General features: G+C 44.1%; 3 protein-coding genes and 1 long non-coding RNA gene across 8 annotated transcripts in view; 3 read left to right on the top strand and 1 right to left on the bottom strand.

Moving 5' to 3' along the window:
• LOC148125999 (uncharacterized) overlaps nt 1-58,053 on the top strand; it is a 153,340-nt gene extending 95,287 nt beyond the window's left edge. Inside the window, exon 3 of the long non-coding RNA XR_015742669.1 lies at nt 58,015-58,053. This is a non-coding gene — a long non-coding RNA (uncharacterized LOC148125999). The remainder of the gene's footprint in view (nt 1-58,014) is intronic.
• An 81,536-nt stretch (nt 58,054-139,589) lies between these two features.
• LKAAEAR1 (LKAAEAR motif containing 1) lies at nt 139,590-149,138 on the top strand. 2 transcript variants are annotated; one of them, XM_087928666.1, is made up of 4 exons: nt 139,590-139,886; nt 142,122-142,244; nt 145,998-146,034; nt 148,315-149,138. In XM_087928666.1, exons 1-4 carry the CDS (start codon nt 139,593-139,595, stop codon nt 148,338-148,340), a joined length of 480 nt encoding a protein of 159 aa, XP_087784792.1. In that variant the 5' UTR covers nt 139,590-139,592; the 3' UTR covers nt 148,341-149,138. The 2 variants fall into 2 exon arrangements, with proteins under 2 accessions (XP_087784792.1, XP_026553118.1); XM_026697333.2 differs by lacking the exon at nt 148,315-149,138 and having other exon boundaries at nt 145,998-146,469.
• Nucleotides 149,139-163,759: 14,621 nt separating this feature from the next.
• On the top strand, nt 163,760-224,864 carry RGS19 (regulator of G protein signaling 19). Of its 3 annotated transcripts, none has more exons than XM_087928868.1 (6): nt 163,760-163,851; nt 210,426-210,574; nt 211,469-211,608; nt 220,412-220,486; nt 222,559-222,793; nt 224,061-224,864. In XM_087928868.1, the coding sequence occupies exons 2-6, from the start codon at nt 210,545-210,547 to the stop codon at nt 224,247-224,249; spliced, it is 669 nt and encodes a 222-aa protein (XP_087784994.1). In that variant the 5' UTR covers nt 163,760-163,851; nt 210,426-210,544; the 3' UTR covers nt 224,250-224,864. The 3 variants fall into 3 exon arrangements, with proteins under 3 accessions (XP_087784994.1, XP_026553139.1, XP_087784995.1); XM_026697354.2 differs by lacking the exon at nt 163,760-163,851 and adding an exon at nt 186,896-187,112; XM_087928869.1 differs by lacking the exon at nt 163,760-163,851 and adding an exon at nt 209,588-209,608.
• Nucleotides 224,865-229,966: 5,102 nt separating this feature from the next.
• Nucleotides 229,967-256,748, bottom strand: TCEA2 (transcription elongation factor A2). 2 transcript variants are annotated; one of them, XM_026697355.2, is made up of 10 exons: nt 256,533-256,748; nt 253,618-253,680; nt 252,231-252,336; nt 249,623-249,710; nt 241,303-241,436; nt 236,961-237,017; nt 234,003-234,157; nt 233,175-233,321; nt 232,449-232,520; nt 229,967-231,619 (listed from the first exon to the last, which is right to left on the bottom strand). In XM_026697355.2, exons 1-10 carry the CDS (start codon nt 256,602-256,604, stop codon nt 231,611-231,613), a joined length of 903 nt encoding a protein of 300 aa, XP_026553140.1. In that variant the 5' UTR covers nt 256,605-256,748; the 3' UTR covers nt 229,967-231,610. The 2 variants fall into 2 exon arrangements, with proteins under 2 accessions (XP_026553140.1, XP_087784991.1); XM_087928865.1 differs by lacking the exon at nt 256,533-256,748 and adding an exon at nt 255,885-256,012 and having other exon boundaries at nt 230,275-231,619.
• Between the last annotated feature and the right edge of the window lie 31,610 nt (nt 256,749-288,358).

Here is a 288,358-nt window from a genome sequence, read left to right as displayed (position 1 = left end):
TGGGTGCGTCATCACTGGCGGTTTTTAAGCAGAGACTGGACAGCCATTGGTCTGGAATGGTACAGGATAGTGATGGCTAACCTTTTTGTCATCGCGTGCTGAAAGTGCATGTGCCTCTGCACCCATAATGCAATGCACGCGTGACACCCTCCTTCTTGCTTTCCCCCCCGCATGTGCACGCCCCCACCCCCCTTCGCCAGACCCCCACCCCCACCCACGCCCCACACACATGTGCACGCGACCTCCCCCCCATGCCCCATTTTGGGCCTAGTAGGCCTCCCTGCAGCCTGTGGGAGCAAATACAGGCAGTGAGGGGACCATACTTCTCACACTTTCCTCGCACCCCGTTTTGAGCCTAGTAGGCCTCCCTGCAGCCTCCTGGGAGCAAATAAAGGTAGCAGGAGGGGGCACATCGCATACACACCTCCCTGTTTGGGGCCTAGTAGGCCTCCCTGCAGCCTCCTGGGAGCAAAAACGGGGCGCATACCATAGTTTCACCATCACTGGTATAGGATCTCCTGCTGGAGCAGAGGGCTCGACTAGAAGACCTCCAAGGTCCCTTCCAGCTCTCTTCTGATTCTGATTCCATGTTTAGCATCTGTGTTTGTGTTCTGCCCAGTGCCAATGTAGTCCAAGATCCCTAACCATCACACTTCACTGCCTCTCTCAGTCCTATCCTTCCATTCTTAACCTTTCTCACACCCAGGACCTGAAATACACTTTTAGCCCAGCTCCTTCATTTGCCTTTTTTTTTTTTCATTCTATGACAGGTAGTCCTCTGCTTATAACCATTATTTAGTGACCCTTTGATGTTGCAGGAAATTACGAGACAGATACAGATAATCAGAGTTGGAAGGGACCTTGTAGGTCATCTAGTCCAACCCCCCACCCAAGCGGGAGACCCTAAACCATTTCTAACAAATGGCAGTCCAATCTCTTCTTGAAAGTCTCCAGTGATGGCACTCCTACAACTTCCGAGGGCAACTTCTGTTCCATTGGTTGATTGTTCTCACTGTCAGAAAGTTTCTCCTTATTTCCAGGTTAAATCTCTCCTTGTTCAGTTTCCATTAATTATTCCTTGTCTGGCCTACAGGCGCTTTAGAAAATAGCTTGACCCCTTCCTCCTCCCTGTGGCAGCCCCTCTAATATTGGAAGACTGCTATCATGTCTCCTCTGGTCCTTCTCTTTACTAGACTAGCCAAGCCCAGTTCCTGCAACCGTTCATTGTATGTTTTAGTCTCCAGTCCCCTAATCATCCTGGTTGCTCTTCTCTGTACTTTTTCTAGAGTCTCAACATCTTTTTTATTTAGAGTGGTATTAGTACTTCCCTTGATCTTGACTGTATCCCTCTGTTCATGCAACTTAGGATTGCATTAGCTTTTTTGGTGGCGGCTGATGATGTAAAGCTGTTCAATACCACAGACAATACTGCTACCCTTCAAAAAGATCTTGACTATGTATCAGAATGGTCAAACAAATGGCAACTTCAAATCTCAACAAATAAATGCTCTGTCTTACATATTGGTAAAAAAAAATCAAAAAATAAAATACAAGCTGAATAGTCAAGATCTTGTTGATGATCCAAGCTCTGTAAAGGACCTTGGAATACTCATCTCTAATGATCTAAGTGCTAGAGCCCACTGTAACTACATAGCCAAAAAGGCATTAAGAGTTGTTAACCTAATCCTACGTAGCTTTTTCTCTGGTAATATCACACTACTAACTAGAGCATACAAAACATTTGCTAGACCAATACTCGAACACAGCTCATCAGTCTGGAACCCACATTATGTATCTTATATCAGCACAGTTGAGAAAGTCCAGAAATATTTCACAAGAAGAATTCTCCACTCCTCCACTTGTTGAGAATACCTTATGCCATCAGACTTGAAATTCTAGACCTAGAAAACCTTGAATTACTCCATCTTCGGTCTGATCTAAGTATGGCATATAAAATCATACATTGCAATGTCCTACCTGTCAATGAATACTTCAGCTTCAACCATAGCAACACAAGAGCAAACAATAGATACAAACTCAAGGTTAATCGCACCAAACTTGATTGCAGGAAATATGACTTCAGCAACAGAGTGGTCAATGTCTGGAATACTCTACCTGACTCTGTGGTTTCTTCCCCAAACCCCAAAAACTTTAACCTTAGACTGTCTACTATTGACCTCACCCTTTTCCTAAGAGGTCTGTAGGGGGCGTGCATAAGCGCACCGGTGTGCCTACCATCCCTGTACTATTATTTATTTTATTTTTCTTATATGTACCCATTTCATGTATTCATAACTATGTATATACTTGTACCTATTATCTTATAAGCAATTGTCAAATCAAATTTTAAAAAAATATATTTCGCTGATTGTCCACTGACTCCAAGATCCCTCTCACAGTTACTGCTATTGAACCTGGTTTCACCCAGTCTATATGTGTACTTTTGGTTTTTCTTGCCTAAGTGTAGGACTTTACTTTTCTTTATATTGAATTTCATTTTGTTAGATATGGCCCAGTGTTCTAGTCTGTCGAGATCCATCTGGATCTTGAACCGATCTTCTTGGGCATTAGCTATTCCTGCCAGCTTAGTATCATCTGCAAATTTGGTAAGTTCTATTCCCTTATCTAAATCGTTCATGAAGATATTGAAGAGTACTGGGTCTAAGACGAAACCTTGTGGCACCCCACTACTTCCTTCCTTCCATGTAGACTTAGACCCATTAAGGACTGCTTGTTGAGTACGGTTTGCCAGCCAGTTGCGAGTCCATCTAGTGGTGGTGCTATCTATTCCACTTTTTTCTAGCTTACTAAGAAGTAGGTTGTGGTCTACTTTATCGAATGCCTTGCTGAAATCTAACTATATTCTGTCCACAGTATTTTGCTGGTCTACTAATTTAGTCACTGCGCTGAAGAAAGACTCAGACCTTGGAATCCAAAAATAAGTTGGTTTTATTTGCGCAAACAGGTTCAGAGTATTTTAATAAGAGTCATTTCTGAACAACTTTCTCATAGAACAACACATGCCTATATACTTCTTCAAAAGGGGCAAAACACGGAAATATAACTTGTCAGTCATTCATTGGTTACTTGAAACACAGCTTTCCCTCTCCCCTGTTGCTAGACTAGGATGGCTGGATGTCACAAACCCATCTTGCTAAACTCCCTAGCTTGTGGTTTTGTTACAAGCGAGACAAGGTATCTTGGCAAATACGACTTTGTGACCGATAGATGATCCTTGTGGTTTGGCATTTTCACAGTTCCTTGTTCTTTCTCTTGCTAATACCACATATTTCACTATCTATAAAACTTGTATCATTATTTCTCTAAAATTAATATATTTTTATGTCCTGCCTTATTGAAGTTACAACAGCACTGGGGAAAAAATGACCTATGACCAGTTTTCACACTGCAGCATCCCCATGGTCATATGATCATAGTTGGGACTTTGGGCAACTGGCATGTATTTATGACGGTTGCAGTACCCGAGGATCATGTGATCCCCTTTTGGGATCTGACTAGCCAGGACATTGGAGAAGCCAGATTCACTTAGCAACCGTGTTAACAGATAGGAGATAATCAGAGTTGGAAGGGACCTTGTAGGTCATCTAGTCCAACCCCCTGCCCAAGCAGGAGACCCTACACCATTTTTTTTAAACAAAGTTTTTATTTTTTACAACAAACATCCAAACAAAACATAAAAACATAAAACCCTCTTTCAATTATATACATACAGTGTGTCAGTTGGTTACAATCTTTTGTGCTATCCTTTTTTTACCATTACTCACAAGTTATATAAATTCTCACCTTATCAGTCTAGCTTGTGCTTATGTAATATCAATTACTAAACATTCATTTGATTATTTTTCCATCATTTTATATGAGATATTCTAATTTTCATTATGATTTAATCTTATACATTCATCCAATGGTTGTATATTTCATATTGTATTCCATATCAATCTATTAACTTTTATTGTAAGGCTTACTCATCTGTTTTTTACCATGTTTTTTTATCTAACCATTGATAAAATAAATCCCATATCATATAAAATTGTTTATCCTCTTGTTCTCTAATTTCAAATGTCAATTTACTCATTTTGGCATAGTCCATGATTTTCTTAATAATTTTCTCCTGCATAGGTATTTTTTCATTTTTCCAATTCTTAGCAAATACAATTCTAGCTGCTGTTAAAACATTTACAATCAAATATTTCAATTCTTTACAATATATTTCCCAATAAAAATATCTCGGGTTTAAAGTCTATGTGTTGTTTTGTCATTTTTTCCAACCATGTGTGGATTATAGTCCAATATCTTTTTGCATCCGAGTATGTCCACCACATATGGTAATATGAACCAGGTATCTGATAACATTTCCAACATTTATCTGATTTATTCTTGAACATCCTTGCAATTCTCGTGGGGGTAAGTGCCACCTGTAAAACATCTTATACAAATTTTCTACACCATTTCTGACAGATGGTAGTCCAATCTCTTCTTGAAAGTCTCAAGTGATGATGCTCCCACAACTTCTGAGGGCAAAGCTGTTCCATTGGTTGATTGTTTTCCCTGTCAGAAAATTCCTCCTTATTTCTAGGTTGAATCTCTCCCTGTTCAGTTTCCATCCATTATTCCTTGTCTGGCCTTCAGATGCTTGGGAAAATAGCTTGATCCCCTCCTCCTCTCTGTGGCAGCCCTAAAATATTGGAAGACTGCTCTCATGACTGGTCCTGGTCCTTCTCTTCACAAGACTAGCCATGCCCAGTTCCTGTAACCATTCTTCATATCTTTTAGCCTCCAGTCCTCTAATCATCCTGGTTGCTGTTCTCTGCACTTTTTCTAGAGTCTCAACATATTTTTTGTAATGTGGTGACCAAACTGGATGCAGTATTCTAGGTGTGGTCTTACTAAGGCTTTATAGAGTGGTATTAGCACCTCCCTTGATCTTGATTGTATCCCTCTGTTCATGCAGTTTAGGATTGCATTAGCTTTTTTAGCCACACACTGCTGGCTCCTATTTAGCTGGTTGTCCACTAAGACTCCAAGATCCCTCTCACAGGGTTACTAACGTAACAACTGCAGTGAGTCATTTAAACCACACAAGAGGATAAAATGGGCCAAAGCTCAATTAATAACTGTTTCACTGAGCAGCCTAAATTTTGGTCTACCTGTATCTCTCTTGGTTTCCCTTTGCAGCCAGAAGCTTATTTTGCAAGCCTGGATTGATGACAAAAGGAATGAGAGGCTAAGAGGTACGTTAAAAGTTGACCAGAGTCATTTGTTTAAACCAAATGCCAATAAATCAATGTCTTGTTTTTCTAAGAGATTGACGCTTTCCCCCTCTAATTTTATAGTCCATGCTAGGGGGCTGATGAGTCATTGTCATTAGTCACATTTTTTTTTTGCTGCGTTAAAGCATCCAGTGTTTTCATCCTCTGTTGCAAATATGAACATGTGTGTTTGTATCTTTGAAAGTCTGTCACTCAAGTCTCCATTAGTCTTTCCCTCCGTATTTAACCACGTTATGGTTTAGCCAATTATGGTTTAATTTTCTCAGAACACCACACAACATCGTGACAGCCTCTTCCTTATGGCCTGATCTCTGGTGGGTTTGGATTAGGCCTTGGACTCAATTATTTGTTTGCTGGTAGATTTGTTTACATACTTATTGCTATGGCCACTTCTCTCACGTAAGGATAATACTAGAATAAAACAGTACCATGCCCAGGAAAGGCAGAGAGCCAACACAGATTGGGGAAAAGCAAAATGATATTCTGGGAATGCATATTTCAACAAAAATTGAAGGCCTAATATTTATACTAGTAAATGCAGAGTTGTGCTAAATAATGTCTCCTCACATAGTTTGCTACACAAAGGAGAAGCAACCTTATTGCTTGGGAAATAATTCAATCCATTCATTTTATCTCTTGGTGTTGTTTTGTTTCCTCCACATTTTCTTAGCTAATTAAGAGGTTTATTAAAAATAGCAATAACATTTAGGCTTATCAATCAATCAGAATAAAGTTGGAAGGGACCCTGGAGGTCTTCTAGTCCAACTCCCTGAGGCCTCTTCTTAAAAACCTCCAGTGATGAAACCCCTGCAACTTCCACTGGTTAATTGTCCTCACCGTTAGAAAATTTCTCCTCAATTCTAGGTTGCTTCTCTCCTTGATTAGTTTCCATCCATTGTTTCTTCTCCTGCCTTCTGGTGTTTTGGAAAATAACTTGACTCCCTCCTCTTTGTGGCAGCCTCTCTGGAATGTTGCTATCAGGTCACCCCAGGCCTTCTTTTCTCTAGACTAGCCAAACCCAAAACCCTGCAATTTTTCTTTATATATTTTAGTCTCCGGGGTTTAATCATCTTAGTTGCTCTTCATTGCACAGTCAGGCAGATGTTTAGTGGCATTCAAGATATAGATAGTCCTTGACTTACAGCCATTCATTTAGTGACGATGCGAAGTTACAGTGGCACTGAAAAAAATGACATGACTGTTTTTCACACTTATGACTCTTGCAGCATCCCTGGAGTCATGTGATCAAAATTTGGATGCTTGGCAACTGACTCATATTTATGACGGTTGCAGTGTCCCGGGGGTTATATGTGTTAAGGTCTTGGGATTTAAGAGCCGACCAGCAGTGAAGCTGATGCAATATAGGCTGATGCAATAAGAATGAGTCAGCATAGCATGGGTATTTCCCTTTAAGACTGGGGATATGTTCTACCCCTTTAAGAGATGCTTATATAAAGGCAGCCATTAGAGGGTGTATTCTCTCTCTTGTGTCTGGTATTCACTGCAGAGTTCTCTGTATAGAGTTAAGAAGAAGACAGATTGCTTGTAAGGTATTTGCCTACCCTGTATATAACTGTTGTATATAAACTACTGTTAAATGTCTAAGTCTCTGTGTGCTGTGTTTTGCTCCTGGTTTGTCTCACAATAATAGTCATGCTGCAAATGCTCTAACATTATGTGATCCTCTTTTGTGATTTGTGAGAAGCAAAGACAATAGGTTTCACTTAACAGCCATGCTCCTAACTTATCAACTGCAGTCATTCACTTAACAACTATGGCCAGAAAAGTCACAAAATGGAGCAAAACTCACTTAACAACTGGCTCACTTAGCAACAGAAATGTTCGCCTCAATTATGCTCATAAGGCGAGCATACCTGTATTCTGCACAGGATGTAAGCTATTCTGAGTAAAGCTGCTTCTTGCAATTGACAGAAAAGAATTGCGTCAATGCCGATTTGCTTTCTTTTGTCATTCGATTTCTATTTGCAGGTCTTTATATTTTGTGATTTTTCTCCAGATTTTTCTCTCTTCTGTTCTGTTATCCCAAGATCCTGTTAGGGTTATTATGCAGATGAGCCTGTCATCTGCACCTCTATAACTGTCTGGTTTTGTTCTGCAACCCAACAAGACAGACACAGACTTCAGAGAGTAATTAGGACTGCAGAAAAAAACATTGCTACCAACCTGCCTTCCATCGAGGACCTGTATACAGTACGAGTCAAAAAGAGGGCTGTGAAAATATTTACAAACCCTTCACATCCCGGAAATAAACTGTTTCAACTCCTACCCTCAAAATGACACTATAGAGCACTGTACCCCAGAACAACAAGATACATGGACAGTTTTCCCCCGAACGCCATCACTCTGCTAAGCGTATAATTCCCTCAGCTCTGTCCAACTATTTACAAAGTCTGCATTACTATCTCTATTAATCCTCCCATCCTTCCTTTCACCCATCTCCTCCCACTTATGACTGTATGACAGTAACTTCGTTGCTTGTATCCTTATGATTTGCATTGATTGTTTCTTAGTATGATTTGATTACTTATCCCTATGACTATTATTAAGTGTTATACCTTATGATTCTTGACAAATGTAGCTTTTCTTTTATGTACAGTGAGAGCATTTGCACCAAGACAAATTACTTGTGTATCCAATCACACTTGGCCAATAAAGAATTCTATTCTATTCTATTCTATTCTATTCTATTCTATTCTATTCTATTCCATTCCATTCCATTCCATTCCATTATTATTATAATTGTTGTTGTTATTGTTGTTGTTGTTGTTGTTGTTGTTGTTGTTGTTATTATTATTATTATTATTATTATTATTATTATTATTATTATTATTATTATTATTATTACTTTCCTGTATGACTGATCCTAGCCAGGTATGTCCCCCTAAAATAAACTGATGTTTATTTTCCTCTCAGATTTGCCTATATGCTGAGCACAAACAAAATCAATTTACAACGATGGTAACTAGGAAAAGATTCAAATGGGCCATTCATAATGAAGGAGATTCGATTGAATCTACAATTTGAATCTTCAAATCAATTAGACGCACTGATCTAAATAATGTGTCTTTGGATTACCTCAGAATGTGAAGATTCGGTAGATTTTCTAAACCAAAATGTCATTTATTGTCATTTTCCCTCCATAAATGGACAAGGCTGTACTGCTATTGACAGTGACCTGTATACTAATATTTTGTGTTTGTGTGTGTGTGTGTGTATCTCTCATTATATATGTATGTACAGTATATTCTAAGTGTATGATTTGATGGCTTATGATGAAAATTAAAGTTGGTGAAAAATAACATGGTGATAAGAGTCCCAAATATAGAACAGATCTTTTATTTTTTGACAGAAAAATGGAAATGGGAGAAAAATAAAAAAAAATGGGGGGAAATGTGATTTTTAACTTTTTCTTAATAAGAATAGATTCAAGGATAAAATCCACAGGCACAAAGATTGAACATTTATTAAATGTCAGGCTGATCAAACATATCTCATACAGTTGTTCTGGCAGAGGGTTACAAAAATGTCAGACGCATTATGACATCCAACATGCAAATGACAAAAATTGCATAGCTCCATCTGTTGCACAATAACCTCCCCGTCTACAGGCTAACCTTTGTCCCCTCATATCCCTGTCCTAAACTCCTGGGATCTGAGATTCTGTGAAAAATTGAAAATTACAACCCGACTGAGTCACTTGGTTTGTGATTCACAGCATTTTGTAAATAGCAATGGCCCTTAGACTTATATACCGCTTCACAGTAATTTACAGCCCTCTCTTGCCAACAACAGCCCTCATTTTACCCACTTGGAAGGACGGAAGGCTGAGTCAACCTTGAGCCTGGTGAGAATCAAACTCCTATCTGGGGGCAGAGTTAGCTTGCAGTACTGTATTCCAACTACTGCACCACTATGGTTCCTAGTATCCAGAAAGTGGGTTTAATTTCCTCTATTTATTTATTTATTTGATTTGTCAATTGCTTACAAAATAATAGGTATAAGTAAAAACATGGTTATGAATACATGGATACATATAAGAAAAATAAAAGAAACAATAGGACAGGGACGGTAGGCACGTTGGTGCGCTTATGCACACCCCCTACAGACCTCTTAGGAAAGGGGTGCGGTCAATAGTAGAACGTCTAAGGTTAAAGTTTTTGGGGTTTGGGGAAAAAAAACCACAGAGTCAGGTAGAGTATTCCAGACATTGACCACTCTGTTGCTGAAGTCATATTTCCTGCAATCAAGTTTGGTGCAATTAACCTTGAGTTTGTATCTATTGTTTGCTTTTGTGTTGTTATGGTTGAAGCTGAAGTATTCATTGACAGGTAGGACATTGCAATGTATGATTTTATATACTATACTTAGATCGGACTGAAGGCGGCGTAGTTCTAGGTTTTCTAGGTCTAGAATTTCAAGTCTGATGGCATAAGGTATACTATAACGAGTAGAGGAGTGGAGAACTCTTTTTGTGAAATATTTCTGGATTTTCTCAACTGTGTTAATATCAGATACGTAATGTGGGTTCCAGACTGATGAACTGTATTCTAGCAAATGTTGTGTATGCTCTAGTTATTAGTATAATATTACCAGAGAAAAAGCTACGTAGGATTAGGTTAACAAATCTTAATGCCTTTTTGGCTATGTAGTTACAGTGGGCTCTAGCACTTAGGTCATTAGAGGTAAGATCCTTGACAGAGTTTGGATCATCAACAAGGTCTTGACTATTCAACCTGTATTTTATTTTCTGATTTTTTTGCCAATATGTTTTTTTTAAAAATTAATATTTAAATTTTAAATATTATTATTTAATAATATTATTAATATTTAAAAAACTGATATTTTTTGCCAAATTTAGCAAACAGGCTAAAATCCGCAAACCAACACAGCATCTCAAAAGTATTACAAAGAACCAAATTGGTGAATTAAGACCAGAGGTCAGCAGGAGAGCCGGTAGCGTAAATTTTGAGTAGTTCGGAGAACCGGCAAATCCCACCTCTGACTGGAGGTTTTACAGTATCCTTCCCCTGCCACGCCCACCAAGCCACGCCCTTCGAACCTGTAGTAAAAATATTTGAATCCCACCACTGATTAAGACACTACATTTATTAGTTAAGCAAGGTGTTTAAAAGAGGGGTTTGAACCCTTCCATTAAGCTACACTCTTCCATGATGGCAGTGTTTGAGGGGCTATTTGAGGGGCTGCCCCAAAGAAGAGGGAGGCAAGCTATTCTCCAAAGCACCTGAAGGCAGGACAAGAAGCAATGGATGGAAACTAATCAAGGAGAGAAGCAACTTAGAACTATGGAGAAATTTCCTGACAGTGAGAACAATCAAACAGTGGAACTGCTTGCCCCCAGAAGTTGTGAATGCTGGAGGTTTTTAAGAAGAGATTGGATAACTATTTATCTGAAGCGGCGTAGGGTTTCCTGCCTAAGCAGGGGGTTGGACTAGAAGACCTCCAAGGTCCCTTCCAACTCTGTTAATGGATAGTAAAAGTGATGGGGTTGGCAGAGGTGGCAAAGATTTCGATTAAAGAGAAGAACTCCTACTTTTGTTTCCATTTAGAAACCGCTTGTGGAAGCAGCAAAAAACATGAAATTTTGATTTTAGGTTTTGATAACTGGATTAGCTTCGTTGCTATAGAGATTGTTTGTATTCTGCGGGAACTACAAAGCGAACAAAGTTAAGGGCTGCAACTGTATTTTGCATTGAAAAGAGTTGGAGAGGTCACTGCTTTTCTTTTCTTTTTAACCTTCAATGCGTTTCCCTTCTGATCTTTATCTCCATTTGTATTTTATATTACAATAAACTCTAACCCAAAAAAAAACCTTTTTTAAAAAATGAATAGGAAAAAAGGGTGAAGCCTACTCTTACCTGACTAGAAGTCATACTGAAACTCAGTGTGTGAAACCGGTCCATTAAATTAAATTGAAGTGAACAGATAATGGTTCGGGGGAAGGGGGGAGGCAAAACGGTTTGGCGCCAAGCGCTCAGTGAGTCAGAAACCCAGCTGGGGTTCAGCAAGCCTCCCATGTGCTGTTCAGCAAAGCTGCTGGCCTGAGGCAGAATATTTATTTATTTATTTGGATTATTTTTTTTTATCCTCCCTTTATTATTTTACAAATAACACAGGGTGAACATGCCTCATACTCTTTTCTCCTCCTATTTCCTCTCCCCACAACAACAACCCCATGAGGTAGGCTGGATTGGGAGAGAGTAACTGGTACAAAGTCACTCAGTCTGCATTCGTGCCTAAGGTGGGACTAGAACTCACTGTCCCCTGGTGATTGGCCCAAAGTCACCAAGCTGGCTTTCATGACTAAGGCAGGACTAGAACTCACTGTCTCCTGGTGATTGACCCAAAGTCACCCAGCTGACTTTCGTGGCTAAGGTGGGAGTGGAACTCACAGTATCCTGGTGATTGGAACAAAGTCACCCGTCCAGCTTTCATGCCTAAGGTGGGACTAGAACTCCCAGTCTCTTGGTGATTTGCCCAAAGTCACTTAGCTGGCTTTCATGACTGAGGCGGGACTAGAACTCCCAGTCTCCTGGTGATTGGCACAAAGTCACTTAGCTGGCCTTCATGCCTAAGGAGAGACTAGAACTCACAGTATCCTGGTGATTGGCCCAAAGTAACTTAGCTGGCTTTCATGACTAAGGCAGAGCTAGAACTCACTGTATCCTGGTGATTGGCTCAAAGTCACCCAGCTGGCTTTCATGACTAAGGCAGGGCTAGAACTCCCACTTTCCTGGTGATTGGCTCAAAGTCACTTAGCTGGCTTTCAGACTAAGGCGAGGCTAGAACTCCCACTCTCCTGGTGATTGGCTCAAAGTCACTTAGCTGGCTTTCATGACTAAGGCAGAGCTAGAACTCACTGTATCCTGGTGATTGGTGTGGTGGACTGACATTTGTAATGAGACGCAGGGAAAACGTCTGAGCTTATGCCAGCCCCAAGTAGACCCAGGTACCAGCTTTTATTGAGAACAAAATGCATATACAGAGAACAAGTGACCTCAACAGGATGTTATTTCCACAGGATATATAGGAAGAGAATAAACAGGATGAGAATATACATCTGCGGAAATTCCCATGGGAATGGCTCAGCTATTCCCATGGGAATGGCTCAACTATATACTATGACCTTTCACCGACATATCTGGTCCTCTAAGCTTCAGGTCCTAACAGGACAAAAACACCCATAGCAGGCGGAAATGCCCCCCACCAGGGGCATTTTTAGTCCCTAGATCTATGCAAAGCTATACAAGGACCCACAGAATAAAATATATTACCACATTCCCTCCTTTTTATTTATTCAAAGATAGGGGGTGTTTTAGTGGCATAATACACAGTTCCTTCGCGACTTTCGCGACTTGGTCCCATACGTTGAAAAACTGAGGTACATATTTGAAATAGATTAGGAATACATTGAATACAGCAACATAACATAATAAGTATAATAACAATTGTCACAACTAATTGAAGCAATGAACGTAACCATGAGCTGTCAGGAAGCCAATCCCATAGCAAAGCCCAAGGTGACTTATCAAAGCCATCTTTTCCTGCTTCGTGTTCAGCTATGCGGTCTTCCATATCGTGAACAGTTTTTGTAATGTTAGGCTCATAATTATGTATGAAAATACAACAATGTGAATGAATTAAAGCACAAACTCCTCCTTTAGCAGCTAATATTATGTCTAAAGCATAACGATTTTGTAAAGTAATTTGGCGAATTTCAGACACTTCTTCATTTAACATCTTAATGCTCTTAACAGTATTATTAAACATAGCAACAGTGAAATTATTTAAAATATGAATATCTCTATAGTTCATAGCTATTCCCAAAGGTGGGATAGAGAGTCTGTGTAAGGTAACTTAGGTAACTCCAATTGACATCTATATTGTCCATAGTCTGAAACAGAAACATTAAACAGGATCAGAGTTGTAGCACAGGCTGAAGATATAATATCCTTATCAGGTCCCGAGTAAAGAATGTCTTGACCCTTATGCCAGGACCAATATGCTGGAAAAATCAAAGGATGCCGCTGTTTGCAGATTAATTTAGTTTGATTCCCCAAAGGAACCTGCTGCATACAAGTTGATAACCTCAGATAAGCAGTCATCTTTTCCCAGCCTTCACAGCGCCACGCCTGGACTGCCGGCATCAAGAGAATCAGGAACCACAGGTACGGAATCAGGAACCACAGAAATGCCATCCTGAGAATCAGGAACCTCCCTCACTGGCACCTGCGAAGACGCCTGTGAATGATCAGGCCGAATACATCGACCAGGAACCCAACGAATTTGACCAAGATGTTCTACTGCTGCATAACCACGTCCCCATGTAATCAGCTCAGCGGGAACCCATGCCGGATCCGGAAGGAATCGCACCAACACTCGAGGCCTCACTGCATCTGTAGAAGGAGAAGAAAAATGCCTGCTGGCCGCACTCGCAGGGGGTTACCAGACAAATTTAAAAATTTAAAGTATACAAGGCTAGATTTAATTGATCTTGAATTGCCGGAAGCCCCAGGAGCTTCCCTCCTTTTTATTTAATTTAGCTAACATGTTCTTGAGCGTGCCATTATAACGCTCCACAATAGCCTGTCCTGTGGAATTGTATGGAATTCCAAATTTATGTTCCACAGACCACTGTTTGCAAAACTGATCAAAGACTGTGCTCGATAAGCTGCACCATTGTCTGTTTTTAAAGTTTGAGGCGTACCAGCAACTGAAAATGTCTTAATGCAATGATTGATGACATGTTTAACCGCTTCACCTCTTTGAGGAGTAGCCATTAGAAATCCTGAATAAGTATCCACAGTCACATGTATATACTTCCAAGGTGCAAATGATGGATACTGAGTAACATCCATTTGCCAAATCATTGAAGGTTTCAACCCCCTGGGGTTGACTCCCATAGGAATAGCCGTGCCCTGTTTTGAACAAGTTGGACATTGCTGAATTATGGCAGCAGCTTCTGCAGCAGTAAGCTTGAATTGATGTGCCAACGCTTTAGCATTTTGATGAAAATAACTATGGCTGTCCCATGGCTGGACAGTGAGAACTGAAGTTACAGCACTGTCAGCTTTGGCATTGCCTTGTGATAAAATTCCAGGTAAATTACTATGGATACGAATATGGGCAACAAAACACACATTCACATGCTGCTCCAAACATCCTTGCAACAACAAAAGCAAATGTAGAATATTGGGTGATATTCCAGGAGACAAATAAGAACCTGCTACAAAGGGTAACAAATTATATACATACAAAGAATCCACTATTAGATTAAAATCCTGATTTTGAAAATTTTGAAAAGCCAAAACCACAGCAGCAAGTTCTGCCTGCTGGGCAGACTTCTGCTCTGATGTCACTTTTGTATGCCAAATTCCAGATTTATCTTTCCAAACACAAGCACCAAACACAAAAAAATTTTCTCCATCAGTAAAAACTTTAGGAGCATCTGATATACTGATTTAGGTCACACTCTGTCCCATTGATCTCTTTTTTTGCTGACTTTGACCCCCTCCAGGAGCCCAACATTGCGCTTTAAAATGTCCAGGCTTCCCACAATTGAAAAAGGTTTCTTTATTATTTCCTGCCTGCAGAGCCAGAGCTAAAGTCTCTATGTTAAAAGTCTGACTCCCCACTTTTCTACATGCGTTTATCAAATCTGTGATCTCTCGCTTTCCACTCGCAATAAGTGGATTAAGGATCTTTTTGCGATCTACATTAGCCTGATCTACCGCTAACTTCAAAAGCAATTCATTCCGGGCAAATTGGTTGTCAATTTGCCTTTCAATAGCCACTTTCAATCTACTAATGAAATTTTCATAGGGTTCATTGTTCCCTTGTTTGATGTTAGTAAAGGTCTTCTCACCACCTTCGCCGTCAGGGAGAGCCCCCACGGCTTGGAAATTTAACTGTGGGAGAAGAACGAACCCCTCCTCAGGCATTCTATCTCTCTGTTGATTTAAAGCAGCATCTACACCAATTTCTACTGGATTAAGTTGAATTTCCACTCCAAATTCTACCAAATCATCTCCTGATAATTCCCCTCTATTTGTTGCTTCCTGAATAGCTGCAGTAACTGCATCTGCTTGAACTCTTAAAGGCAAACTCTTCTCTTCTGACAAAGTATTTTCAGCGCCTGACAGTCCTCTGGATTTATCTGGAGGTGCTGTCGGTGGCAATATACGTACCGCATGGTAAGGCGGCAAACCTTCTTCAGGGGGTGCTAGGAGCGGTTGTTCATGAGTAGCTAATGCATCCATAACCACCCTCCAGGTTAACAAAATTGAAGAAGGGGCACAAGGCTCCTTGTGCAAAAATTTCCCTATCTTTCTCCAGCACTCTACTTTAATACTACCTCCCTCTGGATAACACGGAATATGTTTCCAAACATACTGTAATAAGTCCTCAATTTCTTTCTTTCCTACTGCATGTCCTCTACTATGAACTCCAAACTTAAACCTATTCCCAGTGATTTCTCTCATTTCCCTAATGTGCCCTGTCTGAGCCTTCGAGAAATCTCCTCCCATACTTATGAAAAGAATCTATCTCCGTCCAGCGAAGAAGATGAGGGCCCAGTCGACGTCCGCGACGATGAGTATAGGATGCGGGAAACGTATAGCTTTCAAGCTATCACGCCAAAACGTATAGCCTTCCAAACTATCACGTCGGGGTCACCACTTGTGGTGGACTGACATTTGTAATGAGACGCAGGGAAAACGTCTGAGCTTATGCCAGCCCCGAGTAGACCCAGGTACCAGCTTTTATTGAGAACAAAATGCATATACAGAGAACAAGTGACCTCAACAGGATGTTATTTCCACAGGATATATAGGAAGAGAATAAACAGGATGAGAATATACATCTGCGGAAATTCCCATGGGAATGGCTCAGCTATTCCCATGGGAATGGCTCAGCTATATACTATGACCTTTCACCGACATATCTGGTCCTCTAAGCTTCGCAGGTCCTAACAGGACAAAAACACCCATAGCAGGCGGAAATGCCCCCCCCACCAGGGGCATTTTTTAGTCCCTAGATCTATGCAAAGCTATACAAGGACCCACAGAATAAAATATATTACCACAATTGGCACAAAGTCACCCAGCTGGCTTTCATGACTAAGGCAGGGCTAGAACTCCCACTTTCCTGGTGATTGGCTCAAAGTCACTTAGCTGGCTTTCATGACTAAGGCAGAGCTAGAACTCACTGTATCCTGGTGATTGGCACAAAGTCACCCAGCTGGCTTTCATGACTAAGGCAGGGCTAGAACTCCCACTTTCCTGGTGATTGGCTCAAAGTCACTTAGCTGGCTTTCATGACTAAGGCAGAGCTAGAACTCACTGTATCCTGGTGATTGGCTCAAAGTCACCCAGCTGGCTTTCATGACTAAGGCAGGGCTAGAACTCCCACTCTTCTGGTGATTGGCTCAAAGTCACTTAGCTGGCTTTCATGACTAAGGCGGGGCTAGAACTCCCACTCTCCTGGTGATTGGCTCAAAGTCACTTAGCTGGCTTTCATGACTAAGGCAGAGCTAGAACTCACTGTATCCTGGTGATTGGCACAAAGTCACCCAGCTGGCTTTCATGACTAAGGCAGGGCTAGAACTCCCACTTTCCTGGTGATTGGCTCAAAGTCACTTAGCTGGCTTTCATGACTAAGGCAGAGCTAGAACTCCCACTCTTCTGGTGATTGGCTCAAAGTCACTTAGCTGGCTTTCATGACTAAGGCGGGGCTAGAACTCCCACTCTCCTGGTGATTGGCTCAAAGTCACTTAGCTGGCTTTCATGACTAAGGCAGAGCTAGAACTCCCACTTTCCTGGTGATTGGCTCAAAGTCACTTAGCTGGCTTTCAGACTAAGGCGAGGCTAGAACTCCCACTCTCCTGGTGATTGGCTCAAAGTCACTTAGCTGGCTTTCATGACTAAGGCAGAGCTAGAACTCACTGTATCCTGGTGATTGGCACAAAGTCACCCAGCTGGCTTTCATGACTAAGGCAGGGCTAGAACTCCCACTTTCCTGGTGATTGGCTCAAAGTCACTTAGCTGGCTTTCATGACTAAGGCAGAGCTAGAACTCACTGTATCCTGGTGATTGGCACAAAGTCACCCAGCTGGCTTTCATGACTAAGGCAGGGCTAGAACTCCCACTTTCCTGGTGATTGGCTCAAAGTCACTTAGCTGGCTTTCATGACTAAGGCAGAGCTAGAACTCACTGTATCCTGGTGATTGGCTCAAAGTCACCCAGCTGGCTTTCATGACTAAGGCAGGGCTAGAACTCCCACTCTTCTGGTGATTGGCTCAAAGTCACTTAGCTGGCTTTCATGACTAAGGCGGGCTAGAACTCCCACTCTCCTGGTGATTGGCTCAAAGTCACTTAGCTGGCTTTCATGACTAAGGCAGAGCTAGAACTCACTGTATCCTGGTGATTGGCTCAAAGTCACCCAGCTGGCTTTCATGACTAAGGCAGGGCTAGAACTCCCACTTTCCTGGTGATTGGCTCAAAGTCACTTAGCTGGCTTTCATGACTAAGGCAGAGCTAGAACTCCCACTCTTCTGGTGATTGGCTCAAAGTCACTTAGCTGGCTTTCATGACTAAGGCGGGCTAGAACTCCCACTCTCCTGGTGATTGGCTCAAAGTCACTTAGCTGGCTTTCATGACTAAGGCAGAGCTAGAACTCCCAGTCTCTTGGTGATTTGCCCAAAGTCACTTAGCTGGCTTTCATGACTGAGGCGGGGCTAGAACTCCCAGTCTCCTGGTGATTGGCACAAAGTCACTTAGCTAGCTTTCATGACTAAAGCAGGACTAGAACTCCCAGTATTCTGGTGATTTGCCCAAAGTCACTTAGCTGGCTTTCATGACTGAGGCGGGGCTAGAACTCCCAGTCTCCTGGTGATTGGCACAAAGTCACTTAGCTAGCTTTCATGACTAAAGCAGGACTAGAATTCCCAGTTTCCTGGTGATTGGCTCAAAGTCACTTAGCTGGCTTTCAGACTAAGGCGAGGCTAGAACTCCCACTCTCCTGGTGATTGGCTCAAAGTCACTTAGCTGGCTTTCATGACTAAGGCAGAGCTAGAACTCACTGTATCCTGGTGATTGGCACAAAGTCACCCAGCTGGCTTTCATGACTAAGGCAGGGCTAGAACTCCCACTTTCCTGGTGATTGGCTCAAAGTCACTTAGCTGGCTTTCATGACTAAGGCAGAGCTAGAACTCACTGTATCCTGGTGATTGGCACAAAGTCACCCAGCTGGCTTTCATGACTAAGGCAGGGCTAGAACTCCCACTTTCCTGGTGATTGGCACAAAGTAACTTAGCTGGCTTTCATGACTAAGGCAGAGCTAGAACTCACTGTATCCTGGTGATTGGCTCAAAGTCACCCAGCTGGCTTTAATGACTAAGGCAGGGCTAGAACTCCCACTCTTCTGGTGATTGGCTCAAAGTCACTTAGCTGGCTTTCATGACTAAGGCGGGGCTAGAACTCCCACTCTCCTGGTGATTGGCTCAAAGTCACTTAGCTGGCTTTCATGACTAAGGCAGAGCTAGAACTCCCAGTCTCTTGGTGATTTGCCCAAAGTCACTTAGCTGGCTTTCATGACTGAGGCGGGGCTAGGACTCCCAGTCTCCTGGTGATTGGCACAAAGTCACTTAGCTAGCTTTCATGACTAAAGCAGGACTAGAACTCCCAGTATTCTGGTGATTGGCACAAAGTCACTTAGCTGGCCTTCATGCCTAAGGAGAGACTAGAACTCACAGTATCCTGGTGATTGGCCCAAAGTAACTTAGCTGGCTTTCATGACTAAGGCAGAGCTAGAACTCACTGTATCCTGGTGATTGGCTCAAAGTCACCCAGCTGGTTTTCATGACTAAGGTGGGACTGGAACTCACAGTATTCTGGTGATTGGCACAAAGTCACTTAGTTGGCTTTCATGACTAAGGCGGGGCTAGAACTCCCAGTCTCCTGATGATTGGCACAAAGTCACTTAGCTGGCTTTCATGACTAAGGCAAGGCTAGAACTCCCGTTATCCTGGTGATTGGCCCAAAGTAACTTAGCTGGCTTTCAGACTAAGGTGGGACTAGAACTCCCACTCTCCTGGTGATTGTCACTTAGCTGGCTTTCAGACTAAGGTGGGACTAGAACTCCACTCTCCTGATGATTGGCACAAAGTCACTTAGCTGGCTTTCATGACTAAGGCAAGGCTAGAACTCCCATTCTCCTGGTGATTGACCCAAAGTAACTTAGCTGGCTTTCAGACTAAGGTGGGACTAGAACTCCACTCTCCTGGTGATTGGCATTAAGTCACTTAGCTGGCTTTCAGACTAAGGCAGGGCTAGAACTCCCACTCTCCTGGTGATTGTCACTTAGCTGGCTTTCATGACTAAGGCGGGGCTAGAACTCCCACTCTCCTGGTGATTGGCTCAAAGTCACTTAGCTGGCTTTCATGACTAAGGCAGAGCTAGAACTCCCAGTCTCTTGGTGATTTGCCCAAAGTCACTTAGCTGGCTTTCATGACTGAGGCGGGGCTAGAACTCCCAGTCTCCTGGTGATTGGCACAAAGTCACTTAGCTAGCTTTCATGACTAAAGCAGGACTAGAACTCCCAGTATTCTGGTGATTGGCACAAAGTCACTTAGCTGGCCTTCATGCCTAAGGAGAGACTAGAACTCACAGTATCCTGGTGATTGGCCCAAAGTAACTTAGCTGGCTTTCATGACTAAGGCAGAGCTAGAACTCACTGTATCCTGGTGATTGGCTCAAAGTCACCCAGCTGGTTTTCATGACTAAGGTGGGACTGGAACTCACAGTATTCTGGTGATTGGCACAAAGTCACTTAGTTGGCTTTCATGACTAAGGCGGGGCTAGAACTCCCAGTCTCCTGATGATTGGCACAAAGTCACTTAGCTGGCTTTCATGACTAAGGCAAGGCTAGAACTCCCATTCTCCTGGTGATTGGCCCAAAGTAACTTAGCTGGCTTTCAGACTAAGGTGGGACTAGAACTCCACTCTCCTGGTGATTGGCACTAAGTCACTTAGCTGGCTTTCAGACTAAGGCAGGGCTAGAACTCCCACTCTCCTGGTGATTGTCACTTAGCTGGCTTTCATGACTAAGGCGGGCTAGAACTCCCACTCTCCTGGTGATTGGCTCAAAGTCACTTAGCTGGCTTTCATGACTAAGGCAGAGCTAGAACTCCCAGTCTCTTGGTGATTTGCCCAAAGTCACTTAGCTGGCTTTCATGACTGAGGCGGGGCTAGAACTCCCAGTCTCCTGGTGATTGGCACAAAGTCACTTAGCTAGCTTTCATGACTAAAGCAGGACTAGAACTCCCAGTATTCTGGTGATTGGCACAAAGTCACTTAGCTGGCCTTCATGCCTAAGGAGAGACTAGAACTCACAGTATCCTGGTGATTGGCCCAAAGTAACTTAGCTGGCTTTCATGACTAAGGCAGAGCTAGAACTCACTGTATCCTGGTGATTGGCTCAAAGTCACCCAGCTGGCTTTCATGACTAAGGCAGGGCTAGAACTCCCACTCTTCTGGTGATTGGCTCAAAGTCACTTAGCTGGCTTTCATGACTAAGGCGGGGCTAGAACTCCCAGTCTCCTGGTGATTGGCACAAAGTCACTTAGCTAGCTTTCATGACTAAAGCAGGACTAGAACTCCCAGTATTCTGGTGATTTGCCCAAAGTCACTTAGCTGGCTTTCATGACTGAGGCGGGGCTAGAACTCCCAGTCTCCTGGTGATTGGCACAAAGTCACTTAGCTAGCTTTCATGACTAAAGCAGGACTAGAATTCCCAGTTTCCTGGTGATTGGCTCAAAGTCACTTAGCTGGCTTTCAGACTAAGGCGAGGCTAGAACTCCCACTCTCCTGGTGATTGGCCCAAAGTAACTTAGCTGGCTTTCATGACTAAGGCAGAGCTAGAACTCACTGTATCCTGGTGATTGGCACAAAGTCACCCAGCTGGCTTTCATGACTACGGCAGGGCTAGAACTCCCACTTTCCTGGTGATTGGCTCAAAGTCACTTAGCTGGCTTTCATGACTAAGGCAGAGCTAGAACTCACTGTATCCTGGTGATTGGCTCAAAGTCACCCAGCTGGCTTTCATGACTAAGGCAGGGCTAGAACTCCCACTCTTCTGGTGATTGGCTCAAAGTCACTTAGCTGGCTTTCATGACTAAGGCGGGGCTAGAACTCCCACTCTCCTGGTGATTGGCTCAAAGTCACTTAGCTGGCTTTCATGACTAAGGCAGAGCTAGAACTCCCAGTCTCTTGGTGATTTGCCCAAAGTCACTTAGCTGGCTTTCATGACTGAGGCGGGGCTAGAACTCCCAGTCTCCTGGTGATTGGCACAAAGTCACTTAGCTAGCTTTCATGACTAAAGCAGGACTAGAACTCCCAGTATTCTGGTGATTGGCACAAAGTCACTTAGCTGGCCTTCATGCCTAAGGAGAGACTAGAACTCACAGTATCCTGGTGATTGGCCCAAAGTAACTTAGCTGGCTTTCATGACTAAGGCAGAGCTAGAACTCACTGTATCCTGGTGATTGGCTCAAAGTCACCCAGCTGGTTTTCATGACTAAGGTGGGACTGGAACTCACAGTATTCTGGTGATTGGCACAAAGTCACTTAGTTGGCTTTCATGACTAAGGCGGGGCTAGAACTCCCAGTCTCCTGATGATTGGCACAAAGTCACTTAGCTGGCTTTCATGACTAAGGCAAGGCTAGAACTCCCATTCTCCTGGTGATTGGCCCAAAGTAACTTAGCTGGCTTTCAGACTAAGGTGGGACTAGAACTCCCACTCTCCTGGTGATTGTCACTTAGCTGGCTTTCAGACTAAGGTGGGACTAGAACTCCACTCTCCTGATGATTGGCACAAAGTCACTTAGCTGGCTTTCATGACTAAGGCAAGGCTAGAACTCCCATTCTCCTGGTGATTGGCCCAAAGTAACTTAGCTGGCTTTCAGACTAAGGTGGGACTAGAACTCCACTCTCCTGGTGATTGGCACTAAGTCACTTAGCTGGCTTTCAGACTAAGGCAGGGCTAGAACTCCCACTCTCCTGGTGATTGTCACTTAGCTGGCTTTCAGACTAAGGTGGGACTAGAACTCCACTCTCCTGGTGATTGGCACAAAGTCACTTAGCTGGCTTTCAGACTAAGACGGGGCTAGAACTCCACTCTCCTGGTGATTGGCCCAAAGTAACTTAGCTGGCTTTCAGACTAAGGCAGGGCTAGAACTCCCACTCTCCTGGTGATTGTCACAAAGTAACTTAGCTGACTTTCAGACTAAGGCGGGGCTAGAACTCCCACTCTCCTGGTGATTGGCACAAAGTAACTTAGCTGGCTTTCAGACTAAGGTGGGGCTAGAACTCCCACTCTCCTGGTGATTGGCACAAAGTCACTTAGCTGGCTTTCAGACTAAGGTGGGGCTAGAACTCACTGTATCCTGGTGATTGGCACAAAGTCATTTAGCTGGCTTTCATGACTAAGGTGGGGCTAGAACTCCCACTCTCCTGGTGATTGGCACAAAGTAACTTAGCTGGCTTTCAGACTAAGGTGGGGCTAGAACTCCCAGTCTCCTGGTGATTGGCACAAAGTCACTTAGCTGGCTTTCATGACTAAGGCAGAGCTAGAACTCACTGTATCCTGGTGATTGGCACAAAGTCACCCAGCTGGCTTTCATGACTAAGGCAGGGCTAGAACTCCACTTTCCTGGTGATTGGCTCAAAGTAACCCAGCTGGCTTTAATGACTAAGGCAGGCAGAACTCCCTGTATCCTGGTGATTGGCTCAAAGTCACCCAGCTGGCTTTCATGACTAAGGCGGGCTAGGACTCCCACTCTTCTGGTGATTGGCTCAAAGTCACTTAGCTGGCTTTCATGACTAAGGCAGAGCTAGAACTCCCACTCTCCTGGTGATTGGCCCAAAGTCACTTAGCTGGCTTTCATGACTGAGGCAGAGCTAGAACTCCCAGTCTCCTGGTGATTGGCACAAAGTCACTTAGCTAGCTTTCATGACTGAAGCAGGACTAGAACTCCCAGTATTCTGGTGATTGGCACAAAGTCACTTAGCTGGCCTTCATGCCTAAGGAGAGACTAGAACTCACAGTATCCTGGTGATTGGCCCAAAGTAACTTAGCTGGCTTTCATGACTAAGGCAGAGCTAGAACTCACTGTATCCTGGTGATTGGCTCAAAGTCACCCAGCTGGCTTTCATGACTAAGGTGGGACTGGAACTCACAGTATTCTGGTGATTGGCACAAAGTCACTTAGTTGGCTTTCATGACTAAGGCGAGGCTAGAACTCCCATTCTCCTGGTGATCTCTTTTGGCCCAAAGTAACTTAGCTGGCTTTCAGACTAAGGTGGGACTAGAACTCCACTCTCCTGGTGATTGGCACTAAGTCATTTAGCTGGCTTTCATGAGTAAGGTGGGGCTAGAACTCCCAGTCTCCTGGTTTTTGGCATGAAAATCACCAGCTGGCTTCCAAACCCAAGGCAACATTAGAATTCACAGTCTCCTGGTTACTAACTTGGCACCTTAGCCACTAGAGCCAAACTGGGTTTTAAATTTGGGCAATGAGAAATCTAGGCCAGATAAGACAAAAAATGAACTTTGTTAATATTAGTGGGATTATTGTTTTCTTCTTGGTCATTCTTTGATTAGGGCAAGCCACTTGCATATAAACAGAGAGTAAATCCTACCCCCTTCTAGCACCGATGATTTTACCTAGCTGGGTCATGAAATGTCTGCAAGAAAACAACCGAACTCCGTGAGCACCAAGGACTCCACAGTCTTCCTCCTCCTCCTCTCTACACACCCCACTCCCTTCTAGCACTGATGATGTTACCTAGTTGGGTCATGAAACACCTGCAGGAAACAACTAAGCTCAGAGAGCACCAAGAACCCCACAATTCAACCCTGAGCTACACATATTCTCTTCTATTACTGCACAATCTACTAAACCGGGGGTGTCAAACTCGTGGCCCACAGGCCAGATGCATCATGCGCTGACCATACCCATCCCTGGAAAAAAGTCACAATACTTCACACACGACAACAACATGACACCTCAAGTCTTGTACCCCGCACTAAAGTAAGCAATCTGAATAGGGTTTGTTGTTTTTGTGAAGGGGAGAAAGGCTTTGTGAATTGTGCAAATGAAGTTCCTTGGCTAGCACCCATGCAGGGCATTGTGGAAATCCTCTAATTTATCTAGATAAATTAGTGTCCAGTATTGTCAACAGTGCCTGGGGAAGAGGGTTAAAATGTCAGTCTGAGCAGCCAGGACTCTACAATCAAAGCCTTGCAAAAAAATTTCTATACACTGCAGGATTTTTGGTGTTGGCAAACATTGTGTGATTGTTTTGAATTCCTCTTCAACCATAGACATCCTTGGTCTGCAGCCAATGTTTTCTAAGGCTTGTTGTCTACCCAAACCAGCCAAATAGAAAGTAGATTTTTTGGTGGGGTGGGGACAAGAAAAAAATTAAGATATGTATAATAATTCCACTGAAGCTGGGAAACTAATAATTTTGAAAATCTTCTTCTTCTTCTTCTTCTTCTTCTTCTTCTTCTTCTTCTTCTTCTTCTTCTTCTTCTTCTTCTTCTTCTTCTTCTTCTTCTTCTTCTTCTTCTTCTTCTTCTTCTTCTTCTTCTTCTTCTTCTTCTTCTTCTTCTTCTTCTTCTTCTTCTTCTTCTTCTTCTGACTCCATAACCCCTTGCAGGGTGGAGTGGAGTCTGGGCAACTGAATGGAGGTGCTTGCTGACCAGATGCCCTTCCTGTCACCAATGTGGAGTTCTATTTACAGTACTTTACAGCTGTCTCTAAGCTCCCAACAATCTGGGTCTTCATTTTACCGACCTCTGAAGGATGGAAGGCTGAGTCAACTTTGAGCTGGTCAGGATTGAACTCTTGGCAGTGGGCAGAATCAGCCTGCAATACTGCAGAGAGCGAGAGTGAGAATGAGAGAGAGAGAGAGAGAGAGAGAGAGAGAGAGAGAGATACAGATAGATATATAGATATATAGATAGAGACATGGATAGAAACAGAGATTGAGATAGATAGATAGATAGATAGATAGATAGATAGATAGATAGATAGATAGATAGATAGATAGATAGATAGATAGATAATAGATAGATAGATAGATAGATAGATAGATAGATAGATAGATAGATAGACAGATAGATAGATATTATGCATAGATAGATATGCATACACACACACACACACTAAGACAGATAGATAGATAGATAGATAGATAGATGATAGATAGATGATAAATAGATGATAGATAGATAGATAGATAGATAGATAGATAGATAGATAGATAGATAGATAGATAATAGATATAGATAGATAGATAGATGATAGATAGATAGATAGATAGATAGATAGATAGATAGATAGATAGATAGATAGATAGACAGATAGATAGATATTATGCATAGATAGAAATGCATACACACACACACACACACACACACACACACACACACACTAAGACAGATAGATAGATAGATAGATAGATAGATATATAGATGATAAATAGATGATAGATAGATAGATAGATAGATAGATAGATAGATAGATAGATAGATAATAGATATAGATAGATAGATAGATGATAGATAGATAGATAGATAGATAGATAGATAGATGATAGATAGATAGATAGATAGATAGATAGATAGAAGATAGATAGACAGATAGATGATAGATAGATAGATAGATAATATATATAATATTATAATAATATATATAATATGTCTATATTATAGACAGATGATAAATAGATAGATAGCAGTAGCACTTGGAGTTATATACTACTTCACAGTACTTTACAGCCCTCTCTTGCTCCCCAAAATCTGGGTCCTTATTTTACACCCTTGGAAGGACAGAAGGCTGAGTCAACCTTAAGCCTGGTGAGATTCAAACTGCCAAATTGCAGTCAGCCAGCAGTCAGCAGGAGTATAGCCTACAGTGCTGCCCTCTAACCACTGCGCCACCGAATGCCAAATGAACATCTGACTGACCATGCAGTGAACCCTAATAATAACAGCAGCAGGATGTGGGCACTCAAGCACCATCATTCACCATGCTGAGGCCCCAAAGCCATTCATGGGTGACACAAAAACATCACAACTTTCTTGCTTTTCATTCTATTCTGCTTTTCTCTGGATTTGCTGGCTGGGGGGTGGGGTGGGGGCGAGAGTCAGTTGTGTGGCAGACTTCGCTAAGTGTCTTAGTGTGGCTTAATGCGTATTTTAATAAGGGTCATTAAATCTAGATCAAGAGGCTGGGTCTTAACTTAAGTTTTCCCCCCTGCGAACCTAAGCACACTACTGAGAAAAATAATACCTTTCATAGAGACCACCCTTTGCGTCGGGAGAATTAATTCTAAGCCACATTCAGCATCCTAAGGTTTAAATGCAGCGAGGTTTTTGGCAGGGCAGGGCTGACGGTTGCTTGGAAACGGGAAGCAGAGAATTTGGTCCAGCATTTTAGATCGATTTGGTAGGTCAGCTCTTCCCTCTTTGCTTTCCCGAACTCAGTTCTTCTCTTCTTTCCTTCTTTCAGAGATGCCTCCAAGTTGATGGAAGGCCGTTCAATTTTGACATAGACGGCCTCTTCGATCCCTCTTTGAAACCAGCAATCCTTTCCTTGCAAAATGTGAATTTTACCGTCCTCAAAAGCCTTTGTCTTTTAAATGCAGACAGACTGGTGAATCTGTCCTGATGGGTTTGTTAACTACTCAGGTGACCCTGAAGACACAGATAAACAGGTGGCCTAAATAGCTCTCTAAAAGGATACAAATGACCAGCTCCCTGCAAGGAATATAAATCCTTCCATTCCTCACTATCCTGTCAGAGCTGAAGAAGCTTCTTGGATGAGAAGCTAAACATCTTCAAAGAAAAACAAGGAAGTCCAATTGCCTCTTGAAAACAGCACCTTTGGGATAACCATGTCCTGGATGACTGAGAATCTCCATAGATATAAGAAAATACACTGGAAAAAGACCAGGTGTTGATCTTTTGGAGACTAACTTTGAAGTCATTTAAATATTTTTTCTTTAATGCAAAAAACATTCTTAATCGATTGCAAATTGTCTGATCAGAAGCATTTTATTTTCTACTGCTTGCAAACGCCTGGAGGGATTAAATCATTGCCAGGAAGGATGGCTTCCTCTCCTCCTTCTAAATTGCAGATGGCTCTTCCATCCACTCATTTCAGAGCCACATCAGGTTGTTGTATTTCAGATGCAGCAAAAAAAAAGAAAACTTTGAGAACAGAAGCAAAAAGGAAACGTTGAATCTGGCAAATGCATTCAGGCAATTTCCACGCCGCTTAAAACGCTACAACTAGCAAGTCAATCATAATATTTTCTTCAATCCATGCTCAAAAGGAGAGAATGTCTTGACGTGGGTAAGAATTGCATTCGGCCCGACTTCCTGCCTGAAATTGGGGAATTGGGAAAACACGAAAAGCAGTGTGAGAAGTTTTATATCAAAATATATTTTATTCTTTATACTGTTTCCAGCTTCTCTTAAACGTTAACAGAATTCACAATGGACGGAGAATTGGCGACTCTACTAGAGAATGGACAGTCAAGCTGAAATCCAAGTAAAAATAGCAAATGGGGAGAAATATTTTATTCCAACTTCCTCAAAACCTCAGATAAATTACCCAGATCTAATCCACAGATCAAAGGAGAAGGTCTGTATACATAAATAAAATTAACTAATTCACATATCAAAGGAGAAGGTCTGTATACATAAATAGAATTAACTAAATCAGTTCTCCTCGCAGAAATGCATGTTCACAAAAATAAACATCATACTGGAGATGACATGCCTACACACACATGTCCCTCAAGTGTCACCTGAGAATCAGCATTCTACACCCAGGACAAACTCCCCTATAAAACTGTGTCACTGTACCCCATTTCTCTGCAGCTGCCTCTAGAGCCAAACTCATTTGCTTTTAGAAATAAATATTTATTCTTTCCTCACTGCCGTCTGCATCTCATATTTTATTTATTCTTGCACAATTCCCAGCTCAAGTTGGAACCCCAAATTATTCCCCTGGTGGTAGGAAATTGAGATTTTACATCCATTCATTTTGCTGAAACCCTAGAAGGCAGGATCACAATTGGAATTTACACCCTTAATTTGGAAAGAAAGGGTTTTTTTTTAGAACAATTACAATCATAATGGGCATTCATGGATCAGTTAAAAAAATCACAGTGACTGCTGCGTGTCCATGCATGACAAAGGGAAGGGCTTTGATTTGGCAGTCTTGTCTGCCATCTTGACTTTTTTTTGACTAGATGCTTGTGCAACCTCATGTTCCCAGTCCTTACACAAATGCAGGTAGCCTTTGACTTACAACCACAATTGAGCCTAAGATTTATGTTGCTAAGCAAGACATTTCCTAAGTGACTTTTGTCCCATTTTACAACCTGTCTTGCTACAAATATTAAATGAATCACTGCAGAAGTTAAGTAGGTAACATGGTTTTAAAGTGAATCATTCCTTTCTTCTTTCCTTCCTTCCTTCTGTCTTTCTTTCTTTCCTTTTCTCTTTTCCCTTTCTTTCCTTTCTTCCTTCTACCTGTCTAACCTTCCTCTCTTTCTTCCAGCCTCCTGCCATCTCTCTCCTTCCTTCTTCCCACTTCTCTTCTTCCTTCCTTCTTTTCCTTCTTTCTCATTCTTTCTTTTCCTTCTTTTTCCTTCTTTCTTGCCTGCCTTTTCTCTCCCTTTCTCTCCGTCCTTCTTTCCACCTGTCTAACCTTCCTCTCTTTCTTCCATCCTTCTTCCCATCTCTCCTTCCTTCCTTCTTTCTTTCCTTTTCTCTTTTCCCTTTCTTTCCTTTCTTCCTTCTACCTGTCTAACCTTCCTCTCTTTCTTCCAGCCTCCTGCCATCTCTCTCCTTCCTTCTTCCCACTTCTCTTCTTCCTTCCTTCTTTTCCTTCTTTCTCATTCTTTCTTTTCCTTCTTTTTCCTTCTTTCTTGCCTGCCTTTTCTCTCCCTTTCTCTCCGTCCTTCTTTCCACCTGTCTAACCTTCCTCTCTTTCTTCCATCCTTCTTCCCATCTCTCCTTCCTTCCTTCTTTCTTTCCTTTTCTCTTTTCCCTTTCTTTCCTTTCTTCCTTCTACCTGTCTAACCTTCCTCTCTTTCTTCCAGCCTCCTGCCATCTCTCTCCTTCCTTCTTCCCACTTCTCTTCTTCCTTCCTTCTTTTCCTTCTTTCTCATTCTTTCTTTTCCTTCTTTTTCCTTCTTTCTTGCCTGCCTTTTCTTTCCCTTTCTCTCCTTCCTTCTTTCCACATGTCTAACCTTCCTCTCTTTCTTCCATCCTTCTTCCCATCTCTCCTTCCTTCTTTCTTTCTTTCCTTCTTTCTCATTCTTTTTTCCTTCTTTCTTGCCTGTCTTTTCTCTTCTCCCTTTCTCTCCTTCCTTCTTTCCACCAGTCTAACCTTCCTTTCTTCCGTCCTTCTTCCCATCTTTCTCCTTCCTTTTTTTCACCTATCTCCTTCCTCCCTCCCTCCAATCTCTCTCTATCCTTCATTCCTTCTTCCCATGTATGTCTCTTCTTCCTTCCTTCCTTCCTTCCTTCCTTCCTTCCTTCCTTCCTTCCTTCCTTCCTTCCCCATTGATTTTGCTTGTCAGAACGTCACAAAAGGCGAATCACGTGGCCATTATCACTTCAAACAATCACTAAATGAATGGTTGTAAGTCAAGGACTATCTATAGTGCCGCTGAATATTTCTGTGTTCCAGAAAGACCCAACCTACATTCAGGATGCATCCATCCTACTAAACTCCACTCCATCTCTAAGTACTTTCTGATATATTCCAAATTCTTTGCCACCTGTTTTAGCCTCACAAACTGTATCTTATTATCTGGATTATTACCGCACTAAATCCAACCAGCTCATTTTGCAGTTGTACATTTGAGCCCAAGGTCAGAACTGAAATAGAAACTCAGCCAGTTGCCAAGAATTTTTTTTAAAGAAACGGGGAATTTATTGATGGTCCTCGGGGATCTGTATGGTTCCAGCAACTTTATTATTTCCAGGTCATTTCCATAGGTGAGGTAGTCCTCACTTAGTGATGATTACCTCAGCTGCCATGACCATAATTGAGCCAGGGATGGGATTCTACCAGTTCAGACCAGTTCAGGCGAACCAGATGTTAAATTTGCACCTGCTTAGCTGAACTGGTATTTCAACTGACCAGCTGGCCTCTCCCAGGAGTCTCCACGCAGCCCATTTTTGATGCAGGTAAGTGCAGGGTCCCCGCAAAGGCCTCTGGGAGGGGGAAAAACGGGCCTTCTGGAAGTACCGAAAGTCCAGAAACGGGCCTCTTTCCAGCTTCCGGAGGGCCTCCAGAGGCCGGGGGGGAGGCTGTTTTTACCCTCCCAGAGGCCCAGGGGAGGCTTCTGGACCCCCGGGAGGGTGAAAATGGCCTCCCCAGGCTCTGGAGGCCCACCGGAAGCCCAAAACAGGAAGTTCTGGTAGGCCGTGTCCACCACGGCCATGCCCATCCAGCAACCAGGACGTGAACCAGCTGCTGGGATTTTTAAATCCCATCCCTGAATTGAGCCCAGAATTATGGTCGTAAGCCATAATGGTTAAGTTCTTCAGTTCTTAAGCGAGTCACCATGTGACTGCATCCAGTTTTGTGGGGTGGCCGTGAAGCAAAAACCCAAACACTTGTTAAACAAAGTAAGCGCATTTTTAAAAAACTGAATAATAAATAGCAACATACTTTTATATACTTATGCAGGTAGCCCTTGATTTACGACCACAACTGAGGCCAAAAAATGATGTTGCTAAATGAGAAATGCGTTCCGTGGATTTGGCTCCATTTAATGGCCTTTTTTTTCCCGCCACCTGTTATTAAGTGAATCCTCAAAGTTGTTAGGTTAATAAGGTCCAAAAAGTGATGACATGACCCCAGGACACCACAACCGTCATAAATACGAGTCAGCTGGCCCAGCGTCAATTGTTGATGTGACCACGGGGATGCTGCAGCAGTCATTAAGCATGAAAATCAAAATCAGTGCGCAGTATTGATTTTAATCACAAACCTATCAATCCAAACAGGGTCAGATTCATCGGTTAGGATGGTTTCGATTTTAACCTAAATCTTTGTTCTTTTCGAATTTCAGATGTTCTATAATAGGATTGGGAGGGTTTTGTTTTGTTTTTATTTTTGTGGTCGTGAAAAACATTTCCCTTCAGAACAAAGAGAGAGGGCGGGGAGGGGAGGGGAATTGAATTGAATAAGCCACTTTGATCTGAACTGCAGCCTCTGAAGAGAGTCAGGGCATGCATGAAGCTAGGGAAATGCTCACAAAGAGGCCAGAATGCATTGAGATTAAATTGCTTCTGCCTTTTTCAAAGGCTGCGTTTGAAACGCTCTGTATAAATGCACGGAGAGGCTCTGGGACATCTCGATTTCTGTTTTTAGGGCATCAGTCTCTATACCGAGTGATTAAGGAGCCTGTGTGGGAAAGAGGGAGAGGTTTAAAAGTGGAAGGTTTTTAATTAAGCACAGGAAGCAGAGCAATTTCTCAGACTGAGGTCAGCAATCCTGCTTTTTCCATCACATTTCGTTCTATTCTATTCTATTCTATTCTATTCTATTCTATTCTGTTCTGTTCTGTTCTGTTCTGTTCTGTTCTATTCTATTCTATTCTATTTTCTCTCTCTCTCTCTTTTGCCTGCCTTTTTCTTTTCTCCCTTTCTCTCCTTTTTTCTTTCCATCTGTCTATCCTTCCTCTCCTTCTTCCATCTTCCCACCTTCCTTCCTTCTTTCCTTCCTTCCTGCCTTCCTTCTTCCATCGTTTGTTTGTTCTTCTTCTGTTTCTTCTTCCCGACTCTTTCTTTCCTTTCTTCTTTCCTTCCTTCTCCTCTTTGCTCTCTCCTTCCATCCTCCTTCCCATCTCTCTCTCCTTCCTTCTTCCCATATCTTTCCTTCCTTCCACTCTGCCTTCTTCGCTTTTCCCTTTCTCTCCTTCTTTCTTTCCATCTGCCTATCCTTCCATCCTTCTTCCCACCTCTCTCCTTCCTTCTTCCCTCCTTCCTTCCTTCCATCATGTGTTCCTTCTTCCTATGTCTGTCTCTTCTTCTTCCTTTTCTTCTTCCCAACTCTCTTTCCTGCCTGCCTGCCTGCCTCCCTGCCTCTCTCTCCAGCCTCCTTCCCATCTCTTTCCTTCTTTCCTTCCTTCCTTCCCTTCTTTGCACACGTGGGGATCTGAATTAAATGCTTTTCCCACTGGGCTGCATTGATTTATTCATGGTTTTCTCCGTTCTGCTCATCCATCGTCTTCTCAACTTGACATGTGCCTTTGCGAATATTTACAGCCGGCGAGATCAATGGCAGCCGATGACTTCTGCAGGCAATATTTCATGTCATGTCACCAGCCTGCCATTCTCTCTCAGGGAATGAAGCTGCCCTCCAAGATTCATTTGGCACATCTTAAACGGCTTAAATGGCCTCCACCGGAGCAATTCCATGATTCAATTCCTGCCCGCCTCAATCAGCGGACACTCTGCAGTTGCAATCAGCAAATTCCAACCAAATGTCCAAGGGACAAACTGAAAGTCCAGAATGAAGAGTCACAAAACATCCTACAGGTATTTTTGCAAGAGAATCTCCATAGACATTGAGTCCCCAAATAACACTACAACCACAGGATAAGTAATACACGTGATAAAACTTATGATAAAAAGACATGACAGGAACAGGAACTGGGCTTGTCTTGTCTAGTGAAGAGAAGGACCAGGGGAGACATGATAGCAGTCTTCCAATATCTGAGGGGCTGCCCCAGAGAGGAGGAAGGGGGTCAAGCTATTTTCCAAAACACCCAAAAGCCAGACAAGGAACAATGAATGGAAACCCATCAAGGAGAGATTCAACCTAGAAATAAGGAGACATTTTTTCTGACAGTGAGAACCAGGGGTGGGATGCAAATACTTTACTACTGGTTCTGTGGGCGTAGCTAGGTGGGAGTGGCTGCTTTTTGCAGCAGTAGTAGCACACCCTCACACTCCGTTTTTTTGCCTCCTGGGCCTCAGGGAAACCTCCTGGGCGAAGCAGTAAGACAGCGAGGGGGATCCCAGCATAGCTGGTCATCAGAACAGCTGATTGTCAGGAGGCGGGGCGGGAAACAAATACCGGCCGAACCAGTAAGCTGCTTTTTTTTTGCTACTGGTTTTCCTGAACCGGGCCGAACCAGTACAATACCATCACTGGTGAGAACAATCCACCCATGGAACAGAAGTTGCTCTCAGAGGTTGTGGGAGCTTCATCCCTGGAAGCTTTCAAGAAGAGATTGGACTCCCATCTGTCAGAAATGGTGTAGGGTCTCCTGCTTGGGAGGGGATGGACTAGATGACCTACAAGGTCCCTTCCAACTCTGTTAATCTGTTAAAAAATAAATTAGAATCTGTAAAGGAATGAGAGGGGGTGGGGTTTAGGCTCAATATTGATAATGGTTGTAAGGTCCTGAGACAGAAATGCCAAATAACATTTATTTAGCGTAAGATGAAGGTGAGAAAGTCGCTTCCGTTTGATTGAGGCCTTAGCATTCGGCCAGATCACAGACCAGGCAAGGGTTAGGGTTAATGTTGGGGTTGAGGTTAGGGTTGGAGTTAGGAGTCAGGTGAGGGGCAGGCTTAGTGTTGGGGATGGGATTGTAATTAAGGTAATGAATAGAGTTACGGTAAGAGGAGGAAGAGGAGGAGGAGGAGGAATGTGAGTCCTTGATGCTCTCAGAGCTTGGTTGTTTACTTGCAGACATTTCATTAGCAAACTAGATAACATCATCATTGCTAGAAGGGAGTGGGATGTGTAGAGAGGAGGAGGAGGAGGAGGAGGAGGACTGCGTGGTCCTTGGTGATATCTGAGCTTGGTTGTTTTCTTACAGAAGTTTCATGACCCAACCAGGTAACATCAGCAGTGCTAGCTATAATACATAATAATGTACTACCTATACTATACATTATATAAGAACATAAGAATCCGGTATATGTTCTTATTTATGCTGTTACCTTTATGCAATTAAACTGTAGGAAGTCATCACACACACCCACACATGCACACACACACACACACACACACACACACACACACTGAGAACGAGATATTTGGGGGGATATTAAAAGAGGCGGGATAGAATATTTCCCGTAATGGAGAAATGGAGAAACATGTTCTTAAAGGCAGAAAGCATCCTGTCTTTCCTTAATGTACCTATTCACATACAAAACAACTTCACCTCCAGGTGATGGGATTAAGGGCAGGACCGGACCCTAAACCCCATTCATTGAGAAAAGTGGAAACAATATCAGCCCATTAAGAAAGACAGGCTAGAGGCAACAGATAACAGGATCAAATCAATGACGCATGCCTGACAAGATTAGGTTCAGGAAGCTGATCATTGAGACCCATCAGATGCCTTTGCGAAAGAAGTGAAACCAATCAAATAATAAAAGCACACGAAGCAAAGTTAGGAGATTGGAGGCTAAAACATAATAAAGAACAGTTGCTGGAACCGGGTATGTCTAGTCTAATATCTCAAGGGCTGCCACAAAGAAGAGGGGGTCAAGCTATTCTCCAAAGCACCTGAGGGCAGGACAAGAAGCCACGGATGGAAACTAATCAAGGAGAGAAGCAACCTAGAACTAAGGAGAGATTTTCTGATAGAACAATTAATCAGTGGAATAACTTGCCTCCAGAAGTTGTGGATGCTCCAACATTGGAAGTTTTAAGAAGAGATCGGGCAACATTTGTCTGAAGTGGTGTAGGATTTCCTGCCTAAGCAGGGGGTTGGACTAGAAGACCTCCAAGGTCCCTTCCAGCTCTGCTATTCTATTCTATTCTATTCTATTCTATTCTATTCTATTCTATTCCATTCCATTCCATTCCATTCCATTCCATTCCATTCCATTCTATTCTATTCTATTCTATTCTATTCTATTCTATTCTATTCTATTCTATTCTACTCTATTCTTCTTATTTCTATTCTATTCTTTTTAATTCAATTCAGTTCTATTCTATTCTATAAACCCCACAATTATGTGGGAAGAAATATCCATCTGGTTCAGTTCCAAGCCAGGAGAAAGACACTGGAAACATGGAGGCTGATTGGAAAGATGGTTTTAATGATGAAGTACAACCAACATGTGATTCTGGGCAGCTGACAAAATGGAATTGAGAGTTGGTGGGTTTTATACCTTCTTTTGGGCTTTGTATTTGAGCTTCCTGTCCTGTCCCCATGTATTCTAATATTATATTGACCATTGTCAGATTCCTATGGGGGTTCATGCAAGGGTTATGTAGGGGTCATAGCTGGCTCTATAGGTTGTCTGAGCTCCCAGGTTTGGTTGAAGTTTGCTGGGGATGGTGCAACTGAAAGGGTGCTGGGCAATTCCTATTGTTGCTGAGGGCTAATTCTGCCTTTGTTCAGATATTGCTACAAGGAATTTCAAAATTTTCCTATCTTGAATGAATTTCTGCCTGCAATATTTGCTTGTCCTATGAATAGAGCTACCTAAATACTTGGCTTCTCTCAATAAGCTCTTTATCTCTTAAGTGCTGACATCTGCTGAGGGCTATTAAGAAAGGTGGGGGCTGCTTTCTGTCTCCACGAGCACGTTTCTCCATTTCTCCCTATATTATTATTATGTAATAATCTACTTTTTTTTTTCAATATTCCTCAAAATATTTCATTCTTCTAGGAGGCTGGGTGCTTCTACAATTATAAAATACTGTAAACTGTGTAAAAATCCTTGCACTCATCAAGCTGCCCCAGAACCACATGGTTTTGGTGGTTCTGCTCTTCCATAAACAGAGTCCTTCTTTCCAATTGGCCTCCGTTTTATTTCCAGCGTCTTTCTCCCAACTTGAAACTAGAACTGGATTTTTCTTTCTACAGTGGCTTTCAGAAGAAAAAATAAATAAATTTCCTCCTTTCTCCTTGTTTTACTTCATCTTTGGATTTGAGGAAAGGAGAAATCTACCTCCGTATTTTTTTTTTTCCTTCTTCTTCCTCTACCCTTGAATTCACCTTCCTGCCTGTCCATTGTTATTCCAAAGCATCCTCAGTGCTCTTCTCTTCTTCCCCCCCCATCCTCCATAAAGAGATTAAACCTCTTAGATGATTCTTAATCAAGACTGACCTTCACCTGAAGTGCAAATGATTTAAAATTCTTCCTCGAGGCTTGTTAGGTTAGCTTATTTCGCAGTAAGGGCTAGCTATGCCCTGATTACTATTAATAATTTTCTCTCTCTCTCGTGGGGTCTACAATTTCAGAATCAGAATAGAGTGGGAAGGGACCTTGGAGGTCTTCTAGTCCATCCCCCTGCCCAAGCAGGAAACCCTATACCATTCCAAACAAGTGGCTGTCCAGTCTCTTCTTTAAAATCTCCAGTGTTGGAGCACCCACAACTTCTGGTGACAAGCTGTTCCACTGGTTGATTGTCTTCACTGTCAGGAAGTTAATTCCAGGTTGCTTCTCTCCCTGATTAGTTTCCATCCATTGTTTCTTGTCTTTCTTTCTTGTGCTTTGGAAAATAAATTGACCCTCTCCTCTTTGTGGCAGCCTTTCAAATATTGGGAGACTGCTATCCTGTGCCCCCCACCCCAGTCCCTCTTTTCTCTAGACTAGTCCTGCAACCGTTCTTCAGATGTTTTAGTCTCCAGGCCTTTAATCATCTTAGTTGCTCTTCTTGGCCCCTTTTCCAAAATCTCAACATCTTTTTTGGTAATGTGACCAAAACTGGATACCGTATCCCAAGTGTGGCCTCACTAAGGCTTTATAAAGCGGTATTAATACTTCACACAATTTTGATTCTATGCCTATGTTTACATTGTCCTGTGGATTCCAAGTTTGTCCACACACAAGAAATGTATAAAAACCTAAACCAGGAAGAATGCATAGAAACGTAAAGAAAGAGAAGCCTGACTCCTGATTCTGGAATTGAAATTGAAGTACAGATAAGTCCTTAATCTACAACCATAATGGAGTCTGCCCACTAGGGTCAGAAATCTGATACCTGTTCAGTGGTGGGATTAAAAAAAAATTGCTACCGGTTCTGTCGGCAAGGCTTGGTGGGCATGGCAGGGGATAACAGATAATCAGAATTGGAAGGGACTTTATAGGTCATCTAGTCCAACCCCCTGCCCAAGCCGGAGACCCTACACCGTTTCTGATAGATGGCAGTCCAATCTCTTCTTGAAGGTCTCAAGTGATGGCGCTCCCACAACTTCTGAGGGCAACTTCTGTTCCATGGGTTGATTGTTCTCACTGTGACAAAGTTTCTCCTTATTTCCAGGTTGGATCTCTCCTTGATCAGCTTCCATCCACTGTTCTTTGTCTTGCCTTCCAAGGCTCTTTGGAAAATAGCTTGACTCCTTCCTCTCTGTGGCAGCCCCTCAAGTACTGGAAGATGCTATCCTGTCTCCCCTGGTCCTCCTCTTCACCAGACTAGCCAAGCCCAGTTCCTGTAACCGTTCTTCATATATTTTAATCTCCAGTCCCCTAATCATCCTGGTTGCTCTTCTCTGGTATATACTGTAAAATCCCCGTTCCATCCCCATTCCAATAACCTGCTTTCCAGCTCTGTTCTCCTGTGCAGAGCAACCGGAGAAGACCCAGCCAAGCAGCTGAGACTCAGGAGGCAGAGAATAGATGGGGACGGGGCCAGTCAGAGGTGGGATTTGCCAGTTCTCCGAACTACTCAAAATTTCCACTACCAGATCTCCAGAACTGGTCAGAGTTGGCTGAATTCACCACCTCTGTAGCAGTTACATAAAGTGTTCCACTCACTTATGACATCCCCTTTCCCCGATGTGGTCATTAAACAAATGCATGGATTCTTAAGGAGAGCATGGGGCAACTCTCGCTCAACAACGCAAATGGTGGCCTCAGTTGTGGTCGTAAGCAAGGACTACCTGTAATGTAGGATAATTTGAGCCGGGCTATTAATGCCATGAGCGAGAACTATGGATTGATGGATCAATAAGAGTAAAACTCAAAATGTTGACATGAAATTTACGTGAGGAGGGAAAACACTATTTAACCCAAATCATGAGGGTTCTTTAACATCAATCCTCAAAGAGTTAAATAATTGGGAAATTGTTTGACTAAAAACAATAAAACCTATTTAAAAAGAATAGGGAAACTACAATGGCAATGTTTCAAAGACGTTAAAACTGTCTCGGATAAGAAAAACCGTAGCCATTAAAATCTATCTGGTCTCAGTTCTCTGTTCTGAATGATTCCAATAAAAATAGAAAAACGATATTAAATGACTGGCAGAGACAAGAAACCTAGTTTATACGGCCTAATAAAAGTCCAAGGATTAAATTCAAGATACAACAGGAATCAAGGTGGCCTGCTACCCTGAACGTCTCTATTATCAGACTAGCTGTTCAAACTGGATTGCAGATTGGATTATACAATGTTATCATCCTAAAATTGGGTTTCTGTACTTGGAGGGATCGGGAGTTGCATATTTGCTTTTATTTGATTTTATCCCGAGTTTATTATTGTTATAAATAACTCAAGGCAGCAAATGTATTTAATGTTTTCTCCTCTTTCTAATTTCCTCACAACAACCCTATAAAGTGGTTGGGCTATGAGAGAGGGACTGGCCCAGATTCACCCGGCTGGCTTTCATGTCTAATGCAGGACTAGAACTCACAGTAATGCACCATTTGGGCCAAATTCACCCAGCCAGCCTTCATGGTTAAGGCAGGACTAGAACTCACAATCTCCTGCTGATTGGCTGAAAGTCACCCAGTGGCTTTCATGGCTAAGGCGGGACTAGAACTCACAATCTCCTGCTGATTGGCTGAAAGTCACCCAGCGGCTTTCATGGCTAAGGCAGGACTAGAACTCACAGTAACGCAGCATTTGGGCCAAATTCACCCAGCCAGCTTTCATGGTTAAGGCGGGACTAGAACTCACAATCTCCTGCTGATTGGCTGAAAGTCACCCAGCTGGCTTTCATGGCTAAGGCGGGACTAGAACTCACAATCTCCTGCTGATTGGCTGAAAGTCACCCAGCGGCTTTCATGGCTAAGGCAGGACTAGAACTCACAATCTCCTGCTGATTGGCTGAAAGTCACCCAGCGGCTTTCATGGCTAAGGCGGGACTAGAACTCACAGTCTCCTGGTGATTTTGCCCAAAGTCATCCAGCCAGCTTTCATGCCTAAAGTGAGACTAAAACAGGTTAGGAAAGATTATTATGCTATTATGAGCAGTACATTAAAACTTTGTGGGAAATGTGGGGGGAAAATCAGTCATCCAGACGTGCCAGTTTTTGTTTCATTATTGATTATTTCCTGTCATGAATAAAATAGAATAGAGATCTTGGAGGTCTTCTAGTCCAACCCTCTGGAAAATAAATACATTGGGATTTGCTAGCAATGTGGAGTACAGTTTAGACTAGACTAGAACAGAACAGAACAAGGAATGGAATGGAATGGAATGGAACAGAACAGAACAGAATAGAACAGAATATGGAAGGGATCTTGGATATCTTCTAGTCGAGACCCCTGGTCCAGCAGAAGATCCTATACCATTTCAGATAAATAGTTATCCAATCTCTTCTTAAAAACTTCCAGTGTTGGAGCATTCACAACTTCTGGTGGCAAGCAGTTCCACTGGTTAATTGTCCTCACTGTCAGGAAATTTCTTCTTAGTTCCAGGTTGCTTCTCTCCTTGATTAGTTTCCACTCGTTGCTTCTTGTTCTGCCTTCAGGGGCTTTGGAGAATAGCTTGACTCCCTCTTCTTTGGGGCAGCCTCTGAGATATTGGAAGACTGATATCATGTTGCTTTGAAGAATAGATTGATAGAGGAGGAGGAGGAGGAGGAGGAGGAGGAGGAGGAGGAAGCACAGCACTATTTGGTTAAGAAAAGTGTATAGATTTGTTTTTAATAGGACAAACTCTTTTCAGATTCCGTCTTTGGAATGAGCAGAACCATCTGGCATGTTTTAATAACTTCAAATAAACAACATACTTTTGAAAGCAACCGCAAAATCAAGGGAGATTTAACTGAATTTGAAAACTTTATAATGCAATAGGCAGAACATATGCCGAGTCCTTTTTTGTAAATTGTTGGTGGAATGTTACTCAGCAACTGAATAAGTTAAAGATACTAGGTTTAAATGGATACAGGAATTCAATACAATTGTTACTGTGCAAAAATAGAAATTCCAATGGAAGAAGAATATTAAATTCAGGCCAAGTATTATACTTGGAGGAAAGTGCTTTACAATTGTAATTAGAGAAAAACGTTTTAGTCTGTTACATACTATTGATTGCTAAGTGGACAGTTTATATCCTAAAACTTTTTGGAAATGCGATGATCAGATTTACCAGGTGAAATCCTCAAGACAAATTCATGTCTTTATTAGATTTTTTTTTATTACTTTATAAGTATATTGGAAGGAAAATCTATCTGGTGGTGGAAACAAAATGGAGGCTGGAGACTGATGGGAAAGAAGGTCCATTTATTGGTGAAGAGAACCACCAGGGTTTGTGGTTCTGGGGCAGCTGACAAAATGGAGTTTAGAGGGGGTGGGTTTTTAGACCTTCTGGATTCCTATGGGGTCATGTAGGGGTCATGGCTGGTTCTATAGGCAAAAGGGGAAATGCAAATCCTAGGTGTTTGTCTGAGCTTTTGTTTGTTGCTTATCTGGAGTTTCTGTCTGAACCAGTCTTTCTGAATGGATTACCAAATCTACATTTCTAAAAACTGCCCTCCTCAGTTTCTGCTTGGGGGGGGAGGGAAACTGGGGCTTTTAATGACTCCATCATCCTTTGTGGCAGTGATGGGATTCAAAATTTTTTACTACCGGTTATGTGGGCATGGCTTGGCGGCCGTGGCCATGTGACGTGGGCGTCCCCCCCCCCCGCCTCTCCCCCCCGGCCTCTGGGCCTGGGAGCTTTTGGCCATGTCGGCTTGCGGCAATGGAGGGGTTTTGCCCTCCTCCTTTCTGGGCCTCAGCAAGAGGAATCCTGGCACAGCTGATTGTATGAACAGCTGATCGTTGGGAGGGGAAAAAGAACCTTAAGAGGCCAGCGTCAGGTGGGCGGGGTAAGTGAGCATTGGGCAGGCGGGGCAAGCAAGCCAACAGTGACTGGGCGACTGGGTCAGGGACGTGGTCAGCCAGAACTTACTACTGGTTCGACGATCCATCCCAAATCCTTGCTACCAGTTCGTCCGATCCCGGCTGAATACTACCACTGCCTTGCAGGTTGGAGTCTGGCCAATTGAATGGAGCTGAGTGTTTCTCTCTCTCTTTCTCTTGCTCTCTCTTTCTCTCTTTCTCTCTCTTTCTCTCTCTCTCTCTCTCTCCCTCCCTCCCTCTCTCTTTCCTGCAGAGGTCAATCCTTTTTATCCAGCAATCAGCTTGGAAAGAGATTGCTTGGCATACACAAAGGCCGCCGTGCTTTCTGCAAAGGGATTGACGCATGGATGATGCTCCAGATTAAGGAACACCCCGGCTGGAGAATGCATGAGCATTTGGCAGCTCCGAGCCCACTGCTACGTGCAGAAATTTAGGTGTGGAGGGCCAAGCCAGCATCATTCAAGGAGTGTGCAAAGCGTAGAGATGTTGAAGTCACGAAATCTGTCGCGTTGAAAAGCTGGGGCAGAAAAAGAAAGGGTGTTTCTCCATCTCTTTTTAAACAATCTCTTCCCCCATCTGCAAAATAAGAGGAGGTGGCACAGTTATTTTTTCCTAGGCGCAAGACAAATCCTGCAATTTGCTCCTCTCTCCGTTCTTCACCTTTGGAGGTGATAGCTTGATGATCTGCCTGGGCCATATTTACAACAGCAAAGAGAGAGAGGAAAAGGGGGAAGGGGAAGGAAGGGAGGGAGGGAGGAGGAGGAAGAAGGAGAAGAGAATGAGGAGGAGGAGGAGGAGGAGGCGGAGAAGAAGAAGAAGAAGAAGAAGAAGAAGAAGAAGAAGAAGAAGAAGAAGGAGAGGAGAAGGAGAAGGAGAAGGAGAAGGAGAAGGAGAAGGAGAAGGAGAAGGAGAAGAAGAAGAAGAGAAGAAGGAGAAGAAGAAGAGAAGAAGAAGATTATTTTCAAAATTATTAGCTTCCTAACTTCAGTGGAATTATTATACATATCTTAATTTTTTCTTGTCCCCACCACCCCAAAAAAATCTACTTTCTATTTGGCTGGTTTGGGAGGGAGGGAGAGAGGGAAGAGGAGGAAGAGGAGGAGGAGGAGGAGGAGGAGGAGGAGGAGGAGGAGGAGGAGGAGGAGGAAGGAGGAGAAGGAGAAGGAGGAGAAGGAGAGAGGAGGAAGGAAAAAAGAAAGAAGAAGAAAATTCAAATAAGGACAAATTTATCCAACAAGGAGCAAGAGAAGTCAGAGGAGAAAAAGGAACAGAAGGAGAAGAAGGTGAAAGGACTACCTACCGTTTTATTATTTTTCTTTCACTTGGGTTAGAAGGGGAAATCGTCAAAATTTCAATCAATTTCAGTTGGGTTTACAAATGAATAAACAAACAAAGAGGGTTCTATTTGCAGGAGGAGGAGGAGGAAGAGGAAGAGGAAGATATTTCCTTCCTCTTAATTATCAGTGGATGATTCAACTCTCTAAAGAAGGAGAACAGAATAATCATAAGGCTGGAAGGAACCTTGAGGGTCTTCTAATACAACCTTCTGCTCAAAGCAGGAGATCTTACACCAATGGGGTCAAGTGGTGTAGGGTTTCCTGCCTAAGCAGGGGGTTGGACTAGAAGACCTCCGAGGTCCCTTCCAACTCTGTTATTCTAACTCTAAATGGCTGCCCAGTCTCTTCTTGAAAACCTGATGGACGGTGGGGCACCCCCAGCTCCGGAAGCCAGCTATTCCATTGATTCGTTGCTCTCACTATCAGAAAATTTCTCCTTAATTCTAGGTTGGATCTCTCTCTAAGTCTCTTTAATAGTTTTTTACCCCTCTTATGTAAAATTGTCCCAGTGAAGCTTAACTGCTTATCTTCTTCGTGCTGTTTTAATTGTGCAAATCTGACCCCGAAATCTGTGACCACCTGCTTGGATGTGCTCGTCTCTCAATCATGAATTCCAGAACTGAAAAAAAGCGTCCCTAGCAAATTCCTGCGATTAGAACAATGAATCCGTAGAACGGACTTCCTCCAGGAATTGTGGGCGCTCCAACACTGGAGGAATTGAAGAAGAGACAGGACAGCCATTTTGTCTGCAATGGGATAGGGCAGCGGTCACCAACTGGTGATCGGCAGAAAAATTATTTGCATTTTTTATATTGGACTAAACCAGAGGCCCTCAGACTCCAGTCCCTGGGCTAGATATGTACAATGAACGTTTGTGTTGCTGCAAAGAGTCTCCCCCTTTGGGGTCTTTTTGTGCGGGGTGGAGGGGGGCAGAAATTCCCACTTGGGGTCTGCTTCAGCCTCCTGGTGTGGGTCTTTGGGCGAGGGCTGGAGGGAAGGGCCGCTGGTGGCGAAGAGCCGGAGGGCCTCATTCCAGTGGGACTGCAACATGGCCTGGAACCGGCTGACCATCTCAGCCCGCTGAGCCTCCAGGCTGCCGGGACCTGGCCTTGTGCACTCCTGCAGGTCTTCCCTCTGCTCGGAAAGCCTCTGCTCCTAGTCCTCAGTGAGGTGCTTCTGCTGAGCCTCCTTCTCGGTCAGGTCCAATTTGAACTAAGCCAGCGGTTTGGCCAACTCTTTCTCCTGGGGGCTGCTGAGCTCCACCAACTGCTTCCTGTTGGGGCCCCCTAAAACGCCTGGGTGGGCAGGTGAGGAGTGGCTGGGAGGGGAGGGGCAAACAGAGGCTGGCAAGGCGCCCCTCAATGTGAGTGACATCGAGTTGGCCATGCCCACCCAGTCACATGACCATCTAGCCATGCCCACCCAGCCGGTCATTAGGCAGGATCGTATTTATGGTCGGCGGGATTGAAAACTATGAATTTAGTGGTCCCTGAGATCCAAAAGGTTGGGGACCTCTGGTATAGGGTGTAGTATACTTGTTTTGCATACTCGTAATACTTCATTCCTATTGGACAGATACCACCACCTAGCGATTGGTAGATGACAACAGTTGTGATTGGCCGCCTAAGCGGCGGGAGTTTTAAATAAATGCCATTGGTTGCGAGCCACCAGCAGCCGCTATAAAAGGGGCTGCCGCGGCTCAACTTTAGTTGAAGTTACTGACAGTTTAATAAAGAGCTGAACTCAACTCCGGTCTTGAGTCTACTTTGTTCTAGCGATAGAACATAGGGTTTCCTGCCTGAGCAGGGGGTTGGACTAGAAGACCTCTAAGGCCCCTTCCAACGCTGTTATTCTGTTCAATCAGCAACGGGGCCCTGCAAAGCAGCCACTTCTATTCAGCAAACGTACGGACGGCATCAAGGATCACAGCAGCCGATGAATTGATTTTTTTTTTAAGAGCATAATTAAGTCTCACGTTTCTTTCTCAGTCCCCAGATCCCATTCATGAAATGAGAATGTAGCTGCAAGGGACAGAAGACTGGGGTTGCTTAGCCATTGAATGGACAAGTTTCTCTTATCGTTCAGACAGGATCTGATAGGGCTCAGCTGAACATTCCCACTGCATGTTGTGGTTCATCAGCAGCAGATGTGGACAGCTGAGGTCTCGGAGAGCGAGGACTCAGGTGAGGGGTCTGCGGGTGATGCAGGGATTGGGGCCAGGACCATCAGGGAGTGGAGTGCTGCCTTCGGAGATTGTGGAGGCTGGCAGCAGTGACGAAGAGGCCCCCGAGGAGCCTGTGCCCAATGCACATGACAATTCTCTGAACTACTCAAAATTTCCGCTACCGGTTTTCCAGAACTGGTCAGAACCCGCTGAATGCCATGTCTGGATAAAGTCAGATATTTCAACCCCTCAACCCCTACAATTCCTCCTCACCTGGCACTGACCGATTCTTGATCTTCCTTGACCTTTTCATCAACCACTTCTGCTGCAATTTACAAGTTCTTTCATTTCAGTCTTATTATTAACGTTTTCCAGATTATCCCCATCTGTGTCCTCCTGTTGTTGTGGCTGTTGTGTGTGCAAGGAGCCATTTGTTCCGTACGTATCGATTGCTTTCGCCTGCTTCCAAGCATAACAAATAAAACAAGGACGATGGCTCCCGTGCATCATTTAAAAATCATAGGAATAAAATGTATTAATGCAGTGGTTGTGGAAGGGGAGAGGGAAGAGAAAAAGAGGGAGAAGGAGGGAGGAAAACCATCTGCCTTCTGCCATGGGAAACAGCAGGATATTACAAAAAGAAAGTCTTACTCCTTCTTTATTTATTATTTATCATATTTGTAGAGCAGACTATCTCATAAGATCTCCTTCCTTTCTCCATCTCCCTCTCCTCTCCTTCTTTCTTTCCCTCCTCTCTCCCCTTTCCTCCTCTTCCTCCTCAACCTCTCCTTCCTTCCGTCTTTCTTTCTTCTACTTTTCTTCCTTCCCTCTCTCTCACGTTCCTTCTCTCTCCCTCCTTCCTTCATTCCTCACCTCCAATCTTCCTTCATCTCCTTCACCTCCCTCCTTTCCTTTCTCCCTCTCTCCCTTCCTTCCTTCTCTCCTACTTTCCTTCCTTCCCTTTCTTTCCTCATCTCCTACATCTCCCTTCATCTCTCTCTTCTCCTTCCTTCCTTCCTTCCTTCCTTCCTTCCTTCCTTCCTTCCTTCCTTTCCCTTTCCTCACCCTTCACTTCCCTCTCTTTCCTCACCTTCCTTCCTTCCTTCCTTCCTTCCTTCCTTCCTTCCTTCCTTCCTTCCCCCTCCCTCCCTAACTTTTCCTCCCTCCCTCCCTCCCTTCTGGATGTGGGGTATATTTGGAACACACAAACCTCTGCAGCTAGGCCATGTGACATACACAAAATACTTTCTTTAAAACGCTCTGGTGACAAACCAGCAACTCCAGAGAAGCATCTGCTGCAGATTTTTCTAGTCTTATTTTGAAATCTTTCAATGCATATTTTTCTAGTTTCCTTCTTGGAGAATAGATCTCTGTTTCTTCTTACCCAGAGTGGGAGACCTGAAAAAAAATCCTTAAAGCCTATGGTAGGATCACCCAGGATCCATTCTACGGGAACTAAAAGGTTGAAGGATACACTTCAATAAAAAAGAGGAACCAAAAAGCAGAAAACTGTTGTAGAATCCATCATAATGCAGCAAACCAGCAACGCACGAAAACGTAACTAGACAGGCCTATTAGAACTGAACTAGGTCAACAGAGCCCCATAACATGTTCAAAAACACAATTTGCACAACTCTGAAGTCAGCATCCCACCAAATCTATAACCCATTTCCCAGCTCATTCATCTGCATTCAAAGGCATTGTCTGTTCATAATAGCGACTGAAAACTCTGTTGTGAGCCCTACCCGCAATCTTAATTGCACATCAATCCCTATTCAAAAACACTCTTTTTGAATATCTTTTCTGAATGAGCTGTGATGGTGCAGTGGTTAGGGTGCAGTACCGCAGGCTACTTCTGCTGACTACCGGCTGCCTGCAATTTGGCAGTTTGAATCTTACCAGGCTCAAGGTTGACTCATCCTTCCATCCTTCCAAGGTGGGTAAAATGAGGACCCAGATTGTTGGGGCAACAGGCTGACTCTGTAAAATTGCTTAGAGAGGGCTGTAAAGCACTGTGAAGCGGTATATAAGGCTAAGTGCTATTATTCTCTCTCTCTCTCTTCTATCTATCTAACAATAGCTATTGCTATTATTCTCTCTTTCTCCCTAACCCACTCATCCATCCATCCACCCATCCATCCCCCCTCTCTCTTTCCCTCTTGTCTGTCTGTCTGTCTATCTATCTATCCATCTATCTATCTATCTATCTATCTATCTATCTATCTATCTATCATCTATCATCTATCATCTATCATCTATCCTCTATCCTCTATCATCTATCTCTATCTATCTATCATCTATATCATCTATCATCTATCTATCTATCATCTATCTATCTATCATCTACCTATCTATCATTTATCTATCTATCTATCTATCTATCTATCTATCTATCTATCTATCTATGTATCTATCTATCTATCTATCTATCTATCATCTATCTATCTATCTATCTATCTATCTATCTATCTATCTATCTATCTATCTATCTATCTATCTATCATCTATCTCTCTATCTCTCTATCATCTATCTATCTATCTATCTTCTATCATCTACCTATGTATCATCTATCTATCTATCATCTATCTATCTATCTATCTATCTATCTATCTACCTATCTATCTATCTGTCAATCAATCAATCAATCTATCTATCTAAACAATAGCTACTACTATTGTTTTCTCTCTCCCCACTCCCGCCCTTTCCCCTCCCCCAACCTATCTATCTATCTATCTATCTATCTATCTATCTATCTATCTATCTATCTATCTATCTATCTATCTAATCTATCTGCAGTATCTATGTATCTAAATGCAGCATTGCAGGTTAACTCTGCCCATTGCCAGGAGTTCGTTCCTGACCGACTCAAAGTTGACTCAGCCCTCAATCCTTCCAAGGTCGGTAAAATGAAGTTAGAAGAGGCTGACTCTGTAAACCGCTTAGAGAAGGCTTAAAGCACTTTGAAGTGGTTTGTGAGTCTAAGTGCTATTGCTATCCATTCCATAAAAACCCCATTTTAATCACTTGGCATTTAAGCAGCAGTATTTGTGCAGCCCCTATGCCAATGTTCCAAGTTTAGCATTTCATTCGGAATTCGTCCCCATCGAAGCAAACACAGATAGTCCCTGTCCTACGACTGCAAACATTTCTGTTGTTAACTGAGACCTTTGTTAAGTGAGTTTTGCCCCATGCCTTGCCACGATTGTTAAGTGAATCCCCGCAGCTGATAATAACCCAGTTGTTAAGTGAATCTGGCTTCCCCATTGACTTGGCTTGTCCGAAGGTCACAAAAAGGGATCCCAGGACTCCGGGACGCTGCGAACCATCATAAATGTGAGTCAATTGCTAGGTGTCTGAAATTTGATCACATGACCACAGGGTCATAAGCGTGAAAAGCAGTCGTAAGTCGCTTTTTTCCCAATGCCATTGCAACTTTGAATAAACCAGAATAGAGCTGGAAGGAACCTCAAAGGTCTTCTAGTCCAACCCCTCTGCTCAAGCAGGAGACTCTATACCAGTGGTGGCTAACCTTTTTGGGCTCCTGTGCCAAAAATTGTGCGGGTGCTTGCGCTTGCTGCCAGCACTCAGAAGGCAATGTGTCGTGCCCCCCCTCCCCACATGCCCCCTGCACATGGACGTGCAATTCCCCCTCACACTGCCACCTCTTTACCTGCACTGCGCCTCACAACTGATTTTTTTGGCTGGTTTGAGGTCTTTTTCGGCCTCCCCGAGGCTTGAAAAAAGCCTCTGCAGGCTTTGCAGGACAAATAAGAGGCCTGTTTCGTCACTTCTGGTATGACAGGAAGTGATGAAATGGGCCTATTATTCGTCCTGCAAAGCCTGCAGAGGCTTTTTTCAAGCCTCGGGGAGGCCGAAAAAGACCTCAAACCAGCTGAAAAATCAGTTGTGAGGTGCGCACATGCTCAGCGAGGTAAGTTTGCCTGCAGCTCGTGTGTCAGCACAAATGGCTCTGTGTGCCACCTGCCATAGGTTCGCCATCACGGCTCTATACCATTCCAGACAAATGACTGTCCAGTCTCTTCTTTAAAAACCTCCAGTGATGAAGCACCCACAATTTCTGAAGAAAAGCTGCTCCACTGGTTATGTCATGCCCTTGTTAGAGTCAGACTCTGAGGGAGAGGAGGAACAGCCGACAGGGAGTGGAGGTGTGGCTCCAGAGGTTGTGGAGGAGGCTGGGGAAGGCCAGAGACCAGCTGGGCAGTCAGAGAAAGAACCAGGCCCATCCCCTCTTCATCCTAGGACACTTAGGGAGGAATGGAAAAGGAAACAACTTGGCTTATGAGAGAGGAAGTGGCCATGATCCCCCTCATTGTTTGCAGCTGGGGAGAATAGTATATAAGAGAGACAGTTAAAATACAGCATTGCCAGAAGCAAAGCGTGTGTTATTTTGGGCTGAAGTTATCTTGCTTGGCATCCTTCCAACAGACTGTGCCTTGCTATCTCCTCAAATTTGGTAATTATTTATCCTGGTCCGTTGTGGAAATTCCTTCATTGTAGTTTGTTTTAGTTTTTTATTTCACCTCTATCTGCTCATTAAGTTCGAACTGTATTGCTTTCTTTTGAAGACTATTTTTGAATAAGTTTAATCTCCAGCTGAGAATTATTGAACAGTGGGGCCAAGTTGGAGGCTTTAAAGAACATTTATTTACGTTTTGGATTTTGTTCCATTTGTGTTACACTCCGGGTCATCACAGGTTAATTGTCCTCACTGTTAAGAAGTTTCTCCTCAATTCCAGGTTGCTGAGAAGGTGGTAACTGTGGAAAAAAATGGCTGTAAGTCACATTTTCAATGCCGTTGTAACTTTGAACGGTCACCAAATGAACTGTAAGTCGAGGACTACCTGTATGCCTTTATACAACTGTGCCACAACATTCCCACCAAAACAACTGCTTCCCACAAGACCTCCATTATCCTCTCCATTGAAACCTCCATCATCTGCTGTGCTAGTTCTTGCATTTAAAGGACAACAGAGAAGGAGGCAGGGAGAGTCAATATCACCCACCTTCAAAATCAACAACAGATCCAGGCGTCAGTGGAAGCATCTGCCTTCTCCTTATTTATGTGTATCCGTTTTGCAAGCCCAGTTGGGAATAACCTGCTTGTGAGTTCTCCAGCTGCTAAAGAATTTATCGGTATTTTGATTTATAGGGAAGGCAGAAAGCGAAGAACAAAAGAACAAAACAGTCTTCCAGTTTGTCGATGGAGATTCTCAGCCATCCGGGTCACGGTTGTCCCAAAGGTGTTTTTTTTTTTTTTTCCAAGAGCCAACTAGACTTTCTGGTTTTTTTCTTTGTAGGTGTTTCGCTTCTCATCCAAGAAGCTTCTTCAGCTCTGACTGGATGGTGGGGAATGGAAGGATTTATACGCCTTGCAGACAGCTGGTCTCGTTTGCATCCTTTTTAGAGAGCCGTTGAGGCCACTTGGAGAGGTTTATCTGTGTCCTCGGGGTCACCTGAGTGGTGCAATTCAGAGGTGGGTATTCAACAGGTTCTGACCAGTTCTGGAGAACTGGTAGCTGACACTTTGAGTAGTTCAGAGAACCGTCCAATCCCACCTCTGACTGTTCTTGCCCACCTCTATTCCCTGCCTCCCAAGTCCCAGCTGATTGGCTGGATCCTCTTTGGTTGCCCTACACAGGAGAACAGAACTGGAAAGCAGGTGGGGAGGGAATGGGGATTTTACAGTCTCCTTCCCCTGCCATTCCCACACCAAGCCACGCCTACAGAACCAGTAGTAAAAACATTTGAATCTCACCACTGGTGCAATTGGGTGTGGAGCCCTATTGCAACTGCTGAAAGGGCTGTGTTGTAGACTGGAGAAAGATGATGTCATATGCCCCCCCCCCTCTGTTGAGGGAGGGGTGTTCAATTTTGACCTTAGATGGCCTCTTTGACCCCTCTTCCAAACCAGCGGTCCTCTCTGCCCAAAATGTGGACTTTGCTGTCTTCAAAAGGGTGGCCTTTGTCTTCTCAATAACAGATGGACTGCTGAATCTTGATTGAACAAGATTCAGAAAAAGAAAAAAAACCCAGAAAGTCCAGTTGCCTCTTGAAAAACCACCTTTGGAACTATTCCATTATTTGAGGCGCTTCCCCAAAGATGAAAGGGGGTCAAGCTATTCTCCAAAGCACCTGAAGGCAGAACAAGAAGCAACAGATGGAAACTCATCAAGGAGAGAAGCAACCGAGAACTAAGGAGGAAATTTCCTGACAGTCAGGACAATTAATCAGTGGAACAATTTGTCTCCAGAGGTTGTGAATTCTCCAACACTGGAAGTTTTTAAGAAGATGTTGGATAACCATTTGTCTGAAGTGGTATATAGGGTTTCCAGCCTGAGCAAGGGGTTGGGCTAGAAGATCTCCAAGACCTTGACTATGTATCAGAATGGTCAATCAAATGGCAACTTCAAATCTCAACAAATAAATGCTCTGTCCTACATATTGGCAAAAAAAAAAATCAGAAAATAAAATACAGGCTGAATAGTCAAGACCTTGTTGATGATCCAAACTCTGTCAAAGATCTTGGAGTACTCATCTCTAAAGATCTAAGTGCTAGAGCCCACTGTAACTACATAGCCAAAAAGGCCTTAAGAGTTGTTAACCTAATCTTACGTAGCTTTTTCTCTGGTAATATCACACTACTAACTAGAGCATACAAAACATTTGCTAGACCAATACTCGAATACAGCTCATCAGTCTGGAAGCCACATTACGTATCTGATATTAACACAGTTGAGAAAGTCCAGAAATATTTCACAAGAAGAGTTCTCCACTCCTCTACTCGTTGCAGAAGACCTTATGCCACCAGACTCGAAATTCTAGACCTAGAAAATCTAGAACTACGCCACCTTCAGTCTGATCTAAGTATAGTATATAAAATCATACATTGCAATGTCCTACCTGTCAATGAACACTTCAGCTTCAACCATAACAACACAACAGCAAACAATAGATACAAACTCAAGGTTAATCGCACCAAACTTGATTGCAGGAAATGTGACTTCAGCAACAGAGCGGTCAATGTCTGGAATCCTCTACCTGACTCTGTGGTTTCTTCCCCAAACCCCAAAAACTTTAACCTTAGACTTTCTACTATTGACCTCACCCCTTTCCTAAGAGATCTGTAGGGGGCGTGCATAAGCGCACCAACGTGCCTACCGTCCCTGTCCTATTGTTTCTTTTATTTTTCTTATATGTATCCATGTATTCATAACTATGTTTTTACTTATACCTGTTATCTTGTAAGCAATTGACAAACCAAATAAATACTAAAAAAATGATTGTGCATACTATGTTCTATCTTGCCTATGTTCTAACTCGTCGAGATGGCTGCTTTGACTCCTCACTGTTGAAAACAAAGGTGAAATTCAGCAGGTTCTGACCAGTTCTGGAGAACCGGTAGCAGACATTTTGAATAGTTCAGAGAACCGGCCAATCCTACCACTGACTGGCCCCGCCCCCCATCTCTTCTCTGCCTCTCATTGAGTCCCAGCTGATTGGTTGCCCTGCACAGGAGAACAGAGCTGGAAAGCAGGTTAGTGGAGTGGGGAGAGAAGGGGGATTTTGCACTAACCTTCCCCCTGCCACTACCCACCAAGCCACGCCCACCAAGCCACGCCCACAGTACCAGTAGTAAAAAAAAAAATTGAATCCCACCAATGATTGCCACACGCACTCCTTTTCCTCTGTGTCACAGCTGCAATGTACGTAAAAGTGGGTCGGGGTTGGATTCACACATTCCAGCTGCCACTTCGATATTTTTTTAACCAACCTCCCCTACCCCACCTCCCCATATTGCACCATGGGTTTTGCTTTCAGGAAAAGGGCTTTGTGGTTTGTTCATTTGGAGGCTGGCTGGCGTTCCTGGAATTCTTATAACCTGATTACTTTTCTCTCAATAAATCTTGCTAAAGAGAACTGGGTGATATTTGTCCATGGAAAGCGATCACTTTCTCTTCGAAACAGCTGTCAGAGAGCGAGCAGCTTGGATTTTGAAAAATAGTTCCTCTGCCCTTTGACAAATAGTGCTAGAAGGATCGCGCATACCTTGTGCTTTGACTTGAGGCCCTATAAATATTTTATGAGAATCAAGAAATTCCAAAATCAATCACGCTCCAGTTTGCTCTCCTGTGATTCTGAGGCATTGGATGAAAAAGAAAGGAAGGAAAAGTCCCAGTTTTACTAAAATGGGTTGCAAAAATCCCTCCAGGGCTAAATATAAAAGGGCTAAATTTTTAAAGGGTGAATGCCTTCATTTAAGAAATGCATTGTGTAGCCCATTGCAATCTTATTTCATGTTTAAAGAAACTTCTCTGGGTTGTCTTCTACTTGAATGCTTCTGTCTGAAGGAAAAGCAAAGGGGAAAAGTAACTTTGACTGATTTGTGCTTTAAAAGCCCCAAAAATGGAGGGAGGGAGGGAGGAGGGAGAGAAGGGAGGGGAGAAGGGTGGGAGGGAAAGAGGTGGAAGGGAAGGGAGGAAGGAAGGAAGGAAGGAGGGAAGGGAGGAAGGAAGGAAGGAAGGAAGGAAGGAAGGAAGGAAGGAAGGAAGGAAGGAAGGAAGGAGAGAAAGGGGAAGGAAGGAAGAGAAGAAGATTCCTCTTGATGAGGGAAAGGGGGGAAAGAGAAGAGAAGAAACTACAGTGGCACAAATCACTGTTATTTATAAAGGTTTTTTAACTCATGTGTACAAGCAGCAAGGAAAATTAAGCTCTTTCTCTGTCTTTCGGTAGCAAAATCATCGGAAATTCTTTTGTTCCGTTCTAAAAGAAATTGCAGATGAATACGCAATCCATCTGAAACAAACGCAAAAGACTTCCAGGTTTTCAGAATAACAGAGTTGGAAGGGACCTGGTAGGTCATCTAGCCCAACCCCCGCCCAAGCAGGAGACCATTTCTGACAGATGGCAGTCCAGTCTCTTCTTGAAAGCTTCCAGCGATGAAGCTCCCACAACCTCTGAAGGCAACTTCTGTTCCATGGGTTGATTGCTCTCATTGTCAGGAAAGTTCTCTTTATTTCTAGGTTGAATCTCTCCATGTTCAGTTTCCATCTATTATTCCTTGTCTGGCCTGCAGGTGCTTTAGAAAATTGCTTGACCGCCATTCCTCTCTGTGGCAGCCCCTCAAATATTGAAGACCGCTATCCTGTCTCCCCTGGTCCTTCTCTTCCCTAGACTAGCCAAGCCCAGTTCCTGTAACCGTTCTTCATATGTTCGAGCCTCCGGTCCCCTCATCATCCTGGTTGCTCTTCTCTGTACTTTTTCTAGAGTCTTAACATCTTTTTCATAGTGTGGTGACTAAACCTGGATGCAGTATTCTAGGTGTGGCCTAGAGTCGTACTGTTTGTAAGCCTCCCAGAGTTGCCTTTGCAGCATATAAATTAAAAGGAATAAATGTAATTTTTTTTTTTTAAGGTCATGTAGCAGAGATTCTAAGGGAGCTTAACCACAAAAGCTTGGTAGCTGTGTCGAAATACAACTTATTCAATATTCTTTGGACATGACTCATTTCAAGCTATGCTAATACAGGGTTCAGATTAACATTAAAGAGCTGCATTCTAAGAAGTATAACATGTTCTGCTCACATGTGCATGGAAGGGGAAAACTGAGATGTTTGCAGTACAAATTTAATCAATGAATGTTAATTCATGCCACCCTCTATGCTAACCAATCAATAAAGGAGAACATTTCTAGCTCAGGGTTGTTTTCTTGCAGACATTTCATTAGCAAACTAGGTAACATCATCATTGCTAGAAGGGAGTGGGATGTGCAGAGAGGAGGAGGAGGTGGTGGTGGTGGTGGTGGTGGTGGTGGAGGAGGAGGAGGTGGTGGAGGAGGAGGAGGAGGAGGAGGAGGAGGACTGTGTGGTCCTTGGTGCTCTCTGAGTTGGGTTGCTTTCTTACAGATGTTTCATCACCCAACCAGATAACATCATCAGTGCTAGAAAGGAATGGAGTTTACAGGGAGGAGGAGGAGGAGGAGGAGGAGGAGGAGGAGGAGGAGGAGGAGGAGGAGGAGGAGGAGGGTGGTGGTGACTATGGGGTCCTTGCTCCTCTCTGAGCTTGGTTGCTTTCTTACAGAAGTTTCATGACCCAACTAGGTAACACCATCAATGCTAAAGGAGAGTGTGGACAGTAGTAGTAGTAGTAGTAGTAGTAGTAGTAGGAGGAGGAGGAGGAGGAGGAGGAAGAAGAGGAGGAGGAGGAGGAGGAAGGGGGGCAACTATGGGGGTCTTTGCTCCTCTCTGAGCTTGGTTATTTTCTTGCAGATGTTTCATGACCCAAGTAGGCAACATCATCAGGTCTAGAAAGGATTGGGGTTTGCAGAAAGGAGGAGGAGAGGGAGGAGGAGGAGGAGGAGGAGGAGGGGGGAAGGGGGAGGAGGAGGAGGGAGGGGGAGGAGGAGGAGGAAGAGGAGGAGGAAGAAGGGGGGAGGAGGAGGAAGAGGAGGAGGAGGAAAAGGTGGGGGAGGAGGAGGAAGCAGAAGAAGAGAAGGAGGAGGAGGAGGAAGAGGGGGGAGGAGGAGGAAGAGGAGGAAGAAGAGGAGGAGGAGGAAGAAGAAGAAGAGAAGAAGGAGGAGGAGGAGGAGGAGGAGGAGGAGGGCAACTATGGGGTCTTTGCTCCTCTCTGAGCTTGGTTGTTTTCTTGCAGACATTTCATGACCCAGCTTGGTACCCTCATCAGTACTAGTAAGGAACGGGGTTTGCTCTCGGATTACATTCTAGCAGCTTGCCATGTCAGTGTGGGTGGGAGTGATCTCAGAAGAATTGCCAAACAAGGTAAGAGTAAATGGCCCCACCAAAGAACTTCTAGGACCACTCCCACCAACACGGAAGACTGACAAACCCCACTCCCTGCTAAGACTGATGATGTCACCTAGTCACGTAATGAAATGTCTGCAAAAAAGCAGCCAAGCTCAGAGAGCTCCAAGGGGCCCACAGAACTAATCAATGGTTAGAATAGAATAGAATAGAATAGAATAGAATAGAATAGAATAGAATAGAATAGAATAGTTGAAAGGGACCTTGGAGGTCTTCTAGTCCAACCCCCTGCTTAGGCAGGAAACTCTACACCACTTCAGACAAATGGTTATCCAATTGCTTCTTAAAAACTTCCAGTGTTGGACCATTCACAACTCCAGGAGACAAGTTGTTCCACTGATTAATTGTTCTCCTTGTCAGCAAATTTCTCCTTAGTTCTAGGTTGGATCTCTCCTTGACTGATTCCCACCCGTTGCTTCTGGTCCTGCCTTCTGGTGCTTTGGAGAATAGCTTGACTCCCTCTTCTTTGCGGCAGCCCTTCAAACCTTGGAAGACCGCTATCGCCTCACCCCTGATCCTTCTTTTCGTTAAACAATTGAGTATTGAAGGATTGCCACAAGGGTGTCCGATTTATTCTCCGTAGCCCTTGAGAGAAGCAAGGGTTGGAAGCTGGTCCGAAGGAGATCCAGTCTAGAAATAAGGAGGAATTTTCTGACAGAGAGAATCCATGGAAGAGTTTGGCCTTCAGAAGTTGTGGGCCCTCCATCACTAAAGGTGTCAAGAAAGGATTGGAGAACAATTTTGTCCGGGATGCTTCCAAATCTCCTGCCTTGAGCAGAGTCCTTTCCGGTCCTAGGACTCTACAATCATCTCCTTTTAATGACCCTGTAATCAGGGGTGGGATTCAGAAATCCCAACAACGGGTTCTCTGCCCGGTTACTGGGTGGGCGTGGCCATGGGGAGCATGGCCTACCAGAACATCCGGGAGGGCTATTTTTCACCTTTCCCAGAGTCCGGAGGCTTTCCTCAGGCCTCTGGGTGGGCGAAAACGGCCTACCCTGAACTCCGGAAGCATGAAACAGGCCCATTTCCAGACTTCTGGAACTTCCAGAAGGACCATTTTTCGCCCTCCTAGAGCCTCCACATGGACCCTGCAGTTACCTGCATCCAAAACAGGCCACGTGGAGACTCCTGGGAGGGGAGGGGCAGGGTGGGTGGGGCCAGCAGGTCGGTTCACCTGCCAGTTCGGTGAACCAGATGTAAATTTAACATCCGGTTTGCCCAAACCAGCCCGAATTTGCTGAATCCCACCCCTGGCCATAATCCCATGTGGGGTGAGGTCTGGGCAACTGAATGGAGAAGAGTGTTTACTGGCCAGATGCCCTTCCTGTTGCCAATGCGGAGTCATATTCAGTGGATATATTTTCATCGTACCCAGAGAGAGTCCTAGGATTCTATGATTTTATCAATTAATGCTGTCCCTGCTGTTCATTGTAAGTCACTCTGTTGTTGCCTCTGAGAATATCTGTGTATGTAACCACTCCTTTCCCTCTGTACAAAGAGCCTGATAATGAATGGTTTTTGTTTCACAAGATGTATCTGTTTTTCCTCTGTAAACACAACCTACATCATTTTCAGATACATTAAAGAGAATTTTGGAGTGTATTGAGAAGAGACAGGCAACCAGAATAAATAAGAATTAATGGGCCCTTGAACTACTTAGGCTATCTTTCCTGAACCAAAAAATTGAGTGGAACTTGGGAAATATTTTCTGAGCCTCTCTTCCTTGTGATGTTTATTCTCTAAGCTGGTGGAAGGCTTCATTTGGGGTGGGGGTGAGAATTGAAGGAAGCTCCGAGGCAGAGAGAATGACAAGATATACTAATCGTTGTCTCACTAACTATTCCAAAATTAGGAATCTCAAACTCCCTTGCATGATATATATAAAAATATAGATATATTGAAATACATGTATGGTATTCAGCTTTGTTCAGATATTTTCCCACGTCATTATAGTTGTGCTTTTAAAGTTGTAGCAACGTTTCGGCAGAATCTCATCTGCCATCATCAGGCTTCTGTATTGTGTTCGTCTGTGAGTCAGGCTTTTACAGTCAGACTTTTACAATTGAAATACATACGTATATATACATACATATATTTCCTGCAGTTGTTTATTTGTTTGTTTGCTGTACAGGTAGTCCTAGACTTACAACCGTTCATTTACTGACTAATCAAAACTACTATTGTTGTCCGCCGGCAGCCTGTGGAGATGGCAGCAGAATCGGACAGTGGGGAGGAACATGCGCCAGTCCGGGAGTCTGGGGAGGACTCAGATGAGGGTCCTGAATCCGATGCAGAAATGGGGCCAGGAACATCTGGGAGTGGGGTGCTGATTCCGGAGCCTCTGGAGTCTGGCAGCAGTGAGGCAGAGAAGCAAGGGGAGCCTTTTCCCAGTGCGTGTATGCACAGAGCTGCTAGAAGGTGGGAGCGGCTGAAACAAAAGGGGTGACTTGGGAGTAAGGCTTGGAGGTGGTTGCCCCTCCCATAAGATATAAAGGAAGTGCAACGGTGACAGAGCATGTTTCTGGGATGGCTGACAATTTGTGGTTGAGAGTGGATGGGCTTGTATACGATTTTGGGGGCTTTGTGATTGAGATGTCTGTTCCTGTGGAAGAATGCGTCCTTTAATATTTTAATGACTGTTTCCAAATTCCTATGGGGTCATGTAAAGGTCATGACTGGCTCCACAGGCAAAAGGGGAAATGCAACTCCTAAGTGTCTTGTTTGTCTCAGCTAATCTTGTCAGTTTCACCTCCTTGCTTATTTGGAGTCGCTGGCTGCCCTTTGCTTATGAGTAGAATGGCCTGGCTTTGTGAAAGGATATAAAATATCCATTCCTAAAGCCTAGGATGTTCACACTTCTGCTTGAGGCTCTAGAAAGACTGGAGCTGCTCTCTGCCTTTGTTAAGGAGAGTTTTCTCCTCCTTTAGGGAAAATATTCTATTCTGCCTCTGTTAGTGTCCTGTAGAATATTATATTCTGGGAAGGGCCCCCAGAATGAACTGAAAATGAAAGTACTTTTCATGCCCCTGTCGGAATCTGATTTGGAGGGGGAGGCCGAGCAGCTGACAGGGAGTGGGAGTATGGTTCCATTGACTGTGGAAGAAACTGGGGAAGGGCACAGTCCAGATGGGCAGAGCAGGGGAGAAGTAGAACAAGGAAGAGGGAATTCAGAGGAAGATCCAGGCCCGCCCCTCTTCATCCTAGGGAGGAACGGAGAAGGGAGCAATGTGAGTTGCGTGGCTTACAGGGGAGGGAAGGGCCCTGATTCCCTTCATTAGCTGCAGTTGGGAAAACGGTGTTTAAGAAGGGAAATTGCGCGCAGCAAGTTGTTGGGAGCAAACTGTGAATTATCTGGTATTGTCAAGGCTTATCTGTGTTCCTGGAACCTTCCCAAATGTGTGTGTTTTGCTGTGCTTTCAAGTCTGCAATTTCTTCTCCTGCCCTGTCAAGTTAATTACTGCAGCATGGTTTGTTTGGATTTTTAGCTACAGTTTGTATGTACTTTGTTTTCGGATTGAATTTCCTCCACTTAAAGACTGTTTTTGGGAGAGTTTTTCTCCAGCCGAAGGTAACCTGGACATTGGGGGCAAAGTTGGAGGTACTAAAGGGATTCTTCTTACTTATGTGACTGTGTTGCCTTTGTGCCACGCCCCTTTGGGTCATCTCTGTTAAGTCTCAGCTGATGCCCAAACTGCTTAATTCAGTCTGGTTCTGAATGAAAAGAGAATCCTATCAGAACCTTTTATGTGCCGCAATTGGATCTGAATCTGGGGCACGATAGTAGTCCTCTAATATCTAAGAGGACAAGAAATAATGGATGGAAACTTATCAAGAAGAGATCCAATCTAGAACTAAGGAGAAATTTATTATTCTAACTGTTAATTAATTGTTCTAACTTCAATTCCTGGAGAGAAATCCTCATGGATGTCTCAAACCTTCCCTGCATATCAAGGACCAACTGGCTCAGTTTGAAGAATAGAAGCTGCATTTTAATTTCCTGAAAAGCCCGGAGGATATCAGTGACGCTATTGTTCCAAGCATTCTGGAACAGCGAAATGTTCCTGAAATAATGTAAGAAGACAAATCTGCTAGATGGTTCCCAGGTTATGGCATTTATTTTTATAGCTGTCCTGTATTTTACACTGAGATTGATGGCCAACTCTGTTGGAGAACTACATCCCAAGTTCTTTTGCCTGATTGAGGAGGTTATCTCCATAGCCTTCTTGTGTGATGGGTTTGGAGTTTTAAGAAGAGGAGGAGGAGGGGAGAGGGGAAGAAGAAGAAAAAGGAGGAGGAAGAGGAGGAGGAGAAGGAGGAGGAGAGAAGGAGGAGGAGGAGGAGGAAGAAGAAGAGGAGGAGGAGGAGGAGGAGGAGGAGGAGGAAGGAAGAAGAAGAAGAAGAAGAAGAAGAAGAAGAAGAAGAAGAAGAAGAAGAAGAAGAAGAAGAAGAAGAAGAAGAAGAAGAAGAAGAAGAAGAAGAAGAAGAAGAAGCCACACCCACCCAGTCTGTCATGCCCGTGGAAGTGTGGCTCCGGAGGTTGTGGTGGAGGAGGCTGGGGAAGGGCAGAGGCCGGCTGGGCAGTCAGAGGAGGACCCAGGCCCATCCCCTCTCCATCCTAGGGCACACAAGGAGGAGAGGATAAGGGAGAGACATGGTCTACTCAGGAGGAGAGGGCCTTGATCCTCTTCATACAATTGACACTTCAGCTGTGTCAATTGTATAAGAGGACGGACATGTGTGATGGACTGGCAATTGAAAAAATGATGGGAGACGCAGGGAAGACGTCTGAGCAACTGCCAGCCCCGAGAGCCCCCGGGTAGCAGTATTTATTAAGAAAATGCAAATACAAAATCAAAACAATGACTTCAACATTAGCTCAGCAACATTATCTAGCTAGGCCTCAGCGAAGGTGATAAAGTTCCCGTGAGAAAGCAGGGCACCAAAGGTCTCATGGGAATGGCTCGGATAGGTACTGTGAACTCCCACACAAATTCCTGGCCTCTGAGCTTTGCAGATAACAGGATCAAACTCTCATCATAAAGACACTACTGCCCTCATGAGGAGCGTTTGTGATACCCCCAGATCTTACAAAGCTGTACAAGAACTTGCAGAATATGATGGATATATTACCACATTCCCTCCTTTTTATTTATTCAAAGATAGGGGGTGTTTCAGTGGCAAAATACACAGTTCCTACTGCAAACTTGGTTTCGTACACTTAAGGCTGAGGCACACATTTGAAATAGATTAGGAATACATTGAATACAGCAACATAACATAATAAGTGTAATAACAATTATTACAACTAATTGAAACAATAAACGTAACCATGAGCTGTCAGGAAGCCAATCCCATAGCAAAGCCCAAAGTGACTTATTGAAGCCATCTTTTCCTGCTTCGTGTTCAGCTATGCGGTCTTCCATATCATGAACAGTTCTTGTAATGTTAGGCTCATAATTATGTATAAAAACACAACAATGTAAATGAATTAAAGCACAAACTCCTAACATTATATCTAAAGCATAAAGTAACTTGGCGAATTTCAGACACTTCTTCATTTAACATCTTAATATTCTCAACAGTATCATAAAACATAGCAACAGTAAAATTATTTAAAATATGAATATCTCTATAGTTCATAGCTATTCCAAAAGGTGGGTACATGCATACAAAGCTAACAATTAGTTACATTTAAACTCTTTGCTGCAATCCGAACGTCCTTGATGTAGGAATTTTCCTTCCTTAAATTATCACCAAGGTCTCTAGTTTCTGAGATAATAGCAGCTCTCCGCCTCCGCATTAGAGTCCGTGGAGGCATAAGACGAATGGAAAAAGAAGTTGTGTAAAGTAACTTAGGCAACTCAATTGACACCAATATTGTCCATAGTCTGAAACAGAAACATTAAACAGAATCAGAGTTGTAGCACAGGCTGAAGATATAATATCCTTATCAGGTCCGAGTAAAGAATGTCTTGACCCTTATGCCAGGACCAATATGCTGGAAAAATCAAAGATGCCGCTGTTTGCAGATTAATTTAGTCCAATTCCCCAAAGGAACCTGCTACATACAAGTTGATAACCTCGGATAAGCAGTCATCTTTTCCCAGCTTTCACAGCGCCACGCCTGGACTGCCGGCATCAAGAGAATCAGGAACCACGGAAACGCCATCCTGAGAATCAGGAACCTCAGGAACGGAATCAGGAACCCCAGGAACGCCATCCTGAGAATCAGGAACATCCTCACTGGCACCTGCGAAGGCGCTTGTGAATGATCAGGCCGGATACATCGACCAGGAACCCAAATTTGACCAAGATGTTCTACTGCTGCATATCCACGTCCCCACGTAATCAGCTCAGCGGGAACCCATGCCGGATCCGGAAGGAATCGCACCAACACTCGAGGCCTCACTGCATCTGTAGAAGGGGAAGAAAAATGCCTGCTGGCCAGCTGCTAGCAGGGGTTACCAGACAAATTTAAAAAATTTAAAGTATACAAAGCAAGATTTAAATGATCTTGAATTGCCGGAAGCCCCAGGAGCTTCCCTCCTTTTATTTATTTTAGCTAACATGTTCTTGAGCGTGCCATTATAACGCTCCACAATAGCTTGTCCTGTGGAATTGTATGGAATTCCAAATTTATGTTCCACGGACCACTGTTTGCAAAACTGATCAAAGACTGTGCTCCGATAAGCCGCACCATTGTCTGTTTTTAAAGTTTGAGGCGTACCAGCGACTGAAAATGTCTTAATGCAATGATTGATGACATGTTTAACCGCTTCACCTCTTTGAGGAGTAGCCATTAGAAATCCTGAATAAGTATCCACAGTCACATGTATATACTTCCAAGGTGCAAATGATGGATACTGAGTAACATCCATTGCCAAATCATTGAAGGTTTCAACCCCCTGGGGTTGACTCCCATAGGAATAGCCGTGCCTTGCTTTGAACAAGTTGGACATTGTTGAATTATGGCAGCAGCTTCTGCAGCAGTAAGCTTGAATTGATGTGCCAACGCTTTAGCATTTTGATGAAAATAACTATGGCTGTCCCATGGCTGGACAGTGAGAACTGAAAGTTACAGCACTGTCAGCTTTGGCATTGCCTTGTGATAAAATTCCAGGTAAATTACTATGACTACGGATATGAGCAATAAAACACACATTCATACGCTGCTCCAAACATTCTTGCAACAACAAAAGCAAACGTAGAATATTAGGTGATATTCCAGGAGACAAATAAGAACCTGCTACAAAGGGTAACAAATTATATACATACAAAGAATCCACTATTAGATTAAAATCCTGATTTTGAAAATTTTGAAAAGCCAAAACTACAGCAGCAAGTTCTGCCTGCTGGGCAGACTTCTGCTCTGATGTCACTTTTGTATGCCAAATTCCAGATTTATCTTTCCAAACACAAACACAAAAAAAAAAATTTCTCCATCAGTAAAGACTGTAGGAGCATCTGATATACTGATTTACTGATTTAGGTCACACCCTGTCCCATTGATCTCTCATTTTGCTGACTTTGACCCCCAGGAGCCCGACATTGCGCTTTAAAATGTCCAGGCTTCCCACAATTAAAAAAGTTTCTTTTAGCATTTCCTGCCCGGAGAGCCAGAACTAAAGTCTCCATGTTAAAAGTCTGACTCCCCACCTTTTGGCAATCTGCGTGTAGCCTGATCTACTGCTAACTTCAAAAGCAATTCATTCCGGGCAAATTGATTGTCAATTTGCCTTTCAATAGCCACTTTCAATCTGCTAATGAAATTTTCATAGGGTTCATTGTTTCCTTGTTTGATGTTAGTAAAGGTCTTCTCACCACCTTCGCCGTCAGGGAGGGCCCGTACGGCTTGTAAATTTAACTGTGGGAGAAGAACGAACCCCTCCTCAGGCATTCTATCTCTCTGTTGATTTAAAGCAACGTCCACACCAATTTCTACTGGATTAAGTTGAATCTCCACTCCAAAATCTACCAAATCATCTCCTGATAATTCCCCTCTATTTGTTGCTTCTTGAATAGCTGCAGTAACTGCATCTACTTGAACTCTTAAAGGCAAACTCTTCTCTTCTGACAAAGTATTTTCAGTGCCTGACAGCCCTCTGGATTTATCTGGAGGTGCTGTCGGTGGCAATATACGTACACGCATTGTAAGGCGGCAAACCTTCTTCGGGGGTGATAGGAGCGGTTGTTCATGCGTAGCTAATGCATCCATAACCACCCTCCAGGTTAACAAAATTGAAGAAGGGGCACGAGGCTCCTCGTGCAAAAATTTCCCTATCTTTCTCCAGCGCTCTACTTTAATACTACCTCCCTCTGGATAACACGGAATATGTTTCCAAACATACTGTAATAAGTCCTCAATTTCTTTCTTTCCTACTTCATGTCCTCTATTATGAACTCCAAACTTAAAACTATTCCCAGCGATCTCTCTCATTTCTCTAAGGTGCTTTGTCTGAGCTTTGAGAGACCTTCCCCATACTCACGAAAAGAATCTGTCTCCGTCCAGCGAAGAAGATGAGGCCCAGTCGACGTCCGCGACGATGAGTATGGGATGCGGGAAGCGTATAGCTTTCAAGCTATCACGCCAAAACGTATAGCCTTCCAAACTATCACGTCGGGGTCACCACTTGTGATGGACTGGCAATTGAAAAAATGATGGGAGACGAGGAAGACGTCTGAGCAACTGCCAGCCCGAGAGCCCCGGTAGCAGTATTTATTAAGAAAATGCAAATACAAAATCAAAACAATGACTTCAACATTAGCTCAGCAACATTATCTAGCTAGGCCTCAGCGAAGGTGATAAAGTTCCCGTGAGAAAGCAGGGCACCAAAGGTCTCATGGGAATGGCTCGGATAGGTACTGTGAACTCCCACACAAATTCCTGGCCTCTGAGCTTTGCAGATAACAGGATCAAACTCTCATCATAAAGACACTACTGCCCTCATGAGGAGCGTTTGTGATACCCCCAGATCTTACAAAGCTGTACAAGAACTTGCAGAATATGATGGATATATTACCACAGACATGTGTACGGGTGAGTGCTGGAAGCAAAGCATGGAAATATCTCTAGTTTATTGTTCCTGTCCGAGTTTGGCGTCCTTCCCAGTGTGTGTTCTGATACCTGTGGAAGTCTTCCGTCCCTTATCCTGCCTGGTTTGTGTTGTTTTTTACTCTTTATAATTTAAACGGCATTTCCTTCTTCTTGTAACTGTTTGTGTGGGAGTTTTTTTGTCCCCAGTCAAGGATATTTGAAGTTTGGAAGCAAAGTGAAGGAATAAAAGGGGCTTCACCTGTTTTTTGTGACTGTGTTTATTTTGTATCTTACCCTGGGTCATCACACAGTCACGTGGCCATGGCCATCTAGCCACAGTCACAGAACTGGTAGTAAAAATATTTGCACCCCACCCTTGGCGTCCCCCCAACTTGTCGCGTGTTTTTGCTCCACGTGTGTGTAAAGAAGTTGGATTAAATGTCGGTTTGGCCTCTGAGGGTAGGTGTCTGCGATCCCTTTCTTTAACCACATCGGTGAGCCAAGTAGCGGCTGAGAGAAGTCTTCACACACTCGGCCTGACTTGAAGAGAGACCATCCTAATAACCATACATGAATCCCTTGAAATGCTACAATCTTCACAACTGTGGCACTAGGACGGGGTTGTGGTTGGTGGCTGTTTGATGCTTTGATATACGACTTGTTTTTGAGGTGATTATGCGACTGTCCAATCGTGAATTATCTTGCCTTAAAGCAGTGGCACCCGACCTTTTTTGTGCCACGGCCCGGCACCGCATCACAAAATGATCCGCGCCCGGTACTGGCATCAACACGCACGACCAAGGCAAGGCGAGCCGGCGACCGCCAGCCAGCCAGCCGTCCCCGCTTCTCCCGCCACCTTCAATTCCTCCTTTGTACCATTGTCGATGGGCTTCGGGACGGCTTCGGGACGGTCGCTCGGCTCGCCTTGCCTTGGGTGTTGAAAGAATCCTCACGCCTTAGTTTCGTTCGAAGCCCCACCCCTTCGATGAAACTAAGGCGCGAGGATTCCTTCAGGACCCAAACTCCACTTTCCAACCAGAAAAGCTCACCCGGAAGCACTTTCTCCTCAAACAAGATGGCGGCGCCCAGCAAACCGGCGGCCGGTAGGAAATGTTCCACAGACCGGTACCGGTCTGCGGCCCGGTGGTCGGGGACCCCTGCCTTAAAGGATGAACCTTGCAAATAACAAATTCATTTCTTTATCTGATGCAGTTTGATCTATCTGGTGCGTTTCCAACAATAAATGATGAACAGCAAAGGCAGATTGAATGTCACTGATTCCGTCCGTACCCACTTTGAGAAAATACTGGACGGATAACAGCTTTTTCTTACATGGAGCAGATCAGACAAACTAATTGTAGTTGACATTTTTTTTCCCCCTCCCTGGTTTTTTCTTTTTAATAATTCCAGAGAGAAGCAAAAGACGTACGTCAGGCCCAGGAAATGAAGGAATCCTTCATCTGATGAACCCAAAACCTGTTCACCTTTCGCGGTGATATTTTCAAAAATTCCCTCATTAGATTCTGCTCATCTCTCTCTCCACCCCGGTTTCTTTTACTGATGTCAGAACAGAAAACCACATCGACTAATATTTCTGGAAGAGAGATAAGGTGAAATTGATCACAAATGCATGTTTTGCTCTCCTCTCAGAGGAGGGGAGAGAGGGAGGAAGAAAGGGAGGGAGAGAGGGAGGGAGGGAGATGGAGGGGAAGGGAGAGGGGGAGGGGAGGGAGAGGAGGAGGAGGAAGAGGCAGTGAGAGGGAGGGAGAGGATGAAGGGAGGGGGGAGGGAGAGAGGGAGAGAGACAGAGAGAGAGGGAGGAGAGAGGAGGAGGAAGAAGAGGCAGTGAGAGGAGAGAGAGAGGGAGAAGGAGGGAGAGGGATGAAGAGAGGGGAGGGAGGGGAGGGGAGAGGGAGAGAGAGAGGGAGGGAGAGAGGAGGAGGAAGAAGAGGCAGTGAGAGGGAGGGAGAGGGATGAAGGGAGGGGAGGGAGGGAGAGGAGAGAGACAGAGAGAGAGAGGGAGGGAGAGAGGAGGAGGAAGAAGAGGCAGTGAGAGGGAGAGGAGAAGGAGGGAGAGGGATGAAGAGAGGGGAGGGAGGGGAGGGGAGAGGGAGAGAGAGAGGGAGGGAGAGGAGGAGGAAGAAGAGGCAGTGAGAGGGAGGGAGAGGGATGAAGGGGGGAGGGAGGGAGAGGAGAGAGACAGAGAGAGAGGGAGGGGAGGAGGAGGAGGAAGAAGAGGCAGTGAGAGGGAGAGAGAGGGAGAGAGAGGGAGAGGGATGAAGAGGGGGGAAGGAGAGGGAGAGGGAGAGAGACAGAGAGAGAGGAGAGAGGGAGAGGGATGAAGAGGGGGAAGGAGAGGGAGAGGGAGAGAGACAGAGAGAGAGGGAGAGGGAGGGAGAGGGATGAAGAGGGGGAAGGAGAGGGAGAGGGAGAGAGACAGAGAGAGAGGGAGAGGGAGGGAGAGGGATGAAGGGAGGGGAGGGAGGGAGAGGGAGAGAGACAGAGAGAGAGAGGGAGAGAGAGGAGGAGGAAGAAGAGGCAGTGAGAGGGAGAGAGAGGAGAAGGAGGGAGAGGGATGAAGAGAGGGGAGGGAGGGGAGGGGAGAGGGAGAGAGAGAGAGGAGGGAGAGGGAGGAGGAAGAAGAGGCAGTGAGAGGGAGGGAGAGGGATGAAGGGAGGGGAGGGAGGAGAGGGAGAGAGACAGAGAGAGAGGGAGGGAGAGAGGAGGAGGAAGAAGAGGCAGTGAGAGGAGAGAGAGGGAGAGAGAGAGAGAGGGATGAAGAGGGGGGAAGGAGAGGGAGAGGAGAGAGACAGAGAGAGAGGAGAGAGAGGAGAGGGATGAAGAGGGGGGAGGAGAGGGAGAGAGACAGAGAGAGGGGAGAGGGAGGGAGAGGGATGAAGGAGGGGAGGGAGGGAGAGGGAGAGAGACAGAGAGAGAGGGAGGGAGAGAGGAGGAGGAAGAAGAGGCAGTGAGAGGGAGAGAGAGGAGAGAGAGGGAGAGGGATGAAAGGGGAAGGGAGAGGAGAGGGAGAGAGACAGAGAGAGAGGGAGAGGGAGGGAGAGGGATGAAGGGAGGGCGGGAGGGGAGAGGGAGAGAGACAGAGAGAGAGGAGGGAGGAGGAGGGAGGGGAGAGGGAGAGGGAGAGAGAGAGGGAGGAGGGAGGGAGGGGAGAGAGGCAGAGGGAGAGGGAAGGGAGAGAGGAGGAGGAAGAAGAGGCAGTGAGAGGGAGAGAGGAGGGAGAGGGATGAAGAGAGGGGAGGGAAGGAGAGGGAGAGGAGAGAGACAGAGAGAGAGGGAGAGGGAGGAGAGGGATGAAGGGAGGGGAGGGAGGGAGAGGGAGAGAGACAGAGAGAGAGAGGGAGGGAGGGGAGGAAGAAGAGGGGAGAGGGAGAGAGGGGAGGGAGAGGGAGGGAGAGGGAGAGAGGAAAAGGGAGGGACAGAGGGGGAAAGAGAGAGAGAGAGAGAACGCGCTTCAAGCACTGAAGTCTTCATACAAACCCAGCCAAATAAGACAGGGACCTGAAACTAAGAAGGAATTTCCTGTCAGTGAGATCATTTAATCCACAGACCAGTTTACCTTCTGAGAAGTTGTGGGTTCTCCATCACTGGAGGTTTTTAAGAAGAGACTGGACAGCCATCTGTCAAAAATGATACAGGGTCTCCTGATTGGGCTGGGGGTTGGACTAGATGACCTACAAGGTCCCTACCAACTCTGTTATTCGGTTGTTCCCTAGAGAGGTGGGTCCTTTGCATAATGTATCCAAAGTACGATTGGACAAAGGCAGGACAAGAAACTAGATCCAAGAAACTGGATGGACACTAACCAAGGAGGGATTCAACCTAGAAGTAAGGCGACATTTCCAACCAGTGAGGACAATTAACCAGTGGAAAAACTTCCTTCCAGAAATCGTGGATGCTCCAACACTGGAGGTTTTTAAGAAGAGACTGGACAGTCTCTTGTCTGAAATTGTACAGGGTCTCCTGCTTTGCGCAGGGAGTTGGATTAGAACAGGGGTCGCCAACCTTTTGGACCTCAGGGACCACCAAACTCATACTTTTAAATCCCATGGACCACTAATATGAATTTTGACTGATGGTGGCTTACTGACGTTTTTCCAGGGTCTCTGCAGAAAGCAGCAGAGACCCTGGGAAAATCCCTCCCAAAAAGTCTGCAGGAAAATTCCCCACCCTGTTTTCCTACCCATCGATCATTCTTTATTTGGGATCGCAGGATACCATCTCCAGCTCCATCCTCGGGTGGGGGGGTAAAAGAGAGACTTTTGGTTTCATGCAAGGAAAGCAGCAGAAGCAGCAGAAGTCTTTCTTTCTCTCCCCCAAACTCCGCCAGAAATGAGTCTTTGTGAGACTTATCACGCTGGCACAGCCTCTTGGAGCAGGAGGCCTTGCAGGGTCCCAAAGACTCAATTCTGGCGGAGTTTGGGAGAGAGAGAGAAAGACTTCTGCTGCTTTCCTTGCGTGCAGTCAAAAGAAGAAGAAGAAGAAAGAAGTGGAAAGAAGCAGCCCGGTGGCCAGGCTAGGCGCGTGAGGCACGTGGAGCAAGTTCCTCCCTCTTCCCTTTCCCCCTTCCCCTCACTACCTCATGTTGTTCACAATGCAAGCGACGCAAGCCTTGTGTTCCCGCGGGCCATGTGGGGCAGCACAGCCTTGTGTTCCCTCACAGCCTGGATTAATTGCTTTGTGGGTGACATTTCTCTGCGGGCAACCAACATTTTCTCGTGGACCACCAGTGGTCCCCGGCCCACTGGTTGGCAACCGCTGGACTAGATGACCTCTAAGGTCCCTTCCCACTCTCTTATTCTGTTGTTCTGTTAAGACACAGGCACACAGGCAGGCAGAAAGATCATCTCAAGGACTAAAATTGTCATACAGATCCAGCCAAATAAGACACGCATACAAGCACCCACGCAGAGATTTCTTTAGGGTTTCACAGAACTATTAAATCATGGATTGTGACTAGAATTCCCAGTTTTCAGCCTGGTGACTTAACCAATAGACAGTTTCTAATCCTCGTGTGTGTGTGTGTGTGTGTGTGTGTGTGTGTGTGTCAATGCTCAAATAAAATATTCTAATGCCATAGCATAAAAACTATTCTAACACCCTCCTTCCTCCTTTTTCCTGACTAATACCTTGAGTTTCTCTGTTAGGAAAAGAGTAAGGCCGCAGCATTCCGGAACAGATTAAGTCTAAACAATTAAACAACTCCAGAAGATTCTGGCTTGGATGGCATTTGCAGCTTTTCTACAGCTGATTTATATTATTATTTTTTTTAAAAAAAACCTGACCTATTGACTTCACCTTTTTCCCCTTTCTGACCTCTGGACCATGAATTGTTGATGAAGGAGAAGCCAACTGGCAGCATGCAGATGCATTGATAATTGGTCCTTCGTGTTTGCCAGAATCCAACCCAAAAAACAACCCTCCTCTTAGTCATTCTTCAAAACAAATAATTTTCCAATTCCGCCTGCAAAAGGAACAGCCAGCCTTAAACTGCTTATGGCAGACAATTGGTTCTGCTTGTTAATTCATCACGATCAGGATCGTTCTGGCCTTTAATTGGCTGCAAAAAAATAGAATAAGCTACCAGCAACTGGCAGAAAATAAATCTATATAATCTACACACACACAAATGTACACAAACACACACACACACACACACACACACACAGGCAGTCTTTGATTTACAACAGTTCATCTAGTAACCATTCGAAGTTTCAACGGCACCCAAAACAAAGGACCACCCTTACAACCGTTGCAGCATTCCCCACGATCACGTGATCGAAATTCGGACCTTTGGCAACTGACTCATACTTAGGACGGTTGCGGCGTCCTGGGGTCATGTGATTTCCCCTTTCGTGACTTCCCGAGAAGCAGAGTCCGTGGGGAAGCCAGATTCACTGAAGGAATCTGGGCTACCAGCTTCACGACTGCAGGGGTTCACTCCACCCCTGCAGCCAGAGAGGTTGTAAAATGGGGCAAAATTCACTTGACAACTGCCACACTTCGCAACAGAAATGTTGGAGTTAATTGTGGTTGTACGTCAAGGATGAGAGAGAGAGAGAGAGAAATAGAGAGAGAGAGAGAGATTACAGAGAGAGAGAGAGTTAGAGAGAGAATTACAGAGAGAGAGAGAGAGAGAGTTAGAGACAGAGTCAGTCAGAGAGAGAGAGAGATAGAGAGAGAGAGAAAGAGACAGAGAGAGTCAGAGAGAGAGAGATACATAGAGAGAGAGAGAGAAAGAGACAGAGTTAGAGAGAGAGAGTTAGAGAGACAGAGACAGAGACAGTTAGAGTTAGAGAGAGAGAGAGAGATACATAGATAGAGACAGAGAGAGACAGAGACAGAGTCAGAGAGAGAGTTAGAGGAGAGAGAGATACAGAGAGAGAGAGAGAGAGAGAGAGAGAGTTACAGAGAAAGAGAGAGAGATACATTGAGAGAGAGAAAGAGACAGAGTTAGAGAGAGAGAAGTTAGAGAGAGAGACAGTTAGAAAGAGAGAGAGAGAGAGATAGATAGAGAGAGAGAGAAAGAGACAGAGTTAGAGAGAGAGAGAGTTAGAGAGACAGAGACAGAGACAGTTAGAGTTAGAGAGAGAGAGAGATACATAGAGAGAGAGAGAGAGAGACAGAGAGAGAGAGATTGGAGAGAGAGAGTTAGAGAGTGAGAGTTAGAGAGAGAAAGATAGAGTTAGAGAGAGAGTTAGAGGAGAGAGAGAGAGAGATACATTGAGAGAGAGAGAAGAGACAGAGTTAGAGAGAGTTAGAGAGAGATACAGAGAGAGAGAGAGACAGAGTCAGAGACAGAGAGAGAGAGTTAGAGAGAGAGAGAGAGAGAGAGAGAGACAGAGAGATACATAGAGAGAAAGAGACAGAGAGAGACAGAGACAGAGTCAGAGAGAGAGAGTTAGATAGACTTGTGGATAGATTTGGACTTTCCTGGAGATGCTCCAACTGAGACCAGGATCCTCTCCAAGGGACAGGCTGTCAGGATTCCGGCAGTTACTCCCAATTAAATCATGAGTCTTGAGCCAAACTTCTAAAACTTCAAAAGGATTTATTGGGAGTTAACATGCCGGCACTGCCTGGGTGTAGCCGACTCTGAGAGACATCATTCACTGTCACCCTTGAGCCTGGTTTCCCCCCCCACCCCCGGGTGTATCATAATTCATATTCTCCAATGGGACACATCCATAGCCAAGAGTCATCAATCAGGCTCTCCAGTTAGAATTGTGCACGGCAGAATGTCAGCTCATAAAATATTTCTATGGTCACATGGCCAAGCGGTCCCCAACCTTTGGAGCGCTAGGGACCGGTTCCATGGAGAGAGGTTACCTGTCTAGAAACATGGAATTGTGTGTGTGTGTGTGTGTGTGTGTGTGTGTGACAGCGAGAAAGGTGCGAATGAAAGAACAGAGGAGGACTGGACATTTGGCTGTTTCCACCCGCTGGAGAATTAAAAAGCTGTGTGAAGCTAATCTGACCTCTTTTCTTCACAGCCACTGATCCAAAAGCAACAAAGCGGGTGAGCAGCGAATATTTTCGCCCACGGAGAATGGTATGGCCCGGCCACACGCTTTGCAAAGCTGCGGCACTTTACAGAAAGAAAGAAAAAAGTAAAAAAAGAAGAAGAAGATTTGCTGCAGTGTTCTCAATTCATTCAGCTCCCGGATCTTGCTGACGTCAGAAGAGGCGAGGCCTGAACCAATTTTAAATTGCTGTAAAAAAAAAAAAGAGGGAGAGGGGGAAAGATGGTTTGGATTGGAGCTTTGATTGGGTTGCCACGAAGAGGAGGAAGGGGGGTGTCAAATCTATTTTCCATAGCACCAGAAGGCAGGATAAGAAACAACGGATGGAAACTACTCAAGGAGAGAAGCAACCTGGAATTAAGGAGAAACTTCTTAACAGCGAGAACAATTAACTGTGCTCTTCCAGTCACACACACACACACACACACACTCACACACACATGTAATTGTGGTTTAGTGGATTTATTAATATTCCCCCATAACTCCCTTCACCAGAAACTCAGAACTGTCCCGATTAAGTCCAAGAGTTCAACAAGGCATGATCCAAGTCAAGGCATCGTGTCAATCTGAAGCGAGGCAGGAATCCCAAAGACCAGAAAACACACAGCTGGGAAATAAACACATTGTTCCCAACACCACTTCTATCTGCTGTGCTAAATAGCCAACTTCTGAGGCAGTCCATCAAGAAAGGCGAGGCCAGGGGTGGGTTACTACCCGTTTGCACCTATTCGCTAGAACTAGTTGTTAACATTCTAAGCAGTTCAGAGAACCAGTTGTTAGAAGAAATTACTGGGCTAATCCTGTAAGGAAGGCAGGAAGGAAACATTCTGGTGTTGCTTACAAAAACTGCCTCTCTGTTAACCCTTATTACATTCTTGGCAGGACTAGACTTCCTGTCTCTGGAACTTCTCTGGAGTTTTTTTCCCCCTCCTTTGCTGGTCCTTTGCTTGTGTGGAGTGACCATTCAAAGTTACAGTGGCAGTGAAAAAAGTGACTTGTGACCATTTTTCACACTTACGACTGTTGCAGCATCCCCACAGTCATGAGAGGCCAGGCGAGGAGATGGGTGCCCCGATGTGAGTGATGTTGAGTTGGCCACGCCCAGCCAGTCACATGACTACCAAGCCACGCCCACCCAATCACACGACCATCAAGCCATGCCAACCAACTAAGCCATGTCCACAGAACCGGTTGTTAAAAAATTGGAATCCCACCCCTGGGCGAGGCTGCCTCCTTGTGAGTCACCTGGATGACCTTCTCTGACCCTGCCTTTTCTCTGCTTTACGTGTTCTTCAAAGTGCAAAGTTGAAACCTTTATCGTCAACACACAACAGGTGTACAATGAAATTGAGCAGGCCTCCCTCGGTGCAGCCCACTCAAAACACAGAGTACATCTCACAAAAGACAAAATACATCTCAATAATAAAAGAAAATCCCTAAACCCGAGTAAGTCATAGAACTAGGCGCACATTCCCACATACCAATGGTGTATATTAACCATTAAGCGACTAAGCACATGCTTTGGGCACCAGACCGAAAGGGGGCATCACAAAGTTGAGAAAAAAAAGAAAAAAACCCAAAATTAATCCCACCATTGGCTTAGGGTACCAGTGACCCTTAATCTGCCACTCATTTACATACACACACACACACATACAAATACAACATCGGTATAGACATATTGCCCATTACACTGGCACTATAAGTGTTACATTAAATCTGGTTGTGGTGTTGTGTTTCATTTAAAAGTCTAACAGCCCATGGATAAAAGCTATTTTTCAGTCTATTTGTCCGGCTGGCACTAATAACTCGGCAGTAAAATTCTCCCTCAAAGAATTTTATTTTTAATTTAATTTTAATTAATGACTAAAAATTTAACAGGAGACCAGAATAAAAAGCTAGAGACAACAATGGGAATACAGGTGACAAAAAAAATTAAATACTTAGGAATTTGGCTAACTCCACAAAGTAAATCGTTAAAAGAAAATAATTATGACAAACTTCTTCAACAATCTAAGAAAGACTTGGATTTCTGGAGCAAGTTACAACTTTCCTTATTGGGCAGGATTGCTTTGATTAAGATGAATATTCTGCCAAAATTTCTATATTTATTCCAGACAATTCCAATCAAACTAAATAAAATAATTTTTATGGAACTAAACAAGATAACATTGAATTTCATTTGGCAGGGGAAAAAAGCTAGGATTAACGTAAAAAGCCCTACAAGATTTGAAAAGCAGAGAGGAGGGTTAGCCTTGCCAAACTGGGAAATATACCATACGGCAGCCACCTTACTATGGATAAAAGATTGGGTAAACCTAACCAACAAAAGAACACTAGTATTAGAAGGCCACGATATGCAGAAAGGATGGCATGCCTTTCTGTGGGAATCAGGGAAACCCAGGCAATCATATTTCCATAGGCATCTTATTAGGGACGCTTTATTAACTAATTGGAAAAAAGTACGTAAAAAACTTTATCTAAAAATACCGATTTGGCTGTCTCCAATGGAAGCGATAGTACACCCTAATAATTTGGATATAACCAAAATGATTAAGTATGAAAATTTATTAGACCTACAAGGAAAGTTAAAAACACAACAAGAATTACAAGAACGAGGATTTATAATTGATCAGTGGGTGTACCTTCAAATTCATAATAAATACAAACAAGACATTAAAGAATTTGGAATCTACAATAAATTACAGACTCTAGACAAAATTCTATTAGGACCAAGTAAAAAAATATATCTAAATTTTACAAATATTTATTAGAAACAGAACTGGAACAAGAAATTGTCAAGGAAATATGATTGCGTGGAGCAGAAATGTGGGTCGGAGCATTACCCTAGCAGAATGGGAAAAGGTCTGGAACAGGAACATTAAGATCACGAAATCAGCAGCTTATAAAGAAAACTTATATAAAATGTTTTATAGATGGCACCTGCCTCCTTCGAGATTGGCTAAGATGCACCCCAACACGAGCCCCAAGTGTTGGAAATGTCAAAACATAGAAGGTACCTTCTTCCACATGTGGTGGTCATGCAAGGAAACCCAGAAGTATTGGCAAAAAATTAGGCACTGGCTAGAGGAAATAACCATGGAACAGATTGAGTACAAACCGAGTCCTTCCTTCTAGGAATTTTTGATAAACGAATATCCAAAAAATCAAAGTATATTACAATCCATATCTTAACATGCGCCAGACTGGCATTTGCCCAGTGCTGGAAACTACCTTCTATCCCCACTGAACTTATGGTCATTCAGAAAATTTTACAATGTGCAGAAATGGACAATCTAACCCAAGCATTAAAAAATAAAGAATCTTCAATTTATTCTAGCAATTGGAATCCTTTGTACATTTGGCTTAATCAAAGATAGATCACCGCTAAGAAGACTAAGGCCGAGGCCTCTGAGGCAGAGATAAAGAGAAGCACTGCCGACGATAGTTTTGAAGAAGAAAAGACCTTACTGACAGTCACAAAATATGATTTTATTATAATTGTCTTTCCTACCTTTGTTTTCCCCACTTTTCCCCCCTTCTCTTCCCTTTCCCTCTTTCCTCTCTCAAACTTTCCTTTCTTTCCCTCTTGGCTTACGCCAAGACTGGTGCGTCTCTTTGTTGTATACAATTTATAGCTGTGTTGTTGTCTTTTTTTATAAAAAGTAAAATTAATAAAGTTTATTTAAAAAAAAAAAGAATTTTATTTTTTTTAGAAAAATTTCTTGGATCAGGTACAGAAGGCAAATTTCTCTTCCTCATCGCCGACTGGCTACAGCTGCCTGTTTTCCCCACCTGAAGCTTCAGGGATGTCCTCCTTTACCTGTGCTTCAGCCCAATCCCTCTTGGCCAGCTGCTCAGACCCATTGACCAAGTTTCCTCCAGATGTGCCCAGAACTGGTTCCTCCTCCTCCAAGCTAACATCTGGAGAAGCATCTGGGGAAGCCTCCGAAGGAGTCACCACATTAACCAGTGGTATGGCTTGTCTTCAGAAGTTGTGAGTGCCCCATCGTTGGAGGCTTTCAAGAAGAGACTTAGACTATCATTTGTCTGGAATGGTATAGGGTTTGCAGCTCCAGCAGCGGGTTGGACTACATGACCTCCAGATCATTTCCAACTAGTCTAATCTAGTCTAGTTCAGTTTAGTCTAATCTAAAAAGTAACATCAGTAACTGCGTTTAAACCAGTGGTGGTATGCTACTGGTTTGGACCGGTTCCCACGACCTGGTGGTAAAAAAAGTCTCCAACGATCAGCTGAGAGGAGAAAGAAAGAAAGAAAAGCATAGGATCGGTCCTCCTAGCTGCCCCTGCACTTTTCTCTTCTTTATCCTCTCACCTGATGGGCGCTGCAGGTCTCAGCTGAGGTGGGGAAAGTTGCGCATGTGTGTTAGGTGCACACACCTGCACGTGCGATCGCCAAACCAGTAGTGCAACCAGTAGGACCCCACTGCTGGTTTAAACGTGCAAGGCAAGTCCCCCTCTAAGCATAAGAGCTGAGGTGGCGCGGTGGCTCGGATGCACGCTAATTTCTGCTGACTGCCAGCTGCCAACAGTTCAGCCGTTCAATTCTCACTGGCTCAAGGTTGACATAGGCTTCCATCCTTCTGAGGTTGGTAAAACGAGGACTCAGTTTGTTGGAGGCAAGAGGCTGACTCTGTAAACCGCTTAGAGGTGGGGCTGGAAAGCAGGATATAAGTCTAAGCGCTATTGCTACGATTAACTCCTGGATTGATTCTAAGAGCGGTTCAAAAGTCAGAAGAGATGCCAAAAACGGTGCCCGGGAAGGCAATCCTACCTGTGAACTGGAGATCCTAAAAATGCAATCCCTTTTGTCACATCAGGGAATACGGTCTTCATTTTTACAGTACAGGTAGTCCTCAACTTACCACCATCCGTTAGTGACCATTCAAAGTTACAAAGGCACTGTGTCGTAAAGAGGAGGTAGGTGGTATTGTACCTCCTCCCCCCGTGCTGAGAGAGGGCTGTTCAATCTTAATGTAGATGGCCTCTTTGTAGATCCCTCCAATGGATCCCTCAACTACTTTCCTCCTGCTAACTCCGCCCTTTCAACAGTTCCAAGAAAGATCCACACCCATTTGCACCATTCGGGCAACCCTGAGGGCACAGATCAACCTCCAAGTGGCCTCAATAACTCTCTAAAAAGGATGCAAATGACCAGCTGTCTGCAAGGGCACAGATCAACCTCCAAGTGGCCTCAATAACTCTCTAAAAGGATGCAAATGACCCAGCTGTCTGCAAAGAGTATAAATCCTTCCATCCTCCACCATTCAGTCAGAACTGAAGAAGCTCCTTGGATGAGAAGTGAAACATCTTCAAGGAAAAAAACGAAGTCCAGTTGCCTTTTGGGGAAAAAAAAACCACATCTTTGGAACCTGCAAACTAAAGCAGAGTTATTTCCTTCCTGTTTCTTTGAGATGTTTCTTCCTCTTGCTTTGGCTTAACACCCTAGCTGCCTTTTTCTTTTACAACCATATTAAAACATTAAAACTCCTCTGTAATGAATGTACAAAAAAAAAAATGATGGACATTCTGCTCGTGTTTTAATAAAAAGCCCTTTATTAAACTGTTAAGCCAAATATCAGCTATCCTATTATCTCTTCCCCGATGTTCATATTTTAATCTGAAAAGCAAATGTCAAAGCAATGGAAATTCTGCTTCCCAATTGTGGTCGTACACTGAAGATTACCCAGCCTGAAATTTGAAGCTGCCCTCCATTCTCTTGATATGCGCATGGACCAGTTTTAAACCCTTGGCAGAGACAGGAGCAGCCATTTGACCAGAATGGTAAACTTTACAGATTATCAGAGTTGGAAGAGACCATCTAATCCAATTCCCACACCCAAAACCCTACCCCATTTCTGACAGATGGCAGTCCAGTCTCTTCTTGAAAGTCTCAAGTGATGATGCTCCCACAACTTCTGAAGGCAACTTCTGTTCCATGGGTTGATTGCTCTCCCTGTCAGAAAATTTCTCCTTATTTCCAGGTTTAATCTCTCTCCTTGATCAGTTTCCATCCATTATTCCTTGTCTGGCCTACAGGCGCTTTGGAAAATGGCTTGACCCCTTCCTCCTCTCTGGGGCAGCCCCTCAAATATTGGAAGATGCTATCCTGTCTCCCGTGGTCTTTCTCTTCACTAGACTAGCCAGGCCCAGTTCCTGCAACCGTTCTTCCTATGTTTTAGCCTCCAGTCCCCTAACCATCCTGGTTGCTCTTCTCTGTACTTTTTCTAGAGTCTCAACATCTTTTTTATAATGTGGTGACCAAAACTGGATGCAGTACTCTAGGTGTGGTCTTACTAAGGCCTCATGGAGTGGTATTAGTACCTCCCTTGACCTTGATTGTATCCCTCTGTTAATGCAATTTAGGATTGCATTGGCTTTTTTTGGCTGCTGCTGCTGCACACTGCTTGGTCCTATTTAGCTGGTTGTCCAGTTAAATATAGTATACAGGTTGTCCTCTATATGACCACAATTCAAGCCAAAAATTTATGTTGCTAAGTGAGACATTTGTTCAGAGAGTTTTGACCCATTTTACGAGCTTTCTTGCCACGGTTGCTCAGTGAATCCCTGCCATTGTTAAATTAATAAAGCAGTTGTTAAGCGGCTCTGGCTTCCCCATTGCCTTTGCTTTTTAGAAGATCTCAAAAGGGTATCACAGTAACCCTGGCACGCTGCAACCGTCATAAATACGAGTCAATTGCCAAGCATCTGAATGTCGAACCCGGGGATGCTGCAACAGTCGTAAGTATGAAAAGGGGGCGTAAGTCACCTTTTTTTCAGTGCTCTCGCACTTTCACACAGTCGTTAAACGGATGGTTGTAAGTTGGAGATTACCAGTTGGGTCTCCTGGTTGAGCAGGGGGTTGGACTAGATCAGGAGTCGGCAACCCACAGCTCTGGAGCCACATGTGGCTCTTTCATCCCTCTGCAGTGGTTCCCTGTTGCTGGTCGGTGTCACAATTTTGAGAGGAGTTTCTGGCTAGGGGATTTGGGAAAGTATGACACACCAGGAAGAGACTCTATGGCAAGGGGAGGGTTTTCCGGTCGGCTCCAAAATTGATAGGGCTTTCAGTTAGGGCAGGTAGAGGAAAAAGGATGCTGTGCTAGGAGGAGATTTTATGGTGGGGGGGTTCTTGTCAGCAAAGGAAAAAGGATGCTGCGCTAAGAGGAGACTCTATGGTGGGGAAGTGGATTTCCGGTCAGCAGAAGAAAAAGGACACTGCGCTAGGAGGAGACTCTATGGTGGGGGAACTGGATTTCCGGTCAGAAGAGGAAAAAGGACGCTGCGCTAGGAGGAGACTCTATAGTGGGGGACTGGATGTCCGGTCAGAAGAGGAAAAAGGACACCATGCTAGGAGGAGACTCTATGGTGGGGAACTGGATTTCCGGTCAGAAGAGGAAAAAGGGCGCTGCGCTAGGAGGAGACTCTATAGTGGGGGACTGGATTTCCGGTCAGAAGAGGAAAAAGGGCTGCGCTAGGAGGAGACTCTATGGTGGGGAACTGGATTTCCAGTCAGAAGAAGAAAAAGGATGCTGCGCTAGGAGGAGACTCTATAGTGGGGGGACTGGATTTCCGGTCAGAAGAGGAAAAACGAGACCATGCTTGGAGGAGACTCTATGGTGGGGGAACTGGACTTCTGGTCGGCCCCAGAATTGAATGGGGGGCTTCTGGTTAGGACCTTTGTGGCTCTTTGAGTGTTTAAGGTTGCCGACCCCTGGACTAGATGACTGAACAAGTCCCTTCCAGCCGTGTTATTATTCTATGTTCTTTGGATATCTCCTCCTGCGCCATTCCATTTTTCCCTTTTGCAGTGTCCATAGGCAACACCCGATAAAAAGCTACAGGGTCCATCTGCCAAGCCCAGCATGGAGGCTGAGGGATGATTTGGGTAATAAAATGTAATCATCACTCAGGGATGGGATGCGTTGGATGAAATGGAGGGAGAGGGAGCGGGAATCTGGTCATTAAAAAGAAATGATTTCAGCCTCGTTTTGGCTCTTGCGAGCTGGTTGCTGCTGACGTCTGTTGCAAAGGAACGCTCGCATTTTAAAGGGGAAAAAAAATATCCACTGAGTTGTTTCTGAATGCAGCCTGGTTCGTAGAAGTGAAATAAGGCTTGTCTTTTTCTTTCTTTCTTTCTTTCTTTCTTTTTTTCTTTCTTTCTCTCTTTCTTTCCTTCCTTCCTTCCTTCCTTCCTTCTTTCTTTCCTATCTTTCTTCCTTCTTTCCCTTCTCCCCTCCTTTCTTCTCTCCCTCCCTCCCTCCCTCCTTTCTTTTTTCTTTCTCTATTCCTTCCTTCCTTCCTTCCTTCCTTCCTTCCTTCCTTCCTTCCTTCTTTCCTTCCTTCTTTTTTCTTTCTTTATTTCCTTCTTCCTTGCCTACCTTCTTTCCTTCTTCCCCCCTTCCTTCTTCCCTTTTTCCTTCTTTTCTTTCCTTCCTTTTTTTCTTTCTTTCATTCCTTCCTGCCCTCTTTTTTCCTTCCTTCCTTCTCTTCCTTCTCTTTCTTTCTTTCTTTCTTTCTTCCCTTCCATCCTTCTTCTTCCTTCCTTCCTTCCTTCCTTCCTTCCTTCCTTCCTTCCTTCCTTCCTTCCTTTTCCATCCTTTACTTAAGAGCTTTGCATCTCTTTGAAAACATTAATTCATGTCTGGCTGAAAGCAAATATTATCTAGTCCTTTTCTCTTTTTATTTGGAAAATGAGGGGGGAAAGAAAACAGAGAAAGCTGGCGGGGGGCGGGAAATCATAAGTCAAATATGACCCAAAACTCTTTTTCTGACTACCGGCCGCCAAAGAATTTGAAGGTTCTATCTCAAACAGCGCACTCTCGTTCTCTTTTTTCTTTTGAATATTCATGTAATTACCGCGATACGTGGAAATCAAAGGCATGTTTATGTAGCTTGTTCAAAAGCCTTTTCATACTGTCAATTTTCTGGGAGGAAGCAAAGATACATTTTCTTTGTTGCTTTGATTCGCTTGTTCTCTCTTCGGCAGGACCTAAGTGGCCTTGACAGATTTCAGAAATTAAACAAGGTTGGGTCTAGGCAGAATGTGGAGCTTTGAAAATAACATCTCAAAAGAAGTGGAACAGCACCGGAAGTTGTGTGGGTGCTCCATCCCTGGAAGTTTCCAGGAAGAGTCCTCATCTTATAACCATTCATTCAATGACAGCACTGAAAAAAAGTGACTAAAAAGTTATCTATCTATCTATCTATCTATCTATCTATCTATCTATCTATCTATCTATCTATCTATTCCAGAGTTGGTATTCAGCAGGTTCTGACCAGTTCTGGAGAACTGGTAGTGGAAATTTTGAGTAGTCTGGAGAACCAGCAAATCCCCACCTCTGAGTGCAGACCCCCCACATAGAAAAATTGAACCATATCCTTCTTCCTGCCATGATTCACTTTGCAACTGCCCACGGCCACAGAACCAGTAGTAAAAAAAAATTGAATCCCACCACTGATCTATTCTATCTATCTATGAACAGCAGTGGTGGAATTCAAAAATTTTTGCTACTGGTTCTGTGGGCGTGGCTTGGCTGGGCATGGGGAAGGGATAAAGAGCTTTAGTTACTATCTGAGTCTTGCCTCCGTTCGTGAACCGTCCTCCCAGATATAACAGTATCTATCTAATCTACCTTTCTATCTATCTATATCTACAGCAGGGGTGGGTTTCTACCAGTTCGCACCGGTTCTATAGAACTGGTTGTTAATGTCACCGGTAATTCTAAGAAGTGGTAAAATCGACCCCTGCTTGGCTCCGCCCCTCTCTGCTGGTCCTACGGGCCAAAACCCGGTTTTTATTACTGTGCATGTGTAAAAATCCTTTCCGCATTCTCCCCCGCCTGCCCCTCCCTTCGCTGCCCCGGCCCCCACCCCTATCCGCCGTTCCAAAATTTAAAAAAACACATTTTTTTAAAAAAAACTGTTTTTTTTAACCGCGCACACGCGAAAATACCTTTCTCATTCTCCCCCATTCTCCCCGCCCCACTCCGTCTTATAGCGCATGTGCGCTAATTACAAAAATTTACCCACGCAGCGCCATCGCTCACACTTCTGCTGCTCTGCTGAATGAGGGCAAGCCGCAAGCCCCAGTCGCCACCACAACTGACCGTCCTTACCCTGCCTGCCTCCCGCCGCTGCCACTAGCTGGCCTTGCCCACACAGACTGCCTACCCCGCCACCAGCCTCCGAAGACGCGGATTGGTAAGTACGATCCTCCAACCCGGTCGCCTACCTACTGCCACCAGTCCCAGTCACCCATTCCACCTTCCCTCACCCGAAACCCTCCATTGTTGCTGCCTTGCCTTCCCACCGCCGATTGGTAGTGAGGAGGCAAAGCAGTAACTCCTGCTGTTGGCCCGGTCCCCTACCTCCTCCTGCGCTGCCACCACCCGCAGCCCAGTTGAGAGCCGACTCCCAGGCTGGCCGGCCTCACCGCAGTAAGCTAGAAGACTGAGGAGGACCCCGGCATAATTGGCTAGCCAACTTGCCTGTTTCCTTTTTGGTAAGTTGCTTTTTTATATTTATGGGTTTTTTCTACTATCTGTTTTTGTTTTTAATAATCATAAAAACAAAGCAGATACTAAAGAAATAAATAAACAGATAAATAAAAATCATTTTACTATTCACCTTGATGTTTCTTTAAGCAAAGGAGAAAGAAACATCAAGATGAATAGTAAAATAATTTTTATGTATGTGTTTATTTGTTTCTTTAGTATCTGTTTTGTTTTTATGATTAATAAAAACAAAACAGAGAGTAAAGAAATAAATAAATACATAAATAAAAAAGCAACTTATCAAAAGGGAGACAAACAACTTCTTGTTTGATGTTATACATTATCTGTTTCTGCTTAAATCAATATATAGCAACATCAATGTAACAATAAGTTGCATGCATACATAAATGAATTTTTTTAAATAAAAGTGTTTTATTTTTTTAAACATAAACAAAAATGTAAAACATCTTCAGTTACATAGTGTGTTGGTTGGTACAAATCACTTGTGCACAATCTCTGCAGTCTTTCCTTTCCAATTTATATTAATCCTTATATCATGCTAAGCAATTGGCCACTAAGCGAGCACCTGGTCAAGTGAGTACCACTTAAATTTGGGTTGCCAGCCACATGGCCACCTGCCTGGGCCTTGCCAGGGCCTCCCCAGGCCTTGGGAAGTGGCAAAAAGCACTTGCTAAGCAATTGGCCACTAAGCGAGCACCTGGTCATCAAGTGAGGACCACTTAAATTTGGGTTGCCAGCCACATGGCCACGCCCACCCCAGTCAGGTGACCACATAGCCATGCCCATCCCAGTCACATGACCACGTAGCCACGCCCAATCAGTAAGCCACTCCCATCCATCATATGACCACCAAGCCACACCCACAAATTAGGCCACGCCCACAGAACCGGTTGTTAAGAAATTTGAATCCCACCCCTGATCTACAGTATCCATCTAATTATCTATCTATCTACAGTACCTAGCTAGCTAGATAGATAGCTATTCTATCTATCTATCTACAGTATTTTCTATCTATCTATCTATCTATCTATCTATCTATCTATCTATCTATATCTATAGTATCTAACTACCTAGCTATCTATCTATCTATCTACAGTATTTTCTATCTATCTATCTATCTATCTATCTATCTATCTATCTATCTATCTATCTATCTCTATCTATCTATCTATCTTTCTATCTATCTATCTATATCTATAGTATCTAACTACCTAGCTATCTAGCTATCTACAGTATCTAGCTAGGTAGCTAGTTATTTTATCTACAGTATTTTCTATCTATCTATATCTATCGATCTATCGATCTATATCTACAGTATCTATCTAACAATCAATCTATCTATGTCTATCTATCTACAATATTTTCTATCTACCTATATCTATCATCTATCTATTTACCACACCCCTTTCCTAAGAGGTCTGTAGGGGGGCGTGCATAAGCGCACCAACGTGCCTACCATCCCTGTCCTATTGTTTCTTTTATTTTTCTTATATGTATCCATGTATTCATAACTATGTTTTTACTTATACCTATCATCTTGTAAGCAATTGACAAAGCAAATAAAATAAAAATAACAAATAAATAAAACCTATCTATATCTATCTACTTATCTACCTATCCACCTCTGTCTGTGTGTGTGTGTGTGTGTGTGTGTGTGTGTGTAAATTCTATGCTGTCAATCTCATTGTCAAGCAATTCTTGGGAGCCTTACAAACATTACACAGGAAATCCACGGCTTGGGGCTCCAACCACAGGATAGTGGCTGCCATCTTGAATTTTTTGACCTCCCCTCCCTGTAAATACTTTGAAAATAAGGCTTGCCCCCTCCGATGATGTCCAGGTCCACTGTGTTTAATAAATAACTGCCCCCACAAGTCGCTGCTCAGTTTGCCTTGGCCAGTGGCCGAAGCATTGCTGCCAGGCAGATGCCTTTGGTGCACAATAAATAAAGATCCAGGAGAATGCACAGGGCCGGTTTATGAAGTCATCCTTATCTGGTCCCACAAACACAGACTGCCTGCCTGCCTTCTGGGTTTCTCTCTTTTTCTTCCTTCCTCCTTTTTTCTTTCTTTCCTTCCTTCCTTCCTCTTTCTCTCCCCCCCCCTCTTTCTCTCTTTTTCTTCCTTCCTTCTTTTTTTCTTCCTTCCTTCCTTCCTTCCTCTTTCTCTTTCCCCCTCTCTCTTTTTCTCTCTTTCCCTCTTTCTTTCTCTCTTTTTCTTCCTTCCTTTTTTCCATCCTTCCTTCCTTCCTTTTTTCCTTCCTTCCTTCCTTTTTTCCTCTTTCTCTTCCCCCTTCTCTCTTTCTCTCTCTTTCTCTCTTTTTCTTTCTTCCTTCCTTTTTCCTTCCTTTTTTCCTTCCTTCCTCCCTCTTTCTCTTTCCCCCTCTCTCTTCTTCTCTCTTTTCCTGTCTCTTTCTCTTTTTCTTCCTTCCTTTTTCCATCCTTCCTTCCTTCCTTCCTTTTCCTTCCTTCCTTCCTTTTTCCTCTTTCTCTTCCCCCCTTTTCTCTCTCTTTCTCTCTTTTCTTCCTTCCTTTCTTCCTTCCTTTTTTCTTCCTTCCTCCTCTTTTTTTCTTCTCTTCTCTTCTTCTCTTTTTCCTGTCTCTTTCTTCTTCCTTTCTTCCTTCCTTCCTCTTTCTCTTTCCCCTCTCTCTTTCTTTCTCTCTCTTTCCCTCTCTCTTTATTTTTCTTCCTTCCTTCCTTCCTTCCTTCCTTCCTTCCTTCCTTCCTTCCTTCCTCTCTCTTTCCCTCTCTTTCTCCCTCCCTCTCTTTTTCTTTCTGTCTCTTTCCATCTCTCTTTCTTTTTCTTCCTGTCTTCCTGCCTGCCTGCCTTATGGCTTTCTCTCTTTTCATTCATTCCTTTCCCCTTTTCCCCTTTTCCATTTGAGCATTCAGGAAGGGACAGGAAAGGAGAAAGGGAAAGAGGAAAGAGAAAGGAAGGAAAATAAGGAAAGAGAGGGGTGAAGAAAGGAGAATGAAGAAGAAAGGAAAAAGAAGGAAGGGAGAGAGGAAGGGAAGGAGAGAGGGAAAGAAGGAAGGATGGAAGGAAGATTATAATGAGAGTGAGGGAGGGTCTGAGGCAGAGGTGGTATTTAGTGGAAATTTTGAGTAGTGCTCTTCTCTGCACTCTTTCTAGAGTAACTGTGAACAGCAATTGAATGAATGGTCGTAATCTGAGGTTTACCTGTACATACATTCTCTTGATCACCCATATATACATATCTGGATTACCTGTACATACATTCTCTATATCCATATTTCTCAATCAGGAAGTTGGGTGGACTTCAACTCCCAGAATTCTATGCCGGCTGGGGAATTCTGGGAGTTGAAGTCAACCCACCTTCAACTTGTCCTGACTGAGAAAGATGGATATAGAGAATGCATGTACAGGTAATCTAGAGACCAAGCCACGCCACACCAACCAAGCCACGCCCACAGAACGGGTAATAAAAAAATTTGCTGGCTGGGGAATTCTGGGAATTGAAGTCCACAGGTGGTAAAAGCGGCTATAATGGATCCCTTTTGCATCCGTTGATTGCTGGCCCTGAACAGATTCCGAGGCTGAGATGCCGGCCGCTTTCTCCATCCACACAACCCCTGAGGAACTTGGAGAGGATTATGAAACTCGGCTATGCACAGAGAGCGCCAGATGCCTTGGCTCTCTTTCAATGCTGAAATGATTTATTCTTTATTCTTTTTTTCTCTCTCTCCTTGGTCTTTTTTTTTTTTTTTTGGAAGGACTATTAGTCATCCAGCCAGCAGGCTTGCATTCATCACTGGAAGTACTTCTGGTGGCACCCGAGAGATAAAAACTGTAGGGTAATGAACATGTCTCCTAGAAACAGCGAGCATTGTCCCCCACACGATCACCATAAAACCTCGAGGCAATCAAAATGATAGAGAACTATATTTTCTCTTCTCCTTTCATCTCCTCCTGGTCTGCGGCACGAACCCAACTTGCAACAGGCTAACGTTCCAGTGGTGGGCAGGGCTTTGGTGGGCGTGGCTTGGTGGGCGCGGCAGCGGAAGGATAGTGCAAAATCTCCCTTCCTTCCCCGCCCCACTAACCTGCTTTCCAGCTCCGTTCTCCTGCGGCAGGGCAACCAAAGGAGACCCAGCCAATCAGCTGGGACTCGGGTGGCAGAGAATAGAGGGGGCAGGGGCCATTCAGAGGTGGGATTTGCTGGTTCTCTAAACTACTCAAACTTTCTGCTACTGGTTCTCCAGAACTGGTCAGAACCTGCTGAATTCACCACCTCTGCCTAGAATCAGCACATCTACACTTTCACACCCAGGACAAACACCCCTATAAAGCAGCTCTTCAGGCAAACCTTTCTTGGAATAAAACAAATCTCCTTACCTCACAACTGTCTGGATTTCATTTTTATTTATTCTTGCACAACCCCGGCTCCAGTTGGAACCCAAAATTATTCTTCCGACAGCCCAGATGTGCTGATTTTACTTTATAGAAAGGCTACATTAATAGAATCTTGCAAGTCTGAAGCTACAAGTCTCCCTCCATATCCTTTTTCAACTTAAGGAAAATCCTTTTTTGAGTTCCTTTCTCTGCCTGTTAGGCAGCTGAGGGCTCCCCCACCTCTTATCTAATTCTTGCCTGGACAGGATCTCTCCTTCTCTGCCGCCAAGATCAATCCCATGTGACGTACCATTAGAGATCCCCAGCTTCTATGTGTGGACTACAGCTCCCAGAATGCCTTATTCATCATTGTGGATTTCAACTCCCAGAATTGCCTGCGAACCTCAGCTTTCCAAATTCCTCAGCCAGTATATGTGGGCTGAAATTCCCAGAATTCCCTAGCCAGTGTGCTGACTGGGGAATTCTGGGTGTTGAGGTCCATACCTCTTAAAGTACCCAAGGCTAAGACACAGTGGGTGTCAAAGCGTGAAACCCACCCTGTAAACAAGCATCACAATTGCTCCTTTGAAGGGGCAATGTCAGTGGACCAAACTTAGCTACCTGCAGGAAGGAAAAATATTTCCCCAAAGAGACCCCAGATTTGAAACCCTCTTTTGGCACAATTGATGGCCAAGGACCAAGAGCAAACATCCATCTTGCACAATAGCATCCCTGGAGAGATTTTTATTATACTTTGAAAGGTCAGAGATATTTTTTTAAAAAAACAATCTTGCAACTGGGACGCGAAGTCATCTGATTTTATAATGGTGGGCTGGTTTGAGTTTTCATGAATTCTACCCCAAAACCTCTGATGGTCTTTGGGAAGGTAGTCAAAATCCCTGAGATCCCGAAGTCTTGCAAAAATTATGTCTATTTTATTATAATTTCTTTTTATGATGGTTGTGAGCCATTCAGAATCACTGAGTCAGGTTTCATTCAAGTTTTTATTCAGATATATGGATACTCCACAGTTAGATACACAATATAAGACTGGTGAAAACTGAATAATTCGAATCCTAACCCAAGGAGCTAAGAATTATTAAGGCAGCATCTAAGAATGCAGGTAATTCTCGACTTACAACAGTTCCTTTAGTGACCGTAAAAGCCAACACAGTTCTAGGCTGCATTAACAGAGAGATAGAATCAAGGTCCTGTGAAGTGTCAGTACCCCTTTAATAATGCCTTGGTAAGGCCACACTTGGAATACTGCATCTAGTTTTGGTTTCTACTATGTACAACGGATGTTGAGAGTCTAGAAAAAGTGCAGAGAACAGCTACCAGGATGATTAGGGGACTGAAGATTAAAACATATGAAGAACGGTTGCAGTAACTGGGCCTGGCTAGTCTAGTGAAGAGAAGGACCAGTGGAGACAGGATAGCAGTCTTCCAATATTTGAGGGGCTACCACAGAGAGGAGGAAGGGGTCAAGCTGTTTTCTAAAGTGCCTGTAGGCCAGACAAGGAATAATGGATGGAAACAAGGAGAGATTCAACCTGGAAATAAGGAGAAACTTTCTGACAGCGAGAGAACTCAACCCATGGAACAGAAGTTGCCTTCGGAAGTTGTGGGAGCTTCATCACTGGAAGCTTTCAAGAAGAGATTGGACTGGCATTGGTCAGAAATGATGTAGGGTCTCCCGCTTGGATGGTGGGGTTGGATTAGATGACCTACAAGTTCCCTTCCAACTCTGTTAATCTGTAAGTTTGTAATGTGATTCTCTTAGCAAACACGGCAAAAACAGGTCATAAAATTGGGCGCGGCTCACTTAACAACCACCTTGTTTAACCATGGAAATTCTGGTCTCGATTGTGGTCATATGTCAAGGACTACCTCCATTCTGGTGCCCAACCTCGTCTGTCTCCAATCCTAAACCTTTGATCTTTCCTCCTAAAAGCCCTTATTGAAGGGATAAATCATATTTGATGCCTTTAGACAGAACAGCTAAATAGTTTATGAGGCTAATTGCATCTCGAGTGTTTATCCTTAAAGCAAAATAATAAGCCTCTATGCAAAGACATTTAAATATTTTTAAATAACAGGAACACGGCAAAGGGAAATGGCTGTACTAATTATTTCATGTAGCTGCATAAGCAGAACACATCAGAAGAGCTTAGCCTGAAGTTAGAGAAATATAAACAGCAGAGATAAATATGAAGTGGCTACCCTCCGGCAATAGATCTGTTTGATAAAACCCACCTATTTTAATATATACAAGATTTTTGATACCACTGAAAAGCTGATACCTTTAATGCCATGAGAATGGAGTTCTTCCAATTCTTACAGTCCTCTCAGGAATAAATTAGGAATTAAACAGAGCAAACGATTCCCACCGCTGTAGGTTCAGAGGAAAAAAATATAATCTATAAAAATTGCTTGTAGACCAGTGTTGGGATTCAAAAATTTTTATTGCTGGTTCTGTGGGTGTGGCTTGGTGGGTGTGGCATGGGTTGGTGGGCATGGCACAGAAAGGATACTGCAAAATCCCCATTCCCTCCCCACCCCACTAACCTGCTTTCCAGCTCTGTTCTCCTGTGCAGGGCAACCAAAGAAGACCCAGCCGATCATCTGGGACTCAATGGGAGGCAGAGAATAGGTGGGGGCGGGGCCAGTGAGAGGCGGGATTTGCCGGTTCTCCGAACTATTCAAAATGTCCGCTACCGGTTCCCCAGAATTGGTCAGAACCTGCTGAATTCACCACCTCTGGCAGGAGGCCATTCAGACATGCTCCAGGCTCCGTTTTTTCCGCTGGCAGACAGCATTCAAAACAAACTAAAAACTAAAATGAAAGGAGAACTGTTTCCCCTTTTGCATCTGAGCAGAAAAGGAGAAAGGGAAAGAGGGAAGACAAAGAAAAAGAAGAAAGGGAAGAGAGCAAGGAAGGAAAAAATAAGGAAAGAGGGGAAGGAAAAAGAAAGAAAGGAGAAGGAAGAGGAAGGAAAAGGAGAGAAGGAAGGAAGGAAGGAAGGAAGGAAGGAAGGAAGGAAGGAAGGAAGGAAGGAAGGAAGGAAGGAAGGAAGGAAGAAGGAAGGAGAAAGGAAAGGGGAAGAAGGAAAAGAAAGAAAGAAGGAAGGAAGGGGAAGAAAAGGAAAAAGGGAGGAAGGGAGAAGAAAGAAAAGAAGGAAGCAAGAAAAGGAAAAAGAGAGAAGGGGAAGAAGGGAGAAGAAAGAAAGTAAGAGAAAGAAAAGAAGGAAAGAAGGAAGGAAGGAAGGAAGGAAGGAAGGAAGGAAGGAAGGAAGGAAGGAAGGAAGATTATAATGAGAGTGAGGGAGGGTCTCAGGTAAGTCCTGCCTTAGCACTTGGCCACCCCACATGCCCCTGACACATGTCCCATGCCACACCTACTGTGGCCACACCCCCTGGCCACACCCCCTGTTCCCCCAGCCCTCCAAGGTCAAACACAATCCTGATGCGGCCCTCAATGAAATCAACATTGACATCCTCTGCTTTAGTGAGTAGCCAAGATCCACTTCCATGATTGAAGTATGTCATGTCTAGCAGAGTCCGTCTCAGCCCGGCCATCAATTGCTTCACAACTCCAACCCAGTTGATTCCCAGAGGAGAGGCCAGCCGTGTCCGTAATTGGTCAGTCACAAAGTGATTTCAAGTAACAAGACCAGTTTAATCGGCCTATTATCAAGTTCCACTTTCTTAAATGGAAGCCGCGGAGAAACATTGATTGGGGTGGGGCAGGGGGGCTTGTCGACAATAATGGAGATTACAGTCACAGGACTGAACAGGACAGTTTTCTGATTGAAGAGGTTCCCTGATTGCTTAGCTGGAGTAGTTTCCTGTTTATCTGCTAAGGGGGCTCTGTGCTCCTTAGTGTTGCGGTTCACCGGCAGCGGAATCAGACAATGGGGAAGAACGGGGACTAGTCTGGGGACGACTCGGACGAAGGTCCTGCGTCCGATGCAGAGATGAGGCCAGGACCATCTGGGAGTGGGGTACTGACTCCGGAGCCTCCTGAATCTTCCTGAACAGGGGAGCCTGTTCCCAGTGTGCGTGTGCGCAGAACTGCTAGAAGGCAAGAGCAGCTAAGACAAAAAGACCGACTTAGGAGTAAGGCTGGGAGGTGATTGCCCCTCCCCTAAGGTATCGAGAAAGTGCAAAGGTAGAGAAACCTTTGCAGGAAGCAAAGTCGTTCGCTCTGTTCAGATTAAACCTTGAAGTTCTGTGTGGACTTTGTACTTCAGTTGGTTTTTTACAGTTCATTTGGCACTGTAGTTGTTGGCAGCAATTCAAAGGAGAGAAAGGTAGGTGCTTATCTCGAGGGACTGTTTGGGACTCATTACGGACTGGGAATGCACATAATTCCCAGCGTTGAAATAAAACAAGAGTCGTTTGGACTAAGCGTGTGCTTAGTTACGGTCCCAGGAAGACTTGGTCAGAACACTTAGGAAGAAACAGTGCTTTCATCACTATGTTGTTCAGTCTCTAAATCATGTCCAGCTCTCCGCAACCCCATAGACCACAGCACACCAGCTCCTCCCACCCCCTTCCTCAACTGTCTCCTGGATGTCCCAAAAGTGCTTTTCCAGGAGGCAATTGGACTTTTCTTGTTTTTTTTTCTTTTGAAGACGTTTCACTGCTCATCCAAGAAGCTTCTTCAGCTCTGACTGGGTGGCGAGGAACGGAAGGATTTATACTCCTTGCAGACAGCTGGTCATTTGCATCCTTTTAGAGGGTCGTTGAGGCCACTTGGAGGTTGATCTGGTCAGACCACAGGAACCATTTGCACCACTCAGGTGATCCTGAGGACACAGATCAACCTCCAAGTGGCCTCAAGGACTCTCTAAAAGGATGCAAATGACCAGCTGTCTGCAAGGAATATAACCATTCCTCCCACCATCCAGTCAGAGCTGAAAAAGCTTCTTGGATGAGAAGCGAAACATCTTCAAAAGAAAAAAAACAAGGAAGTCCAATTGCCTCATTGAAAAAGCACCTTTGGAACAACCAGGACCTGGATGACTAAGAATCTTTACAGACCCAAATTCCCAAATTCATGTTCATTGCATCGACACCGTATTATAACATAATCTGTGTTGTAAATGGCTATCCAGTCTCTTCTTAAAAACCTATTAGAACACCCACAGCTCCTGTAGGCAAGCTATTCTATGGATTAATTGTTGTCCAGAAATTTCTCTTTAGTTCTAGGTTGGTTTTCTCTCCTTGATAATTTTCCATCTGTTGCTTCTTGTTCTACCTTCTGGTGCTTTGGAGAATAGCTCCATCCTCTCTTCTCTGTGATAGTTTTCAAAGGTAGCCCCATATAGAGTGAAGATACAATTAAGAAACAGGCGATGTAATAATAATGCAATTCTCTCTTTTATGTCATTCGGCTTCCAAACATCTGACATAGGTATAATATGAATTTGCATCATGATGTCACAACTGATCTGCATTTACATATCACGTGATATATCAATGTATTATTTTTCTTATGCAACCAAGATAGAACTCTTTCCAGGGCATATTTATGATTGTTTTCAAAGCTGATTTTATAATGTTTATTATTTTATAGTTGTTTGACCTCCCACTGTTACAGAAAAAAATGGAAATACAGTACCTTTTTAATTCATCTTGGAATCAAATGTTGAACAAAATAACAGGGTATCGGAAGGAACTGTCTATATATAGCAAATCTCTGTAGCTTTTGTACTGCATTAACAATCCTGGCTTTAATGTAACATGCCATTAGTATTCCTTCTTTTTAACATCAATAAAGTATTAAATTGAACAAAGGAAATTAAAAGCACACCAGATTTATGACTATCAATCTTCCTTCAATATTATCATCTTTCTTAGTAATGATCATTCTCTTTGAAAACAAACAAATCTTATGCCAACTCAGGGTTTTTTGAAGACACGTAAAAATATAATTTGAGGTTGTTGTTTTTTTCCTTTTCTGTCTTTAAAAAAAACAGACGTAGCTTTGTTTATTGTTTAAAAGTGGAAAAGATAAGGATCCCTGCAAAGTGTAATTTTTTTTTTCCCTCTTGCAAAGTTGTTTCTTGAAATGGAAAATTAACATCTCAAGCGCTCAAACAGTTCTCAACCCTGGTTGATGTTTTCGATTGCAGCAATAAACATTCCACGATTCTTTTTCTTTGAGCATTTATGCTACTGGATAAGAATATTGCTGAGCGAATACCCCCTCAATCATCTTTCTCTCTCCTTTTTTTTCACCCCCAATCTCTTCCCTGATTTGTCTGTTTGAATCTGTAGGCAAGGATATCCAAGAGGAAGTTAGCACCCACTCCTCTCCTAGAAAAAAAAAAAAGGAATATCCTAGGAAGCATTAAAAAGGCAGAATATTTCCCCTAAAAAGAGAAGTAGAAACTCAGAAGCAGAAACTCAACTCAGAGAGGCAGAAACTCACCCCCGACCTTTGTTAACAGGCGGGCCATTAAGGCCTGAGTCAGAGTATTCTACATAACAAAGCCCTCTACCCATCTCACCACATGGCCTGGGAAGATTGCATCAGCCAGCACTCAGGTGCATCCGTGTGGTCCAGCTAAGACCCTCAACCCTGGGAGTCTGACAGCCAATGGGATACATTTCTTGCACAGGAAAGGAAACACGAAAAGTAGGGCCCAACAGAGGGTATATAACTAAGCGTCTCTCAGCATCTTAGCCCTTCTTTCCCTTCACCCAACATCTTGAAGCATGCAATCTTCCTTTTCACTCTGGAGCTCCAAGCCATGGTGGTCCTGTCCACCATTAAACCATCTTTCCCCCACTTGGAACTGAACCCAGAAGGATCATTCTTCCAACAGTCAAACAAAAAGTAAAAATGGCCACCAGATTGGCCTCTGTGACCACGCCCTTCCTCACCCACTCATGAGGGTCCCCTTTGCTTTAGGCCATTTCCTTGTGAAATGCGGTTCGCCTTTGACTTACGACGGTTCATTTAGTGACCATAAAAAGTTACAACGGCACTGACAAAAGGGGCTTATGGCCATTTTTTTTCCCCACACCTATGACCATTGCCGCATTCCCAGGCTCACTTGATCAAAATTCAGATGCTTGGGAAATGTGGCCTCCTATTTATGACAGTTGCCGTGTTCTGCAGTCACGTCAAGGTTTTGCAACCTTCTGGTGAGCTAAATCAAGAGAGCAACCGGATTCACTGAACAACTGTCTTGCTGACTTAAGGACTGTGGTGATTCACTTAACAACTGTGGCAAGAAAGATCACAGTTGGGGCAAAATTAACTGAACTGTCTCACGTAGCAACAGAAATGTCGGGCTCCGTTGTTGTAAGTTGAGGTGTTAAGTTGTAGGTTCTCCTGTATATTTCTTAGTTTCTCTCTCGACCTTAACACTAAGATGTGCGGACTTCAACTCCCAGAATTCTCCAGAGACAATCTATGTGTATGTTTGCTTGGATCTTGGCATCCTAGTGGACAATCGGTTAAACATGAGCCAGAGGTATGCTGCAGCTGACAAAAATTCAATGCCGTTCTAAGCTGCTTTAACAGAGATGTAGAATCAAGATAGCTTGAAGTGTTATTGCCACTTTAGAAGGCCTTGGTAAGGCCACACTTGGAATAGTGCATCCAGTTTTGGTTGCCATGATACCCCGCCAAAATGCTGAGACTCTGGAAAGCGTGCAGAGAAAAGCAGCAAAGATGATTAGGGGACTGGAGACTAAAACATATGGAGAACGGTTGCAGGAACTGGGTATGTCCAGTCTAAAGAAACAAAGGACTAGGGGCGACATGATAGCAGTCTTCCAATATCTCAGGGGCTGCCCCAAAGTAGAGGGAGTCAAGCTATTCTCCAAAGCACTAGAGGGCAGGACAAGAAGTAGTGGATGGAAACTAACTTAACTTAAATTATCCACTATTGACCTCACTCCATTCCTAAGAGGTCTGTAAGGGGCCTGCATAAGTGCACAATCCTGCCTACCGTCTCTGTCCTATTGTCCCCATTTATTCGTGCCTATTTTCTGTATTCATACTCATGTTTATTCTTATACCTATTTGTTGTGGCTCCGATTCCTGAGCCTGTGCTGTCAGAGGAAGAGGACCTGGAAGATGAGCAGGAGGAACTGGGAATGCCTTCCTCCCCAGGACCTTCCTCCCTGATAATGCCTCAGGTTTCATCAGGCAACCGAGAGGAACAGCCTGAGATTAATCAGGAGGAAGGCATATCGGAGCAGCCCCTGACAGGGAGTCAAGAGGAAGAATGTTGGCTTGATCCTAGGCAGCATCGTAGGGAGATACGTGAGCAGCAACGTAGGAGGCATGGGAGGGTCAGAGGGTGAGCTGAGTCATTGAGCCACATCCCACAGGGGATAAAAGTGGGTGTGTTGTCGGCTGGAATTTTGTACAGGACAAAGTTTGATCTTACTTCGGGTTTTTCTTAGTGAATAATTTTTGTGGTCTGCCTTGTAATTTTCTGGAAGTAGCTTTTTACTTGTTATCAGTTCAGACTTGGCAGGCAGAGCGTGTTGGAATGCCAAGGACGTTATCAGTTCCAAAGAATTAACTCTGTGAAGTCCGAGCCAGCCTGCCTGCCTGTGTTTGAGTGAGTTTGTACTCTTTCATCTTTCGAGAAAGAAGAAAGGTGAGACAGAACACCTATTATCTTGTAAGTGATTGACAAATCAAATAAATAAAAAAAAGCAAAATAAAAAATACAGTAAAAAAAATAATAATCAAGGAGAGAAGCAACCTAGAACTCAGGAAAAATTTCTTGACAGTTAGAACAATTATCAGGGGAACAGCTTGCCTCTAGAAGTTGTAAATGCTCCCAACACTTTTTAACTTTGTAAGAAGAGATTGGACAACCAGTTCTCTGAAATGGTATCGGTTTTCCTGAGCAGTGGGACAGCAGGTTTCCTGAGAGAGGGGGGGTTGGACTAGATGACCTCTAAGGTCCCTTACAACTCTGTTAGTCTGAGTTTGTTTTTTTTTATGACTTGTTTAATTTAGTTCTCTTTTTGTATTATTGTTTTTTTCCCTTTTTGGCTGCTTGCATTTCAGCGTTGTTAATAAAATAAAAAACTTCCTGGGGGGAAAAAAAGGAACGCTCAGAGCTGACCCACCAGGCCTTAACTTGGAACAGTAAATTTGGCCATAGCTGTTTCTCCCAAGTATCGGGGAAGGTTATGGTTATTTTTTTTCCCTAAAGAACATTCTAAACATGTTGAATTTTTCTCTTTTTCTGCTGACCGACAGCATTTCTATTTTAGAGAAAATGGAATGACTTCCAGCAACAGGGCACCTTAAATCCCTCAATATATATATATATATATAACATTGAATCATAAAGTTCATGGCCTCCATTGTCTAAATGCCACTGTTCAACCTATGGAAAGTGCATACAATGAAATTCAGCTGTTGGTACAGAAGGGCAATACGGGTTAATCGATATAACAGAGGCCTGATAAAGTAATTTCAGTGATTGCAATAGAGCCCTTGAAGGATGCTATTTGTTCAAAACAAATAGAAATAGCAATAGAAAGGGAGCTGGAGGAAGAATTGTACTATACTGTGTGTTAAAAAAAAAAATAGCCATTCCTGCTTGGAAATACCAATGAATGGGATATGGTGCAGCTGTAAAGAGCATTGAGTTAAAATACACTGTAGAGGATCAAATGAAAGCAATTTTGCGATTGGTGTTTATGGTCGCAAAATGTTCTGGCCTGGGCTTCCTTAGAAAGCATAGAAGACCATCTTAACCTCCCTTTTATTTCCACATATGTGAAGTATGTTCATTCACAAGGCTTCACATACAGTCTTTCAGGGGAATGTTGATAAGCATGCACCTTGTTGCACTTGGAATGTGCAACGAATTGTTAGAAGCGCAGGGCAAGGCCAAACTTGACACAGAGTCAAACAGAACTTTTCAAAGTTTGTGTTCTGAGCAAACAAATGAATTGCTTCCTGCAAAAGCTCACGTTTTTGCTCGCACAAGGCTTCCCTGAAGCCCAGGAAGGGCAAAAAATGGGAGCACCAGGGGAGCGTCCCTTTTGGCCTCCTGGGCCTCAGGGAAGCCTCCCGGGTGAAGCATTAAGACAGTGAGGGGGATCCCGACACAGCTGATCGTTGGAACAGCTGATCGTCAGGAAGGGAAAAAGAAACACCTTAAGGAGTGACTGGGCAGGGCAGAATGCGGTCAGCAAGGTCGGCATGCATGTAATGTCATGCATGCATGATAAGGTGTTCTGTCTCACCTGTAGCCACAAGGTGAGAGTCCAAATTCCCAAAGGAAAATACACAGACAGGACCAGGAAGGACAGAGTTAAATTCCTTTGACTGGAGGAATCCTTGACAGTCTTCCAGAAGCTGCCTGCCAAGTCCAATAACAAACAAGACCATAAATCAAGAAGCGAATGCCGGCACGGAGAGAGTTTATCCAAGATGCTATCACGAATAAACAAATTGACCCGAACAGGAAGTCAGAGCTAACACGCCTCCTTATATTCCCTGAGGGGCGTGTCAGTCTCTTTTCTTTTTACATTGTATGCCTGCGTCTTTGCCTTGCATCAGACCGGCATTTCTCGGCTTGAACTTCAGCTAATGACTCCGGCACATTCTCCTGATTATCTGCCGACACCTGAGGCACAATCAGGGAGGAAGTTTCTGGAGAGGAAGACGACTCCGAAACTTCCAGCAAAGCAGGCTCAAATCTTAGAGCCAAGTCCTCCTCTTCCCTCTGGACTCCCATTTATGTCACTCAACAAGGCAGGCTCAAACCTTAATGCCAGATCTTCCTCATCACTCGAGCCTAGGTCTTCTGACAGAGCAGGTTCAAACCTACGAGTCACAACAATAAGGACTGACTGGGAGGGGAGGGGTGGGTGAAGAGGATCAGGGCCAGCCAGGGGGCACGATTTGCCGATTCTCTGAACTGCGCAGAATCGTAACAACCGGTTCTGTAGAACCAATCTGAACCGGTAGAATCCCACTCCTGAAAGGCCCTGGCCTGACAAGGCCTACTCCTCCCCATTCTCCAGGGAAGCCAATGAAGCTGCCCCCTTAATCTCTGCCAGCTCAGGTTCCAACTAGTCTTCCCATGCAGATTCAGGCTCTGACAGGGGCATGATACACCCTTTCCTTTCTTTATTTAAGGTCCCTGTGTTGAGTTTTACCCCCTGTAAACCAACCATCACCCTTCCAGAGTGAGAATTAAATCACAACCAAACTCAGAAAAAAGTGCTGAGAATTGACAACAAATTGACTTCGGTCCCAAAAGATCAATCCTATTTCAGCCGTGTGAAGTTTGCTGCTGGTTTTCCTGCATCAATATTTGGTCCGTATCAATATTTTATCTGTCCAAAGAAGGGGAGGAGAGAAGCTTTGTGAAAGGATTAAAGAAAAGTTTGCCCTTTTCCAAGCAGCTCTGGGGTTTGAAGAGTAATATGTGACAACTATCAGCTTAATTGGATGGGGAAGAGGTTGGTGGCCTTTTAATCTTCAAATAGAAATGCCTGTCTCAATATTTCAACACCTGCCTTCACCTTAATGCTCCAGGATGCAATAGCAATGCAAAGATTTTCCTCTATCTAGAACAGTGTTTTTCAAACTAAGCAACTTGAAGATGCGTTGACTTCAACTCCCAGAATTCCCCAGGCAGCATAGAATTCTGGGACTTGAAGTCCACCCAACTTCCTGACTGAGAAACATGGATATAGAGAATGTATGGACAGGTAATCTAGAGATGTATATATGGGTGATCAAGAGAAAATATATACAGGTAATCCTCAGATTATGACCATTCATTCAATCACTGTTCAAAGAGTGCAAAGAAGAGCAACCGGGATGATTAGGGGACTGGAGGCTAAAACATATGAAGAACGGTTGCAGGAACTGGGCATGGCTTGCAGTGGTGGGATTCAAAAAAATTTGCTACCAGTTCCGTGGACGTGGCTTGGTGGGCGTGGCAGGGGAAGGATGCTGTAAAATCTCCAGTCAGAGGTGGTATTTGCCGGTTCTCCGAACTACTCAAAATTTCCGCTACCGGTTCTCCAGAACCGGTCAGAACCTGCTGAATACCCACCTCTGATGGCTAGTCTAGTGAAGATAAGAACTAAGGGAGACATGATAGCAGTCTTCCAATATTAGAGGGGCTGCCACAGGGAGGAGGAAGGGGTCAAGCAGTGGTGGGATTCAAAAAATTTACTACTGGTTCTGTGGGCCTGGCTTGGTGGGCGTGGCAGCGGAAGGATGCTGCAAAATCCCCCTTCCCTCCCCACCCCACTAACCTGCTTTCCAGCTCCGTTCTCCTGTGTAGGACAACAAAAGAAGAGCCCGCCAATCAGCTGGGATTCAATGGGAGGCAGAGAAGAGATGGGGGCGGGGCCAGTCCGAGGTGGGATTTGAAGGTTCTCTGAACTACTCAAAATTTGCGCTAATGGTTCTCCGGAACTAGTCAGAACCTGCTGAATACCATCTCTGGGGTCAAGCTATTCTCCAAAGCACCTGAAGACCAGACAAGGAATAATGGATGGAAACTGATCAAGGAGAGAGATTCAACCTGGAAATAAGGAGGAATTTTCTGACAGGGAGAACAATCAACCGATGGAACAGAAGTTGCCTCCAGAAGTTATGGGAGCTTCATCACTGGAGGCTTTCAAGAAGAGACTGGACTGCCATCTGTCAGAAATGGTATAGGGTCTCCTGCTTGGATGGGGGGGGGGGGTTGGACTAGATGACCTACAGATCCCTTCCAACTTAATCTGTTAATCTGTATGTAAAGTTACAACAGTACTGGAAAGATGACATATGACCGTTTTCACGAACCTATGACGTGATCCAAGTTCAGACACTTGATAACTGGAACGTATTTATGACAGTCACAGTGTCCCAGGATCACAGGATCCCCTTTTGCCACCTTCTGACAAGCAAATTCAAAGCAAGATTCACTTAACAGTGCTTAATAGCTGCAGTGATTTGTTTAACAACTATGGCAAGGTAAAAGCAAAAGGAGGCAAAGCTCACTTCAGAACTGCCTTGTTTAGCAATGGACATTTGGGCTCAATTATGGTTATAAATCAAGGACTACCTGTATCATCTCTGTTCCCCACTTAGAATTTTAATTAGTATCTCAAGTGGCCACGCACCTGAAAAGTGGTTCACACCATGGCAAAAGCTAAATTTGGTTTCATTAAATCACATTTTAATTGAATTATAATTAACATAATTCAGTACACCAGGAATAATCACTTCCCTCTGTTGTCACTTTGAAAATTAAATTTCTTTTCCATGGGGTCTGAGAACCATCCAATTTTAATAGGGCAGCTTCAAATATTTATTTCATTCATCCTTTGTATTATTTAGAATAGAATGGAATGGAATAGAAAAGAAAATATGGAATGGGAATAGAATAGAATAGAATAGAATAGAATAGAATAGAATAGAATAGAATAGAATAGAATAGAATAGAATAGAATAGAAAATATGGAATGGGAATAGAATGGAATGGAGTAGAGTAGAGTAGAACAGAATAAAGCATAGGAATGGAATAGAATAGAATAGAATAGAATAGAAAAGAAAAGAAAAGAAAAGAAAAAAAGAAAAGAAAAGAAAAAGAAAAGAAAATATGGAATGGGAATTGAATAGAAAATATGGAATGGGAATGGGAATAGAATAGAATAGAATGTATGGAAGGAATAGAATAGAATAGAAAATATGGAATGGGAATCGAAGAAAAAGAGGAGAAGGAGAAAGAAAGAAAGAAAGAAAGAAAGAAAGAAAGAAAGAAAGAAAGAAAGAAAGAAAGAAAGAAAGAAAGACAAAGACAAAGACAAAGACAAAAAATAGAATATAGAATAGAAAAAGAATAGAACAGAATAGAATTATTTATTGGCCGTGTGATTGGACACACAAGGAATTTGTCTTGATGCAAATGCTCTCAGTGTACATAAAAGAAAAGATACATTTGTTAAGAATCAAGAATCATCAGGTACAACACTTAATGATAGTCATAGGGTACAATAAGCAATCAAATCATACTAGGAAACAGTCAATATAAATCGTAAGGATACAAGCGACAAAGTTACAGTCATACAGTCACAAGTGGAGGGGATGGGTGATAAGAAGTGATGAGAAGATTAATAGGAATAGTAGTGCAGACTTTGTAAATAGTTGGGACAGTGAGGGAATTATTTGTTTAGCAGAGTGATGGCATTTGGGGAAAAACTGTCCTTGTGTCGTTCTGGTGTGCAGTGCTCTATAGCATAGTTTTGAAGGTAGGAGTTGAAATAGTTTATGTCCAGGTTGTGAGGGGTCTGTAAATATTTTCACAACCCTCTTTTTGACTCGTGCAGTATGCAGGTCCTCAAAGGAAGGCAGATTGGTAGCAACTGTTTTTTTCTGCAGTTCTAATTATCCATTGAAGTCTGTGTCTGTCCTGTTGAGTTGCAGAACCAAACCAGACAGATGCAGATGACCTACTCAGTAATTCCTCTGTAGAATTGATAGGAAAGATTACCAATCCTAAATGATATGATATTGAAAGCTTCAACATGTTCCCAACGACTCTGTCCAGCTCACAATGCAAAAATGTCTTAATATTAATTCCCAGAATCCTTAGCATATCAATTCCCAGAATCCTTAGCAAGAACCAAGTAGGCTGGGAGATTCTGGGAATGGAAGTTCACATCATAGGAAAACGATCCAACTGTGATGGAATGTAGTCTGGATTCCCAGGAGGGATGGGCTGCATTCCAGAGGAGCAAGAGACAACACAGTTTAGATAGTGTGAGAGAAAGAGGGTGAAGAGAGTTCCTCCTTAACAGTTCCCTGAGTGTACATTTTATGACCCAGTTACAGGTATTCCTCGATCTATGATCCCAATGAGCCCTAAAATCTATGTTGCTAAGCAAGACAGTAAATAAGTAAGTTTTGCCCTATTTTATGACCTTTCTTGCCATAATTGTTAAGCAAATTATTTCATTTGTTAAGTTAGTCACACGGATGTTAAGTCTGGTTTCCCTCATTAACTTTGCTTGTCAGATGGCCGCAACAGGTGATCACGTGACCCCAAGACACTGCAATTGTCATAAGTATGAGCCAGTTGCCCAAGCATCCAAATTCTGATCATGTGACCATGGGGATGCTGCAGTGGTCGTAAGGGTGAAAAACAGTCATAAGTCACTTTTTCCAGTTCCGTTGTAACTTTGAACAGTCACTAAACAAACGTTTGAAAATTGAGGACTACCTGTAATCTGCTTTGATTTTCTCCAAGATTGATGTCACCCTCCAAAAATCAAGAATGACATGTTGAGATTCTTCTAAGCAGATTCCTTCCTTGTTCCTGACCTATAGACAGAATCGTGCCAAACTAAAGCAGACTATTTGCACCATTAAATGTATACTCTGGTAACTGTTAGGAAGGAGCTGGCTTCACTTTCTTTCTCCCACACAAACTGTGGTGTCTTTGCTCCTCTGGAATGCTTCCCCTCCCAGCTTGGAATCCAGACCACATTCCATCACACCAAGTTGGAGAAAGCAATATGAACCACTTCTTCAGCTTAGCAACTGACTTCAAGTCCTTTGCTGCCGATTCTGATCGTTTTTGCATGCTTTCAATATGTTTATTTGGATGTAACAATTTTGAGTTGGACAAAATTTGAAAGGGCGGCTTTAGTAGTCAAGGAAGAAAACTGGTACTCAGAATTTAGATCTTCTGATAGAAGGGCTGTTTTCATTTAGAAAGAGCAATGTGGCATTATTAAAAAAAAAAAAAGTGGATTAAATAATGGAATTTGGACCAAATCCACACACACACACACAATTTCTTATCGTGCATCTTATGGCATCTGTGTTAATATGTTTTCCTCTGAAGTGGTGCTTCAGTGACCACTTCATCACTGAAGTGGTATTATCATAAAATCTGCAATGTCAAAAAGAAAGGCGTACAACAAATTATGTTTGCCACTTCATCAGACAGAAGTGACAACAAAATCACAATTGTTCCAAATAAGACTCACAGAAAGTTGCACCATATTTTAATTGACCTATTTCAAGCTCACTTTTTCAAGTACAGTTCATTTAGTGACAATTCAAAATAATAACCATTTTTCACACTTACGATTGTTACAGCATCTCCATCAGTGGTGGGATTCAAATTTTTTTACTACCGGTTCTGCTGGCATGGCTTGGTGGGCGTGATGGGGGAAGGATACTGCAAAATCCCCCTTCCCTCCCCACCCCACTAACCTGCTTTCCAGCTCCGTTCTCCTGTGCAGGGCAACCTGAGAAGACCCAGCCAATCAGCTGGGACTCGGGAAGCAGAGAATAGATGGGGGCAGGGCCAGTCAGAGGTGGGATTTTCCGGTTCTCCAAATGACTCAACATTTCCGCTACTGGTTCTCCAAAACTGGTCAGAACCGGCTGAATATCACCTCTGATCTCCATGGTCACATTTTCAAAATTCAGGCACTTGACGAGTGATTCACATTTATGACCATTGCAGTGTCCCAGGGATTATGTGATCCCCTTCTGCGACCCTCAGGCAAGCAATGTCAAAGGGGACGCCAGTTTCACTTAACAACAGTGTAACTAACTTAACAACTGCGGTAGTTCATTTAACAACTCTGACAAGACAGGTTGTAAAATGAGGCAGAACTCACCTCACAAATACCTCTCTTAGAAACAGAAATGTGAAAGTCAACCATGGTCATAGGTTAAGGCCCACCTGTATACACTTTTTAAAAATGGATAGAGCCAGCGGTGGGAGTCAGCCGGTTCGGACCAGTTTGGGCAAACTGGAAGTTAAATTTACATCTGGTTCACCGAACCAGTAGTTGAAGCAACTGCCTGGCACTGCCCACCCAACCCCGATCCTCCCAGGAGTCTCCATGAGGCCTGTTTTGTATGCAGATAACTGCAAGGTCTGTGTGGAAGCTCTAAGACGGTGAAAAATGGGCCTTCCGGAAGTCCGGAAACAGGCCTGTTTCCAGCTTCTGGGGGGCCTCCGGACCCCAGGGGAGGCAGTTGTCAACTCATAAAACATTCCTATTCTTCTTTTAGTGGTGGCGGGGCAAAAGGAAATCTGGAAGAGCAGGTTTGAAAGCAAAAGTACATTCCAACTCTTACCTTTAAAAGATTGTAACTAAAATACCAGAGCTTTTGTCTGCAAAAATATTTAATTGGAGAACGTGAATGATGACACTCAGCCCATGAAGGTGCTCAATTGGAGAATCTGGTTTAAGAGACCCCCAGGGGGGAGGAGGGAAACAGGGTCTCAGGTAAATGATGTATGCCAGAGTTGGCTTCATACAGGACGGGGCCAGTATGTCGCCTCTAATAAATCCTTTGAAGTTTTTTGAAGTTTGGCTCGAGAATCATGATTTAATTAGAGCGATTGCTGGAATCCTGACAGCAGTTTTCACCCTCCCAGAGGCTCAAGGGACCTCCAGACCTTGGGAAAGGCGAAAAACAGCCCTCCTGGAAGTTCCAGTAGGTCATACCCACCATAGCCACACCCACCCACAACCAGGCAGTGAACTGGTTGCTGGGATTTTTGAATCCCACCCCTGCATAGAACATGTGAGATGAGAATGTCGCAAAATTCAACAATATTTGAATATGATTGACTGCAATACGGGATACACAAACCTGTGAGTCTAAAACAGGAAATGAGGAGCCCAGGCTGTCTAATGAATATATAGGTTTATTACAAGCTGAAGCTCTCTACAAGAATCTGAACTACTAACAGTCAAAGCAAATTGGCGGAAGATAAGGGTCAATGGAATTCAAGGAGATCTTTGTGAGCAGGGAGGGATTCAAGACTGATGGTGCATTTGACCCCTCCCACGGACTCAGCCTGATCATCTCCTATACTGTGTGTTCGCTGGGCTGTTTTGTGTGTCTGTGTGTTGTTTGATGCATGGCAAACAATTTATATTTATTAAGAGTTTTCGGATGATATAAAAAAGGAAAAGGAAATAGTAAAATGCAAGAAATAAAGGATAAAGTTAAGAAATATATAAGTGACTTCCATGTTCTTTTCAATAGATAATGACATTCTTATTCTCCCTCCTCTCTCTTAAATATTTTACAAATCTCTTCACATCCTAGTGACATAACAGAATCAGGAAATTACTTTAATAGTTTTGCAGGGACGCGTTTTGATTAGAAAATGGAGAGGAAATTTATTACCGCATTATAAGCTTTTAACGATGTGCCTAAATATATTTAGTCATACGAGGTTTCAAGATTGTTAACTGTCTGCCTGTACTTGGGTTTTGATATTTGAGTGTCAATTTATTATATTCTTTCACATAAGTTTATATTATTGATTTCCTATATACTTTTTAAAACTTACAATAATTTTAAAAAGATTATTTTTAAAAAAAATGGTTTGGAGAAGATAGAAGATTTAGTCAAGAAAGGGGGCTGGATGAAATGCCACATTACAGGAAGCAAATGCAAGAGAAATACAGGTAGCCTTTGAGTTATGACCACAATTGAGCCCACAATGCATGTTGCTAAGCGAGACAATTGTTAAATGAGTTTTGCTGCATTGTACAACTTTTTCTGTTACAGTTGTTAAGTGAATCACCGTAGTTGTTAAGTTAGTGACACGATTGTTAAGTGAATCTGGCTTCCTTATTGACTTTGCTAGTCAAAAGGTCACAAAAGGGAAATCACATGACCCTGGGGACACTGCAACCCATCATAAGTTTGAGTCAATTGCCAAGCATCTGAATTTTGATCTTGAGACCAAGGGAATGCTGCAATGGTCATAAGTGTGAAAAACAGTCAGCAGAGGTGGTATTCAGCAGGTTCTGACTGTGCTGCTATGGAAATGTGATAATTCAGAACGATCCTGTCTTTAAATAAGATGTTCTATTTGCTTTTTGTTTTTTAGAAAAGATGTCCTATGTTATTATTCTACGTTTTGTTTGTTTGTGTATTGTTTTTTAAAATTAATAAAACTTGTTTGTTTGTTTTTTAAAAAAAGATTGATTCAGCCTTTCATGTTTTCCAGGTCCATAAAATGAGGACCCAGATAATTGAGGGCAATAGGCTGACTCTTAAACCACTTAGAGAGGGCTGTAAAGCACTGTGAAGTGGTATATAACTCTAAGTGTCAGGATTCCGGCAGTTAAATAATTTAAATCATGAGTCTCAAGCCAAATTTCCAAAACTTAAAAAGGATTTATTGGGAGTTAAACTACCTGCGTGTAGCTGACTCTGAGATACATCATTCATTGTCACCCTTGACCCTGGTTTCGCCCCCACCCTCTGTATGTATCATAATTCATATTCTCCAATGGGACACCTCCATAGCCAAGAGTCATCAATCCTGCTCTCCAGTTAGAATTTTGCGTGGCAGAAACTTCAGTCACCTAGTTACTATCTTTGAAAACTACTTATGGAATGCCGTTCTGGTTTGCAAGCTGCTGCACCGCTCCCTTTCTGTTGGCAACTCTAAAAAGACCATAAAATATTTTATGAATTGACATTAAGTGCTGTTGCTATCACTTGATTAGATTCTGATATATAAGCATAAGCAATAAAGCAGCCTCACCAGAACTTAACACGTGGTCCTGATCTTTGCACCAGACACTCCTTACACTAACAAAATGACCCGAGTTTATGCAACATAGAAATCCATGGAGAAAAAAAAAAACCTTAGCCAAGGTTACAATTAAACAACTTTTGGAACATGTGTGCTCACGTGGCTAACAGATGTTCCACTGCTTATTCACCTTCAAATCCTTCTTCCGACCTTCAAATCCTTTAGACTTCACCACCTCGAAAGCTCTTCTTTTGTAGCAGAAAGACAGGCAGAGACTGGGGGGGGTGGAGTCAAGTAAGTAATCAGTCTGGAGTAGTTATATTGTCACAAATGGTCTAAATCCAACCTCTCTTGAACTTCGTTGACCCTAATCTAGCACCAATTTAGTGCTGATGGTTAGTTGACTAGATTCTTGGGTTATAGCATAACCAATAAATAAATTCTGGACAGAAAGAAGGATCAAAGAGTCCATCCACGTGAAGACTGAAGAGAGGGGGAGGAATATAACCCCACCTATCTCCTGTTTACAACATGGTTCTTTAAGCGCTTCCAAGAAAGCTCCACACCCATTTACTCTATTCAGGTGAACCCGAGGGCACAGATAAAGCGGCCTCAACAACTCTCAGAGAGAGAGTGCCAATGACTGGATGACTGCAAGGAATATAAATCCTTCTACCCACCACCATTTTATCAGAACTGAAGAAGCTTCTTGGATGAGAAGCGAAATGTCTCCAAGGAAAGGGTTTCAGGGATTTCAATAGAACACTTGAAGGATGTTGTTTGTTCAAAATAAATAGAAATAGCAATAGAAATGGAGATGGAGGAAGAATTATACTATCTACAGTGTGTGTATGTGTGTGTGTGTCTATCACATGTAAGTACCAACGAAAACTTAAGAAAACATATATGTATGTATGTATGTATGTATATGCAAAATACCACTTATAAAAGTGAAATACCACTTATGCATCATCACAAAATCTCCAGAACTGTAAAGCCTATAAACTTGAAATTTGGCACGTTTCCTCCTCTTGGCTTCTAGGTGCTCACTAAGAAAGGGTTTTTCAAAATGACCACCAGAGCATTAGTATTTGGTATATTATTATTATTAACACGCTCTGATGCTAAGGAGTTCTACTCCCCCTCCCCACCTGAAAAGAAATCTCTTCCAAATGCAAAACACAAGCAGAGGAGTTTCAGTTTCAGTTTCGCAGCACCAAGCAGCTTTAGTACAGAACAGTTGAGCTAAGCCATGCTCAGGCTCCTTGCTGTCTCCTTCTTGCTCACACAGCAAATACTGTTTCAGTTTCCAAACAGCCCTCAACTCTCTCACACACTGACAGGACATTAGCCAGATGAATACCAATGGACGCTGGTAGGTAGAGGCAGAATTTTTCCCCCTTATTTTCCTCCCCCCCCCAAAAAAAAATAAGCCCGATCACATAGTTTCGTAGCGAAGCGTGGATATCGAGCTTGTACCGTATATTTTTAAAATTGAGCATTCCTTCTTAGAAACCCCAGTGAACGGATTTGGCACAGCTGTAAAGAGCATTGAGTTAAAATATGTAGAGGATTAAATGAAAGCAATGTTGTGATGGGTGTTTATGGTCATGTAACAAGAAGACATGAAGGTGGCTTTTTCAGAAGGTAACTGGACTTTGTTTTTGCTTGAAGACGTTTTGCTTCTCATCCAAGGAGCTTCTTCGTTTCTTCAGTTCAAGAACTGAGGAAGCTACTTGGATGAGAAGGGAAAGGTCTTCAACCAAAAACAAAGTCCAATTGCCTTTTGAAAAAGCATCTCTGGGACAACCAGGGCCTGGATGACTAAGAATCTCCATAGACATTTAGCAATAAATCATAACTGGAATGAAATGTGTGATCCTGATTCTTCCTGCTTGACAACTTTTGCAATATTTTATGAATGTTCTGTTTTCAAAGCTGTTCAAAGAAGAATTGAAAGAAGCAGAATTACCTGCACCCACACATAATTCTGAGAGATGTCTGGAGCTAGCATGGAGGAAGTGGGTGATTACTTTTAAGTTCCAAGTGATCTGCTTCCCACAAGGCACGCTGAAGTAGCATTTCTAACATGGCATTAGAAGAAGATGTGCAATTCTTTGAAATGCCAACTACTGAGACATCAACATTTCTGCTTCACTGATGTTTGTAATCATTTTGTTTATACAGGGAAAATGATACATATATATACACCGACTCGTATAAATCTACATGCTTCATTGCAGATAGGAAATTAGATCCATTGGGAAGAATTAATTATTACAGCAGAAGATGTTAAAAAGCACTGAAGCATTTATAAATCAGAATTATAAAATCCTGGCGCCAGGAGGGCCACTGAGGTCATGTAGTCCAATCCCTAAACTCCAAGCACAATCCAATTTGAAGCAGCCGTAATTCAGGGCTCTCTAACCTCCATGTCAGGATTTCTCAGTGTTGGCAACATTCAGATATGTGGACTTCAATTCCCAGAGTTCCTCAGCTAGCATGAGAAATACTGATCTAAAAACTAGAACAGTTTTCCCAATCTTAGCCATTTTAAGATGTGTGGACTTCAACTCCCAGAATTCCCCAGCCAGCATGGTGGTTGGGGAATTCTGGGAGTTGAAGTCCACACATCTTAAAGTTGTTAAACACAGCTCTGTTTGATGGCAGAGACAATGCCAGGACGGTCACACTGAGTCCAATATTTTAATATGTAATCAATAAAATGTTGTTTTTTTTTTAAAAAAAAAAACACAGCTCTGCTTGGAACACATGCAGAAAGTGAGGGCCATCAGCTTCCCGGAGATTCCCTCACAAATTTCCAGGTCTGGCTCAACTGAAGTGAATTATTTGATTTATCTAAATAAAGTGAGTATCACATCAGCTAGGCCTTGATCCATCTGGGGAATTTCACACGATATCTTAATCTATAAGCTAATGGCTGGATAAGTATAAAGTTGATTAAAGTTTAATCAACTTTAGAATCATGTGCAGCTCTTTAAATTTTCATGGTATCTATTTAATAGAGAGACAGTTTGGTGTAGAAACCAAGAGACTTTGAGTTCCAGTCCCATCTTAGGCATGAAAGCTGGCTGGGTGACTTTGGGCCAATCACCAGGAGACTGTGAGTTCTAATGACAGGGTTACAAGTAACATACCCATAGCAAACAAATCTCTGAGGCAGGCAATTTCCTCAAAGAATAGGTTTATTGGATATGTCATATTGGCACAGACTGGTGAAAACCAACTCTGAATATTCCCGCAGTTTTCACCTAATCAAAAGTGGAAGCATGTCACTTTCTCAAAACAATCAGTCGCATGGTCCAGTCAGGATACTGTCAAGTCGTAAAACATTCCTATGCCTGTTTTCGAGTTGCCATAAACAAGGGGAGGGGGGAAATCTGAAGGAACAGTACAGCAGTTTAAAACCAGAAGTACATTCCATGCTTATCTTACAAAGATTGTACCTAGGCTACCAGATCTTCTGCCTGCGAAAATCCTTCATTGGAGAATGTGATTGATGACACCCAGACTGTGAACATGTTTCATTGGAGAATCTGATTTATGAAACACCCAGGGGGGAGGGAGGAAACAGGGTCACAGATGACTGTGTATTACGTATGCCAGAGTTGGCGTCATACAAGTCAATGCCAACAAGTTGCTCCTAATAAATCTTTTGGGTTCTTTTGAAGCTTGGCTTGAGGCTCATGATTTAATTAGGGCAATAGCTGAAATCCGGACAGCTAGGTGACTCCAGTCCTCTCCTTCTGGGCCTCTGCAGGAATGTCTTTGGTTCCCAAGAGAAAGTGTTTTGTTTTGACTACAACAATCCAATTATCTCTATTCCCCTCTCCCCATCCCTCTTCTCCAGTGTATCAGCACTGAAGTCTCAAAATAGCCTCTGTCAGGCCAACTTAAGGGTTGACTTCTAGTCCTGCCTTAGGTATGAAAGCTGATTGGGTGACTTTGGTCATCCTCTTTCAGCCCAATCCACCTCACAGGGTTGTTGTTGAGGGAAAAATAGGAAGAGGAAGGAGGATGAGGTATGTTTGCTACCTTGAGTTACTTATAAAGTAAAAAAAAGTGGGATAAAAATCAAATAAACAAATAAAGTCCATTTAAGCATGTTGTGCTAGCTCTCCAACAATCCTGGATGTTGTTTCTGGGTGTGACTTTTCATAAAGAGCTTTCATTCAGGAAGCTGCTGGCATCAATAAAGGACAATAAGTGATGTACATTTCTAATAATCTCATCCCTGCCACCGGATGCTTCTTCATCCTTCTGCCCTTTGGTGATGACATCCTTACAGGTGAGTGGGCAGTCAACCTTCACATTGGTCTCAAATTCTACCAGGGAAGAGACCTGAAAATAAAAACAGTGCGTGATTCTGCATCACCTCTCATTTCATTAGAATCAGGTGACTTGGTACCTTGACAAGTCTTTCCATTCTTCATGCTCACAATGATGCAATATGCCAGAGAAACAATATCCTACACACCATTTTTGTGCTCCTTAATCTCCAGAGGTCAATAGAAAAGCTTTTTTTTTTCAATGTATTGATGCAACACTTAGCTGCTGATTGGTGCCTGATGTTGCACAGCTTCCATTTGCCTCACAACAAAGCTAGATATTTCATTAGCTTCCTAGCAACAGCCACGTGGGCGGTTTTTAATCGAGTGTCCTAAATCTATTTGCTCCTTTTCTAGTCCAGGTGTTTTTGCAGCGTGCTGGTGGATCACACAACTCATCCTTGATTAAATCTTTGTTTGTCTGATTTTTGGAGCAGGACATTAGGAAGGAAGGAAGGAAGGAAGGAAGGAAGGAAGGAAGAGGAGGAAGGGAGGGAGGGAGGGAGGGAAGGAGGAAGACAGAATAATGTAGGGGAGAGGGAGAGAGAGAGAGAGAGAGAAGAGAGAGAGAGAGAGAGAGAGAGAGAAGAGAGAGAAAGAGAGAGAGAGAGAGAGAAAGAAAGAGAGAGAGAGAGACAGAGAAAAAAAGAAAGAAAGAGAGAGAGAGAAAGAGAGAGAGAGAGAGAGAGAGAAAGAAAGAGAGAGAGAGAGACAGAGAAAGAAAGAAAGAGAGAGAGAGAGAGAGAGAAAGAAAGAGAGAGAGAGAGACAGAGAAAAAAAGAAAGAAAGAAAGAAAGAAAGAAAGAAAGAAAGAAAGAAAGAAAGAAGAAAGAAAGAAAGAAAGAAAGAAAGAAAGAAAGAAAGAAAGAAAGAAAGAAAGAAAGAAAGAAAGAAACTATAGTGCCAGGACCTCTTATTAAGCACAGTATTTCAGCACCTTGGAAAGCTGCCTCTGCAATTTTCCTACCTGAAATTTTTCCTAACTGCAGGCCAGCCCTGCCTTCTGCAATACCACGGTCTCCAGTTGGATCGTGTCTATGACTGACCCCTCCTATCTCTTTCTCTGGGTTGGGGGGCATTTCAGGCAAATGCATCTGGCAGGCTTCAAAAAGCTGGCCTAGAACATCCAGCGCCTATTTAACTTCAGCTGAGTAGCAAAAAAGGATAACGGTCTTTATCAAAAACTCATCCAGGGTGGTAATGAAATACAAACCAAGCACTCTTTGTAAAATTCCTTGTAAAGGGCTTGTAAAGACACAATAGGCCAGATCAATAGCTGCCTATCTATGTGGGTTGGGAGGGAGATATTACAATCTTTCTGGTTCCAATTCTCTCAATTTTCTCCACTCCTTACCTTTCTTCCCTGACAGAAATACTGTCCAAGGGATGAAATGAAATATTTTATATCTTCGTGAACCATGGGCTTGATGAAAGCCTGATCAAAAGCAGATATAGAGGCTGAAGATGACATGTAATTTAAAAGTTTTTCATTACCGTGGGTTCGTAATTTTTCTATGGTGATTTATGGTGCTGCGTCATGAACATTTCTCATGTAAATGGGTTTGCAAGCATGAACTGGAAAGCAAATATTAATTTTTAAAAATTTGGACAAGCAGGCCAACTGGCATACCATTCCTGGAAGTGAGGGACAGAGATGGATATCAAAGTAAGCTAGAGTGATGGTAATATATTCCTCTGTGTAAAATTAGATTCTTCAGAAACCTAATCCTGTTTTTTTTCCCCTACTGCTGACACATTGATCTGGACCTGATACGTGTTTTGATTTTATGTTGTCTTTATCTCTCATCTACATCAATGAGAAAGAAACAAGCAGTTTTAAAAATGCAGGTGTAAATATCAAACAAGCACTATAGCATGCATTTGAAGGTAGTTCTCCACATAGGGGCAGAAATAGTAAACACCAGAAGTATTATATGTAATCACTGACTCATATTTATGACTGTTGTAGTGTCCCAGGCTTATGGGATCACCTTTTGTGACCTTCTGAGAAATAAACTCAATGTGGGAGGCAGATTCACTTACCACTCATGTTACTAGCTTATTTTAATTGTTTTAATTTATTTTAATTAATCCTCTTAATTGGATTAAGGTGTTGAAAAACCTGAAGAATTTTTCTTTTTCCTTTTTTTTTCCTTTTTTTTCAAGCCTTTTTCTTCATCTAACTATTGATTGGATTAAAGTATACAAGAACCTGAAGAAATTTTGTCCTCCCTTTTTTAATCATTATTATTGGGATTCTTTTTTCTACTATTTTTATTTTGAACTATAATCAGTTACTTCACAATTGGATTAAGGTTTAGAAGAACCTGAAGATTTTGAATTGCTTAAAATAAGTAGGAAATTTACAGCTCCTGGTTCTTCAACTTCTACTTCTTCCTCTCCACCATCTGGAGGACAACGTTCAATACAGACAATGTTAAAGCAAGAAAAAGAAAAAGTGACTGCAGATGATTATGCAAGGAATCCAAAATATTCAAGCAAGATCAGAGAATATTGAAAAGAGAATAGAGAACATTGAACAGAGAAAAGAGTACATTGAACAAAGAACAGAGAACATTGAACAAAGAACAGGGAAAACCAATGAAAAAGTGGAGAACATCCAACAAATGATGTTGAAGTATGATGAGAGATTCCAAAAAATTGAAGATGAAGATAAACAAAGAGACAAGAAGATTGGAGATATTGATAATAGATTAACGGTGGTTGAACAAGATAAAAGTGGTATGTTGTGATGGGAGATGGATAGATCAGAATTCTATCTTAGATTCCAAAATGTAGAGGAAGAAAAAGGACAAAACCTAGCTCAGATAATGATAGAAATACTGGCTGAAGCTTTGGAAATAACTCAAGAGAAGATGATGGATGGAATAGATGAGGTTTATTGAGTTTTCACAAGATATGCGATGAGAAATAGCTTACCAAGAGAAGTTCACATTAGATTTACAAAGAAAGCCATTAAAACGCAAATATTGTAAGTGGTAAAAGAGAAAACATTGAAATATAAAGACAAGGAGATTGTGGTCTTGAAACAAATACCGAGAAGAGTGAGAGAGATGAGAAGAGAATACCGATTCCTGACTAAAATGCTACTTTAAAAAGAGGTGAATTATAGATGGCTGATTCCAGAAGATTTAATGTTCACATGGCAAGAACAGAGACATAGAATTGACTCAATCGAGAAAGCGGAATTATTTTATACAGAATTTTTTGGAGGGAAAGAGGAAGAGGCAGAAAAAGAGATCTCACTAATTGAATTCCAAGAGGACTGCCCTGAAAAAGAAGGTGCAATAGGTGGAAAGGTGGAAGCCAAAGAACAACGTGAACTAAGATCTACAAGAGCTGCTAAACTTAACTATAAAATATAACCATGGAAGAGAAAAAATTGATTACAATTAATATAAATGGACTTAATTCAGCCATTAAAAGAAGGAAAACCTTTCATAAATTAAAATTTGATATAATTTGTCTACAAGAAGTACATATTAAAAAACAATATGAACAATTGTTGATACAGCCAAAATTAGGGAAAATATTTGCTTCCTTGACACAATGTAAGAAAAGAGGAGTGGTTTTATATATTACAGAGACCACCCCAGCAAAATTGATTTATACCGATGATGATGGAAGAATACTAATGGTGGAAATAATGGACAATAATACGAAAACACTCCTGATTGCAATCTATGCTCCGAATGACAAACAAGAAGAATTCTACAAAAAATTACACTATCACCTTTGTTGTTTGTGTTAACTTTGGAAGTGCTAAACAGAAATATTAGAGATGAAAAGAATATAAAAGGAATGAAAACCAAAAAGGAAGAATTTAAGCTGCAAGCATTTGCAGATGATCTGGTTTTCATCTTAGAAGACCCTTTAGAAACAGCCTCAAAATTGATAGAAAAGATAGAGACATATGGAAAGCTGGCTGGTTTGAAAATAAATAAGGATAAGACAAAGATCTTGGCAAAGAATATGATATTAAGACAAAAGGAAGAACTGGCAGACCTATTGAAAATTCAGGTCACGAATAAGATTAAGTACTTGGGGATATATTTGACAGCAAGATGTAGTACAGTAAAAGAGAATAATTATATCCAACTTAAACAGCAGATAGCGCTAGATCTGGCGAAATGGGAAAATTTACAACTAATAGGGAGAATTTCAACAATCAAGATGAATATATTATCCAGAATTTTATATTTGTTTCAAACAATTCCAATTAGGCTTCGAAAAGATTACTTTGAAGATTTAAATAAAATTGTGTTGAAATATATATGGCAAGGTAAGAAAGCGAGAATAAAGTTAAAACTTTTGCAAGATGCTAGAATCAGAGGAGGATTTGGTTTACCTAATTGGGAGTTGTATTATCAAGCTACAAATCTGATGTGGGTTAAGGAATGGATAACACTAAGAAATGCTAGATTGTTGACATTAGAAGGACATGATTTGTTGTTAGTGTGGCATGCTTTTTTATGGTACAAAGGAACTAAAACACAGGGGTATTTTAGAAGACATTATATATGGGAGTCTCTGTGGTTAAACTGGGAGAAGATTAAAAGACAATGTTATTTGAAAATTCCAGTCTGGCTATCGACTATTGAAGCATTTTCTTATCCTATAATATACAAAAAGGAACAAACAGTTAGATATGGTGAAATATTGAATGAAAAGGGTGAACTCAAATCTATACAAAAGCTAGAGGAACAAGGCATAAAGATGAATTGGTTTTCATATGCGCAAATACATTCAAGGTATGATAAAGATTCTAAAATGGAAGGTTTCTATGATAAATTGACTGATTTAGATAAGATTTTGACAGGTACTGATGAAAAGGTGATTAAAAAACCGTAAGAATATTTATTAGAAATTAAATTAGAAGAAGAACAAGTTAAAGAAACTATGATTGCTTGGGGGAAGAATTTTGGATATGGGATCGATTTAGAGAAATGGCAAAAAATGTGGTCTCAAAATTATAAAATGACAATGTCAACAGCATATAAAGAAAATTTGTATAAGATGTTTTACAGGTGGCATTTCCCCCCGACAAGAATAGCAAAACTCTTACAACTTCTGAAGTCAAGCTGTTCCATTGGTTCTCACTGTCAGAAAATTTCTCCTTGTTTCCTGGTTGTATCTCTCCTTGTTCAGTTTCCATCCATTATTCCTTGTCTGGCCTTCAGATGCTTTGTAGAATAGCTTGACCCCTTCATCCTCTCTGTGGCAGCCCCTCAAATATTAGAATACTGCTGTCATGTCTCCCCTGGTCCTTCTCTTCCCTAGACTAGCCATGCCCAGTTCCTGTAACCATTCATCAGTTCCAATCCACCTTAGCCATGAAAAACAGTTGGATGACTTTGTCTCTCTCTCAGCGCAACCAACCTCTGAGGGTTAAACTAGTATCAGGAAACTAGGATGTGTTGGCTATGTTCACCACCTTGAGTAAAAATAATAAAGGCAGGATATAAATAAATAAAAATGAAATGAAATTGTTTTCCAAGTTGCCAGCTGTCTATGGAGATTCTCAAGATGCATCTAGATCTATTTCAAGATCTATTGAAATAGATCTTGAGATGAATCTATCTCAAGATCTATTTAGTTGGTATGACTTGGCTTAACCTCTGCTGATGCTACAAGGCCGTGTTGGTCCGTCGGCTTCAGCTCTCTGCTCTCTTCGACTTCAATTTCCTTAGCTCCTTCCACCAAGAGTAAATAAAGATGTATCAGATGGGGGGCAAAGTTGGCCCACGGTTCAAATAGTCGGCCGCCATACACAGCCTTCACTTTTTTCTGATCTTTACTTGGGAGAATTAGCTGTGTCAAAGTGTAAATTGGTATTGAAAGCCGTTGTTTTCCTACCGGAAGGAACCAGAGAAGGGATACAAAAGGCCACGGAAGGAGTATTAAGTGGATTCTTGTTACTGTTCTTGCTATTTTCTCAAGGCCGCCAGCATTTTATGAGAACGTGAGAAGAATGCTTGAATAAGTCCATAACACGTGAAGATGAGCCGAGGTCCGCGAGCAGCCTTAAACTTTTGTCATGACTAACAGTCTTTTGTTTGTTTGTTTGTTCGTTTTTTGTTTAGTTTTCAAGGGTTTAACAAGTCATTCCTATGAATTAAGCACAAAGGCTTAGCTGGTAATATAATAACTCTTATTGCCTTAATAAGAGGCAGCACGTCGTACAGGCTTGCTGTAAACATTTTCTGGCAATTATCATCCTCCATAACACCACAATAGTTGCTGTTGTGTGAAAAAAGGTAGATCTGGCCTTGGGAAAGGAGCAGTGAACCCTTAAAATTGGGGGGTAAGGGGGTGGAGGGACAAAAATAGATCACTCAGATGAGAAAGATGAATGCCTTAGAAAGAAGCACAAAAATCACTTCACTTCGATTTTGTTTGCTATAAAAATCTCCAAAATCTCTTTCAAAAACCTTTCCATAGAGCCTGCAACAATAAACCGCATTCCTGGAATTTCTGCGCCTTTGCTTACTTTGAAGGAGTGATATAATGATTAAAGTTGAAAAACTATCGAGGACTGGTGTTTATCGGCAATGTGTGAAAAGCCAGCATTCTACAGAAAGCCTAGAAACCTTTGGAATGTGTGGTGGTTTTAGGCAAAGAATGAAAGGTCTGTGTTATTTTAATGCGCTATATATACTCCACCTAGGCATTGTATATAATATCTGAGCATTCTGAAGAATGGCAAGAACTATTTAGGCCAAGTATAAAAGGAGAGTCATGAAAAAAATTATGAAAAATTATGGTTAGGGGTTAGATTTGGGGTTAGAATGTAGCCTTCTATGGTTCATTAACTAATGTGTTGCTGCCTCATCTAAGAATTTTGTGTCAGGGAATTGCAGAGCGGGTGTCCGAAGGAAAGTCAGAGACGCTGACACAAACACGCAGTTTTATATAAATAAATACATGTAACTAACATCTATGTTTTACAGCCCTTAGGATAGTCAGGCACATCATGAGGTAAATCACAGAACAGCATACAGAGTGCATACACAGGAGTAAAAGGCAGGAGGGGGGGAAAGGGACACTCCCCCTTTGCACCCAGCAACCAATCCCAGCACAGATTGCTTCACACGGAAGCCAGCACTCTCCAATCAATCACCTATAACTATGTGTTCTGGATCATTGTAGAACCCCCACTGTTCCAGCTTCCGCATTTTATAAGAATAGAATAGAATAGAATAGAATAGAATAGAATAGAATAGAATAGAATAGAATAGAATAGAATAGAATAGAATAGAATAGAATAGAATAGAATAGGGGATGGGATAGAATAGAATTAATTAGAATAGAAATAAAAATAAATACAAATAGAATAGAATGCAGAATAGAATAGAATAGAATAGAATAGAATAGAATAGAATAGAATAGAATAGAATAGAATAGAATAGAATAGAATAGGGGATGGGATAGAATAGAATTAATTAGAATAGAAATAGAAATAAATACAAATAGAATAGAATGCAGAATAGAACAGAAGAATAGAATGCAGAATAGAAGAACAGAACAGAACAGAATAGAATAGAATAGAATAGAATAGAATAGAATAGAATAGAATAGAATAGAATAGAATAGAATAGAATAGAATCAGTGACAGGATAGAATAGAATTAATTAGAATAGAAATAGAAATAAATACAAATAGAATAGAATGCAGAATAGAACAGAATAGAATAGAACAGAACAGAACAGAACAGAACAGAACAGAATAGAATAGAATAGAATAGAATAGAATAGAATAGAATAGAATAGGAGTTGGAAGGGACCTTGGAGGTCTTCTAGTCCAACCCGCTGCTCAGGCAGGAAACCTTGTACCAGTGATGGCTAACCTTTTTGGCACCACACGTCCAAAGCATGTGCGCAACCCCAAAATGCAATATGGGTGTGTCCCCCGTGCGTGTGAGCACTTCCCACTCATGCATGCGCATTTCTGCGCATGCACGCCCACCCCCTGCACATGCACGCGCATCCCCATGCATGCGCCCCACCCCAATACATGCTCCCTAGGCATGTGCATCAGAAACCAGGAGACCCGCTGGTCGGCTGTGCATGCATGGTAGACCTGAGCTGGGGTGACGGCTCGCGTGCCTGTACAGAGGGCTCCGTGTGCCACCTCTGGCACATATACTATATAGGTTCACCATCACGGCCCTATAACCTTTCAGACAAACGACTGTCCAATCTTTTCGTAAAAACCTCCATTGCTGGAGCACAACTTCTGGAGGCCAGCTTTTTTTTTTCTTCTTCTGTTATTCTAATAAGCACCCGTAACTTCTGAAAGCCACAACTGATTAATTGTTCTCACTGTCAGGGAATTTCTCCTTAATTCCAGGTTGCTTCTCTCCTTGATTAGTTTCCACCCGTTGCTTCTTGTCCAGCCTTCAGGTGCTTTGGAGAATAGCTTGACTCCCTCTTCTTTGGGGCAGCCCCTCAAATATGGGGTCAATACTATCCTGTTACCCCCGTTCCTTCTTTTCATTAAACCTTTTCATCAAAGACAATACAACAATTGCTCCGAACTGGAGATTCCAAAAGGATTTGTATTTTTTTGCCAGACAAGATTATCCTGGGTTCCACCTTATCATCTCACGCAGTTCTTCCTTTTTCCTATGCATGTTGCATTGATGGTTGACCCTGGGCTTTTATCTTTATTGAAGGCTATGCTAAGTCATCCATGAAGCCCGATTTCACCTTCTGGCTTTCTGTGCTCTTCCTAATTGCATTAATCCTCCTGTCATTTGGAGTGTGTAAATGAACCCATTTTTTTTTAGAAAAAAAATGGATAAAAAGAGAATTGATATATTTTATACAGGTAGTCCTCGATTTACGACCACCATTGACCCACCATTTCTGTTGCTAAGTGAAACATTTGTTAACCGCATTTTTGCCATCTTTGACGAGCCTTCTTGCCACTGTTGTTAAGTGAATCATTGCAGTCGTTAAGTTAGTAACACGGTTGTTAAGTGAATCTGGCATTCCCGTTGGCTTTGCTTATCAGAAGGTCATAAAAGGAGATTATGTGATCCTGGGACATTGCAACCGTCAGAAATATGAGTCAGCTGACAAGCCTCCGAATTTTATTCACCAGACTCTGGAGATGCTGCAGTGATCATACGTGTGAAAAACAGCCATAAGTCATTTTTTTTCAGTGTGGTCATAACTTTGAACAATCACTAAATGTACTGTCGTAAGTCAAAGACTACCTGTAAGCACAACATGCTGCAAAATGTATTTTAAAAAGGATAATAAAACAATTAATGGAGTTGATAATTCCTTTAAATCAGCCCACCCCAAAATATAAGAATTCTGCATTTGTGGGGCTTTGGGGGCTGTCTGTGCTTGGATGCTGCAATGCATTTGTGCTCGTCTGAATAACGTTCTTACACAATTCCTTTTATAGGCAGTTGGGTTGTTACTTTGCTAGTGGTGTGGATTGTTTTGTTGAGAGACTTGCATTCCTAATTTGCCCTCATTTCCTCTGCTGATGAGAATATCCTGAATGTAGATTTTGCATGAGGCCAAATGAGACATTTTGAGATTACTGTTTTCCTACGTCTGTTGCACAGCTTGACATAATCAACACAATCAAAGGCCTTTATATAATCAGCGAAGCACATAATAATTTCCTTTGGTATTTATTCCCTGGCTTTCTCAGTTCTCTAGTGTCGATCATCTAAAACAGAGGTCTCCAACCGTGGCAACTTTAAGACTTGTGGACTTCGACTCCCAGAATTCCCCAGCCAGAGTGGGGAATTATGGGAGTCAAAGTCCACAAGTCTTAAAGTTGCCAAGGTTGGAAACCCCCGATCTAAAACGTCTCCTGTTCCACAGCTTTACGCTCCACAGGTAGCCTTGACTTACTACAGTTCATTTAGTGACCATTATAAATTACAGAGGCACTGAAAAAGGTGACTTGTGTGACCATTTTCACACTTACGACCTTTGTAGCATCTCAGTGATCACGTGATCATATAAACATATAAAGAACGGTTGCTGGAATTGGGTAGTTCTAGTTTAATGAAAAGAAGGATGAGGGTTAACATGATAGCAGTGTTCCAATGCTTGAGGGGCTGCAACAAAGAGTAGGGGGTCAATTTATTCTCCAAAGCACCAGAACTCAAGACAAGGAGCAATGGATGGAAACTCGTCAAAGAGAGAAGCAACCTGGAATTAAGGAGAAACTTCCGGACAGTGAGAACAATTCACCCGTCATGCCCCTGTTGGAATGTGATTCCGAGGGAGAGGTGGAAGAGCTGACAGGGAGTGGGAGTGTGGCTCTGGTGGCTGTGGAGGAAACTGGGGAAGGGCACAGTCCTGCTGGGCCTTCAGAGGAAGGTCCAAGCCCACCCCTCTTCATCCTAGAGTACGCAGGGAGGAACAGATAACGGAGCAACGTGAGTTGCGTAGTTTACGGGGAAAGAAAGGGCCCTGATCCCCTTCATTGGCTGCAGCTGGGAAGACTGTTTAAAAGGGCAAACTGCACATGGCAAAGTTGCTGGAAGCAAAGCGTGAAATTATTCTGGTTTGTCAAGTCTTATCTGAGTTCTGGCATCCTCCTAAGTGTGTGTGTTTCATTATCTTTTGAAGTCTTCAATTTATTCTGCTCTGTCTCGTTAATTGCTGCAGTGTTGTTTGTGTTGGTTTTTATTTATAATTTGTATGTACTTTGAGTTTGGATGGAATTTCTTCCCTTTGAAAACTGTTTTTGGGAGAATTTTTTTTCTCCAGCCGATGATAACTGGACATTCGGGGCCAAGTTGGAGGTATTAAAGGGATTTTACCTATTTTTGTGACTTTGTTGCTTTTTTTGCCATGCCCCAAGTCATCACATCACCAGTGGAACAACTTGCCTCCAGAGGTTGTGAATGCTCCAAAACTGGAAGTTTTTAAGAAGAGATTGGACAACTATTTGTCTGAAATGGTTTAGGTTTCCTGCCTGAGCAGGGGGTTGGACTAGAAGACCTCCAAGGTCCCTTTCAACTCTGTTATTCTATTCTATTTGTGAGCAAAATACAGATGCTTGGCGACTGGTTCAAACTTTTGACTGTTATTGTGTCCCAAGATCAGATGGTCTCCTTTTGCAACCTAAGGACAAGCAAAATCAATGGGGAAGCCAGATTCACTTAACGACCGGGTTACTAACTTATCAACCGCAGTGATTCACTTAACAACAGTGGCAAGAAAGGTCATAAAATAGAGCAAAACTCTCTTAACCAAGGTCTCACTTAACAAAAGAAATTTGGGGCTCAGTTTTGTTCTTAGGTCAAGGACTATCTGTACACATGCTCAGAAACACACTCTGTACAGAGGTGGTGAATTCAACAGGTTCTGACCAGTTATGGAGAACCGGTAGCAGAAAATTTGGGTCGTTCTGAGACCTGGAAAATCCCACCTCTGACTGGCCCTGCCCCCATCTATTCTCTGCCTCCCATTGAGTCCCAGCTGATTGGCTGGGTCTCCTTTTGTTGCCCTGCACAGGAGAACGGAGCTGGAAAGCAGGTTAATGGGTCAGGGAGGGAATGGGGATTTTGCAGTATCCTTCCCCTGCCACGCCCACCAAACCATGCCACACCCATCAAGCCACGCCCACAGAATTTTGAATCCCACCACTGACCCTGTAATTGAGCATGTGTTGCAAAAAGTCAGCACCATACAGCTTCACACACATGTGCACAGCTAAGATTGAAACGGGAGAATATGTTGAAATGTTCATCTCAAACACACAAACACCAAAACACTTCTGGTGTCCACAGTTAAAATATTTGGATGAACAGGAAAATAGTTATAGTATAAAATTAATTCTCTACATTAGTTGGGAAGGCTATAGAAAATCTTGGTCTTAACATGGGGTCATTGCCGCCAAAATACAGATAGTCTCCAACTTATGACCACAATGAGTCCCACGTTAATGTTGCTAAGCGAAACAGCTTTCTGTTGCTAAGCAAGACAGCTGTTAAGTGATGTTTTCCCCCATTTTATGACTTTTCTTGCCACAGTTGTTTAGCGAATCACTGCATTTGTTCAGTTAGTAACCTGGTTGTTAAGTGAATCTGGCTTCCCCCATGAATCTGGCTTCGCTTGTCAGAAGACCGCTATAACCCCGGGACGCTGCAACCGTCATAAATACAAGTTGCCATACATCTCAATTTTGATCACATAACCATGAGGATGCTGTAACAGTCATAAGTGTGAAAAATAAGCTCATTTTTTCAATGCCATTGTAAATTTTAACAGTCACTAAAACCCAAGGTTGTGTAAGTCACCTGTAAAAACAATTTGTGCTGTTTGACAAAATGAGAAGATCATAAACTACATTTCACCAACAGGGGGCAGAATGCGTACAATGAAGGATTCTTTTAGACAAGCATAGAAACATTTAATTGCTTAACTATTCAAACCATCTTTTGGGGTGAAATAAAAATGTATGCCTCAGAAAAAATAATAATTGAAAGTGAAATAAATGAGGCAAATGATCTGTGTGCTGTTTCTAAGAGACAAAAAAAAAAATTGGGAGGAAAATTCCCAACATCCTTTCTTAAAATTCTAATCAATAACAAATTACTTACGACTATCTCTCTGCTTACAGTCCTTAAACCAAGATGCATTTAGCAGCTATTCAAAGTTACAAGGGCACTAAAAATAATAATAACTGAACACCGGTCCTTGCACTTATGAGCTTTGCAGCATCTCAACAGACCTAAATTCAGTTGCTTGGCAACCAGCACGTATCGATGATGGTTGAAGCATCCTGCAGTCATGTGATCACCATTGGTAACCTTCCTGACAAGCCTTTGATTAACAAAGTCAACAGTGGAAGTTGGATTTGCTTAAAGACGCCATGATTCTCTTAACTGCAGTAATCAACTTAACAGCTATGGCAAAAAAAAAAAGCTTGTAAAATTGAGCACGACTTAACAACTGCAGTGGGAATTCTAGGCCCAAAATTTGAGCATGGCTCACTTAACAACCCCCTTACTTAGCAACGGAAATTCTGGTCCAATTATTGTCCTAAGTTGAGAACTACCTGTTTAGGATTATCGAGCAGCTTCAGGGGAAAAGACTGAAATAAGGATATTAATAGCTTCTAAGCTTCTAGAAATCACTAGTCACTTGATTCTACTTTAATTAGGTGCTCCCAGGTTCATGTTGACTTTTAGCAAATGAATAGATCATTCATGGGGTCCTTTAAATTTTCTAACAGTGTCCTGTTGCCATTGGAACTGAGTCCAAGTCCTTGGCTGTGGGTCATCCTTTTCTTTTCTTACCTTCCACTATTCTCAGCGCTGATGTCTTCTCCAGACATCTGTGTCTTCACACAAAGTCAGATAATTTGAGGCACAATCGGTGAACTCTGTATGTAAAGGAGGACTAGGGTTAACGTGATAGCAGTGTTCCAATATTTGAGGGCCTGCCTCAAAGAGGAGGGAGCCCAACTTATTTGCCTAAAGCCCCAGAAGGCAGGACAAGAAGCAATGGAGGGAAACTAATCAAGGAGAGAAGCAACCTGGAATGAAGGAGAAACTTCCTAAGAGTGAGGACAATTAAACCCACCCTGCTGCTCAGGCAGGAGATCCTACTAGACGTAGGCCCCTTCCGGCCCTATAATTCTAGGTGCTAACCAGATGGAAGGTGATCCTAGAATTAAGGAGAAATTATCAGACACTGAGAACTGAGCAGAAGCCGGCACAAAAGTTTGCCTCCAGGAATTGTGCGGGCTCCATCACTGAGGGGGTTTTAAGAAGAGATTGGACAACTATTTGTCTGAAATGATGCAGGGATTCCTGCTGGAGCAGGAGGATGGGCTAGAAGACCTCCAAGGTCCCTTCTAATTCTGTTATTCTGTGTTCTTCGTGGTCCATGCTGTTCGCAGGAGCCTTCCTCAACACAAAGTCCAAAGCATCCATAGCCTTCGTCAAAATCCAACTTTCACTTACAGAGAGGGTCACAAGGAAAACCATGGCCTCCCCAGTTCTGATCTTGGTTAAGTATAGACATGACGCAACTTCTGAACATCTTTTTCCAAGACTTGGTGGAGAAGAAACAGACTACCAACAGCGAGAGGTTGCCCATCTATTGTCCACTGGTATCTTGCAAGTGCTTGCAGAAAACAAACCATCTGCGCTGGCTGGCTGGACATCAAGCAAGAATGAAGCTGTGCTTTTGTGACCTCTGAGATTGCACAATGATGTCAGTTCAAAAACGGCGTCCTTCAGTGGTGTAAAGGAAGGGACTTCACTCCAAGATGGGACTTGCCCTATCTGAGACTTTCAAGAAGAGATTGGACAGAAATAGTGTTAGGATCTCCTGCTTGGGCAGGGGGTTGGACTAGATGACCTACAAGGTCCCTTCCAACTCTGTTATTCTGTTAAAACGGTTACCTTGCTTTGCTAGTCCCTGCATGTAAATGTCATCCCTGTAGATTCTGTTCTAGGAATGTCCATAAGTCAAGCAGCAGAAAGAGCCTTTTTTTGAATGAAGTACGTATTAATAAAAGAGAATATTTGTAGCTCCGGGTTGACGTGAAAGGTCCTTGGTATTTTCTGAGCTTGTTTGGCTAGCGCTGAGGATATTACCTAGTTTAGGTAATGAAAGGGCTGCAAGAAAGCAAGAAAGCTAAGAGAGGACCAAGGACCATCCAAGCACATATGTCTGGTCCAGAGAAATGATAACATGCACTTAAAATGAGAGCCAGTTTAGTGGTTAAATCACCAGGCAAGAAAACCAGGAGACCATGAGTTCCAGTCTTGCTTTAGGCATGAAAAATGACTGGGTGACTTTGGGCCAGTCACCTGAAGATATTGAGATTTCGTCCCATCTTAGGTATTGAATCCAGCAGGGTGACTTTGGGCCAATCACCAGGAGACTGTGAGTTCTAGTCCCACCTTAAGTATGAAAGCTGGTTGTGTGATTTGGGGCCAATCATCAGGAGATGGTGAGTTGTAGTCCTGCCTTAGGTATGTGTAATTTGGGGCCAATCACCAATGGTTTTACTGCTGGCTTAGGCATGAAAGCCAACTGGGTGAATTGGGCCAGTCTCTCTCTCTCCCTCTCCCTCTCCCTCTCTCTCTCTCTCTCTCTCTTTCTCTCTCTCCCTCCCTCCCTCTCTCTCTCTCTCTCTCAGCACAACCCACCCCACAAGGTTGTTGTTCTATATTAGCATACTCCAAATACTCCTATCTGATTGGTCCACCTATCCTGCAAGCTGATTGGGTGACTAATCTACTGTGATTGGCTCGTTATGAATCAACCGCGATTGGCCGGACTGAGCGGGAGATTCACAGAGCGGTCATTAGTTGGCGAGCCGCGAGCAATCCCTATATGAAGGGCTGCCGCGGCTCCAAGATCTTGTACAGATCTATACATGAAATAAAGAGCTGAAAGTCACCCTGGTCTCGAGTCTCCTTTCCCGCGATCTAACAGTTGTGGTGGAGGGGAAAATAGGAGGAGGAGGGAGAAGTTCACTGCCTTGAATTATATGTCAAAATTATAAAGGCGGGATACAAATAAATAAATCGCCCCAAAAGGTTCCCAACAGGATTGTTTGCAAAAATTGTTATTGCTCTGGCATCTATTCTCTAAAATTGTTCTGAAGTTTGACTTTGCAGATGTTTTGCCCCAATCTCAAGGCACACATTAAAATATAGTGTGTGTCTCTGTGTGTGTGTGTGTTGTCTGTGTTTGTTTGCCTCTTTGGAACTGCTGAATCAGAAGTGTGCAGCCAAACCTTCAATTGCTTTTAATTGGAAGATCTATCCTCACTAAATTGCAGCTTTGGTGCCGGCCGTAGGCAGAGTTGATAGTTGCCGAATTTCATTTCAGTTCCTCCGGGCTCTGTTCTTTCTATTTTATTTTGTTTCATTTTACTCTCTGCTTTTCCTTTATTTGCAGTTCTTAGAGCTCATTCCCTATTCCACAGGGCTCAAATAGTATCAAACAGAGAAAAATAAAACAAAGCGAAATGCAGAATAATCAATAGCTAAACCCAGAACAATGTCAAGACAAAATGTAACCACAGAAAGCAAAGATAAAGCCCCACGTGCATCTCAGGATGCTCAGTCGACTGGGACGAGAAGCAATCAATCCAATAAATTTCAAAAAATTATCTTTCCGGAATTGTAATATGGATGACAGGTAACAGAGTAACAGATTGGAAGGGACTTTGGAGGTCTTTAGTTCAACCCCTTGCTCAAGAATGAGACTCTATAACATTTCAGACAAATGGTTGTCCAAACTCTTCTTGAAAACTCCCAGTGTTGGAGCATTTACAACTTCTGGAGGAAAGTCGTTCCACTGATTAATTGTTCCGACTGTTAGGAAATTTGTCCTTCATTTTTGGTTGCTTCTCTCCTTGATTACTTTCCATCCGTTGCTTCTTATCCTGCCTTCAGGGGCTTTTGATAGTCCAGGTGCTTTTAATGGTGCAGTTCACAGAACAGAGTTAACAACATAAAACATAAAAATGACGTTGAGACGTTAGAAAAAAATACAGAGAAGAACAACCAGGATGATGAGGAGACTGGAGACTAAAACATATGAAAAACAGTTACAAGGGCCTGGCTAGTCTAGGGAAGAGAAGGACCAGGGGAGACAGGATAGCTGTCTTCCAATATTTGAGAGGCTGCCCCAGAGAGGAGGAAGGGGTCAAATTATTTTCTAAAAAACTCGAAGGCCAGACAAGGAACAATGGATGGAAACTGAACAAGGAGAGATTCAACCTGGAAATTTTCTGACAGTGAGAACAATCAACCCATGGAACAGAAGTTGCCTTCGGAAGTTGTGGGAGCTTCATTACTGGAGGATTTCAAAAAGAGACTGGACTGCCATTTGTCAGAAATGGTGTAGGGTCTCCTGCTTGGCGGGGGGGGGTTGGACTAGATGACCTCTAAGGCCCCTTCCAACTCTGTTAATCTATTTCCAATTTTAACACCTTGGAAAGGTCCTAAGGTCTTGGGAACTATCTAATCCAGAAATTAACCGGACATTTATCTAAGGAGGATTAGAATTAGCTCAGAATAATTTCAGCTGTTGCTAAAAGAAAAGTTGCTGTGGTTCTCCCTTTTTAATTCTTGGGCATCCAAAAACTTATATAGGAATTAGCTGCCTTTTTCAGAGGACCCCATAAATGAAAGGTTTCTAAAAATGACAAGATGATACTCAAAAGAAGGCTATACAGCTAGTCCTTGACTTACAACAGTTAGAATAGAATAGAATGGAATGGAATGGAATGGAAAGAAATGGAATGGGATGGAATGGGATGGAATGGGATGGAATGGGATGGAATGGGATGGAATGGAATAGAGAATAGAGAATAGAGAATAGAGAATAGAGAATAGAGAATGGAATGGAATAGAGAATAGAATGGAATAGAGAATAGAATGGAATAGAGAATAGAATGGAATGGAATAGAGAATAGAATGGAATGGAATGGAATGGAATGAAAAAGAATGGAATGGAATAGAATAGAGAATAGAATGGAATGGAATGGAAAAGAATGGAATGGAATAGAGAATGGATTGGAATGGATTAGAATAGAATAGAATAGAATAGAATAGAATAGAATAGAATAGAATAGAATAGAATAGAATAGAATAGAATAAGGAATAGGAATAGGAATGGGGTGGGGTGGAGGGGAATAGAATAGAATAGAATAGAATAGAATAGAATAGAATAGAATAGAATAGAATAGAATAGAATAGAATAGAACAGAACTAGGAATTGGTATAGGAATAGGAATAGGAATAGGAATAGGAATAGGAATGGGGTGCTTGGATTGAGGACAATTGTTGGTGTTTCCTTTTATTTAAACATTTTGTTTGTTGTATTAAAAATAAAATGTTTAAATAAAATGAAACTCCAACAATCATCCTAAATAAATAATAAATAATAATTTGTTTAGTAAAATAAATAAAATGTTAAATAAAATAAAATCAATGTGGAGCCACTTTGGACTTGTGATGAAGGCACTAGGCTCAAAACCAGGAGACAGTGAGTTCTAGTCCTGCCTTAGGCATGAAAGCCTGCTGGGTGACTTTGAGCCAATCAACTGGGGACTGTGAGTTCTAGTCCCATTTTAGGAATGAAAACCAGCTGGGTGACTTTGGGCCTATCACCAGGAGATCTTGAGTTCTAGTCCTGCCTTAGGCATGAAAGCCGGCTGGGTGACTTTGAACCAGTCATTCTCTCACCACCTCACAGTGTTGTTGGAGGAAGGTGTATTAGTTAAGTTCATCACTTTAACTCACTTATAAAGTAATAGGCCAGATTTTTTTCTTTTTACAAAAAACTAATTTAAACATTCTATTCACCTCCTTGATTGTTTTTCTTTTAAAGTTTTTACAAACTTCTACTCTTTTAATACCATGGTGCAAAGGGATTCGTGGGCAGAGAAAGATTGAGGTAGCCCTTGACTTACGTCCATGATTCAAGGTCGTTAAAAACAACGTTGGGACAATGGATACGCTGCCTCTCGTAAGGGCTCTCTGTGTGAGCTCCTAGGCCTAATTGCCAACCAGCCACCCAATTCACTTCGGTGCCTCTTTATTAATGATGTTAGAGATGGAAAACTGGAATTTGAAACTCCAGTTTAATTTGAGAGGTGGGGATGTGCGGAGGTTGGGCTAATGGCCTCATTAAAGCTAGCGGTATGAAACCCGTGAATGCAGAGAGCGCGGCACTGATGATTCATGGAATGAGAAGCCTCAAGTTTCATGTCTGTCTCGGCTGCAAATTCCCCCATATTTAGACATTTCTCCAGGAATCGCTAATTAGCCCAATCATCTGTCTTGAATTCTATCGCTGCTAAAACTGGTAAATTACCCCAGTCCATCAGTGTCAATATTTGGGATAAATTATCTTGACTTGTTTTGCTGACTTTTACTGGCAGCATAACAAAGCCATCTGCGGAAATGATAGCAATATTCTAGCATTTGAGGCGCTGCCAGAAGAAGAGGAGAGTCAAGCTATTCTCCAAAGCACCAGAACAGAAGACAAGAAGCAACGGATTGAAAACTTATCCAGGAAAGAAGCAACCTGGAATTAAGGAGAAACTTCCTAACAGTGAGGACAGTTAGCCAGTTATGGCCTTCAGAAGTTAGGGGTGCTTATTGGAATAACAGAGTTGGAAGGGGCCTTGGAGGTCTTCTAGTCCAACCCCTTGCTTAGGAAGGAAACCTTACACCACTTCAGATAAATGGTTCAGCCTGTATTTTATTTTCTGATTATTATTTTTTTGCCAATATGTAGGACAGAGCATTTATTTGTTGAGATTTGAAGTTGCCATTTGATTGACCATTCTGATACATACTCAAGGTCTTGGAGGTCTTCTAGTCCAACCCCCTGCTCAGGCTGGAAACCCTATATACCACTTCAGATCAATGGTTGTACAATCTCTTCTTAAAAGCCTCCAGTGTTGGATCATTCACAACCTCTGGAGACAAATTGTTCCACTGGTTAATTGTCCCGACTGTCAGGAAATTTCTTAATTCTTGGTTGCTTCTCTCCTTGATTAGTTTCCACCCGTTGCTTCTTGTCCTGCCTTCAGGGGCTTTGGAGAATAGCTTGACTCCCTCTTCTTTGGGGCAGCCCCTGAGATATTGGAAGATTGATATCATGTCACTCCTGGCCCTTCTTTTCATCAGACTAGACAGACCCAGTTCCAGCAACTTCATATGTTTTAGCCTAATCATCTTTGTTGCTCTTCTCTGCACTCTTTCTAGAGTCTCTTTTTAACATTGTGGTGACCAAAACTGGATGCAGGATTTCAAGTATGGCCTTACCAAGGCATTGTAAAGTGCAGGCAGGCAGGCAGGCAGGCAGGCAGGCAGGCAGGCAGGCAGGCAGGCAGGCAAGAAGGAAGGAAGGAAGGAAGGAAGGAAGGAAGGAAGGAAGGAAGGAAGGAAGGAAGGAAGGAGCAAGGGAAGGGAAGAGGGGAGGGAGTAAAGAAGGGAGAGATGGAGGGAGGAACCAGAGGAGTGGAAAAGGAAGGGAAGGAGCAAGGGAAGGAAGGAAAGAAAGAAAAAGAAATGAAGGAGAGAGGAGAGGGGCAAGGGTGGGGGGGAAGAAAGAAGGAAAGAAAGAAAAAGAATTGAGGGAGAAAGGGAGAGAGGGATGGGGAGGGGAGAGGAGAGGAGCAAGGGAAGGAGGAATAAGAGGAGTGGAAAAGGAATGAAAGGAGTTAGGAAAGAAGGAAAGAAGGAAGGAGTTAGTTTCCAATTTCCTTTGCATCAAATATAGCCACAATTAAGGAAATAATCTCCTCTAGCAAGCGGCTTTTTGCAGAGAGTTTTCTGGCCTCCCCGTGTTCCTGCCTGCTCTTCCACCCAGACCAACCTTCTGCCATTCCCCACAGACTGTTTTGCCAACACACATACTCTCTCTCTCTCTCTCTGCCTCATCCTGGTGCTGAGCGCCGTCTGCTTCTCCTTGCCTCGGTTCCCTCCCCCGCAGTCCATCCCTGCCGCAAGCACCAGCCTCTCCCGAAATGTCACCGGACTGTGCGTGCAAGCAACCCGAGAGGATCATGCTTACAAACATTTGCCAAGGCCCAGAAGAACCCCATGGAAACATTGGGTTGAAAGGAGAAGAGGCACATTGGGTTGAAAAAAAACCCAACTGGGAAAGCCAAAAATTTTTTATTCAGCTTCTCCACTGAACGGGGTTTTCATTGCGGCCTTGGGTGGAGTTTTCAATAAAAGCAAGTGAAATCTGAATTATATCACTTCAGGGACTTTCAGGCAGCATCCCCTGGGGAAGGCCAAAGGGCATTCAACTAATAGAGGCATCAAATCTGCCAGCTCTGTGGTCAGTGAGGAAAGAGGGGAGGGCTTTCTTCCCCCCCACCCCACCATTGTCTGGGTTGCTTGGCAACTGCGTTCCCATGGAGATATTTGTACACTCAAAACCTAGGGACCATGGGACAAGGCAGCTGACCCTTCAGAAAGGCAGAGAGGGATATTGGGCTGGAAACAGGTGAGAGACTTGAGTCCCCCTGAGAGGTGGGACAGGGGTGGGGAGGAGGGTGTGGAAAGAAAGGAGGGAGGAGCTGACGGAGGCCCTCCCTCTGGCCCAGGTAGAACACCTAGAGCCTTCCAGATGTTGCGGAACTACGGTTCCCAGCATTCCCCGGCCTGTGGGGCTGTTGGGAGCTGTATTTCACAACATCAGCTATGGATTTGCGATCCAAGCTCTCTCGTGCAACGGTTGCTTTCACCAGGAATCTCTTTTGGACAATCTTTTCCCAAACTAAAGGTTGAAAAGAAATTCCAAATGGCAAAATATCCCACTTGATAAATAAGGTAGGGCTTGTTTGGTTTCGGCTACAAGGAGTTTTCCTCCTCCCTCCCTTCCTTCCTTCCTTCCTTCCTTTTTTCTTCCTTCCTTCATTTCTTCCTTCCTTCCCCTCTCTTCCTTCCTTTGCTTCTTCCTCTCACCTATCCTTCCTTCCCCTTTTCTCCTTTCCTTCCTTCCTTCCTTCCTCCTCCCCATTTTATCCTTCCTTCCGTCTTCCTTTTCCTTCCTTCCTTCTTTCCTTCCTATTCCCTTTTTATCCTTCCTTCCTTTTTCTTTCTTCCTTACTCCTTCCTCCCTTTTTATCCTTCCTTCCTTTCCTCCTTTTATCCTTCCTTCTTTCTTCCCTCCCTTTTTATCCTTCCTCCCTTCTTCTGTTCTTTTTCTTCCTTCCTTCCTTCCTTCCTTCCTTCCTTCCTTCCTTCCTTCCTTCCTTCCTTCCTTCCTTCCTTCCTTCCTTCCTTCCTTCCTCCTTCCATCTCTCATTGTTTATCCTTCCTTCCTTTCTTCTTTTATTTCTTTCCTCTATATCTTGATAAAATTGTTGATAAAATTGATACAGAGATTGCATTTTATCTGGTCACTGGGTTTTTTCTGGGTGTGTGTGTGTGTAAAGGACTCATTTGTAAATTATAAACTCATCAAAACTTCTGACTCATCCTGCAAAATAAGGCACCTCCAAAATTATCTCTAAATGCCAACTGACTTCAAAACATAAATCCTATGAATGCAACTATAAAATGGCAAGTTTTCCCAATTCCTTTGGGTATACTGGAGGAAAATTCGTTTTTAAAATATATATATATATATATATATATTTGTCAAGGGCAGGAAGAGTTTTGTGGTGTAAATGCTTGTTAAGATCTTGCTTTCTATTTCTTTCTTAATTCATTCTTCCCAAAGTATTTAAATTTTTAATATGCAAATTTTGTGGTTAACTAACTGGTTGGCTGGCTGGCTGGCTGGCTGGCTAGCTAGTCGGTTGGTCAAGCAGTCATTACATAAATGGATGGATGGATGGATGGATGGATGGATGGATAGACAGATAGATGGATGGATGATAGGTAGATGATAGGTAGATGATAGATAGATAGATAGATAGATAGATAGATAGATAGATAGATAGATAGATAGATAGATAGATAGAGACAGACAGATAAATAGATATGGCTGGTTAGTTGGTTAGATAAATGGAAGGATGGATGGATGGATGATGGATAGATGCTTGGATGGATGGACGGACTGATGGATGGATGGGTGAGTGGGTGGGTGAACAGATGATAGATAGATGATAGATAGATAGATAAATAGATATAGATACATAGGAAGATAGGTAGGTAGGTAGATGAGAGACAGGGAGCAGGATGGATAGATCGATGGATGGATGGATAGATAGAGAGGTATGGCTGGTTAGTTGGTTAGATAAATGGAAGGGATGAATGGATGACGGATAGATGCTTGGATGGATGGATGGATGGATGGATGGATGGATGGATGGATGGACTGATGGATGGGTGGGTAGATAGATGATAGATAGATGTTAGATATAGATAATTGGTTGGTTGGTTGGTTGGTTGGTTGGTTGGTTGGTTGACTGTTGAGCTACTTGGGCCAGGGCATAAGTGTATAAGCAATGACCACCATTCCTAACCTGTCAATCCAATCAGAACTCAAATTGAGCAAGTCACAAAAAGATCAGAATCTTAGAATCAGAATGGAGCAGGATAGAAGGAATGTTTGTTCTGCTCAAACCTGGTTTAACAGCCACAATTCAGCCATGTCCATCATCATAAACATCACTGCTTCCTGGAAAAGAAACAGACTTCTGCCTCTAAAACTGTGAATAATATCAGAGTGTTGTGTTTTGAGCATTGTGTTTTAGGCATTCGGTGTTGCATATGACACCTTCTGCTGTATAATGAATAGATTGAGGTTTAAGATGCCACAGAATTCTTGTATTATCTTTACCTTCTAAAATTGATTTACAGCTTGTGCCTTTATGACAACGTAATACTTATGAACTTAACTTTCATTCGAACAAGCAGCTAGAGGAGATTGATGCTTTCCTAGCAAGTGGCAAAAAGTCACTGGTAGGTTGTTGTTTTTTTTAGAAAAATATACAATCATCTAGCTTTGACAGACAACCTTATAGGAATTTTTCTACTGACAGAAAGCGGTGAGGAGAACCAAACGGACGATTTCAGGATTTTTGGGATTAAAAAAGAGATGAAGAGGTTGAGGAGAAGTTTAAGAGGATAATTAACCTAATAGAGGAAAGAGGAGGAGGCACAATTGTATGGGTTTTTTTTTCATTTTTTCATTTCTTTCTAGTTTCTCTGTCTTAAAACATTGAAAAAAAAGTCATACACAAATGGATATGTAGATGATAGATACTGGTAGATAGATATAAGAGAGAGAGAGAGAGAGAGAGATGATAGAGACAGACAGATGGATGATGGATGGATGGATAGGTAGAGAGAGAGAGATGAGTAAGAGAGAGATGATGGATGGGTAGGTAGGTAGAGATAAATGAGAGAGAGAGAGAGGGATGATGGATGGGTAGGTGGATAGAGATAGATGAGAAAGAGACATGATGAATGGATGGATAGGGAGAGAGAGAGAGAGAGAGATGTAGATGGTGGATGGGTAGATAGGTAGAGATAGATAGATGAGAAAGAAAGAGAGAGGGAGGATGGATGGGTAGGGAGAGATAGATGAGAGAGAGAGAGAGAGATGATGTATGAGTAGGTTGATAGAGATGGATAGATGAGCGAGAGAGAGAGAAGAGAGAGAGAGAAAAGAGAGAGAGAGAGAGAGAGAAATGCAGATAGTCTTTTACTTTGAGCCCAAAATTTCTGTTGCTAAGTAATACATTTGTTAATTAAAGTTTGCCCCATTTTCCAACCTTACGACCCTGAAACCATCATAAAGTGGCCAGGCATCTGAATTTTGATCCTGTGATGGGGAGAGTAAGGCCACATTCATAAAAACAGTCAAAAGTCCCTCTTTTCGGTGCCATTGTGAGTTCAAATGGTCACCAAAATGAACTGTCGTAAGTCGATGTCTACCTGAACATTGCACTTTGTGATTTCGGAGCCTGCTGGAGGGAATAATTGTCTGCGGGTCGCTTCGACCGATCCGGCATCTCTGCAAGAATTTGACACCCTTACAGGTTTTTGGATAAGAGCAACAGCATCTCAAAGGGACCCTCGTGCTGCCATTGCGTGTTTTGGTCATGAGCCATAGAGCTGTAATGGAAGACATGTTCTTAGGCTGCTGGAAGAAATGTGGCTTGAATCAGAAACCGTGTTAACGTCTTGTGGTTTCGGGCTTGGCACAGGAGGCGTGAGCTGGGGTTGCCTACGGCTGACCTTTGGGCTAAAGATGGCTCCTGCCCACTAAAGCCCTTCCTCTCGCTTGGGTGGCAAATGGATGGGGTCTGTAGAGATTCTCAGCCCTCCAGATCACGGTTGTCCCAAAGGTGCTTTTTTCAAAGGAGGCGACTGGACTTCCTGGTTTTTCTTTGAAGACGTTTCATATGGATGGGGTTTTGTTCTGCAAAGGAAAAAACTTTCCTTCCTTCCTTCCTTCCTTCCTTCCTTCCTTCCTTCCTTCCTTCCTTCCTTCCTTCCTTCCTTCCCTCCTTCCCTTTTTCCATCCTTCCTTTTCTTGCTTCTTCACTTCTCTCCTCCCTCCCTCCCATTTCTCTCTCCTTCCTATCTCTTTGCCTCCTTCCTTCCTTCTTTCTTCTCCTCCCTTCTTCCCATTTCTCCTTCTTTTGTTCCTTTCCTTCCTTTCCTTCCTTCCCTCCCTCCCTCCTTCCTTCCCTCCCTTTTTCCATCCTTCCTTACTTTTCTTGCTTCTTCTCTTCTGTCCTCCCTCCCTTCCATTTCTCTCTCCTTCCTATCTCTTTGCCTCCTTCCTTCTTTCTTCTCCTCCCTTCTTCCCATTTCTCCTTCTTTTGTTCCTTTCCTTCCTTCCCTCCCTCCCTCCTTCCTTCCCTCCCTTTTTCCATCCTTCCTTACTTTTCTTGCTTCTTCACTTCTCTCCTCCCTCCCTCTCATTTTTCTCTCCTTCCTATCTCTTTGCCTCCTTCCTTCCTTCTTTCTTCTCCTCCCTTCTTCCCATTTCTCCTTCTTTTGTTCCTTTCCTTCCTTCCCTCCCTTTTTCCATCCTTCCTTACTTTTCTTGCTTCTTCTCTTCTCTCCTTCCTCCCTCCCATTTCTCTCTCCTTCCTATCTCTTTGCCTCCTTCCTTCTTTCTTTCCTCCCTCCCTTCTTCCCATTTCTCCTTCTTTTGTTCCTTTCCTTCCTTCATTCCACCTTCCCTCCCTCCCTCTCTCCATCCTTCCTTACTTTTCTTCCTTCCTTCCTCACTTCCCTCCTCCTCCCTCCAATCTCTCTCACTTGAAGAGATTGGACTGCCATTTGTCAGAAGTGATGTAGGATCTCCCGCTTGGGAGGAGGGTTGGACTAGATGACCTATAAGGTCCCTTCCAACTCTGATTATCTGTTATTCTGTTATTTCTTCTTCCTTCCCATCTATCTAAGCCCCCTTCCTCCCTCCCTTCTTCCCATTTCTCCTTCCTTCCTTTTTCATTTCCTCCCTCTGTCCCATCTCTCCTTTCTTCTTCCCATTTCTCTCTTTGCCTCCTTTTCTACTTCCCTCCCTCCTTTCTTTCCATTCTCCTCTGTTCTTCTTTCCCTCCCTCCCTCCCTCTCTCCATCCTTCCTTCTTCCTTCCATCCTTCCCTTCTTCCCTCATCCCTTCCTCCCATCTCCCTCACTCCTTCCTTCAGCTTTGTCTGGACAGCTGAGAAACAAACAAACCAGCAAAAATACTAAAAAGCAATTAAAATAGAGTATAAAGATGCAATTACGGGGCCATTATGACACTGCCATGAAACCCACTGGCAATCTCAGTTATTTCCTGCAGAGCAAAAAATAAAAACAAAACCAACAACCAAATGATTTCACAATAATTAAACAGTTTGCAGAGAGTCGGATTGAACTAAATGATGGGACAATTTCAGTCATTTTCATTTTAGCCCTTGTGAAACTTTAGCGGAAGTCATGAAAATGGTGCTCCACTCTCCCTTTGGGCTTTGGGCTTGACACGCCCGCTCAAAAATTCCCCGCGCAAAAGAGCCGATTGTAGGGGGCGATAATATCTGTGTTGCAAACATCGGGGCTTCCTCCAATGTTTTGACTTTTGCAGTCCAGATTTAGGATCACAACAGTTGAAAGCTGTCACTTGGGGCTGGCAATATTTATTCTTTGATTCTGTTCACGTTTTTATGCTGTAAGCCATCCGCAATCACTTTGAAACAAGACGGGTGGCAAATAAATTTAATAGACAGACACAGACAGAAATGGCTAGATAGATAGTTAGATAGTTGGATAGTTAGTTAGTTAGAGAGAGGGTGGAGGCAGGCAGGCAGGCAGACAGACAGACAGATAAAAAGAGAAAGAAAAAAAGAGAGAGAGAGAGAGAGAAAGAAAGAAAGAAAGAAAGAAAGAAAGAAAGAAAGAAAGAAAGAAAGAAAGAAAGAAAGAAAGAAAGAAAGAAAGAAAGAAAGAAAGAGACAGAAAGGCAGATAGATAGATAGATAGATAGATAGATAGATAGATAGATAGATAGATAGATAGATAGATAGATAGATAGATAGATGGATAGATAGATAGATAGATTAGATAGATAGATAGATAGATAGATAGATAGATAGATAGATAGATAGATATAGATAGATAGATAGATAGATAGATAGATAGATAGATAGATAGATAGATAGATAGATAGAAAGACAGACAGATATGGGAGGCAGGCAGGCAGTTTTTGCTGGCAGAGCACTCAGGCCACCAAAGGTGCCCCCAAAAGCAGTGATGTTGAGCTGGCCAAGCCCTCTGGCCATGACCCCCCAGGTCAAACACAACCCTGATGCAGCCTTGAATGAAATTGAGTTTGACACCCCTGGTCTATGACCTCTTTTCCCTGAGATCCAGCTTATTGCCTTCCATTGCTCTCCTCTCCTCTCTACCGTATACATGCATCTGGGGCGGGGCCCATCCTGTTCCTCCCCCTTATTCAGCTCAGGCCCCGAAGACAGCTGCCTCTCCACCTGGGGGAGAGGACGGAAGGCCTCGGTTCTGCCTGCACCTCTGATTCTGCTTCCTCATCAGAGCCTTCCAAAGGCCCCCCCCGAAGCCGGCCCAGGCCCCCCCCTCTCCTTCTCCTCATCTGACTCTGCTGCTAGCTCTGCTAAGCAGCCGACGGGCCACCCCACTTGTCTGGGACAATGTGTTTCACTCCATACAGAGGTGGGTATTCAAGCAGGTTCTGACCAGTTCTGGACAACTGGTAGCGGGAAACTTTGAGTAGTTCAGAGAACCAGCAAATATCGCCTTTGACTGGGCCTGCCCCATTTTTTTCCCTCAGCCTCCCAAGTCCCAGCTGATCAGCTGTGACTTCTTTTGTTGTCCTGCACAGTGTCAGGATTCCAGCAATCGCCCTATTTAAATCATGATTCTCGAGCCCAGCTTCAAAAAACTTCAAATGTTTCATTAGAGGCAACATCCTGGCCCTGCCCTGTAGGAAGTCAACTCTGCCCTACGTCATTTACCTGAGACCCTGTTTCCCTCTTCCCCGCTGGGTGACTCATAAACCAGATTCACCCATCTAGTCCATTCACAGGCTGGATGTCATCATTCACGTTCTCCAATTAAATATTTTTGCAGACAAAAGCTCCGGTATTTTAGTTACAATCTTTTAAAGTTAAGAGTTGGAATGTACTTTCGCTTTCAACTGCTCTTCCAGATTTCCTTCCTCCCTTCTCCCTCTTTTTTTATGGCAACTACTAAAAGAGGCATAGGAATGTTTTCAGAATTGACACACAGGAGAACGGAGCTGGAAAGTAGGTTAGTGGGTGGGGAGGGAATGGGGATTTTGCAGTAACCTTCCCCTGTCATGCCCACCAAGCCACGCCCATCAAGTCATGCCCACAGAACCGGTAGTAAAAAAATTTAAATCCCACCACTGACTCCGTGGCTTAAAACCTCCTTGAATTTTTTTTTCCCCTCAGCACCCCGCTGTGAGCATCATGTCTGACGCGAAAGCTCTCCTGAGGAACAAGCCGACCCAACGGTTCCGGAAATCGTTGCCTTCCGGCGATGCAAGCAAGATGACCGCCGAGCAGAAAGCGCGCTATTTGGCCTTTGCCGACCCCACCAAGCCGGACGTGAAAACGATGCTGTCCGCGTCTCTTATGAAAGAGAGGAAAGCCCTGGACAATCCGCAAAGGGAAGTGGAAAATAAAAACCTGATCGGGGTCCTCAAGGCTTCCGAAGCGCGGAACCGCCTTCGGAACTCAAGGCTCCAGTACCAGCATTTGAGAGTGAGTGGCCTTGGGGTTTCTGCTTAGCCTTAGAATAACCAAGTAAGAGAGTCGGAAGGGACCTCGGAGGTCTTGTAGTCCAACCCTGGGGACAGGGGCCCATGAACTGGGCCATGAGCTGTTCTGAACAGGGCTGAAGAAGTGGCGGGTGAGCATTGGTGAACGCACACCCCCTTGCACGAATGAAGTTTTTGCTCACGCAGCCCCGTTTCTGGCCGCTTGTGTGCAATTATCCCCTCTCCCCACCCCCCATCTCTGCCAGTCTGCAAAACCCAAAAGATTGGGGAACTTTACGTTCTGACCGAGCTCCCCAAACACGACCAACCCTCACAAGATTCCTTTAATAGGAACGCCGGCAGCCCAGGGACGGGATTCTACCGGTTCAGTCCGGTTCGCGTGAACCGGTAGGTCCAACGATCAACTGTTGGGCCTGCCCGCCCTGACTCTATTCTGTGCTTTATATCCTGGTTTTCAAGCTCAGCTGATTCGCACTACACAGCGGACTGTTGCGTTTCAGCTGTTTATCACAGAGAGATTGGTGGAGGAGGTCAGTAGCAAACACTGTACACATGCGCAAAATACGCAACTCACCAAACCAGTTGTTACACCAGTTGAATCCCAGCCCTGCAGCAGCCCTGGCAAAAAGTTTCTCTCATAGGTTAACAAGACTGTCCAGCAGGGAGATGAATAGTTGTGTGCCACATCTATTCATCTCCACCCCCTGCCTTTTATCCCCAGAGCTCGGGTGGGGCTTTGCTAGCAGAGGTGGCTCTTCTGTCCCGAGGATCGGCTCATAGATTTCCACAGCTCTCCTCTCCTCTGCCTTCTGTGCATCCAAACCTCAGGCACTGGGCCCAGGGCTGTTCCTTCTTTTCCTCATCAGCCACCTCCAGACCTGGGGCTGTTGACTCTCCACCTGAGGGCTGATGGATGGCCCAGGCTCTGCCTCTCTCTCTCCCTCCCTTCCTCCCTCCCTCCATGAATGAGTGAGTGAGTGAGTGAGTGAGTGAATGAATGAATGAATGAATGAATGAATGAATGAAGACTTCCAGTGATGGAGCACCTACAAGGCCTGAAGGCAAGTCCTTCCATCAATTAATTGTCCTCACTGTCAGGAAATTCCTCCTTAGTTCTAAGTTGCTTTTCTCCTTGATTAGTTTCCACTCATTGCTTCTTGTCCTACCTTCAGGGGCTTTGGAGAACACAATAACAGGATAACAGAGTTGGAAGGGACTGGCCACTTGTAGGGAGGTCTTCTAGTCCAGCCTCCTGCTCAGGCAGGAGACCTTTATATTTCAGAGAAATGGTTGTCCAATCTCTCCTTAAAAGCCTCCAGTGACGAAGCATCCACAGCTTCTGGAAGGAAGACATTCCTCTGATGAATTGTTCTCAACTGTCAGGAAATTCCTCCTTCGTTGTAGGTTGCTTCTCTCCTTGATTAGTTTCCATCCGTTGCTTCTTGTCCAAGCGGTCGTAAAATCATCCTGTGATCTTGGGGATGCTGCAACAGTTGTGAGCAGATTACAGAGTAACAGAGTTGGAAGGGACCTTGTAGGTCATCTAGTCCAACCCCCCGGCCAAGCAGGAGACCCTACACCATTCCTGACAAATGGCAACCCAATCTCTTCTTGAAAGCTTCCAATGATATGAGGATTAATTGTAAATCGCTTTTCAGGGCAGTTTGTAAGTTCGAACGGTCACTAAATGAATTGAGAGTAAGACAAGTGCTGCTGTAATGGCCAATGTCACCTGTACGGGGACTCCTCGGCTTACAACAGTTCGTTTAGTGACCATTTAAAGTTACAACACCACTGAAAAAGGCAACTTATGACCATTTCCTCACCGACCATCGTAGTATCCCCTTTTGTCACATGATCAAAATTCAGATGCTTGGCTCCAAACTGGCTCATATTTATGACGGTTGATGCGTCCCAGAGTCACGCGATCCCCTTTTGCGACCGCCTGACCAGCAAAGCTCCCGGGGAAGCCAGATTTCGCTTCACAGCCGGGTTACAAGCTAAACAACCGCAATGCTTCGCATAACAACCACGGCAAGCCAGGTCGTAAAGATGGGAGCAAAGCTCAACTTAACAACTCTTTCGCTTACCAACCTCACAAAAAATGGGTTCTCGCTTGACTGTGGTCGTAAAGTCAAGGACTTAACCTGTAATGCGCTTACCTGTAATGCACCAACATCTCTCGCCCGCAGTTCACCTTTGTTTCTTTTGGCTCCAGGCGCAAGAGATCAACTTCCTGATCTCCTTTCAGAGGAATGCAAAAGGTGCGGTGAGGTTGGAGATCTTTCTCCCACCCAGGAAAAACATTGCCAAATTGTCTGACTGCATGGACACCATTCAGGTAAACGTTTATCTACAGAAACTTATTCGTTTGTTGGTTGGTTTGTCAAACATCCACAAGGTAACAATTATAGGTATGAACCTAAACAAGAACAACGGAAGGAAGTACAGATAAATGGGAATAGTAAGACAGGGAGGGTAGGCATGCTGGTGTGCTTATGCATGCCCCCTTTAAGGACCTCTTAGGAATGGGGTACATACCGTAACTTGAATCCCAAATGCTGGAAATACAAACAGAACTATGGTACCTTCTATCATATGTGGTGGCCATGCCCGGACGCCCAAAAATAATCGACCAAAATATGGAATTGGATACAAGAATAATTGGATACACCAATAAGACCAAGGAGCTTATAGTGGGCTGTAGAAGGAACAGATCAGACATCCAGCCCTTGCTTCTCAATGGAGACCGAGTGGAGCAAGTGGCCAGTTTTAAGTTTCTGGGTGTTACCATAAAAGAAGATCTGAACTGGGGTGCTCCCATTGCAGCCCTGGTCAAAAGAGCCCAGCAGAGATTTTACTACCTGAGATTTCTCAGAAAACAACAATTGAATGAAAAACTGCTGGTGACCTTCTACCACCATAGAGAGTATCTTAACTTACTGTACTCTGTATGGTTTGCCAATTGCACAGGGGCAGATAGGACAGCACTCCAGAGGGTTAATGTCATTGCCCAGAAGATCATGGGTTGCCCTCTCCCCTCTTTGGAAGAGCTTTATAGCTCCCGCTGCCTTAAGAAAGTTCAAAACATTCTTAAAGATCCATCTCATCCTGGGCACCCCTTTTTTTGAACTACTACTATCTGGCAGATGGTACAGAATAATAAAAACAAGGACAAACAGGCTGAAAAAACAGCTTCTATCCCAGGGCAGTAGCTCTGTTGAATTCTACTGTATAGTGCAGTGTTGATGCAGTGTGTGTACGTGGGGGGTGGTGGTTTGGTTCGATGTGTGGAGTGTGAAGGATGTGTGTTTGTGTTTATTTTTCATGGTCATGATGTGCACTGAAGATGGTGTTTGATTTCATTGTACGAGGTGCAATGATGATAAACTGAACTAAACTAAGAAATAGTGGAAGATCAGATAGAGTTTAAATCGGAATTGTTCTTGTTGAGAATAATTAAAGGGAAATATAGGAAAAAGATTAAATATATTTTATTACATATACTGACAGCAGTAAAGATAGCATTTGCACAACGTTAGAAACAAAATAATATGCCCCCAGAGAAATTAGCAATTCAAATATTTTTAGATTGTGCTGAAATGGATAAATTGACGTTAAAATTAAAAGCTAAAGAAGAGGCAGAGTATTACAAAATTTGGGACAATTGGTATAAATGGTTGAACAGTAGAAATAGGGATAACAAAGATAAGAAAATTATAAACATATATGAATGTATGTCAATGTAGATATTTATATGAGATTGGCTTATATAATAATGATGGCACAGTACTGTTAATATTAAGATTAAGATATGTAAAAGGTGAAAAAAGAACAATAAAAAAATTATTGGGAAAAGAAAGGAATGGGGTAAGCTCCACGTTAGACCATTTGAGGTTGAAGCTGCGAGGGGCTGAGGCTGTAACAACCGAGTTGGGTAGAGCATTCCAGGCGTTGACCCCTCTGTTGCTGAAGTCATATTTTCTGCAATCGAGTTTGGAGCGGTTTACCTTGAGTATGTATCAGTTGTTTGCCCATGTATTATTGGCATTGAGGCTGAAGAAGTTGTTGATGGACAACATGTTGTAGCAGACAATTTTGTGAACTATGTTTAGATCGGACCGCAGGCGGCGCACTTCTAAATTGTCCAGGCCCAAAATTTCGAATCTGGAGGCATCTTCCCCAATACAGATAGCTATTAGACTGACTCTCTCAATAAAAGCAATAAAGCTCCCTTAATCAGAATAGAGCTGGAAGGGACCTTGGAGATCTTCTAGTCCAACTCCCTGCTCAGACAGGAGACCCTAAACAATTTGAGACGAACAGCAGTCCAATCTCTTCTTAGACCTCCAGGGATGAAGCACCAATAACTTCTGAAGTCAAGCTGTTCCACTGGTTAATTGTTCTGTCAGGAAATTTCTCCTTAGTTCTAGGTTGTCTATGGAGCTTCTCCGTCATCCAGGTCATGGTTGTCCCAAAAGTGGTTTTTTTCACCACACCTATTTGCTCCTATTTGAACACAGAAGAACCTCCAAGTGGCCTCAATGACTCTCTGACTAAAAGGATGCAAATGACCAGCTGTCCGCAAGGAATATAAATCCTTCCATTCCCCACCATCCAGTCAGAGCTGAAGAAGCTTCTTGGATGAGAAGCGAAATGTCTTCAAAAGAAAAAATCAGAAAGTCCAGTTGCCTTTTGAAAAAAAGCACTTTTAGTTCAGGTTGCTTCTCTCCTTGATTAGTTTCCATCCATTGTTTCTTGTCCAGCTTTCTGGTGCTTTGGAATTAACCCCCGCCTCTTCTTTCTGGCAGCCCCGCCAATACTGGAATCCTGCTATCATGTCACCCCTAATTCCTTCTTTTCTCTAGACCAGGGCTCTTCAAACTTGACAGCTTTAAGACTTCAATGAAGTCTTAGTCTCCCAGAATTCCTCCTCCAGTGATGTCTTAAATATTGGAAGACTGCTATCATGTCTTCCCTGGTCCTTCTCTTCACTAGACTAGCCATGCCCAGCCATGCCAGATGATGCCAAGAATATGTCGGAGACAGCACATATGAAAAGTGTTCAACTTTTTCTCCTGCCATGTGTAAAGGTCCAAGACTCACTGCAGTACAAGCTCAAGACACAGGCTCTATAGACCTGAATCTTTTATGTTCTGTCAGCTTATTAAGCTATTGCTCTCTTTGTATGACATGATAGCAGTCTTCCAATATTTGAGGGGCTGCCACAGAGAAGAGGAAAGGGTCAAGCTATTTTCCAAAGCACCTGGAAGCCAGACAAGGAATAATGGATGGAAACTGATCAAGGAGAGATTCAACCTGGAAATAAGGAGAAACTTTCTGACAGTGAGAACAATCAACCCATGGAACAGAAGTTGCCCTCGGAAGTGGTGGGAGCTTCATCACTTGAGACTTTCAAGAAGAGATTGGATTGCCATCTGTCAGAAATGGTGTAGGATCTCCCGCTTGGGTGGCGGGTTGGACTAGATGACCTATAAGGTCCCTTCCAACTCTGATTATCTGTTATCTGTTAAGTCGGGAAAATGTGGTGGGCAGTTTACCAATTCATCTATTCAGCTCAGTGTCTAAAGAGAGAGTGTCGGAGATAGTTGAGCTTAAGTACACAAAGTCATGGACAACCGTGTTACTGACTTTAACAGCAGCAGTGATTCCCTTAACGGTGGCAAGAAAAGTCATAAAATGGTACAAAACTCACTTCACAACGGCTTCGCTTAGCAACAGAGATTTTGGGGCTCAATGGTGGTTGTATGTCAAGGACTACCTGTATATGGAAATGAGCTTTAAAATGCTGGAGGACTTGGCCAGAGTACTAAAAAGCTATTTTTAAATAAAATAAAATAATAAAATAAAATAATACAAAACAAAACAAAATAAAACAAATCAAACCTAGCAGGGATTTTCTCCTATCTAATTACGGGGAACTTTGGTGCCTTCCTAGCTCAGCCAGGGATATTTTAAGCTCAATTGTGGTCCTAAATCAGGGACTAACTGTGTATATTTGGGGCAGCTGCTTTCTTAAATATTCCTTTCCTTTTCTGAACTTCTCTCTCCCACATTTCTCTTTGTTTTTCAGCGAAGCCGGATTGAGGAGATTCTGGAAGACGAAAGTGGTGAGATCTATATCCGGAGGCCTTGAGTCCTCCTAGAAAGGATGAGGGAAATAGGATGTGGATTAAACCCAGAAAGGGGAAATTTACTCTGAAGCGTTTTGACGTAGCAAACCACGGCTTTTTAATAAACTGTGTGGATTATCAGAGGCTCCAAAAGCAAGTTAGGGAATCTGCAGATGGGTCTATTTTTAGTGCATCTCCTAACAGTTGGAAGGGACCTTGGAGGTCTTCTAGTCGAACCCCCTGCTTAGGCAGGAAACCCTATATACCACTTCAGACAAATGGTTATCCAATATCATCTTAAAAACTTCCAGTGTTGGAGCATTCACAAGTGCTGGAGGCAAGTTGTTCCACTGATGAATTGTTCTCACTATCAGAAAATATCTGCTTAGTTCTGGGTTGCTTCTCTCCTTAATTAGTTTCCATCCATTGTTTCTTGTCCTGCCTTTGGAGAACAGAATTGGAAGATACCTTGGAGGTCATCTAGTCTTGGAAATCTTATTTTCTGTTGAAGACTTCAACCTGTGTAGATCTAAGTAAATAAGCCTAGGAAAAATAATTCTCAAAATTCATCAGGATGTTAACATATGCTGGGGGGCGGGGGGGGGCAGACCGGAAGGGAGGGGAGAGAGGGTGTCTGGAGAATCAAGATGGCGGATGTAGCTGTGCCATAAAAGCCCCTCCCCTTCTATGCAACCCCTGTAAAAGGGGGCGGGGCCTTTGCTTCCCCAGCCACCATCTTGAATTTGGGGACTCACACAAATCCTGTTTGTTTGAAATCTGTTAAATTAGCAGCCAATCCACTTGCTTAAAAGAGGCCTCTCCCTTTTTGGACCCAAAATTGTGTTTTATGTAATTGTGTTGCATTTCCTGCAATTGTTAAGTGTGAGAAGCAGATAGATAGATAGATAGATAGATAGATAGATAGATAGATAGATAGATAGATAGATAGATAGATAGATAGATAGATAGATAGATAGATAGATATTTTCTTAAGTTTTCGCGGGTACTTACATGTATGGCATTCGGCTTTGTTCGGATATTTTCCCACGTCATTGTAGTTGTGCTTTTAAAGTTGTAGCAACGTTTTGGCAGAATCTCATCTGCCATCATCAGGCTTCTGTATAGTGTTCATCTACCGAAACGTTGGTACAACTTTAAAAGCACAACTACAATGACGTGGGAAAATACCCGAACAAAGCTGAATGCCATACCTGTAAGTACCCGCAAAAACTTGAGAATATATATATATATATATGCATGAACCTCATTGTGTTCCAAGGGAAGTTCACAAGTACACCATTTTACCAGAAGTCAAATGCTTGAGGTTGCTTCTCCGACAAACCTCCCTTCCATTGCTTTAAGCTTTCAAGAATGCTCTGTAAATGCTCACTTAAAGTTGAAAACAGGTAGTCCTTGATTTACAACAGTTCATTTAGTGACTGTTCAAAGTACAGTGGCACTGAAACAAGTAACTTATGACCATTTTTCACACTTAACAACTGTTGTGGCAAAAAAGGTCGTACAACGGGGCAAAATTCACTTAACTGTCTCACTTAGTAACAACAATGTTGGGCTCAATTGTGGTCATAAGTCAAGGACTACCTGTACTTTATTTGGCCAAATGTGATGAAGCACACAAGGAATTTGTCTCTGGGGCAGAAACATGCAAAGCAACAGAATAACGATAATCGTAATAACAATAATAAGAATAAGAGGGAAGTAAAGAAGATTATAAGAAGGATAAATGATAATACTATAGCCAGACTACAATGAGTAAATACACATAGGCATAGAAATTGCCCTGAGTTGTGTCTTCACAGAATAAAATAAATTAATTAAATACTGTGCAAGTCCTCATTTAACAACTGGTTGCTTAGCAGCCATTTGAGGTTACAATGGACACCCTCCCCCCAGAAGGTACTAGTAGTCCTCAACTTACAACAGTTCATTTAATGACAGTTCAAAGTTACAACATCACCGAAAAAAAGTGACTTATGACTATTTTTCATACCTACGACCGTTGCAGCATTCCCACTGTCACTGGATCAACATTCAGACTGTTGGCAACCGCTTCACATTTATGACAGTTGCAGCATCCCTAAATGAACTGTTATAAGCCGAGGACTAACTGTACTGTCATAACTTGAGGACTATCTATAATTCACATGAGCGAGCAAGGAAGGAGGTCAATTCACTTTTCTCCCAATCTGTTGACATTTGATTGACGGGAACCTGATCGTTCATTCAATTCAATTGTGTCTTGTGTTTTTATTCTAGGATTTGGATGTTCAAAGCAAACATAACCCTGACATTTGAGAATATTATTGCCTAATGTTGAAAGATTTTCCCCAAATCTGAGCAACATCTCAGTTCTGTGAGATTTCCCCTACTTTGACCCTGGTATGGCTTCTCCAAAAAAGGAAAAAAACGTTGGGTGGTTAGAATTTCTTTTTTCACATCGTTGCTAGATTTCAGGAGAAAGTTAAAGAAAAAACCCAGCAAAAGGAATATATTTGAAGTAGTTTCTTCATAGTGGTTGCATTTTTTAGTCCAATAACAGGGGAGCAATTGTGGGCTTCTTATAAATTTATTCTTACACTCAAGTAAGAAATGAAAATGTGGAGAAACAAAACTGCAGCCCATGAATGTAATTCAATGTACATTTTACTGTAAAAAATATGTGCACAAATAATTCATTATTTCAAGTAAATGAGCTTTCTTGCTAACATCTAGGCTCCCGTTTTTTTTTTAAAGGTTGCCAGTTATGCTTGGAAATCATTGTTAGTCTGTACAAATTGGGATTGTGAGAAGTTGCAAGAACTGTATAAAACAGCAGTGCAAGTCGATTTGTAATGTGTTGTTTGCCAGCTTTTGCTGAGTTCTGTTTTCATTCAATGTTCCATAGGCAGGTGTTTTATCCAGATACCACAGATCCATATAACTATTACCCAGATACCAACTAGTTTAACAATTGCATTAATAGCCAGATAGAGAATTCTAGATTTTGACTTGTTCTGTATTTAATGTTGTTCTACTGTGGGTTGCTTTGAACATTGTAAGCACTAAGGAAGCATGTAAATAAAAATATCTTAGCTGTGCCACTGGATTCTGCTGTCTTTATTTTTTCTTCTTAAACAGAAGGAGGGGGCCACCAGCTGCCAGTAGAGGACAAAACTTTTCATTAAGTATGTTGTGGCCAACCAGCTGCCAGCAGAGCTGGTGGCAGACTCAGACAGCGAGTAGGTTGGGGAGGAACTTGGGCCAATCCTGAAGTCTGGGGAAGGCTTTGATGGATGCTCTGTGTCGGAAACAGAGATAGGACTAGGGCCCTCTGACATTTCGCAGCTGCCTACAGAGTCAGAGATAAGTGGGGAAGAAGAACAGCTGGAGCCTATTCCAGATGCGCATATGTGCAGAGCTGTCAGGAGACGAAAACAATTAAGAAACAGGGGCAACTTGGGAAGGAAAGGCACACGTGGATGCTGAATGGCCCCTCCCTGGGGAATAAATAGAAGCAAAAAGGTGATTGCAAGAGACTGTTAGTTCATTTCTTTTTGGAAGATTTGCTTATCAGAGTTGTTCCTCTCAGAGACTCCTTGCCAAATATTTAATTTACAGCTTTGCGACTGGAAGCTCTTGGCCTGGCAATTATCTGCTAAGGCCTGTTCTTGCAATTAACCCTTGGGAGAATTATTGCCGGGACTTTTCTGTGTGTGAATGCCATGAATTCACAGTGACTAAACAAAGAGGGGGTTTTCAGGACATCTGTTTCTTGGTTCTGCTGGGTCAGAACAGGATGGCCGTTCAAAACCCTGTGCAGTTTGCACATCCGATGCAAACATTTCTTGGTATGACCCAATTCCGCTCCTCAAAATGTTTTTAAAAAGGGTGCACATTTTGACACAATGCAAGCGACGCAAGCCTTGTGTTCCCACGCAGCCTGGATTAATTGCTTTGAGGGTGACATTTCTCTGTGGGCCACCAAAATTTTCTCATGGACCACGAGTGGTCCTCAGCCCACTGGTTGGCGACCACTGATCTAGTCCAACATACACCCACCTACCCGCCCAAGCAGGAACCCCTATACAATTTCAGACAAGTGGCTGTCCAGTTTTTTAAGGTAAGATAATTTTATTGTCTTTTTATTTTTTTACTGCGAGCACCCAGGGCCACATTAAAAATGGAATTCTGTTGCCTGCTCTCAAGATGAAGTATATATATCTACCCAAGACATACATAACACAAATATACACATGCTATATACATATACATATATACCTGCACCATACATATACCCTTTTTCCCTGAAATTACGATTTACCCTGAAAATCCTAGCTTGATTTTTACACGTGCAGCCAATATAAGCCCTACCCCCCAAAATAAGCCCTAATTAAGATCCTGCCCATTCCAGAATGGGCGGGTAAATATTAAGCTAGAGTGGAGATGGGGGGCGGTGGGTGGAGCTTCCCCACTACTTACCTTTGGACAGTTTTCTAGCCAGGTCTTGCATCCTCCAACACCTGCCTTGCCAGCCCATTTCTTCTGCAGCCAGCAAGGCTTTCCTGGGGGGCTCTATATCCGATAACAAAGCTCTGGATCGATCCTGAGCTCTGTTGTCGGCTCCAAAGGCCTTCAGGAAAGCCTTGCCAGCCACAGAAGAAGAACTTCCTGAAGGCCTCTGACAGTGAAAAGGAGGCCTAGGGTGATGCACGCAAGTGAGGTTAGTCACCTGGATGGCATTCCCCCCAAAATAAGACTTGGGGGCAAAAAATATATAAGACAGGGTCTTATTTTGGGGGAAACACAGTATATATCTACCCAAGACATACATAACACAAATATACACATGCTATATGCATACATATATACCTGCACCATACATATATATATACGTACATATATATATTAATCACTGTCCATTTTGAATACATACCCAAAAGAGGAAACTTGAGGGTTCGCAAGGCTGATAATGGACCAAAATGGAACAAAACTGTGACTGAATCTGGATGTTCTGCATCGGGTACCACGAAGCCCCCTCCCAGAAAGCTTAGGGTTCAGGGTTTTCTTAAAAACCTCCAGTGATGAAGGACCCACAAGGTCTTGTTTTACTGGCTAACTGGTCTCATGCCTTGAACAGGGGGTTGGACTAGAAGATCTCCGAGGTCCCTTCCAGCCCTAGGATTCTATGTTCTCTTCTTCCTAGCTGCAGGGCAGAATGACAGAATAACAAAGACTTGGAAAGGGATCTTGGAGGTCTTCTAGCCCAACCCCCTGCTGAGGTAGGAGATTGTGATTGTGAATCTTTTTGGCAGCAAGTTGCCCAAAGCGCACCCACGCCCGCCCGCATCCCCATGCAACGCACACACAAACTCCCTGCGCATGCACCCCGCCCTCCTGTGCATGCGCATATGAGCCCCATGCCCCCCATGCACGCGTGCATGACCCTGTGTCCCTCCACGCATGCATACGTGACCACCATGCATGCACAACTCCCTGTGTGTGCACCCCACACCCCCATGCATGTGTAGTAGAGACCTGAAGACCAGCTGGCTGGCAGGAGGCATGCGTGCATGTGCAGCGGAGCTCAGCTGGGGCAACGGCTCGTGTGCCCAGAGAGAGGGCTCTGTATGCCACCTTTGGCACACATGACATAAGATCACCATCAGGGCCCTATCCCATCCCACACAATGGGATGGTTGTCCAGTCTCTTCTTAAAAACATCCAATGATGCAGCACCCACAGCTTCTGGTGGCAAATTATTCCACCGGTTAATTGTTCCCATTGTCAGGAAAAGTGTCATGCCCTTGTTGGAGTCTGATTCTGAGGGGGAGATTGAGCAGCTGACAGGGAGTAGGAGTGTGGCTCCAGTGGTTGTGGAAGAAACGGGAAGGGCACAGTCCGGCTGGGCATTTAGAGGAAGACCCAGGGCCAACACCCTCTTCATCCTAGGGCATGCCGGGAGGAACGGAGAAGGGAGCAACATGACTTAAGGGAGAGAAAAAGGCCCTGATCCCTTTCATTATTTATAGTTGGGGGAACAGGATATAAGAAGGGTGTTTGCACACGGCTCCTTGCTGGAAGCAAAGTGTGCATTATCTTGGTCAAGGCTTATCTGGGTTTTGGCATCCTCCCAACTGTGGGTGCTGGATTATCCTTTGAAAGTCTGCAATTTATCATCCCTGGCCTGCCGTGTTAATTACTTCAGTGGGGTTTGTGTTGGGTTTTTTATTTCTAATTATCTTTACTTTGGGTTCAGACTGCCTTAGTTTCCTTTGTAGACTGTTTTTGGAAGAGTTGGATCTCCAGCTGAGGATAATTGGACATTGGGGGTCAAGTTGGAGACATTAAAGAGAATTTATTCTACTTTTGTGTCTTGGTTATTTTTGCGTCACACGCCCTGGGTCATCACAAAATATTTATTTTATTTATTTGATTTGTCAATCAGTTACAAGATAATAGGTATAAGAATAAACATGAGTATGAATACAGGAAATAGGTACGAATAAATGGGGACAGTAGGACAGGGATGGTAGGCACGATGGTGCACTTATGCACGCCCCTTAGAAATGGGGTGAGGTCAATAGTGGATAGTTTAAGGTTAAAGTAGTTCGGAGTTTGAGGATGTAACAACAGAGTCATATATGCAGTGGTGGACTTCAAAAATTTTTACTACTGGTTCTGTGGGCGTGGCTTGGTGGCCATGGTGTAGCTTGGTAGGCATGGCTTGGTGGGCGTGGCAGGGGGAAGAATACTGTGGTGGACTCAGGGGCTACAACCAGCTTTATGGACCGAGCTTTTGCTAAGCACTATGATCCCATTGGTTGCTGTACATCCACCCATTAAGGTGGAAACCGTGGATGGGCGTGAGCTCAAGTCTGGGCCCATTCGTTTTGCCACCCAGCCAGTGCGTATGATCATTGGGGATCATGAGGAGGCGATAAGTTTTTATATCACCTCGAACCTTCATCTCCCTTTGGTGCTCGGAATGTCCTGGTTGCGTTTGCACAATCCGTTGGTGGCTTGGTCGCAGAATGGTATTTCTTTTCCAAGTCTCCAATGTGTAGACCACCTGAGACAATTGGAACAAGCGACGCCTCCATTGGCTGTGGGAGACAGAGTGGGGTTGTCAACGAAACATCGTCAAGTTAATCATCAGACTCGGGGGAAGGGCCCTGCGGTGGGGGATAGTGTTGTGATTGGAAGGATCGGTCCTGTTAAGAGTTTTGAATCTGATGACTGTTAGATCGTGGATTGACGTCAGAACCAGGAAACGTTAATCTGAAGGGCAAGCCAGTTAATTAGCACGTTGCCTTAATGGGTATAAAAGGACACAGCGGAGCTGGTGCCTTTTGCCAGAAACAAAATGACTATTTTGAATGAGGACGTTACTGCAAAGAGATCTCTGTTTGAATTTTGAAGGGGAGTCCTAACAGTTTCTGCCAGCCGTTATCTTGTTATTTTCCTTCAGTTTGATTTGATTGTGAAACGGCTGCTTTGTGTTTGTTCGTTTGAATTTCCAAGAGGAGACATAACAGAGTGGGGCAGGACCAGTCAGAGGTGGCATTTGCCGGTTCTCCAAACTACTCAAAATTTCCGCTACCAGTTCTCCAGAACTGGTCAGAACCTGCTGAATACCACCTCTGCATATATGAGATATGCATATCTATCTATCTATCTATCTATCTATCTATCTATCTATCTATCTATCTATCTATCTATCTAATCTATCTCTCTTAGTGTGGTTGTGGTTGTGTATGCATATCTATCTATGCATAACATCTATCTATCTATCTATCTATCTATCTATCTATCTATCTATCTATCATAATTCTAGGTTGCTTCTCTCCTTGATCAGTTTCCACCCATTGCTTCTCGTCCTGCCTCTCCTGCTCCTCTGGAAGACTAGAGGCCCAGCATCTGGAAACTTCATTTGCAAATTCACAAGGCATACCAGAAAAAGGAGGCATTTTCAAGGGTTTGCAGCTGCTGTCTTCAAAAGGCCCTTGTTCCGAAAGCCAGGGAAAGAGGTGGAGAGGAGGGTTGGGTGGAGTGTGTTTTTCCTTGTGTTGGGCGGCACCTACTGGATCACAAGAGATCACAGCGTCCAAGAAAACAGTTCTGCTTTTTCTTGGAACTGAAAAATAAATGTGGGCTGAGCTAGGAAAAGCAACAAAGCTTCCCATAGTTAGATAGAAGGAAAATCCCTGCTGGGTTTGATTTAAACGCCCCCCAAAAAATCTTTTTTAGTGCCCTGACAAAAAAAATCATCCAGAATTGTAAGTCCATTTCCATATACAAGTAGTCCTTGACTTACAACAGTTCAGTTCATTCGTTCATTGGATAACCATTTGTCTGAAATGCTGTAGGGCAGTGTTGGCGAATCTTTTTGTATGCATGCTGGCATCCACAATGCAATGCGCCCTGCCCACCCTCCCGTGCATGCATGCGCAACACCCCTTGCAAAAGCCCTTTACCTGCACTGCGCATGCGTGCATCTCCCAGCTGGTTTTGAGGCCTTTTTCGGCTTCCCAGAGGCCTGAGGGAAGCCTCTGCAGCCTTTGGAGGCCGAAAAATGGGCCTGTTTTTCGGCCTCCAAATACGGGACATGACGAAACCGGAAGGCCCCGTTTTTTGGCCTCCAAAGGCTACAGAGACTTCCCTCGAGCCTCTGAGCGGCCGAAAAAGGCCTCAAACAGGCCAAAAATCAGCTGGGAGGCACGTGCATGCGCAGTGCAGGTAAGTTTGGCTGGGGCTTGCGTGCCCGCACAAATGGCTCTGCATGTTATAGCTTAGTGAGTCCAAAACTTTTGTTGTTAAGTGAGATACTTGTTAGTTTTGCCCCATTTTACAACAATTCTCCTCCTCCTTTTCCTTTTCTCCCTCCTCCCTGAAAACTTCAGTCCAATCCAGCTCTGATGATGTTACCTAGTTGGGTAATAAAACATCTGCAAGAAAACCAAGCTCAGAGAACAACAACGACCCCATAGTCCTCCTCCTCCTTCTCCTCTCTGCAAATCCCACTCCCTTCTCGCCCTGATGATGTTGCCTAGTTTGGTCATGAAAAGTCTGCAAGAAAACAACCCAGCACCAAGGACCCTCACAATACTCCTCCTCCTCTTCCTCCCTCCCTTCTTGCACTGATGATGTTACCGAGTTGGGTCATGAAACATCTGCAAGAAAACCAAGCTCAGAGAACAAGGACCCCACAGTCCTCCTCCTCCTCCTCCTCTCCTCACTTACCTCAAGCACTGGTGATGTTACCTAGTTCGGTCATGAAACATCTGCAAGAAAAGCTCCAGTTCAAAGAGTACCAAGGATCCTGCCGTTCAATCCTGAGCTAAAATATTCTACCAAACTTCTCACACGGTTAGTTTTTCTCCAACACTTCTCTTTTTATTATAACTTCAACAGATTATTTTCTGGTCTACAATCTGCAAAAAAATGACCTGCTTCCCAGTGGCATCCATTTAGGAATTTGATGGATTTGACTCTCCTTCCTGGTGACCCTATTCTAACTATGGTCCAGCTTCTCTGCATCTTTCTAAAACTGTAGTACCCATACCTGGATCCAAGCGGGATGCAAACTAAACCAGAATAAAGTGAAAGAATTGCTTCCTCTAATTTGGAATGGAATAGAATCTGGAAGGGACCTTGGAGGTCTTCTAGTCCAGCCCCTGCTCAAACAGGAGACACTATACCATTTCAGATAAGTGGCTATCCAGTCTCTTCTTAAAAACCTCCAGTGATGAAGCACCCATAACTCTTGGTGGCAGGCTGTTCCACTGGTTAATTGTCCTCGCTGTTCTCATTCCAGGTTGCTTCTCTTTGGTTAGCTTCCAACTTTTGCAAAACATTACTTCTGTTCAATGAAACCTAAAACTGCATTCATCTGTTTGCTTGTTAATAGCTGTGACTCCTACATAGGAAACTGGTTGTGTGTTTTGTGACAATTTTGAGGGGAACACACCAGAGGAGTGGGGGTTGGGAGAGGGAAGGCACACTACCGATACCAGCGGATTCTTCTTCTAAAGCTGTGGGCAACTATGGTATATTTACTACCTGGGGACTTCAACTCCCAGAATTCCATGCTGGCTCAGGAGTTTTGGGAATTGAAGTCCACAGGTCAGTAAAGGGTCATGAGTTGACTGCCCCTGTTCTAAAGGCCCCCCTTTTTTGCAGATTTTAAATTAGTTCACGTTTTTCTCTATTCTCTTCTTAGATCTGTATCAAGGAACTCAGTGAGTCCATAGAATAGAATAGAATAGAATAGAATAGAATAGAATAGAATAGAATAGAACAGAACAGAACAGAATAGAAATAGAAATAGAAATAGAAATAGAAATAGAAATAGAATTCTTTATTGGCCAAATGTGATTGGACACACAAGGAATTTGTCTTGGTGCAGTATACATAAAAGAAAAGATACGTTCATCAAGAGTCAAGAATCATAAGGTACAACACTTAATAATAGTCACAGGGTACAATAAGCAATCAAATCATACTAGGAAACAATCCATATAAATTGTAAGGATACCAGCGACAAAGTTACAGTCATACAGTCACAAGTGGGAGGGGATGGGTGATAAGGAGTGATGAGAAGATTAATAGTAATAGTAGTGCAGACTTTGTAAATAGTTGGGACAGTGTTGAGGGAATTATTTGTTTAGCAGAGTGATGGCATTCAGGGGAAAACTGTCTTTATGTCTAGCTGTTCTGGTGTGCAGTGCTCTATAGCATCGATTTGAGGGAAGGAGTTGAAACAGTTTATGTCCAGGTTGTGAGGGGTCTGTAAATATTTTCACAGCCCTCTTTTTGACTCCTTCAGTATACAGATCCTCAGTGGAAGGCAGGTTGGAAGTAATTGTTTTTTTCTGCAGTCCTAATTATCCTCTGAAGTCTGTGTCTGTCCTGTTGGGTTGCAGAACCAAACCAGACAGTGATAGAGGTGCAGATGACAGACTCAATCGTTCCTCTGTAGAACTGGATTGCCAGCTCCTTGGGCAGTTCACAATTAAAAAAGCAAAAGAAGCCATACAATAAAATAGCCTACTTTTTTGGAGTGTGGAAATGATTTTAAAAATGTGTTCTGTTTTAAAAATTCTGCAAACGATCCTGTTTCCAGTTCTCCGTTCCATATTTGAGCGTGTTTATCTGTCACTGGTTAAAAAAAAATAACAATAACGATTGAGCAGGTGCTTTCTGATATGCTGACAAAAATAATTTCACGTTAGAACTTGGAAAATGTTTAGCTCAATCCGACCGCAGACCTGATGAAACTAGCATGCTCTAACACACCGGTCACCAACTGGTGGTCCGCGAAAGAATTTTGGTGGCCTGCAGGAAAATTAATTGCATTTTTATATTGCACTAAATGCTCAAATTATGCCCCCTGGGATACGTGCAATGAACGTTTGTGTTGCTGCATAGAAGTCTCCCCCTTCGGGGTCTTTTTGTGCGGGGTGGAGGGAGGCAGAAATTCCCACTTGGGGTCTGCTTCAGCCTCCTGGTGTGGGTCTTTGGGCGAGGGCTGGAGGGAAGGGCCGCTGGTGGCGAAGAGCCGGAGGGCCTCGTTCCAGTGGGACTGCAACATGGCCTGGAACCGGCTGACCATCTCAGCCCGCTGAGCCTCCAGGCGCCGGGACCTGGCCTTGTGCACTCCTGCAGGTCTTCCCTCTGCTTGGAAAGCCTCTGCTCCTAGTCCTCAGTGAGGTGCTTCTGCTGAGCCTCCTTCTCCGTCAGGTCCAATTTGAACTGAGCCAGCTGTTTGGCCAACTCTTTCTCCCTAGGGCTGCTTAGCTCCAACGCCTGCTTCCTGATGGGACCCTGAGGAGCCTGGGTGGGCAGGCAAGGAGTGGCTGGGAAGTGGAAGAGCGAGTAGAGGCTGGCAAGGCGCCCCTCAACGTGAGTGACATCGAGTTGGCCATGCCCACCAAGTCACATGACCTCCTAGCCACACCCACACCCGACCGGTAATTAGGCAGGATGTTAGTGGTTCGCGGGATTTAAAATTATGAATTTAGTGGGATCCAAAAGGCTTTTCTGAATGTGCTAGCAGATTATAGGCAGTCCTCGAACTACAACTGTCCATTAAGTAACCGAAGGTACGTCACTGAAAAAAGTGAGTTATGACCTGTTTTTCACACTTAACAGCCATCCCTGGGGTCACATGACAGAAATCTGGACGCTTGGCAAGTGTCTTATACTTATGAAGGTTGCAGTGTCCCATGGTCAAGTGATCCCCTTTTGTGACCTTCCGAGAAGCGAAGTCAGTGGGGAAGCAGGTTCACTTAATGACCGGGTTACTAACTTAAACAACTACAGTTGTTAACAACTTAACTGTGTGACAAGTAAAGTCGTAAAATGGGGGCAAAACTCACTTAACGAATGTCTCGCTTAGCAACTAAAATGTTGGGCTCCATTGTGGTTGTAAGTCGAGGACTTCCTCTATGATAAGTGATAGACACCTGGTACTCTCTTCCTGCTCCTAAATACAGAAGTTCATTCAAGTGTAAGATCATCAGATATGAATCACTATAGGTTGTTCTCCTTACGACCATTCATTTAACGAACATTCCAAGTTACAACACCACCGATATAATACAGGTAGTCCTCGACTTATGACCAGAACAGAGCCCAACTTTTATGTTGTGAAGTGAGGAATTTGTGAACTGAGTGTTACGATTTTCCTTGCCACGATCATTAAATGAATTGCTGCAGTTGCTAAATGAGTAATATGTGATGACCCCGGGCGTGACTCAAAGGCAACAGTCAGATAAGCAATGAGAGTCCCTTTATTAGCTCCAACTTTGCCCCCAATGTCCAGGTTACCTTCTAGGCTGGAGAAAAATTCCCCTAGGAACAGCCTTGGCTGCAGAGAATCAAGTCCGAAACGTGGTCAACACAAACTGTAACTGTAAGTCCAATCAAGGCAACGTGGTTGGGAAGACGCTAGGAACCCAGATAAGCAAAGTCAACACAAGATAAACTCATGTTTGCTCCCAGCAGCTGCTACACTCAGCATTCCGTTCTTTTAAACTTTCATTCCCAGCTGTGGCTAATGAAGGGAATCAGGGCCCTTTCCTCCCCCGTAAGCCATGCAACCCACGTTGCTCTCTTCTCCATTCCTCCATGCCTGCCCTAGGATGAAGAGAGGGTGGGCGGGGGTCTTCCTCTGAACTCCCTCTGCTTTGTTTCCTCCCACCCCATCACCACCCCACCCTGTCAGCCGTTCGTCTTCCTCCTCAGATTTGGACTCCCGTATGACGTAATGTGATTGTTAAGTGGAGAATCTGGTTTCTCCACTGACTTTGTTCATCAGGTTGCAAAAGGGGATCCCGGGACCCTGCAACAGTCGTTAAGTACGAGTCACTTGCCAAGCGTCCAAATTTGGATCATGTGACCACAGGGAGGCTGCCTTACTCGTGAGTTTGAAAAATGGCCATAACTCACTTTTTTTCAGTGCCCTTGTAATTTTCAAGTCACCACATGAAGGGTTTTAAGTCAAGGACTATCTGTACGTTGGACTACAATTCCAATCCACCACGGCAGTTGACTCCAGCAGTGTAGATAACAGAATGTATTTCCTACAGACGAAGTTGGATTTAAGGAACAAAGGTGTTCTTTAAAATAAGAAATGATATTATTTAATGGTATTAGAATTCCGACACTGAGCAAGAGTGACCAGAAGTGTTTTAAAAACAGAGGTCAAAATTCTCCATTCTCCACCGTAGGCAAAATATACTTTTTTTTCCTATATATTTGTTGGATCAAAAGCTATTAAAGATGGCAGGCCAGTTGCAGACAAATATTATTAATTTTCTGAAAACAGACTGACCCAGAAATCCATTTTCAGCAAAAAAAATAAAATAAAATAGAATAAATTAGAAGTTTGAGAAGATCACAAGCATTTGATTAGCATTCGGGGCATAATTACATTTCCCATCTGCTCCATAGCACCTTTGAAGATCCTGGGTCCATCTAATTGATCTGACAGGGAAAGACAAGACTTATATGAATCTGTATAAACCCCATTTCATGCCTTCTAAGCCAGCCAAGAAATCTCTTGGCCATGAATTCCAACGAGCTAAATTTTATAAAATTCTTCTCTGTCCCAATTTCTGTTACTCGTGAAATATCCTTGAGATGCCAGATGTAATTTTAATTTCATGGGGAAACAAAAATTATTTAATAATGAACTCAACTTTATGTTTAAAATCTTCCTTCCAGCCATCCTTTCCTTTCTTCCTTCTCAACTTCTGTCATCTTCCTTCCTCCCCTTTCTTTCCTTCGTCATCTTCCTTCCTCTTCCTCTCTTCCTTCGTTCACCTTCCTTCCTTCCTTTCTCCCTTCTCATCTTCCGCCATCTTCCTTCCTTCCCCTCCCCTCCTCTTCCTTCCTTCTCATCTTCCTCCCATCCTCCTCTCCCCTCCCTTCCACCTATTCTTCTTCCTTCATCTTCCCTTCATTTTTCCCTCATCTTCCTCCTCTCTTCCTTCGTTCATCTTCCTTCCTTTCTCCCTCATTCCTTCTTTCTTCTCATCTTCCGCCATCTTCCTTCCTTCCTCCTTTCCTCCCTCCCTCTTCTTCCTTCCTCCCCTCTTCCTTCCTTCTCATCTTCCTCCCACCCTCCTCTCCCCTCCCTTCCACCTATTCTTCTTCCTTCCTCATCTTCCTCCTCTTCATTCGTTCATCTTCCTTCCTTTCTCCCTCCCTCCTTCTTTCTTCTCATCTTCCGCCATCTTTCTTCCTTCCTCCTTTCCTCCCTCCCTCTTCTTCCTTCCTTCTCATCTTCCTCCCACCCTCCTCTCCCCTCCCTTCCACCTATCCTTCCTCTTCTTCCTTTCATTTTTTCCCTCATCTCCCTCCCATTTTCCTTCCTTCCTTCCTTCCTTCCTTCCTTCCCACCTTGCCATCTATGGAGTTTCTCAATCATGCAGGCCAGAGTTGACCCAAAGGTGCTTTTCCCAAAAGGCATTTGGCCTTTCTTGGGTTTTTTTTCCCCAGTTTTTCCCCCTTTTGAAAACATTTTTGCTTCTCATCCAAGCAACTTTTTCAGTTCAGTTTTATTCAAAGGAAAAAACAAAACACCCAAGAAACTCCAGTTGCCTTTTGGGAAAAGCACCTTTGGGTTCCCCTTCCTTCTCATCTTCTCTCTTCTTGGCTGTTAGATAAGAGTACAGTATTGGTTTAGATCTGGCTCTTTGTCAGACGGGCAAGTCATAGGAACGCGATCAATCAATCGATGGCCCAAACTCTCCCCTTTGGTTTAGTTTATCACTCAGTGTATTTTGTGAAGCCCAATGAAAGCTTCTCTCCCAAACCAGGAGATTGATTGATTGATTGATTGATATATATATATATATATATAAAAATAAATAAATCTCCTGGTTTGGGAGAGAAGCTTTCATTGGGCTTCACAAAATACACTGAAAAATATATATATATAACAAGACAGGATGTACATCTGATATATATATATATATCAGATGTACATCCTGTCTTGTTCTCCAGGTGTAACAAAGCCCCTCCCTGCTCCTGCATAACAACAGATCTGCCAGTTAGGCTGAGGGGAGGGAGGAAGAGAGTGAGAAAGAGAGAGAGAGAAAAGAAAGAGACAGAGAGAGACAAAAAGAGAGACAGAGAGGGGGGGCAGAGAAGAGAGAGAGAGATGCAGAGGCAGAGAAAAAGAAAAAAAACAGAAAGAGAAGAAAAGAGACAGAGGAAAAAAAGAGAGGAACAGAGGAAAGAGGGATAGAAAGTCAGAGAGGGAGAGGGAGACAGAGAAAAGAGAAAGAGAGAACAGACAGAGACAGGGAAAAAGAGAAAGACAGAGGAGACAGAAAGAGAAAGTCAGAGCGAGGGAGGCAGAGAAAAGAGAAAAACTGACAGAGAAAAAACAGAAATAGAGAGAGAAAAAGAGAGAAATAGAGAGAAAAAGAGACAGAAAAACAGAGAGACAGACTCTTAGCTTCCACCTCCTTCCCCACGATTTGGGTAGAGCATCGCGTCCTCGAGAACCCCCCGCCCCCAGCCAGCGATTTCGTAAAGCATCACCCACACCACCCCACACACCCCTAATCCAACGGAAAGGAGGCCACGCAGCATTCCTTCCCCAGCACTAAAGTTAATTGGGAAAAGGGTGGAAGCGCGCGCGACCTCACCCCAATTTAACCCTGCTCGGACCTTCGAGCGAGGAGGCGGCACGCACAAACTCACCCTGCCCCCCAAAAGGCACGTGTCCCTTCCACCCCACCCCCCACCCCCAGCGCAAGCCTTTGATCGAGCCCCGAGGGAGCAAACGGGGGTGGGGTGGGGGAGAGGCGTCGCGAGCTCGAACTTTCTCCAAGCCGGAGACTGCGGGGGGGTGGGGAAGGGGAGAGAAAGGGGGCATGAGAAGGAAAGAAGGGGAAGGGGGGGGGAGAGAGAGATCTGGCCTGCTCGCCCCCCCCCCCCCCGCCTGTGCATGCGTGAGTCCCACCCGAGCGCGCGCCCGCTTGGCGTTGGGTTCAAAGCGCATCCCCATCCCCCTCCCCCTCCAACCGCCTTTTGCAAGTTTTGCCGGCGGACGAGTTTTGCAATACAGAAGGGAAGGGGCTGCTGTAGAGGGGAGGGGGGTGCAAGAGGGGAAGGGTTAAACGCAGAGGGGAAGGGTTGCAATAGAGGGAAGGGGCTGCAATACAGGGGGCTGCAATAGAGGGAGGGGCTGCAATACAGAAGGGAAGGGCTGCAACAGAGGGGAGGGGGTGCAGAGGGGAAGGGTTAAACGAGAGGGAAGGGGCTGGCAAGACGGGGGAGGGGCTGCAATAGAGAGGAGGTTGCAATACAGAGAGGAAGGGGCTGCAACGCAGAGGGGAAGGAGTTAAACGCAGAGAGAGGGGGCTGCAATACAGAGGGGAGGGGCTGCAACAGAGGGGAAGGGGTGCAAGAGGGGAAGGGGTTAAACGCAGAGGGGAGGGGACCGCAATACAGAGGGGGAGGGTTGCAATACAGAGGAAGGGGCTGCAATGCAGAGGGGAAGGAGTTAAACGCAGAGGGGAAGGGGCTGCAATAGAGGGAAGGGGCTGCAATACAGAAGGGAAGGGGCTGCAACAGAGGGGAAGGGGTGCAAGAGGGGAAGGAGTTAAACGCAGAGAGGGGAGGGGGCCGCAATACAGAGGGGAGGGGGATTCCTTTACAACGCCGTCCCCTTCTCCTTCCAACTTCATCCTGCAGCTTCTGGTTGGCAGGCATGCTGGGGGAGGAAGGAGGAAGAGGAGGGAGGGAGGGGGAAGAAGAGAACTGCGGAGGCAAGCCCCGGTGGGCTCTTCCAAGCACCCACCCCTCCCTCTTCCTCCTCCGGCTCCCCGACCTTGCCAAAAACACACACACACACACAAAAAAACCCCAACCCAGAGGATCGGGCGAGGGGGCGGCAGCGGCGGCGGCGGGCGGCTCGCTTGACGCGGGGAAGCACAACCCGGCCGTTGCTTTTAGGAAGTCAATCGCGGGGGACGCGTGCGCAGTGCAGACCCTGCTCTAGCAAGGGGTGGTTTTTTTTTTTTCTTCTTCTTTTCCCCCAATTATTTTTTTTTTCGCCTTTCCTTTTTTTTTTTTAAAAAAAAGGCTTGCTTGCTTTTTCAACAGCCCCCCCCCTTCGTCCCCGTCCCCCTTTCCCTTCCCTTCTCTCCTCCAAGGGGTGGTCGAATCGGGAGCATTTTTTTTTAGGTGGGGGGGAAAGAAAGCAAGCGAGGAAAAGCGAGGAGGGGGAGATCAGGCACGGATGCGCCGGGCTTCAGCCAGCGCGGAGGCTTGCGGGGGCCTCGGATGCAGGGGGAGGTGAGTAGGAGGGTCCGGCCCTTATTTATTTATTTATTTTAAAGGCGGCGGGGGCTGTGAAGGGGGTTGCCCAACTAAGCGATCGGCCCGGAGGGGAAAGCTCTCGGGGCAGGGAAGGAATTGGGGGGGAAGAAGGGGTGCTCCCTGGGGGAGGGAGGGGGGGAATCAGTTACGGACTGAAATGAGAACCTGCCTTTTAATCACAACCCTCGCCCCCCCCTTTCCCCCCCTCCCCCGATGCTCTTCCTGTTTCGCTGCTTTGCTTGCACCGGAGGGTTCGATTGGGGTCTCGAATGGGGGGGGGAGGGGAGAGCAAGGGGGAGGCAACCAAGTCACACACACACACACACACACACACACACACACACACACACACACACAGCAAACACACTTCCCGGCGAATGCAGCAAGTGTGCCCGTTTGCAAACGGAGAGGCGCCGTTTGCAAAGCCCTGGGTTGGAAAGAGGGGAGGACGGGGGGGTGGGATAGGGTGGGGGGGTGGGCAGGAGGATCAACCGGGTCTGGGATCTGGTGGGGGTGAGGAGGAGGAGGAGGAGAAGGAATTGCCCCGCATTGCAAACCCAAGCCCGGTTCTCTCTCTTTCTCTTTCCTCTCTCTCTCTCTCTCTCCCGCCGGGCTGGGAAGCGCGCAGCCTCCAAAATGAAAGCCATGTGCGCGGCGTTGCAAGTAATGCGCGGCAGAGGCAGTTAAAAAAAAGAAAAAAAAAGGAGGGCGCCCCAGGGCGCCAGGTTGCAAAAAGAAAAAAAAAAAGCTGGGTCCCATCCGGCCTTGTGGTGGTGGTGGGGGGGTCACCTCGCGCTCGCGCCTGCCTCCTGCCCGGGGTTTTGCCAGCTTGACCCGAGGCGGCGGCCGGGCGCGTGGCGGGGGCTGTCAGCCTTGCACCACAACGATGGGTGGGTGGGGGCGGTTGATAGGGGGTGGGGGCTGTTTCTTCCCCCCTGGGAAGATGCATCCTCCTCCCCCCAGCCGGCTCTTCCTTCCCCTTCCGCTGGGTTGGGCTGCAATCTCCTTCGCTGCTTCTGCGCCTCCTCTTGCAGTGGGGAGGAGGGAAAGGGGGGGGAATGCAGGTGTGTGTGTGTGTGTGGCGGGGGGGATTTCCCTTCCCGGGGAAAGGGGGTTCCCTTCCTTGTCCGCCGCCCCACCCTGGATTGCTTGGCATCCTCCGCCGGAGCCGGGGAAATCACTGCTTTTTGCAAGGGAGCCAGAAGCGATCTCCTCTTTTTTAAAAAAAAAAATGCAAGCAGGAAATCTTGCCACGGGGATTATTACAGCCTGGGATTTCCCACCCACCCCCCATCCTTTTGGGGGGGTCTTGCCCTGCATCTGGGGCTCCCCTTTCCTTGCGTGGGGACCCGGCTTAAGTGGGAAAAGGGCTCGCGGCTTCTCTTCCCGTGTCCTGAGCTGCCTTGTCGTGATGTGGCGGCTTTTTTTTTTTTTGCAAGCGACCTGGGAATCGCCCTGTGGAATCCTCGCCTTTGGGATCCCGACGGAGAGATTCCCCCCCCGTTGCCTTCAAAGGGATCGGTCGTTTAGGGAAAAGGGATCTGGTGTTTGCATCCGGTCGGTCGCCGAGGCGAGCAGCCTCCCGGGCTGTTTCACACCTTTGCAGTTGGTGTGCGCGCGCGCGTGTGTAGCTGAATCTGCTGTCGTGTGTTTTTTACGGGGCTTGTTGCAGCCTCAAGTCATTCCGACAGGTCGTAGATTTGAGGATCGATCCTGTAGCGTGGGGGAATGGCTCCCGCAGCGCATTAAAACTGGGTGGATTTGAGGTGCCAGGACCCCCAGATGCATGTCGAGGGAGGTTCTGTCTTTTTATGCCGAACAAATTGCAGCCAGAACTGGCCCTTTCGTTGTCGTGCAAATGCAATCCGAATAGAGCTGAGAGGGACTTTGGAGGTCTTCTAGTCCAACCCCCTGTTCATGCAGGAGACTGTTACTGTTTCAAACTCTTAAGTGTGGTTATCCAGTCTCTTCTTAAAAGCCTGCAGTGATGGAGAATCCATCACTTCCAGAGTCAAGCTGTTCCACTACTTAATTGTCCTCACTGTTTGCAACTTTCTCCTCAATTCCAGGTTGCTTCTCTCCTTGATTAGTTTCCATCCATTACTTCTTGTCCAGCCTTCTGGGGCTTTGGAGAACAAGTCGACCCCCCCCCCCTTTTTCTGGGCTGACACCTGTGCAAAGAACACAATAGAATAAGAGTCGGAAGGGACCTTGTAGGTCATCTAGTCCACCCCCCCAAGCAATAGATCCTATACCATTTCTGACAAATGACAGTCTTAATTTCTTCTTGAAAGCCTCCAGTGATGAAGCTCCCACAACTTCTGAATAGCAGAATAATAACATAATTACAAAATTGGATGGGACCTCGCAGGTCATCTAGTCAACCCCCCCCTGCCCAAGCACTAGACCCTACACCATTTCTGACAGATGGCAGTCCAGTCTCCTCTTGAAAGCTTCCAGGGATGAAGCTCCCACAACTTCCGAAGGCAAATTCTGTTCCATGGGGTGATTCTTCTCACTGTCAGAAAGTTTCTCCTTATTTCCAGGTTGAATCTCTCCTTGATCCGTTGCCATCCATTATTCCTTGTCCTGCTTTCAGGTGCCTTGGAAAATAACTTGACCCTCCTCTTCTTTGGGGCAGCCCCGCACATACTAGACTCCTGTTATCTTTTCTCCCCTACACCTCCTTTTCTCTAGACTAGCCAAACCCAATTCCTGTAACCGTTCTTCATATTCTTTTGTCTCCAGGCCTTTAACCATTTTAGTTGCTCTTCTCTGTGCTTTTCCCAAGCGCTCAACATCGTTTTGTTTTTTTTCCCATATGGTGATCAAAACCAGGTGCAATATTCCAGGTATGTGCCATTCAGTGCAATAGGAAGGCGTCGCTTTGTGGAAAAATGGACACATGTTTAACCTGTTGAGTGTACAGTGTGGCTTGTACTTTTTTTGACAATATAAATGGCAGCCAGTTTAGGCCAGGAATGTCCAGTGGTGAGATGGAGGAGGGAGGTGTTTAGTGGACTGAAGTGCTTTGGGGGGGGGGTGTTTGTGTGTGTGATGAAAACATCGGCAGTGGTGCAACCATTTAACATTGGAATCTGTAAATGTCAAAGCATGTGATTGTCATTGAAAAAGCCATCGATCGGCCGCAGGGTAAGAAACGTTCCTATTTACAGTGGTCGGGTGTCACTCATTCCATGTTGACCTCTGGGATGAAAAACTCCAGTGTTTCTCAATCTTCATGTATGGGCTACGACGCCCAGGAGAATTGTGGGAGTTGAAGTCCACAAGTCTTTTTAAAATAGAGTTGCTGTCATGCCCCTGTTGGAATCTGATTCCGAGGGGGCGGTTGAACAGCTGACGGAGTGGGAGTGTGGGTCTGGTGGTGGCTCTGTAGGAAACTGGGGAAGGGCCCAGTCCGGCTGGGCATTCAGAGGAAGACCCAGGCTCACCCCCTTCTTCATCCTAGGGCATGCAGGGAGGAATGGATAAGGGAGCAAGGTGGGTTACAGGTGAGAAAAAGGCCCTGATTCCCTTCATTAACTTCAGCTGGGAAAACAGGATTTTAAAAGGGCATTTGCGCATAGCATCTTGCTGGAAGCAAAGCGTGCAGTATCTTTGTTTGTCACATTTTATCTGGGTTCTGGCCTCCCAACCGTATGTGTTTTGTTATCTTTTGAAGTCTGCAATCCCTTATCCTGCCCCATCTCGTTAATTGCTGCAGCGTGGTTTTCTGTCAGTTTTTATTTATACTGTAATTTATATGTACTTCGGGTTCGGATTGAATTTTTTCCCTTTAAAATCTGTTCTTGAGTTTTCTCTCCAGCCGATGATAACTGGACATTGGGGGCCAAGTTGGAGGTATTAAAGGGACTTTACTTACTTTTGTGACTATGTTGCTTTTTGTGCCACACCCCTTTGGGTCATCACAGTTGCCAAGGTTGGACAATCCCCTACATTATAATCTTTTTGCGACCTTTGGACAAGTGAGGTCAATGGGGAAGCCAGGTTCACTTAACTACAGTGTTCCTAACTTAACGACTGCAGTGATTCACTTAACAACAGTGGCAAGGGAGGTCGTAAAATGGAGGAAAATTCGCTTAACAGCTTTGTCTCGTAGCAACATAAATTTGGGGGGGGGGTCACTTGAGGTCATAAATCAAAGACTACCTGTAGTTGGAAAAATCAGTGTTGAAAGTGACGTGGAATGTGCAATGATCATACAGAAGGATTATAAATTCTGCAGGGATATATGTTAGGAATATAAGTCACCTAATAGGTATTTGGGTTAGAAATATATAAACCAGGATAAACATTTTTGTACTATGTCTTTAAGAGATTGCAAAAACTGCAATTGGGTGTGGTTTTTCAAAGGGCCATAAGATGGAGCCAGAAACCTGGATTGTTTTAGTCTTAGTCTCAGAAGAGAGTGTGTCTGAGTGAGTATCTCTGTTTCCTTCTTTTGGATAATATTGCCGTTCCTCCATTTCTTCTAATTGACTGATATTACTGGATTTAATGTAAGTCTGTTACTGAACTGTTTTTTGATACTGGACTTCGATATTTGGATTTTTCCTGGATTGAAAAACTGACTGATTTACCTGCGAATGACTTTGGATTGCTTATTTTGGACTTTGCTTAAAACCTTTCTTGAAGTAAAAACCTACATTTACTGTACAGGGTTTCTGTGTACTGTGTGTGTATTATTCAAACACTTCTCTCAAATACATCTCTCTGTATGTGCTCATTCTCCTAACGGGGAATTACCTCAACACTGTTTATGGGCCCAGGCCATACCAGGCTCAGATAACTGAGAGTTAGTGTGAATGCACGGTACTGCATACAGACAGCTGTTTACTGTTTAATTGTGGTTTATTATCCTGGTAAAGATGGCACAAGCCACTTCAACAAGTCTATCACTGATAACCCAATTGGATGGAACAAACTATGTTTCCTGGTCTGTGAAATGCAGTCTACTTCTGCGTAGAGAAGGTTTATGGAATGTAGTTCAAGACCTACCGGATGTAAATGCTTGGGATCCAGAAACTGAGGATGATGCCAAGAAGCTTGCTGACTTTAAACAGAACAACGAACGAGCTCTTTGTATAATTGGACTAACACTGAGTGATCAGCAGCTAGTCCATATTCATGGAGAAGAATCTGCTGCTAGGTGTTGGGAGAATTTGAAGAGGATTTATGTTCGTGACAGTGTAGGTGCACAGATACATCTTACACGTAAACTGTTTAGAGCACGTCTTCTGAAAGGTGGAGATACGTTAGCTCATTTAAACTTCATTAAAAGAATTTTTCAAGAGCTACATGAAAAAGAACTGATATTTTCAGAGCTGCATCAAGTTTACATCATTCTTTCCTCATTGGATGAAAGTTATGATGATTATGTATCTTCACTGGAAGTCCTGCCCAGAGATAAACTGACATTGACTGACATATCTGGAAGATTGTTAGAAGAAGCAAGGAGACGGCTGGATAGGGACCAACTGAGGAAGGAACAACCACAAGAAGAGGATTTAACTGCCTATACTGTTAGGAAATGTTTTTCTTGTGGGGCTAGGGGACATATAGCTAGATTCTGTAAGAAAAGAAAACAACAGAATACTGGCAAACACCAGAAGGCCAAGAAGAATGTTAGTGTAGCTATGTCTAGCAATTCAACTGTAAATCATGATTTGTGGGTTGTTGATAGTGGAGCATCGCAATGCATTACTAAAGATAAAAACAGGTTTGTAAAGATGTCCATGAGTAAACAACATGTATCATTGGCAAATGGATGGAAGATTAAAGCATCAGGTGAAGGTACTGCATATTGTTCTTGATGAACATTTAACTATGTTATATGTACCTAAACTGAAATTTAATTTGTTATCAGTAAGGGCTTTAGTTAATCTGTAGTAACCTTTTGGGGAGATAACTGTATAATAGAGAAAGAGGGTAAAAGTGTTACTGCTACTTTAAAGGATGATTTATATGTAATACATGATGACCAGTTAAAGATGGCTAACTCAGTTTATAACAGTGTTAAGCCACATGATGAATGTATACATTTACTGCATAGACGTCTAGGGCACATTAATTTCAAAATGCTCAAACTGTTGAATTGTCAGAGGGAATAAAATTGAAACCTTGTAGCAAGTATTTATACTGTAATGCTTGTAGTCAAGAAAAGAGTAAGGTTTCTCCTGCAAACAGACTTAACGGGTTTAAGATCAAAGAACCTATAGAGGTTGTTTTTGCTGACGTAATTGGTCCTAAGAAGCCAAGTTTAGGAGATGCCTACTATATTTTGAGTATTATGGACCATTACTCACAATACGGTTTCTGCTATCATATGAAAAACAAAACAGAAACATTCCAACATTTCTTTAACTGGCTAAAGTTTGCTGAGAGAAAAATGAAAAGTAAAGTAATTACTTTAGTAACTGATAACGGGACTGAGTTTGTTAACAAAAGATTCCAAAGTATGTTAAAATTGGCGGGTGTTGAGCATAAACGTTCTGCACCTTACTGACCACAACATAACTCGTTTGTAGAACGAAGAGGGCAAACATTACAAGCCATAGCTCGCACTACGTTATCTGATTCAGGTTTATCTGAAACACTGGGGTGAGGCCATAATGTGTAGTAACCATGTTTTGAACAATGTAGTTAATGCAACAATTGGAGAATTGCCATTCACTCGTTGGCATGGCAGAAAGCCAAATTTAAGTTACCTACACACATTTGGAGCTCCAGCATGGGTGCATATTCCCTCACAAGTAAGACTGAAAGGGCAACATAGAGCTAAGAAATTATCTTTTGTGGGTTATGAAGCCAACCACAGATTGTTTAGATCAAGGCACAGCTCATGATTATTGTAGTGCTAGTGCAAAATTTCTAGAGCACGTTGGGTGGGATAAACTGGAACAGGAATCCAGCAATGATGTTATTATTGACACCCAAATAGTCCCTAAAGATATCAGTAAACAACAAATAGCCATTAAAGAGGAAGAACAGCAGGAAGTAGGAGAACAAGCACAGGAGGAGGTAGAAGAACAGGAGCAGGTGGCACAGGTGAGTCCACCTGTTAGCCCTGTATTACCAAGATGTTCAACCTGAGTAACACGACCACCTGATAGATATCAGGCTAGTATGGTATGCCAAGTGAACAGAGTTCCAAGTAACTATAGTGAACAAAAACTGTATCCTGCTAAGGATTAGGCTGTCAGGTAAATGTGCCATAGGATGTAAATGGATTTATAAACTGAAGACAGGTGTAGATGGGACTGTTACCCATAAAGCCAGGTTAGTAGCACAAGGATTCAATCAGATAGCAAATGACTACGATGAGGTGTTTGCACCTAGTCTGAAGGCTACTACATTAAGGGCAGCATTAGTGTGGGCAGCTAAAGAGAAATATATTCTAAATCATTTGGATGCAGAGATGGCATATCTGCACGCACCGTTGCAACACACCATATATTTAAAGAAACCTTTAGGTCTCAAAAATGATAATACTGATAATGATTGCTGGAAATTGAAAAAGAGTCTTTATGGTTTGAAGCAATCAGGGTATGAATGGAACCAATGTATAGTTAAAGAATTAACTAAGATAGGTTTTGTAGCTGGCATGGTTGATCCATGTTTGTTTAAAAGAGAAAGTAATGGTGTAATTTCATTATTGCTATTATTTACTGATGACATAGCATTAATCACCAAAACTGAACAAGAAGCTACTAAAATAATCTCACTCTTGGAAAAGAAATTTAAAATAAAACAATTAGGAGAAATCAAACAATATCTTGGTTTAAAGATAGATAGAACTAGGGGAACTAGGGGAAGATACAAGATCTCACAGGCAGATAAAATTAACCACTGAAAAGTTTTAAAATGGAACTTTGTAAGCCGGCTAAGACACCAATGAGTTAGCCATAGTGATGTACAAAGTCTTATTTTTGATAAGAACATTTATCAGTCTTTGATTGGTGTTTTATCTTATCTCAATAATTGGTCAAGGCCAGATATTGCGTACAGTGTAAATCAATTAGCGAGATTTAACGCTGAGCCAACTGAAAGGCACTGGCAAGCTGCTAAACGGACACATGGGGGCTACGCGCATTGCCTTCTGGCTAATAGCAGGCGATCACGAGCAGGCAATCGTGCACACAATTAGCAAAGGAGCCCAAAAAGGTTAGCCACGCTTTAGAACAACTCACCTGGCCCACTCTGGGTGTATTTGGACTATACCTCCCATCACCCACCCCCAAACTGTTTGCTAGGAGTCTTGGACATTGTAGTTCAGGAGAGAAAAAGGATTTTTACAGCCTGTCTGAAGGCTGTCCTTCCCAAAACACCGTAGCCGCCTGCAAATTGTTTGAAGACATTTGGTTGACATTCATCCCATTCTTGCTTGGGGAGAAAAAAAAAATCAAATTATCTGAGCCGAATATACATACCATGCTGGCTTTCTTGAATTCTATCAGCCAGATGACAGCTTTGGAATTTCTTGTCTGTTGCAAATTTCAGCAATGCAGAGCGTTTGTGACATGGCTGTGAAGAAGAATGCTTGCAACAGAAGCACAAAATGAAGGGTGCCTCTTTTTTTTAATGCTGTCAAACGCCTTTTAGCCTCTCTGTTTGTGAAATTGTATCATAACATAACCTTTCAAGCGAATGTTAACCCTCAGGATGGGTTTATGTTTGGACCTTCCCAAAAATAGAGGGAAATCTGGCTTGAAAGTTGCTTAGGTTGAACAAGATATTACACATTCAAACCTTTATTTTCCATTATGTCATAAAATGCTTTAGGGCAGTGATGGCAAACCTTTTTGTTGTGGTGTGCTGAAAGTGTGCGTGCCAGCACCCACAATGCAATGTGCCCCGCCCCCCCTGCGCATGCCTGTGCAACACCCCCATCCCGCCCCCTTACCTGCACTGCGCATACACGTGCCTCCCAGCTGATTTTTCGGCCCGTTTGAGGCGATTTTCGCCCTCCAGGAGGCTTGAGGGAAGCCTCTACAACTTCAGGAGGGCAAAAAACAGGCCTTCTGTAAATACCAGAAGTGCCAAAACAGGCCTGTGTTTCAGCCTCTCGAGGCTGCAGAGCCTTCCCTCGAGCCTCCAGGAAGGTGAAAATGGCTGCCTCTGGGCTCCAGAGGCCCTCCAGAGGCTGAAAACAGGCACTTCTGGTATTTTCAGATGGCCCATTTTTCGGCCTCCTGAGGCTACAGAGGCTTCCCTTGAGCCACCGGGAGGGCGAAAACAGCCCGAACAATCAGCTGGGAGGTTGCATGCGCATGCGCAGTGCAGCTAAGTTTAGCTGGGGCTCGCATGCCCACACAAATGCCTCTATGTGCCACAGGTTCGCCATCATGGCTTTCAGATAATCCTAGTCCAGGGATGTCAAACTCAAGGCCTGTGGGCCAGATTCTGCCCGCGGGGTACTTAGATCTGGCCCACGGGGGCCATCTTGGAACCAGAAAAGGACCGGCTCGCAGTCCCCCCAGCTCCGTTTTTGCTGATGGTGAGCTATCAATACAAACTAAAAACCAAACAAAAGGAGAAATGTTTCCCCTTTTGCATTTGAGCATGCAAGAAAGGGCAAGAAAGGAGAAAGGGAAAGAGGAAAAATGAAAAAGAAAGTGGGAAGAGAGCAAGGAAGGAAAAGGAAGGAAGGAAGGAGATTAGAATGATAGTGAGGGAGAAGGTCTCAGAGAAGTCCTGCCTTTGGACTTGGCCACCACAGGTACCCCCGAACTGGCCACCTCCGCCATGGACACTGTCCTCCGAGGTCAAACGCTACCCTGATGAAGCCCTCAATGAAATAGAGTTGATATCCCTTTCTTGGACCATTCATTAGACTCTGTATTGACAGAAAGATTATTTTTGCTGTCACACCTCCAGCATTGAACTCTCTTGAAAGACTAAACATATACTTTAGGATCATTTTATGTTCTGGAATTTGGATGCATTTTGTGAAGGTTACCCAAGGTATTCATCTGGCTAGCATCCTGTCAGTGTGTGAGAGAGTTGAGGGCTGTTTGGAAACTGAAACAGTATTTGATGTGTGAGCAAGGAGGAGACAGCAAGGAGCCTGGGCGTGGCTTAGCTTAACTGTCATGTACTAAAGCTGGTTGCTGCTGTGAAACTAACACTGACAGTGAAACTCCTCTCCCTTCTGCTTGTGTTTTGCATTTGGAATATGTTTTTTCTCAGGTAGGGAGGGGGAGTAGAACTCCTTAGCATCAGTGCATGTTAATAATAATATAGGAAATACTAATGATTTGATGGTCATTTCAAAAAATCCTTCCTTAGTGAGCACCTATAAGCCAAGAGGAACATACGTGCCAAATGTCAAGTTTGTAGGCTTTATGGTTCTGGAGATTTTATGATGATGCATGAGTGGTATTTCACTTTTATATCTACGTGTGTGTGTGTATGTGTATGTATAGAGTCTGTGGGTCAAGCAAAGCTAAAAACAAACTTATGATGAATCCCCCAAGAGATTGGACAGTTGTACAACAGAGTTTGCAAGCAACTAGCAACCGTTTATGTCATTGGCGTAATGATGTCATAGTTTAAAGGATGTAGGATGACATCATTCAGTAATGACATCACTCAGTTTAATTGGCAGATGGGAATAAGGGACACTCAGCCGCATAATTGGTCATTTAAATCAAGATTCCCTTTGTAATCCAGTAATGAGTTGAAGTGGGTTGTGGAAAGACAGCACATTACTCCCCATGTACAATACACAAAATTGAGCTCAGGTAGCTGCTAATATTCTAGTGGCTTATATTTGCGTCTTAACCATTATTAACAGCTTCTGTTGCTCATGATTCTAAGCCTTTTTCATGTTTAATCTTTCAAAAGAGTTTAATGCTGGAAGCATATCAGCAAAAGTAATAATCTTTCTTTTAATGCCGAGTCTTAATATATGCCCTAGGATTATTGTACAACTGCAGCTGCCCTGTTGCTATTGTAACCTCTCTGGCCTTTGGTTAATGAGCTGTTTCAATGATAATGCAATAATTATAGCCTGCAATAATTGTAGAGGCCAAAGCAATTTTCCCCAGCTCAGATCTGAATGACAGAAATCGAAGAAAGATCAAGTACAAGAAATCCTTGACAACAAATTGAGCCCAAAATTTCTGTTGCTAAGCAAGACTGTTATTAAGTGAGTCTTTACCATTTTACGACGGTCGCAGTATTCCCCAAGATCATGTGATTCTCTTCGGTGACCTTCTTCTGGCAAGGAAAGTCCCCAGGGAATCCAGATGCCCTTAACAGTGTTACTAACTGAACATTTGCAGAGATTCACTGAGGCAAGAAAGGTCGTATAATTGGCAAAACGCTTAACAAATGTTTCACTTAGCAACAGAAATGCAGAGTTCAATTGTGGTCGTAAGTTGTGCACTACCTCTTATGATAGTGCTGCTCAGAAAAGGTTGTGGACAAGGTAGTTTAGTTTATTGTTATTGCATCTCATACAACGAAATTAAATACCATCTTCAGTGTACATTGTGACTATGAAAATAAACACAAACACACATTCTATACATTGAATTGAAAACCCCCGATGTTGCATTCATATTGCACCATACAGTAGAATTCAGAAGAGCTACTGCCCTGGGATAGAAGCTTTTTCAGCCTATTTGTCCTTATTTTTATTATCCTGTACCATCTGCCAGATAGTAATAGTTCAAAAAAAGAGTGCCCAGGATGAGATGGATCTTTGAGAATGTTTTGAACTTTCTTAAGGCAGCGGGAACTATAAATCTTTTCCAAAGAGGGGAGATGGCAACCCATGATCTTCTGGGCAATGACCTTAACCCTCTGGAGTGCTGTCCTATCTGCCACTGTACAATTGGCAAACTAGACACAGGTGCAGTAAGTTAGTCTCCTTGGTTGAGAAATTTGAAATGTAAACCAACCATTATTCTCAAACCATGGCTGTGTTTTGCTTGCTGTGCGAGCAAGCTTTAAAAAAAAAAAACAGGAAAGTTGGTTCAGGAGCCTGGCAGCTCCCTCTAATAATAATTGCTTTGCATTTTGCATATGACCGAGGTTGCCCAGAAAAAGCATGGATGAAGGGGACAATAATTACGTGAGGATTGAGGTTTAATCCAGGATTGGTCGTGGCATGGAATCTGGGAGTCCCGTTGTCGGTACTCTGGGTTTTTTTTGCCTCAGCTACAGGGACAACTTAATGGCCCAAGCTCTAAATATGTTGGCCTCCACATTTAAGGCCTGTAGAAATTAAGGAACGTGGGAGTCAATTTTTGAAACGTGGACTCCTCTTCTAACTCAAGATTCGCACGATAAGGAAAGGAGATGGTTATATAATGTAAAATCAAAGACAACATCAGATATTTGTGAAAGAGAAAGGAATGCCCTCTGATGATGAAGATTAAGTTTCCCCCCTTAGTCGTGTCTGACTAATGACTCTCAGGTCTCTCCAGGTCTTCCAATTTTGAACTACTACTTTGAGTTGTGTGTTGCTCTGATTGGTGTCAGCTTTGATGGTGTCCATCCAGCATGTTCTTTGACCGCCTGGTTTCCTTTTACGGCTAACTCTTCCAAACCTTTGCTTTCTCCAGTGAATTCCCTCACATCATCATTATCTTTTAATAATCCCATAATCCCTTGCGGGGAAGAATCTGGACAACTGAATGGAGCTGAGTGTTTACTGGCCAGATGCCCTTCCTGTTGCCAGTGCAGAGTTTTGTTGAGCAGATATATTCTCCTTGCGCCCAGAGAGAGAAATACCTGCCTCTACCCTAGGATTAAACTCACATTCAGCCTCCTGATTGTGAGGCGAGAGCTCCGCCTCTAGGCCATCACACCACTCTGAATTTCCCCACATGATGTGTCCAAAATAAGTGAGACCCAGTCTGGTGTTCCGTGACCCCTTATTTGATTATTAGTCACCTTTACTGTCCAAGGCACGGGTGTCAAACTCGCCACGTCTCATGACTTTTCGTGACATTTTTTTTCCCCCTCCGTGCAGCTGGGGTGGGCCTGGCATGACGTGGGCCGCCATTTTGACGCCCCTTATCCAAGGGATCAAAACGGATCGGGAGAATATCCAGAAGAGCTGGACGGCAAGGAAGAAGAAGTAGAACTGGCCGTAGTTGAGGAAGAGATTGCATAATATGAACCAACTACAAAACAACAAGACTCCAGGTGTTGACCCCTCTGGAAAGGAAGAACAATAATATTGGGGAGTATTCCCCCTCCCCCCTCGGAAGACCGATGTGGCCTATTATTTTTCTGTTTCTTGATCCTTTGCCTCTGGCTCTAGTGACTTTCTCTGGTCTTGGAGATTAAATCAGGTCCTGGAGTCCAAGATTAGACCACGTGTGTGGTCTCCACAAGGTCTTAGATCTTGGACCTAGAGATCCTCCAGGGAAATCTCAGCAGCTGTCAGCTGTCCCAACTAAACCATACAGGAAACGGGATTAGATAAGCTAATTCTACTTTATTCTGAGGCTGCATTTAACAGAACCTTGCGAGTCTGAAGATGCAAGTTTCGCACCGCCCCTTAAGCGTTTGATGCATTCGGATGGGTCTTTTCCATGTTCCTTTTCTCTGGTCTTTTAGCCACCGGGAGCTTCTGCCTGGTCTGATCGTTTCCTAGTCAGTATCTCTTCACTTCCTCCTACAAGGTCATTCACATAGTCCATGACAGCAGCTTCTATCTCTATCTCCTGCCCTTCCACTTCTTGGCAGTAGATCTAGCTAGGAGCTCCTAACTGATGGGACAAAGACCTGTGAAAGACAAGGAGAGCTGGAAGGTTATTATGTGTGGGTGGATGGATATCTGGAGCTAGGTAGAATAGATAGATAGATCCATGATGGTGAACCTATGGCATGCGTGGCATACAGGTAGTCCTCGACTTACGACCACAATTGAAGCGCAGCATTTCCATTCCCAAGTGATGCCATTGCTAAGCGAGCTTTTACCCCGTTTTGCGACCTGTCTTGCCACGGTTGTTAAGTGAATCCCTGCAGGTGTTAGTCACAAGGTTGTGAAGTGAATCCGGCTTTCCCCCATTTGATTTCGCTTGTCAAAGGGAATCACATTACCCCGGGACACGGCCATCGTCATAAATCGGAGCAGTCAAATATTGATCACGTGACCATGGAGGACACGGCAGTGGTCATAAGCATGAAAATCAATGCCATTGTAATATCAAATGGTCACTAAACGAACGGCTGTAAGTTGAGGACTATCTGAATTCAGTCCTCAAAACTCTGTAATCTTTTTTTTTTCCTTTTTGTAATTCTGATTGGGACTGAGAATCCTGTGTGCCTGTGTGTGTGTGTGTGTGTTTGTGTGTGTAAGAGAGAGAGAGTGTTTGTGTATGTGTCAGTGGTGGGATTCAAATATTGTTGCCACCGGTTTGGTAAGCATGGCTTGGTGGGTGCACTTTGCGCACGTGCACACATTTTGCGTACTCGCGTGTGCCAAATGCGCACTTCGCACAGGCGCAGAGGCGTTCAAACTCGCCTCCTGCCCAGCCTGCACGATCCCAGTCGCTTCAGCAGCTGCCGCTATTCTGTGCCACGCAAAGCAGCTGCGCCTTAAATTCAGCGGATAAAAGTCTGGGAGCCCAGGCAGGCGAGTGGGCCCAACAGCAGAGCGGCGGAGAGAACCGGTTTGGTCTCGGCTGCTCATCGCTCCTACCGGCTCGCCAGAACCAGGCCAAACTGGTCGAATACCACCACTGGTGTGTGTGTGTGTGTGTGTGTTTGTGCACAATTGTTAGCGGCAGGCTTGATCGTACGTCTTTGACAATCATTCTTCCTTTTGTGGAACTTTTTTAATTTTTAAAAAAGACTGATGGTTTTATCCACTATAAAAATTCGGCTGTTATTATTTTTCGAAAGCTTTCTGTATTTTAAGATGGATACACACAAGGTTGTCATGATCTCACATGCTCAGAACTTTGTATGTGTGCGTGTGTGTGTTTTCGGGGATCTTCACGGGTACAGGTATGTAGGTTTTGGCATGTTCCCTTACACGGGAAAGGACCTGAACATGCCAAAACCTGCATATGTGTGTGTGTGTGTGTGGTATTTAGGTTTCTTCAGGTATTTTCCCACGTCTTAATATTTGTACTTGTATTATAGCGACGTTTCGGCAGAATCTCATCTGCCATCCTCAGGCTTGTGTATTATTAAAAAGAACCCAATACACAAGCCTGAGGATAGCAGATGAGATTCTGCCGAAACGTCGCTATAATAAAAGCTCAAATATATGTGGGAAAATACCTGAAGAAACCTAAATACCATACATATAAATACCCACGAAAACTTAAGAAAACAAATATATATCTATATATATCATTCATACATACATACATACATACTTGTATATATATGCTTTGTGCTTTACCTACTATAATTCATTTGCTATTTTTATTTCCTAAGATGAGATTCAAGTGCCGTTTATACATGGAAACTGAGTGCGTAGGTTGCATCCGTACTGGGGGAGCACTCCTGATTCCCAAGGAACAATCCTCCTTCTTCTGAAAGGGGAAAAATCTTTTACGTGATCTATTTGGATGCCAAAATAATAATAATAATAAGCATGCTTGAAATTGAAAAAAAAAAACCCACAGCCCCCAAGTTAGAGGAAGAGGAATTATTTGAAACTATAGCAAAGCTTCACTATCTAGCATAGAAGAATCTCACCATTTTCCTGGCAGCCTGGAGAGAGTGTTGGACTACAACACCTATCTTCCCCAGCTCTGGTGAATGGGAACAGTTAGTTGTAAACTGCATGTTTGGGGCCCCAAAATTGCCCTGAGTTTAAACTTCTGAGCAATTTTCCTTGCCTCTTAAATCTGCTTTTTTTTTTAAAGATAGCGAAACCATCAAACTGTTATAGAAAACATAGAATGACAAAGATGGAAGGGACCTTGAAAATCAATGAATCAGAATAGAGGTGGAAGGGATCTTGGAGGTCTTCTAGTCCAACCCCCTGCTCAAGCAGGAAACCAGATATCATTTCGGACAAGTGGCTCTCTAGTCCCTCTTTAAAACCTCTAATGACACACAACTTCTGAAGGCAAGTTGTTCCACTGATTGATTGTTTTCATAGGAAGTTTCTATTCAATCCCAGGTTGCTTCTGTCGATTAGTTTCCATCCATTCTTTCTTGCCCTGCCTTCTGGTGTTTTGGAAAATAAGTTGATCCCCTCTTCTTCATGGCAGGGCCACAAAGTAGAAGACTAGGTGTCAGGGATCCTGCGATTGCCCTAATTAAATCATTGGCCTCGAGCCAAGCTTCAAAAGAATCCAAAAGATTTATTAGGAGCAACCCATGATGCCTACTCTGCCACAGCTAATTTATGGTCACCTGTGGCCCCATTTCCCCCCTTCCCATTTGTCATAAATCAGATTGTCCAACAAGAAGCACTTTCACGGGCTAGGTGTCATCAATCACATTCTCCAATGAAGGATTTTCCTGGGCAGAAGATCCGGTGCCTAGGCTACAATGTAAAATAAGTGTGGAATGTACTTCCATTTTTAACTGCCGTACTGTTCCTTCAGGTCCGCCCCCCCGCTTATGGCAACTCAGAAACAGGCAAAGGAATGCTTTACGAGTTGACACTAGGTCCTCTAGTCCCAACCCCCTGCTCAAGTATAGGGGACCCTATCCCAGTTCAGATAAGTGGCTGTCCAGTCTCTTCTTAAAACGCCTCCAGTGATGGAGCACCCACAACTTCTGAAATCAAGTCATTTCCACTGATTAATTGTTAAGACTGTTAGGAAGTTTCTCCTTTGTTCTAGGGCTGTGATGGCAAACCTACGGCATGGGTGCCACAGGTGGCACGCGAAGCCATTTGTGCGGGCACACGAGCCCCAGCCAAACTTACCTACATTGCGCATGCGCGCACCCCTCCAGCTGATTTTCAGCCCGTTTGAGGCCTTTTTCGGCCTCCCTGAGGCTCGAGGGAAGTCTCTGCAGCCTTTGGAGGCTGAAAAACCGGGCCCGTTTTGTCACTTCCGGTATTTCCGGAAATACCAGAAGTGATGAAACGGGCCCGGATTTTCAGCCTCCAAAGGCAGCAGAGACTTCCCTCGACCCTCAGGGAGGCCGAAAAAGGCCTCCCCGTGCTCCGGAGGCTGAAAACGGGCACTTCCAGTATTTCCGGAAGGCCCATTTTTTTTGCCTCCTGATGCTGCAGAGGCTTCACTCGAGCCTCAGCGAGGCCGAAAAAGGCCTCAAATGGGCCAAAAACCACCCGGGAGGCCGCACACATGCGCAGTGTAGGTAAAGGGGTGGGGGTTTTGCACATGCATGCACTGGGGGGGCAGGGCACATTGCATTGTGGGTGCTGGCACGCGTGCAGTTTTCAGCTCGGGAGACCAAAAAGGTTCGCCACCATTGTTCTAGGTTGCTTCTCTCCTTGATTAGTTTCCATCCATTGTTTCTTGTCTTCAAGAGCTTTGGAAAATAGGTTGACTCCCTCTTCTTTGTGGTAGCCCCTCAAATATTGGAAGACCGCTATCCTGTCCCCCTTAGGCCTTCTATTTACTAGACTAGACATACCCAATTCCTGTGGGCTTCCTTCATAACTTTTAGCCTCCAGCCCCCTTATCATCCTTGTTGCTCTTCTCTGCACTCTTCTCCAATGTGTTATAACCTCAGAAAGAATCTTCCTGTTTATTTAAAATGGAATTGAGAAAAGGCCTTAATTTCCTTTGGATATAGTTTGCACCTTCCTTTCGGCATGAGGTTCTATTCATCCCTGTAAACAAAGCAGCTGCCAAGCGAAAATTGCTCCCCGCGTTCATTCATAAAAGCTTCTCGAATGGGTAATTCATAAAAAATATCTCTGCCAAGGGTGTCGAGGAGAGAGAGAGGGGCGGGGGGGGGGGAATAAAATAAAACAAAACACTGCTGGTTTTTGGTCGCACATGTATGACAAATATAGATAGCTGGTGAGTTGGCGTATTTTTGTGGAATAATTGTTTTTATGGTCTTTTATTTGCAAAGCTGCTTTTGCTAACAGGAAGAATGACTCGTAATGAGAGGCTCCCAGATGGTCTCTGGGTAAATGCAGGGCAATTAATGCTGGTAGCAAAAACAAGCCAATTTGTTTAAAAAAGAAAAAGAAAAAAGGATTGCAAAGAAATGTTTCTCAGCTCTTGAGAATATAATAGGCACATCCGTGGAATATCGGTTGGATGAGCAGGAGTTACTTCCCTGCTATATGTGCATCTTGTTTCTTAGGAACTAGGTTAGCACGCCCTAATTAAAAGGTGGTTTGTTTAAACCTTTTTTCGATTGGGATGGATTCACACAGCTTGCTAAAGTAAAAACTATCGCTAGTCCTCAACTTAACAACTTCAGTTGGGAACCAGAATTTCCATTTGCTAATCAGGGTGCTTGTTAAGCGAGTCGGGCCCAATTATACGGCCTTTTTTGTTTTTTGTTTTGGCCATGAGTATGAATCATGAGGTCGTTAAAGTGAATCTGTCGTTGCACATTGACTTCACTTGTTGGAAGCCGGCTGGGGAAAATCACAAATAGTGGGTCATGTGAGCCAGGATTCGGCGACTGTCAGAAATGCATGCTGGTTTCCAAAGCGCCTGAATTTTGATCATGGGACTGTGAGGAACGCTGCAAGGGTTGCAAGTGTGAGGACCGGTCAAAAATCAGTTGAGGATTCCATCTTATATCATGATACAGTATAACGGTATTTTATGTAGACTCTCCTTTGGAATAACAGAATAGCAGATGGAATAACCAAATAAAACAGAGTTGGAAGGGACCTTGTAGGTCATCTAGTCCAACCCCCACCCCCCAGTCCAAGCAGGAGACCTTATACCATTTCTGACAAATGGCAGTCCAGTCTCTTCTTGAAAATCTCAAGTGATGAAGCTCCCACAACTTCTGAGGGCAACTTCTGTTCCATTGGTTGATGGTTCTCACTGTCAGAAAGTTTCTCCTTATTTCCAGGTTAAATCTCTCCTTGATCAGTTTCCATCCATTATTCCTTGTCTGGCCTTCAGGTGCTTTGGAAAATAGCTTGACCCCCATTCCTCTCTGTGGCAGCCCCTCAAATATTGGAGCACCGCTATTATGTCTCCCCTGGTCCTTCTCTTTACTAGACTAACCAAGCCCAGTTCCTGCAACCGTTCATGGTATCTTTTAGCCTCCAGTACCCTAATCATCCTCGTCATGAGACTAGACATACCAATTCCTGCAACAGTTCTTTACATATTTTAGCCTCCAGTCTCCTAATCATCTTGGTTGCTGTTCTCTGCACACTTTCTAGAGTCTCGATATCTTTTTTTATATCATAGTGATGAAAACATTTAATTACTGCTTTCTCCCACTCCCTTTCTGCTGGCAACTAAAAAGACCAAAGAAGTATCTTTTAGTTGACACCTATGTCCTGTTGTTTATTAGCTCAGCTGATTCACAGGGCAGAGTGGATTGCTGAGCCTCAGCTGAGGTAAAAAAAACAGCAGAGCTCACCAGCGTTGATACAGAGGTGGTCTCTGCGCTCTGCACATGCATGTGTGAAGTGTGCATTAGGTATGCCTGCACAGTTCACCAGTGTTGATGCAGAGGGTGGTGTTTGAGCCCTACGCATGCGCATGTGAAGCGCGCAATCGGTGTGCATGAAGCACACAATTGGCACATGTGCGGCAAAGTCCACCACTCTGCAGAATGCTGATGGATATTTATTGTCCACTAAAAGCTCACAGGATCCTTTTCAACTCTTCCCGAGGCAGTGCAAATGCTCCAAGCATTGGGCATCTGACAGTTGATCCTGACAGATGGATTTGGGATGCCCCCATAGAAAGGAGAAGGAAGCAGTCAAGAAGGACAGGAAGGGTCTTTCCATTGGGCCCCAAATGAGCAAAAACCCTGATTAAAAGACTTTAAGGCTGGAGAAAACAGGCAGGATACAACGAGGTTATTATTCATGAGAAGCTGCCAGAGCGGAGGCCAAAATGAAACAGCTGCTTTTACAGCTTGGTTTGGCAGACTTGTGATTTAATAAATTGCATGTTTCAAGAAATAAAATGACAGCCTTCCTGTCTGGTTCTCCAGAGACGATTGCCTCTGAGTGTGAAGGCTTCTAGTTTTGTGTCTCTAAAACTAAGGAAGTAGTCCTCATGAAGCCTTCCTGATCACCTGAACTATCCCAGCCCCCTTCTCTTTTTGCAAAGGTTGTCCTATCCCCCTTGCAAAACACAACCACGCTACCACAGTGTTCCTCAACGTTTGGCACTTGAAGAAGGGCAGACTTCAACAAGGCCAACAACTTGAGCCCTACAATACAAGTTTCTCTCAAACAAATGCCCAGAACGTAGCAGAGAATGGAACAGTAGAAAATAGGTGCAGCAATTTTTTTTTTGACTCTTGAGAGTTGAAGTCCACCCGTCTTAAAAGTTGCAACCATTGAGAAACGCAGCACTAACTGATAGGGTGACAAGGAAGAGGATGTGAGAGGCCCCGTCTTATGCAAAATTGGTTTATTTGCAGTGCATCATCTCCTTGGCTGCGTCAAATTGATTTCTGAGGAAAGCAAAGAGGAACTTTAAAAGGCTTGAGCACGCCTCCTTCCCCCCCCACCCTTTTAATAAAATGCTAATATGGGTTGAATAAATTTTATGGAAAAGTCACTCACGACACAAAAGCAGGCTTTTACCATTCCTGCTTCCAAAATGCTGTGAAGGCTGGGTGAAGTTTGTTGAGGCAGGTAGTCCTGGACTTAACCACCATTCGTTGAAGGACCCTTTGAAGTTAGAGTGATGGATTCCTGCGCGAGCAGGGGTTGGACTAGAACTGATGGTGAACCCATGACCTGTGGCACGCAGAGCCATTTGTGCGGCTCTGTGCTAGCCAATCTTAACTGCACTGCACATGGGTATTTCCGGAAGGCCCATTTTTCAGCCTCCCGAGGCTGCGGAGGCTTCCCTTCAAGCCTCCGGGAGGGCGAAAGCTGCCTCAAACCGGCTGAAAATCAGCTGGAAGGCGCACGCATGCACAGTGCAGGTAAGGGGGCGGGGGTGTTGCACGCAGATGCGCAGGGGGAGCAGGGCCCATTGCATTGTGGGTGCCAGCACGCACGTGTGCTGTTGTATGCGCTGCTGTCAGCACACCCCCACAAAAAGGTTCGCCATCACTGGACTAGAGAACTGCCAAGGCCCCTTCTGACTCTTCTGGAGGAAAAAAAGTGATGTATGCCCATTTTTCGCACTTATGCCCATTCCAGTATCCCATGGCCATGTGATCGAAGTTACGACACTTGCCAACTGACTCACGACGGTTGTAGGACTCCAGGGTCACGCGATCCCTTTTTTGCAACCTTCTGACAAAGTCAGTAGGGGAAGCCAGGTTCACTTAACAACCGTGTGACTAATTTAACAACGTACTTAACAATTGTGACTGGAAAAGTTTTAAAATGGGGGTGAAAAAAAAAAACCCACGTAACACACGTCTCACTTAGCAGTGGAAATTTTGGGCTCCACTCTGGTCATAAGTTGAGGACTGACTCTCTTTAAGGTCATGAAAGGGAGCCAAATTCACGGCTGTCGCTGGATTGTATGTGAATATAGTTTAAAATGCACAGAATGATAAATGTGATAGCGTATTATGGTAGAGATAAGAAAACAACAGTTCTAATCAGGATGTACAACACTATGTAGTCAAAAGAGATTATATTGTATATGACCAGGAGAATAATATATAACCAGGATGTATACTATGATGTAAAAAAAAAAAGGACTTGATTTAAGTACACTGAGGTTGTAAAATTGGAAGTGAGACGAATAATAATGAAAAATGTTCAATAAAAATATTTTTTTTAAAAGAACGAAAGAAAGGCAGGCCCAGCAGTAGGACGGGAACTTGAGGAAGGAAGTTTAGATATCTCCACCACCTTCTAGCCAACGGGAAAAAAAGGGCCGTAGGGTTTAGCAGGAAGAGAAACGCCATTACGTTCTCGTAGGATGGTAGATCCCATATGCCTCGACCACCTGTCAGTGGGATGGGATGGGATAGAATAGAATAAACATAGAATAAACACAGAATAGAATAAGAATAAAGAATAGAATAAGAATTAGAATTAGATTTAGATTTAAAATAGAATAGAATAGAATAGAATAGAATAGAATAGAATAGAATAGAATAGAATAGAATAGAATAGAATAGAATAGAACAGAGATCTGGAAGGGACCTTGGAGGTCTTCTAGTCAAGCCCCCTGCTCAGGCAGGAGAATCTATACTGTCTCAGACAAGTGACTGTCTAGTCCAGGAGTGTCAAACTGGATTTCTTAAAGGGCCCAATTATGTTGTTCTCTGTGGGCCGGCCAGTGGGGTGGGAGAGATGGGACTGACACCTCCTGCAGTACTCTGCTGGCCGAAACAGGGTGCAGGGGGGGCTGCATGAGCCCCCCGTGCCCCGTTTTGGCTGCCAGAGTGCTGCAGGAGGCCGTCCATGCCCAAAATGGACTGTGGGGGAGGGCTGCATGACCCCCACCACCACCACGGCGCCCTGTTTTGGCTGGCAGAGGCACCGCGGGCCAGTCCTTTTTCTATTTTCCAGGCCGGCCGCCCCCGTGGACCAGAATCTAACCACCCCGCAGGACTGGATCCGGCCTGCGGGCCTTGATTTTGACACCCCCTGGCACGGGAGCTGAAAAAAGTTAGCCACCACTAGTGTGGTCTCTTCTTCTGTCCTTTTGAGTGTCCATAAAGTGCCCATTGGATCGTCCCATCCCGTCCCCAGAAAGCTTCCTGCATCTTGAGTTTCAACATGTCGGCCAAATGTCTGTTGCAGTCTTTTAACAATAGGATGGGAAGACGGGGACTCTCTCGGTCCCCGCCCTTCTCTCTTCTGCCACACTTCTCAACCACTTCCTCAGTGCGGTGACTGCCTTCCTTATGTCTAGGAGAACCCCTTCTTGAGAGCTCTCTCTGCCGCCGGCTGCAGCTTTCCCCAAAAAGGCCCTGGGTCTTGCATTTGGTTACGCCATTTCCGCCGTCACTCCCTTTCCTGTTAAGTAAGTTCTCGCTTGCTTGCTTCCCTCTCCTTCTCTTGTGTTCTACCGCATTTGGCCACCTCTCTTCCTCCTCCTCCTCCTCCTCCTCCTCTTCTTCTTCTTCTTCTTTTCTTCCAAACGTATTATGACCAGCTTGGGAAGAGAGCTCCAGAGGTCTCAGAGAAGCTTCCAGGATGGCTAGATGGGATGGTCTCGGCCATGGATCAGGTATGGCGGCGGGGGGAGGCCTTCCAACTCGTAATTCTTCCCCTTGGATTTTTGGGAAGGTGCAAGGTCTACATTGGGTTCCCTGCCAAGATGGGGTGAGGGTTTGGAGGAGGGGTGGAATTGAGAGACACCGAGAAAATCAGCCTATATCCAACTGGAATGACCTGCGTTGTGGATGGTGGCTTGCGTTGTGAAGTTGTGAGTGCTTCGATCTCTGGAGGTTTTGCCCAGAATGGTACATATAGGGTCTCCCGCTTGGGCAAGGGGCGGGGTTGGACTAGAAGACCTTCCAAGCCCCTTCCAGTCCAATCGGGTGGAGATCATTCAAGAGAGATCCAACCTAGAATTAAGGAGGAATTTATAGAACACACTATAATGGCTTGCCTCCAGAAGTTGTGGGGGCTCCATCACTGGAGGTTTTCAAGAAAAAGGTTGGGCAGCCATTTGTCCAGAATGGTATAGGGTCTCCGGCTTGGGCAGGGGGTTGGACTAGATGACCCCCAGAGTCCCTTTCAACTTTCAGATTCTGCATTTCGTCTTCTGAGTGTTAATATCTCTCTAATCACTGTTGGAGAACAGGTTGGGTGAAATCGACTGTAGCTTTGCAGAATGGGCTACTTGTTCCTTTTCATGGGTATACTTAACTTATATTTATGATTTTATGCCAGAGGGCGAGTGAAAATTAATACCGCTTTGCGCATAAACCAAATGTTAATAGTGCACCAACAGGCCGCGTGTATTGTCTCTTGTTCATATTTCCATGTCTTTCTTGGTGGCTCCTCACAGGTTGAAAAAGGAAAAGAACAAATGTGTGATAAAAGGGAGTTTTTAGGAGGTCACAAACTCCTGTTTTGTTTTGCTATTTTTCTGAACTTGTTTGAAAAAGGTTTCCACATATATTGCAATTAGATTTCATTTTTGTTGTGCAAGTTCAGGCGCTTAGTTTGTCAGCTTAGCTGAGCCTCGTTTGACAATATCTCTGTATGCATATTGGGTTTTTTTTTTATATACCGGTAGTCCTCGAGTTACGACAGTTCATTTGGTGACCGCTCAAAGTTCCAAAGGCCATTGCACAAAGTGACTTAATGACTGTTTAACTTACACGTTTAACAACTGCAGTGATTCACATAGCAACCGTGGCAAGAAAGTTCATAAGAGGGGGCAAAAATTCACTTAACAACTGTCTCGCTTAGGGACAGGAACTTCGCCTTCAATTGTGGTCGTAAGTTGAGGACTCTCTGTGTTTGGGATTTGGATATCAGCAGGTCTTCAAGGCTGCAGTGTATATAATATTATTGTATATTACGATTCAGTAGACAAATGTCATAATCTTAATTGCAACTGACACCCTGAATTTGGTTCTTCTTCTTGTCCTTGGGGTCGCCGTCATGATTGAGATGGCTTATCTTGGATTTGTCCAGGAGATAAAAATCAGCTTTTAAAGTCGTTTTACGCGTGTGACGGGATTGCAGAATAGAGAATGGGGAAATTGCTTTAAAGTGCAATGTACGTCAGCCATCAAGATATCAGCAAATCTCTCTCTTTTTTTTTTTTTAATATTCTGGAGAACTTGAAAGGCCTGGCTGAGAAACTCATTTTAAACTATAATCTCCACATTAGATATCCTGGCTTGTGATGCTTTCGCTAACTGAGACGGTCTTTGCAGATTTGAATCCTCTGGTGCCTTATAGCTAAGCAGCACCTAAAGGCTTGAGATTATGAAACACCCATTTCTTTGAAATTTTTTTTATCTTTTGAACCCGGGTTCAATTATTGCTTTTTCAGCAAAGATTTTTTTTTTTTCCACTGCCGGAAGCTTTTGGATGATGCTAATCAACTCAGTCCTCTTCTATGCAACCGGGAGAGTAGAATAGGGCAAGATATTTAAAAAAAAAAAAAAAGCCATTAAATTTTTCAAAAAGTCCTTAAAATCAGTTTCTGTATTCCCTCCCAGTAAAAGAAGTATCCGGATGCTTTGATTTGAGATGTTTCTTGCACTTCTCTGGTCTCTTGCAAAGTAGGGGCATGTATTTTGATTTCTTTTGCTTTTTTTTTAGCAAAATTCCCTGGCCAACTTGGCTTTGGTGAGCTAGGAAACCCTACATGCGTTTAGATTAGAAGATCTCAAATTGAATAAAGTTGTCTATTCGGTAATGAATTGGAGCCTGTTGTTCCTCTTCCTTGAGTGTGTTCACACAACGCCTTTAACAGGACCAATGTAAAACCCCGATTCACAAACCTGCATTGACCTTGGTTTGTTTTTTGGGGGTGTGTATGAATGAAGCCCTTCTGGCACCTTGGCGTTGGAAGTCCTGTGCAAAAGAGAGTTTTAATTCTGGTTAGGTTAGCCTGCTGCGTGAATGTAATTTAGGTTAGAAGAGCATAATTGTGTACATTCAGTCCTTGGGGTACACTAGAAAGAAGGATGCACAGCTGTCTTCCTTCTTGGCAATTGTGAGATGGAGGGGAGGGTTGAGGGTTTCCCCCCTTTTAGCCAGCAGCCTGCTCTCCAAGGTTTGAGGAAGCACTATGGTTATGTTCCTCACCCAGCTTGGAGCCAGCAGAGGCGCATTTTCAACCATGGTTGTTTTGCATAACAACTTTGTAGTGTTGCACACAGGTTTTCCTGCACCCTCTGAGATCAAACCCAACACATCATCATCATCATTTAACAACCCCCATAATCCCTTGCGGAGTGGAGTCTGAGCAACTGAATGGAGGTAGCAGAGGGTTTACTGGCCGGATGCCCTTCCTGTTACCAATGCAGAGTTTTGTTCAGCAGATATATTCTCAATTATACCCAGAGAAAGAAATAGCTGCCTCTACCTAGGATCGAACTCACAGCCTCCTGAGCTCCGCCTCTAGGCCATTGCATCACTCTATCAAACCCAACATATCTCACTCAAGTCCATTTGGTGCCCCTGCAAATCTTCAGCTTTCAGATGTGAATCCATTTTTCCATAAGTTGGAAAAATTAGATCTTCCCTTCTGCAGGAAGCAAGTTAGTCCCAAAGGTGCTTTTTTCAAAAGTCAGCTGGATTTTGGTTTTCCTTGAAGATTTTTCCTTGAAAATTTGTTTTTCTTGGAGGAATTGAAGAAGTTTCTTGGATGAGAGTCTTCAAGGAAAAACAAAAACTCCATTTGCCTTTTGAAAAAACGTCTTTGGGACAACTGTTGCCTGGATCAGGGAACGCCAACCTTTTGGACCTCAGGGACCATCAAACTCATAATTTTAAATCCCGCAGATCAGAGACCCTAGGAAAATCCCCAAAAAAGTCTGCAGGAAAATCCCCCACCCCGTTTTCCTACCCATCGATCATTCTTTATTTGGGATCGCAGGATACCGTCTCCAGCTCCGTTCTCAGGGAGAGAGAGAGGCTTTTGGCTTTATGCAAGGAAAGCAGCAGAAGCAGTAGAAGTCTTTCTTTCTCTCCCCCAAACTCCGCCAGAAATGAGTCTTTGTGAGACTTGTGCCGGCGCACCTCTTGGAGCAGGAGGCCTTGCAGGGTCCCAAAGACCCATTTCTGGGGGAGTTTGGGGAGAGAGAGAAAGACTTTTGCTGCTTTCCGTGCGTGCAGCCAAAAGCAGAAGAAGAAAGAAGTGGAAAGAAGCAGCCCGGTGGCCAGGCAAGGCGAGTGGGGGCAAGTTCCCCCCTTTCACCCCTCCCCTCACTACCTCGTGTTGTTCGCAATGCAAGCGACGCAAGCCTTGTATTCCCGCGGGCCATGTGAGTGGCACAGCCTTGTGTTCCTGTGCAGCCTGGATTAATTGCTTTGGGGGTGACCTTTCTCTGCAGACCACCAAAATTTTCTTGCAAGACCACCAGTGGTCCCCAGCCCACTGGTTGGTGACCACTGGCCTGTATGACTTGAGAACCTCCATAGACATCTGAGAAAGTTGTGTCTTTCAAGATACATTAAGGCATTTTCCCCAAAACGCTGGAGATAAGCTGCATTTTAGCTCTGATCGTTATCAACCAGCATTGTCTTCAATCTCCATGACCTAAAACATCTGGCATCCAGTTGTGGAAGGCTGGGCTAACTGCTTTGCTCACAGGGATATATAGAGGCTGCTCAGTCCTCAAATCCTTGCATTTTGTGTGGTTCCCACATACACAAACACACCTAAGCAGTGGACTTGTCGAGCACCTGGGAAAATAGCAAGGTAGACTTTCAAGCCAATTCGAATTGAGTCCAACGTTTCTCTTGTTAAGTGAGACATTCCTTGTGTGTCCAGTCACACTTGGCCAATAAAGAATTCTATTCGTTTGCTAAGTGAGTTTTGCTCCATTTTATGACCTTCCTGGTCACAGTGGTGAAGTGGATTGCTGCAGTCGTTCAAATTCGTGACACGGTCGTTAAGTGAATCTGGCTTTCCCCACTGGCTTCGCTTGTCAGAAGGTTGCAAAGGGGATCATGTGACCCTGGGATGCTGCAACGGTCATAAATACGAACCAATTGCCAAACATTTGATCGCGTGACCACAGGGGATGTGCTGCAGCGGTCGTAAGTGTGAAACATGGTCATGAAGTCACTTTTTCCAGTGCTGTTGTAACTTTGAACGGTCTCTAAATGAACTGTTGTAAGTGGAGGACACCCTGTCTACTTTTCTCGCCCCTCAGATTAGACGCCCCGTGTGACTGTTTCTTGAGTAATGTTCCTAAGATAGTCCTTGATTTACGACCACAATTCAGCCCAAAATCTTCAGGCCGTTGTGAAGTGAGTTTCGCCCCATTTTATGGCCTTTTCTCTCCGCACCATTGTTAGCAAATAAATGCCGTCGTTAAGCGAATCTGGCTTCTTCCCCCCATTGACTTTGCTTGTCGGGAGCTGGCTGGGAAGGTTTACAGGTGGTGGTCACATGACCACAGGACAATGCAGCCGTCATAAATGTGAACCAGGTGCCAAGCACCTGAATTCTGATCACCTGACCATGGAGATGCTGCAATGATCGCGTCCGTTTTGTTTCAGTGTCCTTGTAACTCCAAACGGCCAGTAAATGAATGCTTGTAAGTTGAGGACTTTTCCTGTATTTGGGTTTATGCAGGAGTGTCCTCGGTTTACAATCTAAAACTGATTCACAACCCCTGGGCTGTGCATCGACATCGGGCTACGGCATGCCAGAAACAGGGCCATGCAAATAACAGAACAGAGTAACAGAGTTGGAAGGGACCTTGTAGGTCATCTAGTCCAACCCCACCCACCCAAGCAGGAGACCTTATACCATTTCTGACAGATGGCAGTCCAGTCTCTTCTTGAAAGCCTCCAGTGATGAAGCTCCCACAACTTCTGAATAACAGAATAATAACAGAATAACGGAAGGTACCCTGTAGGTCATCTAGTCCAACCCCACCCACCCAAGCAGGAAACCCTACACCATTTCTAACAGATGGCAGTCCAGTCTCTTCTTGAAGGCCTCCAGTGATGACGCTCCCACAACTTCCGAAGGCAACTTCTGTTCCATGGGTTGAATGTTCTCGCTGTCAGAAAATTCCTCCTTATTTCCAGGTTGAATCTCTCTTTGTTCAGTTTCCATCCATTATTCCTTTTCTGCCCAGAGGTGCTTTGGAAAGTAGCTTGCCCCTTCCTCCTCTCTGTGGCAGCCCCTCAAATATTGGAGCGCTTCTATCCTGTCTTCCCTGGTCTTTCTCTTCCCTAGACTAGCCAAGCCCAGTTCCTGCAACCGTCCATCGTATGTTTTATCCTCCAATCCCCTAATAATCTTTGATGCTCTTCTCTGCGCTCTTTCTACAGTCTCAACATCTTTTTTATAGTCCCATCCGCGGGATGCAGGCAGCACATGAAACTGTACCCCGCTCCAATCCATGGAAAAACTTCTCTCCATAGAACTGGTCCTTGGGGCCCAAAGGATAGGGGAGCACTGATCTAAAAATATCAAGATGGCGGCTAGATTGATGGAACTGAGATACTCTCTGTTTTAAGTAGAAATCTGATCCCCTGTTGTGACTGCCATTTTCATATTTTTTGGGGATACCCCTTGGGTTCATGCTACGCATGTTTTCCATGATGAGAGCCAGAGGTACAAATGGCTTTAAAACTCATCTTGCTTTGAGTGCCTGGGGTCCAGAAAGCAGATGTGATCGAGGCCTACAGCTCAATTAATCCTTTCCAAATGCCGTCTCATTTCATTCACTTCAGATATGGCTAGGATAATTCCAGATAGGGTTGGGGCAATCTACACACAACTCCTCCATTCAGTCTTTTCCATGTTCAAAGTTAATTTTGGGATCTCTGCAGAGCATATTCTGAGCATGGTTAACAGATAATCAGAGTTGGAAGAGACCTTGTAAGGTCAGCTAGTCTAATCCCCCGCCCAAGCAGGAAACCCTACACCATTTCTGACAAATGGCAGTCCAGTCTCTTCTTGAAAGCCTCCAGTGATGAAGCTCCCACAACTTCCGAGGGCAAAGCTGTTCCTTTGGTTGATTGTTCTCACTGTCAGAAAGTTTCTCCTTATTTCCAGGTTAAATCTCTCCTTGTTCAGTTTCCATCCATTGTTCCTTGTCTGGCCTTCAGGTGCTTTAGAAAATAGCTTGACCCCTTCCTCTCTATGGCAGCCCCTCAAATATTGGAAGACCTCTATCCTGTCTCCCCTGGTCCTTCTCTTGACTAGACTAGCCAGGCCCAGTTCCTGCAACCGTTCATTGTATGTTTTAGCCTCCAGTCCCCTAATCATCCTGGTTGCTCTTCTCTGTATTTCTTCTAGAGTTTCAACATCTTTTTTATAATGTGGTAAACAAAACTGGATGCAGTACTCTAGGTGTGGTCTTACTAAGGCTTTATAGAGTGGTATTAGTACTTCCCTTGATCTTGGCTGTATTCCTCTGTTAATACAATTTAGGATTGCATTAGCTTTTTTGGCTGCTGCTGCACACTTCTGGCTCCTATTTAGCTGGTTGTCCACTAAGACTCCAAGATCCCTCTCACAGTTCCTGCTCTTGAGCCTAGTTTCACCCAGTCTATCTATATGTGTCCTTTTGGTTTTTCTTGCCTAAGTGTAGGACTTTACTTTTCTCTATATTGAATTTCATTTTATTAGATATGGCCCAGTGTAGGAGTCGGAGTGATTCTCGTTGTCCTCTCTTGAATCCTGTTGTGACCCCCATTAGATTTGTGGGGGCTGCGCAGGGTTGGGATTCAGACAGTTCAGGCCCAGTTCAAGGAACCGGAAGTTAAATTTACATTTGGTTCGCTAAATCGGTAGTTGAATAGACCGACTGGCCCCTCCTACCCCTCCCAGGAGTCTCCATATGGCCCGTTTTGGGTGCAGGTAAGTGCAGGGACCCCGCGGAGGTTCTGGGAGGGTGGAAAATGGCCCTTCCTGAAGTTTGGAAATGGGCCTGTTTCTGGCTTCCAGACGGTTTCTGGAGCCCAAGGGAGGTTTCTTTTGCCCTCCTATAGAAGTGTTGGTAGGCCACGCCCACCATGGCCACACCCACCCAGCAACCGGGCAGAGAACCGGTTGCTGGGATTTTTGAATCCCACCCCCGGGGCTGCGTTCAAACAAGATCACGGGCCTTAAATCAAGGCTTAGTGGCTGCAGTTGTAAAAATGCTGTGGCTGCAAAACTCCTACTAACCACAAGAGGACAAGAAAGAGAAACAGACTTGTAACCAATTGCTGCCCCCTTGTGTTCCTCTGAAAATTTGCAATCCGGGTGTAGAAACTCTTGACTAAATTTGATTCATCTGCATTTTAGTTTTCTGGAACTGAGCCTGTCGCACAAGCAAAGTTGACTGCTTTAGTTATCTAAGGGTTCAGTATCAAAAGCAAACATAGAACATGGGTTAATTCAGTAACCAGGTTAAGTGCCATCTTGGAATTTGGGAGAGGGTGACAATCTATGGGCGATTATTGAAAACTCATTGGTTTTATTCAAACGCTGCCATTAGGAATGTAGGCAGAGCGATCTTCAAAATTTAAATGATTTTAACATATAATTTGTTGTGTGTTTTAAGCACTGTTTCTATAGCAAACTGCTTCAGTATATTTTTTGGCACAGTATTTCTGGACCTTGGCATCTTTAAGATGGCTGCTAACATTGAGAAACACAAGAATATGAATATATTGGATCCACTGAGATAGGAGAGAAAACAATTTAATATTTTAGCGCTATTCTGTCAAATTTAGGTTTTTCAGACCTTTCAAGCTGTCTTTTAGCTCTACTTTGACCTATGGATTTCATTGTTTCCTGAGACTTTGTACGTAGATAGATAGATAGATAGATAGATAGATAGATAGATAGGTAGGTAGGTAGGTAGGTAGGTGGATGGATGTGGATGGAGATGGAGATTGACACACACACACACATACAGAGGGTCTTCAACTTACAACAGTTTAATGCCTGTTCAAAGTTATAATGGCGTTGAAACAACTTATGACCAGTTTTCACTCTTACAGCTGTTCGTAGTCACATAATCAAAATTCAAGTTTATGACGGTGGCCGTGTCTCAGAGTAACGTGATCCTCTTTTGTGACCTTCTGACAAAGCCAATGGGGAAGCCAGATTCGCTTAATGACCGTGTTACTAACTTAACACCTGCAGTGATCCATTTAACAGTTGTGGCAAGAAAAGTCGTAAAATGGGGCAAACAACCTCACTTAACAAATATCTCGTTTAGCAATAAATTTGGGGCTCAGCAGTGGTCGTAAGTCGAGGACTACCTATATTGAAGAGGAAAGACTCTTTTTAAGTGCATTTGGTAATGGAAAATTCCCTGCCAAAGTATCCTACGTCGGGAAAAGTTATAACGAACGATAAATTCGATGAAAAGCTTGAAGGAAAGAAATGGGAGGAAGGGAAGCTATCTAAAAATACATGCACCTCTTTAAATTCTGAAAATGATTTGCAAATGGCACGACAGACAGGGAGTTTCCAATGGCAAATAGAAATAAAGAGAATTTTTCTGCCGGTCAGTGACAGATAGAGAGCATGGGATGTAACAGTGAAGGTATTAGATTGGAAATGTGGAGATTGGGAGTTCTAGTCCCGCCTTAGGCATGAAAGTCAGCTGGGTGAGTTGGAGTCAATCAATAGGACATGGTGAGTTATAGGTTGGCCTTGGGCATGAAAACCAAATGGGTGAAATTGGGCCAGTCACAAAGAGAGTCTGACTTCTAGTCCCACCTTAGGCGTGAAAACTAGCCGGGTGTCTTTTGAGCAATCACTGGGAGAGAGTGAGTTCTAGTCCTGCCTTAAGCAGGAATGCATCTTGAGTGGCTTTGGGTCTGTTACCAGGTAATGTGAGTTCTAGCCCCACCTTAGGCCTATAAGCCAGTTGGGTGACTTTAGGCCAATAAAGACTCATTTCTACACCTGCCTTAGGCATGAAAGCTGCCTGGGTGACATTGGGCCATTCACCCAGAAACTGAGTTCTAATCCCATCTCCGCCATGAAGCCAGCCGCCTTTTCTCAGCCCTAGGAAAGAGCTAATGTTTCAGTTTTGGTCACCAAACTATAAAAAAAGATGTTGAGACTGTAGTCTAGAAAGAGCGCAGAGAAGGGCAACAAAGATAATGAGGGGACTGGAGGCTAAACAGTTGCAGGCATTTTGGGGTATGTTTGGTCTACTGAAAAGAAAGGTCTGCTTGGGCAGGGGGTTGGACTAGATGACCTACAAGGTCCCTTCCAACTCTGATTATCTGTTATCTGAAAGATCAGGGGTGACATGATAGCAGTCTTCAAATATTTGAGGGGCTGCCCCAAAGAAGAGGGAGGAGGAATTCCCTGACAGTGAGAACAGTAAATCAGTGAACCAACTTGCCTCCAGAAGTTGTGAATGCTCAACACTGGAAGTTTTTTTAAAAATGTCTGAAGTGGAGCAGGGTTTCCTGCCCAGGGGGTTGGACTAGAAGACCTCCAAGGTCCCTTCCAACTCGGTTATTTTGTTGAAAGCCTCCTCTCAACGGAAGATAAATCACAAACAACCTAGCTACTCCTGCCAAGAAAGTAGTTGGAGACTTTGGAAGGATAAATTAATGGAGACAGCCCAACGGCCTATCGAGTTGTGGTTTGTTAAATGATATCCATCCAACACATGAAGACCTGGCCAGATATGCAGTTATTCTCTTTTCAGTGATGTTGTAGAAATCCAGAACCAGTTTAGAGATTTTGGAGCGAACCAACAGCCATCAAAAACGAATCATTGGCAGCTTATTTTAAAGTCCTTCTGCTCTGGCGATTTGCACCACCACCTCTCACAACTGTGATTTTGTTCTGTTGAATAGGCCTAACGTGACTTTTGCAATCAGGCCAACAAAAACCAACTAAATGAGGAAGCAGCCATTCGGGTTTGATAGGCTCCCCAGATAATCAAATCAACAGCCCAGTGCCCCATTCAAAACAGGAGACTGTTCAAAGGAATGGTGGGTAAGCGAGCTCAGGATTATGGGTCCTGAGGATTTTCCAAAGTCCGTTTGGGCCACAGACAGAATCACTCTCCAGCAAAAGCTTCCCGCAAAAAGAAAAAACGGAAGTTCATTTTGGGTAGCGACATGCCATCTGAAACGCCCTCTTAAAAGAGGAAGAAGAAAGAATGTGCTAACCCGAAGAGGAACAAAACGATGAAGAGGCGGATATTTCCCAAGAAGAGAAAATAGGATCTTGCTTTTAAAAAAGGGTTTAAAGTGTTTTGTTCTGGGAAGTTAGCAGTTGCATGCAGCAGGAGACTAGCCCTCAGCGGTATTACCAAATAGATCAGGGTTTCTCAACTTTGGCTGCCTGAAGGTGAGTGGACTTCAACTCCCAGAATTGGACAGCCAGCCATGCTGGCTCTGGAATTCTGGGAGTTGAAGTCTGTACGTCTCCAAGCGGCCATTCCACAGCCAGCCACGCTGGCTTTGGAATTCTGGGAACTAAAGTCCACGTATCTCCAAGGAGCCATTCCACAGCCAGCCATGCTGGCTCTGGACTTCTGGGAGTTGAAGTCCATTAGTCTTCAAGCGGCCATTCCATAGTCAGCCATGCTGGCTCTGGACTTCAGGGAGTTGAAGTCCATGCGTCTTCAAGCGGCCATTCCATAGTCAGCCACGCTGGCTCTGGACTTCTGGGAGTTGAAGTCCATGCATCTTCAAGCGGCCATTCCATAGTCAGCCACGCTGGCTCTGGACTTCTGGGAGTTGAAGTCCATTAGTCTTCAAGCGGCCATTCCATAGTCAGCCATGCTGGCTCTGGACTTCTGGGAGTTGAAGTCCATGCGTCTTCAGCGGCCATTCCATTCCACGCTGGCTCTGGACTCTGTCAGCCATTCGCTGGCTCTGGAATTCTGGGAGCTGAAGTCTGTATGTCTCCAAGCAGCCACGGGTGAGAAACACTAAATAAAAAGTTGGGGCTTGAACAGTGAGATAGCTTGTTGTAGATGAGGAAAGAGTAAGCAATAGTTCAGCCTGGATTTCCTTGCCCCGATGAAAGAACCGGATGAATCCAAAGCAACCTTAACTCATCAAAAGAAGCTAAGTAGGAATGACTCTAGTTAATAAGTGAGATCTCTTGCTTTAAGCCAGGGGTTGGACTAGAAGACCTCCTGGATCCCTTCCAGCTCTGTTATCCTCTTATTATTCTGTTAGGTTTTAAGCATGATATCCCAAGCCTTAGGGCAAATTGAAAAGTCTAAATCCTGGAAGAATAAGAACTGAACAGCATTAGAGCTGGTCTGACACCCCTCAACAACAACTGAGACCAAAATTTCTATTGCTAAGCAAGGCACTTGTTAAGTTGAGTTTTGCCTCATTGTACGACCTTTCTTGCCACAGTTGCTAAGTGAATCCCTGCAGTTGTTAAATTAGTAACAGGGATTGTTAAGTGAATCTGGCTTCCCCATTGAGTTTCTTCCTCCCCACAAACTGTACTCCCTTCCAGCAGTGATGATGTTACCTAGTTGGGTAATAAAATGTCTGCAGGGAAAAAAAAAATCAACCTCAGTGTCCTGGATTCTACCAAGTGTCCCACAGTCCTCCCCTGCCTCCCCATAAACCCCACTCTCTTGAAGCACTGATGACATTACCTGGTTGGGTAGTGAAATATCTGCAAGAAAACAACCCAGCTCAGAGAGCACCAAGGACCCCCCACAGTTCAACCCTGAGTAGAAATAATTCTCTTCTATCAAATCCATGTTGTTGTGAAGAAAAGGTGTTGGTAAACACTTTGGGGCTGGAAGTAAAAGCCAATTCTGATCATCTTCAGTGTGAAATCAATACACACACACACACACACACGCACACACTGCAATGGAGTGATGCATTGAATGGCTAGCTGGGGATTGCAGAAGGTAAAAATCAGCATTAGCTGGCTGGAAAATTAAAGGAGAAAGGAGGGGACGAAAGAGGGGACAGGTTATTAGTATTTTAGGGGTTTAAATAAGGTCAGGACAACACACCCATTTATTTTGTGTTTTTTTCCCCAAGAGGGAGATAAGAAGAGATGGTCATGACTTAGCGGGATTAGGTGTGACAGGCAATGTTGTATTACTCAAAAAGAGTTTTTCCTTTCGTTTTGCCTGTCTTGCATAACAAGCCTTATTTTATTCTAAAGCCGTCTGCATGGGTGGAAAACGAAGAGCTCAGAAAGTTGGACAGAAAACCAGCCGCGGAGCATCTTCACGCTATGGTCAATAGTAACGGCAATAGCAGTTGGACTTAAATGTAGGTCAGCCTCGACTTGTGACCACAATTGAGCCCCAAATTTTTGTTGCTAAGCGAGACACTTGTTCGGTGAATTTTCCCCCGTTTTTATGACCTTTCTGGTCACAAATTGTTAAAGTGAATCACTGAAGTTGTTAAAAAGTAGTGACATGGTTGTTAAGTGAATCTGGCTTCCACTATTATTGACCTTGCTTGTCAGAAGCTGGCTGGGGAATTCTGGGAGTTGAAGTCCGCCAGGCTTAAAGTTGCCAAGGTTGGAGACCCCTGCTCTAAGTGGTTTATGGTGTCAGCATGTTGGCCCCCAACCATCTGGATCCTCATTTTACCCACCTCAGAAGGATGGAAGACTGAGTCAACCTTGTCAGAAGTTGACAAGTCCTGGTCAACTGGTCAGAAGATGTAAAGCATGGTCATCTGAAGAGACAGAGGTCAAGGGACTTGACCCAAGCCAGGACATCATTGTGCAAAGAATATATAATAACATACATACATCCTTGACCCAAAGGTGTTTTTTTTCCAAGAGGCAATTGGACTTCCTTGTTTGTCTTTAAAGACATTTCGCTTCTCATCCAAGAAGTTTCTTCAGCTCTGACTGAGTGGTGGGGAAATGGAAGGATTTATACTCCTTGCAGACAGCTGGTCATTTGCATCCTTTTAGAAAGTTGTTGAGGCCACCTGGAGGTTTAACTGTGTCCCCAGGGTTACCTGAGTAGTTAGCAAAACCATCAGGACAAGATTCAGCAGTCCATCTGCATTTAAAAGACACAGGCCATTCTTTTGAAGACAGGAAAATTCACATTTTGCAAGGGAAGGATTGTTGTTTTGAAAGAGGGATCAAAGAGGCCGTCTATGTCAAAATTTAACAGCCCTCTGTCAACGGGGGGAGGGATACCATACCATCTATCTCCTGTCTACAACACAGTCCTTTCAGCAGTTCCAAGAAGGCTCCACATCCATTTGCACCACTTGGGTGTCTCTGAGGACACAGATACACCTCCAAGTGGCCTCAACGACCCTCTAAAAGAATGCAAATGACCAGTTGTCTTCAAGGAGTATAAATCCTTCCATTCCTCTCCATCCAGTCAGAGCTGAAGAAGCTTCTTGGATGAGAAGTGAAACGTCTTCGAAGAAGAAAGCAGCCTTTCTTGCCACATTTGTTAAGTGAATCACTGCAGGTGGTTAAGTTGCCATAGTAGCACAGTTGTTAAGGCGGCCATCTTGGAAAGTTGACAAAATGTTACGCAGGGTATTTGATGCAGAATGGAGGTCACCTGCTCTGCGTTGTCCGGTTGTTTTAGGGATTATGAGCTGTGGTGGTGCAGTGGTTAGAGTGCAGTACTGCAGGCTATACTTCTGCGGACTGCCGGCTGCCTGCAATTTGGCAGTTCGAATCTCACCAGGCTCAAGATCAACTCAGCCTTTCGTCCTTCCGAGGTCGGTAAAAGGAGGAGCCAGATTGTTGGGGACCATAGGCTGACTGTAAACCGCTTAGAGAAGACTGACACACTGTGAAGCTGTATATCCGTCTAAATCAGGGGCCTCCAATCTTGGCAACTTTTAAGATTCGTGGACTTCAGCTCCCAGAATTCCTCAGCCAGCTTTGCTGAAGTCCACAAATCTTAAAAGTTGCCAAAATTGGAGACCCCTGGTCTAAATGCTATTGCTATTTGCTGCTATTATCATTGCAGATTTTCACCACAGACTGTTCCATGCAGTTTCTTCATTGCTGTCATCTGCTTCTTCCTGGATGGTCTCTGAGATTTTTCCCACTTCACACATTCTTGACCTCTGTCTGTGGAAGGTCCAGTCTGTGAAATCATCATCTGTTCGAAACAAGGATCTGGCTGTAATATTAAGACCAGCCCCAGGAGGAAATGAGCAGGGCCTTGGCAGACCGTAACTGGTTTTGGGGAAAAAAGGGTTCCAAGCAATTTTTATTTAATTTATTTTTTTATTCTAAAGTTAAAATACAAGCGAAGGGTTTTTTTTCGCCCAACCATCTGGAGAATGGAAGATTAATTTTCCCTATTGCAAATTTTTCCATCCTGCCACTTCTCCAAAATATTGTAGACACCAGCACAGGGTGCAAATACAGGTAGTCCTCTGTATGACTATGGTGGAATCCAATATTTCTGTTGTTAAGCAAGACGTTAATTTGTTAAGTGAGTTATGCCCGATTTTACAACCTGCCTCAACACCGTTGTTGATAAATGAGTAAGCCAGTTGTTAAATGAATGTGGCTTCCCCCCCATTGACTTCGCCTGTGTCTGAAGGTCTTTAAAAGGGGATCACATGTAACCTTGGGACACAGCAACGGTCGTAAGAATGAGCCAGTTGCCAAGCAGCTGAATTTGGGTCCCGTGATCAGGGAGATGCTACAAAGGTCGTAACTCTGAAAAATGGTCATGTCACTTTTTTCATTGCTGTTGTAACTTTGAACACTACATGCATTGTTGTACATCAAGGACTATCTGTAGAGCTTTCCCACAAGTCACGTTTTAAACCTTGACTGTATAGGTCAGCGGTGGCTAACTTTTTTGGGCTCCTGTGCCAAAAATTGAGCTCGCGCTTGCACGCTCGCACTCGCGTGCCAGCACCCAGAAGGCAATGCATGCCCCCCACACCCCCTACTCGTGTGCACGCAATCCCATCGCCACCCCCTTACCTGCACTGTGCCTCACAGCTGATTTTCAGTGGGTTTGAGGCCTTTTTCGGCCTCCCAAGGGCTTGAGGAAGGCATCTGCAGGCTTCTACAAGCTTTGTAGGCCGAAATCTAGCCCCGTTTCATTACTTCCTGTTTTTCTGAAAATACTGGAAGTGATGAAACGGGGCTAGATTTCGGACTACAAAGCTTGTAGAAGCCTGCAGATGCCCTCCTCAAGCCTTTGGAAGGCCGGAAAAGGCCTCAAACCTGCTGAAAATCAGCTGTGAGGCACGCACATGCACAGTGAGGTAAGTTTGCCTGCAGCTCGCGTGGCATAGGTTTGCCATCAAGCATATAGGTAGTCCTTGATTTTATGACCTATAATGGAGCCAATCCGTTACCGTTATAAGTCAGGATGATTGACCTGATTTTACAACCTTTTTTTATAGGAGTCATTAATAGACCCATTGTTTGCTATTGTTATTGATTAATTTGAATCCCACCTTTACTGTTCCTAAAAATAACTCAAGGTGGTGAACATGCCTAATATTTTTTCCTCCACTAATTTTATCCACAACAATCCAAAATCCAAGTTTCATTTCCCTCCCCCCCCCCACCTCAAACACAAAGTTCAGAAGCGGTTTCCATGTGGCAACAAAAGATCTTAATTCTTTTCTTTAATCAGAATGGTCAATTTTGGCCATTTCTGCCAATTCCATCAACAACTTCAGCCATTCGTCCATGGTGGGAATCGAAACGTCCTTGGATTTTTGTGCTGCCATCAACATAGATATAAGTTCAAAGTTCCAATTTTTTTTCCTCCCAAGTCTTTTTCCATTAAAACCCAAAAGAAAACTTTCTGCTTTCATCTTCATTTTAAGCATTTTCTGTATTAAAATACGAATCTCACTCCAAAATTTCTTCGCTTTAACTTCGTACTTTCAGACTGGCAAGATTTTATTATTGACAATAAAGTAGAATTTGCTCATCTGGCCGTGTTTCCTGTCTGGCGCACCTGGTTAGACTGACAGCTGTTGGAGCTTGAAAGTCTCAACAGAAATGGACCTGATATTATCTATATTTGCATGAGAGACAATTTGGAAATCTCAGAGAGTGGGAATCTGCTCTGGGATGTTAAAGAAACTTTCCTATTGCTAAAAGTCAGTAGATTCTCAGTCATCCATGTCCCAAAGGTACTTTTTCAGGAGGCCACTGGACTTCCCTGTTTTTTCTTTTGAAGAAGTTTCGCTTCTCATCCAAGAAGCTTCTTCAGCTCTGAAAGGATAGTGGGGAATGGAAGGATTAATTTTCCTTGCAGGCAGCTGGTCATTTACATCCTTTTAGCGGGTTGTTGAGGCCGCTTGGAGGTTGATCTGTGTCCTCAGGGTCACCTGAGTGGTGTAAATGGCTCCTGTAGTCTGCAATTTTTTCCACTGGAAATCCATTCCTACTCCCACACTATCCCAAAGGGGTTCATCCCAAATTGTATAGCTAAAATTTGTAGAGATTCTCAGTCATCCAGTTCATGTTTGTCCCAAAGGTGCTTTTTCAGGAGGCAACTGGACTTTCACATTATAAAAACTTGTTGAGACTGTAGAAAAAGTACAGAGAAGAGCAACCAGGATGATTAGGGGACTGGAGGCTAAAACATATGAAGAACGGTTACAGGAACTGGGCCTGGCTAGTCTAGTCAAGAGAAGGACCAGGGGAGACATGATAGCGGTCTTCAATATTTGAGGGGCTGCCACAGAGAGGAGGAAGGGGGTCAAGCTATTTTCTAAAGCACCCGAAGGCCAGACAAGGAATAATGGATAGAAACTAAGGAGAGATTCAACCTGGAAATCAGGAGAAACTTTCTGACAGTGAGAACAATCAACCAATGGAACAGAAGTTGCCCTCGGAGGTGGTGGGAGCTTCATCACTTGAGACTTTCAAGAAGAGATTGGACTGCCATTTGTCAGAAATGGTGTAGGGGCTTGGGCCGGGGGGTTGGATTAGATAACCTACAAGATCCCTTTCAATTCTGATTATCTGTTAAAGATCTGTCTTCTTCTTTTGAAGACATTCTTATTGTTCTTACTCTCATATCAGCAATAGCACTTCGACTTATATAATGCTTCATAGGGCTTTTACAGTCTTCTCTAAGTGGTTGACAGAGTCAGCCTATTGCCCCCAATGATCTGGGTCCTCGTTTTACCCACCTCAGAAGGATGGAAGGCTGAGTCAACCTTGAGCCTGGTGAGATTCCAACTACCAAATTGCAGGCAGCCGGCAGGCAGCAGAAATAGCCTGCAGTACTGCACTCTAACCATTGCGCCACAACAGCTCATCGTTTTGAAAAGCCAAAAAGATTCCAAGCAACCTGTGTGAGCGAAGAACTGCACTGACCTCTTCTTTGGCTAGCTGTGCTACCTCGAGATCTGGGAACCGTTCCCAAAATGGCTGAATGGAACCCACTGAATAAAATGGAGCAGTGAAATAAGAAAAGCTGCTGCAGAATCCATCTGTTTTTTCTTCCTATCTGCAGTGGAATTATATTTTATTAAACATATTTTAAACAGGTGAAAAAATACGCTAGCCCTTGATTTGTGATCACAATTGAGCCCAAATTTTTATTAAATAAGACAGTGGTTCAGCGAGCCTTGTTCAATGGGACGACCTTTTTGCCACTGTTGTTGAGCCAAAAGCTGAGGTTGTTAAGTGACTCATGTGGTTGCTAAGCGAATCTGACTTCCTCCATTGGCTTTGCTTGTTAGAAGCCAGCTGGAGAGGTCTCAAATGGAGATCACGTGACTGCAGGATGCTGCAACTGTGATCAATACATGCGGTTGGTATCTGCCCAGTTTTGATCATGTGACCATGGGGAATGGTCATGTGACCATGGGGACCATGCCAAGGTCGTAAATGTGAGGACCAGTTGTAAGTGACTTTTTCAGTGGTGGTGTAACTTGCAACAGATGCCAAACAAATGGTTGTGAGTCAAGGACTACCTATTAAACTGTCTAGATCGACGTTTCTCAACCCTGGAAATTTTAAAATGGGTCATCTTCAAGTCCCAGAATTCCTTACTCCGCTTTGCTGGTGGGAGGATGCTGGGAGTTGAGGCCCATGCATCTTAAAGCCGCCATACGTGAGAAACTGGTCTGGATCAGCGGTCTCCAACCTTAGCAACTTTAAGACTTGTGGACTTCAACTCCTCAGAGTTCAACTTTCAGAATTCTGAGAGTTGAAGTCCACAAGTCTTAAAGTTGAGAAACACCGATCTGAAGATTTTCTACTCCAGAGTCAATCATCCGTTGCCTAAACAGGCCGAAGATCTGCCATTCCAGTTTAACACAATAACAGGAGTTGGAAGGGACTTTGGAGGTCTTCTAGTCCAGCTCCCTGCTTAGGCAGGAAACCCTATACCATTTTAGACAAATGGTTGTCCAATCTCTTCTTAAAATCCTCCAGTCTTGGAGCATTCACAATTTCTGGAGGCAGGAAAGTTATTCCACTGGTTAATTGTTCTATCAGGAAATTTCTCCTTAGTTCTAGGTTGCTCCTCGATTAGTTTCCACCCGTTGCTTCTTGTCCTGCCTTCAGGTGCTTTGGAGAATAGTTTGACTCCCCCTTCTTGGTGGCAGCTTCCTCAACATCACTTTCCTTCTGCATTATGGTCTTTGCTAAACTATTTTATGATCAAATTTCTAATCTTTGGATGAATCATTCCTGATCATGGCCCTCTCAGGAAATAGAACATAGAATAGCAGAGTTGGAAGGGACCTTGGGAAGCTCTACACCACTTCAGACAAATGTCTATCCAATCTCTTCTTAAAATCTTCCAGTGTTGGAGCATTCACAACTTCTGAAGGCAACTTCTGTTCCACTGATGAATTGTTCTCACTGTTAGGAAGTTGCTCCTTAAATTCCAGGTTGCTCCTCTCCTTGAAATGAATATGATAATCAGCTATCTTCTCTTTCCATAACTTCCTCTTACCTTGACAAAGGACGAAAGGAACGTGAAGAATAGCAGCCTGAGGATTCTTCATTGTCACCTGTACAATGTGTCATTTCTTGCCGTTGTGTTTGAATCTTGCAGGAAAGGGAAGGCACAAAACACAGCGTACATAGGATGCAACATAAAAAAAGTATTAGGACTTAAGAGTTCGATCTTCAAAGCTGCGTTTGGCAGCTGAATATATCTCCTTTGGCAAAATTAGGCGGGCGGTCGATAGCTAAATGGAATGGATTGATGTTCCAATTTTGCATAAATTAGAGATTCTTGGTGCCCTCTGAATTGGGTTGTTTTCTTGCAGACGTTTCATGACCCAACTAGGTGACATCATCAATGCTTAAATTTTTAGGGAGACTTTTTTTGGTGGTTTCTGGAAATCTCGTTGAATTCTTGGGACGTTAAGAGTACATTTAATCTTTGTAGATCATCTATGGATGCTCAGATCTGAATCTTGCAGCTTTGGCAGTGGAAGAGGGATGGTTTCCACTGGTGGTCTAAACGTTGCTAAGGACCTCAGGAAGTGTTGAGTGAAGAAACTTGAAAAACATTCTGTGGCTTTAATCTCTGTGGGGTGGTCCTTCGTGCTCTCTGAGCGTGTGTTCTGACCTAGGCTTTCCCCAAAGCACGAAGCTGACCCCAAGTCCCGATAAAACCGCTTTTATTTGGTTTACAGTGAATTCCTCTCCAGCAAAGTCCCGGCCAACAAATCTCTTTCAAGAGATTTCACAACTTTATCGAGCTTGGAGAGTTGCCAGGCCGATATCTTTCAGAGGCCACACTGTAGCAGACAATCCTTGGCAAGAATGGAGGAACAGATCTTCACCCAGATGAACTAATTGTCTCCTGCAAAACCCCTCTCCCCTTTCGCTCCTCTTTTATTCTCTCTGGGAGGGGCCATTCACTGTCCACCTGTGCCTTTACTCCCAAGTCAAGCCTTGTTCCTTAGCTGTTCCCTTCTCCTTGCAGCTCTGTGCATGCACACACTGGGAATAGGCTCCAGCTGTTCTTCTGCCCCACTGATATCTGACTCTGAAGGCAGCTGATAACTGTCAGACAGTCCTGGCCCATCTCTGCCTCCAACACAGAGCAATCGTCAGAGCCTTCCCCAGACTCCAGGATTGGCCCATGTTCCTCCCCAACTTCCTCACCATCTGAATCTGGCGGCCACAAGAGCTTGGTTGTTTTTATTGCAAACCCAACTAGGTAATGTCATCAGTGCCAGAAGGGAGTCGGGTGTTTGCTCTCTGTTTATATACCACTTTCCCTAATCTCACCAATTCTGACAGGGCCAGCCACTATATAACACAGCAGCCGTGATGTCATATGTAGCCTGCAGCATATTTATTTGATTAATTATTGGTTTTATTGTTTGTATCCCATTATTTTTACAAACAACTCAAAGCAGCAAACACATCCAACACATCCTGTTTTCCTCACAACAACCCTGTGAGGTGGGAAGGGCTGAGAGTGACCGGCCTAAGGTCACCCACCCGCCTTTTGTGACCAGGATGAAATTAGAAGTCACATTCTCCTCATTACCGGTGCAAAGTCACCCAGCCAGCTTTCGTACCTAAAGTGGGACTAGCACTCAACATCTACTGGTGATTGACCCATGGTCATCCAGTCACTTTTCATGCCTAAGGTGGGACTAGAACTCACCGTCTCCTGGTGATTGGCCCAAAGTCACCCAGTTGGCTTTCATGATTAAAGCGGGACTAGAACTCACCATCTCCTGTTTTCTAGCCTGATGCTTTAACCACTAGACCAAACTTTAACCACTTAGACCAACTTCATTATGACCGATTCCTTTACTGGTGATCATTGATCCTAAATAACTGTGTGTATGTGTGTGTGTGGTTTAGAGAGAGAAGGAGAAAGAAATCCCTGTAGTTTTCTTCGGAAGATTTCAGAAGTTCACCCTTGTCATCTTCCTAACCCTGAGAGAGGGTCATCCAGACATCTTCGTGCCTAAAAATGGGACTAAAATTCACTTTCTCCCACTTTCTAGCTGGCATCTTCACCCCCAGATCAATCTGCCCCTCCACCACCTCAATATCTTTGCGCTCCGAAACTGCGCTCTGAAAAATTGGAAAAGTGAAGCAGGAGAACCTACCTGGTCTCTTGGGTTGTGACAGTGTGAAATGGGCCTTTTTTAAAACACACACACACACACACACACACAAATGTCCGGATCCAGCTTTCTGCTTTTTGTCGGTTCTTCTTCAGAGTCTCTGCATTGCCTTCATGAGGAAGGATGCTTTAAAATGGCAGCTTCCGGCCTTTTGGGTACCAGGGACCGGTTTTGTGGAGACTGAAGGTAGTGTGGTTTTGCATGCTGCCTACATCACACAAATGGAGCTTTGCTTGTTTGCGCATGCCACACCTCGGTGCTAGTCCACAGATTGTGGGCTGAGGACCCCCCTGTTTAAAACTACAGCAAATTAATTTGTAGCCACCACAATGTAAAAAGGATGTTGAGACTCTAGAAACAATGTGTCATGCCCCTGGTGGAGACTGACTCTAAGGGAGAGGAGGAACAGCCGACAGGGAGTGGAAGTTGTGGCTCCGGATGTTGTGGTGGAGGCTGGGGAAGGGCAGAGGCCGGCTGGGCAGTCAGAGGAGGACCCAGGCCCATCCCCTCTCCATCCTAGGGCACGCAGGAAGGAGAGGATAAAGGAGAGAGATGGTCTATGGGGGAGGAAAAGGCCTTGATCCTCTTCATGGGCTGTAGCTGTGACAACTGGATAAGAGGACGGACATGCATATGGACTAGTGCTGGAAACAAAGCGTGGAAATATCTCTAGTTTATAGTTCCTCTCTGAGTTTGGCGTCCTTCCCAGTGTGTGTTCTGATATCTGTGGACATCTTCAAGCCCTTATCTTGCCTGGTTTGTGTTATTTTTTTACTCTTTATAATTTAAACGGCATTTCCTCCTTCTTGTAGCTGCTTGTGGGGGAGTTTTTTATCTCCAATTAAGGATATTTGGAGCTTAGAAGCAAAGTGAAAGAATAAAAGGGGCTTTACCTGTTTTTTGTGACTCTATTTATTTGCTACCCGCCCTGGGTCATCACACAATGCAGAAAAGAGCAACAAAGATGATTAGGGGACTGGAGACTAAAACATATAAAATAGAATTATTTATTGGCCAAGTATGATTGGACACACAAGGAATTGGTCTTCGGTGTCCATAAAAGATGTAAGCGAAAAATCATGATCATCATCATCATAAAAATGCATTCATCATAAATCATAAGATACAATATTTAGTGATAGTCCTAAGCTACTAAAGACTCAATCAAATCATACTAGGAAACTAAATAAAACAATATAAGTTGTAAAGATACAAGCAACAAGGTTATAGTCATAAGTACAAAAGGAGAGAGGTAATAGGAAGGAATGAGAAGAAGAATAGAAATACAGTCTTAGTAAATAGTTTGACAGTGTTGTGGGAATTGCTTAGCAGAGGGATGGCATGTAGGAATATAATCGCCTCAGAATAGCTTGACTCCCTCTCCTTTGTGGCCAGCCCTCAAATGCTGGAAGACGGCTATCGTATCACTCCTAATCTTCTTTTCATTAAACTAGAAGATATACCTAATTCCAGCAACCATTCTTTATATTCCTACACGCCATCCCTCTGCTAAGCAACTAATTCCCACAACACTGTCAAACTATTTATTAAGACTGTATTTCTGTTCTTCTTCTCATTCCTTCCTATTACCTCTCTCCTTTTGTACTTATGACTATAACCTTGTTGCTTGTATCTTTACAACTTATATTGTTTTATTTAGTTTCCTAGTATGATTTGATTGCGTCTTTAGTAGCCTATGACTATCACTAAATATTGTATCTTATGATTTATGATGAATGCATTTTTATGATGATGATGATCATGATTTTTCGCTTACATCTTTTATGGACACCGAAGACCAATTCCTTGTGTGTCCAATCATACTTGGCCAATAAATTGTCCATGTAACCACTGCAAAAAAATTTTTTTTGGCTTTTGGCAGGGGCTGTTTCCTAAGCTGCAGTTCCCCTAGGCCAGGAAGGGGCCACGGGGACATCTGGCTGGCCCTTGGGCTCAGAATAAGTACCCAGAGTGGGCCAGAAGGGCTGAAGAGGGCTGCCCATGCCGACCGTTTGCGAAGTGGGGAAGCAGGTAAGTTGTCGATCCTAACTCCGGCCATTCACAATTTCAAACTGCCCTTTGTAGGGCATTGGTCCCCAACTTTTCTGGGCCCATGAGCCAGCTTTCATGGCTAAGCAGGACTAGAACTCACCACCTCCTGGTGATTGGCCCAAAGTCACCCAATTGGCTTTCATGCCTAAGGCGGGATTAGAACTCACCACCTCCTGGTGATTGGCCCAAAGTCACCCAATTGGCTTTCATCCCTAAGGCAGGATTAGAACTCACAGTCTCCTGGTGATTGGCCCAAAGCCACCCAATTGGCTTTCATGCCTAAGGTGGGATTAGAACTCACAGTCTCCTGGTGATTGGCCCAAAGTCACCCAATTGGCTTTCATGCCTAAGGCGGGATTAGAACTCACAGTCTCCTGGTGATTGGCCCAAAGTCACCCAATTGGCTTTCATGTCTAAGGCAGGACTAGAACTCACCGTCTCCTGGTTTATTTGTGTAAATGAAGCTTCACTTGCCCGTTACATGACCCATTTCCAACAGGCCACGGCCTGGGACCGGTTCATGGACCTGAGGGGGGTTGGAGATCCATGTTATGGGACATCAACTCACATTGACCCAAGGAAGGATTCTAGTTATATTAGTCCTCCTAGTTATATTAAGTCCTCGACTTAACGACTACAATTGAAACCAATATTTCCATTTGCTAAGCAAGGCAGTTGTTAAGCAAGTTTCATCTCGCTTACTGACGGTGGGCAGAGTCAGCTTGCAATACTGCATTCTAACCACTGCGCACCACAGCTCGACACCTGTTGATGGGTTGCATGAATGAATGAATGAATGAATGAATGAAGGGATTGGATGCTCTCTGCCTTCTCTCCTTCCTCACCTTCTGTTTGGCCTCCTCCCCTTTGCAGTACCCAGAACCGCCGTACCCGGACAGACCTCTTCCAATGTCCCAGCATGAGACTTCTCCGGCTGCACTGCGGAGGGCCAGCAACCACCGACGGGGCAACCCCTGCTGCCTGTGCTGGTGCTGCTGTTGCAGCTGCTCCTGGTAGGTGCCCCCTGCAGGAGGTGGTTGGCGGGAGGGTTTCATGGCACCTGGGCTGCTCCTCTATACACACCTGCACACCTGCACGGCTTCATAACTCCACCTGGGCTCTGGGTGCCTTGCAAGTAGTCCTCGACTTATGATGGGCCCTTGGTGAATGTTTAAAGTTATGCTGTATGTCTGTCTTTGTCTGTCTCTATCTCTCCCCATCGCTGAAATCGTTATCTATCTATATCCATCTCTGTCTATCTATCCATTTCTATCTATAGAGATTGTCTGGATGGATCCATCCTATCTTTATCCTTCTTTCTTCCCTCCTTCCCTTCTCTTCTTCCTTCCTTCTCGCCCTCCCTCCCTTTTCTTCTTCCATCTTTCTCCCCTTCCTTCCTTCCTTTCTTCTTCCATTCCCCCCTCCTCTTCTTCCTTCTCCCCTTCCCTCCCTCTTTTCTCTCCTTGCTTCCTTCCTTTCTTCTTCCCTTCCTCCCTTCTCTTTTTCCGTCCTTCTCCCCTTCCGTTCATCTTTCTCGCCCTCCCTCCCTGTCTTCTCTCTTTGCTTCCTTTCTTCCGTTCTCTCCTTCTTCCCTTCCCTCCCCCCTCCTCTCTCACATACACACACACGAAATTGCATGGCCACATGTCAGGCACCAGTCATCCAAACCATGTTTATATCCTTGCAGTCCTGTTGCAACATTTTCTAACCGTTTTGCCGAAAACCAGCATTTGGTTCCGATTTTCTGCCCAACCGGCTCATGGCAAGCCATGAGGTTGCTTTAACAGCTGCAGTGTTTGTGTAATAATCGTTGCAAAAAGAAGTGGTAAAATCCAGTCGGTCAAGTGGGTGACCTGTTTTATGACCGTCACAACTGATGACCCAGAAATTCAGGTTCCTCGACTGTCATATGTCAAGGGCTACCTGTACTAATGATCCAGAAATAACCCATCGTCTCTGATCCTGTTAAACACAGCTGGATCTTTTGCAAGTGCACAGTTGAGGTTGAGAAAAAAAAAAAAAAAGAGGATGCTGTAATCCTCACTTAATGACCGGTCGCTTAGCAACTGCTTGGTTATTACAGAACACTCCCCCTCCACACAAAAAAAACCCTACTTATGACCAGGTTCTGGAGTTCCAAAGGCTACACACACACACACACACACACACACACACACACACACAATGTCATGCCCCTGTCGGAATCTGATTCCGAGGGGGGGGGGCAGCAGCTGACAGCGAGTGGGCATGTGACTTTGTTGGCTGTGGAGGAAACTGGGGAAGGGCACAGTCTGGCTGGGCAGAGCAGGGGAGAGGTAGAACAAGGCAGAGGGAATTTGGAGGAAGACCCAGGCCCACCCCCTCTTCATCCTAGGGCACGCAGAGAGGAACAGAGAAGGGAGCAACGTGAGTTGCATGGCTTGCAGGGGAGGAAAGGGCCCTGATTCCCTTCATTAGTTGCAGCTGGGAACACAGTATTTAAAAAAGAAAATTGCACACAGCAACCTGTTGGAACCAAATCGTGAGTTATCTTTCTTTGTCGAGGTTTATCTGGGTTCCTGGCGTCTTCCCAACTGTGTGTGTTTTGTTGGCCTTTGAAGTCTGCAATTCCTTCTCCTGCCCTGTCCAGTTAATTGCTGCAGGGCGGCTTGTGTGGATTTTTATTTACAGTTTATATGTACTTCGTTTTCGGACTGAATTTCCTCCACTTAAAGACTGTTTTTGGGAGAGTTTTTTCTCCAGCCGAAGGTAACCTGGACATTGGGGGCCAAGTTGGAGGTATTAAAGGGACTTTGCTTACTCACGCGGCTGTGTTGCCTTTGTGCCACGCCTCGGATCATCACACATATAGTGATATGAACATACTTTGGATGCTTGTCAACTACCTCATTTTTAGGGCCAGTTGCAGTGTTTCACAGTCGTGTGACTGCAATTTACAAAGTGTTTTGCCCGTTTCCAGCCTTCTGGGGGGTGGAGAAACCCACATAGGAATAATTTGACTCACTTAATGATCATGGCATCCACTTAACAACCACTGCAAAAAAATAAGTCATAAAAATCAGGTCCGATCACATAGGTGCCTTAACGGATGACCATAACTTACAATAGAAATTCTAGGCTCCACTACGGTCATAATTCGAGGTCTGAGCTATATATTTTTCTGAACTCTCCCCAGCTCTTGAGCAAGGAGAAAGGGGTCAGGAAGTGCCCAAAAGTACAGACAGTGCCCCTCACCCCAGATGGTTTGTCAGAAATGGTGTTAGGGACATGATGGTGAATCTATGGCACGTGTGCCACAGGTGGCACGCAGTACCATTTGTGCCGGCACACGAACCCCAGCCAAACTTACCTTACGGCGCATTTGCATCCCTCCCAGCTGATTTTTGGCCCGTTTGAGGCCCTTTTTGGCCTCCCAGAGGCTCGAGGGAAGCCTCTGCGACCTTTGTGGGCTGAAAACCAGGCCCGTTTTCATCACTTCCTGTATTTCTGGAAATACCGGAAATAACAAAACGGGCCCAATTTTCGGCCTACAAAGGCCGCAGAGGCTTCTCTCGAGCCTCTGGGAGGCTGAAAAAGGCCTCAAACGGGCCTAAAATCAGCTGGGAGTCACAGTGCAGGTAAGGGGACGGCGGGAGGGGGGGATTGCGGGCATGGGGGTGCCACGCACATTGCCTTCTGGATGCTGGCACGTGAGCGTGCACGCAATTTTTGGTACAGGAGCCCCAAAAGGTTAGCCACCACTGGTACAGGGTCTCCTGCTTGGGCGGGGGGATTGGACTAGATGACCAACAAGGTCCCTTCCAACTCTGATTATCTGTTAAAAAAAGAAAAGATCCAAACCCTTCGCTGCTTTCATTAGCAAATCAGAAGACCACAATTGCTGGGTGAGACCCAGAGGTGGTATTCAGCCGGTTCGGACCAGTTCTGACATACCGGTTGCAGAAATTCTGAGTAGTTTGGAGAACCAGCAAATACCACCTCTGGCTGCCCCCCCCCCCACCCCCCATCCAGCCATTACCTCTCCTATATTCCCTTTTTTTTTTAGCTCAGCTGATTCGCACGGCAGAGTGGATTGCCGCACCTCAGCTGAGGTAAAAAAAACAGCTCAAGTCACCAGAGCCAACACAGAGGGCAGCCTTTGAGCCCTCCTCACGCACGCTAAGCCTGCTCTCAGAACCGGTAGGAAAAAATTTTTGAAACCCACCCCTGATGAGACCACAACGGTCATTTTGCACGGCGCAAAACACAAGCTGCAAGGAACGGCTCTTAGTTTAGCCTCTGCCCAGGGCTGGCCATAAATAGAAACTCAGCTCTGTTCTTTTATTATAACTATTCCCTTTATCCTCCTGTGCCATCTGCCCTGGCAGTGGTGGGATTCAGACGTTTTTATTACCGGTTCTGCAGGCGTGGATTGATGGGCATGGTGTGGCTTGGTGGGTGTGGCAGGAGAAGGATACTGCAAAATCCCCATTCCCTTCTCCACCCCACTGACCTGCTTTCCAGCTCCGTTCTCCTGTGCAGGGCAACCAAAGGAGACCTAGCCAATCAGCTGGGACTCGGGAGGCAGAGAAGAGATTAAGGTGAGGCCAGTCAGGGGTGGTATTTGCCAGTTCTCCGAACTACTCAAAATTTCCGCTACCGGTTCTCCAGAACTGGTCTGAACCTGCTGAATACCCCCTCTGTACCCTGGGCTTAAGCGGTGTTTATTCAGGGAGGCTGCCTGGAGCATTTCACAAAGTGACTCTGAACATTGTCATTTGAACAGATGGTGTGTGTCTCCTGTTTGCACTTTGCAAAATGCATCCTGTTCTCTGCGTGTGCCTGAGTCTAAGTGCTTTCAATTTAGAGTTATTCCCTACTGATTTAATTTGTTCCTGGGCTTTTCTAAGAAATACCCTCATTTCCTAGCTCAATGTGCATTTAATCCCGTCACCCGTCCCTGGCTTTTTGTGTCTCGATATTCATAAATAATTTTTTCCATAGCACAGGAATGCTAGGATGGAGTCCCCAGCAACCAGGAATGTCAGGAGCTCTTAAGTGGCCAAATTAGACAGGGCCAGAGAAGGTCTTACTCTGGTATAAATGAAACACATCCAACCTAAGGGGTCCTTGGTGCTCTCTGAGCTTCCTTGTTTTCTTGCGGACGTTTCATTACCCAACTAGGTAGCATCATCAAGGTTGTCAGAACAACAGTCAAGTAAACCATACCCCAATCTAGAAACTGCCAAAGAGCCATCAGCAAATAGCAGAAATTCTAAAATCGCTCCCACCCACACCGACAGGCAAGCCACCAAAATATAAACTGACAGCAAACAACACTCCTCACTAGCACTGATGATGTTACCTAGTTGGGTCATGAAACATCTGCAAGAAAACAACCCAGCTCAGAGAGGACCAAGGACCCCTCATGTCAACCCTGAGCTACAGATGTTCTCCTTTATTGGTGTTTAACCTGCTTACAGGAATCATCCAGCTGAGGCATTGCAGTGTCTCTTTAAATCTATAGTAGTCAGGGTAAATAGTCCAGTCCAGTTTCTTCTTAAAAGCCTCCACTTAACGACTACAATTGAGCATCAAAATTGTCCTAAGCAAGACAGTTTTTAAGCCAATTTTGCCCCATTTTACGGCCTTTGGATTTTGATCACGTGACTCTGGAGATGCTGCAACGGTCATAAGTGAAAAACGGTTACAAGCCAATTTTTTCAGCATAATAAGAGTTGGAAGGAACCGTGGAGGTCTTCTAGTCCAACCTGCTCAAGATGGAAACCCTATACCATTGCAAACATGTGCTATCCACATGTGCTGTCTCTTCTTAAAAGCCTCCAGTTAATGAGCACTCTGGAGGCAAACAGTTCCACAGATTAATTGTTCTAATTATCAGAAAGTTTCTCCTTAGTCCTAAGTTGCTTCTCTCCTTGATTAGTTTCCATCCATTGTTTCTTGTCCTGCCTTCAGGTGCTTTGGAGTAGCGGTCCAAAGTGGTCCGCGGAGAAATGTCACCCCAGAGCACCCTCCCCCCAAAGCAATTAATCCAGGCTGCGCAGAAACACAAGGCGGCGTAGCCCACATGGCCCGCGGGAACCCTCCCCACCGACTCACTCCTTACCCGGCAAACTTGCCTGACAAAATTGCTATTTTTCCTTTTTCCGACCATCATCTTTTCTGCTGTGCCGGGAGATTTAGATTAGCTAGGAAACAGGAAATGGTTGGATTTCTTGCTTTCTAGCTAGTCTTTAGATCTCTGGCTCTGCTTTTAAGCACAGCCGAACCTCCCTTAGGATTGAAGGTTCTATCATTCAGTGCAGACTCACAGCAAGCTTATTTTATGTGACAGACTGAGCTAGCCGATGGCAGATAGATAGATCACTGAATGATTCTGTGAGCAACTCAATCTGCCTGCCTGCTTTGCCTAATTTGGGGTAAAAGTTGCTCTTTTTTTAAAATAAAAAATTCAATATTTACATACATGGCGTGTTGTGAGTTAATTTTATGAATTTGCTTGCAAGCAAATTTTATGTGATAGACTGAGCTAGCCAATGGCAGATAGATAGATCTCTGAATGAATCTGTGATTCTGTGAGCAACTCAATCTGCCTGCCTGCTTTGCCTGATTTTGAGTAAAAGTTGCTTTTTATATTTAAAAAAATCAATATTTATATAAATATTTATAATATTTACACACAAGCCATGCCCAGCCAGTCACATGACCACCAAGCCACACCCATGAATTAGACCACACCCACAGAACTGGTTAGTGGTCCCCGGGGTTTAAATTATGAATTTGGTGGTCCCTGAGGTCCAAAAGGTTGGTGACCCTTGCTTTGGAGAATAGCTTGACTCCCTCTTCTTTGTGGCAGCCCCTCAAACATTGGAAGACTGCTATCATGTCTCCCCTAGTTCTTCTCTATATTAAATTGACATAACCAATTCCTGCAACTGTTCTTCATATGTTTTTTTCCTCCAGTCTCTTGATCATCTTTGTTGTTCTTCTCTGTACTCTTCCTACTGTGTTTCTCCGAAAATAAAACCCTGTCTTTATTTTATTTATTTTTTTAGCCACCCCAAAAAGGCACCAGGTCTTATTTTTAGAGGAGGTCCTCCACTGACCAACCTCACTTGTGCGCATTGCCCCCAGCCTCCTTTTCGCTGTCAGAGGCCTTCAGGAAGTACTTCTTCTGTGGCCGGCAAGGCTTTCCTGAAGGTCTCTGCAGCCGATAACAGAGTTCAGGATCGATCCAGAGCTTTGTTACTAGCTACAGAGGCCTTCAGGAAAGCCTTGCCGGCTGCAGAAGAAATGGGCCAACAAGGCAGGTGTCAGGGTGTGCGAGGCCTGGTTACAACTGTCCAAAGGTAAGTAGTAGGGCAGCTACACACACACACACAGTTAATTTTTACCCGTTCACTCTGGAGTGGTGGGAATTTAATCAGGGCTTATTTGGGAGGTAGGGCTTATATTGGGCGCATGTGTAAAAACCAAGCTAGGACTTACTTTCAGGGTAGGTTGTATTTTCAGGGAAACGGTAGAGCCTCAACATCTTTTCTATAGCGTGGTGACTAAAACTGGGTGCAGTATTCCAGGAAAGGTCTCACTAAGGCTTTATAAAGCAGTACTAGTAACTAGCAACAGTTGCTAAACTATTATTGTAAATTGAGGACCACCTATACTTGACAACACTAGTAGAAATGTTCTCCTGTCTCTATAGACTTCCAACTTCTGCTTCCTCTTCCGGCTGATTAAATACTTGAGGGTGCCCTGACATCTACTGGCGAAATCAACGCAGACAAGACTCAAAATTGAGGCAGGAAAAAAAAACCTGGAAGCCACATCATCGCCCTATTAATTCAGATTCCGTTCGCAGACAATTAATTATTCTCAGTTCTTTTTCACCAGTGCAATTAGCAGTCTGGGGATTTGGTTATAATCAGTGCAGTGACTGCACGTTTGATTTTTCTTGCCTAATTCAGCCACCTCCTCTGTTCTCCGTTGAATTTGATGCTCTCATTTCCTACTATTTTTTTGTTTGCAACTTCCCTGGGTTGCTTTGTGGTTCTCAACTATTGTGTGTCTACCAGCGGCCAGAAAAGCCAATGCAATCCTAAATTGCATTTACAGAGGGATACAATTGAGATTAAGTGAGGTGCTAATGCCACTTGAGAAAGCCTTAGTAAGACCACACCTGGAGTACTGGATCCAGTTTTGGTCACCACACTATAAAAAAAAAAAAGATGTTGAGACTCTGGAAAGAGTGCAGAGAAGAGCAACCAGGATGATTAGGGAACTGGAGACTAAAACATACGACAAACGGTTGCAGGAACTGGGCCTGGCTAGTCTAGGGAAGAGAAGGACCAGGGGAGACAGGAGAGTAGTCTTCCAATATTTGAGAGGCTACCACAGAGAGGAGGAGGGGGTCAAGCTATTAGCCAAAGCACCCGAAGGCCCGACAAGGAATAATAGATGGAAACCGATCAAGGAGAGAGATTCAACTTAGAAATAAGGAGAAACTTTCTGACAGTGAAAACAATCAACCGATGGAACAGAAGTTGCCTTTGGAAGTTGTGGGAGCTTCATCACTGGAGTCTTTCAAGAAGAGACTGGACTGCCACCTGTCAGAAATGGTGTAGGCAGAAGGTTGGACTAGATGACCTACAAGGTCCCTTCCAGATTAACAATCCGTAAATCTCTAATCAACCCAAGAGAATTTGAAGTGCCGGTGACAACACTGTCTTCTCTTTCTTGAGGTCTGCAATTGCTTGAGAAATCCTTTGCTTAGGCCAGTGTTTTTCAAACGTGGCAACTTTTAAGATGTTTGGGACTTCAACTCCCAGAATTCCCCAGCCAGTGACCAGCCTAAAACTCATAGTCTCCTGGTTTCCAGCTTGGGGTCTTAATCACTACACCAAACTGCCTCGCTTGAATGCTTTAAAATACAGCCATACCGTTAGTCCTCGACTTAAACGACCACAGTGGAGCCCACAACTTCAGTTGCTAAGCAAGACTGTCGTTCAGTGAGTTTCGTCCAATTTTACAATCTGCCTTGCCAACGTTGATAAGTGACTCGCTATGGTTATAAAGTTAGTAACATGGTTGTTAAGTGAATCCGGCCTCCCCCTTGACGTGGCTTGTCACAAAGGTCACAAAAGGAGGTCATGTGACTCAGGGACTGTCAACTCAAAAAATATTTCTATGGTCTTTTTAGAGCTGCCAACAGAAAGGCAGGGGGGAGCAGTGCGGCAGCTTGGAAACCAAAAGTGCATTCCATAAATAGTTTTTCAAAGATAGTAACTAGGTGACTGAAGTTTCTGCAACGCAAAATATCTAACTGGAGAGCATGATTGATGACTCTTGGCTATGGATGTGTCCCATTGGAGAATATGCATCCAGGGGGTGGGGGAAGACCAGGGTCAAGGGTGACAGCGGATGAGGTGTCTCAAAGTCAGCTACATCCAGGCAGTGCTGGACAGTTTAACTCCCAATAAATGCTTTTGAAGTTTTGTAAGTTTGGCTCAAGACTCATGATTTAATTGGGGGAACTGCCGGAATCCCGACAGGGACAATGCAACCGTCATAAATACGAATCATTGGCCAAGTGTCTTGGGATTTTGATCACCTGACCCCGAGGATGCTGTTCAGTGATTTTTAAGCGGGCAAATCAATGCGGAGTCGCTTGTTCAGTGCTGTCGTAATTTTGAACAATCACGAAGCGAAAGGTTGTAAGTTAAGGGCTACCTGTAATTGATAAAGCCACGGTGTTGGAGTCAGATCTTCAGAGAATTCTTATTTTCTCTCTCTCTCTTTCTCTCTTTTTGCATCATTTAGGAATGAAGACCGGGAAAGAGCTTGGAGAGTATCTCGTGAAACGAAATTAGAGACCATTCCAAACTGTGAATCCTGGTGAGTTTTATTGTGTGTTTGGGTTTTTTTGCAACACTTGAAACTCTTTCGTTCTGCCTGGCTGTGGTGGCCTTCTCACAACCTGCTTGAATCTGGCTGCAGAGTCAGGTTGCATTCACACTGCAATCCAAACCAGGCCAGTTGAAGATCCGGTCAGATGGGTTTGCACGACCTTTTACCGAAGTTTGATTTGGTGAGTTGCCCAGAGTTGTTGCCTGTTGGGCATCGTACAAATAAACAAGAAACTTGTTTGTGTTGAATTTCTGTTTGACCCACAAAGAAATAAAGGGAGACTAGTATAAATCTGTTTAGCTGTCCTCAGCTAGCCATACCCTTCTGGGATTCGAACCCAGGCTACTTGCATATTAGTTAGATGTATTAACCTCTAAGCCACGGGCTTTCCTCACTTTGTCGGCTGTGCCAGGGGAGAGATTAAGAAAGAGGAAGCCGTATGCTCTGTCCCATAATTGGGTAGACTAGGTTGCCCTTATAGACCCATCTAACTGGAAAAAAACACTTAAGAAGCTTGCTTGGTTTGAAATCAGCGTTAGGTTTATGGTGGCCTCTTGTGCTGTGTCAGCTTGTTTGGTTGGTTGAAATGGGTTGTACAAACCCAGAACAATTAGGCTGAACTTAGCCCTATTGTTTAAGGAACGTGTTTTTGGACCCTTTCATCAGTGGTGGGATTTAAATAATTTAACAACCGGTTCTCTGGCTGGGTAGGTGTGGCCGGGTGGTCATGTGACTGGGTAGGAGTAGCCAATTCAACGTCACTCATCACACCCAGCCCCCACCTCCCGACCACTCTCCTCAAAGGCAGGTGTGGGATTCAGCATTTCTGACCGGTTTGGACTAATTCCACCACTGGTTGGCCCCACCTTCGGCCGTTTTCCGGGCTGTGTTTTGAAAACTGTCCAAAAAATGGGCAGGGCGGGTATCAGGTTTTCAAGTGATGAAATCTATTTAAAAAGAAAAGAGCAAAGTCCATCTTCCAAAAGAATTTATTTTATTTAGGAAAGCATCAAATTGGCAAAGTCCATGCTAATTCTGGATACTGTGATGATTGAGGACCCAGTCTTAAGCTACTTTTTACAGCGCCATTATAGCTTTGAGTGGTCACTAAACGAATAGCTGTAAATTGAAGATTACCTGTAGGGTGGTTTTGAAAGCCTCCAGTAAAGGAGCGTGAAAGCTCTAGAGCACAATCCTGTCAACTTTAAGACATGTGGGCTTCAACTATGAAAGTTGACTTCAACTGTTGAGATCAACAGGTTGAGGTGAGGTGAGTTGTATTGTTGAACTATTGATATGTTTCTAATAACAAACTTTGATTGAATATGACTGCCTTGGATTATTCATTCTGGAGACTTACTACTTGGAAGTTGAGATGAATTGAGTTGTGGGTTAGTTGGCTTCAACTGTTGAGATGAACTGATTGAGTTGAATTGTATGGCCTTCAGTTATTGAAGTTGACTTCAACTGTTGAGCTGAATTGGTTGAGTTGTGTTGTTGACTTGAATTGGTTGAGTTGGGTTGTGTGATCTTCAATTATTAAAGTTGACTTCAACTGTTGACTTGAACTGGTTGAGTTGAGTTGTATGGTTTTGAGTTGTTGAAGTTGACTTCAGTTGTTGACTCGAACTGTTGAATCGTGTTGTTGAATTGAACTGGTTGAGTTGAATTGAGTTATGTGGCCTTCAGTTGTTTTGAAGTTGAGATGAATTGATTGAGGTGAGGTGTGTTAACTGATTGAGTTGAATTGAATTAAGTTGGGTGGTCTTAAATTGTTAAACTGTTGAGTTGAACTGGTTGTGAGGTGAGATGGGATGAGATGATATGTGGACTTCAACTGCTGAAGTTGATTTCAACTATTTGGGTTGAAGTCCACAGGTCTTAAAAGTTGCCAAGGTTAAGAAACACTGCTCTAGAAATTATGTAAGAACTACCAAAATCTCGCTCCAATAACACATTTCCTTCTCCTCCTCCTCCTCCTCCTCCTCTTCCTCTTCTTTCCACTATGACTCGCTCTACCATGCTTTGTTTCTGCTGGATCGCGGCTCCTGTGACTTCAGCACCAAACCCACCACCGAAGAAGTCAAGGGCTGGTCTCAGTCATTTGACAAGTTGATGAAAAACCCAGCTGGCAGGAACGTGTTTCGGGAATTCTTACGGACTGAATACAGCGAGGAAAATATGCTCTTTTGGTTAGCTTGCGAGGAACTCAAAAGCGAATGCAACAAGCATGCCATCGACGAGAAAGCGCGGGTGATCTATGAAGATTATATCTCCATCCTTTCTCCCAAGGAGGTATTTCCTTTCCTATTTTATTCCAGCATCCCAAAATGTTTCAGATACCAAATGCAGATACCGGTTTTAATTCAAATGGTGATTGGCAGTCCCCAGGTCCTTCTCCTCTTTGCAGTCCAGAAACTTTTCCAAGGTTTTCTCACTCCACCTGAAGACTACACTCTATGCCCATGATGGCAAATCTATGGCACGTGTTCCACAGGTGGCACGTAGAGTCATTTGTGCGGGCACGCGAGCCCCAGCCAAACTTACCTGCACTGCGCATGTGCGCGCCTCCCAGCTGATTTTCAGCCTATCTGAGGCCATTTTCACCCTCCCGGAGGCTCGAAGGAACCCATATATTTCTGGAAGGCCCATTTTTCAGCCTCCCGAGGCCGCAAAGGCTTCCCTCAAGCCTCCAGGAGGCCTCAAACGGGCCGAAAATCAGCTGGGAGGCGCACGCATGCGCCGTGTAGGTAAGGGAGTGGGGCAGAGATGATGCGCAGGGAGGGGAAGGCACATTGCTGGCACACACACTGTGCTTTCGGCACACCACAACAAAAAGGTTCGCCGTTACTGCTCTATGTAATTATTGGCAAGTGAGTATTTTGACCATATCATCATTTTTATGCATATTTTCCACGTCCAAGCTGTATAAACTGGAATGCTTAGTGCAGGCGTCCCCAAATTCTGGAAGTTGAAGTCCGCAAGTCTTCCAAGTTGCCAAGTGTAGAGACCTCTGGCTTAATGGATGTAAGCATATCAGGAGATGTTCGTTTGTGTAACGAGGGAGGGTGTGGCCTAAGGAGGTCAACGCCCTTTAATCAAGGTGTGCACAATTATCAGGCAGCTTCTTTTCCTCAGGCAAAACAGGCCAAAAAAGAGATTTAACTGACTTTTTAAAAGTCAAATGTTGCAAAAAGCCTTTCAGAGGGATATGCAGAACCCTTGAAATTGGTAAAAATTTTGGGGTGTGATCCCAGAATCATCAAAACGTTTTGTTGCAAATAGTCAACATGTATTTTTTTTTTTTTTTTGAAATGTCAGAAATGTTTTCCGGTGAATTTTGAATTGTTTGTTTATTATTCTCACTTTCACGGATGAGTGAGATGGGAATTTTTTTTTCTTTTTTCATTTAGTTGCGTAATTATTCTGCCCTCTAACAGTTGCCCAATAAATGGCTTCTTAACCTTAACCACCAGACCCAGCGGACCCTCCCTTGATTGACAGCCCACCCACCCCCAAATCATCTCTCTCCTTGTGCTTTGTCCACCCTCCTTTTCCTCAGGTCAGCTTGGACTCCCGTGTCCGTGAAGGCATCAACCGCAAGATGCAGGAGCCCTCCTCGCACACCTTCGACGATGCGCAGCTACAGATTTACACGCTTATGCACAGAGACTCCTACCCCCGTTTTCTGAACTCAGCCATATACAAAGCTCTGCTCCAGAATGTCTCTCGGTCATCTTCGGAGTCTTAAGCCCTTCTGTACCATTGATAGAGACACCAAGTGAAGGATTTCCTTTCCTACAGCAGGTGTTATTAGATTCCTCCCCCCTCTTCTTCTTTTAAATATATATATATATTTAAATATATATATATGTATCTCCCAAATGAGCTTACGGAACAAAATAGACTGAAGACATAACCCAGCTCGGTTCTGACCACAGTCTTTGGAAAGGTCACTCCACAACTTCCTGCCGGTTTTTTCTTCCTTCAGAAAATGGGCCCATGCCAGCCGCCATCAAGAACTCCAAACTCAGGCTTCTACTTCCATTACAGAATCTGGGTCGGCCCCCCAGCTTAAGAGACGGAGAATGCTGAACGGAGCAAGTGACCGGCGACGGATTGGGAGGCTGTTCTCTGGGGCCACGTGGCAGAAGAAACGAGGCCGAAGCCCCCCACCTCTCCTGAACGTTTTGATCTCTCGGAACTGTGTTTGTTTTTCTAAATTCCTTCCATGTTTATTAAGAATGATTTCCATGGTGTTCTTGTAGACACAACGATCTCAGATGGTTCGCGTGGGAAAGGGTGGCTAGGCCGATGTCAATGGAATTGAGAGACGTTCCGATGTTATAAAAGTACGTTCAGGTTTTCCGCATCTCGAATGCTTTTTCCGTTCATGGTTTATTCTAGGTAGGGTTCCCTCACCTCAGTTTGAGAAGAAGCAGGGAGGGACCTCTCGGCTCTGATGTGGAAGCTGTGGGAGAAAGCCACGGTTCTGACCCAGCTCGCCAAACATGACAAGCCCTCTGTATTTAAATCAATGGTTCCTGGATTTAAGGAGAGAGCTGGCAGAGAGAGGGACAGAGGTGGAACCTCAGCCATCCGTCAGCCCTCAGCAAAAAGTTTCTCTCTCAGGCTAACAAGTCCATCCAACCAGGAGATGAGTAGTTGTCTGCCACATCTATTCATCTCCACCCCCTGCCTTTTATCCCCAGAGCTAGGGTGGGGCTTTGCTAGCAGCAGTGGCTCTTCCGTCCCAAGGACCAGCCCATAGATTTCCACAGCTCTCCTCTCCTCTGCCTTCTGTGCATCCACACCTCAGGCACTGGACCCAGCTGTTCCTGCTCTTCTCCCATCAGCCACCTCCAGACCTGGGGGCAGTTGACTCCCCACCTGAGGGCTGATGGGCGGCCCAGGCTTTGCCTCCATCTCTGTCTCTGCCAGCTTCGTTCCCTCTTCCCCGCTCAGAGCTCTCAGGTTGCCTTGATGCTGGCCCAGGACCTTGGATGACTGAGAATCTCCAGAGACATCTATGATCCTGTGGAAGCTGTGAGCTCTGGGTTGCTTCCATAACGCTGGGATAGCCATTCCAGGTGACCCAAAGTTCTGTAGTACCAACTGCCAGTGCCAGCATATTGGGAGGGTGATGGGTTGCAGAATAGAAGGACTGTGAGGTCCTTGGTGCCCTCTGAGCTTGGTTGTTCTCTTGAAGACATTTCATTACCCAACTAGGTAACATAATCAGTGTTAGAAGGAAGTGAAGTAAACAGTCAAGCAATTACCAAGTCCGCTAACAATCCAATAATAAATAATAACCTAATCAAGGAGCCACCAAGGACACTCCCACTAACACTGACAGGGCAAGACACTGGTATATAAAGAGCAACACACACCCCTTCTAGCACTGATGATGTTACCTAGTTGGGTCATGAAATGTTTCCTTGCATTTCATGACCCAACTAGGTAACATCATCGGTTACCAAATTCATACAGCACCAAGGACACCGTAATTATCGTTGTCCTCCTCTCTATAAACCCCACTCCTTACTGCACTGGTGATGTTACCTAATTGGGTCCTGAAACATCTGCAAGAAAACAACCAAGCTCAGAGAGCAACAAAGGCCTCACAGTTCTACTGCTTCTAATCCCGAGGATCCAGTAAAAGAAGAAAGGGTCAAGCTATTTTCTAAAGTACCTGTAGGCCAGACAAGGAATAATGGATGGAAACTGAACAAGGAGAGATTTAACCTGGAAATAAGGAGAAACTTTCTGACAGTGAGAACAATCAACCCGTGGAACAGAAGTTGCCCTCGGAAGTGGTGGGAGCACCATCACTTGAGACTTTCAAGAAGAGATTGGACTGCCATCTGTCAGAAACGGTGTAGGGTCTCCCGCTTGGATGAGGGGTTGGACTAGATGACCTACAAGGTCCCTTCCAACTCTGGTTATCTGTTAAGGTGGTCTAAGGAATGGGTAGCTGGATCTGGTGGATGGGCCTATCCTCCAGGATCATTACACTTCATTGTAGGTATAGTTTGGATCCCTGTTAAGAAGTCTCCCGTCCATATGGTCTCCCCTTGGTTCCAGCAAAAGGCAAAGCTATTGTCTTGTTAAGGGACGAGACATCTCTGGATGGTGCAAACTCCACCCTGTTCTGCTCTTGAGGTTGTCACCCAAACCAGGGGTCTCTAACCCTGGCAACTTTAAGCTACACTACATAAGAAGCTGGCTGAAGAACTCTGGGAGTTGAAGTCCACAAGTCTTAAAATTGCCAAGGTTGGAGACCCCTGAACCAAACCATGTTATTTCTCAGCCACTGTCCACTAGACCAGTGCTCTCTATGAATTCCCTCACTCGTGAATGTTAACTTCCTAACAGTGAGGACAATTAACCAGTGGAACGACTTGCCTCCAGAAACTCCACCACCACACACACAACTTTGAAATAACGCTGAATTAACCACACTTCATAATTAGCTGAATGGATCCAATTACTTTCTCCATCCTGAATAGCTCCGGTAAGAATGAGAAAGCTTTGGGATACAGTAAATATATCTTTATTATTATTTTGCAAAATATATAAACCGTGAACTTGAGAGTGGATCTGGGGACTGAAATGCTGTAGTTGCCGTATTTGGCATTTTCTCAAGTTGGCGCGGGGACAAAATGGCTGCAGAAATCTGGCCACATATACACCCAGCAGTGGCCCTGGTGATTTGTGTGTTGACATTTGTAATGTCAAATCCTTTCCTCTCTAATATTGAACCCAACTTTCCTTCTACAAACTCTCAGCATTTAAAAAAAAAAGATTTTCCACTCATTGTAGCTTTGAGTCGAAAGGTATCTCGGAAAGAGTAACAAAGACCTTTCTCGTATATTTCCCATGGCTTTTCATCTTCCCACTGAAATTCTAGGCAAGGGAAGGTTTGAATATACAGGTAGACCTCAACGTACAACCATAATTGAACCCCAAATTTTGGTTGCTAAGTGAGACCAGTGTTATCTGAGTTTTGCCCCATTTTATGACCTTTCCGGCTACATTTGTTAAGGGAATCACTGCAGTTGTTAGATTAGTGACACAGTTGTTAAGTGAATTTTTGTTTGTCAAAAGGTGATCGCATGACTCCAGGATTGTGCGACCGTCATAAATATATGCCAGTTGCCAAGCAGCTGAATTTTGATCATATGACCAATGGGGTGTAGAAGATGGATATAAATTACTTTCTTGTTGTGTAACCTTGGTCACTAAGTGGTTGTAAGTTGAGGATTTCAACTTACTGAGTTAAATTATTTCCTTGATCCACATAATATATTCACTGGTGACTAACCAAACAGTCTGCATGGGAATAACACACTAAGTCCCCCAAAAATCTAACCGAGATTCACCTTAATTAAATTAGTTTTTGGCGTAAATTACTTCATCGAACTACTGCGTTTGCACCGAAGAACTTCCGGATCAAAAGGATTTGCCAGTCACATCATCACTATCTGGGAGACACCTAGTTGGGGGCTCTTTTCACATCCGTATTAAGTTGCCCGCTGAAGTGGTACCCATCTATCTACTTGAGGTCGCCCGCTTTCGAACTGCTGGGTTGGCGGGAGCTGGAGCGAGTGTTAGGAGCTCACCCGCCACTTGGCAACAACAGGGGCTCGAACACAAGCCTGCCAATCGGCAGCTCAGCATCGTAACCATGTGAGCCACTGTGCTCCTATTGGATCCTAAATAAATACGTTGGGTGAATCTAGCCATCAGTTTTCCTTTTTCTAAGGATGGTTTGATGTTCGACTTGGCTCCCGAAGGAAGGATTTGACAACCACCAAACTACGATTTTGGTATGGCAGCTGGGTCAAGAAAGTCAGAGCAACACACACACACCCCAAATAACTTTAGGAAACATTTATTTTAGCCTTCTTCATACATTCCTCACTACATCTGATGGCTTAAAATGGCGTTTTTTCCCAAACTCGGCCACTTTGAGGTGGGTGGACTTCAACTCCCAGAATTCCCCAGCTGGCCATGTCGGTCCCGCTTTAGGCTGGTTGCCGGCTGTGGAATTCTGGGAGTTGAAGTCCACCCAACTTAAAGTGGCCAAGTTTGAAAAAACATTGACTTAAGATGAGGCAGCCTACAAGGGCCCCATCCTGGCCTTCTCCAATATGTCCCCCTCGCTCATGGTTTCATATCTTCCTGTTTGGAGACATTTAAATTACCTCAGAACTGCAGATTGTATGGCCTCAGGTTCAACTAAACGCAAATCGTGTGTTATTTTCCCAAACCTTGGTCACACACCGAGTTCAGCCTGCTCGTTGGGTTAATCTATTACCAGGGTTTACATAATGCAAGCGAGCCATAAGATTACTACAGGTAGTCCTCAACTTAACAACCGCAATTTGAGCCCAAACTAAGTGCTAAGTTGCTAAGTGAGACAGATAAAGTGAGTTTGGCCCCATTTTATGTCTTGTTCAATTAGTGACACAGTTGTTAAGTGAATCTGGCTCCCCCCCCCATTGATTTTGCTTGTCAGAAAGTTGCAAAAGGGATTATGTGACTCCAAGACGCCGCACAACCGTCATAAATACAAGTCGCAGAACGTCCGAATTTGAATCCCGTGACCCTGGGGATATTGCTATGGTAACAAGGGTTTTAAAAAACGGTTATAAGTCACTTTTTTCAATGCCGTCATCATTTCAGATACAGATTAACAGAGTTGGAAGGGACCGTATAGGTCACCTAGTCCAACCCCCCGCCCAAGCGGGAGACCCTACACCATTTCAGACAGATGGCAGTCCAGCCTCTTCTTGAAACCCTCCAGTGATGAAGCTCCCACAACTTCTGAAGGCAAACTTTGTTCCATGGGTTGATTGTTCTGTCAGAAAATTTCTCTTTATTTCCAGGTTGAATCTCTCCTTGTTCAGTTTCCATCCATCATTCCTTCTCTGGCCTTCAAAGGGGCTTTAGAAAATGGCTTGACCCCTTTCTCTCTGTGGCAGCCCCTCAAGTATTGGAAGATGCTCTCCTGTCCCCCCTGGTCCTTCTCTTCACTAGACGAGCCATGTCCAGTTCCTGCAACTGTTCTTCATGTGTTTTAGCCTCCAGTCCCCTAATCATCCTGGTTGCTCTTCTCTGCACTTTTTCTAGAGTCTCAACATCTTTTTTATAATTTATATTATAATTTTATAATTTTATTTCGGTCACTAAACAAACTGTCGTAAATTGAGGATTACCCATACTAATACTACGGTTGAGGCACACACACCAAGACCAACCATGGTTAAAACCATCCAAGGTTAGGAAAAGCATGCTGGGCAACCTGGCAGGGTTTGAAAAATGAGTGGTGATTTAGGCAACAGACAAGTGGACATCAACAATTTCTGCTTTCCCCCCATTTTTTATTTTTATTTTTTTTTAATTGTTGATGGTTTCAACTGGCACGGAGGGTGCACCGCATCGAAAGCAGATGGCTCTGTTCTTCGTGAAGGAAGTTTATTGTTTTGCATTTGCGACTGTACATGGAAGACACAAAATAAATTTTAATATTAAATAAAAACAAGAAGAGGGCCCGATTACGAGATGTGGCAGCAGAGGTACAAATCCACATTTTTCCCAAATCATGAATTGATTGTTCTGGTTTTCATTTGCCTGGGAAGCTTAGCTACCTTGGATGACCAGAGGGGAAGATCTAAAAAAATATTTCTCAAAGTTGGCAAACGTTCAGACAGATAGACTTCAACTCCCAGAATTCCCCAGAACTCCCAGAATTCTGGGAGTTGAAATCCAACTGTCTGCAAATTTGAGACACACTAGTCTGAAATCTTGTTTTCCAACTCTTTTCAGAGAACTTACACAGTATTTAAATACCACCAGCCTAAGCAAACTTCTCCCTTTTCCTTCCTTCATTCTTCCAGGATTTTTCATTTTCACAAACTCAAATACTTTTGTGTTAGTAACACTTGCGCTTGGAGGCTGCTAATAGGTCTGGGCATGCAGGCCAAATTACCCTCTCCATCAAGTATAAAAACGGCTCTCTTTTCACATTTGTGTGCATCTGCGTGGGTTCACAACGCAGAGACTTGTCCTATGTGGAAAACGGAAACTGGTGTGTAGATGCAGTTAGTATGGGGCAGTTGTATTCCTAGTACACACAAAAAAGGCAGGAAGGTTAGGGATTTCAGACACCGCAGTCAAAATGGATGCAAGTCGGACCGTCTCCATTTTACACAGGGCAGTTCTCCAAACTCTGCAAGCTGCAAACTTGAAGGCTGAAAGATTGCAAGAAATTCATACCTGCCTTTTTTCCCCCTCCCACCCAACTGCTGAAATTAAAGCCATTTTCCTAGAAACACTTCTGAATTTTGAACATTTTTTCCCCCCTAGTTTTCTTTTGAAGCCCACACTTTGCATCTCGTAATGACAGCGGCCAACTTTTTGGAGATGTTTTGCTTCGTGGGAGATCCATATCATATATTTCAACTGATTTGAAAAAGGAAAATAACACGTTTAACTCTTATTTCTTATTCTTTCCAGCCCCCAAAAACAAAATGGAAGCAGGACAAATAATACTTGTTCGGTAGAAAGGCTGGGAAGTCTTGATTGAGAACCCTCAGACTTTTCCCCACAGCCCCTTTGCACCGGCTTTCAAACTGGGCAGGGTTTGTGCAATGAAAGCAAAACACACAAAAGGCTCCTGGAACCCGGGATTAGGAAGTTGGTTAATACTGGTTGTAACTTTTGAGAATTGCACCCGGAGCCAAGGAGAGAGTCACAAGAAGCTTCTGTACAACTTTGAGGCTCGAAGCCTGCCCGTTTTAAAGAGAAAAGAAACAAAACAAGAACAAAAAATAATAATAATAATCGCTGTCCCACATTCTCACAATAAGCTGGCTGGTCCGGGGAAACTTCCCATCCGGTGCCAATCCCGGCAGCCTCCGTTCCCAGCCGCTGCTATATTCCTACAGGTGTGCAGGCAGCCAGGCCCTCCTCACCTGGATGATGTACAGAGCACAAAGCAAACTTGGCGACAAAACAGGACAAAAATCTGCTGGCGGTACTTGCAAGGAGTCCATGGCAGAGCTCGGGGCCCTGAATTGGCTGTGGCTGCTCCCCTCGGAGATGATTTCAGCAGAACTGTAAGGAGGAGGAAAGGGGATTTAGAGACAGAAACGATTCTGCAAGAAAACCTCTTCTGCTGAATGGGAAGGAAGGATAAAATAAGCCAAGACTCCCTTAACAACTGTGTTGTGGCCCGCCAGTGGAACTGGAAGCAGATTCGGACAGCGAGGAGGTTGGGGAGGAACATGGGCCAGTCCTGGAGTCTGGGGAAGGCTCTGACGAGGGCTCTGCGTCGGAGGCAGAGATGGGGCCAGGGCCATCTGATAGTAATCAGCTGCCTTCTGAGTTGGATATCAGTGGGGCAGAAGAATAGCTGGAGCCTGTTCCCAGGGTGTGCATGCACAGAGCTGCCAGAAGAAGGGAACAGCTAAGGAACAAGGGTCGATTTGGGAGTAAAGCCACAGGTGGACTGTGAATGGCCCTTCCCATAGGGAATAAAAGAGGAGCGAAAGAGGAGTGGGGTTTTGCAGGAGACCATTAGTTCAATTAGTTCATTTGGGTGAAGATCTGTTCCTGCATTCTTGCCAAGTTTTGTCTGCTACAGTGTGGCCTCTGAAAGATATCGGCCTGGCAACTCTCCAAGCCTGATAAAGGTCTGTAGTTGTGAACTCTCTTGAAGACTGTCGGCCGGGACTTTGCTGGAAAGGAATTCACTGTAAACTAAATGAAAGGGTTTATCGGGACGAGGAGTCGGCTTCATGCTGTTGGGGAAGCCTAGGTCAGAACAAACTGTCTCACTTAATGAACGTAATTTGGGCTCAATTGTGGTTGTAAATCAAGGGTGACCTGTATCAGGGTCATAGGTCACATCCAGGCTGGCCGCAAAGGCACGAAGATTGCTTACCTTCCAGCGATTTCCACATTCATTACACACCACAAAGGTTGTCATTGGCTCATCTGAACTCCGGGTTTGCACCTGTGGGAATCAAACACAGGATAAGCCCCCGCCAGGTGGCAGATTTCCAAAACTGTCAAATCGCCATCTTTCCTCACCCCTTCCCTGTATCACAACTACAGGTAGTTCTCGACTTACAACAGTTCATTTAATGACTGTTCAAAGTTACAACATCACTGGAAAAAGTGACTCATGACCCTTTTTCACAATGACAACCTTGGCAGCCTCCCCTTAATCCTGTGAACAAAATCCAGATGCTTGGCAATGGGTTCGTATTTATGACCATCGCAGTGTCCCAGGGTCATATGATCCACTTTGATTACCTTCTGACAAGCCAAGCCAGTGGGGAAACCAGATTTACTTAACCACCAGGTTACTAACCTATCAACTGCAGTGATGCACTTAACAGCAGTGGCAACCAAGGTCGTAAAATGGGGCATAGTTCACTTAACAAATGTCTCGCTTAGCCACAGAAATTTTGGGCTCCAAATGTTGTGGCTGTAAGTAGAGGATGGCCCGTTTTCCTGCCCTATTTAAGTTTGCTCAATTCCATTATTTTGACGATTTTAACTTTTTATGTTCTTTTAACATTTGTAGGCCACCCAGGATCCCTCTGGGGAAAGGAGATTTTTAACGGTTTTAAACATGATACGATCAGTCCCGTGAAAGTCTCACCTGGGTGTAGGTGCAGTTCTTTTCCTTGCACTTGCCACAAGTGAAAAGGTCCGTCTGGGTCCCTCCTGTTTTGGCCATCTGATGCTCCCGGATGGCTTCCTTGGTCATGGCTTTGCGGATCTCTTTCAGTTCATTGCTGGCCATTTCCTGTCCAGGAAAGAAGGCAAAGGGTCACTTCGCTACACGGCAGGCAAAAAACACAGAAACATTTTAAGCATGTTTAATTCAAGATGGAATCATAGGACTGGAAGGGACCTTTGGAGGTCTTCTAGTCCAACCCCCTGCTCATCCAGGAGACCTCATGCCCAACCTGGATAAGTGGCTGTCCAAACTCTTCTTAAATATCTACGGTGATGGAACATTTACAACTTCTGGAGGCAAGTTGTTCCACTGATTAATTGTTTTGACTCTGGGGAAATTTCTTCTTTTCTAGGTTGGATCTCTCTTTAACAAGCTTTCAACCACGGCTTCTTGTCCTGCCCTCAAGTACTTTGGAGAGTAAGTCAATCCTCTCTTCTCTGTAACAGCCCTTCAATTATAAAGGTACTTTGGTACTCATCATTAATTGGTTCTGGGAGGTGCGATGAGTACCATAATGATGAGTATTAAATTTTATCCATAAGGAATAACATAGTGAATCACAAGGCAGCCGGCAGCAATAAATTCTAGCTTGTGAGTTGAATACCAACCAAATGAGGAGTACCAGGACAAAATGTCTCACTTGACATTTTGGGCTCAACTGTGGTCGTAAGTTGAGGACTACCTGTGCTTGCCCAGCAAAAGAACTTGAATGGATCCAATCCAGGTGTTTTAATCTCCCCGTCTCACCTCTGAGGTCATCACTGCGATTTGTTCGGGGGTGATCACTCCACACAAGACGTTCTTCCGGAGGTCAGGGTTCTTGGAGTCCTTGAGGTTGGACAGGCGACTCCTGATCCGGTTTTTGTACTTTAAATCTGTGTTCTTCACATCTTGGAATATAAGTTCAGGTGCCATTAAGGACCACCAACACAGAGAGATGTGGGTTTGCTGTAGCTCCAGCCAGAAGCTTATCAGCACATCAGGAATGTCTACGTACCCACACATTAAGAGAGGGTCCTCAGAGCTTCAGCGTTGAGATATTTTATCAAGGGTCACCATAAATGAACAGAACACCTGATGGATGTCCCTGTTCTGACCCAGGTTTCCTGAGATCGTAATTAAGCACACACTTAGTCAAAATAATTCTTGTTTTATTTCAACGCTGGGAATTATGTGCACTCCCAGCCCGTAATGAGTCCCAAACAGTCCCTCGAGATAATCACCCACCTTTCTCTTTGAATTGCTGCCAACAACTAAAGTGCCAAATTAACTGGAAAAAAAAAACTCCACCAAAGTACAAAGTCCACACAGAGCTTCAAGGTTTAACCCAAAGAGAGCAAATGACTTTGCTTCCTGCAAAGGTTTCTCTACCTTTGCCTGTCCTTTATACCTTATGGGAGGGGTAATCACCTCCAAGCCTTACTCCCGAGTTGCCCCTTTTGTCTCAGCTGCTCTCACCTTCTGGCATCTCTGTGCACACGCGCACTGGGAACAGGCTTCCCTTGTTCATCTGCCTCGCTGCTACCAGACTCCAGAGGCTCCAGAGTCAGCACACAACTCCCAGATGGTCCTGGCCCCATCTCTGCATCGGATGCAGGACCCTCGTCCGACTCCTCCCCAGACTCCCAGACTGGTCCGTTCTTCCCCACTGTCCGATTCCACTACCATCTGCACAGGCTGCCGGCAAACCACAACAGTCCCAAAGGGGCTTTTTTGGGGAGGCAACTGGACTTTCTGGTTTTTCTTTTGAAGATGTTTCACTCCTTATCCAAGAAGCTTTTTCAGCTCTGACCAGAGGGCGGGGAATGGAAGGGTTTATACTCCTTGGAGAAAGCTGGTCGTTTGCATCCTTTTAATTTAGAGAGTCACTGAGGCTACTTGGAGGTTGATCTGCGTCCTCAGGATCACCTGAGTAGTGCAAATGGGTATCGGACCCTCTTGACTGAAGGATGTTTTTCTGCCCTTCACCGTTGAAGACAGGCGCAGGAGGCTGTTGGGGATGAGTCTGTGTTGTCTGCATCTCCAATGAGAGGTGAAACATCTTCAAAGAAAAAAACAAGAAAAGTCCAGTTGCCTCCTGAAAAAGCACCTTTAGGATACCATGAGCTGGATGACTGAGAATCTCCATAGACCTTTAACACCTGCTGTAGTTTACACATGCATAATACCTTCAGAGGCAGCAGGAAATATAATCCATATGCCTAGGAAACTGAGTAAGACCAATAGAAGAGCATTATTTATGGCACAGGGGTAAATTGTGGGGTCCTTGGTACTCTCTGAGCTTGGATATTTTCTTGCAGACATATTATGACCCAACTAGGTAACATCATCCATCCTAGAAGGGAATGTGGGGTATGACCAGGAGGAGGAGAGGAGGCGTAGACAACTGGTATTGGCGTCTCTGAGCTTGGTGATTTCTTGCTGACTACATTTCATTATCCAATTAAGGTACATTTCATTATCCAATTAAGGTACATTTCATTATCCAATTAAGGTACGGTGCTAGAAGGAAGTGGGGTTTGCTCTCATTTTATATATGTTTGGTTTCCTTACGTGGGTAGAGTTTGCTCTCATTTTCCCTTACTACATACATATTTCCCTGAAAATAAGACTGAGTCATATATGAATTTTTGCTCCAAAAGACGCATTGGGGCTTATTTTCCGGCTAGGTCTTATCGTTGAGGAAATACAGTATTAAATGCATCCATCTGGCTGATGATCTTAACTAGGGCTTATTTTGGGGGTAGCGCTTATATTACGGGCATCCTGAAAAACCACGCTAGGGCTTATTTTCCAGCTAGGGCTTATTTTCCAGCTAGGGCTTATTTTGGGAGCGGGGGAAATACGGTAGCACTGATGATGTTACTAAGTTTAGTGATGAAATGCCTGCAAGAAAACAACCAAGCTCAAAGAGCACCAAGGATCCTACCATTAAAAAGACAAATATAAAAAGAGTTTAAAAAATTAACGAGATTTACTGTAACTGAGACCAAGGAGCCAGAGGGCACAGGGGTGGGCTCTTCTCTAACACCCCCTCAACAATTTCCAGCAAAAAGCACCCCCCCCATTGGGGCTCCCAGCCAGCAGGTTTTAAGCCTTTTCCAGAAAGCCAAAAAGACGGAAGGGGGATCTCACTGAATGCTGAATTCCACGGAGTGATCAATTCTCACTGTCAGGAAATTTCTCCCTGGGTCCTTTGATGAGTTTCCACCCATTGCTTCTTGTCCTGCCTTCAGCTGCTTTGGAGAATAGCTTGACCCTCCTCTTCTCTGTGGCAGCCCCTGAGATATATTGGAAGATTGCTATCATCCCTCCCCACTTATTTTCATTCAACTAGACATACCCAGTTCCTGTAACTGTGGCTCATCCTATGTTTTAGCCTTCAGTCCCCTAGTCATCTAGGTTGCTCTTCTCTGATCTCTTTCCAGAGTCTCAGTATCCTTTTTTTAATATCATGGCAAGATATATACAGAGTCTGGAAAAGGGCCTTAAAAATAAGAATTTCCATTTGAAGTAACCTCTGATCAGAATCCCGTAATTTTTTTTTTTCCCAGGTGATACCCTCAAGGTGTTTTGGATTTAATTCTCAAAGCCTTTAACACACCTAATGAGGGCAAGGGGACTGCAGGCCTAAACATCCGGACAATATCAGGTTACTAATCTGTTCAGTTTTGTTTACTGACGCCACAAACAACGAAAGGATATATTCTTCAATCTGGCTAGCAAGTTGCTCACAGTCAGCACCAATAGCCACATAGTCATCTGTTAAGGAAAAGGAGCACAATAGGAATATTTAAGAGTAGGTATTACAGGAAGTCCTCAACTTACAATAGTTCATTCACCATGCAAAATTACAACATGATTGAAAAAAAAGTGACTTATGACCATTTATCACACGTATGACCATTGTAGCGTGCCAATGGTCACGTGATCAAAATTCAGTTGCTTGGCAACTGACTCATATTTATGACGGTTAAAGCGTCCCGGGGTCACACCATCCCCTTTGGCAATTTTCTGACAAGCAAAGTCAACGGGGAAGCCAGGTTCACTTAACAACCGGGTTACTAACTTAACAACTACAATGATTCGCTTCGGACCTGTGACAAGAAAGGTCGTAAAATGGGGCAAAATTCCCTTAACAACTGTCTTACTTAGCAACAGAAATAGTTGAGCTCAATTGTGGTCATCTAGTAAAATGCTATGCATCAAATTGGCCAATGGGGTCATCTGCCAAGCATCCTTTCATTGGTTATAGCCAAACACAAAGCATTTTCCCAGCGTCTGTTTTGCGCCTTCAACTTTGTACAACCAATAAATTGGCATCTCTTGTCCATCAACTGTGAATCCTCCTCAGAGATGCCCAACTGCAAAGCAACGTATGGAGTCCTTGGTGCTCTGTGAGCTTTGGCTGTTTTCTTGCAGACGTTTCATGACCCAGCTACGTAACGTCATCAGGGCTAGAAGGGAACGGGGCTTGCTCTCTTTATACCTAGTTGGGTCATGAAATCTCTGCAAGATAATAACCAAACTCAAGAGAGCACCAAGGACCCCTCTGAACTACAAATATTCTCTTCTCTTGGTGAAGCAGGGGATTGATAACATATTTATATACAAACTTTTAGGATGCAAACAATTAACTAATAATTTGCCCTGAGAAGATCTTCCTTCTTCTCAGACTACCACTTGTTTCCGAGGATGAAGACCTGGCTTGGAACACAGCGCTTTGACGACGACGCGGAACTGCGGGCGGGCGTGACTGACTGGCTCAAATCTCAGGCGTCAAAGCGCTGTGTTCCAAGCCAGGTCTTCATCCTCGGAAACAAGTGGTAGCCGCTTGGTGCAAGATCGGGGCTGTAGGGCGGATGAGGAAAAATCTCCCACTTGAAAGCATTCAGGACTTCTCGAGCGCCGTAGTTCGGCCATTTTTAAACTTAATGCACCATTGGCGCACTCCACCTTCAGTGATGATGTTGTCCCTGTACACTTCACACAGTTGCCGAAAAATTTCAATCGGTTTATGGTTTTTTGCCAACAGAAACATTATCACTGATCGCACCTCACAACTCACGGGATTTTCAATTGCAGCACACATTTCAAACGTTTGCTGTGAAATAACGGGCAACGATACGAACCTCCCACTAGCACAACTAGATGCAGACTGAACAGCGGACGCACAGACCAAAGATGGCCACGCTAGCTCCGCCTCTTCTTGCTACAGATGAAAACGTAATCTATTTTGTGGATAGCCCTCGTATGTATGTATGTATATATGTATGTATGTATGTATATGTTTTCTTAAGTTTTCACAGGTACTTACATGTATGGTATTCAGCTTTGTTCAGGTATTTTCCCATGTCATTATAGTTGTGCTTTTAAAGTTGCAGCCTACAACTACAACTTGTGTATTTGTTTTGGATGGCTGTCAAGGCTCAGTGAAGAAATCCAGCAAAGAATCATACCCAGAGAGAAATCATCCAGATGCCCTAAGCTTTATGGTCTCCCCAAGATACACAAAGAAGGAACCCCACTCAGACCAATAGTCAGCTCCATAGGCTCACCTCTACAAAACCTGGCCAAATTTCTCGCCAAACAACTACAACCCTATGCAGAATCCATCAACTCACACGTAAGAAACTCATTCCAGTTCATCGAGATCATAAAGAAACAAAACTTATAACCTAGCAACCTACTAGTAAGCTTCGATGTCATATCCCTCTTCACCCAAGTGCCAATAAAAGAAGCCTTGACAGCCATCCAAAACAAATACAACCCCCCCAAGCACATCCTAGATCTGACCAACCACTGCCTATCCAATACATACTTCACCTACAATGGACAAAAATACAAACAAATAGAAGGAGCACCCATGGGATCACCCCTCTCACCTGTCATCGCAAACCTCTACATGGAACACTTTGAAACACAAGCTCTAGAAAAATATGACCACAAACCCAAACTCTGGCTCAGATACGTAGATGACACCTTCATAATCTGGCCACACGGGAAAGAAAAACTGAACAACTTCCTCACACACCTCAACAGCCTACACCCCAAAATACAATTCACCATGGAAACAGAAGCCAACAATCAACTTCCCTTCCTAGATGTCTTGGTATACAAAAGATCCAATGGCTCCCTAGGACACACCATCTACCAGAAGAAAACACATACAAACCGCTATCTACATGCACTCTCACATCACCACCCAGCACAGATCAATTCCGTAGCCAAAACACTCATCTCCAGAACAAAATGCTTAGCCGATGAACAACACCAAAAAACCGAACTACACACTCTCACCAACGTACTTACAGCCAATGGATTCCAAAGAAAGAAGATTACCCACCTAATCCAAAAAGAAACCCCAACCAAAATCCAAGACAGAGAACAAGAAAACGGCAAAGCCCTCCTCCCATATATAAAAGGCACTACAGACAAAATCAGCAAGATCCTCCAAAAACACAACATTAAAACAGCATTCTGCACAAACAGAAAAATATCCACCATCCTAAGAAACCCCAAAGACAAAATCGAATTAGAAAACCAAGGAGTATACGAAATCCCCTGCACTGCCTGCCCTACCACATACATTGGACAAACTAACAGAAGAATAAGTGCACGCATTGAAGAACATAAGAACTCAATCAAAAAAGAAGAAACGACCTCTTTCCTGGTCCAACACCTCAAAGCCACAGGACATGAAATTGACTTTAAAAATACCAGAACTATCGCCAAAACGGAACACTTCAACAGCAGAATAATCAGAGAAGCCATAGAGATAGAAAAATGCCCACACAGCATGAACAAACGAGATGACACCTCCCGCCTTCCAGCCATTTGGAAACCCGCCCTCATGAACAGACGAGTACCTAACATGAAGAATGACACCAGACCCACACCCATGAGAGCCACACAAGATGCCACCACCACATTTCCATGTAGAAAACAGACTCACACCCACTCAGAAGATGAGACACGACCATGGACCAGAAGCTGCACTGCAGCTGCATCACTACCCACTTCAAACCTCTCCGAGCCATACATGAAGCAAACCGACACCCACTATGAAGATGCAGCACGACCACGAACTCGAAGCCAAACAGCAAGATCACAGCTCACCAACTCAAATCCCCCAGCAACTAGGACTAACCTGAGCACAACCAAGCCCCCACATGAACAGAACACACCTCCAACCAATCAGAACACGGCCAACCCCCCAACCAATCAGAACACAGCCAAACCCCCCACCAATGAGAACACACCCCCACCCAATCAGAACACAGCCAAGCCCCCACCCAATCAAGTCCCACCCCCATTAGCAGTTAAAAGGAAGAAGCAGCTGCAATCTCACATCACTCTGAGAAGCAAGAGCCGAAGACAGAAGCCTGAAGATGATGAATGAGACTTCATCGAAACGTTGCCTAGATACTTCGAATCTTACACGGGAGAAAACCCGAACAACCAAAGATCCACATACAAATACCCACGAGAACCTCAGAAAACATATATATATATATATTTATTTATTTATTTTCTGAGGTTCTCTGGTATTTGTATGTGGATCTTTGGCGTAAGATTCAAAGATCTTTGGCGTAAGATTCAAAGATCCATATATATATATATATATATATATGAATATGTGTATATGCGTATATGTATATTGGTGGGTGTGTAGATGGATGGATGGATGAGAGGATGAAAAGATAAACAGAGAGAGACACACACAGAGATATTTATCTATAGATATATAGATATAGGTGTGTGTATATATATATTAGTGTGTATATACAACATATATGTGTGTGTGTCTATGGGTGGGTGGATAGATGGGGTGGATGGATGGATAGATAGATTCTTTTGAGAGTGGGCATCAGAATTTCATTTTTAATGTATGCCAGTGTGTACACAGAAAAAGTGACAATAGAGGTTATCGTATCTTATCTTGAACATTACATACACCAGTAGTTGTGTTCAGTACTAGTATAGAAGGAAAAAATATTTACAGTAGGAAAAAACAGGAGCCACGCTCATTTCTCCTGTGACTTACTGTCAGTCTGGAGTGCTGAAGTTAACATTTCTCGACATTTGCCTCGAACTGTGTCACACGTGATGGGCACCGGAGGAAAAGTAGTGATTTTGGGAGTGGTGGGAGTTTTTACAGACTCCTGCCTTTTGATGGAGCTGAAAGAGAAAACAGACCTGTCAGAATGTTGAGGTAGAATTCTTTATTTCCAGAAGTTTCGAAGCCTCCTTCCTATTTTACCTGGAATATTATTTATTCTTTCCCAATCTTTGGAATGTAAAAAATAATCTCCAAACCTTTCTTGCCATTGTTTCCCACACCTGTGGAGTACACGATTAAGCCCATTAAAAGATTTTAGATGTATTCAAGAAAAGGGTTTTGAAAATTCAACTAATAAAGACAGTGAAAATGTAATCAAGAGAACATTGAGGATTTAGACCCGTGATGGCGAACCTATGGCACATGTGCCACAGTGGCATGCAGAGCTATTTGTGCTGGCACGCGAGCCACAGGCAAACTTACCTCACTGCACATGCGTGTACCTCACAGCTTTTTGGCCTGTTTGAGGCCTTTTTAGACCTCCCAGAGGCTTGAGGAAAGCCTCTGAAACCCAAAAAATAGGCCCATTTCATCACTTCCTGTATTTCCAGGAATACCGGAAGTGATGAAACAGGCCTATTTTTCGGGTTGCAGAGGCTTTCATCAAGCCTCTGGGAGGCCAAAAAAGGCCTAAAATGGGCCAAAGATCAGCAAGGAGGTGCAGTGCAGGTAAGGGAGTGGCAGGGGGATTGCACTCACATGTGCAGGGGGCGGGAGGATGCACATTGCCTTCTGGGTGCTGGCACACAAGTGCCCGCATGCCCAATTTTTGGTACAGGAGCCCAAAAAGGTTAGCCACCACTGATTTAGAAAATTAAGCGTGGTGACACCCCCTTTTTTTTGACAAAATTGGCAGAAGAACTGCAGTGATTCACTTAACAACTGTGGCAAGAAAGGTCGTAATATAAGGCAAAACTCACTTCACCTGTTTCCCCCAAAATATGACCTACCCTGAAAGTAAGTCCTAGCCTGATTTTTTTTCACATGCACCCAATGTAAGCCCTACCCCCAAAATAAGCCCTAATTAAGATGCCAACCACTCCAGAGTAGACAGGTAAAAATTAAGCTAGGATGGGAATGAGGGTTGAGGCTGCCCTCCTACTTAACTTTGGGCAGTTGTAGCCAGGCCTCGCATACCCCGACATTGGCCCATTTCTTCTGCAGCCGGCAAGGCTGGCAAGGCTTTCCTGGAGGCCTCTGGAGCTGGTAACTATGGATCGATCCAGAGCTCTGTTATCAGCTGCAGAGGCCTTCAGGAAAGCCTTGCCAGCTGCAGAAGTAGTTCCTTGAAGGCCTCCGAAAGCAAAAAGGAGGCCGGGGGCAATGCGCGCAAGTGAGGTTGGTCAGTGGATGGCATCCCCCCAAAATAAGACCTGGTGCCTTTTTTTGGGTGGCAAAAAAAATATATATAAGACAAAGTCTTATTTTCAGGGAAACACGGTATCTCACTTAGCAAGAGAAATTGTGGGATAAAATCTTAAAGAGTTAAAAATAGCCCTTATAGCCACAATCCCCTCTCCTTCCTAGTTTGTAACACTAATGTGGTTTTCTGCCACTATACGTGGTTGGCCCTGATTTGGAGGAGTCCCAAAGGTGCTTTTTTTTTCATGAGGCAACTGGACTTTCTGATTTTTTCTTTGAGGACGTTTCGCTTCTCATCCAAGAAGCTTGAAGGAGTCCCATTGTACGATTTCATCAGCAGCTTCCTTATCATCAAAATTCTTGGCTTAAAGGTTGACTTTCCTTCAGATCAGGAAACACCTATTTTTCCTGATTAAGAATAAATCCAGCAGTATCCCGCTCCAACAACGGTCAACACAATACAGGTAGTCCTTGATTTATGACCACAATGGAGCCCAACATTTTCATTGCTCGGCAAGACGATGGCTCAGTGAGTTTTTCCCCATTATACAAGCTTTCTTCCCACAGTTGTTCAGCGAATCAGTGCAGTGGTTAAGTTAGCAATGCGGCCGTTAAGTGAATCTGGCTTCCTCATTGACTTTGCTTGTCAGAAGGTCGCAAAAAGGGGATTACCTGACCCGGAACACTGTCACCGTCATAAATACGAGACAATTTCCAAGCATCTGAATTTTGATGATGTGATCGTGGGGATGCGACAATGGTCGTAACTGTCAAAAATGTTCACAAGTCACTTTTTCAGTGCGGTTGTAATTTCGAACTGTCATTAAATGAACGGTTGTAAGTCAAGGACTACCTGTATTTCTGGGAAGCCTTTAAGCAGGGCAAGAAGGCTGTTGTTGCTCTACAGGTGGCCTTGAGCTTGGAAACCAAGCAAACCAACAGATCTTTTCCATAAAACATTTCTTTAATTGATTGAAAAGGACCTTGGAGGTCTTCTAGTCCAACCCCCTGCTTAGGTAGGAAACCTAAGGGTAAACCTATGGCCCGGGTGCCACAGGTGGCACGCAGAGCCATTTGTGCGGGCATGCAAGCCCCAACCAAACTTACCAGCATTGCGCATGCGTGCACCTCCCAACTGATTTTCAGCCTGTTTGAGGCTGTTTTCGTCCTTCCGAGGCTTGAGGGAAGCCTTTGCAGCCTTGGGAGGCCGAAAAATGGGCCTTCTGGAAATACCAGAAGTGCCGAAATAGGCCTGTTTTCAGCCTCCTGGGGCTCCAGAAGCTTCCCTCGAGCCTCTGAGAGGGCAAAAAACAGCCTCCCCTAAGCTCCAGAGGCCCCGAGGAAGCTGAAAATGGACACTTCTGGTATGTCCGGAAGGCCCGTTTTTCGGCCTCCCAAGGCTGCAGAGGCTTCCCTCGAGCCTCCAGGAGGGCGAAAACGGCCTTAAACGGCCTGAAAATCAGCTGGGAGGCGCATGCATGTGCAATGTAGGGAAGGGGAAATGTTTTGCATACACATGCGCAGGGGGGCAGGGCACATTGCGTTGTGGGTGCCGGCATGCACGCGTGCGCTTTCAGCACACCACAACAAAAAGGTTCGCCATCACTGTCCTATACCATTTGAGACAAGTGGTTATCCAATCCCTTCTTTAAACATTCTTTAATACAATTGCTTCATGTTGCTACCTTAGCCATAAGCTTTACTTCCTAAAGACATTTAGGAAGGAGTATAAAGACATTTTAGAAGAACTACTTTTTGAGTAAATAAAACAAGAAGAAAAATTGTGGATCCTGTAATCGGGAGAAGCAAGAAAAATCCTTCGAATCGACCATAAGCAAGCTCATTGGATCAGTGATAAGTATCGAACCAATATCTGGATCATATGTACAGACTGCTCCCTTATGAATAATGTTATGAAAAACAGGGGAGGCGGAGAGAAAAATCAGATATATATTGAATTGAAGATGTCACAAGGGGACAAGTTTTTTTTTCTATGAAATTAAAAAAAAAAAATCCATCGAAGATGAAAAAAAGAGCACGTTGGATCCCTGCAGCTTTCTTGATATGTTTGTGAGTAGGATATGGTTGTGAGCTCCTGTCCATTTCAACAGATCCATAATGTCAAGTGTTCAGGAAAGAGACCGTGAGGCATGTATAGGTAGTCCTCAACTTACAACAGTTCATTGAGTGACCGTTTGAAGTTACAACGGCACTGAAAAAAGTGACTTATGACCGTTTTTCAGACTTATGACCGCTGTAGCATCCCAATGCTCACGTGATTTACATTTGGATGCTTGACAACTGATTCACATTTATGACAATCCCCTTTTGCAACCTTCTAAGCAAAGATAATGGGGAAACATGATGTGATGACCCAAAGGGACGTGGCACAAAAGCAACAAAGTCACAATAGTGGGTAAAGTCCCTTTAATACCTCCAACTTGGCCCCCAATATCCAGTTATCATCGGCTGGAGAAAAAACTCTCCCAAGAACAGTTTTTAAAGGGAAAAAATTCAGTCCGAACCCAAAATACATATAAAATATAAATAAAAACCAATACAAACCACGCTGCAGCAATTAACGAGACAGGGCAGGTTAAGGAATTGCAGAATTCAAAAGATAATGAAACACACACAGTTGGGAGGACGCCAGAACTCAGATAAGAATTGACAAACTCGAAATATTTTCACACTTTGCTTCCAACAAAGAGCTATGCGCAAACACCCTTTTTATCCTGTTTTCCCAGCTGCAGCTAATTAAGGTAATCAGGGCCCTTTTCTCCCCCGTAACCCATGTTGCTCCCTTATCCGTTCCTCCATGTGTCCTAGGATGAAGAGGGGTTGGGCCTGGCCCTTCCTCTGAATGCCCAGCCGGACTTTGCCCTTCTCCAGTTTTCTCCACAGCCACTGGAGCCGCACTCCCATTCCCTGCCAGCTGTTCCACCTCTTCCTTGGAATCAGATTCCAACAGGGGTATGACACATGATTCACTTAACAACCGAGTTACTGATTTAACAACTACAGTCATTCACTTAGCCAATGTGGCAAGAAAAGTCATAAAGTGGGGCAAAATGCACTTCACAAATTTCTCACTTAGCAACATAAATTCTGGGCTCAGTTTAAGTCGAGGACTACCTGTAGTGTCTAGAATAAACTTTTTATAAAACATCGATACTGGTTCTCCTCGATTTATGACCGCTACTAAAACCAGAATTTCCATTGTTAAGCAAGGTGGCAGTTAACACATCCAATTTTACGATGTGTTTTGCCATAATTGCTAAGCGAATCACTAAAGTTATTAAGTGAATCAGGCAGTCGTTAAGTGAATCCAGATTCTTCCATTGACTTTCCTTGTTGGAAGCCAGCTGGGAAGGTCACAAATGGGGATCACGTGACCCAGGGGACACTGCAGCTGTTGTGAAGTGCCCAAATTTTGATCACAGGCATTTGCCACTCTTGCAGATCATGTGACTGTGGTGATACTGGGACAGTCGTAAGCGCGAGGACCCAATCATAAGTCGCTTTTTGTGCCATTGTAACTTAGAACGGCCGCTACCAAAATAGTTGTAAATTGAGAACTACCTGTATATCCAAATCTGTTTCTAGCTAGCTTTTGATATGTTGAAAGTGGTCCATCCAATTATTCTCTAAAGTGAGTCAATTTTATGGGCTCCATATGCTGTGATGAACAAGCTCATTTTATGATTAAGAGCCTCTGTGGCGCAGTGGTTAGACTGCAGTGCAGCAGGCTACTTCTGCTGATTGCCGGCTGCCTGCAATTTGGCAGTTCAAATCTCACCAGGCTCAAGGTTGACTTCCATCCTTCCGAGGTGGGTAAAATGAGGAGCCAGATTGTTGGGGGAAAGAGGCTGACTCTATAAACCGCTTAGACAGGGCTGTAAAAGCACTGTGAAGCGGTATGTAAGTCTAAAAGCTACTGCTATTATTAGAGCCTTATGCTTTTCCTAAGACAAATAAGGAATTTGCCGCCCCTCCCAAACAGAAGCTGGACAGTAGATACCTCAAAAGGCAAGTAGTAGTTAATCAAGTAATTAACCAACCGGATGAAGCACAAACCTTGAGGAACTTAATTCATGGCCATGTCTATAACATAATACAGAATAATCTGAGTGATTCCACTGCTAATTCCAATTAATTTGAGCACCAGTAGCATTTAATCCTTAGCAGACTCCATTTAAGTGGCTTATTCAGATGGCATTAGCTTCTCCATGGTTCAATAGGAATATAAGTATATAAGCAGTAGACTTATGTACCACTTTACAGCGCTTTACAAACACTCTAAGTAGTTTACAGAGTCAGCCTCTTGCCCCCAACAATCTGGGTCCTCATTTTACCCACCTCAGAAGGACGGAACACTGAGTCAATCTTGAACCAGTGAGAATCGAACTGCCAAACTGTAGGCAATTGGCAGTTAGCAGAATCAGCCCGCAGTACTGCATTCTCACCACTGCCCCACAAGGTATCTGTAAGTCAGAGAGGCTGCCCCAGAGAGGAGGGGGTCAACTTATTCTCCAGAGGGCAGGACAAGAAACAACGGATGGAAACTAATCAAAGAGAGAAGCAACCTGGAATTAAGAGAACTTCTTAACGGTGAGAACTATTAAAGAGAAGTTGTGGGTGCTTCAACACTGGAAGTTTTAAAGAAGAGATTGGATAAACATTTGTCAGAAGGGGTATAGGGTCTCTTGCCTGAGCCTAGGGGTTGGACTAGAAGACCTCTGAGGTCACTTCCATCTCTGTTATTTGTACTCTGATTCAGAGGATCCCGAGGACACAGATAAACCTCCAAGTGACCTCAACGATCCTCAGGCAGAATGCTAACAATCAGCAAAGAATATAAATCCTCCCATTCCCCACTATTCAGTTAGACCTGAAGAAGCTTCTTGGATGAGAAGCAAAACGTCTTCAGGGAAGAATAAAGTAAGTCCAGCTGCCTTCTGAAAAAGCATCTTTGGTACCAACACAAATCATTCATTACACCCAAACAATACAATGGGTCCATGTTTCTCTGTATTATTGAATATTTGCCATTGTGAGATGTGGTTCAATGCTAAATTGAATTGAATAATTTTTTTGTGATTACACACACAAGAAATTTGTCTTCAATGCAGAAGCTCTTAGTGTACATGCAAAGCAACAGAATAATGACAATCATCACCATCACCATACCAAAAAGAGGGAAGAGTAAGAAAGATAATATTAAGGATAAATAATAGTAATAATACAGCCATACTCCATGGCAAATATACATGGACATCAAACAGCATTGTGGGAATTAGGTGTTCAGCAGAGGTCCAGCCAACTCGCTAAACAATTACTTATTAGGTGTTCAGATTTTCTGGAATCGTGTTAACATGAAATATGTGTCTTTCTATCCAGAAAATGCTTCAATCAATATCATGTTCTAGGAAAAATTAGCAGGACTACTCCGAGCCACTGAATGGGAATCCCAAGCCCCCAATTTGAATGGTGGCTGATTGATATATGTAGAATTGTGTGAGGATCCTATGAAGGAATTTGGAATAAGGGTACAGTGATATAGGTGGAGCCGAGAAATTACAAGATTTAGGACAGGTGACACGGCCAGTGTTATTTTTTTATTGCTGGCTACAGCACAAAAAGGATTCTCATCCCCTTATGTGGCACAGTGATACTATTTAAGTCAAAAGAAATGTATGTACACAAACAGAAGACCGGGCTAATGAAGAAAGAAAGAAAGAAAACTACAAATAAAATAAAGCAACAAAAGGAGAAATGCCCTTTATTAATAAAAGGAAGAGTGTGAGAAAGATGGGAGAAATGAAAGTGAATCAAATAATAAACAAGAATAAAAAGAAATGCACAAAGTCCACTGAGTTTTGCAGGTGTTTATTTTTTTTTTCCATTTATAATTGTAAGGTTCAGAAAAGGACATTATATGTTTGTCAAGATGAAGCCACCATCGCTTCTTGGGAATCTTTGTCAGTAGAGAAGTAATATTCCCCCATTTGAATTGAGCTAAGTAGGGAAGCCATACCGATATTAATAATAACAGACATCTGGTTTAGAAACTGGGAAGCTGTGAGTTCTAGTTCCGCCTTAGGCATGAAAGCTGCTGGGTGACTTTAGGCCAATCACCAGGAGGTTGGGAGTTCCAGTCCCTTCCCTAAACATGAAAGTTGCTGAGTGACTTTGGGCCACTCACCAGGAGGTTGGGAGTTCCAGTCCCGCCTTAGACATGAAAGCTGCTGGGTGACATTGGGCCAATCACCAGGAGGTTGTGAGCTCTAGTCCCGCCTTAGACATGAAAGCTGCTGGGTGACTTTGGGCCAATCACCAGGAGGTTGTGAGCTCTAGTCCCGCCTTAGGCATGAAAGCTGCTGGGTGACTTTGGGCCAATCACCAGGAGGTTGTGAGCTCTAGTCCCGCCTTAGACATGAAAGCTGCTGGGTGACTTTGGGCCACTCACCAGGAGGTTGGGAGTTCTAGTCCCGCCTTAGACCTGAAAGCTGCTAGGTGACTTTGGGCCAATCACCAGGAGGTTGGGAGTTCCAGTCCCTTCCCTAAACATGAAAGTTGCTGAGTGACTTTGGGCCACTCACCAGGAGGTTGGGAGTTCCAGTCCCGCCTTAGACATGAAAGCTGCTGGGTGACATTGGGCCAGACTCTCTCTCTCCCCCTCTCTGCCCAGCCCACCACATAGGATTGTTGTTGGGAAAAACAGGAAGGAGGAGGAGTATTGGCTATGTTCACTGCCTTGAGTTGTTTATAAAACAAATACTAAAGGTGGGATATGAATTAAATAAGCATTTGACACAAAACTTGGGTGGATTAAGGGGACAACCAGTAGAATATCACTTTCTGTGGCTAAGGGAAGGATTACCTTTGGTCTCGTGAATCCCTGGTCTCTTTTGAAGAAGAAGCTGACAAAGAATTCTTCTTCTTTTCATCTCTCTTATCTTCGGAAGCATCTGAAGAGAGTTAAGGAGGAAGAAGGACAAGCGGTAAAGAATGAACTCAGCCATAAGGAAGCAACGGGTCTTTTGCCTCTAGTGAGTTTCTAGGACGGCTCATTCCTTGGTCATAAGATCCTCTTCTGAGACAGCTAGCCTCCAAAGCAGAAGACAACAGCATGGTCCATGTTTCTATGTTTGTTTAATACCTGAGGAGGCTTGGAACAATGATGGAGACACGGACAATGATGGAGAGGCTATTTTTCTGGCAATTAAAAAGACAGAGCAACAAACAAGTTTTTGGCAGGAAAATAATCCAGTTCTAGATATACACCTTTTTCCTGGAAATCCGTTACTTCTCAAAAGAGAAGTAGCAGGGGAACATTCAGGGTTAAGGCTGTGTTCCTATATATTTACCTTGTCCTCCGTTTGAACTTCATGTTCGATTGCTTTGACTTTGGGAAGGTGCATAATTGTTATTGGTTTCTTTTTATGATCTCTGCAGCGCTTAACGAACATTGAACTCCATTTAATTTAGAAGTAAAATCTTTGTAATAAGCATTTGAGGATCGATTATCAAGATAGCAGCCATGAATCTCAGTACTGATTGTCCTCGACTTACAACAGTTCATTTAGTGACCCAAAGTTACAATGGCACTGAAAACATGTGGCTTATGAACGTTTTTCAAAGTTACGATTGTTGCAGCATCTCCAAGGTCGCATGGATCAAAATTCAGATGCTTGGCAGCTGGCTCATATTTATGACGGTTGTAGTGTCCCGGGGTCATGTGATCTGCTTTTGTGACCTCCTGACAGGCAAAGTCAATGGGGAAGCCAGATTCACTAAACAACCGTGTTACTAACTAAACCAATGCAATGGTTCACTTAACAACTGTGGCCAGAAAAATCGTAAAATGGGGCAAACTCACTTAATGTTTCACTTATTAACATAAATTTTGGGCTCAACTGTGATCGTAACTCGAGGACTACCTGCATTCATGGACTTGGTATGAAGTAGTGCAATTAGGAATTCATCAAGGTTTGTTAGGATTGGGGAATTCTGAGTTTACAGCAATGTTTCTCAACCTTGGCAACTTTCAGGTGTCTGGGACTTCAATTCCCAGAATTTATCATGCAGTCTTGCCCTAATCGTTGCTGGAGGGTGGGGGGATTCTGGGAGTTGAAGTCCCACAGAAAAACTGGTTTAATGGTTAGCGGGGACCTTCCCTAATGGCTCTAGCAGTTAAAAGTGGGCAGGCAGGAACTTCAGACTTGCAAGATTCGGTTAAGGTTAGCATTCTTACCTTAGCAGATTTAGTTCATCTGGTCAAGTTTCCTATCTTAGTTTAACCAGGAAGGTTGGCAAAAACAGTAACCTAGAAATCATGGTGTGATAAAAACCTCTACAGGTAGCCCTTAAATTACGACCATAATTGAGCCCAAAATGTATGTTAATAAGTGAAACATTTGTTAAGCGAGTTTGCCCCATTTTGCAGCTTTTCTACCCACTGTTGTTAACGGAATCATTGCATTTGTTAAGTTAGCAACATGGCTGTTAAGTGAATCTGGATTCCACGCTGACTTTGCTTGTCAGGGGATCGCAAAAGCGGATCCCACGACCACATTCAGGAGGTTCTGACCCAGGCTTCTCTAACAGAATGAAGCCAACTCCTCGTCCTGATAAACCCCCTTTATTTAGGTTAAAGTAAATTCCTCTACGGCAAAGTCCCAGCCAACAGTCTTTCAAGAGATTTCACAATTACAGACCTTTATCAAGCTTGGAGAGTTGCCAGGCCGATATCTTTCAGAGGCCACGCTGTAGGAGACAATACTTGGCAAGAATGCAGGAACAGATCTTCACCCAAATAAACTAATAGTCTCCTGCAAAACCCCACTCCCCTTTCGCTCCTCTTTTATTCCCTATGGGAGGGGCCATTCACAGTCCACCTGTGGCTTTACACCCAAATCGACCTTTGTTCCTTAGCTGTTCCCTTCTTCTGGCAGCCCTGTGCATGCACACACTGGGAACAGGCTCCAGCTGTTCTTCTGCCTGACTGATGGGAGATCTCCGAAGTCAGCTGATAACTGTCAGACAGCCCTGGCCCCATCTCTGCCTCCAACGCAGAGCCCTCGTCAGACCCTTCCCCACACTCCAGAACTGGCTCATGTCCTCCCACAACCTCCTCACTGTTTGAATCTGCTGCCAGATCTGCTGGCCGCTGGCAGGCCACAACACAGGACACTGCAACCTTTATAAATATGAACCACTTGCTAAGCATCTGACTTTTGATCGTGTGACCATGGGGATGCTGTAATGGTCGTAACTTTGAAAAATGGTCATAAGTCACCCTTTTTTCAATGCTGTTGTAATTTTGAATGGTGACTAAATGTTGAGGACTACCTGTGCAGGGAAAGGGATGCAATTCCCGCCTTCACATTCTGCACGAGCATGACGTTGCTCAAACCCAAAAGTAGGTGTATCTTGATTTATTCTATGTTTTTATTATTTGACTCACCTACATCATGCCTATTTCTTACCTAGGAGTTTCTTCCAAGCCTTGATAAGTGACTTGGCAAGTGCAATTACATCTTCATCTGTGCTTTGCTTCCGAAGGGCGTTCACAGACATCCCGATTCGGGTAGACTGCAAAATATTAAACAAAGAAGTGACTGTCCCCAAAACTAGCTAGATTAAAGGCAAAGGAAGACTGCCCAAACTACAAGTTAAGGTCAAGCCGCATGCTATTTTTCTAAATGGCAGTATTCTCAATATTAGGCAAAAATCAAGAACACGGGAGTATCACGTCAAACTTAATGTTAGAATTCACAGAAAGAATAGTGCAAGCTTGAAACCAACTTCCAGTGGAGGTAGTGAGTCAAACATATATAAGTAACTGAGTTTAAACATTTTGGGATAAACACATGTCTATCATCCCCCCAAAATTAAATCTATACATATAAAAGCATAATACTACTCATGCATCATCACAAAATTTCCAGAACCATAAAGCCTACAAACTTGAAACTTGGCACATATGTTCCTCTTAGCTTGTAGGTGCTCATTAAGAAAGGATTTTTCAAAAGGACCATCAGAGCATTTAGAGTATTTCCTATATTATTATTATTAACAACGCTCTGATGCTAAAGAGTTCTATTCCCCACCTGAAATCTGTTCCAAATGCAAAACACAAGCAGAGGAGTTTCAGTTTCATAGCAGTAACCAGCTTTAGTACAGAACAGTTGAGCTAAGCCACATCCAGACTCTTTGCTGTCTCTTTGCTCACACAGCAAATACTGTTTCAGTTTCCAAACAGCCCTCAACTTTCTCACACACTGACAGGACGCTAGCCAGATGAATACTGATGGATGCTGGTAGGCAGAGGCAGAATTTTTTCCCCTTATTTTCCTCCCCCAAAACTAAACCCAACCACATAGTTCCGTAGCGAAGCACGAGTTATCAAGCTAGTTAAATTAATAAAAACCTCAAACGGAGTGGGATATTAGGCCTTCTTCCGCCTTTTTTCTTTGTTTCCATGTTTGTTTGGCAATTTGCATTAATTTCACAAAGCAACAACTTTACAATTGTTTACTTTATAAATCTTATCTCTATCCTATTTTTTTTTCTTACTGTGTACAGAATCTTGACTTTAATTTTCATGCTATGGGACACCAAACCACATTCAGCAATGGGTTTTGAAGAGTATTATATACCACAATAAATTGGTATATAAGTCTAAGTGCTATTGCTATTATATAGTGGAGCGAGGCATTTCAAAACATCTTTCACATGACAGGAAGCGGTCAGATAGCATATGACTTCATTCATGATCAAGTATTAATCTTTTTCAAAATATAATACCCAAAGAAGTATAGAGAAAGTGAGGAACATGTTAGAAGGAAAGAGAGAGTCAACACCATGGTTTACCTGTAGTAAATGCAGGGTTATCGGCATACTTTTCAGTTCCTTCAGCAAGTCCATTGCCCCTTCCTCAAAAATAAAAGAAATTCCACAAGTTAAGAGACATCCAATATCAAACTGTTAAGTCGTTTTGATGAGGTGATGTAAATATAGAAAAGGGGCTCGTATTCATAAGTATAACCAGAAATAAAGGGCCGCTACCAATCAAACAGAGAGTGGGATACAGTATAAAAAAGTAGTTTGGTCAAAATATACCGTATATCAATTGAAATAATATTATATGAAACAAAAGAAAAATTAAACTGTGGTTGCCTAAATCTTTCAAATTAGACAAGATTGCAGATGTTTTATTACCCCAACTAGGTAACATCATCAGTGCTAATCAGAAGTGGTGTTTGCTCTCTTTTTATATACTAGTGGCTTGCTCTGTGAGTGTTGGTGGGAGAGCTCTCGGTAGTTCTTTACAAACAGCTCGGAAGTAGACCTTGAGTTACAACCATTTGTTTAGCGACAGCTTCAAGTTACAACAGCACTAGAGAAAGTGACTTATAACCAGTCCTCACATTTGCGACCATCACAGCATCCCCAAAGTTATGGGATCAAACATTTGGGGGCTGGTCATGTAGTCGCCATTTGTGACCTTCCCAGTTGGCTTCCTGAGAAGCAAACTCAAGGGGGGGAACCAGTGATGGGATTCAGTTTTTTTTACTACAGGTTCTGTGGGCGTGGCTTGGTGGGCGTGGCAGGGGAAGGATACTGCAAAATGTCCAGTCGGAGGTGGCATTTGCCGGTTCTTCGAACTACTCAAAATTTCCTGAGGTCAGAACCTGCTGAATACCACCTGTGGGGGGAACCCAACTTTGATTCACTTTGCAATTGTAGTGATTCGTTTACCAACTGTGCCCCCCCACAAAAAAAGGCCATAAAATCAGGTGCAATTATTTAACAACCTCGTTTCACAATTCTGGTCCCAATTATGATTATAAATAAAGGACTACCTGTATACTGAAGGAGTCAAAAAGAGGGCTGTGAAAATATCTACAGACCCCTCACATCCTGGACATAAACTGTTTCAACTCCTATCCTCAAAACGATGCTATAGAGCCCTGCACACCAGAACAGCTAGACACAAGGACAGTTTCTTCCCCTAACACCATCACTGTGCTAAACAAATAATTCCCTCAACACTGTTCAACTATTACAAAATCTGCACTACTATTACTGTTAATCTTCTCATCACTCCTTCTTACCCATCCCCTCCCACTTGTGACTGCATGATGGTAACTTTTTCTCTTGTATCCTTACGATATATATTGACTGTTTCCTAGTAGGATTTGATTGCTTATTCTATCCTATGACTATCATTAAGTGTTGTACTTGATGATTCTTGACTCTTGATGAATGTATGTTTTCTTTTATGTACACTGAGAGCATTTGCACCAAGACAAATTCCTTGTGTGTCCAATCACACTTGGCCAATAAAGAATTCTATTCTATTCTAATTCTATTCTAGTGATTCCCCCTCTCCCCAATGAATCTTACAGCCCTTGTTTCTTTTGGCAGTCTCCCATCCAAATATTAGCCAGATCCAGCCCTATTTTTCTTCTGAGACCAGTCAAAGTTGGCTAGGTATTGCTACCTATTGTAGATTTCTCGGGCAGTAAGTTTTTTCACCCAAGAAATCAAACAACAGATAGTCCTCGACTTACAAGTTCTTTTAGTGACTGTTTAAAGTTACAACGGCACTGAAAAAAGTGACTTATGACCATTTTTCACACTTACGACCATTGCAGCATCCCCATAATCACATGATTTATGGATGCTTGACAACTGACTCACATTTATGACGGTTGCAGTGGGCGGGGATCATGTCATCCCCCTTTGCGACCTGACAAAGTCAATGGGGAAGCCAGATTCACTTAACAACCGCGGTGATCCATTTAACAACTGCCGCAAGAAAAGTCGTAAAATGGGGCAAAACTCACATATAAGGACCCGAATTCTTGCGGGCAATCTGCTGACTCCGTAAACCGCTTAGAGAGGGCTGTAAAGCCCTATAAAGCGGTATCTAAATCTACTGCTGTGGCTACCAAATTTCTCACTTAGCAACATAAATTTTGGGCTCAATTTTGTGGTCCTAGGCCGAGCACTACCTGGACATGGATGTTATAAGCAGCTTGAGGAAGCCTTTCTCTTTGCTTACAGCAGGTGGCAACCCCGGGTTAAGTTTGGATTGGCTCAAAACAATGAAGCTGGATTCGGGGGGAGGCTACCTGGATGGGAGACCACCAGGAAATCTCGGGCAAAATGTCAAAAAATCTCCCCGGGGGTGGGGAGGGGGAAGCAGTTTTTTAAGGACAAGCAGTATCTCCCGGAATCCAGATCAAGTCATAGGAATCTACGGAAACACGCAAAAGAAGTGAGCAGGCAGGATCCCAGCCCGGGCCAAGAGGACCGTCTCGTTTCCCTCCCGCTCCCCCACCCCCCAAAATAAAACGCGGGCGGGCGCGCGAAGTTACGATCGACAGAACAGGACGGCGAAGGCGTCTAGCCAAGGCTGCGGCGATCGAGGGGGCGTGGCTTGAAAGCGGCGGGCGAAGCGCTAGAGTGGGCGGAGCCACGAGCGCTTCACGGCAAGAGCGAGGGCGTGACCAACGGCTAAGGTATTTAAATAGCGACGGGGAGGCGGGGCCAAGAGGCCGTCTTGGGCGGGGCCCATTCTCCAGGCGATGCGGCGCGGGCGTTGCCATGGCAGCGGCGAGGACGGACTGGGGGGTTCTTTTTGAGAAACTGGAAAGGCCGAGCAATGGGAGTTCTCGGAGGAGGAGGCGGCGGCGGCGGCGGTGCTGCAGGACGGGCCTCCGGACGGGCTCCTCCGCGGGCCGGGAAGGCGGCGGGCGGCGTCGGTGCCCCCCACTCACCACGCTCTTCTTGGCGACCATCTTGTCGAGCCGCTTGGCGATGCGCAGGACCTCCTCCTCCTCCCCGCCCATGGCGCCGGCTCTCCGCTCCGCGCTCTGGCCCCGGGGAGGAGGGAGGCGAGGAAGCTCCGTCCCCGGGACGCTGCCGACTTGAGCCGCGGCGAAGAGCGAGCGGGCGGACGAGCTTCCTCGGTGACCACGGCAACGCCTCTTCCGTTTTGGGCGCTCGCCCAAGGCATGCTGGGAAACGAAGTTCGGCTTTAGAAGGCGCCCTGCCCTCTCCCAGAGGGCCGCGCGCGCCGCACCTGGTCGTTCGCTTCGCAAAGCCTTTCGGGAACTGTAGTCCCGCGGAGGAAGCCGCTTGTGCTTAGCTACTGAGGAACGGACTCCGAATCCCAGCATTCTCGGCGGCTTCTGCGAGCGGTGGAGGCGTGGTCGCCAGGTCTTTCTTTTGCTAGCCCCTCCCCTTTCAGAACGGGCCGTTAGAGCCGTTAACCTGGGTTGCAAATAGGCTGCGGGCTTTAATTCCGCCCATGGGTTAAGATGCCAAGCTGGGCGTGAGTTCTAGTCCTGCCAGAACTACTAGAACTCACGCTCTAGTCCTGCCAATTTGGGTGCCCTTGCACCAATCAGTCTGTGTTAGGTCCGGGAAGAAGATTATATGTGCCATCAAGTCACCATTGCCTACTATGAATACAGCTAGTCCTCCACTTACGACCACAACTGACCCCAACGCTTCAGTTGTTAAACGAGACATTTGTTAAAATGAACCTTGCTATGAACGTCCTGTCTTGCTATGGTTGTTATGTGAATCACTGCAGTTCTTAAATGAATCTGGCTTCCCCCTTGAACTTTGATTGTTAAAAAGGTCGCAGAAGCTCATCGCATGAACCTGGGACGCCACAAACCATCATAAATATGAACCAGTTGCCAAGCCTCTGAATTTGGATCGCGTGACCAAGGAGATGCTGCAAAGGTTGTTAGCGAAAAATGGGTCATGTCACTTCAGTGCCATTATAACTTCAAATGGCCATTAAATGAGCTAAGTCGACGTCTACCTGTACACAGATTTGGTTCATTCGGATGTGTTTCTAAATTGGTCCTTCAAATCTTCCAAGGATCCACCCGTCACTATGGCAACTGAGTTTATCCACCTGGCTTGCTGGCCATCCTCTTTCCTTGGAACTTTCCAGCATTAAAGCCTTCTCCAGACCCAGATCTTCACAAAATGTGTCCAGAATAGGATGATAAGGGAATGCCGGAGACCAAAAAAACTGCAAAAAAATGCCACAAATTGCAGTCACGTAACCATAGGATCCTGCAAATGTTGGTGGGAATGGACTGGTTGGGCTCCACAGTCCAATATTCTATTGCTTCACCTCTATTATAGCACAGTGTAATCCAGGACAGTGGTTGCCAATGTGGGCTGGGGACCACTGGTGGTCCGTGAGAAAATTTTGGTGGTCCACAGAGAAATGTCATGCCCAAAGCAGCCCCCAAAGCAATTAATCCACACTAGGCTTGCGTCACTTGTATTGTGAACAACACGAGGTAGTGAGGGGAGGGGGAGAAGGGTGGAGGGGGGGAACTTGCCCCACGCGCCCCATGCGCCTGGTCTGGCCACTGGCTGCTTCTTTCTGCTTCTTTCTTCTGCTTTTGGCTGTATGCAAGGAAAGCAGCAAAAGTCTTTCTTTCTTCACCAGAAATGAGTCTTTGGGACCCTGCAAGGCCTCCTGCTCCAAGAGGCTGTGCCAGCGCGACAAGTCTCACAAACACTCATTTCTGGCAGAGTTTGGGGGAGAGAAAGAAAGACTTCTGCTGCTTTCCTTGCATGAAGCCAAAAGTCTCTCTCTCTCTTTTTCCCCCTGAGAACGGAGCTGGAAACGGTATCCTGCGATCCCAAATAAAGAATGATCGATCGGTAGGAAAACTGAGTGAGGAATTTTCCTGCAAACTTTTTTGGGGATTTTCCCAGGGACTCTGGTCCTCGGGATTTAAAATTATAATTTTGGTGGTCCCTGAGGTCCAACAGGTTGGCGATGCCTAATCCAGAATATGAGCTATTGCTCACACCAACTCAAAATTACTTTTTGATTTTCCTTCAATTCAATTTCAACCTTTATTGTCAGAGTACGACATATGTAAAATGAGATTGGCTGAGCCTCCCTTCGTGCATGCCCCCCCAACACAATTCACAGTGAAGACAAAAAGTCCCTAATCCAGTGAATCCTATTAACAAACACAATCTTATTGCACCGTGTGAAGTTGTGGGTACTTCATCACTGGAGGTTTTGAAGAAGAGACTTAGACTTAGAGCAATACTTGGTTGTATAAAGGTACTTGACAGCTTTAAGACTTGTGGACTTCAACTCCCAGAATTCCTCCTGCAGTCATGTTAGCTCAGGAATTCTGGGTGTTGAAGTCCACAAGTCTTAAAGCTGTCAAGTTTGAAGACCCTTGACTTAGAATAACTTTGTCACTTTGAAGAGACTGGACAGCCACTTGTCTGAAATGGTACAGGGTCTCCTGCTTGACGGGGTTGGACTAGAAGACCTCCAAATTCCCTTCCTGCTCTATTCTGAATGAAAGACCAATCTTTCATATCCTGGTGGGCGCATCAGGACCTGGGAAAGGCCCGCAGGTGGCGCTGTTGTGACATTCAAGAAATATCTGGTCAACTGCTGAACTCAGCCGTTAACCCTTCAGCATTGGCCAGGTCCGAACTGCCCTGGAGTGCAGCTAAGAGTTGTATTTTGCCCAAAGTCCATACACTATTACACTATTATGCAATTCCTTGAATGGTAGAGTGGGTTTGAGTGTTCTATTGCTCTATTCTTGCTCCTGTTTTTGTTGTTATTGGAATTTATCTGCCTGTCTCTCAGTTCGGGGTATAGAAGAAAGGAAGGGACCAGCATTGAGTCATGAAACTAATTTTGGGAAGAGCTCAAAAATGCCATTGACCTTTTCCGATGAGACCAAGCCCCATCATAGCTGTCAGTGTTTCTAGTTGAATGTAAAAAGCTCGCTCGCAAGAGATGCCAGTGCCAGATGCGAGAGCCTGGATGCCAGGGGTCATAAAACGTACTGTTCTTTGGAATAGTCCTTGCTCAAATCACATGTATTTCTTTAGCATATGGCAAATACAGGGACTTACAGTGGTTCAAATATTAATGTCCAGTCCACCCAGCCATTCAAGGACAGGGTGGTCTATGTTGAAAAAAAAAAAACCAGACATTGGACCGGTGTAAGCTCTTGATGGATATTTGGACACAAGTCACAATAACAGCGCAAATAAGAGCCCAGCTGCACAGATGGTGCACTGCTGAATTAGGCTGTTGTGTCGTTGCCAGCCCCAAAAATGCTTTGCAAATGGAGAGGTTGACTCCAGATCTCAGGGAGGCTGAAGTGATGGGAGGAGCGGAACAGATCTGACTGTCGGTGTCACTTGTTATCTACAAGGGGGGTCCCCAACCATGGCAACTTTAAGACTTGTGGACTTCAACTCCCACAATTCCTCAGCCTGAGGCTGAGGAGTTCTGGGAGTTGAAGTCCACAAGTCTGAAAGTTGCCAGAGTTGGAGACCCCTGATCTACAATACGGTTAGTCCTCGGCTTAATAACCAGTCACTTAAAAGAAGCTTTCAAATTTGCGACAGACCCCAGACCCAGATCTGAAGTTCCAAAGGTTGGTTCCCTCTACAATCACGTGACCGCTGTTCAGGCACTGTTCAACATGCATCCAAGGCTGTTTGCAGCAAGCCACAATCACGCGTTCTCATTTTACGATGGTTTTGCCGAACGCCGGCAGTTAACTGCCCTTTTTCAGCAGAACCACACCCATCACAAACCTTCGCTTCGTTTAACAATCATGCCGTTCGTTTAACTACCAGTGATTCATGTAACAACCATACTGATTCGCTGAACACCTGATGCAAAAAAACCATCAAAATCATTTTACGACCATTACAACTTAGAAGCTTAATAGGCCGGCTCCACTACAGTCGTGACTCAAGGTCTACGTGGACATAGAAACCGATGAAGCTTCAGTTGCGTTGTCGTGAATGCCCTCGCTATAAGACTTATAATAATAGTGTTGGGAGGATCTTTTAGGTCATCTAGTCCAACCCTGTCAAGCAGGAGACCCTGGACCATTTCAGACAAGGGGCTGTCCAGTTTTTTTCTTAAAAACCTCCAGTGATGGGACACCCACTTCTGAAGGCAAGTTGTTCCGGTGGTTGGTTGTTCTCACTGTTAGGACGTTTCTCCACAATTCCAGGTTGCTTCTGTCCTTGATCGGTTTCTACCTTTGAGTTTTTCGACCATATCCTCCAGACACTTCTGGACAAGCAAGAAAAATAAGCCAGTTTGGTCTAGTGGCTGAGGGACTAGGCGAGAAGGCAGGAGACAGGGAGTTCTAGTTCTGCCTTAGGCATGAAAGCTGGATAGGTGACTTTGAGGCCAATCTCCAGGCGACAGTGAGTTCTAGCCCCGCCTTAAACATGAAAATCATTTGGCTGACTTTGGGCCAATCTCCAGGCGACAATGAGTTCTAGTCCCGCCTTAGGCATGGAAGCCTACTGGGTGTTTTGAGCCAATCACCAGGAGACGGTAAGTTCTAGTCCTGCCTTAGCCATGAAAGCTGGCTTAGTGACTTTGGGCCAATCACTGGGAGATAGTTCTAGTTCCACCTTAGGCACCAAAGCTGGCTGGGTGGCTGGACCTACAGCAACAGCAGATTTATATACCACTTCACAGTGCTTTACAGCCCCCTCTAAGTGGTTTACAGAGTCACTTTGGAAGTATGGAAAGCTGAGTCAACCTTCAAACTGCCAAATGGCAGGCAGCAGATGTAGCCTGCAGGACTGCACTCTAACCACTGTGCCACTGCGACTCAACCACCTGGAGACTATGAATTCTAGTCCCACTTTAGGCATGAAAGCCCAATGGACGACTGGGCCAGTCACCAGAAGACTTGAGTTCAAACCCTGCCTTAGTCATGAGGGCCCACTGGGTGACTTTAGTGCCAATCACCAGAAGACAGTGAGTTCTAGTCCCGCCTTATAGGCACGAAAGCCCACTGGGTAACTTTGGGTCAGTCACCAGGGGATGGTGAGTTCTAGTCCTGTCTTAGGCCTGAAAGCCGGTTGAATGGCCTTCGAGGAGTCCCTCCCTCACAGGCCAACCCACCTCACAGGGCTCTTGGGTGTAAAAAAAGGTGGCCTAAAACACATTCTCAGCACTCTTCTGCACTCCATTTGGTAGGAAGGGAAGTGAGGGAGAAAATCAGCGGAGGATCGACCTGCCCTTTGGCAAACCTACCATTCAGACTGCCGGCTTTTGTTTAGCCTTTTTGAAAAGTCAAAAGAGGCACCTGTGATTTATGTTCCCAGCATCCCAAAGGTCCAAAGGCTTTATTAGTGTTGCGCTGAATGGAAGGTGTTCCTGGGGCGTTCCCTGAAATGGGATAGAACAGGAACCAACGGGAAAGAAAGGAACAATTTAAAAAGGAAGGAAGGAAAGTGTATGCAGAGCCCTGCATAAAAAGCAAAATAAAATAAAATAAAATGGCTGGCTCTCACCTTGTTTCCTGGCATCCTATGCCAACTGAAGCCGGTGCCAAATCCCCTTCCTCTCATTCCCCGACAGAATTGCTTCGCACCGCTGAAATTCTAAATACATTTATTTGGATAGAAGTACTTTTGACTCCATGGGGCTTCTTTCCTTTCTTGAAAATATTTTTTTTTTATGAAAGCGGATTATAAAATAAAATGCAAATAGGAGCCAAAGTTTGGGAAGTTAAAGAAAAGAAAAGTGATTTATAGCTGTTTTTCACCCTTACAACCGTCGTAGCATTCCTATGGCCACATGACCAAAATTCCTGGGCAACTACCTCGTATTTATGATGGTTGCAGAGTCCCAGAGTCACATGATGAAATTTTGGGCTCCATTGTGGTCATCAGTTGAGGTCTACCTGTATTTCTGATCCTCCAGAAATCAGTTCCTTGTTCCACAGAGGAATTACTGAGTCTGTCATCTGCACCTCTGTAACTGTCTGGTTTGGTTCTGCAACCCAACAGGACAGGCACAGACTTCAGAGGATAATTAGGACTGCAGAAAAAAACAATTACTACCAACCTGCCTTCCATTGAGGCCCTGTATACTGCATGAGTCAAAAAGAGGGCTGTGAAAATATCTCCAGACCCCTCACATCCTGGACATAAACTGTTTCAACTCCTTCCCTCAAAATGATGCTATAGAGCACTGCACACCAGAACAACTAGACACAAGACCAGTTTTTCCCCTAACACTATCACTCTGCTAAAGAAATAATTCCCTCAACACTGTCCAACTATTTACAAAGTCTGCACTACTATTACTATTAATCTTCTCATCACTCCTTATCACCCATCCCCTCCCACTTGTGACTGTATGACTGTAACTTTGTCGCTTGTATCCTTACCATTTACATTGACTGTTTCCTAGTATGATTTGATTGCTTATTGTACCCTATGACTATTATTGTTGTACATGATGATTCTTGACAAATGTATCTTTTCTTTTACTGAGAGCATTTGCACCAAGACAAATTCCTTGTATGTCCAATCACACTTGGCCAATAAAGAATCTATTCTATTCTATCCTTCTCCAAATGGAGTAGATGCATGGGATCCAGTAACTGGTGGTGCCAGGATCCTTCCACTCTGGATGGAGGTTTTTCCAACTCGCCCTCCTGGCTCTTCCAGAAGGGCTGGTCAGCCTGTGGAGTCTTTCAGACATGCGGCAGCAGCTGAGATGGCGTCGCTGGGACGCAGCTCCTGAATAGCAAAGCTGCCTGCCAAGAATCCCAAGGGGGGGTAGGGAGAGGACGGGAGGAAACCCCACCCCTGAGGGGAACCAACCCATTGCAGCCACAGCAGGAATTCCCAAGGAGAGGAGAACGATCTTGATGGGAATTGGTGCTCCTGACCTTCTCACCCAGCCAGCAGTTTCTCTCTGACTAGGTGGCTTTGAGTGTGTGTGTGTGTGTGTGTAAGAAGAGAGAGAGAGAGCACTCGCAACACACATGGGTGTTCTTTGCTTGCTCTCTTTCCATACCAATTTAGCTCCTTAGCATTGGACTACTGCGCTTCGCTCTGTGCGGGGCTGCCCTTGGAGATTATTCGGAAGCTGCCACTGGCACCAAAAGCAACAGCACGGCCCATATAACACCAATGTTGCGCGAGCTGCACTAGACAGCTTCCGGGTCCCAGTCAAGTTGTGAGTTATGACAGATTGTACTCAACTTAGCAACAGTTCATTTTGTGACCATTTGAAGTTCCAACAGCAATGGTGAAATGCTCCCGGTTTGGCCCAGTTCGGCCCAACTGGTAGTTTAAAAAAAGGTTCCTTTCTGTTCTTTATCCTCTCAGTTGATTGGTGCTGCAGAACCTCAGCTGGTGTTTGAAAAACTGCCCGGGCAAACACGTGAAGTGCGCGATCACCAGTAGGGAAACGGGTAGAATCCCACCACTGTACAACAGCCCTGAAAAAAGGTGTCTTATCACTGTTTTTAACACTTGCGACCATACCAGTATCTCTATAGTCACGTGATCAAATTCAGAGGCTTAGCAACTGGCTCGTATTTATGACGGTTGCAGTGTCCCGGGATTGTGTGACTCCCTTTTGCGCCCTTCTGACAAGCAGTCAATAGATTCAGCGGACGACGCTGTTACTAACTTAACAACTGCAGCCATTTACTTAACCACTGTGGTGAGAGACGATGAGTCCTAGTCCCACTTTAGTAATGAAAGCCGGGTGGATGATTCGGGGCCAATCACCTGGAGAATGGGAGTTATAGTTTTGCCTTAGGCATGAAAGCTGACTGGATGATGCTCATAACAGTTGGCTTGAATGAAGGCATACATTTAGCAGGTGAACCCACAAAGGCTAAGAGATACTTGTACAACTACTCCTCAACCTACAATTGGCCACTTAACGACTAAACTTATGACAGACCCATCCCCCCGCCCCTCAGAATGTATTTACGATACAGATTTGAAGTTCCAATGGCAACCCCTCCCAGTGAGTAGAAGATCGCATTCTGGGAAATCAGCAACCAACTGTTGTGTCCAGTGGTGGTATTCTACTGGTTCGGTCCAGTTTGGGCAAACTGGTAGTAAAAAAAAAAACAGCTAGTAGTTCAGCTGAACCTGTATTTTTTTTCCTCCTGACGATCAGCTGTTTTGATGATTAGCTGTGCCAAGAACCCCCTCACTATCTTTTTTTTAAAAAACAGTTTTATTAATTTTAACAAACAAAAACACATAAAACATAAAAACATCATCCTTTCCTTCATGAGTTTACAGACAGTGTGTTGGTTGGTTTACCACTTTTTTTTTGTGCATCCATTTCATAGTCTCCATTGTAGTTATATTACATAATAGCTCATATTATCAATCAACAATTATATAGCCTGATATCATTATTAAACAATCATTTGACTATAATTTTATTAATTCATACTTTAACGAGATAACTATAGTTTACTTAATTTATTTTATAGCAAATCATAAAGTCATACCAAGTCTATCTTAATAAAATTTTTGTTGACACTAGAAGGACATGATCTATTACTGGGCTGGCATGCTTTTCTGTGGTATAAGGGAACTAAATCGCAGGGCTATTTTAGAAGGCACTATATACGGGAGTCTTTATGGTTAAACTGGGAGAAAATTAAGAGACAATGTTATTTGAAAATCCCAGTTTGGTTATCAACTATTGAAGCTTTTTCTTATCCTATAACATACAAGAAGGAACAAACAGTTAGATATGGGGAAATATTGGATGAAAAGGGTGAACTTAAAACGATGCAAAATCTAGAAGAACAAGGTATAAAGATGAATTGGTTTTCATATGCGCAAATACACCCCTCAGTATCTTACTGCTTTACCCAGAAGGTTTCCCTGAGGCCCAGAAGGCAAAAAAAAACGGATCACAGGGGGAGTGCTGCAAAAAAAGAAGCCACACCCACCCAGTCACATGGCCACACCCACCTAGACACGCCCACAGAACTGGTAGTAAAAATATTTGCATCCCACCCCTGGTGCTGTCCCACTCACAAATAACAGTCGTTTAGTAGGTTTGTTAATATTCCCCCGCAACTCCCTTCACCAAAAACCCAGAACAAATCCAGCCACCAGCAGACCGATGCTAGTCCACAGAGCAATGGCCAGTGAGTCCACAAGGCACTTGAAAGTTTCCCAATCCAAATAAACCCAGCCGAGGCTGCCTCCTTGAGAGTAATCTGGCTGACATTCTTGGCTCTTGCCTTTCCTCTGCCCTATGTGTCCTTGGATCAGGTGCAGAAGGCAGTTCCTCTTCCTCATCGCTGACCAGCTGCAGCTGCCTGCTTTCCCCACCTGAAGCTCAGAGACCAACTCCCCCCAGATGTGCCCGGAACTGGTTCATCCTCCTCCGAGCTAACATCTGGAGAGGTATCTGGGGAAGCATGTGGGGGAGTTACTACATCACAACTAACATAGGAGATAACAGCGTCCTGCAGATATTTGACAGCATTTTTTTTTTGCTGGAAACTGGTAATTTACCTCCTGTTTGTGGCAAGCTACCCATTGCAAACAATGATGTTCACTTTATGACCTCCCCCAAAAAGATCATAAAATGATTACCTACTTAATGACCAGCACTATTTACAATCGGAATACTGGGCTTATGTCAATTACTGACACAAGTTGAGGACTACCTATATTTGAACTAAAAGGTAGTTTTATTAAGAAATGGATGGGAAAGCAGAGTTTGGTTCTAACATCTTGAAGACAGGAAGAGGCAGAGCAGAGCAGAAGAAGGAAAAAGTACTATATCAATTTTATTTCTCCCAGCTTCTCAATTTCCAAAATCTTGACATTTTTTTCTGATTTTTGTTTACAAATCATTCACCTACCGTTTGTTCACCATTTTTAAAGATAGCCCTAAACAAAATCAGTATGTATCTCTGTTTGAAATTCTGTTTATATAAAGCACCACATAGAGCAAAGAGTACAATCACCATGTCCCTTACTGCTCAACTATTTTTCTGTAACAGGAAACAGAAAACTCTACTTAGAACAAAAGAGCATAGAGTATATACCATAGATCCAAACTTGTAAATATTTTATTTTATTTATTTATTTATTTATTTATTTATTTATTTTTGTCAATTGCTTACAAGATAATAGGCATAAGTAAAAACATAGTTATGAATACATGGATACATATAAGAAAAATTAAAAAAATAAACAATAGGACAGGGACGGTAGACACGTTGGTGCGCTTATGCACACCCCCTACAGACCTCTTAGGAAAGGGGTGAGGTCAATAATAGAAAGTCTAAGGTTAAAGTTTTTGGGGTTTGGGGAAGAAACTACAAAGTCAGGTAGAGTATTCCAGACATTGACCACTTCGTTGCTGAAGTCGTATTTCCTGCAATCAAGTTTGATGCGATTAACCTTGAGTTTGTATCTATTGTTTGCTCTTGTGTTGTTATGGTTGAAGCCGAAGTATTCATTGACAGGTAGGACATTGCAATGTATGATTTTATATACTATACTTAGATCGGACCGAAGGTGGCATAGTTCTAGGTTTTCTAGGTCTAGAATTTCAAGTCTGGTGGCATAAGGTATTCTGCAATGAGTAGAGGAGTGGAGAACTCTTCTTGTGAAATATTTCTGGACTTTCTCAACTGTGTTAATATCAGATACGTAATGTGGGTTCCAGACTGATGAGCTGTATTCGAGTATTGGTCTAGCAAATGTTTTGTATGCTCTAGGTAGTAGTGTGATATTACCAGAAAAAAGCTACGTAAGATTAGGTTAACAACTCTTAAGGCCTTTTGGCTATGTAGTTACAGTGGGCTCTAGCACTTAGGTCATTAGAGATGATTACTCCAAGATCCTTGAGAGAGTTTGGATCATCAACAAGGTCTTGACTATTCAGCCTGTATTTTATTTTCCGATTTTTATTTTTTATTTTTTGCCATCTACTGGCTGAATACTACTGTAGTTGTTGCATAGAAATACATTCCAGCAATCTTAGTAAGTGGTTTCTTGTACTCCCTCCTGTTTGCCATCTTAGCAAACATACATCAAATCTGCAAATAATTTCCACAAATGGAATGCATTCTTCCATATCACATTCACAAAAATATGCATTTTTTGGTAGAGATTTTTCCCTAGCTTGCAGTGAGCTCAATTGGCTGGGGGCTAGGTATGTATTTGTGTAGGGGGGGGGATCAATCAGGCATGTGAAGATCTCATTACAGTAATCTGGTGTTCCACCCAAGGGACCCACCCATTTTCATTTTTGCTTCTGCCTCAGTTTCCCAGAAGAGCATGAGACCCTTGGTGGATCTTTTAGAATTTGGTGGGAGAAAAATTCTGAGTGGGCACCCATTCAATGGCAATAGAATAGGAATAGTGTGGTATGAGTGTGTGCTGTCACCGGGGGGAGGGGGAGGGTATTTTATTATATTTTTATTACATATTGTGCTTTTCTTTCCTGTAAACCGTCTTGAGTCAACATGCGTGAGGAGGTGGCAATGTAAATTTTACAAATAAATAAATTGGAATTGGAATGGAGTGGAGTGGAGCAGAATGGAATACAATGGAGTAAGAGTAGAGTAGAACAGAGTAGAATGGAATGGAGTGGAGAGTGGAGTGAAGGAGAGGAAAGGAGAGGAGAGGAGAGGAGAACAGAGTGGAATGGAACAGAGTACAGTAGAGTAGAGTAGAACAGAGTAGAATGGAGTGAAGTGGAATGGAATGGTGGAGTAGAGTAGAGTGGAACAGAGTGGAGTGGAATGGAGTGGAGAGTGGAGTGAAGGAGAGGAGAGGAGAGGAGAACAGAGTGGAATGGAACGGAATACAGTAGAGTAGAGAACAGAGTGGAACGGAGTAAAGTGGAATGGAATGGAATGGGGTAGAGTAGAGTAGAGTAGAGTAGAGTAGAGTAGAATGGAATGAAGTGGAATGGAATGGAATGGAATAAAGTAGAGTAAAGTAGAACAGAGTAGAGTAGAACAGAGTGGAATGGAGTAAAATGGAATGGAATGGTGGAGTAGAGTAGAGTGGAACAGAGTGGAGTGGAATGGAGTAGAGTAGAATGGAACGGAATGGAATGGAGTAGAGTAGAGTAGAGTAGAGTAGAGTAGAGTAGAATAGAATGGAATGAAGTGGAATGGAATGGAATGGAATAAAGTAGAGTAAAGTAGAACAGAGTAGAGTAGAACAGAGTAGAATGGAGTAAAGTGGAATGGAATGGTGGAGTAGAGTAGAGTGGAACAGAGTGGAGTGGAATGGAGTAGAGTAGAATGGAACGGAATGGAATGGAGTAGAGTAGAGTAGAGAGTAGAGTAGAGTAGAGAGAGTAGAGTAGAGTAGAATAGAATGGAATGAAGTGGAATGGAATGGAATGGAGTAAAGTAGAGTAGAGTAGAACAGAGTGGAGTGGAATGAAATGAAATGGAGTAAAGTGGAATGGAATAGAGTAGAATAGAGTAGAACAGAGTGGGGTGGAATGGAGTAAGGTTGAGCAGAGTAGAATGGAATGGAGGAGTAGAGTAGAGTAGAGTAGAGTAGCGTAGAGTAGCACCGCTGGCTGTGGAATTCTGGGAGTTGAAGTGCGCACATCTTAAACTTAGCCTTTGTGTCACTTTTACTGAGAGAGAGACAACGGTGCCAGCTCTCAGTCAGCATCCAGAAAAGTATAAACTTTCCCTTCTGCTTTGCTGCACTTGTGAAAATGTCCAGCCTCCCCAGCAGGCCCTCCCCTCCCCTCCCCTCCCCTTCCTCTCCTCACCAGCTTTCTCTGCGCTGCTCATTTGGCGTCCTTGACCCAAAGAAGTCCGGTGTTTGCATCTTTTCCTTCTGGTTTCTGCAAAAAACCTTCCTCCAGTGGCGCCACTGCAAAGCTGGCTGTGGGAAGACCAGGCCTCCCGAATTCTCACCAGAGATTCCCCGCCCCCCCCCGCTCACCCCCCACCACCGTTCAGGCTTCCTAAATCATTCCTACCTTGTTCTCTCCCAAACTGCCAAAGCTGGCACACACCCCAATCGGAAATAGAGCTGGAAGGGACTTTAGAGGTCATCTAGGCCAACCCCCTGCTCAAGCAGGATGAGCCCCGATGCAATCGGAGACCCCATCCACACGTATTTCCATGCCGCCAGCAATGCAGGGGCAGAGATTTGCAAGGAGGCCCATCTCATGAGTTTTCAGATTTTGGAGGTTCCATCTGACTTTTGTCCTTCTCCAACATTTTGTGCTTTCCGTAGATAGCTATTTTTTTTTTAAAGTTGAATCCTTTAAGTTAAGATGTTCCCCCTCCCCCATTTTAAAATGGCCAACTTTGAAAAACACTGCTGTAGGTTTTGTTTAAAAGAAGACTTTTTGCACAGTCACAAAAACCAGGACAGAATGTTTCTTGTTTGTCTTTATTAAAGTTTATTATAAGATTAAAAGTACAAAAATGAATAAACGTTAGAGAAGGGTGCAAAGGAAAGAAAAAATGAGAGACAGACAGAGAGAGAGAAGAAGAAAGAAAAGAGAGAGAGAGGTGGGGAAGGCAGGAAGGAGGGCAGGAAAGAAAAAAGAAAGAAAGAAAGGAAAGGAAAGGAAGGAAGGAAGGAAGGAAGGAAGGAAGGAAGGAAGGAAGGAAGGAAGGAAGGAAGGAAGGAAAGAAAGAAAGAAAGAAAGATTGATAGGCAGAGAGAAAGAGGGAGAGAGGAAGGAAGGAAGAAAGGGAAAAAGAGAAAAAGAAAGGAAATAGAGAGGGAAGAAAGGAGAAAGGGAGGAAAGAAGAAAGAAAGGAAAAGAGGGGGAGAGAGATGGCAGGAAGAAAGGAGTGACGTGCATTTTTCAGTGCAATAGAATACAAAATTTAAAAAAAGAATTAAAACTTCAGCCTTTTGCTTCCCATTTCTCAATATTTCAAGGCACTTGTATAATAAAATCATTCTAGTCATCAAACTTAAAATCAAAGTTTCATTTGATTTTCGGGAATTCTAGGACATCTCAAAATGTCTGTGGAGATTCTCATTCCTCCAGGTCATGGCTGTCCCAAAGGTGATTTTTTTTTTTCCCAAGAGGCCACTGGACTTCCTGGTTTTTCTCTGAAGATGTTTCACTTCTCATCCAAGAAGCTTCTTCAGCTTAGAGCTTCTTGGATGAGAAGGGAAATGTCTTCAAAGAAAAACCAGAAAGTCCAGTGGCCTCTTGGAAAAAAAAGCATCTCTGGGATATACATCTCAAAATTGCTGAGGTTTTTGATCTAGATTTTACCCTGTGATGCTTGCTGGGGAATTCTGGGAGTTGAAGTCCACCCATCTTCAAATTGCCAAGGTCAGGAAAAACCCTCGACTTGATCAGGGTTCGCCAACCTTTTTGGACCTAAGGGACCACTAAACTCATCATTTTAAATCCTGTGGACCAGTGACCCTGGGAAAATCCCCCAAAAGTCTGCAAGAAAATTCCCCACCCCATTTTCCTACCGATCAATCATTCTTTATTTGGGACTGCAGGATACCATCTCCAGCTCTGTTCTCGGGGGTGTGGGGAGGAGAGAGACTTTTGGCTTCTTGCAAGGAAAGCAGCAGAAGCGGCAGAAGTCTTTCTTTCTCTCCCCCAAACTCCTCCAGAAATGAGTCTTTGTGAGACTTGTTGTGCTGGTGCAGCCTCTTGGAGCAGGAGGCCTTGCAGGGTCCCAAAGTCTCATTTCTGGCGGAGTTTGGAGGAGAGAAAGAAATACTTTTGCTGCTTTCCTTGCGTGCAGCCAAAAGCAGAAGAAGAAAGAAGTGGAAAGAAGCAGCCCGGTGGCCAGGCCAGGTGCGTGGGGTGAGTGGGGCAAGTTCCCCCCCTCCGCCCTTTCCCCCCTCCCCTCACTACCTTGTGTTGTTTGCAATGCAAGCGACGCAAGCCTTGTGTTCCCGCGGGCCATGTGGGCAACACAGCCTTGTGTTCCCTCCCAGCCTGGATTAATTGCTTTGGGAGTGACATTTCTCTGCAGACCACCAAAGTTTTTTCATGGACCACCAGTGGTCCCCAGCCTACTAGTTGGTGCCCACTGGACTAGATGATCTCTCAAATCCCTTCCTGTCCCTTCTTGGGGACTCTATATTCGCAGTCTTCTGTCTGGGCTGCTTGATAGAGGGCCTATCCCACTCCGCTTGATGCAAACGACCTAGAAATCCAACCGCTTCCCTCCTTGACCTTCACAATTCCCAGAAACGCCGGGCTTTTTGTTCAGAAATCTCATGGGACATACGCCAGCCAGCCGGCACCAGTGTGAAGAAAAACGGCCTTCCACTGTAGGACCAAAGGAAGCTTACGATGGTCCCCGAAGGGGCTTCCCCCAGCAGCGACACAACGGGCAAGGCGAATTGGACTTGCAAAGGGAGAGAAAGGAGGATTGTTTCATAAGAATGACGGGAAGGATCAGCCCGCTGGCTAGGAAATTACCGCTCCGGCGAGGTTTCAGCTGACTGTTTCCCCGTCGGCAGGCTTCCTCCAAAGGAAGTTCTCCAAAGCACAGCCAGATTCAAAGTGAAATTCAACGTAGAAAAAAAAAGCAAGGTTTTACACTTAGGCGAGAAAAAAAAAACACAAATGCCCAGGTAATTGGCACCTGGCTAAATAGTAGTAACTGGGAGAGGGATCTTGGAGTCCCAGTGGACAATCACTTAAATATGAGCCAGCAATGTGCTATACAGCTGCCAAAAAAGCCAACACAGTTCTGGGCTGCATAAACAGAGGGATAGAATGAAGATCACCTGAAGTGTTAATACCATTTTATAAGGCTTTGATAAGGCCACAGTTGGAATACTACATCCAGTTGGGTTGCCACGATGTAAAAAAAAAAGTTGAGACTTTAGAAAGAGTGCAGAGAAGCGCAACCAGGATCAGAGGTGGTATTCAGCAGGTTCTGACCAGTTCTGGAGAACCAGTAGCGGAAATTTTGAGTAGTTCGGAGAACTGGCAAATACCACCTCTGACTGGAGGTTTTACAGTATCCTTCCCTCTGCCATGCCCACCAAGCCACGCCAACAGAACCGGTAGTAAAAAAAAATTGAATCCCACCACTGACCAGGATGATTAGGGGACTGGAGGCTAAAACATGCGATGGACGGTTAGAGGAACTGGGCCTGGCTAGTCTAGGGAAGAGAAGGACCAGGGGAGTCATGATAGCAGTCTTCCAGTATTTGAGGGGCTGCCCCAGAGAGGAGGAAGGAGGTCAAGCTATTCTCCAAAGCATCTGAAGGCCAGACGAGGAATAATGGGTGGAAACTGAACAAGGAATGATTCAACCAGGAAATAAGGAGAAATTTTCTGACAGTGAGAACGATCAACTAATGGAATAGAAGTTGTCTTCTATTGTGGGAACTTCATCACTGGAAGCTTTGAAGAAAAGACTGCAGTGCTATCTGTCAGAAATGGTGTCCTGTTTTGGTGGGGGTGTGTGGGGGTTGGACTAGATAACCTACAAGGTCCCTTCCAACTCTGTTAATCGGTATCAAACTTAAAATGGGAAACCTCTGGTAGTGGGATTCAATCGATTCTGTGGGCGTGGCTAGGTGGGCGTGGCAGGGGAAGGATACTGTAAAACCTCCAGTCAGAGGTGGTATTTTCCGGTTCTCCCAATTACTCAAAATTTCTGCTACCAGTTCTCCAGAACTGGTCAGAACCTGCTGAATACCACCTCTGGATTCTGGGAGTTGAAGTCCACACATGCTAGCTGGGGAATTCTGGGAGTTGAAGTCCACATATCTTCAAGTGGTTACGGTTGGGAAACGCTGTCGTAGCTATTCAGAAATAGACATCAGCCCCACATTTACTCCCAATAAAACAGGAGGGGCTAGCAAGCACCCTAATCAGGCCTTCTGGTCGATCCCTCATATCATTCCCAAAAAAATCGCAAAAACGCAATTTCTTGACTTACTTGTACAGCCCTAATATTGTTTATGACCGTAACTGGCTAGATTCTGCTATCGAGTACGTATAGCAAATTATGTGTTGTCATCTGGCAGGCTTGAGTTTATTTTCAGACTTGATTTATGCAGTGAACATCTGTCGTTCCTCCCCCCATTTTTTATTTATTTTTTTGGCCTCCTCAAGATCTTTCTGGCACTTCACCTCTGAAATGTCAAAACCCATCATTCTGAAAATCGCCTGGACCTCATGCACTTGGCCAGTTCCAGCCTGATTATAATTACCTGGCTTTTCCAGAAATCTTTTCTTCCTTCTCTTCCCACCACCTCCATTCCAGAAAGGGAGCCAGCTGGCAGACTTGAGGACTAGCACCTGGGCAAATCCAATGGCTTCTCTGCATGGCTGGCAATGGCGATTGCTTTGAAGCACCTGAAGAAAGTTAGCACCCACCCTTCTGCTAGAAGAATGAAATGTTTTGAGAAATATGACAAAGGAAGAATATTATATTTCCCTGGAAACATGTTTTTTTAGAGGCGGGAAGCAGACCCACTCTTAAGAAACCCGCCTTTCTTAATAGCCCTCAGCAGATGTCAGCACTTAAGAGATAAAGTGATAGCTGGCTCTATTCACAAGCAGATTCCCTGCAGCAAGGTCTGAACACACTCAAAACCGTAGAAATGGTGGTAGACTTTAGAAGAAACCCTCCCATTTAGAAGAAACCCTCCTCTTACAATACTAGACAACACAGTATCAACAGTAGAGACCTTCAAATTTCTAGGTTCTATCATATCACAAGACTAAAATGGACACTTAGCATCAAAAAAGTCATCCAAAAAGCACAACAAAGAATGTGTTTTCTGAGCCAACTCAGAAAGCTCGAAGTGCCCAAGGAGCTGCTGATCCAGTTCTACAGAGGAATTACTGAGTCTGTCATCTGCACCTCTATCACTGTCTGGTTTGGTTCTGCAACCCAACAGGACAGACACAGACTTCAGAGGATAATTAGGACTGCAGAAAAAAAAACCCAATTACTACCAACCTGCCTTCCATTGAGGACCTGTAGACTGCACGAGTCAAAAAGAGGGCTGTGAAAATATTTAGAGACCCCCTCACATCCCAGACATAAACTGTTTCAACTCCTTCCCTCAAAACAACACTACAGAGCACTGCACACCAGAACAACTAGGCACAAGGACAGTTTTTTCCCAAATGCCATCACTCTGCTAAATAAATAATTTCCTCAACACTGTCCAACTATTTACAAAGTCTTCACTACTATTACTATTAATCTTCTCATCACTCCTTATCACCCATCCCCTCCCACTTGTGATTGTAGGACTGTAACTTTGTCGCTTGTATCCTTACGATTTATATTGACTGCTTCCTAGTATGATTTGATTGCTTATTGTACCCCGTGACTATTATTAAGTGTTGTACCTGATGATTCTTGACTCTTGACAAATGTATCTTTTCATTTATGTACACTGAGAGCATTTACACCAAGACAAATTCTTTGTGAGTCCAATCACACTTGGCCAATAAAGAATTCTACTCTATATGTTCTATGCTCTGAACAAAGATAGGATTAGTCCTCCGCCACAATAGGAGTTGGCCAACACAAGCTTTCATCACATCAGCAGGCCAAACTTCAACTAAACCTAGCTCAGCCTACAGAGCCAGCTATGACTCCTACAACAACCAATAGAACACATGTTCTTGCCCAGGAACAGGAAGCTCAAGGGCAAAACCCAAGAGAAGGTAAAAAAGCCCCTCACTCTCAACTCCGTGGGGTCATCTGCCCAGAATCACGTGATTGGTTGTTCGTCCATAAATGGACCTTCTTTCCAATCTCCCGCCAGCCTCCGTTTTGCCTCCAGTGCTTTTCTCCTGGCTTGGAACTGGACCTGATGGATATTTCTTCCCACGTGCCTACCAGCAATCACATCCCTTTCGCCACTTTAGGCAGAAAACAACGGCGGTTGCCTTTGCATTGCCGGCCATAAACATCTCCCAATGTAAATGTTTTCCTTTGGGAAAACTACATCACCTCCCCCCCCTGAAAAATAAAGCAAGCTCCAAAAATCTGCCATCTCCTCTGTTTGATTTTGACAGCGTCTTCCTGGCTTGGATGGGGCCTGCGGTGCGCCTCACTCGAGCCAGCCACGGCACATGGGCTCCTTCTCCCATCATTGTTGATCCGACAATAGTCTGTTTGTATTTTTTCCTTCCCAGAAAGGCTGCCAACAGCACATCTGTCTCCAGCTGATAGCGAGGAGCTTTGGAAAAGCTCAGGCTGCTCCATCTGATAAGCCGGCAGGATTTCGGCTCCTTCACCTCTAACACACCCACCGGGCCTGGGGAGGGGCAGCAAGATGTCGGCCTTAATTTATTAACTTATTGATTTTTTTTTTCTCTTCAGCTTGCTGAAACACACACACAGAGAGAGAGAGATACATGCAGGCATGCAGAAAGAGGAGAAACTTTGGGATGGGCCTTTTGGAGGTTCGAGATTCCATTTGGCATCACATAAAAAGATGAGCAGGAATGTGGAAGGCAGGAAGGGACGCCCAGGTGCATGTGGAATTGTAGGCATGGCTGAAGATAAGATATAAGGTGAGATGAGAAGATGGGAGGAGATGAGAAGATGCAAGGAGGAGAAAAGAGGAGAGAAGAGAGAATGAGAGAGAGGAGAGGAGAGAGAGAGAGGAGAGAGAGAGAGAAGGAGATGAGAGAGAATGAGAGGAGAGGAGGAGAGGAGAGAGAGAGAGAGAGAAAGGAGAGGAGAGAGAGAGAGGGAGAGGAGAGAGAGAGAGAGGAGATGAGAGAGAAATGAGAGGAGAGAAGAGAGAAGGAAATGAGAGTGAGAGGAGAGAGAGGAGAGAGGAGAGAGAGGAGGAGGAAAAGAGGAGAGAAGAAAGAAGGAGAGAGAGAGGAGAGCAGGAGAGGAGAGAGGAGAGAGGAGAGGAGAGGAGGAGAGAAAGAGAGGAGAAGAGAGAGAGAGAGGGGAGAGAGGGAGGAGAGAGAATGAGAGAATGAGAGGAGGGAGAGAGAGAGGAGAAAGAGAGAGGAGAGAGAGAGAGAGAGGAAAGGAGAGAGGAGGAGAGAGAAGAGAGAAGGAGAGAGAGAGAGAAGGAGAGAGAGAGAGAGGAGAGAAGAGGAGAGAAGAGAGAGAGAGAGGAGAGAGGAGGAGAGAGAGAGAAGGAGGAGAGAGGAAAGAATGAGAGGAGAGAAGAGAAGAGAGAGGAGAGGAGAGGAGAGGAGAGGAGAGAAGAGAGAAGGAGAGGAGAGAAGAGAGAAGGAGAGGAGAGAGAAGGAGAGAAGAAGAGAGGAAAGGAGAGGAGGAGAGGAGAGGCAAGACAATCTTTCTTGGCACTTTTTTGTGAACACACTGGCACATATTTAAAAAATGAAATTCTAATGCCTGCTCTCAAAAGAAAATAAATATACAGAGTTTCCTGCCTGAGCAGGGGTTTGGACTAGAGGACCTCCGAGGTCCCTTCCAACTCGGATGTTGTTGTTGTTATATAACCATACACACCCTCACACATATGTATTAATCACAGTCCATTTAGAATCCATAGTGGGAAAAAGAGTCTGAGAGCTAACGAAGTGGCATAGGAAAGACTGAAATGCAAAGTGCAAAAAATTCTATGCTTGGTTTCATTCATTCATTCATTCATTCATTCATACATACATATTTCTTAACCTCCCCTCTTCCTCACTGGGATTCTGAGTGGCGAAGAGCATCCAGAACAGTCCTTGACTTATAATCATGCATTTAGTGACCTATCAAGGTTTACAACTGCACTGAAAAACAGGACTTATCACTGTTTTTCACATTTAACAACCATCGTAGCATCCCCACAGTCCTGTGATCAAAAGCCAGACGCTTGGCAACTGACTCATATTTATGATGGTTGCAGTGTCCTGGGGTCACAGGATCCCCTTTTGGGACCAGCCGACAACCACGTTGCTAACTTGACAACTGCAGAAAAGAGGAGGGAGGGGATGTAACACAATAGGATTTGCGGACCTGTTTGCACAGCTAATCTCCATGAAAGTAGTTCGAGCTTTCCTGCGACTTCCTGATCTGATGCAGCTCGTGGGGCTGACATCCCATAATATAGGGAGGGAAACATGGTTCCCTGGGGAACCATTGAGCCTTAATCTAATATCTAACCTCAGATATAGCTTAAGATCGCCCTGAGATACAACTTACTCAAGTCAGTCTGTAGACTGGTGTAGTCTCGCACCATTGTAAGGGGGTTCATCCCAAATTGTATAGCTAAAAGCACGTAGAGGTTCTCTGGTGTGGGAGTAACGATAGATTTCCAGAGGAAAAAAATTGCAGACCAGGAACACTACTCAGGTGACCCTGAGGAGACAGATAAACCTCCAAGTGGCCTCAACGACCCTCTAAACGGATGCAAATGACCCGCTGTCTGCAAGGAATATAAATCCTTCTCTTTCCCCATCTTCCTGTCAGAACTGAAAAAAGCTTCTTGGATGAGAAGCGAAATGTCTTCAATAGAGAAAAAAACAAAAGAAGTCCAGTTGTCCCTTGAACACTAAAGCACCTTTGGGACAACCGTGACCTGGGTGACTTGAGAATTTCTACAAACTTTTAGCTATGCAATTTGGGGTAAACCCCCTTGGAATGGTGTGGCAGTAGGAATGGATTTCCAGAGGAAGAAAATTGCAGACTACAGGAACCAGGAGTAGCACTCAGATAAACTTGAGGACACAGATCAACCTCCAAGTGGCCTCAATGGCTGTCCAAAAGGATGCAAATGACCAGCTGCCTTTAAGGAAAATAAATCCTTCAGTTCCCCACTATCCTGTTGAACTGAAAAAGCTTCTTGGATGAGAAGTGAAACGTCTTCAAAAGAAAAGAACAAAAAAAGTCCGGTTGCCTCTTGAAAAATAAATGAGAATCTCTCCATGCTTTTAGCTATAGGATATGGGATGAACCCCTTTAAAATGGTGTGGGAGTAGGAATGGATTTCCAGAGGAAGAAAATTGCAGACTACAGGAACCATTTGCACCACTCAGGTGTCCCTGAGGACACAGATAAACCTCCAAGTGGCCTCAACGACCTTCTAAAAGGATGCAAATGACCAGCTGTCTGCAAGGAATATAAATCCTTCCATGCCCCACCATCCTGTCAGAGCTGAAGAAGCTTCTTGGATGAGAAGCGAAACATCTTCAAAAGAAAAAAAACAAGTTATTAAAATTAGGATTTGCATGACAATTCAGAAACAGACTAGAAACGGACGTAGAGAGAAACAAGAAGTCACGGCTTGTTTGATCAAAAGTAAGCTTATTTTTCTTCCTTTTTTTAAAGCTGCTTTTTACTTAGCTCTCTGCAGCTTGGGTCATACAGGTAGTCCCTGATTTATAACCATTTGTTTAGTGACCAGTTGAAGTTACGACGGCAGTGAAAAAGTAACTTACAACCAGCAAGGACACACGACCATTGTGGCATCCTCACAATCGTATGTTCAAAATTTGGGCACCATGCTAGGCTGTGCGGAGTGGGAGCTTCATCCCTGGAGGCTTTCAAGAAGAGATTGGACTGCCATTTGTCAGAAATGGTGTAAGGTCTCCTGCTTGGGTGGGGGGTTGGACTAGATGACCTACAAGGTCCCTTCCAATTCTGTTAATCTAACCTATTGGGTTTGCATATGCATGTTTCTGTGGGTGTACAGCGCATATGATTGTGAACGTATTTTCCATTTGGGATGGATGTTTCTGTCAAATCTGTTTTCTGCTAGTTTCTCATTTAGCAATTATGTCAACTTGGGTTGCTTACAATTAAGTTGGTATATATTTCAACTCCACATGAACAGTTAGGTAAGAATAATATTAGATTGGTGCACTTTTCCCCAAACCTATAATTTATTTTTCTTTGCAGTTTTTGCAAGCATTATATAATGTACCAAATATAATGTGCTTAGATCGTCTTTTCTATGTATTTCTCCACAGACGGGTCCATAATTGCTTTTTAAAAAATTGTTGGCAAGTTCCACTGTAAAGATTTGGAGAATTTCCAGTTTGGCACGATAATTAACCTTGTTGCTTTGGAGAAAAATAGTTGTAGGAATATAAAGGATGTTCGTCATCTTGAATTGACCAAATGCAGGTAGTCCTCGACTTATGACCTCAATTGAGCCCAAAATTTTTGTTGCGAAGTGAGAAATTGGTTAATTGAGTTTTGCCCCATTTTACGACTTTTCTTGCCGCTGTTGTTAAGTGAATCCCTGCAGTTGTTAAATCAGTAACACCGTTGTTAATTGAATCTGAAGCTTCTCCATTGACTTCACTTGTCAGAATGTCGCAAAAGGGGATCACACTGCAACCGTCACAAATACGAGTCAGTGGCCAAGCACCTGAATTTTGCTCACGTGATCACGGCGATGTTGCAAGGGTGGTAAGTATGAAAAACGGTCATAAATGACTTTTTTCAGTGCCCCTATGACTTCAAACCAGGGGGGCGGATTCAGCCGGTTTGGACCGGTTCAAGCGAACCGGTTGTTAAATTTGCATCTGGTTCATCGAACCGGTAGTTGAACCAATCAGTTGGCCCCACCCACCCCACCCCTCCCAAAAGTCTCCACATGGCCCATTTTTGATGGAGGCTCTGAGAGAGGAAAAAATGGCCCTTCTGGAAGTTCAGAAGCAGGCCTGTTTCCGGCTTCTGGAGGGCCTCCAGACCCCGAGGGAGGCTGTTTTCACCTTCCCAGAGGCCCAAGGGAAGCCTCTGTATCCTAGGAAACACAAAAAACGACCCTCTGGAAGTTCCGGAAGTCCAGAAATGGGCCTGTTTCCGGCTTCCGGAGCCCAGGGGAGGCCATTTTTGCCCTCCCAGAGGCCTGAGGGAAGCCTTAGGACTCTGGGGAAGCCCAAAAAAATGGCCCTCCCAGAAGTTCCAATAGGCCCCGCCCACCATGGCCACGCCCACCCAGCAACTGGGCAGCCAACCAGTTGCTGGGATTTTTGAATTCCACCCCTTTCTACAAATGGTCACTAAACAAACTGCTGTTAAGTCGAGGACTATCTATATTTATTTGTCAAATTTCGAGTCTCTCCATGACGGAGACGGGCGGCGTTTAAAGCGAAATAAATAAAAACAAAATCAGTAAAACAGGCACCAACCCTCTGGCCTGCGAGGGAGCCGAGTGCGGGTCGCGCCAAACTCCTTGCCCTTCCCGGCCTTCCCGAGGGCCCTGTGGGAACTTGGCCATTCAAACAGGGCTGGGCGCGATCGTGCGGTGATGCCAAGGTTGACACCCAGTCCGGGCCTTGGGTTAAAAAGGAAAAGTGCTTTCACTGTTTGAATTTTTCTCCGAAGTCTCGTCCTGCCAAGAGCCAAAAATAAAAGGAAAGTAGCGTCCTCGGGTTTCAAAGCAACTCCACCCTTTTCTTAAGGAGAAGAGAAAAAAAAACATATTTTTTTTTCACCCGGAAAGCCACACGGCCCATCAAAATGGGCCTGACACACATCCGGTCCTTCTCTCAGAGGGTTTATTTATAACGAAGCTGCAAAAAGTGAAGTGAAGAGGGCCACGTTCTCCATCCGGGCGCCAACTGATAAGGCTCCTCGGCAAACCAGGCGGCCCAACGATGGGATCCTCATTGGCACCTTCACATTTTCCTTCTCACGTGCTCACAAACTGTTTGGAGCCAGCTGATGTGTCCTTCCAGCCCATCACCTTGGTCTTTTGGCGCCGTTCCCCCCCACACACACACCAAAAAAGGGCCACTGATATTCTGGCAGGTAGAAATGGGATGGGTCTGGGAGGGAAGGAAGGAAGGAAAGAAGGAGGAAGAGGGAGGGAGAGAGGAAGGAAGGAGGAAGAGGGAGGCAGGGACGAAGGGAGAGAGAAGGGAGGGAGGGAAGGAAGGAAGGAAGGAAAGAGGAAGTGGGAGGGAGGGAAGGAAGAAAGGAGGAAGAGGGAAGGAGGAAGGGAGAAGGGAGGGAAGGAAAGGAAAGATGGAAAGAGGAAAAGGGAGGGAGGGGAAGAAAGGAAGGAAGCAAAAGGAAGAGGGAGGGGAGGGGGAAGGAAGGAAGGGAGGAAAGAGGGAGGAAGGGAGAAAAGGAGGAAGGAAGGAAAGAAGGAGGAAGAGAGGAGGGAGAGAGAAGGAAGGAAGGAGGAAGAGGGAGGCAGGGACGAAGGAGAGAGAAGGAAGAGGGAGGAAAGGAAGGAAGGAAGGAAAGAGGAAGTGGAGGGAAGAAAGGAAGGAAGCAAGGAAGAGGGAGGGAAGGGGGAAGGAAGGAGGGAGGAAAGAGGGAGGGAGGAAGAAAGGGAGGGAGGGAAGGAAGGGAGGGAGGGAGGGAAGGAAGGAAGAAGAGGGAGGGAAGGGAGGAAGGAATGAAAAAGGGAAGGAAGGAAGGAAGGAAGGAAGGAAGGAAGGAAGGAAGAGAGAGAAGGGAGGGAAGGAAAGAAAGGATGAAAGCGAAGAGGGAGGGAGGGAAGAAGGAAGGGAGGAAGGGAAAGAAGGAGGAATAGGGAGGGAAAGGAAGGGAGGAAGGAATGGAAAAGGGATTGAAGGAAGGAAGGAAAGAGGGAGGGAGGGAGGGAGAAAGGAAGGGAGGGAAGGAGAAAGGAAGAGAGGGAAGGATATCTATCAGAATGCAGTATTGCAGGCTAACTCTGCCAACTGCCAGCAGTTCGATTCTGACCAGCTCAAGGTTGATTCAAACTTCCCTCCTTCCGAGGTGGGTAAAATGAGGACCCAGATTGTTGGGGGGCAAGAGGTTGACTCTGTAAACCACTTAGAGAGGGCCGTGAAAACCCTGTGAAATGGTATATACATCTAAGCATTATTGCTCTTGACTTCCCATTGAAGTCAGTCCTTCCAGCTGGTCTCAAGCTACTCATGCAGCCAGCCCCTCCTTTAATATACCAATAACTCGCTCCCGCGTGCATTGATTCCCACGTTCAGGAAATTCACTCTGGTTCAGCGGGGAATCGAATTCAGGAAGTTGCTTATTCATGGCAGTGGAGGCTGAATTCCTCACTGCGGCCACGGAGATTGCTTTGGCTATTAAGATCCTAGGGCATCCTTTCATTCTCACAATATCCCCGGCATTTTGCCAACGTTCGCTAAGCCTTCATATTTCAGGCTTCCCGAATGATCTCAGCTTCCTCCGTTGAACATGCACTTAGCCGGTTGTCCTCCATGACACCGGAAGGATGCAAAGACCCGGCTTGGGGAGACCAAGATCTTCAGGGACGTTGGGTGACTCTTCATGAGTTGGACACCCCAAAGCCAAACCGCCAACCAGACTTACTGGCAACCGAAGTCCTCCAACTTTTCAACACAAAGAGCTTTGTTTCTGGCAAAGGAAACTTCTAGAACCATCAAGTGGTGAGGTCAGGGCTCAAATGTCCTGACATTGTGTGTGTGTGTGTGTGTGTGTGTGTATCTCCTGAATCACCCTTTGTCAATACAGATACATGAGAGAACCTCTCCAATGATCTTCACGGGATAGATTTGTGCAAAGGGCAAAGGTGATACAGACAGTACCCAAAACATTTCCCAGAGAATTTTCTTCCTCATTCCTTGGCCGCTTTGCACCAGGGGTAGGATTTTACCGGTTTGGACTGGTTCAGACGAACTGGATGTTAAAGTTACAGCTGGTTTGCCGGACCAGTATTTCAACTGACTGGCTGGCCCCGTCCCTCCCGTCCCTCCCCTCCAGAGGCTGGGGGAGGCTGTTTTCGCTCTCCCAGAGGGAGCCTCCGGACCCTTGGGAGGGTGAAAAGGCCTCCCCATGCTCTGGAGGTCCACCAGAAGTCAGAAATAGGAAGTTCAGGTAGGCCCCGCCCACCATGACCGCGCCCACCCAGCAACCGGGCAGCGAACCAGTTGCTGGGAGTTTTGAATCCCGACCCTGCTTTGTATACTGGGCTGCAGGTTGTTTCAGTTTATTCTGAAGCTGTATATTTGATGTACAGCCTTACAACGGTTCACTTAGTGATCGTATGAAGTTATCGCGGCACTGAAAAAAGTGACTTATGACCATTCTTCGTGCATATGACCGTTGCAGAATCCCCTTGGCCATGTGATTGGAATTTGGATGCTTGGCAGCTGGTTCATATTTATGAAGGCCACCCTTGGAATACCGCATCCAGTTTTGGTCACCACAGTGTAAAAAAGACGTTGAGACTCTAGAAAGAGTCCAGAAAAGAGCAACGAAGATGATTAGGGGACTGGAGGATAAAACATATGAAGAACGGTTGCTGGAATTGGGTATGTCTATGTTCTGATCCAAACCTTGTTCCAAGGAAACAAACGCCAAACGGAGATAACAGCAAAACCTGTGAATGATTCTTTACGAATTCCGTTCCTTCCCGGTTAAAAAGCTGTTTCAAACTAATTGTCTCTGATAAGAAAGAGCCTTGCCAAGGTGGTTCAAGGCTGCCAAGAACACTAGATAAAGTTACTAAGAAATATTTCCAACACAAAAAGGTCTCCAAACACAAACTAAGAGAGTCCGAATGTCCACAAGGCTTGAGTGCAAAAACTTATTTGCTTCCTGCAAAGAACTCTAGTTTCTCAGCTGGCTTTTATCTTCTCAGGGAGGGGCCATTACCTTGCAGCCTTACTCCCGAGTCGCCCGTGCTGCTGCAGCTGCTCTTTCCTTTGATCAGCCCTGTGCGCACACGTACTTGGCACAGGCTCCTCGGGGTCCTCTTCCTCACTGCTGCCAGCCTCCACAATCTCCAAAGACAGCACTTCACTCCCTGATGGTCCTGGCCCCATCCCTGCATCACACGTGGGCCCTTCATCTGAGTCCTCGCTCTCTAAAACTCAGCCGCCCGCACCTACTGCTGGTGAACCACATCGGTCTAGTATGATGAAAAGAAAGACTAGGGTAGGGGAGACATGATAACAGTATTCCAACATTTGAGGGGCTGCCACAAAGAAGAGGAGGGAGTCAAGCTATTCTCCAAAGCACCTGAGGGCAGGACAAGAAGCAATGGGTGGAAACTAATCCAGGAGAGAAGCAACTTAGAACTAAGAAGACACTTCCGGACAATTAGAACAATTAACCAGTAGAATGGCTTGTCTCCAGAAGTTGTGGGTGCTCCATCACTGGAGGTTTTTAAGAAGAGATTGGACAACCATTTGTCTGAAATAGTGTAGGGTCTCCTGCTTCAGCAGGGGGTTAGACTAGAAGATCTCCTAGGTCCCTTCCAACTCTGTTATTCTACGGTGGTCGCAGAGTCTCAAGGGTCACGTGATCCACTTTTGCAACCTTCTGACAAGCGAAGTCAATGGGGAAGCCAGATTCACATAACAACCAGGTTATTAACTTAACAACTGCAGTGGTTCACTTAACAACTGTGGCTAGAAAGTCATAAAATGGGAGAAAACTTACGGAACAAATGTCTCATTTAACAACATAAATTTGGGGCTCAATTGTGGCCGTAGGTCGAGGACTACCTGTAATCTTACTCATAGACAAGGCAAATAAATACCTCTTCCGGATCCAAGTTTGCTTTGCCAAACTACTCTGTGTTACATGTTTTCTCAGCTGTACCACATTTAGCCTTAGCAACCATTATGTGTTGACTTCCAATCCCAGAATTCCCCGATCAATATGTGTGGACTTCACCTCCCAGAATTCCCTCATTGATATCTTTTGACTTTAAATCCCAGAATTCCCTCATCAATATGAATGGACTTCAAGTCCTGGAATTCCCTTATTGATATGTGTGGACTTCAACTTCCAGAATTCCCTCATTAATAACTGTTGACTTCAAATCCCAGAATTCCCCCACAGATAAGTATGGACTTCAGTTCCCAGAATTCACCCATCATTGTGTGTTGTGGGCTTCAACTCCTAGAATTCCCTCATTAATAACCGTTGACTTTAAATCCAATTATTTCCTCACCAATATGAATGGACTTCAACTCCCAGAATTCCCTCATTGATATGTGTGGACCTTAAGCCCCAGAATTCATCCATTAATATGTGTGGACTTCAACTCCCAGAATTCCCATAAATGTGTGCAGACACATCCTGCTTATTTGAGTGTTGGGTGTGTTCTGATCTTTGTGTATTGTCTCTTTTTACGGGTGTGTAAGTGTGATTTTTCTATATGTAACACTCAGAGGTGGTATTCAGCAGCTTCTTATCAGTGGGGTGGGGAAGGAATGGGATTTTGTAGTATCTTTCCCCTGCCAGTCCCACCAAGCCACACCCACCGAGCCATCAAGCCACACCCACAAAACACCACTCCCACCAAGCCACTCCCACAGCTGATCGGCTGGGTCTCCTTTGGTTGCCCTGCACAGGAGAATGGAGCTGGAAAGCAGGTTAGTGGGGTGGGGAGGGAATGGGATTTTGCAGTAACCTTCCCCTGCCATGCCTACCAAGCCACACCCACCAAGCCATGCCACGCCCACCAAGCCATGCCCACAAAACTGGTATTAAAAAAATTTGAATCCTACCACTGGTTGGTTGTATTCTGATCTTTTTATTTCCTTCGTAACTTGTGTATTGTCTCTTTTGACTGGTGTGTAAGTGTGGTTTTTCTATATGTAACACTGGCAAGGCAAACTACTTCGCATAAAACAGGCAGAGAAGACCACACTCACTTCCACTGATGATGTGATCCAGTTGGGTGATGAAACGTCGGCAATCCAACAACCAAATTCAGAGAGCACTAAGGGCTCCACAGAATGAGAACCCCAGATAAGCAGGGATTAACACCAGACAAATTTCTAGGTTCTGCTATATCACATGACCTAAAATGGACACCTAACATCAAAAACGTCATCAAAAAAGCACAACAAAGAATGTTCTTTCTGCGCCAACTCAGAAAGCTCAAACTGCCCAAGGAGCTGCTGATCCAGTTCTACAGAGGAATTATTGAATCTGTCATCTGCACCTCTATCACTGTCTGGTTTGGTTCGGCAACCCAACAGGACAGACACAGACTTCAGAGGATAATTAGGACTGCAGAAAAAACAATGGCTACCCACCTGCCTTCCATGAGGACCTGCATACTGCCCCAGTCAAAAGGAGGGCTGTGAAAATATTTACAGACCCCTCACATCCCGGACATAAACTGTTTCAACTCCTATCCTCAAAACGATGCTATAGAGCATTGCACACCAGAACAACTAGACACAAGGACAGTTTTTTCCCAAAAGCCATCACTCTGCTAAACAAATAATTCCCTCAACCCTGTTCAACTATTACAATGTCTGCACTACTATTATTGTTAAATCTTTTCATCACTTCTCATCACCCATCCCCTCCCACTTGTGAGTATATGACTGTAATTTTGTCACTTGTATCCTTACGATTTATATTGGCTGTTTCCTAGTATGATTGATTTCTTATTGTACCCTATGTCTATCATTAAGTGTTGTATCTTATGATTCTCGACTCCTGACAAATGTACTTTTTCTTTTATGTATACTGAGATTATTTACACGAAGACAAATTCCTTGTGTGTCCAATCACACTTGGCCAATAAAGAATTCTATTCCTATTCCTATTCTATTCTATTCTATTTTATTCTATTCCTTATTCTACTCTACTCTACTCTATTTCTAATCCAATTCCTTGTTCTATTCTATTCTGTTCTATCCTTTCCTTTCCTATTCTATTCTACTCTACTCTACTCTACTCTATTTCTATTCCAATTCCTTGTTCTATTCTACTCAATTCGACTCAATTCGACTCGATTCAATTCTACCCGTTCCTATTCTATTCTACTCTACTCTACTCTACTTCTATTCCAATTCCTTGTTCTATTCTGTTCTGTTCTATTCTATTCTATTCTATTCCTTATTCTACTCTACTCTACTCTACTCTACTCTACTCTACTCTATTCTACTCTACTCTATTCAAACAATCAAGCAGAAAACAATACCCCAATCAAGGTATTGTCAAGGAGAAAACCACACTTCCAATACTGGCAGAAGAAACTACTGTATGTATAAACAAGGAGCAAACCCTACACTCATCAACACTGATGATGTTACCTAGTTGGGTCACGAAATGTCTGCCAAACAACAACCAAGCTGAGAGAGGACTCGACAGTTCAACTCTGAGTTACAGAGACGTCCCTTCTCTAAGAACATCCTTCCACAGAGAGTTGGAAGACACAAAAAGTCCTTGCGAGGCAACCTCCATTCTCCCTCCCAGATCCAGAAGAAACTCATTTAACCAAGAACATGAAAGTCCGGTTAGTCTGAAGAATAAATTCTGTGTAAGTGGAACCCCGCTAACCAAGTGCATTTCTCTTGCCAGCCAAGGGACTCTGTTTGTGCTCTTGGCAAGCTGGCTGCATTGCGTCGAGGAAATTCCTTAATGCTGAAACCGACCAACAAGCAAACACCCCACCAAAAGACCAGAAAAGAAGAAAATAAAACATGGTTCTGGGCATCTGGAAATGGTTGGCGGGAGCGCAGTATTTTCCTCTGGAAAGGAAGGGTTGTCACTGCAGTAAATCTTGACTTGAGTGGGGTAATAAACAGCAAGAAGATAGACCGATCCAGAAAGTGGCAGAGAGCAAATCTGAACAGAGCCCAAATCTCCCACGGTGGTGGAGAAAGAGGTTTAGAAGGGCTGCATCCAAATACACCCATGTGGGAAGGGAGAAAGGAAGGGGAAGAGGGAAGGAAATAGGAAAGGGAAGGGAATAGAGAAGCAGAGCGGGTATTCAGCCAATTTGGACTGGTTCTACTGAACTGATAGTACGGATTCTGCTCAGTTCGGAGAAATGGCAAATGGCACCACTGACTAGCCCTGCTCAACCCGTGCTCACATTTTTGGCGAACCGGTGGTGAAATTGTTTGAAACCCAACACTGTAGGGAATGATATAGGGAAGGGAAGGAAGGAGAGGAGG

Source organism: Pseudonaja textilis, chromosome 3, assembly GCF_049901715.1.
Source record: "Pseudonaja textilis isolate UNSWEBS1 chromosome 3, rPseTex1.2, whole genome shotgun sequence".
Taxonomy (NCBI): Eukaryota; Metazoa; Chordata; class Lepidosauria; order Squamata; family Elapidae; genus Pseudonaja; species Pseudonaja textilis.
This window is presented reverse-complemented; position numbering and strand designations above follow the sequence as displayed.

Coding starts and splice junctions, on each gene's coding strand:
- LKAAEAR1 (XM_087928666.1), top strand. CDS start 139,593: ATGTCTGACGCGAAAGCTCTCCTGAGGAACAAGCCGACCCAACGGTTC. Junction 139,887..142,121: donor TCCAGTACCAGCATTTGAGA/GTGAGTGGCCTT, acceptor TTTTGGCTCCAG/GCGCAAGAGATCAACTTCCT. Junction 146,035..148,314: donor GATTCTGGAAGACGAAAGTG/GTGAGATCTATA, acceptor TTTTTATTCTAG/GATTTGGATGTTCAAAGCAA.
- RGS19 (XM_087928868.1), top strand. CDS start 210,545: ATGCCGACCGTTTGCGAAGTGGGGAAGCAG. Junction 210,575..211,468: donor TTTGCGAAGTGGGGAAGCAG/GTAAGTTGTCGA, acceptor TCCCCTTTGCAG/TACCCAGAACCGCCGTACCC. Junction 222,794..224,060: donor CCATCCTTTCTCCCAAGGAG/GTATTTCCTTTC, acceptor CCTTTTCCTCAG/GTCAGCTTGGACTCCCGTGT.
- TCEA2 (XM_026697355.2), bottom strand. CDS start 256,604: ATGGGCGGGGAGGAGGAGGAGGTCCTGCGCATCGCCAAGCGGCTCGAC. Junction 252,337..253,617: donor TAACCCTGCATTTACTACAG/GTAAACCATGGT, acceptor AATATTTTGCAG/TCTACCCGAATCGGGATGTC. Junction 233,322..234,002: donor TCGCAGTGATGACCTCAGAG/GTGAGACGGGGA, acceptor TTTCCTGGACAG/GAAATGGCCAGCAATGAACT.